This window comes from Pelodiscus sinensis, chromosome 6, assembly GCF_052426305.1.
Source record: "Pelodiscus sinensis isolate ZL-2025 chromosome 6, ASM5242630v1, whole genome shotgun sequence".
NCBI lineage: Eukaryota > Metazoa > Chordata > Testudines > Trionychidae > Pelodiscus > Pelodiscus sinensis.
Window position 1 is genome coordinate 71,837,445 of NC_143057.1, and position 212,542 is coordinate 72,049,986.

Sequence of the window (212,542 nt, forward strand, 5' to 3'; positions counted from 1 at the left end):
TGCTAAATGCATATTTTCCAATTAAAAAGCAATTTAAGGCTGAGGCAGGTTGACTTATATCAGTGGCTCATGAGACAAACATGACTCATCAGAGTAAGCTGCTGGCAGCCCACCAGATAAATTGTTTATTTTGCATCCACATTTATGGCCACCAGCAGCTCCCATTGGCTGTTCACCATTCCCTGCCTATGGGAGCTCCAGGAAGCAGCACAGGGACAATCAAAGATGTCACTTGAAAAGGAAGAAACACTGAGGCTGTGTCTACACTGGGCCACTTATTCCGGAAAATCAGCCGTTTTTCCGGAATAAGCTGCGAGCTGTCTACACTGGCCCTTGAATTTCCGGAAAAGCAACGACGTTGAACTGTACAAAATCAGCCGCTATTCTGGAAAAACTATTCTGCTCCCGCTCAGGCATAAGTCCTTATTCCGGAACACTGTTCCGGAAAAGGGCCAGTGTAGACAGACCAGTAGTCTTTTGCCTGAACGGGATCAGAATAGTATTTCCGCAAGAAGCACTGATTTCTTCCAGTAGAAAGTCAGTGCTTTTGCAGAAATTCAAGCGGCCAGTGTAGACAGCTGGCAAGTTTTTCCGGAAAAGCAGCTGATTTTCCGGAAAAACTGGCCAGTCTAGACACAGCCAAAATTTAAGAATGGTAGAAACAAGAGAGGTGAAATGTGAGCCTCTCAAACAGAATTTTGCAAAGGTTTTTTTCTTGCAGATTATTTTTAAATGTTTAAAACCATTTTGGTGTGAAGAGCAACTTCTGATTTTGAACACAGCAATTTTTTTTGTTATAAGAACATTTAATTTTTTATGTAACTTATTTAGTTTTATTGCAAACAAGAGGTGGAGAAAAAGTTGAGCCAATTGGAAAAATACATAAAACAGCAGGTTCTTCTATGTTCTCAATCTTTTATCCTTTGAGGTTTGTTTTGTTTTACAGGCTAGAAGAAGGAATACAGGTTTAATGTGGGAGCTTTGTTGTTTTAGAAAAACTCCAGGAACTAGTTTTATTTTTTAAATGCTAGTTTCCATAGTGCTTATGTTTACCTTTTTAAGGTGATGATTTGTAACTGGGGATGATCTGCAATCTATCAAAACGTTCTTTTTTTTAACTTGGCTACATCTATGAAGTGTGAAATCTGGTCTCATTGAAGTCACTGTCAAAACTCCCATGGACTTCAATAGGGCCAGGATTTCACCCTAAATATTTGTATCATGTAGAATAACCATCACTTGTCCTCAAAAATAAGTCTTCGCCGCATTCAGAAAGAAGTATTTTTAGTAGTCCCCTAAAGTAGGAGCAGTGTGTGTCCCAGTGATAACAGAAAAAGTAAAAGGCAGTGGTGCCAAATGCTTTCTCTCTCACCTCAGTATGCTAACATCTTTATGGCTGACTTAGAATAACGTTTCCTCAGATCCTGTCCCTTTTTACCCCTTCTCTACTTACGCTACATCAATGACATCTTTATGATCTGGACCTATGGCCAAGAAACACTGGAGACATTCCACAGAGATTTTAACAACCCTTCCATCAGTCTCAGCCTTGACCATTCTACACAAGAGATCCGTTTCCTGGATACCACAGTACAAATCACCAATGGTAAATTAGACACCACTCTCTACAGAAAACCCACCGACTCATACAGTTACCTAGATGCCTCCAGGTCCCATCCAGAACACACCATACGATCCATCACCTATAGCCAAGCCCTTCGATACAACCGCATCTGCTCTAATCCCACTGACAGAGACCAGAAACTTCAGGATCTCTACCAAGCATTTATAAACCTCAACTACCCACCCGGAGAAATAAAAAAACAAATTGAAAGAGCCAGACGAATACCCAGAAACCATCTACTTCAAGACAGACCCAAGAAAACCAACAACAGAACACCACTTGTCATCACCTATTGCCCCCAACTTAAACCTGTCCAACACATTATCAATAAACTACAACCTATACTGGAACAGGATACTAACTCCGAGAGGCTCTGGGAGACAGACCTATAGTCTCCTATAGACAGCCATCTAACCTCAAGATGATTCTTACCAACAACCACAGGACATACCACACTAATACCAACCCTGGTACCTTCCCTTGCAACAAACCCCGTTGCCAGCTTTGTCCACATATTCACTCTGCTGATACCATTATTGGACCTAACCAAGTGAGTTATAAGATCAAGAATACATATTCCTGCGCATCCAGAAATATAATTTATGCTATCATGTGCTGAAAGTGTCCGTCTGCTTTGTACATTGGACAAACCTCTCAGACACTTCGCCAAAGGATCAATGCCCACAAAACAGATATTAGACAGGATCACAAAATAAAAACAGTTTCTTGCCATTTCAACCAGAAAGAACACTGTCTCAACGACTTAATTACCTGCATCTTGCTGCAGAAGCCTTTTAAATCTTCACTTGAAAGGGAATCCTCTGAACTGTCATTCATGCTAAAATTCGACACTCTACGCGTCGGTCTCAACAAAGACGCTAACTATCTTACCCATTACCAAGATAGCTTCCCCAATTATCACCTCTAATATCATTAGCTCACAGACATTTACCTCCCCTCCACCCCCCTCTGTTCTGAAATTTGATTTGTCTTTTTCATATGTGTTCATTTTTTGTATTGTATCCTTTGGTATATATGGTCGTGCCAAACTTCTTCCACTATTTGATCTGAGGAAGTGGGTCTGGCCCATGAAAGCTCATCACCTAATAAACCATCTTGTTAGTCTCTAAAGTGCTATATAGTCCTGTTTTTTGTCTCTCCTTTACAGAGCTCAGTAGGAGTAAATACAGCACATCCTAATTCTTTTTCACTCACAGAAGGGGATGGGGTGCGAAAATGTAGGAAATGTGTCTCTGGCACAGAGGCTGTTGGGGCCGAGCTAGAGGACCAGGAGATGCTGACGCAAGTTGTTCCCTAACTATCTTCTGCTGGTGGGTGGTACCTTTGGAACTATTGTCAGGTCCTGTAAAGTAGACAAGCCCCTACATTTCTCTAGGACAGGGTCAAGAGGTGGGGACTGTGCAGAAAATCATTAGGGTTAGGAAAATGTTTAAGATAATGTTCCACTAAGCATAATCTGGGTGAAGCAGAGACTCTGGGTCAACACCTTAAACAAACACAATCCATGCTCTGTCACTTGTGTGAAACAATATACAACTAGAATAGAGTAGAATACTAGAACTAGAACTAGTAGAATAATGAAAAAGTCTGCTTTTCTGCTTTTCATGGATTTATACTATTTTTATTATCTGAAAGTATTTGGATGGGTACTCAGCATTTATGAAAATGGTTACGAATCCTTAAAGTTCCGTACATTTCTATTGGAAGAGGATTATTAATCTTGAAAGAGTTTTAGTCATCCAGTCAGGGAGAAGAAGCAATATCATATGATCAATTACCCACCACACTATTTCTCTGTGAAGTAGTTTTTCAGCTCCTATCACCCAGTATCTAATCACCTCCTAATGTTTAATGTATTTATCCTCCCCTGACCTCTGTGAGGTAGGGATAAGCTATTAACTAGGGATGTTAAGGACTAGTCAACTATCCAATAAGCAAATGCTTTTGCTTATTGGATAGTCGACAGGATAGTCAACTAGTCGCTTCCCCCCACCTTGCTGCCTGTATCAGATAGAGGTGGAAATAGGGGGTACTTCAAAGAAGCAGCACCGCACAGAGCCCGAGGTCCTGGGCTCCATGCGGCGCTGCCGCTTTGAAATGCCACAGCAGCGTCTCAAAGGGGCAGCACTGCACAGTTGATCTCAGGTGCCGTGTGGCGCTGCCCTTTGAAATGCTGCCACAGCATTTCAAAGGGGCTGTGCTGCATGGAGCCCAGGGTCAGCTGGGGAGTCCCCAGCTAATTCCAGGCTCTAAGCTGCTTTGAAATGCTACATGCAGTCAGCTGGGGCATTTCAAAGTGACAGCGCTGCATTGAGTCCGGGGTCCCAGCTGAAATGTATAAGAGTCCCCGGCGGGGCTCTTGTGAATTTCAAAGAGGAAGCACTGCATTACCAGGTGTGTGGTGAGCAAGACATAAGACATCATTCTTCCGCTCTACTCTGCGTGGATTAGGCCTCAGTTGGAGTATTGTGTCCAGTTCTAGGCACCACATTTCAAGAAAGATGTGGAGAAATTGGAGAAGTTCAGAGAAGAGCAACAAGAATGATTAACAGTCTAGAGAACATGACCTATGAAGGAAGGCTGAAAGAACTGGGCTTGTTTAGTTTGGAAAAGAGAAGATTGAGAGGGGACATGATAGTGGTTTTCAGGTATCTAAAAGGATGTCACAAGGAGGAGGGATAACACTTGTTCTTCCTGGCCTCTCAGGATAGAACAAGAAGCAATGGCTTAAACTGCAGCAAGGGGGGTTTAGGTTGGACATTAGGAAAAAGTTCCGAACTGTCAGGGTGGTTAAACACTGGAATAAATTGCCTAGGGAGGTTGTGGAATCTCCATCTCTGGAGATATTTAAGAGTAGGTTAAATAAATGTTTATCAGGGATGGTCTAGACAGTACTGGGTCCTGCCATGAGGGCAGGGGACTGGACTCGATGACCTCTCGAGGTCCCTTCCAGTCATAGTATTCTATGATTCTATGGAGCCCGGGGCCAGCGGGACTTCCCACTGGCCCTGGGCTCCACATGATATTCCAACTTTGAAATGCACAAGAGCCCCTGCTGGGGATTCTTGTATATTTCAAAGGTGGAACGTGGCAATGCCTATCGACTAGTCGAGTAGTCCATCAACTACTCAATTAGTGAATTAATCGTTAGTTAACATCCCTATTAACCACATTTCACAGGTGAGGAACTAAGCTATTGAGTGGCCAAGAGACTTGCCGAAAGTCATGCTGAAAATCTATCAGAGCAGCAAACTCAACCCTAGTCTCCTGAGTCCTAGTGCTCTAACAACTTGACCCTCCTCTGTGTCTAACTCTTAGCAGTGAATATTGAATAGGTACAGTCTGTTAATTAGCCATATTCTGAAAATTATTCATATAACTTCTGGGAGAATGTTTACAGCTACAGGACTCTTTGTTCAAATACTAGCAGGCCTATTAGAATACTACCAATGCTTCATCTGAAATAGAGTATAAGGATATTCTCACAATAGCTATGTGGGCAAACAGTACACTAACCAAGTGTTAAACCTTCCAAAACCAGCTGGCTGAACCACTGGAACTGACTTTTAAAAACACTGAGCTGCAATTTGCATCTCTGAACTTGACGAAAGTCACACAGTAGTTAGCTTGTCAAAGCTGTAAGAACTGAGTATTGTCTGACTTAGGCTAGAATCAAGACTTAAAGTTGTGATACAGGCTTGGATCCACATTCAAAAGCCCCCAGTTTGAGTGTGTACAAACCTGAGAGCTTGATTCAGTTCCATTTCTAAATTATTTCAGTGTTCTTTCTGTGGATTTCCTACGCAAAAGCCAGTGCAAAGTAGCCAGTTTTCACGTACACCTTGTTTGTGAAGCCAACTCAATTGCAGGTATGTCATTTTCTTGAATTAATTATTAAACATTAGCTGGCAAAAGCCTAAGGATTCTGCACCTGTGGTAGGCTATGGCTGAGGCCCATGGAATTTTTAGGGAGCTGCAAGGGGAAAATAATGTGCTCAATGACAAATGAAAATAAGAAATGTGAAGCCATGGAATATGACCTTTGATATACTAGAAAGACTTGTTTGTAGAGCATAAAAAGCTAGCTAGTGAACATAGGCACATAGGACAATACTTTCTCCTTTTCTTAGTGCAATCTCTAGATACAGAGGGTTTGTAGAAAGTCAGTGTTGGAAACTGCAGACTATATAGCCCAGTTACATGCAGGCTACTAATAGGCAACGCTCAATACAAAGATTCAGAGAATTGGCTTTTATCCAGCCTTCATGAAGCCAAATACTTTTTGAGCTTCACTCCCATATCTGGCAGGGGCAACTGTGGTAGGTGTAATATGGTGGGTTCTGGGGGTGCCGCAAAGACAAGGGTCACATGAGGACAAATTGCTTAAACACAGGGTTAATTACAGCCCAAGACTGGAAGTCCTATACTATAAGGCACACCAACAGTCACAAAAAGCACTTCTGTTGCCACACTGGCCAGCAAGAAATCACATAAGCAACCCCCTTAGACACTCCAGCTCCTCTTGTGCCACAACCCGTATCACTCCCTACACAGATGAGAGGTTATGAAAACCAATCTCGCCAAATCCAAAGAAGTTCTTCAAATCCCAAAGGACCAGCCACATTCCCAGGTCAAAATATACCTTAGATCTTACCCAAAAGAGCACGCTGTGCCAGTCTATTAGGATCTGAACATCTAAATGTTTATAAAGAAAAGAAAAGAAAAGAAAAGAAAAGAAAAGAAAAGAAAAGAAAAGAAAAGAAAAGAAAAGAAAAGAAAAGAAAAGAAAAGAAAAGAAAAGAAAAGAAAAGAAAAGAAAAGAAAAGAAAAGATTGAGAGTAAAAAGTTAAAGGAATCAAATTACAAAGTTCTTGATGCAGGCTTATAGCAGAGATTAACTAATCTGATGTTTTATGTCTTTGGAATACATCCTTTGTTAAGATGGGTCATCAGTCCTTTTAGGGTCATCAGTCCTTTTAGGCTCAATTCATAGCAAAGATGCTTCTGAAGTAATGAACTGAAATGAAAACATATGGGCTACGTCTAGACTGGCATGATTTTCCGGAAATGCTTTTAACGGAAAAGTTTTCCGTTAAAAGCATTTGCAGAAAAGAGCGTCTAGATTGGCACAGATGCTTTTCCGCAAAAGCACTTTTTGCAGAAAAGTGTCCACGGCCAATCTAGACGCGCTTTTGCACAAAAAAAGCCCCGATCGCCATTTTCGCGATCAGGGCTTTTTTGCGGAAAACAAATCTGAGCTGTCTACACTGGCCCTTTTGCGCAAAAGTTTTGCGCAAAAGGGACTTTTGCCCAAATGGAAGCAGCATAGTATTTCCGCAAAAAGCACTGATTTCTTACAATAGGAAGTCAGTGCTTTTGCGGAAATTCAAGCGGCCAGTGTAGACAGCTGGCAAGTTTTTCCGGAAAAGCGGCTGATTTTCCGGAAAAACTGGCTAGTCTAGACACAGCCATGGAGGAACCTCTGGGACTCTGTTTATAACCTTGCCAAATGGAGGGAATTCTATTTTACTGCATGAAAGTATCTTCCACAATGAGGTTTGTCACATGAGTATGTCACCTGTTCACGCATAACTCAGTCTTTTTTTAGGCAAGCAGCCATGGCTTACATGCTGGTCTGAATGTTCACAGTGAAGTTTCTCAGATGTGGATTGGCACCATTTAAGATGCTTTTTCAGTATAGTGTTACTATTCACTTGTGGCGGGCAAAGCCTGTTATTAATCTCCCAGAAGCAAACATGTGAAATACAAGTACATAGTCAACAGTCATAACTTCAATTACAAAAATAGTACATACACAAACAGAATCAGTGAATCATAAGCTTTCTATAGATATCTCACTTGGCCCCGTCTGTGCAATATTTGGTGCAAACATATAACAATGATTGCACCAAGGTTTTGCGTTTTCATATCAGAATCCAGTAACGTCACAGGATGGAAACCACTGATGCGCTTATTGATGCCATTAAAATATATTGTACTAAGAAAGTGTTCTGGAGTAAACATGAAAGAACTTCTGTTTCTTAAAGAGAATCTCTTTCTTGAGCTGGTATACTTGGCAAGTAGCCCCTCTCTAGGCTCTTTATGCGTATCTTTTATTAATCATTCATATTACTGTTGCACCTAGGAGCCCATTTTGCTAGTTGCACTACAAACACAAATAAAAATACTTTCTCTCAGACAATGCCTCCTCCCCAGCAGGCCACTGTTCCTGTTATTTCCAGTAATCTATAATTCCAGTAAATGGCCATACAATCAAAGAATCAGAGGGCTAGAAGAGTCCTCAGGAGGTCATCTAGTCCAAACCCCTCCTCAAAGTAGGGTCAACCCCAATTAAATTATCCCAGCCAGGGCGTTGTCAAGCTGGGCCTTAAAAACCTTTGAGGATGGAGACTCCACCACCTCCATAGGTAACCCATTCCAATGCTTCACCACCCTCCTAATGAGACAGTTTTTCCTAATATCCAACCTAGACCTCCCCCACTGCACCTTGAGACCATTGTTCCTCATTCTGTTATCTGCCACCACTGACAATAGCCTGGCTCTACCCTCTTTGGAACCTTCTTTCGGATAGTTAAAGACAGCTATCAGATCCCGCCTCACTCTTCTCTTCTGTAGAATTAATAAACCAAGTTCCCTTAGGCTCTGCTCATAAATCATGTGCCCCAGAGCGGGACTCTCCCCAGTTTTTCCATTTCCTTTCTGTAGTGGGGGACCCAAAACTGGACACAGTACTCCAGATGTGGCCTCAGCAGTGCTAAATAGAGTGAAATAATCACGTCCCTTAATGGGCTGGCAATGCTCCTACTAATGCAGCCCAATATGGCATTAGCCTTTTTAACTATAAGGGAACACTGTTGACTCATATTCAACTTCACTCACTGTAATCCCCAGGTCCATTACTGCAGAACTGCCACTTAGCCAGTCAGCCCCCACCCTGTAGCAGTGCTTGGGATTCTTCTGTCCTAAGTGCTAGACTCTTGTCCTTGTTAAAACTCATCACATTTCTTTTAGCATAATCCTCCAATTTGTCTAGGTCCCTTTTGACCTTATCCCTACCTCTCCTCCTAGCTTAATGTCATTCATGAACAGCCCTGCAGGCCACTCAGCCATTTAATGGCAGTTGTTCATTATGGTGAGGGAAGAAATTCTGAAAGAATGTTTTATTTTTATATCTTGGTGGGGTGCAAGGCTTATAAATGGTGATTAATGTGATCTGGATCCGTGCCAGCCTCATGGACTTTGTTATAGGGTAAGAATTAAAATTCCATGGTATTTCAAATGAATGGTGATATTCAATATTTTATATTAACTTTGGCCTAAGGTACTTTATTTTGTATATTTAGCCAGACATTGCAATATCATATTGGTATGTATCAAAAAGTATGTTTCACGCCAGCCAGCTCTGCTTCCAATACTTTTTTTTTAAAAGGACATGCCAAAGGAAAGAAGGTTCATAAGCAAGTATTAGCTGAATAATTCACTCCAAGAGAGCAGTACAGCTGAATTGAAAAACAGAAATGGGTACTTTTTTTGTCTGTGAGGAAATTAACATTAAATGGGAAACTGGCTGTCTTATTTATATGTCATGTGAACTCACTATCCTAACAGTAATATTTGTTCCTGCCACTTCTGGTCCAATGCCTCACCAATGTTTCAGCTGTAAGTGGTGATTCTGTAAAACAGGCAACTCACCCACTCTCATCTGTTTCTCTAAATGAGTTCCCTCTTATTTATACCTGTACATGTTGTGGAGACTGAAGAAGATCAGGATTCCAACACCTTAATGGAGCTAGTACCCTCATCCAAACTAGCCTTCAAGAGGATATTGTAGTTGAGAAGGGAGGAAGTAGTCCAGGGAAGAGAGAACTAGGGTTGGTGAAGTCCTAGGCTGTAATTACATACCATAGGAACCTGCACGGGAATCTAGAGTAGAGGATGAGTCTGTGCTCCTCTCCCATGTCCAAAGTAGTATTGCTTGGGGTCAATGAAAAGGGAGGTTGTCTGAATCATACTACAAGTGACATAGGCAGGGCAGTGAATGTGAGGACTGTCTGACATTGTTTGTGTAGAGAGACTTGGAAGGACATCACAGAATGACCTGGCTAGAGGGCTGAGCCATAAATAGCCCTACTATAACCCCATCAGCTTAAATAGAACTGTAGGGGTAGAAGACCAGAAGAGAAGTGCTGGAGTGGGTGGAGTTAATAACCAGAAGTGGGAATCACCTACTGGTGAGTAGAGTATTCCATGATGAAGACCGAGATCAAAAATCCCTATATTATTCCTACTTCTATCACTCACTAATGGTATGTGAACTTAAGCAAATCAGTAACCTGCCTCTGCTTCAGTTCTTCATCTATAAAATAATACTTACCTATCAAATGGGGATGTCATGATATATGCTGCTTAATAAGAGCAAAACTTTACAGTGTCTTTGCATCTGGCTGTTATATTCTGGGTTACTGTGAGATCCTTAAATCAAACTACCTGAGACTCAGTAGTGAGGTGTTACAATTATAAGATCTGTTACACAATCCTGCACTGTGCAAATACTCTCTCACCCATTCACTTCCCCAAATCCTATACTGGGACCACTGTGCTCAGTCTAAAACCTGGGAAGAATTCCTTGAGGGCAGTCAATTCAGTTGTGGGAAGGAATCTGGAGGTGTTATCCACAGTCCAGCTAAAACCAGAAAATCCACAGCGGCAGGGGGGAAAATAACCAGACCATGGAAAAATAGATCTGCTGCCCATAGCTATCCCAGAATTCCCTGCAGAATCACACACTGATGTACATGGAGTTATCCTTCAGATGAGCAGGCTCTTGAAATCTGTACAGATGCACACTCCCCTCAGTTCATAGTGGAGTTTCTTGAGACCAAAGCAAAATGTAACAGTGTTTGCTAAAAATGTGCTCTGGAAGAACTGACCCTCTGGATAATTTCCTATTGAAAGACAGGTTCAGCTAATGGGGGAGTGGGAAAAATGAGTAATGCAACACACAATCACCACAGTGAGGGAATGTTAGTCACTTGTTTCACAGAGCCATGGTGCTGAAATGTGGTCAGTATGCTCCCCACATGACTGAGGAGCTAACATATGAATATGGATACAGCTGAAAAGAAAGCCTTTGCACCCAGTCCTTAGACATCCACTGTGGCTGAGAGCCAGTTATAAAAGTGGCTAGTAGCAGTCCCAGACAGCTAAATATAGTAAGGATCCCAGCACACAACCTTCCAAGACAAGTTCTCAGTGACAGACAAGCGGCAGAGTTTACAGGAAGCAAAAACAGGCCACCGCTGAATAGGCCAGATAAGTTTAAACAGCTGTTGTGGGTACTCAATTTTTGTGGTTTAGCTGACTCATGTGTGGGCCAACATATAAGGTTCGAAGCTGTGGGCCAACATATAAGGCTCGAAGCTGTTCTCACTTATATCTTTGTAAATCAGGAGTAACTTCGGTGAAATCTATAGAATTGAAGTGTAAAATATGTGTCTGTGTGGGTGAGAGAGAGAGAGAAAGAGCGATAAGAAACAGCTCATCTTTTAAGATGCTCTACTATAATGGAGAATATTAACTTTTTTTTACAGCACTGTAGAAATACATTTGGATACTAAAAATAAATGTAAATATAATATATGGGCAACTTAACATGAACAGTTATTTTTAGCTATCCATGGATGATACTCCATTCACCCACCTTTCTGAAATCTGATACTATCATCTTCCCTTATAGTGTTTCTCCTCACACTGTGAGAGAGCAGTTCCTTTTATATTTGTGAGGAAAGGATTAAAACTAAGAAATAGCTGAAATGATTGGGGTTCACCTGTAGCAAATCAAATCTGGTGTTAAACTTTTTGAAACAAATATTTTGGGTAACTATTTGCACAATCCCCACGCTATTGTGAGTCTTCCTCATGATTACCAATAACTGTATTACAGCCTAAACACTCCAGCTAAGCTCAGACTGCATTGTGTTGTACACACACAGAGTAAGATACAATCCTCACCTCAAAGAGAACAGAGTAAGAGGGAATATTATCCTTATTTTACAGATTGGGCAATGATGGCACAGAGGGATTAAGCTACTTGCCCAAGATCACACAGGAAGTCTGTGACAGAGACAAATATGGCTACCCCTCTGAGAGCTAGAACCGTCCCACAAATCTCCTGTGTCCCAGAACAGTGCCTGAACTTCTGGGACTTAAATAGCTTTCCTTCCTTAGCTTCTAATAGGATCTCTTCTGGGCTAGTGTCAATGGGAGGAGTCTTTGTTTACTAAAATTGGAGCTGGATATGTCCCATAGAGTAGGCACCTAAGCCAAGTTCAGGCTAGTTGATCCCACAGCAAGTTCATGACCTTTAGAAGTACTGTTAGCTCTAAATATCCACTATTATTAAACACTATAGAATTCAAATAGGGGATAGCAGCACACACACAAAATACACCTTCTCTGCAGGCAGTCTTCCTTATTGTATTTGAAATAGACACATACAGTTTCAGAGAGCCCCACCCAACCCTCATTTTAAATCAATGGGAACCTTTCCAATTATTTCAGCTGAAGCTGGATGGAGCTCAAAGGGAGTCAGAAAAGGAACATTTTGTATTCAAACAGCTCAAAAATGAAGACAAAATAAGATAAAATGTGTCTTGGTTCATCCGTGTCTTGTGAAATAGAAGAAAATGGTGAAGTTTAACAAAAAATAGTTAATGAAAGTTCAGCATTTTAATTCAAGTACACTTGAGACATCAGTCCCAAAGTTCTCTGCCCATGTCCTCAAGCTTTGTGCACAAACTATGTGAAACTGGTCTAACACCAGTGCAGTTGAAGTGGAAGGAGGGCAGGTTATTCCATGACTGTCCACTTCAAGATTTATTGTAGTGTTTCACTGGAACAATTGATACTGGACTTGACAGGCCATCATTCTGACCTAGTACGGCAACTCTTACATGCTTTTGTAAACGCTGAGCAGATATGCTCAACAAAATTCAGTTTATGTACTTCATTATCAAATCTCAGTGTCTTGACAAAGAGTTCCCCTGGAACCGGAGATATAACTCTTACCAGTGCTGTGGGTATTTAGGTTATCTCCCCAGCATGGTAGCTGATGAAGTGCACATTGGCTGTTATCTGTAAAACAGATGCCTAGAATTGCATTTAGTATAGTCTCCTTAGCATTCAGCCCCACATTCACAGTTTATTATGGGGGAAAAGAAAACAGACATGTGCAGCAGAGCTAAAAGAAGAGAGGGCTGAAAAAACCCACAACTGAGCTGGGGAAAAAGGAGAGGGAGAATGACATGTCCTGTATGTAGCTCCTGGTTATAAGAACTAGGTTTTGGAAATCTGCTAGAAGTATGAAGAAAGTAGAAGCGCAGTGCTAAGCCAGAGTAGCCAGCCTATATTGCCAATTCCTGCCTCTAAACCAAATGTTCCCAAACTATGGGTAGCACACTCCATCAAGGTCATGGCAATCTCAAGTGTTTCAGAGGAGAATATCATTTTACAAAACCTCCCTGTGTTGAGGATGTTGCTTTGTAGAGCAAAATGGCATCTTCCATGCAGCAAGATGTAGCATATAAGAAACCTGCAAGTTCACACTCCGTGGAGGATGCAGTTTTTAAATGGAATACTGCATGTTGCGTGGAGCTGCAGAAAGCAATACGTCTGAAAATAGGGTCATAGAAGAAAAAAGGTTGAGAACTGCTGCTCTAAATTAGTCTCATCTTCACCATATGTAAGTGTCACATATTGAGTTGGATGTCATAGAATATATAGATACTATTCCTCAGGAGCAATAAGCCAATTTGTATAGTGGGGATGCTGAAAGCTACTGAATCAAACAGTAAACTCTGTGTAGAATGGAATTCCCTGGAAGCCAGGGGATGCAGCAGTACCTCTAGTTCCAACACTGGTGCTACTTCCTCCACACTTCTGTCAGGTTAACTCAGCTATAGTTCTTGCTCTTTTAGTTAACAGATTTGTGCAGAAGAAAAGTGGATGAAAGGAGGGTGCAATGTTATTTAACTCTTAAAAACCGATTTATTCCAGTGGAGATGGGCTAAAATTCCAAGGCACGAGGAGGTACTATGGCAAGAAGGATGGAGGTGAAAGAAGGCACTAGTCTAGGTAAGCAGGTGGGGTGGCTCTGCAAACTACTGGACTCTGAGCATGAGAGTGTAAGTTAGGGAGGTGAGAGAGAATGAATTTAAAAGAGGAGAGGGTAAGTGTGAAAACAGGAATGGAAAGGCAGGCTTTGTATATAGATAGGAGTGAACAGACTCAAGGTACATAGAACCCTGGTGTGAGAATTCTTAATATTCAGTTTACCTCAGATGAATGTACTTGTCATTAAGATTCTATGGGTTATGGGTTGCTTTCTTAAACTGGCAATCAATAGTATATTGCTGTAGCTGCACATCATATGTAAAGTCACCTGAGTACAGAAGGGATGCCTCAGAAGTCAAAGAAACAGGTTTAGCATTTTCAACCTCCTTCGAACTACAGCTTCAAATTACAAGTAGATAAATAACAGGGGGGAATGTCCATAAATATTTGCACACATTTGAATACATTTGCTTCACCTGTTTTCATGTCCTGTTTGTATATGCTTTCTAGGAACTTGCTTAGTTTTTTGTGGAAGTGATTTTAAGCTCACACATTTGATTACTGCATAAAGCAAGTTTACATAGTAAACCAGATTATAAAGCACATTCAGCTAATCAAGCTGTAAATAATAAGTAATACAGCAAGAGTGTTAAGTAGCAAATTAGTGTTAATGGCTTTTAAGCATGGTATGTTGAGTACTACATAAATCAAAGAAAATTGCAATCCATTTGTGGACATTTCACAAACAGAAAGAGGCAGAATTTATCAAGTATGTTAAACATAGATTGTTTGCTCTGTGCAACATCTAGTCCTGACAGAACTGACTCCACCCTTCATCTTTCATTGATAGCTATAGTATCATGCACTTGTCTCTATACAGATAATTTGAAATAGACCTTAAAAATTAAGTTGACACCACTGTTTAAAGGTCCCATGACCCTTTTCATAGGAATAAGAGTTTGTTCTACAGTCCTTGCCCAGATTCTTCATTGGCCCTCGATATGTTAAATATATCAGTGCCACTCTCTACCCAAGCTGTAGTTGAATTTCAGTGTTGCTAGGTAAAGCACTCCAAAATAGGGTTTGGCGAAGAGATGATAACTGTTTCCAAGTACAGAAAGTGTTATTACAAAGAGGAGAAACATTCTTCTCAACATCTAAGAATAGGAGAAGATGCAATATTCAGCACATGAATATCTAACAAATGGTTAATTTCTCATTTAACCAGCTACGTCTGTAATAAATGCAGGGACAGCTGAAATATGTTTACCAATGTTTGTAATTTAATGGGAATACAGAAAAATAGGACTGTGCTAATTTGTTCCAAAGGGAAGGTTTCATAGTTTGCAGAAAGACCCTTGTTAAGCGGTGGCTTGACTTTAGGAGCTCTATGAGGGGGAGGAGGGTTTTATATCATATAAAATGTGTGACTTTCCCAGGTTAATGGGTGGAGGCTCAAGCCAGTTGTGTGTTGGATGGAAGGAAACACCAGATATTGAACCTGATCCTGGCTGCTGTTGACTGCACGTGGCAGAAGGGTTACACTTTTTTACCTTTGTTTTCTCTCCAGAGCTCAGAAAACACATTCCATGCAGTGACACTGATCAAGCATGCATTAAAGGAACACTTCCATGTTTTATTTTGAAAAAATAAACACTTCCAGTTTTTTGTTAGGACTTTAAAAAAGCAACACAAAATAACTTTGTGAAACCAACACATTTCAGTGTTCCTGAATTTACCTTTCTGGTGGAAAAAAATGTTTTGTACAAAATGCTTAGCTTTACTTATATATTCCTTACACTTCCTGAATTCAAGGACTGGGATCATGTGTGGCCCCTCCAAAGATGTTCCGGGGTTATAAAGCAAGCCTATTTCTCTCCACACGTATCCACATAGTAAGGGGAGAATCTAGTCCTATGGGTTGTTTAAGGCCCAAATCTTGCAGCTGGCTTCCAGTGATAAAGACCAAGCAACAAATTATGATTAATATGTCCCACTGGTGTTTTATCAATAGAAGGCTGCACTTTGTGTTTGTTTTCTTCTATGCAGCTTTATACCACGGACTGGTTTCCTTATCTGTGTGACAAGGCTCAGCCTACTAAAATTTCAAGGCTGCCAAGAAGATTTTACGTAGTAATACAGAACAAAGATGGTTGCAAATGTTTCTCATGTTTTATTTGACACTCTGGCTTGTTGAAGTGGGAGCAAAGTGCAACTCAGTTTAACACATTAGAGATTATTAACCTCTCTCTAGCAATTACAAAAGAAGTTTCCTTTGTGTCAAAAGGAATATTAATTTTTGATCTGCTATGTTTTCGGCAAAGAACTGATTTGTGAAGACCCTGAAAATTATTATTCTCAGTTAGGTACGGTTGGTTCTATTCACTTAAAGTAAATCTTGTTTCCTCTTCTTTCTGTTTTATTGGTGTTTTAGAACATTCTGGCCATAGTCCAAACCCCAGTCTTCCTAGCTTTGTATCAGAAAGCACTGGAATTTCCACCTTTTCTCAAACATGGGTGATCTTTACAATAAAAGGGCTGCTGATGTAGAATCAAATAAAGTAAAAATCTTAAATGGGCCTCAATGTTCCATAGAATCTCTATGGATAGTAATTCCATGCTTCAAAAATAAGAATATAGCAGTAGGGATATATTATTGACCACCTGATCAGGACAGTGATAGTGACTATGAAATGCGAAGGAGATTAGAGAGGCTATCAAAATAAAAAACTCAATTATAGTGGGGGATTTCAACTGTCCTCATATTGCCTGCGTACATGTCACCTCAAGACGGGATGCAGAGATACAATTTCTTGATACCTTAAATGACTGCTTCTTGGAGCAACCCACAAGAGGAGAGGCTACTCTTGATTTAGTCCTAAGTGGGGCGCAGGATCTGGTTCAAGAGGTAAATATAACTGGACTGCTTCGAAATAGTGATCATACTGTAATATATTTTAACATCCTTGTGGTGGGAAAAACACCTCAGCAGCCCAACACTGTCGCATTTAATTTCAGAAAGGGGAGCTGCACAAAAATAAGGAAGATAGTTAAACAGAAATTAGAAGGTAACATGACAAAAGTAAAATCTCTGCAAGATGCATGGAAGCTTTTCAAATACACCATAATAGAGACACAGTTTAAATGTATACCCCAAATTAAAAAACACAGTAAGAGAACCAAAAAAGTGCCACTGTGGCTTAACAACCAAATAAAAGAAGCAGTGAGTGATAAAAAGGCATCTTTTAAAAAGTGGAAGTCAAATCCTAGTGAGGAAAATAGAAAGGAGCATAAACTTTGTCAAATTAAGTATAAAAATATAATAAGAAAAGCCAAAAAGGAGTTTGAAGAATAGCTAGCCAAAACCTCAAAAAGTAATAGCAAAATGTTTTTAAGTACATCAAAAGCAGGAAGACGGCTAAACAACTAGTGGGGCCCTTCGATGATCCAGATGCTAAAGAAGCACTCAAAGATGATAAAGTCATTGTGGAGAGGCTAAATGAATTCTTTGCTTCAGTCTTCATGGCTGAGGATATTGGGGAGATTCCTAAACCTGGGCCATTCTTTTTAGGTGACAAATCTGAGGAACTGTCCCAGATTGAGGTGTGATAAACTTAACAGTAACAAGTCACCGGGACCAGATGGCATTCACCCAAGAGTTCTGAAGGAAATCAAATGGAAATTGCAGAACTATTAACTGTAGTTTGTGACCTATCCTTTAAATCAGCTTCCACGCTAATGACTGGAAGATAGCCAACATGATGCCAATATTTAAAAAGGGCTCTAGAGGTGATCCTGGCAATTACAGGCTGGTAAGTCTAATGTCAGTACTGGACAAATTAGTTGAAATCATAGTAAAAAATAAAATTGTCAGATACATAGACGAAGATAATTCATTGGGGCAAAGTCAATATGTTTTCTGTAAAGCAGTGGTTCTCAACTCGTTTCAGTCCACGGACCACCAGGTCAATCAAAAAATTTTCGTGGACCACGTCCTTTTTGAGACATGATAAAAAAGAGCAGACAACGAACATTTTGGTTTGAAATGTATTTCTTACTAACAGCTTTTTGGATTCTCTTCTCACTGACAAGTTTTTCAATGTTTGGAGTGGTACTTGATAATGCACAATATCGCTTTCCACTGCAAGCCGATTCCTCTGTTTGCACTTAACGTGCAACAAACACGAAAATCCAGTCTCATGCATATAAGTTGATGCAAGTGGCAAAAGAAATATGATTGTGTGTGCTGACAGATTTGGGTAACGCCAGGTCACGCTGGCCCAAAATTTCTCTATGGTGGACTGCTGGTACACGTCTTGAGCCGCAAAATCATTTTTCAGATTCAAGAATTCCTCCTGCAGATCCTCTGGAACACTATTAACATCTGTTGTAAATGGATTCCTGATGAAAGATAATCCATCCCTTGTCCTGTCCACCTCCGGAAAGTGTCGTTGGAATTCGTCTCGTAGCTTCTGTAAATGATCGAGAATTTGCATCCGAATGGCTTCCTTTTCCCCAAGCATGGCATCCACATATGGAAATTGAACCAAATTATTGCCTTGATGACTCCTACGATCCAGGGTTCCAATTTTTCAAGAAAAACCTTGATGATGCTTTGGTGAGAAAACAGATTTGCACCTTTCCCTTGCAGCTAAAGATTCAGTTTGTTCAAGATTCCAAAAATATCGACAAGATATGCAAGTTCTAAATTTGACTGTGTCAGCACATTTCAGAATTCCTCTTTCCCTTGAGCGTGAAGAAATAAATCCAACTCCTCTCTCAATTGAAAAACTCTGAATATATTCCCTGCTGACAACCACCGTACAGAAGTATAGAACTGCAACGTATCAAAGTTGGAACCCACGTCCAGGCAAAATCTTTTGAACAGCCTGGTGTTGAGAGCTGATGATTGGATGTGATTCACCACTTTCACTAACCCTTTGAAACAGCATTCAGTTGATCAGGCAATGTTTTTGATGCCAAAGCTTCCCTATGAATGAAGCAAACTCCGGTTTCCATTGGAACGTGCTGTTTCACCAGCGTTTGGAGGCCCAGTCTTGAGCCCAGCACAGCAGGTGCACCATCAGTGCTGACACCCACAAGATTTACTCAATCCAGACCATGTTCTTCAAAGAAATTGTTAACAATTTCCATCACATCCTGAGCCTTTGTGATGGTATCAAGAGTCTTACAGAAAAGAAACTCGTCTTTGAAGTCTCCCTCAACCATGTATCGTGGGAACACCAATAGCTGAGAGCACAATGCGACATCAGTCGATTCATCCTGTTGTATGGCAAACAATGGAGACTTCTTTATTTCATCCACAACTTGTTCACTGATGTTCTATGATAGCTCATTTATCCATCTTGATACTGTGTCGACAGAGACAGATATATCGTTCAATTTCCTTGCTGCTTCCTTGCCAAGAACAAGCCACACCATCTCTTTTGCACAGAGGAGCACAAGTTGCTCTACAATGGTATGAGGCTTCTTGGCCTGTGCAACTTTGTATGTAACAATGTAGGAAACACACACTGCATTGCTAGTCATATTGTAGAATGCATTTGTTGAGTCAAGGCGCTGCCGTTTCAGACCTGATAACCGCCGCTCAAAATGATCTTCATCCTTTTGCAACAAGTTGGAGTGACACTTTTCGAGATGGAGTTCAGCTTAGCCAGCTTCATTGAGTCATTCCCCAAGACTTTGAAACAAATAACACGTGGCAAATCCACGCCTTCTTTTTCTTGACAAGTGAAGCCGAATTTGATGTAGTCCTCCGAATACTTGCGCTTGACATTTCTTCCTGTCATTGCCATTATAAATAAACTACAGCACACCTGTAAAACAGCACATGTAGCACAGGGCAAACGACATAGCAACCACTCAGCATGATGGCGGCAGCTACACTGATACACAACACCGTTGCGTCCTAAGTGACGCTATGAATGACGCACCACGTGCTTGTGAACACGGCATAAAACAGCCTAACGGTGGCACCTGCTCATTCCGTGTGACTTGGGACAATGTTCCTGTGGACCATCAAAAAAGTCACCATGGACCACCAGTTGAGAACCATAGCTGTAAAGGGAAATCATGCTTGACTAATCTGCTAGAGTTCTTTGAGCGGATCAATAAACATGTGGACAAGGAGGATCCAGTAGATATAATATACTTAGATTTCCAGAAAGCCTTTGACAAGGTCCCTCACCAAAGGCTCTTAAGTAAAGTAAGCTATCATGGGATAAAAGGGAAGGGCCTTTCGTGGATTGATTACTGGTTAAAAAACAGGAAACAAAGGGTAGGAATAAATGGTAAGTTTTCCAAAATGGAGTGAGATAACTAATGGGGTCCCCGAAGGATCTGTACTGGGACCAATCCTATTCAACTTATTTATACATGATCTAGAAAAAGGGGTAAACAGTGAGGTGGCAAAATTTGCAGATGATGCCAAATTGCTCAAGATAGTTAAGAAGAGCTTCAAAAAGATCTCGCCAAACTAAGTGATTGGGCAACAACATGGCAAATGAAATTTAATGTTGACAAATGTAAAGAAATGCACATTGAAAAAAGTAATCTCAACTATATGTACAGTATGATGGGGACTAATTTAGCTATAACTACTCAAGAGAGAAATCTTGGAGTCACTGTGGATAGTTCTCTGAAAACATCCACTCAGTGTGCAGCGGTAGTCAAAAAAGCAAATAGAATATCAGGAATAATTTAAAAAGATATAAAGAATAAGACAGATAATATTTTATTGCCTCTATATAAAACCATGGTACGGCCACATCTTGAATACTGAATACATATGTGGTCTCCTCATCTCAAAAACAATATATTGGCATTGGAAAAGATTCAGAAAAGGTCAACAAAAATAATTAGGGAATGGATCCCATATGAAGAGAAATTAAAAAGACTTGGGCTTTTCATCTTAGAAAAAAGGAAACTAATGAGGGATATGATAGAGGTCTATAAAATCATAACTGGTGTGGAAAAAGTGAATAAGGAAAAGTTCTTTACTTATTCTCACAATATAAGAACTAGAGGTCACCAAATGAAATTAATAAGCAGCAGGTTTAAAATGAACAAAAAGAAGATTTTCTTCACTCAGCGCACAATCAACTTCTGGAACTCCTTGCCAAAGGATGTAGTGAAGGCTAGGACTTTAACAGGGTTCAAAAACGAGCTGGATAGATTCATGGGGGTTAGGTCCATCAATGGCTATTAGCCAGGATGGGTAGTAATGGTGTCCCTAGCCTCTGTTTCTCTGGAGGTGGGTGATAGGGGAGGGATCATGTGAGGATTACCGGTTGTGTTCCCTCCCTCTGAGGCATCTGGTATTGGCCACTGCCAGCAGACAAGATACTGGGCTGGATGGACCATTGGTCTGACCCTGTATGGCCGTTCTTATGTTCTTATGCTAATTTGTGCTACAAGTAGCATGCTGCTGGAGAAGGCAAAGGTAATATCCCTCTTTTAATGGAGTTTCTGGAGATCTCTGTGGGTAGTCCTCATTATTTTATTGGTTAGGAAAAGGGGGCAGCACAAAATTTCGAGGCAGAGATGGGCCCAAGTGCAAATCTTAGATTGAGATCCTGTTCGGGACTCTGAACACTCCAAATTTTGGGGAGATTTAGACATGAATCTGATTTGGTTCATATAACAGCAAAGACCTCATCTGTGAAATTATTGTCTTAGCCAGGGCTCGACAAACTATACAATCTACTCGCCCATGGTGAGTAGATTTCAGCCACGCACCCCGGGGCTGGCGAATGGTTTTCGCTGCCGTTTGTCAAGCCCTGGTCATAGCTATCTACTTGCAAAGTTCAGTGGTGGTCAGATTGGGAGATCTGATTCTAGTCCACCTTGTAAAAGAAAATGAACAAATTAGAAAGTACTTGTATCTCAGCATAGCATGCTTATCCAGAAATAACTAAGTGATTGGGAAAATCTGGGACAATGGCCACACCAGCCAGAGTTTCAAGCAATGCTATGGTAAAACCACAACAATGAACAAAGACAGGGCAAGAACTAAAAGTTAGTATACTGAGGCCCAGGAAAAGCCATTGTATTCTAACGCTAACATAGGTGGGTGTGAGCAGGTCAGTTTACACTGATCCTGCATTTTAATGTTTGTACCTCAGCTTCCCTTTTTGGTAGCAAAATGTAAACATGTTCCATATGTGGTAATTAAAGTTTCCCCTTCTTTGTGTATGTTTGTTGGAACATAACTTAAAAAAATTCAACCCTACACCTTTGTAACAGGCTCCCTAGTACCCAACAGTCCTTCTCGATTGCCCTAATGTCAGGGTGCCACCAATCCTTTTGCTCTTTCCAAGGGGCTTAAAAACTATCTCTGAGGGCAGGGTGTTAGACACTCTCTTTTTCCAGCTCCTATTTGCAGGCTTAATCACTAGTTTGCTCATGCTAAGATGCTCCGTGCTTGGAATATCACAGGCCTCACTCTACCAGTTCCTTCTTGAACTCCTGCTTCAGTTTCCTCTGGAAAAAGAGCTTTGTTCGTCCCACTCCCAACCTCTGACTTCCTTTCCCTAAGCAACAGTTCCTTTTATAGGAAGCATTAATCCATGCAGTTGTCATATGATGCTCGGTCACCTGACACACACAGACTACAGCTTGGGCTCTATCTCCTTCAGAGGCCCAATTTGTTCTTTGATTGTGGAATATTTGAAGATCTTTGGGCCAAGATAGGAATTACTATACTTAATCAGACACATGCTTTATCAGCCCAATATCATGTCTTTAACTGCTGCCAAAGCTGAATGCAAAAACTGAAGCTTTCCTCTCCGTAACATGAATGTGTCAATGTACCAAGAGAGAAGCTTCTGCCTGATTCAAGATGTTGATTAATTTATCCCCTAAAGTACAAAAATTCAGTTCAATTATTTCTGCCACAACTTTCTAAATTAGTTAATAAAATCAAATGAATTTAGATGAGTCACCTATTTCATGGAAAAGACTAATATTATATAAACACTTTTCTGCAAGGAATTCTATTAATAAACAATTATTATACTTCTAAGCTTCCTCCTAGCAGAGCCATAACCAGGGCAGATGAAGTAGGGCAGCCGCTCAGGGCTCACAGCTGGGGGTGACAGTGGAAAAAATGATGCAGAAAAAAACAGTACAGGGTGCAAATATGCTTGCTTGTCTGGCCACTAAAATTCCGAGGTATATCTCTACCTCCTGCACTGGACAGTTTAAAAAGAAGAGGAGAAACCTCAACTGTCATGAAATACAGTTTGAACCTCTCTAGTCCAGAACTCTCTGGTCCGGGAACTTTCTGGTCTGGAATGATTTTAGTTAGCATGTTGTCCACTTAGCATGAGTGTGGACAAGTTTCCCATGGTCCCATAAAAACTGTTTACAGCCACCAGTCCTGAGTCTCAGTGTTCTGTGCTGTTATTTAGCTCTAACTTACTCCTAAATGTCTTCTAACAGCCCATTAAGCAGTGGAACTATTGGTAATGCTGCTACACAATATTGACCTCTCGTGGTTTGGAAAATTCTCTGGTTTGGAACCGGTCAAGTCCTGAGGGTGCTGGTCTAGAGAGGTTCAACCTATAGTATGTTCTATGGTGCCTTCTTCAAATGAAGAATGGCAGAATAATAAAATTTTTGACCATATACCAGTGCTTTTGCACAGAAACTACAGGCAAATATAGAACCCAGGTTATAAAGCATAGGAATGGGATAACGCCATGGGGTTCACTCCTGTTGGCTGCCTCTTTGTGGCCACTCTATTAGCTCCATTCAGGTCTGGTGCACCCTCCTTCCAATGGATTGCTCACATTGTCCCTCTCTTTATGCTTCAGGACTTTCAGTGTTCCCTTTTCAAGGCCTGACCTATGGCCAGATCACTAGTTTTCTCCTTCCAGGGTATCAAAGTCCCAATGGATCCTCTGCCTGCCATTCCAAAGAGTCGTTTGGTCCTATGCCATATTCCCAGAGGCTAGAAAACCCCACCTCCACACACCATTCTGGATTCCAGGTCAAGCACCTTATGTCTAACATCCATTGTGTACTTGCTCCCAGACCTTGTTGCTGTTTCCCTAGACTCCTTTCTACATCCCTTGTCTGTCTTCTGGTCCGTTCCTCTAAGTAAACCTGCTCAAACTCCCTTCCAGGGAGTAACTGTAGATTACTCCTTTCTTTGATTTTTTGCCAAACTGTATAGCTCCCAAATACCCACCGCTTTTCCCAGCCAGTGACTGAAGACTGCTTTCCTGCAGCCCTCTTCTTTGGTTTCATAGTATAGTAGATTTGCTTCCAGAGTGTCTGACCACCCATCTCTATGGTTTAGTCCACCCATCTCTATCCATCATCCTATCAGTCTAACCTTAGCTTTAGGGAGGTTCTGTATCACTGTATTATCTTTGGGGAGTGTGTTTATACCAAAACTTGATATTGAGATGTTGTGGTGCCACATTTCATCAACGCATTTCAGCAAATATCTAATGCCAAGGAGTGCTTGTGTTTTTGCAGTGCCAGCACTGTTCTTGCCAAGTGCAGTGAACTTGAAAATAGGCATCTTTTGTAACAGGGACTGACTTTTGCTCATTGACTGACTCTTGCTAACTTTGCTTTATATCAGCAGGGCCTGATTTTAGTTAGGTAGACATGAACCTGAAACCTCTGGAACTTAGTGCATGAGCCTCTACAGCCTGAGCTATAAAGTCAGCTGGCTCTCAGCAAATGCTGTGCAGAGCAAACTCATTCTCTCAGTGGTCTAGGTGGCATTACATGGTACAGTGAATCACACATAGTAGGTGTGTGGATTACATTTGCACAAAGTCCCATGCTGCATGCTCTCTCTTTCACCTTTTTGTATCTTCCTTCCCCTTTCTCCCATGACTTAGTCTTGTACCTTTCCTGGTAGTCTTAAAAAATTGCAGAAGAGCGTGCATGTGTGGATCTGCTGTTGCCTGGGCTTTGCATAATCCATCTTTGTACATATTAATTAGAAATAAGGGTTTTTTTTTATTTATTTCTGAAAGCCCTATTAGTGAAGTGATGCTATATAGAATTCTCTCTCACAGGATCTTGGATTGTGTTCACTTTGTGAACTGTTGGAAATATTTCCTGGAATTTTTCTCCTTTGTTTTGTTTGCCCAAAGTTCTTGTCGTTAAAATTCCAGTTTGCTTAAGGAGATTCCTATGTCAGCCTCTGAATGATTAAGATCTCTTTTTGCCTGTTTGCCAATTTATTGCCTGCTACCCCTATGTGTGCCAGGACCCATGCTATTACTATAGCTTTATCCAATTGCATCAGTTCAGTTGTTAGCAGCAATATTTCGTTAGCAATATAGTTTCTGCGGTCAGACTTACCCCTGTAAATTCCCTGCAGCCCTGATACGGAATCAGACAGGATGGCTATGGGCACTGGCTGCACATCAAAAGCCCAATTTAGCGGTAGCATAATTCTTTCTTAGCTCAGCCATATACATGGCTACAAAATTACTGAGCCTTGTAGCTTTCTTGCAATTTAGGCACTCAGAAAGCTGTTCCTGCCCTTCCTGTACATATGTGGCAATAGTCTTCTCACTTATTGCAGATACAATTTGTGATATTTTGTAGATTTTAATCTTATCCTTTTTTCCATAGCTCCACGTCTACCTCAAGAGAATGGTTTCCAATGACATTATTTTCCACTAGTTATAGATTTTGGTCTCTCAGTCTTCTCTTTTCATTAAGATTCTTTACCTCTGTAGGCTTTTTGGACACGGAATTCTGGAGCCTGGCATCCATATTCAATAACTGTTTGAGTCAACACTCTGTATAACATTACTGCCACTTTCTTATCAATTCCCCAGGATGCTCCAGGGATAATTTTAAGTGCCAAGGTAGAATCAGCATATTTACTTTAATGTTTTCAGTATGGTCCCTCCAGGTGAACTAGTTATCAAAAAGCATACAAGAATGTGGTGGGTTTTTTTCCACTATATGCATCAGCCCTCTTTTGTTGCTGATGCATACATTTTTAGATTTATACAAACAGTCTGCCCCTGTTCCCTGAATTTTTTTAGCCCTTTGAAGTCCTGGGTCTCCTCCAGGTTCTGCCTAACAATCTGATCAACCTGCAATAGACTGACCACCCCTTCATAATTCCTTTATTCAAGAGATCAGATTACCTGTCACACTAAGGGCAGATGGTAGTTAGGAGTCTTGCACATGGTTACCTCAAGAAAGTGTCACAATTGCATTTTCAGACAGTTTTGCAATTGGCCATAAATATTTGCAAATGTCCACATTAGCAGTTTGATTTAGCTCATCTCCAGCAAGATAAAATTACACTTTATTTGGGGCTGTTTTCTAACAGTGGAGTAAACATGAGAAACACAGGGGATGTGAGGTAATATCTGTTATTAGATCAATTTCTGTAGGTGAAGACAACAAGCTTATGCAGAACTCTTCTCCAAACATCTTTCTGAGACCTGAAGAAGAGCTCCATGCAGCTCAAAAGCTTGTCTCTAACCAAAAACAGTTGGTCCAATAAAAAGGTACTACCTCACCCATTTAGACTCTAATATTCTGCAGCCAACATGGCTACACCACTGAAATAAACAGACATTAAAAAGTTATTAGCACTCCACAATATTCACTAGAGTACCCACTCCCCATTCCATTGAACACTTTCACAGAAGTCTGATTCTCTACTCCAAGGAATATACACACCAGCTTTTTTACATTAAAGTTACCACTGCACTTAGCACACCACAGGTTAGCTATTTAGTTATAGCGGAAATAGGAATGTGTTTCATTTGAATCTCTGTTCTTTGATAATATAGTAAGAATATTAGAAACAAATTGTTATATTTGAAACAAAACCAGAACATGTTTGCTAGAGCCTCAATTTAATTCATAGGACACTCTGTTGCTTGCAGGATATTTTACCCAATTCCTTTTCCTAGCATTTTTAGCCATGTTGGCTGATACCATCACCCTCCCATCATGCACACACATTTCTGTAAAATCAAACCCACTGGCAACTTTTCTTCTCAGTATGAAGGAAACCTCAGGGCCAATCTGCACCCCAAAGATGCCCAAACAGACCTTTAATAGTCATCTGAAAATAGAGGTCCCCTCCACCCCCACTGCTGTTACTTTTCATCTGAAGTCTCTTCAATTTTTTCCATTAGCATTTGACTCAACATACAAATAAACTTCTCATGTAAGATATACAATGGTTCATCAGGGAGAGAAGTCTCTTCCATCTTCTGTCTGAAGCAATCCATCACCATACATACTAGCTTTGAGTGATCTACCTTTAGTTACATAGCCTAGAGAACATAATTTTCAGCATATATACATAACTCCTTACATATGTTCCATATGCATATCTATCGGTGATTAAGACTATCAGCACATACTTTCAATAGAGAATTTACTGAATCTCCCTTCCTCCAGTTCATTAGTTTCTCAGCAACACACCTCCAAATTCCAGTCCTTTTTCCTTCTTCACTTCACCCAATCTGCTAGAAAAAAAGGGAGTGGGGGGTTGTTATTAGGTTCCTAACAGAGCCTTAATTGGCTACAGGTACTTCAATTAACTGTAATAACCTTCCCTATTCTATAGGAAACCACACCTTAATTAGCATGCTGTATCACATTAGGTTCCTGACATGGCCTTAACTGACTACAGGTGCTTCAATTAACCTGTAGTAGCCTTTGCTCATCTACAGGGAACCACACCTTAATTAGCCTAGGGCTTTTATCTCCTCTCTCCTGCTGCATCATAGCTACAAAGATTACCAGAGGTTTCTACAGAATGTGCTAGGATGGTTGCAAACCTCCAGTAAGAATTCCACATATGAAGAAAAAGAAAGGATATGATGACACAAAGAATAAAAGCAAAGTGTACATGAGTGCACAGTTATTGTCTGCTGTGAGCATGCTGGAACCAATACTGTCTCACAATGGAAGCAGTGTTTGTATACCTAACACTCTCCTCCTTCAATAGCTGTTCAAGAAATGGAGAATAAACTCAACTAATATTCAACACAATAATCAACAGGAAGAAGAAGGGAGAGCTGATAACTGTCCCAGCAGCCAAGAGAGATGACATGTGGCTCACTGTAAGAGATATTAGACAGGGATAGCTAGGACATGGGCTCCCTCCTATTTTTGACAGGCTCAAAGATGCCAACCTTACTAGAATTAGACCAAGAAACAGACGTTAATAGTAGGAATGGAAAAGGGTACTTGGAATATGGGGCCAAATTCATCACTGCAGTCTTCCAGTTTTACGACAGAGTAACCCCCACCGATGTCAAACTGCTGCTACAGGAGTATAAACAGTTGCATCAGTGCAACATGGCAATAGCAGTGGTCAATCAGGTCCATGCAGTTTTATTTGGGTAGGGGGAGGTTTAGATGACTTGAGAAAATAATTGAAAATCCTACCATGAAATATTCAACTTTACAAAGGAAGAAATTGGGGATATATATATAAAAAAGTGGCTTGAGCCCAGAGAAGCATGTTTTTTCCAAGTAAATCCATACTTCCTTCATCCTCATGAACTGTACTCCAAGACAGACTGAAACAACAAAAATAAAACTAATTAAATAACAGCAGGATTGGTCTCAACTGGTTTGACAGCTAATACAATACAGTACTTACATGGGCAATATTTTTAAATGTGTACAGGAGGTAAGATTCCATAGACCAAAACAGAATGGACCACTAGATTATACCCAGGGAACTATGTTATTTTCTTCCCTACCTACCTTGCTTTTCTTCAGCAGTGTGTTTTAATTTCTTAGAGCACAAAAGCACTTTTGCTCATGTTGGCTGCTCTTTAATGAGGCACAGGAAATGGATAAAAGAAACCCACTTCTTTAACATGCCCAAGGAAGAATTTCATTCTTCCCCTTTATTTTTGCTCTGTTCCTCCCTTCCCTTAGGCAAATGAAGCTGTTCCTTACATGAGAAGCCAAACACACCCTCCGCCGATAGCGTCCTGCTTCTTGCCTTACCTAAGCCCTACCTCCCATTCTGCCATCTCCAGTTCTCCTTGCTTAATCCTCCTGACATCTCAACCTGATCTACCTTGCCCTGCTACTCTTGGACTAAAGGTGGAGATGGAAAACATGGAGACTCCTCCCCAGAGCCCTAAATTGCCCCACTTCCAGGCAGTCAGAATCCCCTCCTCCACTCTAACATAGGATCCTCCAAAACCTCTTCGGAAATCCTAGCAACATAGTTTCCAAAGTGTTTAACACATTGGAAATAGCCAATATTAAAGGTTAATTTTGATTTTTCCAGTACTCTATAGTCAGCAGTATTCCGTATTCTTTTGTTAATGTACTTCACTAATGTTTTTGTATAGTTCATTATAAAACTCAGAGGGGTAGCCGTGTTAGTCTGAATCTGCAAAAGCGGCGAGGAGTTCTGTGGCACCCATGCATCTGAAGAAGTGGGTCTTTGCCCACGAAAGCTTATGCTCCAACACTTCGGTTAGTCTATAAGGTGCCACAGGACTCCTTGCTGCATTATAAAACTGTCACTGTTACTTATAAAATATATTTACTGTAAGATCTTTGGATCATGTTTCTATATATGTTTGCACAGCAACTACTACAATGGAGCTCCAGTTTTGGTTGGGGTCTCTGGATGCTGCTATAACATAAACATTAGATAATTTTGTGGGGAGACTCATTGCAACAGGAAAAGAACATTTTGCAATTCTGAGTCTGAAGTATGAATATTTTATTTCTTTCTTGAACAGTGAATGACAGTCCCTGGAATTGGTTCTGGAATCACTTGAATACAATTTAATTTATTACAGCTGTATATTTTCTTTTGGATCCTTAGGTCTTGCTCCATTTGCATTCCAACTAACAGTCAGACGAAATCCCATTCGTAAATCTTTGCCAGGCATATGTGATGCTAATGAGCTGCAGACTTTTTTAAAAAAAATAGCAGAAGTCTGATGCATTTAAGTCACGTCCCATCCAGTTTGGTATTCCAAAATAAATACATTGGAAATATGCTGACACAAGTCTTTAAGGCTCTGTTAATATTGCTTGGTGATATCTCATGCCTTTTCAGGACATCAACATCAGCAGAATTCAAATGCCTGAAAACCAGAAAATACACAATTAAGGTGTATGTCCATACAACCTTAACCCTGCCCTCTCCCCCAGGGTGGCAATATCCACCTGGGATCAATCCACACGTTCTCTAACTACATTCATCGTATTATATGTCATCATATTGAATGGTGGAAAGATTAGTTGAAGCAACTAGGCAGAGCTATGACTGTGTTATGAGGTGTATGAGATTCGCCTCCCCCCATTCCGTGTGTGATAAAAGGAAAGAGGTACATGTGTATCTGAGATATCCAGTATGCCTCATTTCAGTGCTGAGTTATGTAGGTTGTCAGCAGCAAGGCATAGGGGTCTTCTTGCCATGGGTATTGTCAGTAGTGAGATTGATTATGAGACGAGTCTGTGAGTTTAATGATGGATATGTTAAAGTATTTTACTATCCTGTGAGTAATAGTGAAGGAATTGTAAAAATGAAGTGACAGCAGATGTGGCCTTTCTGTGGAGTAGTCTGAGTGTTTGTGTGTATGGCAGGTGCAGGTAGATTCTGTTCATTACAGTCCACTGGCAGTGTGTGAATGTGTTATGGACATAGAAAGCAGAGTTAAAGTTTTGTAGGCATATACTGTTTTATTTCCTGGGGTTTCAGAAATTTATAGTACCTTAACTCTTCTTTCCCTCACTTCCAAAAATATGAATTTTGCTGAATTTCTTGTTTTGGAAGGATGCAAGACACCTTAACACTCCCTTAAAACAATTACAGTGAATTTTCATGGTGGTTTTTTTTCTTAAGAAAAAAAGAACACTATCTCAGTTGTACAGCTAGAGAAACTGAGGCATGCAGAAGTGAAGCAACTTTACCAGGGCCATCTAGTAGGCCATTGGACACCTGGGAATAGAGCCTAACATTTGAGTTCCAATCCACTGTTCTCTCCACATAGTTACTATGTGATTTCCAAGTGCTCTCCTACCATTTCTTGTTCTCATTGAATGGGGATAAGGGTTGTGCCTTGCAATGTTTGCAGTGGTGAGATATATTGGATTTTATTTCTAACAGTATAAAAGAAACTTACTTTTAACATTTTTCCAGATGCCCAACTGGGGAACAGGACTTTCTTTGTGGGGCGATGCCCTGAAACTCACTGCTAGTTCAGAGGCAAGGCAGGCTCACATTGACACTATCCATGTGTGACAGCTGCCAAATCGGCCAACATCCAAGAGCAAGAACTAATACAGCCTTTGCCAAAGCTTTTGAGCATGGGCTCTTACAGACTCATATATTCTGCAGATCATGCAGAGAGAGAACCTGTCATAAACACTCTCCTGTTGGTTACATTTGCACAAAGCAACTGTGGGACTTGAGTGTTGAAATTGGAGGAGGAATTTGCATATGAGACTTTTTAGGCCAGCAGACTTATTGAAAGGAAAAGAATAAAATCTGACAATTCTTGCAGTTGTTGTAATGGTCTGGGAGACAGTTAGTAGGGGTTACTGATATTTTAATTATATAATTTTAATTATTTAATCATTTGTAGGCATCTGACAAAGTGGTTTTTACCCATGAATGCCCAAGTCTGAGAGTCAGATGCCACAGAACTCCTCATTGTTTTTGCAGATACAGACTAACATGGCCACTCCTCTGAGACTTATTTATCTTATTTAAAAGGGCTCAAAATCATTTAGCTATGCCCATACTGTATGTAGAATGCCTATGTAGCTGTCTGTTCCAAACACGGTTACCCTTCTTGCTCCATTCCTCCCCTTGTCTTCAATTAGGCCATGATCCTGCAATTGGCTCTCTTTGGAGGTCTGCCCAAGTACAATGAGTTGCAGGATTAAGGCCACAGATGTTAAGTTCTTCAAGGGGGAAAAAAATCTTACTTTGTTTATACATACAATTTAGCACAACCATTGCTGATTCAGACTTCTGAATATCACTGCAATAAAGATTGATGGATTTAAATACTTTTCTCATGCTGTTTTTTAAACTCATATAGCAGGATGTTTTTGTGCATTCTGTTTCTTGTTGCTCTTCTTGAACAAATCATTATCACTTCCTAGTTTCCCATGGCTGCTTGTTAATTGATTGGAAACAAGTAGGCATAAAAAGCTCTCAGCATCTCATAAAAGCCTAATTTCTCCACTTCAGATATTCACCTTCTGGGGGAAATACAGCTACTTTTTCAACTGCATAGTTTAGATGCAGTGGGTGAACACACACTATAGTTTTAATCTTTTAATGGTTAACAACATGTTGTTTCCAATCTGTATGCCACTTGTTGTTATAATATCTGAGATCATTTCTTGCTCCTTAACCCCTACATAAACACACAAGACCTAATTTTCTGCAGCTTTGTACTTTCTGTGCAGGATGAGTTTGCCCCAGGATGAGTTTGACTTAGTAGCATTTGCTCCCCCTTCTGAATAGGTGTAAATGATGGCAGAGGTTCAATTCAGTACAGCATCAACTCCATAATTATTTCTGAGTAAGGCAGAAGCCCTTGGGATCTGGGGGGCTATGGTGTGTCTGCACATGAAAGTTTTATTCCAAATTAAAATAGGATGTGACTAAAGCAATATAGGTATTCAAGAATAAATCCATATGAGGAGAAAATTGTTCCTGAATAAGAATACCTTCTTATAATGGATTAAGATAATCTGAGGGGGGGAAACCCTTATTACAGAATAAGGGTGTCTGAAATAACTCTCATTTACCCACATCCTAAAACATAGGAAGGATGTGAGATTCACTATGGGCCCATCGTGATTCCTCATTCCATTTGATCACAATGTAAGAAAGGAAAGTACAAGACAGATAGTAGTTGGAAGTCATATAAATGCTTCCCTTGTGACATGGATGAAGGATATGTGTAGGGAAAATCAATGTGGATCCATTCCAATATAGTCTCAATACACCTTGTTTTCGTAGCAATTGAGCACAGACTGAATAGGGCACTGAAAAGTTAATTTTACTGCTGACATTTAAGGAAGACATAAACCAGAAAATAATATTTGGATTCAGCAGTGGTTAGACAGGAAAATCAAGCCAGTTTTTCTCTTTTCTATGTCAGTGTCCAGAGCTCTTAATTCAAATTGACTTAAGCAAACACCTCCTCCTTTTAGCATATTAACATTGATTCAGTTTAACTTCTGTTCATCCAGAGCTGCTAATCCCATAGGGAAACAGTACAGCACTCAGAGCAAGTTGCGTTCATGGGAACTGTTTTCATCACTTCTCAGCTACAGACAAGAGGACACATTTGTAACACTGACCCTCTTTAACCCAAGCCCAGTTAGCAGCAATTAGGCCTCAAGAGATAAAGGCTGAAATGAAAGCTTCTCAATGATGGAATCTTAGTTAGAAAGCTCTTTCTCTCACCAACGGAAGTTGGTTCAGTAAAGATATTACTTCACCCACCTTGTACTTCTAATATCCTAGGACTGATGTGGCTACTACAACAATGCATTGATAAAAAGCTGCCATAAAAAAGAGGTTTTATTTTTAAGTATAACTGATCCCAAATATGTCCATAACGCCCTAAGTCTCCACAGTTTCCATTTAAAAAGTAGTGGGAGAGGAGAATTCACTGCAATTATGTCGTGATTATCTTGGGATTAGGCTGTAAACTTAGCTTGTTAGGTCAAAGAATGGTTCCTTCTGCAGTCTTCTGTGATGATTCCATTTAGCAAGAGCATTGTAATAGAGTCCAACAATACTACCTGGGAAAAGAACAGCTGTATATATATATCAGTACATTGTAGTGGGCTAAATTTTTTCCCATACATCTTTGCTTAAAAAATTACAAGGCTGTGGAGTCATGTCAATTCACACACCATTAACAATGACTTTGCAAGTAATTTTCAACATCATTTTAGCTGGTCTTGGGTAAACTCTGCAGAAGAGAACTTGTTGCTTGTTGATCCAATAAAGGTTTGAAATCTATCTTCATATAGTTACCAGCAAGAAAGAGAGATTCCAACTCCACAAGCTCATTGCCATTTTGTCTTCACTGCAGAGTTAATTTAGTGTGATTCTTGAAGTTTCTGTTGCTAACATTCAGAAACCAACTCTCTATAATCATGCCATAGTAGTGCCACAACGCAAGGAAGCCACCACATTGTGAAATACAGGGCAAACCTACAAGTTAGCTTTCCCGACTTTTTGCTACCTTCAGACATTTACATTGAAAACATGTAGCCAGTCATAATAATCAATAGATGATGGTCTGCCAAGTCTTAGCAACAAGAACTCAGGCATTCAAGCATTTGATTGTCTTGCCATGTGCCTGTGATCTGTCCCCTGACCAGATAACAGCTGCCTTACATATCATTCCACTCAGTGTCCTTAGTCCCACACTACTTGAGGAACCTACTACAGGGAGATGAACATCATCAAGAAGACCATGTTTCAATATGTAGTCACTTGACTATAGGCTGATCCAAAGGACTTGTCAACATTTGGACTAAAGTAAGCCCAACCCACAGCTGTGGGATCCAGAAGACGAATGTCTAAAGTATGAAAACCTAACTTGTAAATTGAGTCCAACCCAATCTTGGGATTAGCTGGACTGGACAACTGTGAGAGGAAAAAATGAACAGTTCAAGACAATCTACCAGAAGACCAAGTCTTGTGCAGCCCCAGGCTATGTCTGGACTACAAGGTTTTATTGGAAAAAGGTAAAAGGTATGCAAATTGTGCTCTGCAATTTGCGTACCTTTTTCCAATAGTTTTTTTGGAAGAGGCTTTTCCAAAATGTGGCCTGTCTACATGGGCGAAATTTCGGAAAAGCCTCCTCTTTCAGAAGAGCCATTCTTCCTCATGGAAGGAGGAAGACAGGGCTTCCAAAAGAGAACGTCTCTCTTCTGCAAAAAAAAAAAAAAAAAAAAAGAAGAAGCAGAAGAGCAGACGCATTGCCTGGATGTGGCGGAGTGTAATGTAGACCACCCCGTACGGGAGACATAGCCCCAGTAAGATGAGATGAATCATGTGCTAAAGAATGCCCCTAGCACACAATCCCATTTCAACCTGGACTCAACGGTGGAGCTAGCATGGATGCAGATTTGAAGTTTGGATATCTGCAAGGATAGAGAACCTGTCACCTCAGCTGTGAGCAGCCAGCCTGGAGAATCACCTCATCCCCAAAACTGCAACATCTCTCCAGTGACCTGAATGGACAGTAAGCACAATGGAGTGGAAAAGCTCTTTACAGAAGAACTGGAGGAGTTGGAGTGTGACAGCACATGCAAAGATCTCCACGGCTATTCTGCTATGCGGTCATGGTCTGTCAAATTAGGCTAAAGGGAATTGCTTAACTTATGATTGCCCAACTCAAGTTAGAAAAAGCCTCCAAAATCAAGTCTTCAAAGACTCTTATCATTGAAATGTTAACACTGCAATACTGTACAGAGCTAATGCTGACAGTATTCCAAAGTAAGAAACAATGAACTAGTTACCGCCTGCTTATTTTAAAAAAAATATTTGTGAATCCCCACCACCAACTACTTTGTGACAAAATGTGTTATCCTGCATCTACGCTAGGGAAGAAATCAGGGTTTGATAACTTTGATTTAATTCACTCTCTTCTCCTAATCTAGATAAACCTTACAAGAGGATTCGAGCACCAGCCATTACCAACTAACACATTTTTAAAACATCAATGTCTTTGTTTATGTCAGGGGCTAAATGGCATTACAAACCTGTTTGTTTATTTAACATTTTTAAACATCACCCAAACTAAGGAAACAAATCCTACATTAACTAGCTTTTACACAAGCTATTTCCCTGTTCTTATAAACTTCTCCCATTTTTTGTGCTTGATCCTATTTGTGATGAACATTTCCAGTGTTATAATTTCACACTTTGAACTGGCAGATTAGACCAAGAATCATCAGCACTGCCACCTTTTCAATTTGTCCTTTCGGACAAACTCATTACATCACAATATCAACCAATTTACATCATCACTGCATTCTGCCATCTTGCATAATGGTGCCACAATGTGTGATTCCCTCGACATTGTGAAAGCTCCATTTAAAAAATAAAGTATGGGGCTGACGCCTTCTGGCATTCTGCAGATTCTGCTGGAACACTCAAGATAATCAGTCAGAGTCAGGATAATATAAATCGACAGAGGATGGGTACTAACCACTTGCAAGCCACATGACCAATGGTTGAGCTGCAATAACACAAGAAAACCAGATAATAGCATAGGTTAGGGACAAGGCAAAACTCTTGGACTTTTGGGGGGTTGTTAGTATATTTGGGTCTTTTTACAACAGCTCAGCTTAGTTGGGGCAGTGCTGGTTTTACAATGGCACCATGAAGCCATGCCCATGCTCAGAAGGGGCCCTGTTCTGCTGTGCTTCTACTGTGTCCTGAGACCCCACCAGTCCACTGACTCCCTCACCACCCACACCCACCACTTATTGCTCTCAGCCTGCCCACTGGTTGGTGGAGAGTTTCTCTCCATCGACTGGCTTCACCCACCAGTGGGCAGGCTGAAAGCAGTAAGCTGGGGGGGAGGGGAGCCAGTGGGCTTGTGGGATCTCAGGACACAGTACAAGCACAGCAAAACAGGGCCCATTCAGTGCATTTTTTTACTGGCATAACTATATCTGTAGGATGTGATTTCTCCCTCCACACCCTGCCAACTTGTTATTGGGACAGATACAATAATCTGTAAAATCCCTGAAGGATATAATACTATTATGTTTGTGAGCCAGGATTTTATCTAACTTATTTATCGGGGAGATGTGAAGAATACTCCAATCCCATGCAGTATCCTTGGGGTCCATTGTTTTAAATACATGGTTTATGTATGATTGTGTTCTATCCCTTGTTCCTACTCCCTCCACCTGGCCAGTCACTCTACTCCCAGCCTGCTTCTGCACCCCAGCTCCCTTTCAGATCCTTCATCCCATCCATATCCTACTTGCTGGCAGCCCTGTCTTGCACACTGTACCCCTCATTTTTGTCCCTATCCCAGAGCCAAAAGAGGTCCATAAAATCCACCAACTCCAGTACCCCAGAAAAGTAAATCTGGTCTATGGGAAGCCCTGAACATCAGTCCCCTCTTCTTTTCTCCTTATCCTATGAGGCTGGGGCACAGAGGAGTGAGGTGTCTCAGTTGGGTCCACATCAGTGAGCATTGGAGGAGTTTTTTTGCTTCTCACTTGTGTGGTCCCCAACTGATTTTTTGTAGGTCAGTGCCCCCAGACCCAAAAAGGGTTCCCCACCCCCACCATAAATAAAGAAAACATTGAAACCTTTTGTGTTGGACATAATATTTTACTTTATATAAAATGAAGTTTGATAAACTAACATAAGAAAGTTAAAACACTTAATCTGTTCTATAATTTAAATTAAACTGTTCTTACTAGCTGCAGCTGGTTCAGAAAATAAGGTCACTGTACCCAGCAGGGTAGTTTTTAACCCTGCCCCTTCCAGGTCGGCCCTCATCCACTTCTGAAATTTGTGAAGTGGCCCTCCTTCCAAAATTATTCACCACTCCTGTTGTAACCCAACCAGAAAGGTAACAATCTCTTCAGGAGGCTTGCATGGCTCAAACTAGATTCTCCAAAGACTATCAGACCAAGAAAGGATGTTTTGGTGGTTAGTCTGAGTTTAAACTGACTCAGTGCTGCCTTTCTGATCCAGAAAACAGACCAGAGCTTCTAGTGAATCTTTGCAGTAGGGTTGGAAGGACTTGGCCAAAGAGGACACCAAAGACAGGTGGGTGACCTCTGGTAATGTTAATGCACATATAGGAACTTTTATGGGTGTTAATGTTTGCTCTATAATGCTTTCACCTTAAGATAAATGTGCTTGCTATGTGGTAACTTTCAGCTGCTGGAATTACAGCTGTCCATAGCCTTTGAAAAGAAAGCAAAAGTGTTGGGCTGTGTAGGCAGTCTGGCGTTCTAGGCTATCACAGTTTAAGCAGGGATCAGTGCAGCCTGCAAAACCCCCAGCCAAGGAAGAGAGATGATAGCTGAGAAGCTGGCAACCACACACGGGCAATACAGGTGCAGTTGCCCTGATCTGTGACAGTGATATGGCTCCAACCCTTCGTATGACCACAATAGTACTGGTATAAAAGTGCCTTATACATATATTGCTTATTTCACTTCCCATTCTATAATCATATTTACAGCCGCTCCCCGAGTGACGACCACCTCCACTTACGACCATCCACACTTACAACCAAAGCGATAGTAAATTCAGATCTGAGTTACAAACGGCGATCCGTGCTTATGAACAGCACAGTCGCCATGTAACTCTATGGGATCTGAGTTACGAACACTTCGAGTTACGGACCAAGTGTTGGTCCGTAACTTGTTTGTAACTATGAGAGCGGCTGCATACAGCTTAAAATTCTCTAGTCCAGCACACTCTCTGGTCTGGCAATGTCCATGGTCCAATATGATTTTAGTTAGCCAGATGTCTACTTACCATGGGTATAACTGCATCACTCTAAGCAGGTTTACCATTTTAACTACACTGCTATTGTTAAGGATATACAATTGTCTAATGAAGACTAGATCTAGAAGTCTGAAACTTCTTTGATATCCCCAGCCTAACTGAAGAATTGAAAAGCTTGTATCAGTTTTTCCTGAATTATTGCCTAAATTTCCTGACAATCTTGTAACTTCTTATCACTGTTTTAGGCAATAGAGTATTTGTCAAACTCATCATTCCTATTGCATTAATTTCTCAAGACCACCTCAAACTTTAAACTGCTTGTCAAGATAACAAAAGATTGGATCCACAGCACAGGGCAAAATTCTGCAGTATTATGAATGATGTTGACTTACATTTATGTGTTAAAATTAATTCACTGGTTTCTTCAATTTAGTGGTCACAGAGTCATTATTCTATTTAGTTTAATTTCAGAGTATCAGGGCCACTATCTATTCTAGGTTTCACCATATAAGTGAGATCAGAATCTGGACCTTAGAAAGTTGAACCACAACATTATTGTTATTGTTTTAATTTGGTTTTGTGATATTTTTGCAAGCTCAAGCCACCCGGTTACAGGAAGTGAAACTTAAATGGCACAACAGATCCTCTGCACGTTCTATAATTCTGTCAAAGTAGAAGCATATTTTAAAATTGCATGAGATACAGTTTCCTCCTTATATTGACACACAGCATTGTTGGCATCAAGCAACTATGTCAAGATGTCTTGCACAGCTTGTGTAACAGCAATAGAAAAAATTAGTATATGTAACAAGAGCAGTACGTGGAAGATGATTGTATTTGCTTTGGCTGAACACCCCCTACACTCCTTGGGGACATTGAAGTGCGTTCATGAAATCGTTATAGCTGTTTCACATAATAAGGCTTTCTCTAACAATAGGAATGAGATATTTTGCTTGAACAGCTGAACCACAAAGTATGTTGTTGTTTATTTTAATGTTGAGGACCAGTAGACAAGCCCATTCTGGATAGTTAGTTGTTTCTGGGTGACCTGAAAAGGAGGGAAAATTGAGTGTTTGCCCTCACTTGCTTATAACCAGGATCTTTTCAAAATAAAAGTTGGTTGTTGATTTCCAGATTATTTAACTTAATACCTTCAGGTAAGAGCAGAGAAATCTCTCATTCCATGCATCCTCCAGTAGAGTAAGACTTCAGAGTAAACCAGAGAAGACAACCCAATTCTTGTTCTTCCAACTGCTTCTCAGATATCTGCATTAAAAAGACATTTTCAAAAATATTTTTTTTTCAGAGCTTAGGGATAACCTCCCCTTACAAAGCTGCCCCTTATGCATTAAGAACATCTGCACTGTCATTTGTATCTACAACCTGGTATTTAGATGTGCAATTATCCTGATTTGTACCCACAACTGAAATAAAGTTGTTACAAATGGATGGATAAGAATCACTTCCATCTCAAAGCTCCATCCTTTGGTATGTATAATATCATAAAACTGCCAGTTCCCTAGTCTTCGACATAGTCTTCCATTAAAAAGGGACAGATAACACCTGGGTTTCTGATGCAAGAAATCAAGCAAGAAAAAAGCTAAGCCTAACAAATACTTTCAGACCCTCTGTGAAGTCATGAGTCATCCCTGAAGTACAGCCTGATTAAGCCATATACAGTGATGAGTCATTCTACTGCTAGACTCCAGACCAGCTCCTGGCTTGCGGATTGTCTGGTGACTTTCAGAACAGGTATGTAGCCTTATAGGAGAAATAGCAGCTTCATGGCTTGTAACTCTCTCCTGTCTCATATTGGTGACACTGTGGGCATGTCTACACCACAGGGCAAAAATTGAATTAAGATACATAAATTTCAGCTATGTAAATTGTGTAGCTGAAGTCGAAATAGTTTAATTTGGCTTTTGGCACTGTCTACACAGCAGGAAGTCGAAGGAAGAACACTCCTCATTTGACTTCCCTTACTCCTTGTGAAATGAGAGTTACAGAAGTCGGAGTAAAAGGTCCTCCATGTCTCCATTATTTCCAAATAATGGCTTGCTATGTAGACATCACTTAAAATAACATCATTTATTCTGAAATAACACTACTGTGCAGACATACCCTAAGTGGCCTTCATCTGCTCCAGTTCTTCTTCAACTCCAGCTGTCCCTGTGTCCTCACTCCAACCTAGCTTCTCATCCTATGCTTGCCTTGTTCCACACCAGCTCCTGACTCCTGATTCCAGCTCTGGTTCTGGTTCCTGATTGCCTAAGCTCCAACCACTAGACCTGATAATCAATGTGTTGGTATCCAACAGTTTGGCCAGACTCACCTGTCAGACTCAGTGGCCAATATGGATCTCCTATGCCTTCAGGAGTTGAAATGAAATCTATAGGCTCTCCCTCCCACCACTGAGATCACTGAACTAATTCAGGATCTGCAGAACCAAGTGGCCTAGCTACAATGGGAAAATGTCTTCTTGCACTTGCAGTCCCAGCAGTACCAGGACCTCCCACACAATTAGCCATGACAGTGTGAAATCTAAGCCCAAAGTCTTAGAAGTTTCTCAGACAATGTCACCTGCTATTTATGCTGCTCTGGGCAATGTACCTGAATGAACCAACCAAGGTAGGAATTGGTAACGGCTTACTAACGGGTGAACCAGTTACACCATACCACAAAGATACATCTGCTATTCCATGTTTCCTTGTTAAAGAAAAACACAAACATTCCCCATATTGTGGTTCAGAGACAGACAGAATACCTCACAAGTTCCTACAGTATCCATGAAAAACCTTATTGAATTAAGTTTAAAAATATTTGGATTCCACTGTATTAAATGCAAAAGTTTTGGATTGTTGTGGGTCTGGATGATCAAAGAACTATACTGAATAATTTGGCAGATAAGCCCCCCCGACCCGATTTCCCCCAACCAGCCCCGCTCCCTCCGACCCGCTCCCAGCCAGCCCCGCTTCCTGTCGACCAGTGTCCCCCCCCACGTGATCTCTCCCCGCCAGCTCCACTGCCCCCAACCAGCCCTGCTTCCCACTGGCCAGTTTCCCACACACACACACATCCCCCCAGCCAGCTCCGTTCCCCTCCCGGCTGGTGTCGTCCCATCTGAGATCAAGTGTGTCCGGTATTTTTTTTGAAGTCACCTGGTAACCCTATACCCAAACCCTTGTTCCCCTCTTATACCCGTACCCCCTCCCAGATCTGGCACCCCAATCTCCTGCCCCCGATCACAATACCCTCCTACCCTAGGTCACATCCCAAACCCCTGCACTACAGTCCCCTGCCCTAGGTCACAACCGCCTCCTTCACTTAAACTCCCTCCCAGAGTCCGGTCTCCCTTCTGCACCCCAAGCCCTTACCACATGCTCCCATTTGCACCCAACCTCCATCCTACACCCCGCATCTCCATTAATATCTTAGTGCGGACCTCGAACACTTCCCAAAATCCTTTAGTGATCTCCCCATCAAAAATTATTGCCCACCCCTGGTGTAGGTTCTTTTATTGTTTTAATGTTTTTTTTTCTGTAAGACTTTCACCTAAGAAACAATGTGCTAGCTTAGAAAGTACTTTTGTAGTATGAGCAATAACTTTGTTCATAGTCTTCAAAGAGAAAGCAAGGCACAGATGCTGGCCTGTTTAGGCAGTCTGGTTATCTGGGGATTACACTGTAAGCAGGGAAGTGTGCAGGCTAGAAAAACCCTAATCATGAGGGAAGAGAGATGGGTGTCTACTTGAGAGCTGAAGAGCCAGGAGCCTAGTCTGGGTGCCAATGTTCCATCTAAGGCTATATCTAAACTGCAGAGTTTTTCCAGTATACCAGAGGTATCCCCAAAAAACTCTGCCATCTCCAGGGAACACGTCTGCTTTTTTGGAACAGTTTCCAAAAAAGTGAGTGCATTCTTTCAGCGTCCCTATATTCCTCTCAGTGAGAGGAATAAGGGATGTTCCAAAAGAGGAGTTTTTTCCGAAATTTGGCCCTGGTTTGCTATTTGCGTAACTTTTTCTGATAAAACGCTGCAGTCTAGATGCAAAGCCTAATAGTTTCCATTGATGTGCAGAATAAATGTTATGTGCACCAAGGCATGTGCAGATGTGCACCACCATAGAAATAAAACCTCGCTGTGAGTGCTCTGCTAATCAGCTGGGCAGCATTTAAGTATCTTCTGAATAGCCGCACAAGTGCACAGCTGCAGGAAATACTGCTGGGTGCCATTACTGGGCCACAGTGGGAGAATACAGGTGCAGGTGCTCTGAACTGTGACACTGTGTTCTCCCAATACATCTGGGAGTCCTTGGCTATAGTGTATCATAGGAGCTCAGCTAATACAGGAGAACGGGGTTATAGGGCAACTAATACTCACATGAGGTTCAGCAACTGCATATCTGAATTCATATATTTCAGTTTTCATACATTTGGATTTTTGATGGAAAAAAATCAAAGTTTTCCATGAAAAAGTTTTGATGGAAAAATTTGACAGACCCTAATCAGAGGGCACAATTCTTCCCAACATACTTAGTTCTGGATGCAGATCCTCACTAAAGCCTCGGGTAAAGGGCATGTTGCATCCCTTTGGCCCAGCCCCTTCAGATGGTGATTAGAGCAGCATCAAGAGTCCTTGCTGGATTAATCTGGAGCCTTCCTCAGCTAATGGGAGGGTCACTGAAGCTTTTGAAAGTTATGAGGAACAAATAGAGAAGATGCTGCTGACCCCAAGTTAGCAGTGAGTATACTAATTGCTGAGGTTCTTTTTCAATGGTATCTGAATTAAATAGAACTCAGTGCAGAATTTTCCCCAAAGTACTAAAGAATGGGGGGGAGGGGTGTCTCAGCACCCTTTTTCTATTTATTTTAGTGTTTTCCTCCCTTGCCATTTAGCTGCATTTAAAACAATGGCAGGGAACATGTTCAAGCCACTTAATAGTCCCCCTCTCTCCACTCCCCAAAAAACCCAAATAGCATTTGTAGGCTTTATTTAGATTTTACTAATGAGACCCTTGTAAGGAAACCAGATAGACTGAGATTAGAACTAAGGGAAAGGTACTTAAGGCATTGCAACCTGCCTTGCTTCTTGGATACCTCTACACTTCTGGAAAGGAGACAGAGCAATGGACATGGAATGGAACTGGTGTTAAGCATCTCCAGTTGCAGAAACTGTAGTTTATCTTACTCCTCAAAAATGGCTCAGTTCAAGTTCTAAAAATGGGCAAAGATTCATGATTCCTAAATCAAACCAGATTACCATGGCTGATGATAACCTAAGGAGGCCTGGCATGAAAAGTAAAAAAAGTAACAGAGAAAAAGGTGGTAACATGTTCAGAATGCTGGAAAAGGCAGCACAGTATGTTTCACCAACCACTGGTTTTACTACACAATAATCACAGGCAACATGTGTATGTGTGAAAAAGAGACTGGAAAAAGTGTACTACACCTTTAAGGAACAAGCTGTGCTAACAGTCTGGGAATAATTAATAAGACCCTGCCTCATCCTGGGAGCCATATGAACAGGTAGCAGGCTAGCAGAGAGAGGCGGAGTAGATAGTGTGCATGCAGACTGTAGAGGGTGTGGCAATTTTGTAGGCACCAGTTGCAAAGCTAACCTGACTCAGACATTTGGGTGTGAACAGTACATTTGGTAGCCCTGAACCTGCAGCCCAATGACTGAGCTCTTTTTGGTATAATGATGAGCTGTCCTGAACCATTAGCATGTCCCTTTTTTAATATCTGGATAATTATGTGTTCACTTTTCCTTGCCTTGGCTTGCTAAAGTTAATCTATTACTGCTACACTCAGGAAAATGAAGGTGAGGTGCACCAAGCTGCAAAGTTTATATGTCAAGGCTGCCTACACCTTTACAGTAAGCAGTTAATCTCTGAAAGCTTGATTTTTAATTCCAGTAGGATTACTATTGTTACCTATGATGCACTTGTTCTAGTGAGTCTGTCTCAGCTGAACACTCACTGAAGTATCATTTTAAATTGATCCTAGCTGTGGAATAATAGGAAGCAACTAATACTGTAAACAATCATTAAATGTCTCATCTTTCCAACTTGTGCATAGTACATAATTTTACCAACACTACCATTCAAACTCATATAAGTGAACCATAATGTGATGATAAACTGAAAGCTTATCCCAATGGCTTGCTCAAAGCTAGCTATGTAATCAAAGCACACAAACACCTAAGAGTCAATTATCTTAACAACTACAAGACTATTCGAAAGATTAAACATCCTATTCACTCTGTCACAGTTTTTGCCATTTTCTTAATAACCCCACTATTCACTATAACTAGCCTTCTTGAACAGGGAGAACAAACATTTTGCCTCTAAAATCTTCTGATCTGCACTAATATCAGTGCACCTATGGCAACACAGGTGGTGGCTTGAGCTACCAGGCAGTACTATACAGGCTGCTGAGTGGCACTATGCCAGCAGCTAGTCCAAGCTGCCTGTGCCACTGTGGCCATATTGCTATTTTTAGTCATTAGCTTGAGCAGAGTTAGGGCATGTATGTCTACCCATACTGGGAATTATACTCCCAGGTGTTGGGTAGTCAGGCCCTAAAGCTTTAAGCCAGAGGTCTCAAATGTTACAATCCAGACTGGAACTCCTGGGCTACGTCTAGACTGCAAGCCTCTTTCGAAAAAGCGCGTCTAGACTACAATACACGGATCGGAAAATCGATCCGCTTTTTCGAAAAAGAGCGTCCTGACTGCTGGACGCTCTTTCGAAATTAAAAGCCACCCAGAACTGCTTCTGCCAGGGCATGGGGGCAGCATTTCCTTCCGGGTGCTGCTGCCTGCCCTTTGCAGAGACGCGTGGTTAAAGGGATGCCCCTGAACACCCGTTGCTCTGCTGCTGCAGCTGCCTTTGCTGTCCCTCTGGAGGTAAGCAAGGTATTGCAGTGCTGGTTTGGAGTGCTCAGCTTCCTGGGACACCCCAGCAGGTTTTTTGTGTGGAGGTTTTTCTGTTTTAGACCCACTTTTTTGGCATGGAGCCAGAGCTGCCCCTGGGCAGGCGATGGCCCCACACCATCATACTGCAAGTGTTGTTGCATCTGCATGACACAGTCATGAGGCTACTTCCCCATCTGGAACCAGACCAGAGGTACGAAGGGATCGTCCGTCATGCAGCCCCACTGCCCTTGCCTCCAAACTTCTTTGTGGACAGGCGTTTTTGGAGGCTTGACACCAGCTCTGACTGGTGGGACCGGCTCGTTATGCAGCTCTGGGATGACCAAGAGTGGCTACGCAACTCCCGGATGCGAAAGACCACTTTCCAGGAGCTGTGTACCTGGCTCGCCCCTGCTCTGCAACGGCAAGACACCCACCTGCGGCCCGCTATCCCCGTGGAAAAGAGGGTCGCCATTGCCCTCTGGAAGCTGGCAACCCCTGACAGCTACCGCTCCGTGGGACACCAATTTGGAGAGGCCGGGTCTACTGTTGGATACATCCTGATGGAGGTAAGTCATTGTCTGGGGACAGTCACAGCTTGGGGTGGGGGGAAGGGAGACTGTCAGGAAGGGCAAAGTGGAGTGTGAGTGGAAGGGAGCTCCTCCACTCACCCTGAATTGTTGGGGGGGGGGAGTTCTGAGGAGGGGATTCCCGGGGTGTTTGAGAGGGAAGGTGGGTGGTGGGTTCTCCCCCTAAGAGATAAGGCACCCCTTCTAACATTTTGTTGTCTGTCTCGTTCTGCAGGTGGTGAGGGCCATCAATTCGGAGCTGCTGAACAGGCTCGTCTGTCTACCAGATCTGGACAGCGTCATGGCTGGCTTTGCTGCCCTTGGCTTCCCAAATTGTGGAGGAGCACTCGATGGGACACAAATTCCAATCCGTGCACTGCCCCATCGAGCAGCCCAATTCATTAACAGAAAGGGCTACTTTTCTATGGTCCTCCAGGCCCTGGTCGACCATCGTGGCCAGTTTTCTGACATTTGTGTTGGGTGGTCAGGGCGGGCACATGATGCCCGCATCTTCAGGAACTCGTACCTCTACCGGAGGCTTCAGGCAGGAACATTTTTCCTGCATCACAACTTTGCGGTTGGGGATGTGCACATGCCAGTGTGCATAGTGGCTGATGCCGCCTACCCCGATGCCGTGGCTGATGAAGCCCTACACCGGCCACCTGGATGCGAGCAAGGAGCAGTTTAATGCTCACCTTAACCGGGCTCGCAACCAGGTGGAATGTGCATTCGGATGTTTAAAAGGCAGATTCCGGTGCTTGCTCACACACCTAGACATGGGGGAGAGCAACATCCCTGAGGTGGTGGCCGCGTGTTGCATTCTCCATAACCTGGTGGAGAGGACAGGGGAGGCCTTCCTACCAGGGTGGGGTACAGGTGTTGATGGTCAGGAGAGGCACTTTGCCCAGCCCCGGACAGCTGCCATCCACCAGGGTCATCAGTCTGCTGTTTGCATACGGGAGGCCCTACGGGAGCAATACTCAATTGGAGGCCACTGACTCTACTAAGGGGCTTCTGCCTGGGGACTGGGCCCTGGACCAAAAGAAGCTTCTCTCCACAACCCATCTCCTGACCCTGTTCAGAGAAATAATAAACACCAGGGTTTGTCTAAAAATAATAAGTTCTGTTTTATTTTTTTAAATATCACTCACTGGAAAATAGTATAACTGTTGCAAACATAAAAAAGCTTTTGTTCATTTTTGATGTAGAAAATATACTTTCATGCCAAACTACGTACAATAAACATTTTGTTGAACACTTTCCTTGTCATTTAACTGGGGTGATGGGGGTGCTTGAAACCTGGAGTGGGGAAGGGGACTTGAAACCTGGAGGGGGGAATGGGATCAGGTTGCACAGTGCTTGCCTGATCTCAGTCTCCTGCTTGTGCCTCGTGTTCGGGGTCCACCATGGCCACGGGATCGGGTGGTGCACCTGTCGGTTGGCTGGATAACAGCGGGTAGGTGCTCTTGGGACTGGGAGGCCTGGGGGAGAGGAGGGCCAGGGGGAGAGAGGGGCTGGGGAAATGGGCGGGCTGGGGGAGAGGGAGGTCCAAGGGGAGAAAGGGATGCTGCTCTGGAAGGGGGTTTTGGTGGGGTGGGGTCATGGGGTCCTGGAGAAGCAGGACTAGGGACAGGAGCAGGCAAGCCGCAGACCTCCCTGAGTGGCAATCAGGGACGTGTGCTGCTGGACCAGCTCCTCCATCAGCCAGTCATGCCACCGATCCTCTGCCTCCACCCTCTCTCACAGGATGGTGTTGAGCTCCTGCACGGCCTCCACATGCTGCCTCAGGATGTCCGCATATACATGCATGTGTCTGCGGCTCCCATGTCCCCGAGATGGAGGTGGGGCTGGAGTGCTGCGGCCCTCTTGCACGGCTGGTCTGGCTGTGGAGGAAAAGAGGAAGACACAACCAGTCCTAAAAAACTGGACTATGTAGCACTTAAAATACTAACAGGATGGTTTATTAGGGGATGAGCTTTCGTGGGCCAGACCCACTTCCTCAGATCAGAGTAACACGGCTACATTTCTATCACGATCAGTCATGTGTGCAACAGCTGTCCAAAAGGGCATGCCCTCTCCTTGAGACAGAGGAATCAGACATTCTGAAGGTAACACTGTGTGTGACCTGGGCATCAGCCTGAGCATTACAGGTTTCCCTTGTGCATCATGCACTGTGCACCCACCTACCTTCCCCTCCCCCGGATGTTACACAACCTCACCTGCTGCTTCATCTCCGGCATCAGATGACACCTGGGAGGCCTCCGGGGTCTGTGTGACTGGCTCCAGGGTGAGGGTCGCCGTCTCCTCACTGTCCTCCTCTGGCACCATTTCCCCGTCTCCTGACTGCTCTGGGTCCTGCTCTGGCGCGTCCACCACAGGATCCGCCAAGCCTGACTGCATGAGACGCCGTGGTGTGCATGCTTCACCACCACCCAGGATCTGGTCCAGCTCAGTATAATAAGGGCAGGAGTGGAGGGCTGCCCCAGAACAGGAGCTATCCTCCTTGGCCTTCACATACCCTTGGCGCAGCTCCTTAACTTTGGAGCGCACCTGGTCCTGGGTGCGGGAGTAGTGTCCTTTCTGGGCCAGAGACTCTGCCATGCGGCCATAAATGTCCGCATTTCGCCACCGGCTTTTTAGGGCTTGTAAGGCCTCCTCCTCTCCCCAGAGCTCGAGAAGGGTCTTGAGCTCTGGCCCAGACCATGACAGTGCCCGGCGTTTGGAGCCCCTGGTTGGGTCCCCAGAAGGCTCTCTAGAAGGGCCAGGAGGGTCTTGGGGCTGGGACATGCTGCACTTCACCAGCCATGTGCTCTGGCTGCTTTGCTGCCACAAGTGGCTGTGAGGGTGCCTGTCCCTTTAAGAAATGGCTGCAGACAGGAACCAGAGACATGCAAGGCATGCCCCAGATTGTCCACCAGGGCTTCTTCCTGGAGGCCATTATTTTTGAAAAAATGGCCTCCCCGCATCCACACTCACTTATTTTCGACAGATCTCCGTTGAAAAATGCGTTCTTCCTCGTGCAATGAGGTTTACCGCCGTCGAAAGAAAAGCCGCGTTCTTTCGATTTAATTTCGAAAGAACGCAGCTGCAGTCTACACGCAGGTGAAGGTTTTTCGAAAAAACCCGAGTCTGGACACAACCCTGGTGAGTTGGGCACGGCTGTCCATTACCAAGATCCAAGAGTCATATCCCTTCCAGCCATTGCCCTCCTGCTCCTCCCCCGGCGGCACCCTGTTCCCCAAGCACATGACTTTGGGGATTACTGGAGGGAGGGCCTGCCGCTGCTGGGAAGTGGAGCAAATGTACCTGCCCAGAACCGTGTGTGTTTGTACACGCAGCTGCTGCATGGTGCCAGGCTTCCCTTGTGATTCCCCAAAGCCACATGCTCAAGGGACAGGGTGCCATGAAAGGTAGAAGGCAAGGCAATGGCAGGACCAGGGTGGGGCTTGAGGGCTGGTAATGGAAAGTCCCCAGGAGTCCTGGGCCAGATTGCACAATTGCTCTGGCTAGGACTGGTCTATGGGCTGGGAGTTTGAGACCCCTGCTTTAAGCTCTGTGCCAAATGGTACCTTCCTACTTGTCTTCTGTTCTGAAGAATAACAAAATACAGAATGAAACAAAATACAGGACTATGTAGCATTTTAAAGACTAACTAGATGGTTTATTAGATGATGAGCTTTTGTGGGTCAGACCCACTTCCTCAGATCAAATAGTGGAAGAAAATAGTCACAACCATATATACCAAAGGATACAATTTAAAAAAATGATACATTTTTTTCATACAAAAAATGAACACATATGAAAAGGACAAATCACATTTCAGAACAAAAGGGGATGCGGGGGGAAGGTAAATGTCTCTGAGCTAATGGTATTAGAGGTGGGAAAAGGTAAATGTCTGTGAGCTAATGGTATTAGAGGTGATAATTGGGGAAGCTATCTTGGTAATGGGTAAGATAGTTAGCGTCTTTGTTGAGACCGACGCGTAGTGTCGAATTTTAGCATGAATGACAGTTCAGAGGATTCCCTTTCAAGTGAAGATTTAAAAGGCTTCTGCAGCAAGATGCAGGTAATTAAGTCGTTGAGACAGTGTTCTTTCTGGTTGAAATGGCAAGAAACTGTTTTTATTTTGTGATCCTGTCTAATATCTGTTTTGTGGGCATTGATCCTTTGGCGAAGTGTCTGAGAGGTTTGTCCAATGTACAAAGCAGATGGACACTTTCAGCACGATAGCATAAATTATATTTCTGGATGCGCAGGAATATGTATTCTTGATCTTATAACTCACTTGGTTAGGTCCAATAATGGTATCAGCAGAGCGAATATGTGGACAAAGCTGGCAACGGGGTTTGTTGCAAGGGAAGGTACCAGGGTTGGTATTAGTGTGGTATGTCCTGTGGCTGTTGGTAAGAATCATCTTGAGGTTAGCTGGTTGTCTATAGGAGACTATGGGTCTGTCTCCCAGAGCCTCTTGGAGTTTAGTATCCTGTTCCAGTATAGGCTGTTGTTTATTGATAATGTGTTGCACAGGTTTAAGTTGGGGGCTGTAGGTGATGACAAGTGGTGCTCTATTGTTGATATTCTTGGGTCTGTCTTGTTAGTCTTTAAAGTGCTACATAGTCCTGTATTTTGTTTCAGCTACACCAGACTAACACGGCTACATTTCTATCACTTTTCTTTATTCTGAACACATCTTGAACCCTGATCCAGCAAAACGTTTAAGCACATACAGGTACTCAATAGCACAGTGGTCCCCAACCTTTTGAGGTTGTCGGGCGCCAGGGGGTGTGGCCGTTTGCCCGCCGGGCGCCAGGGGGCGGGGACACTAGCGCGCCCGGGGGCGGGGCCCCCCCCATAGCCACGCGCCCGGGGCCAGCGCTCCTGCCCCCCCCACCCCCGAGTGCCGCGCGCCCGGGGCCGGCGCTCCTCCCCCCCCTGCCGAGTGCCACGCGCCCGGCGCTCCCCCGCCCTCGCCGAGTGCCGCGCGCCCGGGGCCGGCACCCCCCCCCCTCCCACCGAGTGCCGCGCGCCCGGCGCTCTCCCCCTCCCGCCGAGTGCTGCGTGCCCGGCGCTCCCCCCCTCCCGCCGAGTGCCGCGCGCCCGGGGCCCGCCCCGCCCCCCCGCCGGCCGCCCGGGGCCTCCCCCGCCCCCGCACCGCGCCCCCCCTCCCCCCCCTGCCCCCCACGGCCGAGTGCCGCACGCCTGGCGCTCCTCCTGCAAGCGCCCGTGCGCCATGTGCCCGGGGCCAGGCCACCTCGAGCACCTGGCGGGCGCATTGAAATGCCCCCGCGGGACCACGGCAATAGCATATTCCCTGAACTCAACGAGACTGCTCACCTGCCTTAAATGACATAAATGCTTAGCTGGACTGGGTCCCTGGGGTGGCTGTTTTCTTACATCTTAAAATGTTTTGCTCACCCCAAGTTTGAAGTACAATCACCAGTCAGTGCCATACTCACAATCTGCTAGCATTATCATTTATTCATTTACTTTAATTTAGAAGTCAAAGTAAAAAAAGGTGCTTATTCTCATTCAGCCTCTAAGTACCCTTGACAACTAGTTTATAAAACAAACTAACACTAAAGCCAGCAGCAGCTTGGAGTATATACACCAGTAACAAGTGAGTATTTCTAGAAAAGGAAAGTGAGGAAAATACTCCCTTCTCACTAAAAGTATTTCTAGAAAAGGAAAGTGAGGAAAATACTCCCTTCTCCCTAAGTAACAAAATAGCATTATAGAAATTACTAGAAAATCCCCAAACCATACTGGACAATCTAGGCCTTGAAATGCAATAGAAATTACTAACATCAGTTAATCACTTCTTTCATGTGCTCTACTCTGATAGGAGAAATGGATCTAGAGTGTCAAAATAACTTAAAAGATTTAAGGCAGCTGCACTAAACTTTTTCCATCAAAGCACAGAATCCTTCACGGGAACTCTTGGAATGCAGAAACTTAGGGTCTCATTCTTGGTTACTTTTTTCTTGCACATGGAGCAGGGGTGGGGGAAAAGGTGGTTTCATATTCTGAAGCTATGGACACTTGATGGCCCAATGTCAGAGGAGTCTCTAGTTAACAACCTATACCCATGGCTCCCTAAGGACTCTGTGAGGCAATGAATTCTACCCACATTATAAGAACGGCCATACTGAGTCAGACCAAAGGTCCATCTAGCCCAGTATCATGTCTTCCAACAGTGGCCAACGTCAGATGCCCCAGAGGGAGTGAATAGAACAGGGAATTATCAAGTGATCCCTCTCCAGTCATCCATTTCCAGCCCCTGACAAACAGACACAATTCCTACCCATTGTGGCTAATAAGTATCGATGTCCCTAACCTCCATGAATTTATCTAGTTCTTTCTTGAACTTGGTTAAAATCTTGGTCTTCACAACATCCTATGGCAAGGAGTTCCACAGGTTGACTGTGTGCTGCGTGAAGGAAATTTTTCTTCTGTTTTAAAACTGCTACCTATTAATTTCATTTGGTGACCCCTAGTTCTTATGTTAAGGAAACAAGTAAATAATTTTTCCTTATTCACTTTTTCCATACCTGTCATGATTTTATAGACCTTTATCATATTCCTCATTAGTTTCCTCTTTTCTAAACTGAAATGTCCCAGTCTTTTTAATCTCTCTTTGAATGGCACCCGTTCCAAACCCCTAATAATTTTGTTGCTCTTTTCTGAACCTTTTTCAATGCTAATATATCTTTGTTGAGATGAGGCGACCATATCTATAATATTCAAGATGTGGGTGTGCCATGGGTTTACATAGAACAGGGGTTCCCAAACTTTTTGATACGGGGACCAGTAAATCCATTCACGAGCTTTTGGAGGACCGGTAACATTCATTTGCATATGTGCATATTCAATAAGCAAATGTTTAATATTCAAATAAGTTGTTTCTGGTCCTCCCAAAGCCCCTAGTACCAGCGTTAGCAAAGCTTTTGATACGGTCACCCACAATATTTTTGCCAGCAAGTTAAGGGAATATGGATTGGATAAATGGACAGTAAGATGGACAGAAAGCTGGCTAGATGAGGGTTTCCCAAACTTTTTACTTTAGTTGGAACCCGTTTTTTTTCAGTACTGTCTTTTACAGCCCAAAAATATAAACGCATATAAAAAAAGAATGAAAAATGAATACATTTTCAGTGTTTCACTCGGCTGCATCCTCCGTGCAGCCTGGGCCAGGGCTTGGGGGACCTGGTGCCACATGAGCCCTTCAGGAGGCGGGAGCAGGAGCAGGAGCAGATTGGAGGTAAAGTATCTGGCTAAGAGGGAGGGTGCAAGGAAGGGTAGGGTTGCCAAGTGTCCGGTTTTGTACTGGACAGTCCGGTATTTGAAGGTTTTGTCTGGGAAAGAAATGGAGAAATTACCAGACATATAAAATGCCTGGTATTTTCTAATTAGGTACGTTTTATTATAATTAGGTGTATTAGTCCTTAGCTGCCTGGCTGGTAGATGTGCTCACGCTGTCTGAGTGTGTCTACCTGCCAGGCAGTTCGCAGCTACCCAGGGAGGGTATGTGGGGGAAAGGGGGCAAAATGGAATCCGCGGGCAGATTCACTGGTCTGCAAGGGTCTGCATGTGCCCAGGTCAGTCCCGCTCCCCACGCTTTCTCTTCCTGATCTCCCCAGTCCAGCCCTGCTTCCAGTGGAGGGTTCCCCCCACCACCCACCACCAATCTCCCCGCTATCCCGACAACCCCGCCCTCCCCAGCCCTGCTGCCCCCATCCAGCCCTGCTTCCGGCAGCTGATTCTCCCGTTCCCCTCCTTCTGATCTCCCCTGGCCAACTTCCCCTCCCTCTGTGCAGCCCTGGTTCTGCTGCCTGCCCTCTCCGATCTCCACCGCCAGACAGCCCCGCTACCCCCAACCCTGCTTCTGCTGCCCACCCGCCTGCCTCCCCCCATTTCTGCAGGACAGCCCTGCTACCCCCAACCCTGCTTCCACCGCCTGCCTGCCTGCCCACCCACATGCCCAGATCTCCACGGGACAGCCCCACTCCCCCAGTCCTGCTTTTGCCACCCGCATCTCCGCAGGGCAGCCCCGCTGCCCCCAGCCCTGCTTTCGCTGCCCGCCCGCCCAGATCTCTGCGGGACAGACCCGCCGCTCCCAGTCCTGCTTTCGCCACCTGCCCGGATCTCCACCGGGATAGCCCTGCTGCCCCCAGCACTGCTTCCCGGCGGCTGGTTCCTCCGCCCCTCCTCCCAACCCGCTCTGCTCTGCTCCCCTCCCGGCAGCCATGCTGAGGCCCAGTATTTTTTTCCCACGGCACAGTACCGGGCCACAGCCCATAGTTTGGGAAACGCTGACATAGAGACAATAAGATATTCTGTCTTATTCTCTGTCCCATTTTTAATTATTCCTAACATTCTATTTGATTTTTTGACTGCTGCTGCACACTGAGTGGATGTTTTCTCCGATCTCTCCCCTACATTGAGGACTCTGGATAGAGAACATTCCCAGGAACTATTTCAGCCCACTGCTACACTGGCTTCATGGCACTAACAAGCCTTATAATAACTGAGGTCAGGCTTCTTGACTCGAAACTACTCTTCTGTCTTTCCCCAGGAACAGCTCTCTCCAAGAACTATATATTACAGTTTTTTAAAGTAATGCCTCCTTCGTCTTTGTCAGTTTAAAATAGCTATCGGTAATACATGATATAATGGTCCTGCTGGAGAACCTTCCTTCCCACTGGCAAACAAAACACGAGACACCTCCACTGCTTTCCGAATGATGTGAGTAGCATTTGATAGAACTAAGTTTGCACACAAAGAATATAACATGATTAGGGATGAAAAATTAACGCACAAGAATAGTTTATTTATCATGCTGTTTAGAAATTCTGATGGATCAGCTGACATACTGTAATTGGAACCCAAACTATCAGTGATCCCAAGGTTGACCAGAAAGAACTAAATCTGTAATGTACTGTGCACCTTCAAATATTACCGGCAAAAAGTGGGGGAGGCTTATATCCAATGTCTATGTTGCTTCTTTAGGAAGGAAGAAAGAAAGAAGTTCTTGTCTACCCAGGTAAAATATTTAACTGGAAAACTAATAAAATTATGATATCACTAATATCTCAGAAATTAAGAGGGGAGGGAATTCTTAGCTAGACTGCTTGAATCTCTCTCTTTGCTTCCGTTAACAACTATTTAACTTCAGAGCCTAATATATGGTTAGAGAACATTTTTGTTAGTCTTACCCTCATATCCCTTTAAATTACACTATAAAAGCACACTGTGTACATCTTAGATGCCCCCTAAGAGTCCTTCAACAAAACAGAAGAGACCAGACTTGATGTTCCTGATATTTCTAACACACACAGTTACCTGTCCTGTGTGAACACTTATTCTACTATGATGGCTTTGTTGTTATTGTTTAGATTTAACTCCTCCCCAGGTAACAAACTAAATTGAAAAAAAAAGGTAATTTTACACCAGAATACCAATGTCTGCATGGAGAACTATTCCACAGCTCTTAATTCAAAATAGCTATTTCAAATTTGGCGTTACTCCTTGTAGAATGAGGTTTACCAAATTCGAATTAAGCGCTCCGCTATTTTGAATTAATTTTGAAATAGTGGTTTGCATGTATAGGCGCTATTAAAGTTAATTTGAAATAACAGCTGTTATTTCAAATTAACTTTGCAGTGTAGACATACGCATAGTGTGTGTCTACACAGCAAACTGTTCTTTCCAAATAATGTTGAGATGGAGGACTTCTTACTCCGATTCCTTTAACCCTCATTTCACAAAAGTAAGGGAAGTCGAAGGACGAGTGTTCTTCCTTCGAATTCCTGCTGTGTAGAAAGTGCCAAAAGCCGAATTAAGCTATTTCGACTTCAGCTACACAATTGGTGCAGCTGAAGTTACATATCTTAATTCAACTTTTGTCCTGCAGAGTAGACATGCTCTTGGAGAAAAGTGCTTGGCAAAGTTAAGTGTAATATATGGAATAAGCATAGAGAACTATCTTATGCCTTCTGCAGGTTTATTGCGCAAATCTACATAGTTGTGAAAACAGGAATGACACCGCACAACAGTCCATATAAACTGGGACTTTCACTTTTGAATCAGTCCGTCCCATAGATTAAATTACCATACAATCATGGAATAATACCTTCATGAATTATATTCTTCTGACTCAGATCAAACAATGATCTTTGAAGTAGCCCAATGAGTAAGTGCACAGCGAGAGCTATAATAAACTATAATAATTTGTTTCCAATTAATTTTAGAATGATAGAAAACACCATACAATCATGCATATAATCTTTCATACAATTTAAAGGTATTTTAATCTACTCCCATTTCTGGGAGAATTTAGCACCTAGATACTTCAGCACTAGACACTCTACATAGCAGAGATATTGTTATATATAGATTTTAGTTGGAGACCAAATGATAGTCCTGATTGTTGTAAATTCTTACAGTGATAAAAAGTGGTCAAATGGCACTAGTGTGTTGTGTTATTTCAGCTGGAAAGCAGCAGTGCGAGCTAATACCAGATACCGAGCTCAAAACAAGTCAAAATCACTTTATTCTACCAGCAGAGAGCCTGCTTTTTGGATATTTAGGTATGTTGTGCTGTTACACTTTAAAGCAAGCATAACTGCAACACGTCCAAAAAAGGAAGACTTGTATTAACTCCGGTGATCTGAAGAAGTGCACTGTGCCCACGAAAGCTCATGATACCATCTACATGTTTTGTTAGTCTATAAAGTGCTACCAGACCATTTGCTGGTTTTTTTTAAATTGAATAGTTATTTTCAGATTAGAAAGCAGTTGGGAACTCATCTAGAAACTCTCGGTAGTCGAAGTAATGTGAGGAAATGATATAAAGTGGGAATGAAATGAAAGCAAGTACAATGGGGTTCCATCCCCGTAGAGTCTGAGTCACAGCACACACGCAAAACTGGAATGCTTGGTTGTTTATGTTCTTGAATATACATAACTGCAATACAGTTTTCATTCTCTGTCTCACCTGAAAAAACTTAAAAAACAATGAATGGTCCTGCAGCCTGAGCTGTTCCTGTATTCTGCCAAACAGTGATGAAGCAAGATGTTGCTCTCAAACAAAGCAGAAATTCCTAAACAGAAATACCAAAAGCATCTTGAGGCAGGAATAAGAAAAGAACTAGGATCAAATTTCTCTGCTGTTCTGACATCTGCTCAGTACAGCAGGGAGGAAAGGTTGCCAGGGAGCCAGTTACAGCTCCCCAGTTCTTTGCAATACCCTGCCTCACCCTTAGCTACACTAATCAAGGGCCTGCTCTAACTTATGCAGGTTGGTAGCAGTTTTAAGGAACCATTCACCCTACCAGCTGAAGACTGATTGAGGGACGTGCACTTTAGTTACACCCCATTTTCTGCCTTCCTTCAGCACTCTCTAAATCAGGATTATTGAGATTGCTGGGGGATTTCTCCAGGTTAGAAGAGATACTGGTGATTTCCCCACTGTTCATGTCATCTAATCACAGGCATTATGCAGAAGGTGCTAGCGAAGAAAGCTCCCCCATGTATTCACAAATGGGCCAAGCACAGTCTAGCCCAAAGTTGTCATTTACATATGTAAAGGTCCTTGCCACAAAACTAAAAAAATCACTGATATAAAAATTTCCCTGACTGGCCACATACTATTTTTAAAGATATAAAAATAAAATAATTTACTTCAGGTTATAGTCAGATATGATTAGTTGCAATAAAATTCACTGTGGTTTAATCATTCATCAGCCTACAGTGCAGCTGCTATTTATCTCTCATGTATACTCTGAGGCAAACTGAAAGAATACTTTTCAAGTGTTCATTTAGTGGCAGAAGCAGCTACATATATTGTGATCCAATACATCATAAAGAGCTGGAATAAATCACAGTATGTTTCAAAACTATGTATGCAAAAAGAGGCTAAAAGAAATACTAGCCTTTAAAAAAGCCAATAAAAACACTGATATAGCAAGGAAGTTGTGCGAATTACTATTTTCAATACCTGCCCAAGGAGATTAAACTACACTTATGATGAGTGAGAAATCAATTAAAATCTTCAAAGTGACTAACGCAATGGAAATAGTCACAAAAGCCTTACATTAAGCCCAGAAGTCAGAAAATTGAAGCCAGAATCTGACATTCCATCTTTAGACTTTACCTACACTACGATATAAGGTCAAATTTACTAATGTCAATTTTAGCACCCAATCTGGTAAAGTCAAAGGTGCATGTCCCCGCTATGCACAAGAGTTTGACTTAGTGCATACCTGGTACGGTGGCTAATGTCAACACTGACAGCAATGAACTGTGGGTAGCTATCCCATAGTTTCTGCCTTTCTTTTGCATTCTGGGTTAGGCTCCCAGTGCCTGAAAAGACAGAGACAGTGCAGTGGGTGGATACATGTCATCAGCATCCCATAATGCACTCATCACCTCCCTCCCCCCCACTTGAAACCAACAGCAAACAATCTTTTCATGCCCTCTTTTCCCTGGTTATCCGTGCAGATGCCATAGCATGTCAAGCATACTTACACCAATCAGGGGAGGCAACAGAATCACCAGGCCCCTGGGCCATGCAGAGGTGGGCCCATCTCCATGCTCTTTAAAGGAGGAGGGCCTTGGACAGCCAGCCCCCAGCACTGTCTGAATGGCCCTGCGACTCCCTTCACCCTTGCTGGCTCTGAGTCAGTTGGCACCAATTTTAAAGGGCCTGAGGCTCTGGCCGTTGCCATGACAGTAGCGGTGGAGAGACAGGTTTCTTTTACCACCACCCCCCCATCAGTGGGCCTGACACCAATAGGAGGGGTCCTTCCATTGCTCTACAAAATTTAACTCCTCAAGAGGAAATAGCTAGGTCAATGGAAAAATTCATCAAACTAAGATTTTGTAGACACTACCAAGTTTTGTCACCAAAACCTGTCTTTTGGCAATAAAACAATGAGACAGGAGCCATGCAGGAGACAGGATTGAGCCCAAAGCTTGTTAGCCTTGTTCTGATTGGAATGGGGGCATAACCCACCACAAGGGAAATGAGGGGAATAAAACTAAGACCAGACAAGTACTGCCTCTGCTGCTCCAGAGTCAGCATGAGTAAATAGGCTGACAAGCGATACACTGAGATAACAGAAATGTGCCTGAATAGTTTGCAGGATTCTTATGGAATTCCATTGGAATAACTAAAGGAACCTTTGCAGCTTCAAAATGGCATTTATTGCTAGTTTGGTAATGATGCAGATTAAGCAGGTGGTGAAATTTATCCTAAAAATTCAAACAGTAGTGTAAACATCACCTGTGCATGGATACAAAAAATGTATGGTGGTACAAGGTATTTTATCAGCATGCCAAGAGTTTACAATGTTGTAATGCTGAACTGGTGTAATGAAGTCAAGGTCTACAGTGGATTTAAGAGAGTCTAATTCTAACTTCTTCTAAACAGACTTCTCACAGTAAGGTTATTGTGTTATAACTTGAAATATTTCCAAGGATCACCACATCCCCAAACCACCAACCAAGATTTAGTAACAGTGGTGTAATTTATTTGACAGGTGAGAGCTGGAGGCATTATATTACGATAAAAGGTTATTTAATGGTAGACAAGAATATATAAGTATATAAAAAAATACTGCCAAAAAAATATAACAGAGATTTTATTTAAACCGGAACAAATGTAACTGGATTCCATTTACCTACAATAACATTAAAAAGATGAAAAATATATATAATTAAAATTATTTGAAAATATATTATACACACCCACTGTAACTTACTACTAAGTGTATCACTGCAGCACCAGCAATAACTAAATATAACCCTCTAAATAAGGAAATATAGCTATATCTATTGCTGTATTCAGACTACAGGTTGGACCTCCTTGGTTCAGCACCCTCAGGACCTAACCAGTCCCAGGTGAAGGATTATGCCAGACTAGAGGAGGTCATTTCTGGACCCCTTCCACTGATGCCCCCAACCTGCCTGCTGGCCTTCCTGCTAGCTCCCCACCTCCTGCTGGCCCTGCTGACCCCACTGAGCAACCATCGCTGCCATAGTTCCGGGCCCTGTAGGGCAGCCATGTGCGCTGCACTGGGGGTCTAAGTCCTGCAGGGCAGCCGCACACACTGTGATGCAGCTCCAGGACCTGCTGAGCAGCCATATGCACCGCACTGGGGCTTCAGAAACCCCCACCACGGCTCCCAACCCTGCCAGGCAGCTTTGCACAAGTTCTCCCAACCACACTGGACAGCTGCACTATCAGCTCACTGTAGACAGCCCACTGCCCTGCCAGCCCCACAGGGATCTGTGCCACTGGCCCTTCACTGGGACTCTCTGGTCCTCCAACATCTGTGCTGAACCATGGATGTTGGTGAACCAGAGAATCCTGGTTAAGAGAGTTTTGACCTATACTATATAATATGTTAAAACAACGAGGAGTCCTGTGGCACCTTAGAAATTAACAGATTTATCAGGGCATAAGCTTTTGTGGGTAAAATACACTTCATCAGATGAAATAGAGTGGAAATTACAAAGGCAGGGATGTGTGTGTGTATAATATAGTACAGCAAAAGAAAAAAGTTAATTATGTATTTATGAGGCTAATCAAGGCAAGGTGGATGTGGCTCATTCACTGCAGCTAATGGGGATATGTGAGTATCAAGAGTTTCCTTTGTAGTGCATTAACCAGTTTAAATCTTTATTCGGACCTAAATGGATTGGATTGAATTTGCAAATGAATTGTGGTTCAGCTGTTTGTTTCCTTTTATCATCAAGTTCTGAAGGGGTCCGCACACAAGTGAGAAACAAAACAAAAACAAAAAACCCTCACTGATGTGGTCCCTGACTGAGAAAGGGGAAGACACCACATTCCCCACCCACACCAGAGCCTAAGGGGGCCCTTGTGTACTCCAGCCCTGCAGTGGGGCAGCAGGGGCGCTTGAGTGTCAGCACGAGCTCTCCACAGTGCTGTGGGGGATGCCCTGAGCCCTCAGGGCTGGATCGAGGTAAGCCGGGAGCCCCATCCAGCCCCCCAGGCCTGTGGTTCCCCACCCCTGCCTTACAGGGCAGAAAGATGGTCTTGTAAATAAAGGCCCTGGAGTAAGATTTAGAAAAACCGAGGGTTCTTTTTCCAGTTCTGCCATAAATGACCTTGGGGAAATCAATTAATTTCTTTGTGCCTCAGTTCCTCACCTGTATAATGGTGATATTAACTATACTTCATCCCATAAGTATGTTGAGAATAAATTCATCCATATTAGTGAACAGCTATGTTATTGTGGTGATAAGCACCATAGGAAAGACTAGAAATAAATATTTATATACACAATCAGTGTAGGGGCAAGCTGAGAACACACAGCAGGCAAAGGATCTACATTTGAGTATTGCACTTGGCCCTGAACCACTGGGCTGGGTTGGGCAGTTGCAGAAACTCAGATCTTCCAATTTGCTCCCTGCTAACTTTTTCCCTCTGTTGGGAGCTGCCACTTTTGCACACTCCTACAGAACTATTTACCCAACCACATGCAAGGCCTGAAAAAATACTGCTGGTCAGAAAACAAACTACTACAAATCATGCACCCTTGTACACCTTGTGTGTGTTACCTGCTATTTTAAAATCCATTACTGACTGTCCAGGGAGGTTACCCACTACAGGTTTTTATTATTAGTTTAATTTAGTTCAAGTTTCTGCTTTCGCCAGGTATCACACTGAATTCTGTCTAATACCATGATGCTCACACACTTCCTGTGTGTTCCTGAAGATATGGACTCAACTCCAGTGACAACTTGTTTGCAGGGATGCACATTAGACCAGACCCACATAGATCAATGGTAGGAGATGCCCAAAACCAATGATCAGGAACAAACAGAAAAAGATGCTCAGGAACACACCATCAAACATGGACTGACCTGACCATCCAGCCTTAAATTAAATGGACTCTCTTCTGCATGTCTCCCTGTCCTGCTGAATCTCAATCTCTTCACATATTCTCAGTTTGTTTTCTTTTTCCCAGGCTGGTTTCCTTTTTCCCCCCATTCCCCATCCCCTGCCTTTCTCAGTTCACTGTAGGACTCTCTTAGGCTTGCTTCTGCCTGCCTCTGTCCCTCCACATCCCTCTTAGCCTCTGTAACTTCCATTCCTCTGAGGGAAGGGGCCACTTCCTCTCATTTTCTCATAAGAAGAGGCTACCCTCCTCTTCACTGAAAAATCATAGCACATTTAATCTGAACCCCCCCACACACATTTTATATAGCCCACAAGGCTGAGCCTCTTTACCATATTTACTTGAAATATATATTAACTAGTCCAGCCATTTCAAATCTAATAGATCTGGAATAAACAATAATAAATTCTTGCTCTCAAAGTTCTCTCTAAAGCACTATTTTAGGAGATGTTGAATACCTAGGAAGAAAACCTTTATTGCAGAAGGAGATTATTCTGGGGCTAGGAGCAATAGGGGAGAGAAGGGAATGCTTTCAGAAAGAAAACAACACTTTCCTGATGTAAAAAAGAAACCACCCATTCTGTACTGACTCTGAACCTCCTACCTCCTGTTAAGAATGAGCTGGAGGAAGAAGTGGATTGTGTTACCCGTCTGCTTGAACTGAGTGGATAGTTGAGCATCTTATCCTGACTTATGAAAAGAACTTGGAGGAGGACTGAGTTTTGACTGTCCCTTACAGGACACTTTACATTGACAAATTAGGCCATGAGTGCCCAAAGGAACTATAAAGAGATAGAGAAGGCATCTTCTAAAAGTCTGACTCTGTATTCTGATAATTCATTTTGAACAGAGTCTAGCAGCATTTATGTCCCTTAAATGCCAGGTGCCCTTGAAAGGTGGAGACATCAATTTCATCTTATCAGTGAAATCTTTAATCCAGACAGAACTACAGGGCCCTCCTGGTAACACCAACCAGCTAATTAAATTTGCTTCTAATTTAATGAAATCCTGAGCAAAGTCATTAAGGGTTTAGATGGCAATAATTGACTTAGAAAGAAGCTAGTGAGATTCCATAGGGAACTACTTTATCGGACTGTAGCCATGAGATTCATTCTATGGATGTTCTGGAAATGTAAAATTCATAAATGGTGACTCTCAACTGCTCATTTGCAAGCTTGTCATTTTTGTAGAAGACCTTTTCTGTATTATCATCCTGCACATCCCTAACGGATATGTTGGAGTCTAATGGGTCCAGCATGGGGAATTTGTTGCCGGATGCTGAAGAAGGAGGAGCAATCAGACAGAACCCCTTGTTTGATTTTCTTTAACTTTCTTAGCTATGGGCTAACATTCTTAGTCACTTGGGCTACCCACCAATTTTGATGCTCTCTCGTTTGATTGGTGCAGTGACCATGACTAGTACTACAAGGCCTAGAATGATATAAATAAACTATCCACCAATTAGCTACTTTTTCTTAATAGGATAAGCTTTGAAGCTCTGAGGTATAAAGGAAATATTTATAATCATTTCTTAAATTCAGATAAATTTACAAAGGCCTTAGTGATGTAATTAAATAGATCAGCTCTTGCTGAGAGACTCTGGAAGGCTGTGTCTCCAAGGCTCAGAACCCTAACTTCAACCATAACAAGGCAATAGTTTCTTTAAATTATGTGACGCCTAAAGTCTCTCATGAAAATCTAGGTCTGTTCTTGAAAATCCAGCCCCTCCCTGTGTAGTAAATCTCATTCATTAGCAGCGGTGAAAACAAGTGGGTTCTCCCTGGTGCACAGCTCCTGCAAAAGCTGGCTGAGCTGCAGCAAAAGTCAGCAGGGAGTTATTTAAAGAGATGGCAGGAACCTGGGTTGCAATAGGACAATACCTGTAAGAAATCTGAAGTTCTTTCACTATTTCTCATAAGTTTTGTTGCCATAAGGTCCTTCTACAAAGGCTGAATAGTCCCTCATTCATTCTCTTAGGCTATGTCTACACTACAATGATCTATCGGAAAAAGGTATGCAAATTGCACTCTGCAATTTGCGTACCTTTTTCCAATAGTTTTTTCGGAAGAAGCTTTTCTGAAATTTGGCCCGTCTAAACTGGGCCAAATTTCGGAAAAGCCTCTTCTTTCAAAAGAGCCCTTCTTCCTCGTGGGAGGAGGAAGATAAAGCTTTTGAAAGAGTTCATCTACTCTTCCACAAAAAAAAGCGGAAGAGAGGACGCATTCCCTAGATTTCTAGCAATGAAACTAGCCCCATAAGTAAATATTATTCATGTAAGAAGGTTTGCAGGATCAGTCCCAAATTTATTAATGCAATATAGTCTAACCTGTTAATCTCTTCAAGTTCATCTGTGTTATAGCTCTTTACATTACCATTTTTACAGATAAACAAATTCCATAATAAATAATGTTTGTATTTGTACAATTTTTTTCATGATAGGATCTCAAAGGTGGGTACGTCAGTCTCATTGCCATTTTAAATGCAAAAATGTGATGCAAAGAAGTTATTTCTCTTGGCCATGGTCAGTGGCAGAAGCAGAAATGAGATCCAGGTCTTTACTCAAATCACATTATTTTTTTACTTATTACTTTAGAAGCCCTAGTCACAGGCCAGGAATCCATTGTGCTAGGTACTGGACATTGCTTTCATATTTTATATTTCTAATTCCCTTCCCTCATTCACCACATTACATTAACCTCTTCCCTGATCCCAGTGTTTTTCTGTGTTGTCCTATGGCGAAATCCTGGTCCCATTTCAGTCAATGGCAAAAATCCCATAAATTTCAATGGAGTCATAATTTCACCCTTAGTATATTATATTACTATTCCTCATAAGACATAATTTTCTTTATAAAGGAATGGATGGCTTTTCATTTCTCTTTCTTTGATAGTTATAGTTGTTATTTTTTAATTACACCGAAAAATATAATTATCTAATACAATGCCTCTCATTAAGTACTGAATTTTCCACCAAAACTCAAGTCTTCATTTCAAATAAATAGCATAAATCTGAAGCCTGGAAAATAATTTGGCAACTGATCATTCCAAGTCATGTTTGACCGTTGTGGACAAATGAATAAACTTTGCAAAGCAAACATAAACCACAACCAAATGAACATACATTAGCCATTTTCACCAGTTCCAGTCTAAGTCTAAATTTAAACATTCCTTCAACAAAATAAAAAAACCTTACAATTGAAGAAAAGAGAGATATTCTAAAATATAGGACAGCAAAATCAGATATCTTTAAAAATGCCCATAGAAAATAAGGAAAGGTCTTTTATAATTTGGCAATTACTTTATCTAAGAGTGGGATAAAGTGCCCAGTTCTAATAGTCAAAAGTTAAAACAACAGTGGTGCTATTGTGATGGAGCTATAGGAGTGAGTGGGTGAATACAGCTATTTATAGCAAATCGGATAAATAAACACTATAACTATAACAGCAAACAAGGCTATTTTGTAAAGAAAACACACTGTGGTATGGTCCTATTTAAGGAATGGTATCTAAACCTGTGGGACAATTTTATATTTAATAATGGTGCAGAAAAAGAGAAGAAACCCAAATGTCTACTTCAAATTAAACTACATATAAATTACAGGCTGCAGACTCAAAGAAATTATAGTTATGAACAATATATCCCTCTAATTAGTCAAATGAGTCTCTAGTACAAGATAGGTTTTTAAGACCTGTACTGCAGAAAGAAAATGATAATGAAACTACAACAAGTCTGATTGTATTGTAACAAGGAACCAGTTTAACAAATAAACTCTACTTCTGGGAAGTATGTCAGGGTTGATGTGATAGTAATTATGCAAAAGTAAAGTGGAATCCATTATTTAAAAAAATAACCTTTGTAGTAATAATTTTTGAATATTTATACAAAAAAATCTAAAACAATGAAATTATATACAAAATAATATGAAATAAGCCCAATGTGAAGAAAAAACATGCAACACTGCCAAGATTCCCTAAATAAAAAATATACACAATTGCAGACAATCTTCTCTTACACACAGTTAAAAAAAAAAAACCCTTCTATTTCTAGTTAGCATCTTATACTACATCCTCACTGTAATATTTTTCCAGAACTGGGAAACAAAACAAATATACCTGCTTCTTTCCTTCTCGTTCTGAATACCACGGAGAACATTACATAATAATAATCATTATTGTCTTCTAATAAGATTCTAACTTGTATAATGCTCTTTATGAAAAGTCAACAAGTTTATGTATATAGGAAACAGAGAATAATTAAGATTGTGTATTCTTATTTTGAAGATGAAAAGTAAAAGTTTGGCTCTGTGCTCTTGACTATTCCTTTTGGATTTAGAAAGACTGCCTCCAATTTTAGTATTTGTTCATTTTCTTTTATTTATGTATTTATTTATTTTACATTGCTTGACTTGTTTTTAATATTGGATACTTTGGGGCCTCACTTTAGTCCCCATATGCCAGATCCAAAGATATTAGAAAGATGCTCATTTTCTTCAGCTGATTTTAACATAGACACATCTTGAGAGGATAGTAGATGTTGTGTCTTATGCTATTTTTGAATTAGCACCTCTTCACTTTCATATATATGTTATAGGGGGACAACTTCAACTCAAATTGCAGTTTCTTGAGACTAACATTTTTACTATTTATAAAGGAAAAGCAAAATCAAAGTTTATCCAGTCTATATATTATACAAAAATATGAAAGGACAGAATCATTTTATTTTGCAGTTCACTTTTAATAAAAACACAAAATCATACACCAGAAATTCCCACATTAAAAACTAAAATAACATAAGATCAGAGCCTCACCTCAAAAAACACTTCTGCAATTCCCAGTGATGACCCAGCTGTGTGTCAGATAATTCCTTCAACATAAAGTAAAAGTGTGAAGACCAATGTAAGGTATGCTAACTATAAATCCCCCCCATTGGGACAATATAGCAATGGGGGTTCAGCAAGATGTAGGGAAATCTTGGCGATATCTCTCTTTACCAACCACAACCTCTGTTTCAACCATAGGCATGATGCAGGAGTTCCTACACCATCTCTACACTATTAGTGTACATCCCACACTGTGGTTATAGTCCCATGACTAACTATCCCTGTTTTAAGGTCACTTTACATTTGTTGTGTGATGACCCAGGCCATAATCTTCAACCATGAAAAAAATAAATCAGAATTAAGATATGGAACACATTTATTTTTAAACATTTCATCTCCTTTTCATTCATCTGCACTGAAGATTTCTTTAATAAGTTAATAATATAATTTTACCATCACTGTTAAGGTACATGAAAAAGACATTCTGATTAGAGGGAGAAACATTAATGGCTTGCTTACTAATATTTATGACTAGATTAATTTAACTCTAAAGGCAAGATGCAAATATTTATTACTGTTTATGTTTTAGAAATGTCTACCTTTAGTTTGCCTTTGTAAAAGTAGGGCCCCAATCCTGCCAACATATGTTTGTAGACTCAAAGGCAAAAAAACAAAGCTAAATACAAAAATACCAAAAAAATCATTTCTGAACTAGCCTTTCATTGTGTTTTCAGAACTTCCAACAGAAGCTTTATGTATATTTATTTCACTTTATCATTGACTTGATTATATTTTCATTCCAGTCTTAAATATATTATCGTTTCTTTTAATCCATTCCCCCTGGTTTAAATGTTAAGCAATAATTTAGTCAAAATTGCTAGATAATGTAATCCCTGAGCTAAATGAATTTATTCCAACTGACAAAAAATTATTCTGACTAAAAAAAAATTATTCTTATTGACAAATAATCATGGTTAGAAGTCTTGATTCCTAGAAGTCAAATTGTCATGTTATGATTATATTGTATATAATTGACTCAAAATCTAGTCATGCTTATTTTCCAAATAAATTACTGATTAGTTTTTCCTATTTCTTAAATCCAAATCTTGGTTACCTTGGCAACTTCCCCATATCCAATGGGATTTTAAATGCCTCTGAGCTATAGGACATCTGCTAAAAAAAGAAGGCATATCACGCTGTGCAAGGTAGGGGTTTTCACACAATTATCATGTCCATAGGTAATGATGCTATTTTAAGACATAGTATTTAACACATTGTTATATACAAAGGTCCACATTCAAAGACTACTATTTTTTTAAGCAACATAAAACAAAGGATTGTATTTAATGGATGAATTGAATGAATAAAGACCTGTTTAATTTCATGTGCTATTTACCCTTTCTTCTACAATTCTGTTGAATCTTCTGAAATAATCATCCAAGTGATGGCTATTATGTTTAAATAATCACAAAATATTTTCCGGCTTCTGGCACTAAGCAGTTTTTTCACAGGCTAAACTACAAATTTAAATGTTAGAGGAACAGAATAACACTGCATAAGATTAAATCAGTGGTTCTCAAACTGCAGGTCTGGAATCCAAAATAGGTCATCACCCCCAGTGTAATGGCATTGCTAGCGTTGGTGTTAGCAATGGGGCCAACAGATTCTCCAGGTCTCTAGCCAAGCTCCATGCCCCCAGAAGGGGCAGAGCTGGGGCTAGACTCCCCCAAGGGAAGTGTGCCATGTGATGCTCCAGTGGCAATTTAACAGGCCTAGGGTACGAAACGCTGCTGCTGCTGTAACAGTGGTGGCAAATGGAAGCCCCAGGCCCTTTTGAGTTGGTGGGCCCCGGAGCAGTTGCTCATTCCCTCCCTCCATCCACCTCTTCCCCCCCCCATCCACTGCCAGCAGGCCTGGGTGTTAGACTTGCTGAGGCCTTGAGCTAAAAGCTGAAGCCGCAATCCCACCACATGGGGCTGAAGCCAAAGCCTGATGACTTCAGTCCTACTGGTGGGGCTTAGGTTACAGACCCACTGCCTGTGGCTGAAGCCTTTAGGCTTCAGCTTTGGCCCACCCAACCCAAGGCAGTCCCCCCCCCCCAGAGGTTGTGTAGTAATTTTTATTGTCAAAAGGGGGTCATGGTGCAATTAAGTTTGAGGACCCTCGGATTAAATAAAACAATTCTACATTTTAAATAGCGTACTGCTCTTTTAATGTGCCTTCTACTAGACTTTTGGTGAAAGAGACAAGAGAAAGAGAGCTCTCTTTCACTAACAGAAGTTGGTCCACACCAAAAAACGTGCAAGCATCATTGACCGACTCCACCAGCATTATGAAGTACACCCGAATCATCTTTTGTCTCCTAAGCTACAAGGTTCTCACAGTGTACTAAACAGTGCACAAATGAAGAAAGAGGGAGAGCTTTCTGGTAATACTCAGTTGTTCCTCCTAACCATGCACAGATTATTTCATAGTTTTTCCCCCCAACAAGGACTACCGTAAATTTCACATAAACAAACAAAACCTTAATTCACAGGATTAAGGGGCAGATCCAAGTGCATCTGAGATTTGGGCATTTCTAATTTAAAGAAACTGAATAATTAACTCAGATTAAAAAAATGTTTGTAGACAAAACCCACATGAGAAATTAACTGTGGCAAATATGGGGGGGAGGGAGGGAACAAAAAGTAGTGCTTAAAATTATTGTGCCCCTATTCCTAGTGACTGTGCCTATGACTATGCCCAGTAATAAGTACTTGCAAATACCACTTTAATCAAAAGTCACAAAATTGTGGAACATTTCTTTTAAATGAGCACAGGTCCAGCTAACTAACCAGAGGTTGGTTCTGTTAGAATTAAAGTCTGTGAGAGTTTTGCCATTGACCTCAAAGGAAGGAGGATTGAAACAGCCTTTTCATTGTAAAACCTCTTTTGTAGTTAATGTCTCCTATTATGGTCCCATCAATCTCTTGGAAGCCCCTGATGTTGTACTCTCCTGCACCAATGGGACTTTAGCAATACCCTCCTGATGGAAACTCTCCCTCTCAGAACTAAAATACTTTAGGGGACCCCTTGCCACAAACAAAAGGATTTTCCAAAGCAAGATTCTATCTCCTTTGTCCTGGTCTGTACACTAAACAAAGTAAGCCTGATTTGTAGCCATGTGGCAATGACACCACGGCAACCATAGCCTGTTTCTTACTGACAGGAAAGTAAATCAAATCCTGTAGCATTGTGAAAACCAAAAAAACCGTAAGTGCCTTGTGATTGTTGTGATTGCATGTTCATCACCTTTTTAAAAAAAGAACTAAAATGTTGCAAGTTTTTAAAAGCTTTCTGCTCATGCTAGTATTGAATAAAGTTGTAAAGAGAAATTTCCTTTTTCTAAATTTGCAATTTGTATAATCCTGCATTTCTGATCACATCTCTGAACACATATTTTTGTACATTCTCTCTCTCATCCTTCTGCATATACATTAATCTGTCATGCAGGCACAAGTGCTGGAGGAATGCTCAGTGACCAAACTGCTGACCCTTTTACTAAAAAGCTCTTTGCCCCACTGCATGCAACTCTCTCAGGGTGAAACTGGCAACAGATGGGAGAAGGTACAAGAACATCTCCTAACTCCTCCTCCTCCTCCTGTCAACCATGCTTTCCCCTCCTCACTCCAAAATAAGCCTGAAATATCCTAATAGATTTCCCTCTATTTATAAAAAACAGCCTTAGAAAGAAACAATTAAATGTACTGTACCTTTTTTTAATTGGATGTAGATTTTTTTAACTTTGGTCTGGTGACTATATGATACCATCTTACAAAAAAAAATCAATTACTAGAAAGAGAATAAAGACTATAAAAATCATAGTGCTCATCTACCTATATAAAGCCACTCACAAAGCTGCACCAGTTTAACTAAATTAGTTTAGGATCACATATTTATATAAACTGGTACAACTTTGCATCCATCTATGAAGCAGCTAGGAAGGACCTCAAAATAGTGTGGCTGCTGTAGCACAGGCAGCAATTTGGGTAGATTCCTGAGTGTACATCCCAGGAGTCTTGGTGGGATTGCACATAGGTGACTAGCCCAAACTGTTGCAGCAATCACACTGCTATTTTAGGCATTAGCTCAAGCAGAGTTAGTTCCTGTACAGCTCCCACACTGGGAATTACGCCTCCCAGAAGCTGTACAGACATAACCTTTGTGTGCAGACCAGGCTGCTAGATTCTCTCTCTTAAAACTTACTTAAAGTAAATAAAATGTATAAAGAAAAGAGTGGATTATCAAATAAAACACATACAAATTCAATACAGTACAGGCAGTCCCCGGGTTACATGGATCCGACTTACATCGGATCCCTACTTACAAACAGGGTGAGGCAACCCCGCACTAGCTGCTTCCCCCCAGCAGACCAGGGAGACGCGAAGCTAGCACTACCCCCCCCCCCCCCCCCCAGCAGACCAGGGAGACGCGGAGCGGCTTTTCTCAGCAGACACCTCAACTTGAGAATAAAGGACTGAGGGAAGTGAGGTGTGGGAGAATAAAACTGAGCTCTGGAGAAATGTTTGGCTGGAGTTTCCCCTACAATATGTACCAGTTCCGACTTACATACACATTCAACTTAAGAACAAACCTACAGTCCCTATCTTGTACGTAACCCGGGGACTGCCTGTATAGTTAAAAAAACCAGAGTCCCGATGGCACTAATTTTGCAGCCTATAAACTGTAGACTCATCCTGAAATCAGATCCACAAACAAAAACTTTGACTCTCTTGCAGTGTCCCATCAGCTCTGTCCACAATAGGGATTTTTTTTCAAAAATTCTCCACCATTGCTAACACCTGTTCAGCTAGAATAGCATTAGCAAAACTGAAAGAGAAAGGCTACCAATAACATTTTAAGCACCATGTTTCAGTTAAATGAATTGCTCGGAGGGGGGTTAGATATGGTGATTAAAAATCCAGAAGCAGTGCTAGTCGTAAAATTATGGCTTCCAAACTTGCTAAATGAGGTCTTAGCTAAATGGGAAAATTGATCTAAATAGCTATTGAGGAATCTTATTCTCCAATAGATATTCTGGTCTATTTCCCTGTGTAAACAAGCCCCAAGAAGACTTGGATCTGTCACAACATGTAGACAACACCATTTACTTCTGTGAAACTCCATGCAAGATCCTAATACATGGGTCCTTTTGAAAGGCCAGGCTTGGGCATCACTGTGCAAAACAATACAAAACAAAATGCTCTGATACAATCATCAGCTTGCCCAGCTGTCCACTGTCATTCAGAAGGCACACTGAGTTTTCAGGGCCTGATCCAAAGTCCACTGAAATCAATGGAAATTCATTGATTTTACATGGGATTTGGATCAGGCCCTAAGTAAACGAATAAATGACCAGACACTTTATATTTCTGCTCATGATTATTAACAGAACTGCATCTCCTAAGATTGGGAAATTAACAAACAAAAACAGATTATATATAGAACATGTTTTCCTTTTGCAATTGCTAAATATATGTTTGTTTTCACCAGTATAAAGATCACTGACTATCTAATCAAATCTCATTTTCTGCTCTATAGCACACACACAAGGTTTTCTTTGCTTTCCTTAGGAAAGGGGGTTGGACAGAACGTGTCTGTCTTATTGCCAGGGGACCTGCAGTGAGTTGTTTGAGATGAGAAAAGCAGCAAAAAAGTCTTGAAGTCATTAACTGAGGTAAACAGTTCCAAAATGTGGAGAAAATAAGTATACATGCAACAGAAAAAAGGAAAGAAGAGGATAGGGATACCCACTCGGGTGCAAGGCTAAGTAATGTTTGGAATAAGCGAATATATGTTTTTGAGGGGGATGGGAGATTTCCTGGTTTCCTACAGATAGGAAAATCCCCACCGCCAATGTGTTCTCCCCTTTCTCTCTTCCTCTATCTGTAGTCTGTATTATCAATACCTAAATATATTATGACATACTCCATGACTTCAAACCTATGTATTGAATTGTTTATAAGACACCACTGGCTGTCTACTACCTATATCCTACATCTCTCTGCATTTTCACTAAGGGTGTGTCTAGACATTAGGGTTTTTTCAAAAAAAGTGGCCTTTTTTCGAAAAAACTTCCCCTGCATCTAGACTGCTGCTGTGTTCTTTCGAAAGTAAATCTACGCGGCAGTTTTTTCAACCGTAGAAAAACTTGTTTTACGAGGAATAATGCCTTTTTTCAAAAGTGCTCTTTCGAAAAAAGGCGCTATGTAACACAAACTGTGCCTTTTCGAAAGAAAGCATCCAGACTGCCTGGGTGCTCTCTTTCAAAAAAGTGGCTTGCTTTTTCGAAAGTACTGGTTGTAGTCTAGATGCTCTTTTTTTGAAAGAGGCCTGCAGTCTAGACATAGCCTAAGTGAGATAGTCCCAATAAGGCTTACATTCTTCCTAGGGAACCAGTTCTGCAAAGAGATGTGTATAGACAGACTTTTCAATTGGGCACTGCACAGAGGCATACCTATACAGAGGTCTTTGCAGGATTGAGGGGACTTAAATTAGATAAACACTTGCATGTTATACAGCCAATTTTGTTTCACATATGTATTGTATTAATGTGTGTCTCTCTCTCTTTCTTCCCCACTCCCCAGAATGGGGTCTATCACTGGCAAGAGAAGCAAAAATAAATGTATATTAGTAAGAATTTTGAGTAGGGCGATTGTGTAACATGAAGGATCAAAGAAAGGATGGTCCAGAGATGGGGGCAGCTTAGAAGAAAGTGCAGCCACTTGTGGAAGAAGGCAACAATGGATGTGCAGAAGAAAGCATAATTAGCAATGTGCTGTGTTTGAGCAGAATAGTGGTGAAAGTCATGTTATGAAGGTCTCTGAAAAGGAGAACAAAGAGTTGAATTTGTTGCTGAAGGAGATTCAGCAATAACAGAACATTAAGGGCCATCTACCTTAGGGGAAAAGGCATATTTTAAAGACATGTTAGCCAACTAACACCTTTTAACCTTGGTACAGATAAGTAAGTTATACTTTATCACATCAGTTGGCTGGGATGAAGAGAACAACAGAGCTGGGGTCAGAGTGGATAAAAAAAATTGGTGGTATTCATATGGATATATATTTTCTGTCCGCACAGAACTCTTTATAGATTATATTTAAATTATCATCGCTGGGCATATGTGTTAATGGTTTTCAGGCTGAGTGTAGCTATCTAGGCATCAGGCCCAGTTTACAGTCGAAAAGTTATACTGGCATAACTATTTGAGTTAGAGATGTGAGTTTCTTACCAATAAAGTTATATCAGTGTAACCCCTAGTATGATTATAGTTATTAATTGCCTTCTATAGATACAGTTTATTTTATTTTGACTGGGTGAGGAAGATGCCTTTCAATTAAAACAGTATAAAGCAGCAGAGTACTTACCCAGGAGGTTAGATAGGATTGTGTGCAGCAGCTAGCATAGTAGCTCAGCAAAGATTACACTTGTTTGTCTCCCTGGAATGGGAAGCACCCCGCCAGCTGCTATACAAACGTACCTAAGCATAGATGAAACCTCAGTTAGCCTCAAAATGTGAAGTTTCTCCAATATCATAGCAGCTAGAGACTGAGTTCTTAAAAAAAAACAGAAGTTAACATTTGGTGTATACTTAGGGTGAGTCTACATTTAAAACTTATTCCACTAATGCCACAATCCACTGGCTGCTACTCATGTAAAGAAAGACAGCGCCTGCCTCAAAATTAACAATCTAAGTATATGTCTATACTTAAAATGCAACAACACCACAGCTGCATCTGTGCCAACATGGTACATCATCATAGACACTTGTTACAACAGGTCTCCTATCGCTGTAATAAATCTACCAAGTAGTTAGGTTGATGGAAGAATTCTCCCTTCAACTTGGTACTGTTGACAGTGGAGGCTGGTAGGATTTAACTGTGTCACTCAGGGATGTGGATGTTTCATACCCCTGTACAAAACAGTTCTACCTTCCTAATTTCCTAATGTAGACCAGATCTCAAATTTAAGCATCAGAGGGGTAGCCAAGTTACAGACTAACAGGAAAAACTTAAAAAACAACAAATAGTCTAGTAGCACCTTAAAGACTAACAAACTATGTAGATGGTATCATGAGCTTTTCTGGGCACAACAATACTTCTACGTCTACACTGGCAGCTTCTTGTGCAAGAACAGCTGTTCTTGCCCAAAAACTTCCCGGGTGTCTACACTGCACACGTGTTCTTGCGCAAGTAAATTTACAGTACAGCATCAGAAAACAGGACTTCTTCTGGAAGAGTTATTCTTTTCCCCACAAGGAATAAGCCCTCTTGCGCAAGAGGGCAGCGTGTAGACAGGCAACATGAATTTCTTGCGCAAGAAATCCCTATGGCTAAAATGGCCAGCAGAGTCTTTCTTGCGCAAGAGAGTATCCATGCTGCCATAGACACTCTTGTGCAAAAGTACATCTCTTGCACAAAAGCACATGCCAGTGTAGATGCAAGAAGCTGCCAGTGTAGATGTAGCCTACTTGTGTAAGGGATGAGAAGGGGACAGAGTTGAGAGAAGACAGATTAGCTGGTGAAATGTTTGATAGATTGCAGGTGGATGAGATGGGAGCTAAGGAGACTAGGAAGTTGTCCTCTAAAAGTACTCCTAGTGAAAGACCACCAGACCACTGGGCACTTAGGTTGAGAAGATAAATGGATATTGTGAGGTTGTAGAGAAGAAGCAACAAAGAGTTGCAGTAGCATGGATACGTGACGTCAAGGAGATTTGCCTTTCTCTCTTTCACACGAGCTACAGCACCGTGGTTGGGAGGAGGACCCACGTTATTCACAAATACCCTTCTACACTGCAGCAGCAACACGGGAGAGGGGGAGGAGCGTGTAAAGAGGGTCCAGATAATCGGATTTGAAAGGAGGTCACAAGGAAAGCGGGCTACACGAGTTTGAGTGGGAGTCACCACAAACGCCGGGAGAGTTGGGGTAGCCCTAAACCAGCGCGGCTCCCCAGCCGCCTCCTGTCGCGGCAGCGCCCAGGCAGCTGTGCCGACGGGGGCTTGTGCGCTGGGTCTGGCGGCAGCGGCTGGAGCGCGGGGAAGGCGCTTCCACACGACCGCTCACGGGGAAGGGCTGCTGCGGGGCGCGTGCGGCACGTGCACAGCCCGCCCCTTCGCCTGGGCGAGCGGCTCGGCGACCAACAGCCGCTCACCCCGCACATGGCTCCGCGCAGGGGTCACAGCGCTCGCTGTACGGGCGGACGGCAGGAGCGGCTCACGTGGGAGTCTCAATTCCGGTCGCTGGGAACGTCAATAATGACATCAAAGATGATTAAATAAGTCTCTGCTGACGTCAGCGCCTCGGCGCTTCCCCCCCCCCCCCCCGTCCGTGCGGAACCCAGCTCGCGCCGGCCTCTCGGCCATGCTTGGCTAGTCGAGGGGCGGCTCTGCGCGGGTAGCGGGCGTGTCCCGCTGGGGCTCCGTGCTGCTCGATAGGCGGAGTGGGCGGGCCGTTGGGCGTGTCCCTGCCGGAGCGGGCGGGGCATTGTGCCGAGTGGGCGGGGCGCGGCGGCGGCTGCGCAGTGGCGGGGATAGCTGGTACGTCAGCAGCAGGATGGCTGTAGCTGCGGCGGCGGCGGCTGCAGGCAGCGCGGCCGCAGCGGTGGTGGCGGCGGCGGTGGCAGCAGCGGCAGCAGCGGGGCGGGGGGCGGTGTAAGATGGCGGCGCTGCGGGAGGGGGGCAGGTATGGCGTGTCCTGCGGCAGGGTCACCCAGGACAACATCACGGTGCTGCACGTCAAGCTGACCGAGACCGCCTTCCGGGCTCTGGAGAGCTACCAGGGCAGCAAGGTGAGGGGCGCCCCGCGCTTCTGGGGCTGGCTCCCGCCGCTGTCGGGGATGAGGAGCCGGGGATGGAGCAGCGAGGGCTCGGCTGCCCTGCCCGCTCCCGCCCTGCCCGCTCCCGCTGGGAGGCGGCAGCTGGTGAGGTGTAAATGTCTCTCCCGGGCGCGCGGGGCTGCCGGGCAGCGACATGGTCTCTAGGCTCCCCTCTGCCCCCCGTGTCCGCTGTGGCCCGTCCCGAAGCCCCCGTCGGCGGGGTCTTGCCCGAGGTAGACCTGTCCCTCTTCCCCTGCTGCCGAGCTAGTTGCAATGGCACGGGAACAAAACAGCCCTTTCCTCCGCTTGGTGCCAGCTGGTGGCCCTGGAGCCAGCCAGCAGCTCTCGGATGGGGCATATTTCGCTGAGCTGTCATGTCTCTGGCTCTGCCTGTCTCCTCCCCCCCCCCCCCCCATTCAAACCTGGCTCCTAAGGAAAGCGGAAGGTGGCTGGCAGTGGGTCTGAAGTGACAATGGCACCCATGACCATTTTATTACACATCTTCATAATGCTGCACAGAAAACTTTCTTTTATTGCTGTATCTCCTGCCCCCCTTTCCCTGGGCCTCCCTGCAACCAGGCGGCCCTGAAAGATTGATGGTTTCATGCCCCGTGTCTACCGTGGAAATGTCTGCTATTGTTCAACACAAGAGAGTTAAAGTTGCAGTAGATCTACTGCTAGTTGGAGTGACCTGGCTTTTTTTTTTTTTTGGCAGGGGGTTTTCTTGTCATTTTTGCTTCGTTGTCCATAAATCTTTCTATGGGAGTGTATTGTCAATATAGTTAGCCAATTTTAATTTCAGGATGGAAAGTTTTGTAAAGTTTCAGACAGCATTTTATATCTTGTTTCAAAACAACACCCCTTCTTGTGAGTCTTGTGCAGGGTGATCTTTTTTTCTGACTGTAGTTTTCCAGTTGAAACTTGAGACCTCAAGTTGCATTTAATGGAAGTTAAAAGTGGCTACGTGCTACAGAGCTTCTCAGGGAGGAGGAGGAGGACGATTAAGCTCTTATTGGACTGTGGCATTTCATTGGATTTCAAGTTAAAATACCTGTTTTCCCCTGCCCACTTCACTTCATTATGGTTAAGAGAATTGATGGGTCTTCTGTGTAATTTTTGTGTAATATATAATGCAGGATCTGGGAAAGGGAAGTTGATGATTGAACACTTTTTTTCTAAATATGCTTTCTTCAGTGCTAGCAGACCTTCATTCAAAAGACCTTTCTCTTACTGAATTGGCATATAGAAACACTTTTTTCAAAATTATATATGATAAAGAAAGAGAGAGATTGTCACACTGAAAAGAGAGATGAAGGGAGATGAAGCTGGGTAGTGATTTGTCTGTAACAGGTTCTTAATTGATGCCAATCTGGTTGTTCTTTTCCTTTTCAGTCTCCTTCACTGTAAGGCTGACTCAGATATGGATTTCCTAGAACTGACCCCCAAATTGAGCCTTTTCCTATGACTAATAGCTGCTTCTCCTGCCTCCATAATAAACTTACTCTAAGGCCAGGTCTACACTAGGGGGCATTATTGAACTAAGGTAAGCAACTCTAGCTCATGAATAGCTTAGCTGGAGTCGACTGTATCTTAGTTCGACTAACTACAGTGTCTTCACTGCATGAAGTCAATGGGAGCACAATCGGTTGTCGATTTAGTGGGTCCGGTAATGTGAAAACAGGGACGAAGAGAGTGTTTGAGTGTACTGTACTCCAATTCTTCTTATGTGCACTTTTACCATTTAGCAGTATCTAGTCATCCTGGGTTCCAAAGCGGCGTAATTACACCACAGCTTGTCCTTTTTTTTTCTTTTGCCTGTAAAACTGGCATATGTGCAGTTTTTGCTGTTGCCAAATCCAGAGGAAGAATCAGACTTTGAAATGCCACTTGTCCTATATGTGATTGGGGAAATACAGCCATTACTATGGCATGAATAGTTGGGGTTTCTTTTCTTCTGGTGGAGGCTTAGTTAATACCTTCAGCTCTATGTGTAAACCTTGCCTCTTTGGGTTTTATGTATTATTCACAGCCCCAGAATGAGTCCTTTCCGGGCAGGGTTAAAGTGGTCACTCGTACTCTGTAAATTTTTAAAGCTGTCCTTGAAAACCAGTGGCTTGCAGATGTTAAATGGGAAACTTTAGAAATATTTATAAGGTTCCATCTAGTGTCACTTGATTGAGTAAATTACAGCATTCTTCCTTGTAACTTTTGACTAAATTGTGTCTTTGTTACCTGTATAAATGGTTTCTGAGTTTTTTGCTTCTTACTGTTGGAAAGTCACAGTGGGTTAAATAAGTATATGAGAAAGCTATAAAATCAATTAGGAATGCCATACATCGGTTTAAAGCAAATTTGCACAATGCACATGTGTGCTTAAATGACTAAAATTTCTGTTAATATTTGGAGTTGGAACATTATTCCAGGTTGTTAAATTACTTTGTCTTTATGATTTTAATTGTTCGAAGTGTCCTGCTTGTAGTAGGAAAGGAAGGAAACATTTAACAGTGTTCTTTTCAGATCAAGTTTGAATATAAGGAAAGTATTTTAAGTGCCGTTTTTATGATAAATCTATAACTTTTAAACAAGTTAGTGTTTTATATTCAAATTTACTTCTAAAATATAATTTTTGTGTGTATAAACTATATATATATATATGGTAAATAATATTGTAATCTGAAATTTGATATTTGCATGTTAAAACAGATACATTTTGAAAATCTGCTGACTGCAATAAAACTACTTTCCTCACTGCAAGTAAATGCATCTTGGATGAGGTTAAATTGCCTGGGACTTATAAAACAATTATGCTAAATTATAACCATGTATGTCGATAATCAGTTTCTCCATTCTTGTGGTCTCTCAAGTAATACAGTCAGGAAAAATATTTGTATCACTCTTCATTATTCTGCAGTTTAAAGGAAAATTGAAGTATTAAAGTAATGAAAAATCTGATGATAATCAACTGTCTTCATAAATACCTGTTGCTGTTTTATTATTTTTCATATCTTTGAGTGGGGCTATCTTTCTATGGAAACTGACTCCCTCGTTGCAGTTTAATACAGCAGGAATTAAAAATAAGAAAGGGTGGAATTTGTCACCATTTGAACAGATGGTAAATTTAAAGAACTGCAAAGCTGTTACATAAAAATAATTTTGTTTGAATAAACAAAAAATGGGTTTAGCCACTGAAATTTCTAGTAAAAAAACTGACCAATTTAAAGAATTAAATCGATTTAAATCTATAACAATTCTGATATGCCACCCAAGAAGTCATCTACATCAGACTGTCAGTGACTACTTCTTTATTATTAAATTATATTTGAGATGCTTTTCACTGCTTTAGAATGGATTAGAATATCTTTTTTCTGTTACTGCCATTTTCTGCATGTGAAAAAAAGAAACCACTTTTCATAATTGTCTAAATGGTCCCAATTATACCTTACAATTCACATGTCAATGAGATGGCTAGGGAATGAAGAGGGTTTTTTTCACTTCTGCAACTGCTGTTTTTTAACTTATACTACCTGTCTGTTAGCCTATGCGGGTAGTACCAAACTGTCAGCTTGCCTTAGTATTGTAATCTTCGCAATAGTAAACTTTTTTTATTGAAAACGTAGAATTTGCATTGCATAAACTTGAGGAATGCTGTAAAAATCTCTTCTCTTCACCTGTACTTGTAATTCCTCTGCTCTTCCTAATGTTACAGTTGTTGTTTTGAAGCGTTTCTGTAAGACACATGAACAGGAACTTACCAAATTCATGGTCCATTTTGGTCAATTTCACAATCATAGGATTTTAAAAATAGTAACTTTCATTATTTCAGCTACTTAAATCTAAAATTTCATGGTGGTGTGATTGTAGGGTTCCTGAACCAAAACAAGTTTTGGAGTGGGGGTTGCAAGGTTATTGTGGCCGGGTGGGGATTACAGTAATGCTACCCTTCCTTCTGCTAGCTGTGGTACCTCCTTCAGAGTTAGGTAGCTGGCGAGTTGCAGCTGCTGGCCTAGAGTCCAGCTTTGGAGGCAAAGCCACTGCCAGCATCTGCACAGAAGTAAGGATGGCATGGTATTATAACCTTCACTTCTGTGCATCTGCTTTCAGAGCTGGGCTCTCTGTCAGCAGTCATCACTTTCCAGGTGTCCAGCTCTGAAGGCAGCAGCTCAGAAATAAGGGTGGCATAGTATGATATGCCACTCTTATTTCTGCACTCCTGCTGGCAGGGCACTACTTTTAGAGCTGGGCACTTGTCCAACAGCCACCACACTGTGTTCTTCCAGCTCTGAAGACAGTACAGAAGGGTGGCAATACTGCAACACCTCTAAAATAATCTTGTGACCATCCTGCAATTTCCTTTTGTATTAGAGCCCCCAATTAGAGAAATGCTGGTCTCAGCCATGAAATCGGTATAGTATAGGACGAAAAACATTCAAAAGACCATAATCCATGCTCTGAGACGCATTTTTCATGGTACAGGTTGGACCTCCCAGGTCTGGTACCCTCAGGACCTGACCAGTCCTGAATGAGGGGATTTGCTGGACCAGGGAAGGTCTTTCTCCTCCTGGCCTGTTCCTTCCCCTGCTTCCCCCCGCTAGGACTCCAACCCACCCCTCTGTTGTCTGGTTGCTCCCTGGGCTGGAGCTTTCTAGCTCCTGCCGGCTCCAGGGCCGGAACTTCATGGCCAGAACCAGTGCTTCCTGGCTGCTGCCAGGTCTGGAGCCGGCCCCCTACCATTGCGCAGCTGTTGGGACCAGATTTTCCTGCTATGCTTCCCACCCACTCCCTGCACCACGCTCCCACTGTTGCTCTCCTGCACTCTGGCCAGACCTCCCTATACCTGGATTCTGTGGTCCAGGAACATCTGTAGTCTTTTGGACCATGAATGTTGCTGGACCAGAGAGTCCCGGTTAAGGGAGGTACAACACGTAGAGTATTTGAAAGGGTCCTATACATGAGCAGTATTTCAAAGGAGGCATTAGCCAAACTTGGAGAGCTATGAGGAGAGACTAGGGTCAAGGGTAACCCTCAGAAGTCCTAGTGAACATGGCACTGTAACCTCTAGGTACCATGTTAGTAGGTTGCAAAGTAGTATTGCATTTGTGTTTAATATTCAAATTATTTACATAAAAAATGACTGAAAATCATCCCATGTTGTCATAGCTACTGAACTAAAAGTTTTGCCTCCTTGCACATAAACTGAATTCTCAATGCAATAATTCTTAATATTTTTGCTTCTAAAACCAAACCAATTCATAACTCTAACAAAACTGTGAACTGACTCTGTAGCATGGCCCATGTTGCAGCAAATCTTTACTTAGCACTTACAAATTAGGATGAAAATGTAGGAGATGGAGCCTGTAGTAATCTGTGCTTCAAAAGTCTTAGCACATATGGAGTGCCTATTTTAACATTTTATAAATAGATTAAAAGCCAAGTTTATAAAATTTTGCACTGTTGTACCATTACATTTGGTAGCAAAGGTGGGAGCACTAGTGTACATTAATGTGTGTGGTTAGGCAACATGATAGTGAAAATGAGTCCTGTTCTCACTATTATTCCATTCAGAGATAGTAGAAAAATACTAGTTTGCGTTCTTTGCAAAAGTAATGTCAATACTGCAGATTATTCTGGGTGCTTTTAATGGAAAATCCTTTTCACTTTTCAAAATCTGGAGAAAAAAATCAAATGACAGTGGTAATTTCTACTACAGTAGCTGACCAATGAGAGAATATAGTTGAGAATTTAGATTCCAAAAATCTACTGCCTTAGGTTGATTTTACTCAAACTAAGTAGTCATTCAAGTTTTTCAGTTGCAAAAGCAACATAGCTAGTAACGCAAGTCCTATATATAATCTTATTTTATTTACTCTTTGAATTTATGCAACTGAAGCAGTAAGTCACTTTTTAAAAAATTCTTCTAGGCAATGGTTTTAGTCCATGGGAGGCTTTTGATTGATCTTGAATGGACAAGTCACTTTTTAAAAAATTCTTCTAGGCAATGGTTTTAGTCCATGGGAGGCTTTTGATTTATCTTGAATGGACAAATCACTTAAGTGTACACTGAGAAATAATCCCGGTTGGCAGGAATATGAACCAAAATACCTAATACGTTTGTCTGATTTCTGTGGTCAGTCATTCCTCAAGTACTTTTCAGCTGGCTTTCTGCTCTTTTGTCCTCTCCAGTTTGACCATTTTCTTTTTAAAGACTTATCAAAGTTACATAAGGTTTTGTGTTGTATCAATTTTATTGTGCTTTTGTTCCATCTATTAAGCCAACTTGATAGGAAACTGGGGGTACATAAATAATCTTATAGGGTGTGTGTGGAATACCTGTGCATGGAGGTTGAGAGACGCTAAGAGGATCTCTTGATAACCTAAACAGTAAACCTAGAGGAGAACATGTTTAGTGGTGTCTGGGTTTTTCTCCCTGCAGTTCCACAACAGTTGGTTTTGTGACATTTACCGGCTTGTTTTCATTCTTTACCTCAAATGTATGTTTGGTTGGAAACTATTTTTCCCCCTGGGGTGAAATGTGACTGAAGAAATGTTTGAAAGACAAATGCTGCATTGTTTTGCCATTTATTTTAACTTTTACATCAAGGTGGTGATATGCTGAATAAAGTTCATCATAACAGCATAGACATGAGAAGTCCCATCGAGAGATTTGCCCTATGTTCACAAGCACGACTGAGTTAAACTCAGACTGCACTAAACATCTCAATATTTCCTCTCTTTTAATGATCTCTCTCAATCTTTCTTGTTACTATTGGTTACTTACCTATAGTGCAAAGAATGCATGGCTTCTTTGTTTGACCACAGAAACTACTGGATCATTTTACTTGGCAAGGGTGCTATAGAGAATTGAGCCTGAGTCCTACTTAGGCTTCCACTTAGCAGCTGCAAGTCCACGAATTTAAAATTTGAACTTTGGGTCCTTCATAATAATGAATCATGATGCAAAAAGATCAAAAAGTTCTGGTGTCATATCAGAATTTGAGATTAGCATTGGGCAGATTACTGCAGTGCAGAACTATTTTGGAGGTTGGGATTGAAAGAAAAAAGCTTGCATTCTCTATAGTTTTGTCATTTTATTTAGGTGACGTTATGGTCTCATTTGCTCATTTTGGGTTGCTCTGCTTCAAGAAAGTTAAAGATCTTATTATGGCATTTTCTCAGTTGAATTCGATAACCTAGTGTCTCAGCCAACATTCCTTTGTTGAATTGAAAACTGAGCTCATCTAATATATGGCTACCACGTTAGCCTACGTAGTCACTACATAACTGTCTGCATCAATGCTTTATGACAGGGGTGGGCAATAATATTTTGGGAGTGGCACTCCAAGATTTTAGTAAGTGGTTAAGAGCCATACTCTTCCATTATATTAATGGAGGAGGTGCAGGATCTGGGATGTAGGTTGGGTGCAGAAGGGAGTTTGGAGTAAGGGATTGGGATACAGGAGGGGGTGATATGGGAGGGAGTTTGGGTGAAGGAGAGGGTTGTGATTTGAGCCAGGAGACTGGGATGCAGGCTCTGGGAGGGGGGTTGTAAAGACCTGCACTTTAATAGGATTCAAAATAGAACTAGATAAATTCTTGGAGGTTAGGTCTATCTATACTTATTAGCCAGGATGGGAAGGAACGGTGTCCCTACTCTGTCAGAGGCTGGAAATGGGTGACAGGAGAGGGATCACTTGATGATTACCTGTTCTGTTCACTCCCTCTGAGGCATCTGGAATTGGTCATTGTTGGAAGATAGGATACTGAGCTAGATGAACCTTTGGTCTGATGCCGTATATCTGTTACATTCTTATGGCTTCAGGAGAACAAAGGGTTTGGGTTTGGGGGCAGGGAAGGGCTGGGGTACTGGAGGCAGGCTCTGGCCAGCAGCTTGTCAAGTTCTTCTTATGGGCTCCCTCCCTTCCATGCCCCCAGAGCAGCTGGCTGCAGGAGCAATCTATGCTTCTCTGAAGGCTGCGAATCCAAGAGGTACTTTGCCCACTGCATGTTCCTCAAAGTGACAGTTCCCATTGGCTGGAAATTGTGCTGGAGATGGGGGCAGCAGTATCCCCTGGGTACCAAAGGTGCCAGATTATCGGCACACACACATGGCCCCACAGCCATTTTTCTGGCAGTGCACAGGAGAGGTAGGCAGGGAGCTTAGCTGAGATTCCTGCTGAGCTGCGGACTGTATTTTGCCCATCCCTGCTTTATGAGGAACTCTTATAAATAACATTTTTTTCTTAGAATATTAAACTAAATTTTACTCCAAAAAATTGAAACTGAATTGTTTCCTCTAAATTTTCTTTGTACTCAACAGGCTGCAAACTCCAGTGAGCACCATGTTTTTGTCCTTGGGCATATGTTAGCTTCTGAGTGAGAAGAGTGACAACTACAAGTTTTGTGTATGAAGGGAAAGATGAGGAGGAGTATGGAGAGGGTGTTTCCCTGGGGTGACTCCCCTCCATTATCCCACACTATTCTCTGTCCTTGCCATTTGCAGCCTTAGGAACCAGCCAAAGAGTCAGTGAGGGTGGTGGTGTCAGATACGTTCTCTCTGGCCAGAGGGTCCCAAGAAGGGATCTTGGCCACTTTTTCCTCCTCCACTGCCTCTCAATGGTAACAGCAACTTCTACAACCCTGGAAACCTATTAGCTCAGCAGTTGGATCCTTTTAGAACACAGCCACTGCAGACTTGGATTGGCAGTGAAAAGCCCAGACTAGCCTCCTCTCCAAAACACCTGCACATGGGGCACCCCAAAGTTGTTGCCTTCTCCCAGCTATGCAAACATGTCTGTGGGACCTGAAGTGCTTCTGCTTCCTCTCTTCTGCAGAGAGAAGGCAGGGCCTCATGCACTCTGTCAAGAGAGGCGGTGTGGAGCAGGTCCTTAGAGGATCACATCACATACCGGGGCTCCACAAGTAGACATAAGCAGCACTTAAAGTATTGCCATATGGCCATGCAGTTTTCAGGGAATGTTATTACAGACTAGTATTGGGAACTTCACCTACATAGGACCAGTTACTTGTCAGTTGTTCAGAGTAGGGATAAGTAAGGTTAACCAGTAAGCATCACCATTAGTGGGTGATGCTTACTGGTTTGGGTTAATCAGTGCAGGGTGGAGCAGTTCCCTGTTCACCGTGGGCAGGGGGCTGCTTCAGCTCCATGGGGCCCTCTGCAGACAAAGGCTGCTTTGGGCATCCAGAGCAGCCCCAATCCACAGCAGACCTAGGCATGTCATAGGTAGCGACTGCTCTGGGTGTCCGCAGAAGCCCTTACCTGCAGCAGTGGGCTGTTCCAGCCCAGCCACTGCAGAGTGGGGGCTGCCCATTGGCCCCACAGTCCCACTTAATTGGTTAACCAGTTAAACATAAAATAGGAATGTGAAAGGTTAACCAGCTAACCCAGGGGTGGGCAATAATTTTTTACAGGGGGCCACCCCAAGATTTTGGAAAGTGGTTGAGGGCCGCACTCTTCCATGGTATTAATGGAGGAGGTGCAGAGTCTGGGATGGAGGCTGGGTGCAGAAGGGAACTTGGGATAAGAGATTGGGGTGCAGGAGGGAGAGTAGGGTCTGGGAGGGAGTTTGAATGAAAGAGGCAGCTGAAACTAACCAGCAGCGGACTTGGGGAAGCCGGGGCAGAGCAGCTGGTTGGTGTGCTGCTGGGTTGGTCCCGCAGCACCGCTCCATACCTGAGCGGCGCTGCGGGACCAACCCAGCAGCACTCCAGCTGCTCTGCCCCCTGGCTTCCCCAAGTCCGCTGCTGCTGAAACTGACAAGCAGCGGACTCAGGGAAGCCGTGGGGCAGAGCATCCCAGCTGCTCTGCTCCCAGCTTCCCCAAGTCCACTGATGGTCAGTTTCAGTAGCGGCTGATTTGGGGAAGCCCGGGGCAGAGCAGCTGAGCTGCTTCAAGGTTGGTCCCGGAGCGCTGCCTCTCACCTGAGCAGCGCTGCGGGACCAACCCGGCAGCACCCCAGCTGCTTTTCCCCCGGCTTCCGCAAGTCCACCGCTGGTCAGTTCTAGCAGCGGCGGACTTGGGGAAGCCGGGGACAGAGCAACTGGAGTGCTGCCCACTCTGCACAGTTCCCTGCCATTCTTCCCCCCACCCCCCGACTCTTCATAGCCCCCCTTTCGGTACTCCGGCATATCCAATAATCCGGCATCCCCTGGGTACCAAAGGTGCCAGATTATCGGAAGTTGACTGTAATTTGTTAGCTATCTGGTTGTAAGAAAAGATCAGTTCTTTTGCAGTGAAGCTATGGCCAAAGGGCAACAGTCTAATTTGAAGACACACAAGTAGCTTAAGTTAATGACTGGGCTCCCCCATGCTCTTTAACTTGACCTGCAACTTGTGTGAAAACGACAAACTGTCTTGTCTTTTTTTAAACTAGAATGAGGAATACACCACTTCTTCATAAAAACAAAGTCACAGATCTGTGCATCAGTTGCATTATGGTCATGATTTTTGAAGATGGTTTAAACAAGGTGGCTTGGAGTATCTCAAGTGTTCACAAGACATAATCCTGTATCATTTAACCAACCAAACTTTCCAAGTTCCTTTGACACTGTTTAACTGAGTGTGTACTTTGAAGTCAAGATCCTTGACCTTGGAATTTTTTACATGGTTCTGAATGAAGTCTTTAACTTTTATATTAGCAAAACACTGTGTGGTCTGTATATTTAGCTACAAGGATGCAAATATGGCCAAACAAACATGTAACACGATATAAGCAGAATTTCTGTTAGTTTCATTCAATTTTTTTCTTTTAGCTTGTTTTAAAGTGGTCAAAAAAAGTTAAGTGAACCAACTAAAATGTCTTCTGTATTAGGAAACTGATAAACTTTAATATCTTACTCTTCTCTCATGGCAGCCACAGTGAAATGTTTTCACTTCACAGTTAATCCAGACTTTTACCTGAGTTTTCGCCCAAACCCCTCTACAGTTCACACAGAAAAACCTCTGCAACTTTTTTTGGTGGGTATTAATCTCCGTCTAGTTTACATGGCTTGGGTATAAATAGAGCATGGGCTCCAGATTAACTCAGGCTTCGTCTAGACTACAGAATGTTTCTGGCATACTAGAAGTATGCCGGAAAAACTCCACCCCGTACAGGGATCACGTCTGCTCCTCCAACATTTTTGCGGAAGAGCAGATGCGCTCTTTCGGAAGCCCTGTCTTCTTCATGCCACAAGAAAGAAGGGCTCTTCTGAAAGAGTAGATTTTTCCTAAATTTGGTCCAGTGTAGGCATGCCAAATTTTGGAAAAGCCTCTTCCAGCAAAACTATTGGAAAAAGATATGCAAATTGTGGAGCACAATTTCTGTACCTTTATCCGATAAAAAGCAGCAGGCTGGAATTTGCCCACTTTGAATTGAGGATGCTTATATTTCTCCAATGCCCTTTCTGTAACTCCTCCCAAAAGACAGGCAAGTTGTGCTGCAGTTGACTTGGAAAAGGTATCCTATAGTGTCAGTACACACAAATAACAATGGAATATACCTGCAGAATCACAGGTGAGTGTAGAAATAGTAAGGCTATATAAAGCATATAGGGCTTTGCTGTGGGGTCACTTTGTCTTGGCTAACCTAGGTGTTCAGATCTTGGTATCAATCACTAAGGTTGATTATGTTGTGAAGACATACCCGCAATTTGATTACCTTACTAAATTTACTAATTTAAAAAGAAATGCTGTATTTGAGAAGTTAGCTTAAACTGCAAATGGTTTGTTTTATTTTTGTTGCCGTAAGGATCACACTGCACTATTAGAAGCAGTGTAAAGTTCCATCAACATGAAGGATTTTTGACAGCATTTTGGCTGTAGCAGTATTACTAGCATTCACAAATTTAGAGTGGATGTGATTCTGGCCCTGCTGCATGAACTCTCATAATATGTAGAGTGCCTGTCTTTAGCCCTGTGCATGTGGAAGCTCTTGTTTCTCCTCCTACGGCCATTACTATCCAGTCTTTTCCTCAGCTCCTATCCCATCACCCCAAACCCCACTCTGCCATTATTCCTATTTTGCCCTTCCCTCCCATCAACTCGTGTCTCACCATTTTCTGCACCTCTCAGCCTCTTTCCTCTCCCCAGCTTGAGTCAGGAAGCATGGAGGAAGAAGTAATCTCAGTTCATATGGCTAGCGGCTTCTGAGACACCAGGAGGAGAAATTTCAGGTGAAGTTGTGCACAGTCCCCTGTAGCCTGTTTGGAGCAAATCTTAGTTCAGTGGTTCCCAACCTTTTCACTAGAGTGGACCTCCTATTGCTCCCCCCAAATGTTCGCGGACCCCCATCAAAGCCAGTTCTAGCTGATATGTACACTTCATTAAATACAAAAGGAAATGTAAATAATTAACATTTAAAACAATGCATACTCATTTCTGACATCAAAACAATTCGATTGCACGTCTCTTCACAACAGACTACCCCACAATTGGCTCTGTATAGCGACAAATAATAAACTTTTGGCTTACTTATGAGATTCCTGGTGTTGTTTCATTGACTTCAAAGACTGGTAGGACTGAGGTTCAAGGCCTTAGGCCAGATTAACTCTTCTGGAGTTCCAGGGTTAGTGCAATTTGTGGGGCCAAAAATGAGGGATCCAGTGTGCAGGACAGGTCTGCCAGTGAATGGGATAGGGATAAGGATGCAGAATCTGGGTGGAAAATAGGATACAGGCGCAAGCTGGGGGTAGGTGTCTGGCCAGGAGGGAGGGAGGGAGCAGGAGCAGGGTGCTGGTGGGGGCCTGGGCAGAGTGCAGGTGGGAGTCTGTCCAGGGGTCAGGGTACTACTGGGGGCCTGGCAGGGGGCAGGTGGGGCCCTGGGCAGGAGCAGGGTGTAGTATGGTGTCTGGCCAGGGGGCTGGTGGGAGCCAGGTCAGGGGGCATGGGCAGAGTGCTGGTGGGGGCATGGGCAGAGAGTAGGTGGGAGTCTGGCCAGGGGGCAGGGTGCTGGTGGGGGCCTGGGCAGGGAGCAGGTGGGAGTCTGGCCAGGGGGCAAGGTGCTGGTGGGGGCCTGGGAAGGGCGCAGGGTACTCATGGGGGTCTGGCTAGAAGGGCAGGGCACTGGGGGGGGGTGTTGGCCAGGGAGAGGGGACAGGGTCTCAGGAAGCATGTGTGCTGTTCTCCTCCCCCTCCCCCCACAGCCAGTGGGCTTCTTGAAAAGCCAGGTCTGTCGCACCACTGGGGACTTCCTTCCCCCTGCTTCCTGCCTTTCTTCCTGCGTGGGGGGGGGGCATGGAGAGTGCTCACTCTTCCACTCCCCATGACAGCCGGCACACTTCTGAGAAGTTAGAGCTGGTGCGCGGTCCCGGGACTTCCACTTCCCCTCCTCCCATGCACAGGAAGGCAGGCAGGAAGCAGGGGGGAAGGAAGTCTCTGGCGGTACGACAGACCCGGCTTTTCTGGAAGTGTGCCAGCAGTTTGGGAGAGGGGAAGAGCCACCTATGTGCTTCCTGAGATGTTGGACCTGGCGCACAGCTGTGGCACTTCACCACCACGTTGCCGGAAGCCAGCGCTACATCCATTTTTACAGGAGCTAGCGCCAGCTCAGGCTCCTTCTTGAGGTGGGGGGGAGTCACTGGGGAGAGGGGCTGGGACGCCTCATGAGCAACTGGTCATGCCCCCAAAATTGAACAGTCGATCGCAATTGACGGGTTGGTGACCATGGTTCTATGTTCTTTTTTTTTTTTTTTTTTTTTTCTTTCCCACGGACCCCCTGCAATACCCTCATGGACACCCAGGGGTCTGCGGACCCAGGTTGGGAACCACTGTCTTAGTTGATCTGTAAAAATGAAAAGAGTGGTCTGGCCAATACATTGGAGCTGTGTGGGGATAGGTCATGGTCCTTGTGGATGGACTTTTCAGAATATTTAACTACTAGCTTCTAACGAACTTCTACTGAGCATATGTGAACTTTGGTTTTCAAAGACCTATAATTTGGCCAAACTTAGATTGTTAGAGGGATAACAAAGGGTGATCTTGCATACCAAATTTCAAATTCCTGTTACAAAGCATAGAGGCCCTGTAGGTTTCCTTTGAAAAGGTTGCAAGTTTTTTGTATTACCCATCTAAAAACCACACAATCTTTTGTTACCATAATCTTGCCCATGAGAACATCTGAAATAGTTGGCCAGAAACTTCCCAAACAAATTGTCTGAAATATACCCGATAGAGAATATATTTCAGCTGTATGGCTGAAGTTTGGCAAATTTATAGGAAATTGGAAACAAGGCCTTGTGGAAAGTGTTGAATGGCTAGATAATGCTGCCTCCTCTACCCATACATATTTACTGAGTACACTATGTATGATAATTATATTTATACATAATAATCTGATAACTTTAGGTTGGAAATGTATGCAATTCCCAGTCTGATAATATATCCTTTGAGGGAAGAAAAGGAATTGAATCAGACCAGGAAACAAAATATGACTTTTATTTTTAAAACCTCATGATTTGCAGGGATCTAACTCGAGCTTTTTGAGTTTGGGGGTGAAGCATGTTGAACACTAGTTAGCAAGTTTGGGTTTGGCATTACGGCATTTTTACCACAAAAACTGTAGCTCAACACTGCTCAAGCAGTGTTGTTTTCTATTCTGCTATATATTTGAGAGTTTGTGTGTCTGAGTCTGTTATTCAAGAACTCCTTCTAAATAGAAAGAGCTAGGACCACCAAATTTGGTATGTATCTTCCTCTTATCATAACTTAAAGCAAGGTAAATGTTTATGCTAGTATAATAAGACATGAGAAAATCAAATTCCAGTCACAAAGAGGAAAGGGAGAAGTCTGATAGGAGGGACAGTTAGACTGTCGAGTGACCACAGGGGGCAACAAGGGGCCAGAGAGGGGACTGGGACAGCTGTAACCCCATTGGGCCAATAGAAGGCAGGGTGGAGAAAGGACAGCAATCTACTATATATATTCAGAGTTTCTATTTGTGTGTCTGTCTCCCAGCCAAGGGACATGAACCTCTCTCCCAGCTGTGCTCACTACAGCGGCCATGAAAAGGCACTTCTGACCTGGTCCCAAGCTGTTGCAGTGAGAGGGGCCTGGATTTATCCTTTCTTCAAGGGCAGCCTACATAGTAAACTTCTCATCCCCAGTCCCACCCTAGAACAATGATTTAAAAGAAGAAAAACAAAATTTATTTGAATTAAGGACCCAAGCAACACCTGATCAATATTATAGGTTAAATTAAAACTTAAATGTTATTAACTTTAAAAATTAAATGGTGCTTTTCAACACCTACTTCAGTGTTTTTGCCACTTAGCATGTTCAAGATTAACTACTTTAGTAGTAATTTTACAGAGAAGAGTGTATTTACTCTAGTTTATTGTATTTGGATCAATCTAAATGAATGGGAATTCTGAGGGTTTTTTTTCTGATTTTAAAATAAGCTATATTGTGTAGGCAACTACAACAAAATGCCATTAAGCACCTTTTAAAATATTTAAAACATTCTGAATCAATTAATGATTATATGCACTACCATAATATGTACACCTCTTTATTCTGCGTGCAGAGCTATTGTAAAACAAAATTTGCATTGCCTTAAACATCTTTCTGTGAAATTTCACTGTGCCCAACTATATTTAAGCATCTCATCTCAGTTTAAGTTTGGTGTATTTGGATCTAAAGAAAACAAGAATTATAGACTTTTTATGACGTAATATGTAAATATAAACTCTGAATGTGGGCTTAACACATTTTTTTTAAATGAACTATTTTGTGTTGTTACTTTCACTTAATTATTGGAACTAAAAAGTCATGGAGTGAAGTTTCAGACAAGAACTGTAGTTTTACAAATTAACAGACACTTCCCTGCTCCAGTCCTGATCTCTCAATGTTATTTTAAATTATCTCTAACAATCTTTCAGGACAAATCCTGAAACAGATTTTCTGTTTTCAATACTTTTTGGAATTCTTTATTCATAGTTTCAAGAAATGTGTTCTTAGCAAATTGTATTAAACTTCAGTAAGTGTCAATTAAAAGAATGAAGTCTCTCCTTCCTTTTATGTTGGGTAACCTGCTTTTCTTTTAGTTTCTGACCTGAAAGAACAGCATGTTTCTACAGTCATATAGTCTGTCAGTTTAATCCCCACAATATGAAATTAAGGTGATCTTCAGTAAGCTTCTTTCTGCATTAGCTAAATATCTAGTCAGGAGTGACAAGCTTTAATTTTTCTTTTCTTTTCTAGTTAAGGCTGCGATGTTGCTAGAGTTCCAGTTAACCCTTTTAGATAATTTAATAATGTCACCTTAGAACAGTGGTTCTCAAACTCTTTGGCCTGTGGACCACTTGGCTCAATGTAAACCTTTCCGTGGGCCACCAGTTGCTAATGGAAAGGCACCATTAATTACGTAATTATGCCTGAGCCATTTTGCTAGTGCTGTAACTAGGGATACTGGTTTAATTTAAATTTTTAAACACAAGTGTTTTATCTTTCTCACATTACTTTATTTAAAATGAAGTTTAATAAACTAACTATTAATTTATGTTCAACACAAAAGGTTTCAATGTTTTATATATGGCAGGTGTGGGGAATCTTTTTTTGTCAGAAGCCACTGATCCACATAAAAAATCAATTGGGGACCACATGAGTGAGAAGCAAAAAAAACTCCTCCAGAATCCCCCAACCTTCACTGATGTAGCCCCCAACTGAGACACCTAACTCCTCTGGTGTTCCAGCACCATGGAACGAAGGGAAGGGACAGGGAGGACTGAGGTTCAGATTTACTTTCTTGGGGTTCTGGAGTTATGGGATTTTAGGCTCTGGGGTGGGGACAAAAATGAGGGGTTCAGTGTGCAGGACAGGGCTGCCAGTGAGTGGGATAGGGATGGGGTGCAGGTTCTGGGAGGGAGGTGTGGTGCAGAAGGGAGGTAAGGATGCAAGATCTGGGTAGGAGGTAGGGTGCAGAAGCAGGCTGGGAGTATGGTGTCTGGCCAGGAGAGAGGGTGCAGAGTCTGGCCAGGAGGGAGGTTTCAGGAGCAGACTGGGGACAGGGTGTCTGGCCCGGGGCAGGAGAATGGGGGCAGGGAGTGCCTGGGGCTAAAGCTGAGGGGCAGAATGGCTGGGGGGGTTTAGGGAGATGGGGGGGGGGGAGGGCGGGGTGCCCCTGGGAATAGGGCTGGGGTCAAGGTGGCTCAGGGGGGCGGTTCAGGGAAATGGAGGGGCAGAGAGCCTGGGCATGACACAGTAAGGTGGGGGTGGGTGGCGTAGGTGATTCCTGGGGTGTCCAGCCTTGCAGGGGGTAGGGTTGGGCAAGAGTCCAGTCCATGGCACCCTCCCCCCCCGATCTAGTCCCTGTGGGTGCAAAGGCCCAAAGGATCCCAAGCCCTCACCTACCTTCTGCGTGTGCCAGGTCCTCAGCCGCAGTGTTGCCTCCTTCCACCACTGCTTGGCCCCACGCAGCCCAACTGGCTGCCAGCCCTTCACTGCTCTTACCATGGTGGTGGCGCTCCTCCACGTGTAGCTCTGCAGCCTGCACAGAGGAGTGTGAGTTTTCTTTCTTCACCTCCCTGCCTGTCAGCCAGAGCTGGTGCTGCAGACTCACAAAGCTGCAGCAGCAGTGCAGGCTCCCCGCTGCATTGGAAGGTGGTTAGCTCCCACCTCAGCCTGCCTGGGAGGCAGCAGTGGACCATTAGTGGTCTGTGGACCTCACTTTGAGAACCACTGTCTTAGAAGAATTTCAATTACAGTTGTAGTCTGACTAAAATTAATATAATTTGAAAGATAATTAAGTGAACTTCTTTTTAAATAATTTAATATTTGTAGTGAAACCTTTGTCTGCAGTTTGGTGACTAGGAATGTAATAGTGTAGTCGATTAACCAATAAGCAAAAGCTTATAGTACATTCATTTCCCTCCTCTCCCTGCCAGTTAAATTTTTTAGCAGCCTGGCCAGCAGCCTGGCTCAGTCCTGGCTTGCAACAGGTCCAGGACCTACCCCTGCTGCAGCTCTGCATTTAAAATGTATTAGGAACTGGGCAGCAGGCAGCCTGGCTCTGTCCTGACTCATGCCAGACACTGTGGCTCTGCATTTAAAGTGTATTAAGAGCCAGGTGGGCAGGAAGCATAGCTCAGTTCCAGCTTGTGCCAGGTCCGGGAACTCAAACCACCCCTCCAGACAGGGGCTTCTGCCACCCGGTGCTGCTGTCTCTTTATCAGCTGGCTTTTAAATTGGCTCCCCTTGTGGACCAGCTCCCGCCTGGCATCCTGTGCTGCAGGAGCTCCTTGGGAGTGAGGCTGGAGTGCACTAACTAGCTGCTGGCCCTGCCTCTGGGGACTATAGAATAGTTGATTAACCAGTAAGAATTTATGAGGTTACTTGACAATTTAATTAGCCAATATTAACATCCCTATTGATGACCAACTCAACATATGGAAAAATTAATGGAATAATGTGAGATTAGATCTGACAAAGCAATTAGAGAAAAAGTTGGATCCTTCATGCTGAAAATCTTGAAAGATTATTTAATGCATATTAAAACTTTGCTTGGTTTCTAAATTGTTATGGAATTTTTAGCTATTTGCAAATTATGACACAACTTTTCCATCTTCAACACACTTGTATACATTTAGAAATATTCTAGATTTGGAGTGCTAACCAAACTTGACACAATATCCAGGTACTTCTTTTTATTATAGGTTCAGGTGCTCGTTTTATTGATAACCCTTCTATTATCATTATTGGTTGGTGTTCAAGGACAGATGTATTTACATTTCTTTATATTATAAAACATGTAGCTTTTAGGGGATCTTTATCTTGTACAGAAAGAAACACAGCTTTGTAAATGTCTGTTTAGATTGTTGTTTTGTAATGGCAAACCCCACTCTGGGATGTAATTATGAAATTATTATAAGACTAATGAGTTTTTTACTGTTTTTTATAGAATCTTATTGCTTCTCGACCCTCAATCCAGTTTCAAGGACTCCAAGGGGTGAGTGTTTGTTTTCTCTTTATAACTTAGCAGATAAAATACCTTATGTAAAACTTATTTCTTTCTTACACATTTGCTTTTTTTGCTTTTTTACTTCTAGAAGTGCTCATAATTAAGCATGCAGTAAGTAACAACTAATGTGAATCTCACAAATAGTTCAGAAAAGAATCAGTTACCTCTTAGTAAACTCCTTTTCCTTTAAATGGATTATTTCACATGTATTTCCCCTTAACTCTTCTCATTCATTTTTAGAGTTTAACTTATATTGTAAATCAGCAGTTCAGATAGAATTAGAGTGGTTTCAGAAAAAATCACAAATCTGCTTCAGAAGTTTAGACAGGCAAGTTCTTAAACTATTGTCTGAGCCATCAATGGTATAGCTCTTCTTGGAATTCTGTAAAATGAAACACTTTGAGTCTGCTGGTGAAGGGTTATGATGAGGATGGGAGTGGAAATGGGGTCTGTGAACAAATTCTTCTTTTAAGTGATCCATTAAATGAAACGTTACGAGACTTAGTGCAAGAAACAAACTTGAGTGCAGGTTTTGATTTCCAGATATATTTTCATGAGATGAAAGCATTTTAGATTTTCTTAAGGTGAACATTAACCAACCTCTGTGGAAATAGCTAGACATACAACATTTCATAAATTTGTAGTTCAATAAAAGATCAGAGCCTATTGTAAGGCCAATATAGTTAAAATGGCAAGAAAGAACGTGTTAGTGTTTAAATTTTAAACTGAATCACGTATTTTCTTCTCTTCTCCGTCTCTCCTCCTCCCTCCATCATCTCTTTTCATTTGTGCAGAAGCTAATGTGACTGTTAACTTATTCTTATGGGCTATTGAAATTGTTCTTAATAGCTGCAAAGGAGAAATAGGAAGATTTGAGGTTACTGAATTGGTGATAGATTTAACTAACATTTAAAATCTGTATTGATGTTGGTCCCAGTATATTAGAGACACAAGCTGGGTGAGTTGATAGATTTTTATTGGGCCATGTTCTGGTAGTGAAAGAGACAAGCTTTCAAGCTTACATCAATCTTCTCTTAAAGTCTATTTATCATGGTATGTCAGATACTGATTTTTTTTTCTATAAGTGAAGTTCTTAACAGGTATAATTTGTAAATGATTAAGACAGTTTGTCTACTTTACTGCCTAACCAGTTTTAATGCCATAAAAATGTACTATATATTTTAGTTTATTAATCAAGAACAGTTTTGGAGACCACTTCCCTACCCCTTAAGAGACTGTTGCAATACACTGGAGGAAAAATGCGTTCTGTATACTGAATGCTACAGTTCTTTTTTTTTTTTTTTTTTAGACAGGATTTAGCAGTGTATCCTGCATTATTTGCCTTTGCCAAATTTTAAGTCATCAAAAGCACTGATGGATTTGCAGTTGCTAAACTTCTAAAGTTGAACTGACGCTTTTATATTAATTTAAAATGTCCAAAGGTGACTAATCTGTAATTCAGTTGTAAATATTCTTAACAAATATGAACAATGTAGTTCAAAATGGACACATCTTCACTTAATTGTTCCGTGGCTGAATTCCACATTTGGGGTTTCTTTCCCCTGAGATGGTTGATGCCAGAGCTGACGTCTAAAATGGAATAAAGAATGCATCTGCTAAAATACCTCAGCTGTTTGTTTTCAGAGAAGTATGCATGGGAGCATGGGCTTGATTATCAAGAAAAGGCACTTCAGGTGATCATTATAAATCTATTTGTAATAAGTTCTTATAAGTGTGTTTCATTAATGGCTTAATGTCTAGAAGTTTCCTCTACCATAAATTAAAAAGGTGTTGCATGGAGATATACTTATGGTATACACATGGTATTTTAGTTTAGTACTATTATTCATTAGGGATGTTAGATATTGTTTAATTGAATAATTGTGAAACTGCACAAAATCTTACCTGTTACACAATTTTCCGGCCTCACTCCCAGAGAACTCCCTGTCATCCCACACTGCTGCCAAACAAGGGGAGCAGGCTCCCAGCTCTCAGTTTGGCATTCCAAGTAAAGATAATATTGTGACCTTATTCAGACACTCTTCAGTTTCCAGAACAAATTAAAGGTTTGGAAAGAAACAGTATCAAAATACTTCACCCACTTTCCCCATCTCAAGAAAAAGGTAAACATATTCCTTGAAACAGATGTAGAAGATCATAAACTCTAAGGTTATATCTAGACTGCTCCTTCTTGTGCAAAAAAATGCAAATGAGGCAAAGCGTGGAATATTGCTGCACCTCATTTGCATAATTAATGAGGCTCTGTTTTTGTGCAAAAACTCCCTCTTGTGCAAGAGCCATTCTTCCTCTTCCTCCCCCTACCCCCCGGAAGAATGGCTCTTGCGCAAGAGGGGTTTTGTGCAAAAGCGGAGACTAATTAATTATGCAAATGAGGCATGGCGTTATTCCATGCTTTGCCTCATTTGCATATGTTTTTGTGTTTTCCTAAACAGTGTAAACATAGTTTAGGAATACAGAATTAAATTACAAGGACTGCTTGACTTTTAGGCCAGGTTTGATTGAAGTCTTGCAGAAGCTGAGGTCCTACTTTGCCTTTCCCAAAAGCCATTCATGATTGATGTGATCAATGATGGCTCTCACATTTCCCAAACTGTGATTACAGAAACATCTTCTGTAAAAATGGAATTGTTAGATCTCCAAGAGGGCAAGGCTCTAAAGATGTCAAAATTACAGAATACAATCAAGTTCTGGAAGCAAGTGCCAGGAACAAAGTATCCTTAACTCAAGATTTGTATGCAAGTTATTTCAATTTTGGAACAACATACTGCTCTGAATCACTGAAGTCAGTGATGCAATTTGAAAAATCACATCATCATGCAGTCCTTATAAATCAATATCTGACTGAATTCCTCCATATTATCTTGACAACATTATCAACTGGATTTCAAAGACTTAACTAAGATGGGGATCCACAAAGCCACTAGCTTTAGCAGTAATTAGCCATGTGCAAAGGCAGTGAATGCATTGTGGCTCTTGAACTTCTGAAGACATTGTATGTGGCTTTGGAGGGTCAGTAAATTCAGCTACCCTGTTTTAAACAGTATATACTTTATTACCTGTTGTATAGGTAGGGACCTCTGTACGCTGAGGCATGGTAGAATTAAATACTGGGTCATATTCCCATCAATTCAGTAGTGATTTGGTGCTGAAGTCTGTGGCAGTGTAAATGTATTTTTTTTAAACCTTCAGGAAAATGAACTATGTTTGATTATAACCTCTTAAGAAAAGCTTTCCATTCAACGCAAGTTGCTGCTTAACTTCCAGTCAGACAGGAAACAGCACTGGTACCTTTTAAATAAATACGTCAGGGAATACTCTAGAGTTTCTTCATATGTCTGCCCTTGATTACATAAGGACTGTTGTACTCCTTTGTGAGTATTGCAGTCCTGAGAGAAGATGAGGGCTTATGTTGATTCTAGGTTGTGCAAACCTATACATATGAGAAATGAAAGTCTGAGCACTGGGGATGGAAAGATAAGGCAAGAAGAGGCCAATAGATGACAACTCTTGAATAAGACCATTCTACTTAAATGGCAAGGTGCAGGTTACAAGATATCAAATCTGTTTCCAGCAAAAAAAAAAAAAAAAAAGTTTGTCTGCCCCAAGGATGGATTTGAGAACTCATAGGACATTGCTGATAAACCAGTGTTCCTGGTTTCCAAACAATTAACAATAAAGGCTATGTTGGACTGGTTCAGAATCTCAGATTGCCTTGTATAGTTAGCCTTATTGGTGAAATGGTGGGAGGGGGGAAAATAAATCAAAACATCAAATTGAGGGATGGAATACTGATTACTTCCAGTTTAAAATACAATCTGGGGAAAATAAACTTGTTTATTCTGCCCAGTGAAGAGAACTTTTCAGATTGCTAGAAAGTTTAGACATTTCTGTGATTATAAAGTTCAGACAGTCCTCTATATACTGTGGCAATGAGTACCTTACAATAGTGGTATATTATAAAGGCAATCATTCAGAAAAGAGTTTGCTTTTGAGGCTGACATGGTATGGCAGCCGTGCTACTATTTTTCCTGTGATAGGATGCACAATAACTAGCTAATTTTACATAAACATTAAATTTAGCGCATTTTATAGACTTTTCATGCAAATTTAGGTGCAGTCTGTAATGTAAGCATTACATAACCTTTGTCTAATAGACAGCCGGCATGAGCTATAATGGTTGGAAGATGAAACAAGACAGATTTGGACTAAAGATAAGCAACGCAGTTTAAGAGGGAGGGTAATTAACTATTAGAACAATTTTCCAAGATCTGTGATGTGTTCTCCATCACTGGCAATTTTTAAAACAGAGAAGGCTGTTAGAAATTACATGCCCTACTTCAAATAGGAATTTATTAGAGCAATCCTACATATTAGGGTCACAGTGGTCCATTCTGGCCTTAATCTATGAACTAAAAAGAATAAGACTTGCTTTCTTCCCTGCTTTCAAAAGGGTGCCGTAACAGTGGAAACTGAGAGGATATATTTCTTAAGGCTCTTCTCCCCTTGCTGCAGTCACAGCCCCTAACAAAATGTTGGCCCAAGAGCAGAACTTGATTGCACTGAAGGAGTCTGGTGCCCACTGTAATTGGAGAAAGTACAGAAACTTCTAGTCACTCAGTACAAAACAACAATTCATGATATTAAAAGATGGCAAATTGAAAGCTGAAATCTTTTTTTCACACACAACACCATTAGCTTGTAAATCTGATTCCTATAAAATATTGTTGAAGCTGCGAGTTTAGGACTATTTGAAGAAGCATTGATCAGTAAATGGATAAAAATATCTAAAGAGTCACGATAGCAAATATTAATTTGTATATGCAACTGATTTGTTAGGAATATAAACACTCATGCATCAAAGTATGGCTGACTCCTTGCTAATAGCAATTAGGAGAAGTCCTCGGTGGCAGGTTATTTCAGAACAGACGAGTTCATGGTTTCTTGAGCCTTTTTTTAGAGCAGGATACTGTCAAGCAGGATACTGGATTAGATGGACCACTGGTCTGATCTAGTACAGCACAAGCAGCCACAAAAGCATAAATGAAACAAAAGTATGTGGAAGTTGAGGATTACTTTGAGAAGTTACAGAGACTAGTTGTGTGCACAACTTGATGGTTCAGGGTAAAGCTTTTAAATAGGTTGTATCAGTAATCCCTTATGCTGTTGTTGATTTAGACTTCTAAGTAGTTATGCTTTTAATATTGAGTACTCCTAACTATTGGCATTAGTCTCCTTATTATGGTATTGTGCAGTAGGATGACTAAAAGGAAGGTCTGATCATTATCCCCTGCACCAGGGGTGGGCAGTATTTTTTTTGCTGGGGCCACTTTGGAAATTTTTCAAGTGACCCCGGGTTGCACAGGAAGGGGCAGGGCCAAGATATTTCTGGGTTCCTCACCTCCAGACAATGATTGGTCTGGAAGTGAGGGAGTGCCTTTGCCCCCCCCCCCCCCCATTCCTCCTAGGTGCCTGTGCCTCTGGTGTGGAAGGAGACTTCCCATGCTCCCCTGCCCCTAGGCCAGTTGGGGCCTGGGGGTGGGGCAGTGTGCAAAGCCTCCTCTGCTCTGCCCTCGCCTCCCGCCCCCCCCCCCCCCACACACACACACTTGTATCCCATCAGCCTCTCTCCTAGGCCTAAGAGATTGCCTGATTAATGGCTTTTCTGGTGCCTCTCTTCTGTAACCTTGTGAGTTGTTTATGCTGCCACAGAACCAAATATGTGTCCTGGCAGCAGTTTGCTAAGAACATTTAGCTCCGTGAACATCAGCCTACTCGGTAAGGAGGGACATGTCCAAACAGGACTGAGGTATGCCATGGCAGTCCCACATGCACTCCCTGCGCAACCAAGAAAAAGTTAAAAAAACAACAACCCACAAGAACCATCACCAAGCAACCTGCAAGGATCGTGGGACTATCCCTTCGGAAAATGGGAAGGTCTTTAAGTATAGTGGTTCCCCAGTCCTTGGAGTGTATCAAGCAGTGGGGGCTCTATCAAGCCTGCGCTCAACATGGTCCGGTGAGGATAAGACTTTGCACTAGAGGACCTAAGGTCTTTTGTGCAGATCTAGTATCCCAGCAAGAGGGAACGTTCCAAAGGGAAGAGGCTGCATGTATACAGGGTGGGACATTGTCGGTCTTGCTCCTTGCCCAGCTTTGTATAGTCACCCTTGCACCAGATACCAAGGTGCCCCACAAACACCTCCACACCCTAGAATGACTCGTTCTCCAGGGAGCCCTTGTGTGTGGGGGAGGGAGCAGCAGCACCAGAGGCGAAGTGGCTTTTATGAATTGGGACAACCAGAGCAGAGGATCACTCTGTAGCTAGATGTGGGGATTTACACCTGTTGTTGCGCAGAGCTTTGCAGACCAGCCCTCCCAGTGTGCAAAACCCACCGGCAGCTGTGCCCCTTTGCCTGCACTGGCAATCTGTCTGGCCAGGACTGTGCTGTGCGTAGCTGCCACTTTGAAGAACCCCTTCCCTCCCATAGAGACAGCAAAGGGGGGGGGGGATATCAATTAGTCTTTTACATCCCTAGTTGCTATAACGGTTTGCCTCAGGACTGTGGGAAATCCACACTCCGAAACAAAGCAGTTAGGTTTTTATTACTCCCCATGAAGACAGTGTCTTGTCAATGGGATGGCTTCTCCCATCAACACAGCTACCACCTATTACCTAGGTAGTCTCTGCTTTTAAGTATACATAGGACCCCAACTTTCAGTTTAACAGGTCTTTTTAGTGGGCCTGGGCTGAGTGTAGAAGAGAAGCTTTGCCAGTAGGAAGAGGTAGCTGAAAACAAAAAGGCTGAATTTCCTGCTCCAAGTGTTGCTGGGAGGAAGGAGGTATTACAGCAGTGATGGGCAACCCAGGCTAGTGAGTGGGTCCCATGACAGTCTTCCAGGATAAGGGTAGTTCTAACTGCATGTTTGTACCTAGAATTTGTAGGGTGTATCACGTGTATGAAAAAAAATGAATGTGTAGAAACAAGCAGAATCTGGCAACCCTGTGTGTGGACAACAGTAAACAAAATGTCTCACAGGCCAGATATGGAACCTTGACGGACCACAGGTTGCCCACCACTGAGTTAGAGGTTGTACATTATAGCAAAGGACCATGAGGGATCTCTTCTGGTACTTTATAGAGGAACAATCTCTGAGGAGTAGCAGTGCACATTAATGAAGATATGCCTCACTTAAGTTTGTGGGAGTGAGAGGAAATAATGTGAGAGAGAAAAATAAAGGCTCTGGTCTCCTGCACTAGTACCTGTTTGCTTGGAAAATTTCAGTTTAACTTTCCCTGAAAAGACCCACGTTTTGAAGGTATGAACTGGAGCCCAGAGGACAGTTGTAAAGGGATATGTTGTTGATTTCACTGTGCCCATAACTGTACTTGGTGGGAGAGGTGTTTTAACTATGTTGGCTAACTTGTATATAAGAACTGTTTATTTTCCTTGTCTAGACAAGATCTAGGTGATTGTGTGGAATATACATCCAGAACTAGTAATGACAAAGTATACCTAATGAAGTATTGAGGCAAGGATTTCATTGTTTTTAGAAGGTGGTAAAGAGAATAAATTTGATTGTGTACCAACTTGGATCTAAGCTTTCTGACATATGGAGATATGGTATTTGCTGACTTGAAAATCTGAGGGAATGAGAGAGAAAGGAAATATGACACCATTCTTTTTAAATGCATTGCATACTAAGGATCTACATGGATGCATTTTATTTGCGGGGGGTGGGGGGAAATGTAATCAGCCATGGGTATATATAGCAGCCTTTCAATAGAACTTAAAACCAAAAAACTACTGTTTCACAATAGCCAGGAATAGAATATGCAAGCTGTTCCTGATATCTTAAGTGTTGATTGAATAATTCTCTGACCTTCTGTTAATGTACATCAAATAGGAAAAACAAACATTATACATGTCCAAAAGTTTATCTTGAGTTGAAACATTGTACTTTCATTCTGATTATCCAAAAATCCTTGACTTATGCATTGAAGTTCTCTGAGGATTATTTAATTTAGGTTTAAAGAAAGCAGGACTAATACAAAATGTGTAGTAACATTTCTGTGCAGTTTACTAGGAGTTGACCCTTGTCCAGCACCCTCGGGACCCCTGGCTGTAGGCTCTGCTTCTGGGTAGTCCTGCACTCCCTGGTACCTGCCGCTGCCTCCAGTCTCCCCACCGTCCTCCTTTGCTCTAGCCCCAGACAGGGGCTGGCTCTGCTGCCTCCAGCCCTGGCAGTGGCTGCAAACCCCTTCCCACCCCCCACCACAGTGCTGGACCTGGCTGCATGCCCAGCTGGGACTGCGCTCCTCCACCACACCAGCCGGGACTGAGTCTGTGCTTCCCTCAGCACCTGCCCTGACTGGGGCTGCACTCCTGGCTGCCAGATTGACTACCTCCGGCCCTGCCTGGGGCTATATTCCTTGCTGCCAGCCGTGGTCGGGGCTGTACTCACCCCCTTGCTGGCTCACCTAGGGCTGGGCTCCCCACCACCGGCCCAGCCCAGTCTATGATTCTGAACCTGGCCAACCAGGGCAATTTGATCCAGAAATATCTGTGTTCCTACTGGACCACAGATGTTGCCAGACAAGAGGGGCCCGGATTTTAGAGGTTCAGTCTCTACCTGCTTTGAAAGAGGTGAGTTCACATGTTTTATTGGAGGAGTTAGGTTGATTTTTGTGAAGGCAGAGCATAAAGCCACGCGACCAAAATAGGAGAAAGGGAAATTATTTGGTAGAGCTAATGGAGTTGACAGAGTATAGTGCATTAGGATAGGGGGGAAAAGATGACCACATAGTAGAAAAAGCTCTCTAATGTATTTTAAGTTAATCTGGAATGAAATGAGAAATCAAGTAACAAGATTCAACAAAGGATAGAGAAACTATTGGAATGGCAGACCAAAAAAAAAAAAAAAAATCAGATGTGGTATTGTAACTAAACCACAGATGAAAGTTGAGGCCAAAAAAGTCGCAGACTAAAGCAGCAGACCAGAGTTTTACCTGTTGATGCAAAGGCAGAGAAGATTTTTTGAAGGAAAAGAAATATAACATTTAGGGTACAAGATCCCAGATAGAAGTGAGGAAGGTGAGGTGGTACCCTCAAAGAGCCAAAGGTATGGCAAAAGAGAGGCAGCTGAGAACACTTTTTAAAGATTAAGAAGTCAACTGCATGTTTAAGGGTGGAGTAGGAGCCAGAGTGACGTTATAAAGGTAAGCAGCACCTTCAAAATGTATATTTTGACTAGCAGTTTCATAACTGTATAGGGTGATACATTTCTCTTATTTTTGTTAGTTTTCTAAATAATGATGTCTGTAGATCTGAGTACTTCCCAGAGCTTAGTATATGGAGTGTTTATCTGTCTATGTCAAAGGTTTTCTATAAGCTTGTATGTATGTCTAGTTCCTTAACAAATTCACTGCCAATTTTGGTCAATTTAATGGCCATAGGATTTTTAAAATAATAAATTTCATTGTTGTATCTATTTAAATCTGTAATTTCACAGTGTTGTAATTATAAGGATCCTTAACACAAAAAAGGAGTCTGAGGGTAACAAGGTTATTGTAGGGGGTTACAGTACTGCAAACTTAATCTTGTGCTGCTGATGGCAGCAGCACTGCCTTCAGAGTTGGAGAGCTGTGGCTGCTCACTCGGATCCCAGCTCTGAAGATAGAACTGCTGCCTACATAGCTGCACCCTCAGTCAGCAGCTGCCCATATCCATTCTCTCAGCTCTGAAAGCAGCAGCATAGAAGTAAATGTAGCATAGTATAATATTACCACTCTTACTTCTACACTGATGCTGCAAGTAGGGATGTTAAATTTAGATTAATCAACTAATCAAACAGTTGATGGAATTTCCATTGAGTACTCGATTAGTCGATAAGGTCGTCTCCGCCTTTGAAATGCAGCAGGAGCCCAGAAGTGCTACGGGGGAATATGCGGCGAGTGGGGGAAATCAAGCAGTCCCCTGCTGGCCCTGTGCTCCCTGCTTTTGAAATGTACAAGAGCCCCGCTCTTGCTACATTTCAAAGGTATAAGTGCCACCAGTTCTCCACTGTGTCCTTGCCCGCCCATGTAGACAGTGCTGAGAGGAACTGACTCTCTGTGATAGAGGTAGCAAGGGAAGGGGGGGGGGAGAAGCAACTAGTAAAGTTACTAGTCAGCTATTTGATAAGCATATGCTTATTGGATAGTTGACGAGTTGCTTACATCCCTAGCTTGAGGGACAGTCCTTCAGAGCTAGGTACCCAACTAACAGCTGTTACTCTCCAGCTGCCCAGCTCTAAAGGCAGAGTAGAAATAAGGGTGGCGCTACCACATCCCTCCTAAAATAACCTTACAACCCCTCAGGAACTTCCTTTTGAGCGAAGACACCCAATTTCAGAAACACCCATGCAAAATTTGTGTTGTGTAAGTAAAAGCATAGAAGGCCAGATTTGAAGGTGGGAGATCAGATTTCATGTTTGTGCATGTCTTTCATGGTTGTGAATTTAAGGTTCTATGTATTAGGGATGTAATAGTGTAGTCGATTAACTGATTAACCTATAAGCAAAAGCTTATAGGTTAATGCTGTAGACTACACGCATTTCTTTCCTTCTCTCCCTTTCCCCCCCTCCAGTAAATTTTTTTAGAAGGCTGGCCAGCAGCCTGGTTCAGTCCTAGCTTGCAACAGGTTTGGGACCTCCCCCTGCTGTGGCTCTGTATTTAAAGTGTATTAGGAGCTGGGCAGATAGACAGCCCAGCTCAGGCCTTCCCCCTTCCCCCCGCCGGCCCAGACAAAGACTGCTGCCATCCTGCGCTGCTGCCTCTTTATCACAGGCAACAACACAGGGTGACAGGCAGCTGGTCCGTGAGGGGAACTGGTTTTTAAACTTCTATCTGGCACCCCAAGCTTATGCCTCTGATACAGAGGCAGCAGCAAGGAGTGGCAGGGGGCTCCTTGGGAATGAGGGCAGTGGCTGCTGGCCTCGCCCTTACGGATTATAAAATAGTGGACTAACCAGTAAGAATTCATGAGGCTACCCAACTATTCAATTAACTGATATTTAACATCCCTACTATGTATGTGTGACCAAAGCATCTGAATCGGTAAGCCTAAAAACAGTTCATTTCAAAAGATTGCAATAGCAACTGCTGAAACATGCACTCATTTCTTCAGAGTGCTGCTTTGTTCACATTTAACGGTGAGAGAGTACATTGGGGTTTTTTTTTCTTCTCCTGATTTACATTGGTTTTTTTGTTCCTATTGAGAAATAGAGTAGATTTACTGGAAGTGGGAATGTTTGAGTTGTAAAGATAGGGAGTGAGTATTCATCAAGACCTCCAAGATTTTTTAATTTTTTTTAAAGTTTCTAACAGCAGTTTACAAGTAACAATTGGTTTAAACTTCTATATTATAAATTATAAAGTATTTAAGATTATGTACAAGATCACTTAATTTAAACCCCAGTTGTTCAATGATTACAGGTAATAGACAAGATTTTATGTATTGTCTCTTTGACAAATATCATGGTGTATAGATAGGACCTGATACAAGTACAATATGCTTTTTATAGCTATTTTCTGCTATTTTAATCTGATCTGATTACAACAAAAGCAGTCATATTGTGTTCCTACAACGTAACTGTGTGTGTCAGCCATGTTTGCATGCTGCATAATGGTTTTGGTGCTGTTTGGAAAAATCTGGGTAGCTATTCTGTTGTGTCTTAGCAAGGGACAGTACTCAGAGAACATGCATACCAGGCAGAATTAGCATTCCATGGGGTATAGCACTCTAGGGCATCCTACCATGTACAGAGCTGGAAAGAAGAGGTACTATCCACGAAGGATGTTGAGAGGGGTAATTGGCTAATTGTGTAGTCGATACAATTTGTATTGACTACATGATGAGTCGATAAGGGAGGGCACTCGGTCCTGGCTTGTGCCAGGCCCAGGAGCTACCACTGCTGTGGCTCTGTGGTTTAAATGAAGTAAGAGCCAGGTGCACAGGCAGCTGGCTCCTACTGAGTTTAAACTGCAGAGCTGCAGCAAGGGTAGCTCCTGGACCCAGCACAAACCAGGACTGAGCCGAGCTTGCTCAGTCCTGGCTTGTGCCAGGGTCTACCAGCCCCAGTCTGTGGGGGATCCAGCTGGGCCTGATGTGTGCAGAGGCTGCTTCGTGGTAGCCTCCCCCATGCTGCTGCCTCTGTTAGAGCAGCAGCGCAGGAGGGGGCATGAAGCACCACGGAGACGGTGCTGGGGGGGAACCCCCCACCAGCTCCTGCTTTCCCCCCCACTGCTTCCAATACAGAGGCAGCAAGGCAGGCGAGGAGGGGAGGGGTAAATGCAAGTAGTAGAGTAGTTGACGAGACTACCCGCTTACGTCCCTACTATCAACAGAGATTTTTCTGGCCATATGAATCCTGTTATCTGGCACTCCTTTGCCATGCATAGTTACAGGAAGACACTTGTGTACTAAACTGGATGTGGGAAAGGATTAAAACAGTTAGTAATCATGTTATATTTGTACAGAACAATCTGTCAGAGTCTGGTAACGTACTTGGTTAAACATAGGACTTTACTGTTACATAACCTTTGTCCTACTGACTTTCTCCCTTACCCCTTGTTAATTTTTATCTTTTGTCTAAAGTGTGTTGTAACTTCTTTGAGGCAACAACCCTTTTTTGTTGGTTTTTTGGTAACCTAAAATACAGCACCATAGATCAGATATTTGGCAAGTCATTGGATGTGTCTATACTGCATTTTAAAATTCACAGTAATGAATCTCAGGGCTGCACCATTGTAGCGCTTAATGAAGATGCTACTACAGTATAATTAATCCACTTCTCTGAGAGGCAATAGCTATATTGATGGAAGAAGCCTTCTCATTAATATAGCATTCTCTACATCAGGATGGGCAATAACTTTTGATGGTGGGGGCCACTCAAGATTTTGGAAACTGGTCAAGGGCCGCATTCCTCCATGGTATTAATGGGAGAAGTGTGGGGTCTGGGATGGAGGTTGGGTACAGAAGGGAGCTTTGGGTAAGGAATTGGGGTGCAAGAGGGAGGAGGGAGTTTGGGTGGAGGAGGCAGTTGTGACCTCGGGCAGGAGACTGGGGTGCAGAGGTTTGGGATGTGACTTAGGATAGGAAGGGATTTTGATGTCAGGCAGGAGATTGGGGTGCCAGATCTGGGATGCCGTATGGGTGCATGTGAAGTAGCAGGACGGGAGTGGAGGGCAAAGGGTTGGGCAAAGGAGGGGCTGTAGAGCTAAATGCTTGTAGAGCTTCAAATGTTTCTGCCTGATCAGCCATGTGCTTGCATGAATAACTGAGTGGGAGCGTTGTGCTTCATGGCTGCCTATTATTCAAACAGGCAGCTCCCATTGGCCAGTTTCTGACCAGAAACTGGCCAATGGGATTGTGTTGAGGGCGAGAGCAGCGTCTCTTCCCCCCCCCCCCCCCCCCCAGACTCATAAAGAGAAAATGCCCTGCAACTGTATTTCTGAGGGGGCTGCAGGAGAGCTTGCCTGCGGCTCCCCACTGCCTCTGTGGGCCGGACCTATTGGCTTTTGGACCGTATTTTGCCCAAGCCTGCTCTACATGTTAAGTTAGGTTGGTATAATTTCGTTGTTCAGAGGCATAGATTTTTCATACCCCCGACCAACGTTGCTATACCCATATAGGTCTGTATTGTAGACCTTCCCTCGGAGCCTTTTACAGACTTAGATTTGCTCTATGGCATTAAAAACAGCTTGTGGATAGTATGCCTCTGGATGGAGAGCAGGCTCTGAAACCTGTGAGGGTAGACTGTATTGCAGAGACCATGCTCCAGCCTGAGTCGCAATGTCTACGCTGCTGTTTTTAGCACTGTTGTGCAAAGCTGAGCCTGTAGATCAGGGCCCTTAGTCTTGCTGCCTTGGATTTTAAAATGCAGGGTAGACACAATCCTTTTGTTTCCCAGCTATTCCCTAAATGGTTTTCTGGGTCTGAGCTTCTTAAAAGTTGGGTCCCAGGAGCCCTTTTAGGAGACGTCAGAATGTTTCTTCATGAACAAGATAATAATATAACTGTCATTATCTACAAAGAGATCCTAAGATTTAAGTGCTTGTAGAAATTCAACCTGTCAATCATTCTCTTATTGGAAACTTTAGGAATAACTTTATTTTACTATTTTAAGTACAGTTGTATGACAGACCCTTGCACATTCACTAATTTGGATGTGGCTTGAGATGGTAATAAGTGGTGGTATGTTAGTGTCAGATTTTAGTGCATATTGGCTTTTTAAACTACACAACTTTGTGAATGAACTCCATCGTTTCTGCCTGAATGTATATATGGGAGTGTTCCAAATTTTATCATCCTAGTCTGACAGGTTCCTCCAATTTACAGGTAGAACTAAGACACAAATATACTGAGCAGAAAGTTTGAGTCTTCAGGTTTCAAGTGGTAAACTTGTGTTGGAAATCTTTTTTAATAAAACTCCGGTTTTGGACATGGAGGAGCCAAGGTAGATTCCCTTTCTTAAGTTAAAATAGCTTTGACTTCACTAAAAATTAGAATAACTAGCTTGTCCTATAGTTCAGTCACATTAATGGGAACTGCTTCCAAAGGGGGGCGTTACTGTCCCTTTTAAATATGGTTTTTACTTCCCTTGTAAAGTTCTTTCAGACATACATCTGCATAGTAACTATTGTAAAAATTAAAAAAAAAAAACCCCTAAACTACTAGGGAAAGCCCTAACATTGCTCCCAAAGGAAAGACCTGAGCTAACCCAAAGGGTTGTCCTGGGCCACTGCTCTGTCTTTTGGTGTCCTATAAGGGTTTATTCTCTCTCCCATTTTTTTCAATGGCTACATGACGCCGTTGGAAGGGCTAGTGAAACACATGGACTGAAGTGTGAGCAATACGTGGATAATAACCAATTCCATACAATCTTTACATCTGACAATACTACCACCAAGCTTTTCTTGTGGAGATCATCATGTGGATGAAGAGAAGCTGGCTGACAGTGTGGATGAGATTGAAGTAATACCTGAGAGATGAGGGAAGCAACCTAATGAATATCTGAGACTCACTGCTTTGAATTTTAAAATGCAATATAGACCTATCCAATGACTTGCCAAATATCTGATGTTGGCCTCGTCTATGATGCTATCTATATTTTATGTTGCAAAAAATAGGTTATGTCTCAAAGAATTTACAACTCAGTTTAGACACAAGATAAAAATGAACATGGTGAAAGGGACAAAGTCAGTAGGACAAAGATTATACAACAGTAAAGTCCTATGTTTAACCAAGTACGTTACCAGCCAGTGACACAGATTAAATACATAAACTTTCAAACTGTAATAGAAGGAATAAGCAGATTATTTGTATTTTCTGTACTGCCCACAGTAACTATTTTGGAATGCTAATTATGTAAATGCTTCTACTATGTAAAATGGTTCTTCCACTATGCATTTTTTAAGACGGTCAGTCAATGTATTAAGGTGTATGCCCTTTCAAAATAAACTCAAAGCATAGATGGTTTCAGTCATCTGTTTCAATCTATTTAATTGTTTTTGGCAAAATACTCAAGTATAAGTTTAAACGGAATGGAGTGTTTGGAGAAAGCCAAAAGAGTCTACAAAATAAACAGAGCTGGGGGAAGAGAGGGAGTTGTAGGAAAGCTTACTCTTTAGTGGGTCAAAACAGTCTCCTAGAACCTCATACATAATTATCAGTTATGCAGGGAATATCTACATAAAAATTAGTGTTTTCAGATTCTGTGCCTGAATCTGAACACAGTGCCTACTGAAATACTTATTTCAGTTAATTAGGAAACAATAGGCTGAAAAATCAACATAATATTTTTAGTGTTCTTATAAGAGTCTTGCAGACTCTTAAGGTAAATCTGTGGTACAGAATCAAAATGGTCTCCAATTGCGGGTTTTTTTTTATAGCTGATTATTTTTTATAGCTGATTATTACGAGTCTCTCAATTGGGAGGGTAAGCTGTTAAAACAGATTCCAATATATAATCCAAGATTTGTATGCTAATTAAACTACTTCACTCAAATCCTTTTTTTTAGTGTACAGCATTTTATTGAATAGGACAAATACATGTTTTGACTTTAAATAGCTTAACGGCGTGCAGGTTTAGTCCCTATCTTTCTCTCTGCAGGTCAGCAATTGTCTGATGTGCTTTGCGCAACATTGGCGATCAAACCATAAATAGCAATAACTATTTTCATAGGCTTTCATTTCAAGGAAGAAAATCACATACTGTACTAGTTATGTAAGTTGACTCTATTCATGACCGTTGGCCAATTTAAGCAAAATAAAACGTGTGTTTCAGAGGAGAATTCCAAAAAGGGCATTTTGAATGCTGCCTTTAAGTAAACAAAGTATTTTGCTTCAGAATAAATTATTTAATGTGTTGATCCTTCAGATAAATACCACAAGAATCTTAGTCTGCTAAATAAATGTAACTTAAAATATATAGTATGCAAAAGCATCAGCTTTATTTTTGCTTTTGTAGATCAGCATGTTAAAGCATGCATCACATGGCTTTGCATTCTATTGATCATGTGAAACTGATACTTTTTATATCTTCAGTATGCAGAATGTTCTGTACTGTGCACAAAGCATATAGGTTTAGTGTATTGAACCAGGAAAGAAAGTCGTATCATCTGACTTGTGATTCCTTGTGCAAAAAGCTGTGGGTGATGTATTTTCAAATCAAGTTTCTTATAAAATAGGTAGAAGTACTGTATTTGTTCGACAGGCTTATAATTCAGGAGAGTTTAAACAAATCCATATACCTAAGCTATTTATGATAGTCTTCTAAACAATTTTCTTGTTTTCTTTCCTCCCCTTCTTCATGGTTTGTGTGCCTAAATTTTTATTCGAGACATATAGTTCAGTCTAAATTACACTGGGATTAGCTGCTATTTAAAAGCTCGGAAACAATGTGTTGCAGGTTCTACTTCTGCTACGCTGTGTTTTCTTGATTGGCCAAAAAGTATGGCTTTTGCTCATTCAGTAATGCACCTGACCAATGCTTAATTTTCAGTACACTAATAGTCTGCTGGAGACAGTTGGGCTATTCACATGACCAAAGTTAAACAAGTGCATAGGTACCATGCTGAACTAGGACTACTTATTGTAGAATTGAAAAGGGTTTCACTTGTACAGCTACAGGTATAGTCTTGTATCTTGTTAAGATTATTTTTCAAAGGAAAGAATGTTAGTTAAAATGAGTTAACATATGCATAACGTAACAATTTGGCAGACATATCACAAATGTTAAGTGCACTTTATCACTGCACTTGGATTTAAGTTTTAAAAAAGTACTGTATACATAGCATTGGGCACATGTAAAGCTTCAGTTTATATTTATCTTTTAGCTTGTCAAAATTCCCAAAGCTGATCTCCCAAATGAAGTGCATAACTTTAACTTCTACTTGTCAAATGTTGGCAAAGATAATCCTCAGGGAAGCTTTGATTGTGTCCAGCAAACTGTTTCAAGGTAAGCAATAATTAAATTTTGTCCTGAAAGAAAATACTACATTTGTTGTGTGATCTCAAACAGAGTGAAAAGTTGTAACACTTTTTTTTCAAACTATAGTAAAATATAACCTCTAGTTATAGTAGTATGGCCTTTTATAAAATATAAATACCTGCTTTTATATATTACTGTTCTTGTTTGACTTTCCAAAATTAAACTGAGTACTCTCTCACCTCACTAGTGCCATACTTAAAAAGTAGGCAGTATTGACAATGCTAGGATTACAACTGTGCTGCTACTGTTTGGATACAGCTATACTTGACAGGTTTCTAGCATGGTTTCTCTTGACTGTGATGGATAAGGATTTTTAAGAACTACTGCACTAATCAAAAATCATATCCACCATTTCATGACTACCCTGTTCTAGGACCTTGGTTACATCACAGCAATTCCTCGACACTGTATAGTTGGATTTGTAACAAGGTAATACACCGTTCACTTTCATCTATGCAGGCAAGAATGCTGTACCATGTTGGAGTAGAAACTTACAAATGGATTGAGGACATTGGTGTTTCTGATATTATAAATTGAAACTTGTTTTATAGACTCACTCCTTGGCTAATTTATAATATTAGAATGTGTCACTGGTGCATAGCTATGCATACTGATCAGGAAATTGAGCTAAAACTCTTGCATATAAATAGCCATGCTTATATATTGGAATAAATTACAGTTTTGGTCTAAGTCTAGACCAGTGTTTCTGTAAGTGGTCCACAAAGCCTCATGGCCCCTATTGGCTCCATTTCACTGTTTGCAGCCAAAGGGAGCCACGGAAAGTGGTGTGGGCTGGGCAGCACTGGCTCTAGGCAACAGCGAAGGAAGCACGTGCTTGGGGCAGCACATTGCCAGGGGTGGCATTCCAGCCCGAGGAGGAGTAGGCAGGGAGCCCCACGGAAGCCGCCCGAGCTGGGAGCCCTACGCCCAGCTGCTCGGAGCCTGCGCCTGGCCCTGGGGTGCTGGGGTGCTTCCTGGAAGGCGGGGCAGGGTGGCTGCTGCTGGTGACACTGAGCCCGGCAGGGCAGGCTGCGGCCATGGTGGCTGCTCCCGGCAGCCAGCTCCCTGGAGAGGAGTTCAGGGGCTCGGCAGCCTCTTGGGCTCAGCTGCGGCAGGGCCCCATCCCTCGAGCACCAGGGACAAGTGAGTCCTGCCTCTAGCTACAGAGACCCCGGCGCCAGGCTGTGCCGAGCCCCTGAGGGAGCCTGGCTGCCTGACTCTCCCTCCCTGCTTCCCACCCGTCCCTTCTCCCTCCGCTGGGGAGGGGAGAGTAAAGGGAGGGAAGGCTCCTCGGCTGGGCAGGCAGGAAGCGGACTGTACCAGTGCAGGGGTCTCAGGCGCTGGGTGAGCATTGGCTCCTCCCAGGATGGCGGGAAGCTTCGTGGGCCTGGACTGGCTGCCATGCCCTAGGGCATCCCGAGCGCCATCCTCCCCCCGCCCCTCCAGCTGCAGCCACCCCGGCCCCGCACTCTGGGGACCCGCCAGCCTGGCAGCGGGACAGGTGCCGACTCCACCACTCCCCGGGGGGCAGATCCCTGGGGCACACATGGCCGGCTGAGCCCGTGGTGGCCCCCGGGAGCAGCTGCCAGTACCTGCAGCCATGGACCTCTCAGCCAGCCCGCACCTCGGGGCTGCCTGCGCAGAGCTCTCAGCACGCCTTGGCCAGGCGCAGGCTCCGAGCAGCTAGGCGCGGGGCTCTCCGCTCGGGACAGCCTCCGCGGGGCTCACCGCCTACTCCTCCGGCGGGCTGGAATGTGCATTGGAACAGTGCCCCAGACCAGCCTCCACCAGTGCCTCAGCTCCCTGCCTTGGCTCCCTCCACCTACGCCTAGGGCCAAGAGGGGAGCGTGCCTCCCTGGGGGAGAACACACGTGGGGGGAGGCAGCGCTAGGAAATGAGGGAAGCTCCTGCAGCCAGTTTCTTCTGCACACTGGGACCTGAGAACAAGAGTGAGTGTAGAGTGCTGCTTCCTCCCACCCCCAGTCCCACTCCACTCATGCCACTGTGGGGGACAAAAAGGGGCTGCGGACAAAATTCTTTTTGCTTGGGGTGGCAAAAAATTTAGAGCTAGCCCTGGGGCTGGGCTGCTGCTTTCCCGCAGCTCCCCTTTGCTGCAGACAGTGAAACAGAGCCAATAGGAGCCACGAGCGCTGTGGCACCAGTAAATAAACAAACTTGCATGGCCAGTTAACAGGTTTCTCAAAGTGGTTTTGTGGACCATTTTGAGAAACACTGATCTAGACAAAGCTAAAAGTATGAAGTTCCTAAGCCTGTGTGTAGAAACTACATGTTCTTTTATGGTTTTAGAACACTTGAGGAGAAATTTCATGTTGGAATGTCACACAATTTTTAATTTTTTCAGTTTTGAAAAGATGCTATATAATTCATCTTCAAAATGCAACACTCTTTTAAAAAAAATAACAAAACCCTGATGCTTCATTACTGGAGTTGAGAACCTTAACCTTTACACTGCAGTGGTTTGGAGTTGCCAATGAGTCAAGCCAGGCTGTAGAATTTCCTAGCAATCCCTTTTGTACTCTGATCCCTTGTCTCGTTTACTTCTTTCCCATTCCCCTCTCGTTAGTCCACCCAAACTTAACTATTAGTGGCCATTTTGTATGTTATTGCATGACCTACTTTTGTGTTTGACATAACTAAAATGTTTATCAAGAATCTCAAGCAATTCATTAACATGAAAATTTTATGTTTGAATGCCAAAGGATAAACTGAAGCTTAGTCTTTAAAAATAAATAAATAAATAATACTGAGCTCCACTTGAAGGTTGGAGATAGCATTCAAGAAGTCAAGCAAGGAGTGCAAGTTGCTGTACAGAATGGAATGGAAGGGATATTACCTTGGCTTTGTAATATCCTAGTGCAGGGGTTCTCAAACTTTGATATTCCATGACCCCCATCTAAGTTGCTCATGCGCCACAGTTTGAGAAATGGGGTCCTAGTGCTTTCTTTGAGATACAAAAAAACCTAAAGAACTTGAAAGTTATATAGTTATAAAATTCAATTTTGGCCATTGTAGAAATGACACACTACTTCAATGGGATACTGTAATAGCTGTGAAATCTTAAATTTATTCTAGGATGTTAAAGCTGAGCTTGACCTAGCTGGCGTGACTTCAGGGGAGTTAAAAATAAAACAAGTTAAGGAGAAATGATGTGCTGAATGTTCCTTACCCATTCTATTTAGAATACTTAGCAGAGAATTGTGGGATTGCTTTAAAAAATGTTGCAGGTCAGCTAAAGTCATTGTCCTTTTGTGGGATCAGAGCTACTCAATTGCTACTGTAACTAGCATGGCTTTACTAGGCATTTATGCTGTTTTTGTCCAATGATTTAAAACAGTAATTGTTTTGAATTTGAACAGTCTCCTCTGCGCTGTATGGTACAGGGACTTTATATATGAAAACTTTTTGAGGAACAACTGTCTCCATAAAAAGTTAAAGGTATAGCACAGTTTTAATCCATGTATGCAGACTTTATTGTTCTTGAAGCACCATAATGCTTGAAGAGATGTTGAGTTTCACGTCTAGTCAGTTTTTAATACAGAAGATATTAAACCTACTTTTGAGTGCTTGTGGTTTTATCACACTTCACTGTTTTTAAAATGTTTGTCCCCCTGTTGCATGGAAGACCCACACAAACAAATATGAAAACTATGAAAGTAGACTGTTTGATGTGCAGTCAAATGCACAAAGTAAGTTGAGAAATAGTTTTTAAAAAAAAAAAAAATAACTGGAGGCTTACAGAAATGTTAAGCTACAAGTAATGCTAAAATTGACAGAATTAGATTGATGGCTTTCCTTAAAAGTTTGGGGAGTTAATTAGAAGTGCATGAATGATTAAGGGCCTGTTTTGATCATCAGAAATGTTACTTTTCCACTTGAGTGAATTTAACACAATTTGAAAAGTCTTTTGAATGCTTAAGACACCAGCTCAGGCATGCATTATGTATAGTTTTGGTACCATATAACTATTTTGATTGAAAGAGTTTACTTTTTAATTGAAATAATTATACTGTTGAAATGTCTAATATCAGTATAAAGTTGTCTTACTCCAGCATCACTGTGTCCACACTAGGGTACAGTGGGTTTTTAGTATAATTTGTGTGTAAAGACCCTATGAAGTGCATTTGAAGCCATTAGATGATAACGAGCTATGTTGTGTGTAGTGTAGTGTAATTGAAAATGCACTCTCTTTGCCCAGTAAGCTTTGCCATAAATGCCCTTGATTTTTTTTATTCTGTGGAGATGTTTTAAATTCAGAATTAAAATATTTATTTTCTTTCAATACTTTCCTAGTTCTGGAGCCTCGCAACTCAATTGTCTGGGATTTATACAGGATAAAATTACAGTATGTGCAACAAATGATTCTTATCAGATGACAAGAGAACGCATGACCCAGGCAGAAGAAGAATCTCGCAACCGCAGTACAAAGGTCATAAAACCTGGTGGGCCTTTTGTAGGTATGGTTGTATCTAATTTTTTAATCTAATAGACAATTAGAAGGTAGTAAGTCTGACAGTCTTCAAGGTCCATAACTACTTAGTCTACTGATAGACTAACTGAAGTGTAGGAACATAAGCTTTCGTGGGCAAAGACCCACTTCGTCAGATGCATGTAGTGGAAATTTCCAGAGGCAGGTATAAATATGCAGGCCAGAATCAGGCTAGAGATGACGAGGTGGACAAGTCAACTCTGGATTAAACAAAGACTGTGAATGGCTTGCTAACTACAAAAGCAGCTTCTGCTCTCTTGGAATTCACACCTCCAGATCAGCTATTAGAAGTGGGCCTCATCCTCCTTGATTGGATCCACCTTGTCATCTCTAGCCCGATTCTGGCCTGCATATTTATACCTGCCTCTGGAAATTTCCACTACGTGCATCTGACGAAGTGGGTCTTTGCCCACGAAAGCTTATGTTCCTACACTTCAGTTAGTCTATAAGGTGCCACAGGACTCCTCGCCGCTTTTGCAGATTCAGACTAACATGGCTACCCTCTGATACTTAGTCTACTGACACTTCTTACATCGGATCATCTCAAATTTTTTGGTAGTGCAGCTTCATATCACCTATTCACACTGCCCCTCTTCTCTGTTCTCCTTCTCCCTATACTTTATAATACTTTTTCCTTCCTCGTTCCCTAGCATATTCTGATGGGATTTATGTTCCTTCTCAGAACCCTGTACACATGCTCCTTTAGAACTTTGATCCTCCAGTAGCCACACTGATTGATTGGCATGCTTCCTGCTTCTGAAGTACTTATTACAAATGAACAAGAAATTTTTAGCTTTTGCTAGTTGCTCTTCAAATTCTTTTTTGGCCTAATTTTACTTGACTTGCCGTAGTTTTATGCATCTTTCTACTTTCCTTAGTAGAATCTGACTTCCAATTTTTAAAGGATTTTTTTTCCCTTCACACCACTTCTTTCATGGTTTAGCTATGGTGACCTTTCTTCTGGTCCTCTTATGTCTGGTTTTTGTTCTGTTTTTAATTTGGATGTATATTTAGTTTGAGCCACTGATCTGATGTGTTTAAATAGTTTCCATATTGACTGTGGCTATTTCATACCTGTGACTATTACTTCTAATTTCCATTCAACTAGCTTCCTCATGATTCCCCTTTTGAAAGTTAAATGCTACATGGTATGTTTCTTTCGTTTTCTCCTTTCTTCAAGGATGTTAAATTTAATTACATTTTAGTTGATAATACTGATCAAGTCAGCTATGTTCGCCTCTTGGACTTAGTCCTGTTCTTTACTAAATAAAGAATTGTCTTCGCCTTGTGAGTTCTGGGCCTCGCAGTCATTAATGATGTTGAGAAGTTTTATCTCTGCATCCTGTCCTGAGAGAACACATTCCCAGTTAATATGGGGATAGTTGAAATCCCCCATTATTATTGGGATTTCTGGTTTTGTAGCCTCTCTAATTTTCCTTTCCTAATTTGTGGTCATTATCACCATCATCCTGGTCAGATGGTTGCTAGTACATGCTATTGTTATATTCTTATTAATCAAGCATGGAATTTATATCCATAACAATTCTATAAATTCTATGGAAGTTTTACTTTATTTACAGTTTTTACTATTTGAGTTTAGTGTCACTCCTCCACCAGTGCCATTTGTTCTATCATCCCTATATATTTGTATTTTGGTATTACTGTGACCCATTAAGTATCATTATTCCACCAAGTTTCTATGATGCCTATTATATCAATATCCTCATTTAATAACAGGCACTCAAGTTCACTCATTTTGATATTTAGATGTGCATTTACAGTATTTGCTAATATTTAGTTGTCTGCTTCCTTGTGATGTAACTGAATGGAACTTTTTTGGTTTGACTGTTTCTCTTCAGTTCCTGCCTGTATCTTTACTACTTCTGTCATCGCCTCATCTCTAGAATACATAGTATCCTCTTGAATAAATCCTCCCCTAAGGGATGTCCACATCAGCCTCATAGAATCATAGAATAATAGGACTGGAAGGGACCTCGAGAGGTCATCGAGTCCAGCCCTCCGCCCTCAAGGCAGGACCAAGCTCCATCTACACCATCCCTAACAGATGTCTATCTAACCTGTTCTTAAATATCTCCAGAGAGGGAGATTCCACCACCTCCCTTGGCAATTTATTCCAATATTTGACCACCCTGACAGTTAGGAATTTTTTCCTAATGTCCAATCTAAACCTCCCCTGCTGCACTTTAAGCCCATTACTCCTTGTCCTGTCCTCAGAAACCAAGAGGAACAAATTTTCTCCTTCCTCCTTGTGACACCCTTTTAGATATTTGAAAACCGCTATCATGTCCCCCCTTAATCTTCTTTTTTCCAAACTAAACAAGCCCAGTTCCCGAAGCCTGTCTTCATAGGTCATGTTCTCTAGACCTTTAATCATTCTTGTCGCTCTTCTCTGTACCCTTTCCAATTTCTCCACATGTTTCTTGAAATGTGGCGCCCAGAACTGGACACAGTACTCCAGCTGAGGCCTAACTAGTGCAGAGTAGAGCGGCAGAATGACTTCACGAGTTTTGCTTACAACACACCTGTTGATACAACCTAGAATCATATTTGCTTTTTTTGCAACAGCATCACACTGTTGACTCATATTCAACTTGTGGTCCACTATGACCCCTAGATCCCTTTCTGCCATGCTCCTTCCTAGACAGTCGCTTCCCATCTTGTATGTATGGAACTGATTGTTCCTTCCTAAGTGGAGCACTTTGCATTTCTCTTTATTAAACCTCATCCTGTTTACCTCTGACCATTTCTCTAACTTGCTAAGGTCATTTTGAATTATGTCCCTATCCTCCAAAGAAGTCGCAACCCCACCCAGTTTGGTATCATCTGCAAACTTAATAAGCGTACTCTCTATCCCAATATCTACATCATTGATGAAGATATTGAACAGTACGGGTCCCAAAACAGACCCTTGAGGAACTCCACTTGTTATCCCTTTCCAGCAGGATTTAGAACCGTTAACAACAACTCTCTGACTACGGTTATCCAGCCAATTATGCACCCACCTTATCGTGGCCCTATCTTAAGTTATATTTGCCTAGTTTATCAATAAGAATATCATGCGAGACCGTATCAAATGCCTTACTAAAGTCTAGGTATATGACATCCACCGCTTCTCCCTTATCCACAAGGCTCGTTATCTTATCAAAGAAAGCTATCAAATTAGTTTGGCATGACTTGTTCTTCACAAACCCATGCTTGCTATTCCCTATCACTTTATTACCTTCCAAGTGTTTTTCATAGGATTTCCTTAATTACCTGCTCCATTATCTTCCCTGGGACAGACGTTAAACTGACCGGTCTATAGTTTCCTGGGTTGTTCTTATTCCCCTTTTTATAGATGGGCACAATATTTGCCCTTTTCCAGTCTTCTGGAATCTCCCCTGCCATGATTTTTCAAAGATCATAGCTAAAGGCTGATACCTCCTCTATCAGCTCCTTGAGTATCCTGCGCCTTATGCCTGTCTGTTTTCTACTAGCCCTAAGTTTAGAAACTCCTCCATAGCCTTTTTAATTTTGCTTTGGGTCTGGTGGGAAAGAACTTTTGCTTCTAACCATTTACCTTTATGGAAAAACAGTCTGTTTGATTAATAAGCTGTTGAATATATTTATTTCATTATCTTTGAGCCTTTACAAACATGTAGTAACACTTTAATTTATTGGGAAACAATATTGCAGGAATGTAAAACCTTCTTCATTAGAAACAGAGTATTTTCTCAAATTTCTGTGGATTTGATCCTGAAACAAAGGTGTTGCATTTTACAGGTTTTTTTCTAGTGAAAAATCTTGGGTCAGTTACATAGATTTTTGGATACAATAGTTTCATTTTTGAAAGGGCATAGCACCAAATACTGTATCTGGCAGTACATTAGTCACTTTACTTCCAAGTTATGGTGCTAATAATATGTAGCTTTGGGTTCCTTAGACACCAATGAAGAACATGTTAGTTTCAGACGATTTTTTTTTCCTTATTTAAAACGTAAGTTTAACATCAAGCTAATAGGATATTTTTTTCTCAGCCTGTAAACTACTTAAGAAAATATTTAAGGTGTGCATCTGTATAAACAAAGCAAAATATCTTGCCCTCCTAACAATATCACTTAAATTTGAGTAATTTCATTTCAGGCTTTTTGAGATCTTAACATAATGCATTTTATGATATCCTCTTTACACTAAACAATACCCTCTGAATTAAACTTTGGGAAAAATCAGATGTTTATAAATTGTGCAAGAGCTATTAATTTTTTTCCCCTTTTTAATTCTTGGACTTAGGTAAAAGAGTACAGATCCGGAAAGCACCACAGAGTATTCCAGATGCAGTGCCTGAAAGGAAAAGGTCAATGCCCATCAATCCTGCAAATACAATACGAAAGACCCACGTAAACAATGGTGTTTCACAGCGGCCATACAGGGACAGGGTGATTCACTTACTGGCACTGAAAACCTACAAGAAACCAGAGTTGCTTGCTCGCTTGCAAAGAGATGGTGTTAATCAAAAAGACAAGAACTCCCTTGCAGCTATCCTTCAGCAGGTGAGAACATTTGGACAGATTGCTTTTCTTGCTCTTTCTGCTCCTTTTCCAGTTTTTCTTAAAATATGGCAGTAACATCCTAAATAGTATTATCTAGAAAAGTGAGGGTTCACTTTGGTGAATGGCAAACACGTTCATTGTGTCTGGCTCTTTGACCGACTTCTTGAAATGCTGCTGCTCTGTTTTATAAGTAGTTAAAACAAACTTCCTGATCGTTTTGATGAGTTTATAGGAAGTTTGTAATACTGAAGATTTCTAAAGCTCTTTGTGAGGTGTCAAGGAACAATTGCTGGGTATATTTTTAGCTACCTTGTTCCTACTGTAGTATTTTTTCCCTTAGGAGGATTACTCTTGTTACTCCGAGCTGCTTAACTGGTCAATATAGTTTCTCTTAACTATTCAGACTAGTTCGCTAATAAACTTATGTTTCCTTTGACAGGTTTATTAGCTCTTTTTATAAAAAGGAAAGGGGTTTTGGAAGGTAATTTAAATGAAAAGAAATCTGTATAATAGTGTTGCATTTCATATTATTGGATTGAAGCTCTATTTAAATGTTACAGTAAACAAAAGATTTGTTTTCTTTCTGTCACAAAGAATTTCTGAGTAGTTCTTTGCTAAAAACATGAATGATATTTTAGAAGGAACTTCCAATCTGCAAATCTGTAAATACATCTGCAGAATTACCCGTGTATTGCATGTGTGTATGTGCCTGTAAAGATGACCGTGGAATTGAAGAGATGAAATCCTTTTTTTACACTGCACTATTCACACATTGCTTTTTGTGCACTGGTAGCTTGTGATGTCAAAGCCCCGGGAATGAATTACAGTTGTCTTAAGCCATCCATTATTCCTTCACTTCTTTAACCTCTGTTAAGAACATAAGAATGGCCATGCCAGGTCAGACCAATGGTCCATCTTACCATTCAGAGGGAATGAGCAGAACAGGGCAGTTTGAGTGGTCCATTCCATGTTCCACTCAGCGTGTCAGATCTAGAAACACTCAGAGCATAGGATTGCATCCCTGACCATCTTGGCTCACAGCCATTGGTGTACATATCCTACATGAACGTATTCATTTTTTAATCCAGTTATACTTTAAGCCATTACAAAATCCCAAGGAAACAGATTCCACAGGTTGACCGTGCTTTATATAAAGGATTACTTTATCTTGTTTTTGCTGCCCTATGCGCCATTGGCGTAACGGGCAGTAAGTAAGTAAGTTATCTTGTTTGTTTTGAACATGCTTTCTATTAATTTAATTGGGTGAGCCTGGTTCTTGAGTTGTGCAGAGGGGTAAATAACACCTATTGATCTACAAAGTTCATTACCCCCTAATGATTTTATGGGCCGCTATTGTATTCTCTCCTCCCCCCTCCTCCCCCCCCGCCCACACACCATTGTCCTCTCTTTTCTAAGATAAAAATAATTTCTGTCTTTTTTTTTTAATCTAGCCTTATATGGAAGCTGTTCAGTACCCCCTAATGATTTTTGTTACCCTTCTCTGTACATGTTCCAGTTCTAATGTATCTTTTTGTGATGGGGCAAGCAGAACTGCATGCAGTATTCAAAGTATGGGTGTACCATTATCTTATTATCTGTCCCTTTCCTAATGGACCCTAACTTTTTTTTTAACTGGTGCTGCATCTTCAGCAGATGTCAGAGGTGATATCCAAAATCTATCTTGATTGGTGACACCTAGCTATGTGTAGACTACATGGCTCTGTCAACGGAGCCATGTAAAATAGTTTATTCAGCACAGTCAAAGAAGCAGGGATTTAAATAATCCCCGCTTCATTAAAATAAAAATGGCCGCTGTGCTGACGATCAGCTGATCTGGCACAGCGCGACAGTCTAGACATGGCACAGTCGACAAGAGACGCCTTTGTCGTTTGCTCCATTATGCCTTGTGAAACGATGAGTGCAGAAGTGGGGGCTCTCAAAAGTACCCGAAAACCTTATCTTCAGGCTTTGGTATAAAGTTTCCCCCCAAAAAATCTTAAATTTTGGGGGATAAAAATCTACTGCCACCACTCAAGTAATAATAAAGACGCCAGGGAAGAGATCACTTGGGAAATCTGAGCCCTGAAGTAAAACCAGGACACACAAAAATTAACCAATACCAGGTTAATAAAAAAGAAAGAACTTTTTTCATCACCACAATACTCCTGTTACAAGCATAATAACTAGATGGAAAAGTCACCAATTAATAAACTCATGAGGAATTCCACCATGGGCCAAAACTTCATTACAAAAGAAAGAGAACCCCATTTTTAAATGCACAGACATCAGATTCCCATTTCCAAACATTAAAACCTATCGGATTTATCTAAAGTTTACCCTACTTACAGATAGAGAAGAGTCTTTTCAGAGAGAGGGAGAGAGAGGTCTGTCTCCCTCTCTCAGCATCTGGAGAGAAACTGCCCAGAGATAAAGGAGGGAAAAAACAAAAATTCCTTTGTCCCAGTTTGAAATCCCTATCTGCATTTTTATTGGCTGACTGCTACCTGGCTTAGGTAAGGGACATAGTTAACACTTTAGTCTCCAGGCTGCTGGCCATCCCTCATGGTCATGACAGATGTCCATAACATCAAGACGCAGACCAAGATTGACATCTACAATGCTGTAGTCATTCCACTGTTGCTATATGGAGCTGTAGCCTGGACTCCCTATATTAAAGATCTGGAGAAATTCCACCAAAAGTACCGGAGGAGAATATTCGACATCATGTGGCAGGAAAGATGGACCAATGTTAGTGTCCTCACAGAGGCTGATTCCTTTAGCATTGGAGCAATAATTGCCCACCACCAGCTATGATGATCTGGTCACGTGGTCAGGATGCCTGACACACATTTGTCTAAGCAGATTTTCTACGCTTAGGTGAGGATCAGGGACAAGGTCTCCTGGTGGGTAGAAGCAGCATTACAGGGATGTCCTTAAGAACACGTTGGTAAAGTGCAACATTGACGCTGACACCTGGGAGAAGTAGGAGAAGGATTGAGTAACCTGAAAGACCACCATCAAGAATGGTGCCCAATGTTTTGAGATAAAGCAATGTATCCATGAAGACCAAAGAGCCTGATGTAAGGAGTGTGCCCAGGCCCACATTAGTACCGCTGGTGTCGGCGCCAGTGGAGATAAAACCTCACATGTAGTCACTTTCAGAGAGTGTTTCTTGCCAAAATTGGCCTAATTTTTCATTTACACACTCATCAGTTATAGGTGCCCAAGGGGAAATCTCCCTCGATTTGAGGGATCCCAGAGAGAGAAAATAGTTGAGTAACTGCATGAAGTCTTATTGGTTATGTGACTATTCTATAGTCCCCAGGGGTGGGACTGGCAGCCAGTGCACTTCGGCCCCAGTCCTGGGGAGCCCCCGCTATCCCGTGCTGCTGCCTCTGTATCAGAGGTAGTAGCATGGGGTGCTAGGTGGAAGCTGATCCGTAAGAGGAGACCGTTTAAAAACCAGCTCACCACACAGACCTGCTCCGTCTCCCTTGTCTCCGTCTCGGACACCCTGTGGACAGGGGCTGCTGCTCCGTGGGAGGCAGAGCATCCTCTGTCCGTGGCAGGCACACAGCACCACGTAGTCAGTTTTGGGGAAACAGTTAATTGTAGAGTCAGCTACACGCTGACATCCAAAAACTCAAAATGGCCCTAGTGGTGATCCAGGCAATTATGAACTGGTAAGTCTAACATCAGTACCGGGCAAATTAGTTGAAACTATAGTAAACAATAAAATTGTCAGACACATAGACATAATTTGTTGAGGGAAAGTCTACATGGTTTCTGTAAAGGGAAATCATGCCTTAATAATCTGCTAGAGTTCTTTGAGAGGGGGTCAAGAAACATGTGGACAAGGGGATCCAGTGGATATAGAATATTTAGATTTCCAGAAAGCCTCTGACAAGGTCCCTCACCAAAGGCTCTTAAGTAAGTTTTCATGGGTTAAGAGGGAAGATCCTCTTATGGATTGATTACTGGTTAAAAGACAGGAAACAAAGGGTAGTAATAAATGGTAAGTTTTTCAGAGTGGAGAGAAGTAACTAGTGGGGTTCCCCCAAGGGTCTGTCCTGAGACCAATCCTATTCAACTTATCTATAAATAATCTAGCAAAAGGGGTAAAATTTGCAGATAGTACCAAACTGCTCAGGATACTTAAGACCAAAGCAGACTGTGAAGAGAACTAAGTGATTGGGCAACAAAATGGCAAATGAAATTTAATGTTGATAAATGTAAAGTAATGCACATTGGAAAAAATAGTCCCAACTATACATACAATATGATGGGGGACTAATTTAGCTACAACTATTCAAGAGAGATCTTGGAGTCAATGTGGATAGTTTTCTGAAAACATCCACTCAATGGGCAATGAGTGTCAAAAAAGCAAACAATGTTAGGAATCATTAAAAAGGGAAAGAGAATAAGACAGAGAATATCATAGTGCCTCTATGTAAAACCCTGGTACGCTCACATCTTGAATACTGCATACAGATGTGGTCGCCTCATGTTAAAGATATATTGGCATTGGAAAAGGTTATGAAAAGGGCAACAAAAATGATTAGGGGTATGGAACAGATCCCGTATGAAGCGAGATTAAAAAGATTGGGACTTTTCGATTTAAAAGAGGAGACTAAGGGGGGATATGATAGAGGTCTATAAAATTATAACTGCTGTGAAAAATATGAATAAAGAAAAATTTACTTGTTCCGATAATATAAAAATTAGGGGTCACCAAACGAAATTAATAGGTAGTAGGTTTAAAATGAACAAAAGGAAGTTTTTCTTCACTCAGTGCACAGTCAACCTGTGGAACTCCTTGCCAGAGGACATGGTGAAGACTAGGACTTTAACTAGTTCTTTTTTGAACCCTGTTAGATTCATGTAGGTTAGACCCATCAATGGCTATAGCTAGGATGGGCAGGAATGGTGTCCCTATCTTCTGTTTGTCTGGAAATGGGTGACAGGAGAGGGAGCACGTGAGGATTACCTATTGTGTTCCCTCCCTCTGGGGCATCTGGTATTGGCCACTGTCAGCAGACAGGATACTGGTCTAGATGGACCTTTGGTTTGACCTGTATGGCCGTTCTTACATTCTTATCCCAAGTGGTATGGCATATCTGTCTCAATATCTGCTACCTCCCCAGTGCATTCACTTTTCCAAAAAGTGTGCCATGCAAAATGCTTGAAGTACTACTTGACCTTCAGAAGCCAGCAGGCTCAACATAGAGCTAATTCATCTTATTTCCACAATGCACACTACAAAGTGGGGGAGAGGGGTTTGTTCAGTAATGCTGTCATTTCATCAGCAAAGTTATAATAGATCTTTTCTGAGATAATATTACACCATGACTGGATTTGAATAGGCAAATGTATTTACTTCTTTCTAGGTGGTAAATCTGGGAGCCTAAACATAATTACTGTTTGTACAAAACAAATTAGTTATTGAAAGTACTATTTATAGTTTCTAACGAATGGGTCTGCTGTTTAATTTTTGGTAACTTCTGTTTCAGACAATATGGTGGGTCACTAAAATTCTTTACAGGCAAAATTTAGGCATGTGCAAGTCCTAGTATTCGATATTTGAAATATAGTATCACAGCCATCTATGATAGTACGTAACACACTTAAAAATGAGACACGGGCCAATACAAAACACACCTAATTAATGTACTTGATCTACTGGTACAGATTTAGATACCCTCTTTCTTTTGAGACTCTGAGTCTAAGTCCAAGTTTGAGGGGGGTGAGCAAATCTGCATAAATCACAATGATTCTGTCCATGTGCTTTTCAGTGTACAAGGTTCTCTTTATAATCTTGACCACAAGTAATAGGCAAAGTACCTCTTCCTAAACTCTTGGAGAAACAACAACTTCAGAGGTCTGTTGCAGATGGTACAGTTGAAAGGTCTAAAATGGGATTTGAAGAGGAAAAGTTGCCAAACTGATGCTTGGATGTGGCAGGCATCAGTGATCATGGCCTTTTATCAACATGGCTTTTTTTTTTTCCAAATAATACACAATGTATTTCTCTTTACGAAAGAAAGGGCACTATTAGAAGCTATCTTAAAGTAGAGCACTAATGGGATGAATACGCTAATAAACAAGCATTAACTAGTATGGAATTATAGGAATTTTTTCCTGGAGTTCATGGATATTTGTTTTGCATATGCATTTGAGACATACCATAGATTTAGGAGTGGAATTGGGCATGTACTTCTTTTCTTAGTTAAATTCGTGCTAAAATTTTACTTGTACCTTATTGCATTTTTAAAATATATTCATGTATATGGCCAGGTCCACCAACAGAAAAGCAATGGGGACAATTACCCTGAAGCCCATTGATTCAAAAGGGCCCGTAGCTCCAAACTGCTGCTTCTGTGGCAGTGGTGGTGGCTAGGAGCCCCAGGTCCTTTAAATCGCCTCCAGAGCCCTGCGTGATGCTGAAGGGCTGGTGCCGAGAAATGCAGTCTGGATGGCACTAGGAGCAACTGTTCATAGCCCTGCCTCTTGCTCCAGAAGCCCGGCCTCTTCCAAGAATGCAGAGCCAACCCCCCCACCTTGCCAGGGGCCTGGCAGTTCTGTTGACCCCCTTTACATGGCTGAAATTGTTGTATTTGTCTTCATTAAACTAAGTTTTCTTAGGTAGACATAGGACACTCATTGCACTTACAACTATTTTTGTCCTTTTGTCATTAAAGGAAAAAGTAAATAGGGTCAAATGTTGTACTAGCTTACCACTATCTGGTGCAATGCTACAGCTTCATGTGGTTTCAGAGAAGTGTGCATGTACTAAATTCAGTGACCCAGTCCCTGGGAAACAAGAAAAGCTACCTGACTTGGTCATAATCATTTGGCTAGATAAAAAATGGCCTTGCTGGTACACAGCATTAGTTACCATTATTCTCAGAGCTGTGCCTACTTTCCTTTTTTTTCTTGTGATATAGTATCATTCATGTTTGCAGAACTGGAAGAATAAACACTTGAATTATTTTTGAACTTGAATGCCTAACATTAGAATTCTGAATTTAAGTACCTAAATTCACACACCCAAGATTGAATATTTTTGTATTTCAAAATATTCCTTTATATGAAAGGTCTGTTCTTTGTTGCCTTTAAAGCTGAAGGCCAGAAAATACTGAAACATTTTATTTTTCATTTTTTTAATTTTCAAACTGTATTTAAACTGTCAGTCTATTCTAGTAATTGCTACTTGTATTTTTGAATATATAATTGTAGGTAGCGAACTTGAATGCCAAGGACAACTCTTACACGCTGAAGGAATATGTATTTAAAGAGATCCAAAAAGACTGGCCTGGGTACAATGAGATAGACAGACAGTCATTGGAGTTATTACTTTCTAGGTAAGTTCAGTCTTTTTGTTTAAAGGGTAGCAATACAAGAATACATTATTTGAGAGTAACCAGCTTCTTTCTTACCAAATAATGTAACATCTGTTAACATATTTTTCTTGATTCTCCCCTCCCCCCCTTTTGTAACCTGGAATATGGGTGATCTTTATAGAAAGCTAAATTCATCTCAGAATGCCACCAGCACCAGTCATTTGGAATCTCCTCTAAGTTCTTCTAAAGATGCTGCATCTGCTTCTCCTTCCCAGGTATTTAATATCTTTATATTGCAATATGATGCAATCAGACATAATACATATGAGCTCTATATTGTTGGGAAGCTTTAATAATGTAACAAGCGGCACTAATGCCCTTTCTAGCATATTAAAAAGGTGAAGCAACTATTTCCATATAATTGGATGGTGGCATAGAATATCACTTAAAAATAGTTGCACCGTAGAAGACTGTGTAACTAATATGAGGGTTTAAAAAAAATCTTGTGTAATCCCTAAGAACCTCTAAACTTAATAATCCCTCTCTATTTAGAGATCAAATAGGCTGTGTCTACACTGGCCCCTTCTTCGGAATAGCCATGCTACTTTAGAACTTTGGAATAGGGAAATGCGCGGGGGATTTAAATATCCCCCGCGGGATTTAAATAAACATGGCCGCCGCTTTTTTTCCGGCTTGGGGAAAAGCCGGAAAAGAGCATCCAGACTGGCGCGATCCTCCGGAATAAAGCCCTATTCCGGAGGAATAAGAGATCCTCCGGAATAGGGCTTTATTCCAGAGGATCGCGCCAGTCTGGATGCTCTTTTCCGGCTTTTCCCCAAGCCGGAAAAAAAGCGGCGGCCATGTTTATTTAAATCCCCCCGCGCATTTCCCTATTCCAAAGTTCTAAATTAGCATGGCTATTCCAAAGAAGGGGCCAGTGTAGACGTAGCCATAGTGTAGAAATAAACCAGACTCCTATCTAGATGGCTCATAAAATGTTTTGTGAACCTAGATTGTCAAATTAGGCCTATTGCTATCTGAACGCCACGAGGTCATATTTACTTTTTAGATCTCCATTATTGTTACACAATCATTTTCTGGTTGTTAAATAAGCAAAAAATATAGCTCATATATTGCCAAACAGTTTATCTTGCTGTGTCTTGGTATTTCAAATGAAGACTCTTGTACCTTGTTGTATTCTATAGTTGTTTGATGCTTTGTACTGTCATATTGATTTAATTTTTCTGTCATGCTGACATTTTTATGCTGCAGCCTTTTAACCCTTAGTTTAAATGCAGTATCTACACAGGAAAAGACATAACTATGCTGTTTTAGGGCAGTAATATTCTGTTTGTGGCAAAGAATCTTCATCTATTGTTGCTGTCCGTATTATGCAGTTATCAGTTATGATTAAGTATAGTCGACTGGTTAAAAGATGGAACTGAGTCAGAAGATCTGAGTTCTAGACTCAGTCTTGCTTCTGGGGTATTGGATAAATTTCTTATTTCTCCATGCTTCCCTTTGTTCATCTAGAAGAATGGACATATATTCAGTCTGATAGAGCATGAGTAGACTAACAGATCAAAAGCACTATTTAAGATAACGTACCACTGATTAAAGTAAACATAAAATAGCACTATAGCAATGGCAGTAGAAGAACATTCTAAAATTTATTTTGTGGTGCTTGCATTTGCTGTTTCAGGGCAGATGAAACAATACTGAACATCCTGTGCTGGGATCCTTAACATACTCAGGAGGGATATTAAAAATACTTACCTGGTTTTTGCTAATGTTTCTCATGATAATAGTGAATTAGTATGAATTGTGTGGTTCCCTCTTCTTATCTGCTCCAATGCACACACTGAATCTGGAAGTAATTCATCTGTGGTGCAGAGCTGTGCCTGGCACTTCTGGTCAGAGGCACTCCTTTGTACTGAAACATAGGCTGTATATGCTTAAGCAAATTGACATGAGTCAGACAGTATTTCAAAAGAACTGCAGTGTTCTCTGAAAATCATTTAGAACCCAGCTCCCTACAGCAGAAACTAGATTTTCCTTGTCCCTTTTTGAAGTTCAGTCTTTCTGATTAAACACTGTTCCATGTTGGTTTGAAATGCTTGAATAAAAGCATTGCCTCTATGGAGAGAGCTACTTACTGAATGTATCTGCACTGCACAAATACCTAGAGTACTGAGTAACCTGTCATGTTCCCACATGGACTGTAATACTTCCTCAAAGTCTTGTATACAGATCTGAAGAGTATGTTCTCAGACAAATTTTTAAACTATCTAAATTTATTTTTGAATATGAAAGCCTATATTAAGTTGTTGTGAACTTCATCTCATCTAAAGATAAACTAGCAAGCATAAGAGACTAGGTTTTAATTTGTTTTTGTAAACATACTTTAGAATTAGATTAAATGGAAACTAATGGCCTTTTTATTGCAGAAACGGCTATTGGATTCAGATTTTATTGATCCTTTAATGAATAAAAAACCAAGAATATCTCACCTTACCAACAGAGTTCAACCAACATTAAATGGTCATTTGACTGCTTCCAATGAGAGAACTGCTGCTGCTCCACCACCACCACCTCCCCCTGCAGCTGCTGCCACTCCAACCCCTCCAACACTTCCTTCAACTCGCCTTCCTATTTCAAACCCTCTTCAGCCGGTAAACTCTAACTCCAATTCCCCTAGCACTCCTGAAGGCCGGGGAACTCAAGACCTGCCTGTTGATAGTTATAGTCAGAATGGCAGCAGCATCTTTGAGGACCAGCAAGAAAAATATACCTCTAGGACTCCTTCAGAAATGCCAGCACCCACTGCAGTTGAGTTAACGTGTCCAAAGTCAACAGATGAGATACATTCAGTATTGCACAAAAAATCCAAAAAGAAGTCAAAAAAACATAAGGAGAAGGACCAAATCAAAACACACAACATGGAGAATATGGAAGAGAAGGAAAAAGACCTTAAAGAAGAAATTGTCAAGCAGAAAACGTCCAGTTTGGATTCAAGTGAAGGTATTTGAAGTGCTGCTTTTTAAAATTACTTTTAAGGATAAGTGGGACTGATGAGGTGGGTAAAACAATGGATTGGAAAAATACCTCAATTCTACTTCTCCCTGCCACTGACTATAAACATTGAACCAAGTGACTTACCCTCTCTTTGTTGCCTCCTTCCATAGCTATAAAATGGGGATATTGATAGTTATCTGCCTTTATATGTAACAACTTTCACCTGAGGCAAAGTGCAAATTTTCACCTTACAATGCTTAAAAGTTGTATACAAACAGTGGGGAGGAATGACTTCTCTACATAAGTGTCTGGCACTTCAGTCAAATTGTTCTTCAATTTTATGTTTGGTAAGCCTAACAAACTTTTAAATAAAATAAATAATTCTTTAGTTTAAAAAACAAAACCAAAGTAGTATTCCTTTTTGTTCTCTCCTGATTATTCAACACTTTCTTCCAACAATGAATTGTCCATTTTTTAAAAGTAAGTGCTCTCGTATCTCTGAGTGCAGGGCAGTTTAATTATTAAACTGATTTGATCTAATACAGTTATCAGTGAGCATTATTACTGTCCTTGTTTTCTGCATTTTTCAGAGAACTGACACTGACTTCATGGCTGTGAAATGACTTCTAAAGAAAAAGCAAATTAGTTGAAATCTGACGATAAGTAAACATCGTTATTGAATTATGTATTAGTGTTCTTATTTCACAGTGTCTGGAAGATCAGTCCACAGAAAATTTCTGAATTTTGCAAATTAACTAGTAAAAGTACACACTAAAAGCAAGAGATAATGTTGCATAACGTATGCATAGCTGCAAATTATTTTTAATTACAGTAGCAAACATAATGTGATTTGTAACAGAAATCTAGCATTGTGAATCTTTACCTCAGAGCAGTCCAGATTTCTGAGAGTAGGGAAGAGAATACCAGTTTTCTTTATGCCATACACCTTGCAACTTTCTCAAATGGTACTAAAGTCTCAGTTTGGAAACTTTTCTCCTTCCTTTTTTCTCGCTTCAAAAATTATTCTTGCTACTACTTTAAGCAATAATGGAGAGGATATAAAACTCTTAAAATTCTGGTTGCAAAACCGAATAAAAGCTTACCAAATACATTTGTGTTCCTAATTATTTTTTTAAGTCAGTGGAATGTGACTGTTAATTCAAAATCCATATTGATTGGTGCTACAAAATGTTTAATGTTGGCATTTAGTAAACCAATATCGAATTAGGGAAGTTCCTTTAATCTTGAATATCACATTTTAAATAAATAACTTTTATTAAGTCAGAAATTAGATTTATCCCTCACTTATACTGAAACTGTCTTAGCTCTGGAAACAGACCTAATTGTATGGATTGGGCTCTTTGAAAGTATTTCTGCTCTTGTAGGCTGCTGATGGATACACCTGGATCTTTGTTTCATTTAGACACACCATAAAGCTGCCCTTTCAGGGTTGGAATAGATGTTTCTGAAACTCTTTGTGTTCAATACACCAGTATATGATAGCATTCAGGACACTGTCAGTCACAGAATACTAAATGCCTAGAAAATTTCTACAGCACTCACAACCTCTTAGGCACATTCAGAGGAAGACCTGGTGGTAAAATAGCTTTTTGAAAAAAAGTGTTCCTTTTTTTAAATTTAATTTTGTTCATAGTACTGAAATTTGGCCAACAAAAGTTTAATTTGTTTATTTCAATATCTCACTGAATTGATAATTAAACTTTGGCCTTCTCCTTTTAGAACTTGAAACTAGTACAAAGAATGCCACTTATAGGAAGAGCAATCACTCGGTATAAATATAACTGTTTTACTCAGATATTTTCTGGTTGAAATCATATTTATTCTTACTGACCTCCTAACTATTGGAATCAGACTGCTTTGGCCAGAATATTGTTCAAAATAACTCTCTTTTCTGCAGCGTAAGCATATACTTGCTTACGGTATGTGGGGTGGGGTATTCAGAAACTTGCTGGCAAAACTAAACTTATAATTTTGTATTTTTTCCCATAAGTTTTAAATACCCCATTCCAAATATAAAAATACTTAAGACAAAAGAATGGCCATATTGAGTCAAACCAGTGATCAGTTAAGTCCAGTGTCCCATTTTGACAATGGCCAGTGCTAGAAGCTTCAGAGAGAATAAACAGGAAAGTACAATTTATATCACATGTCATCTACTCTCAGCTCCTGGCAGTAGGGTTGCCAGGAGGTGTCCGGTTTTGAACCGGGCAGTCCAGTATTTGAGCTTGCTATCCAGGGAAACAAATTGAGAAAATACCAGACATACAAATGTCTGGTATTTTATAATTAAGTTTTATTATTATCATGAGTACCAGTACGTAGTTGCGTACTGCCTGGCTGGTAAACACGGTCACACATCCAGGCAGTACACAACTACACAGCAGAGAGGGGGGGCAGAGCTGGGGCGGGATGTAATTCCCAGGTTGGACTCGCCTGTGCACCCTACCGGGACCGTGCACAGAACGGGCAGCACCCCAGGATTTGCGTGCTCCCAGGCCAGCCCTGCTCCTCCTGACCCCCTCCCAGCCAGCCCTGCTCCTCCTGACCCCCTCCCAGCCAGCCCTGCTCCCTACTGGCCAATTCCGCCCCCGGCCAGCCCCGCTTTCCCCCCACCCCCTTCCCAGACATCCCTGCTTCTCGCTGGCTGGTTCTCTCTCCCCTTCCCCCTCCCTCCGACCCCCTCCCGGCCAGCCCTGCTTCCTGCTGGCTGGTTCCTTCCCCCTCCCGGCCAGCCCTGCTTCCTGCTGGCTGGTTCCTTCCCCCTCCCGGCCAGCCCTGCTTCCTGCTGGCTGGTTCCTTCCCCCTCCCGGCCAGCCCTGCTTCCTGCTGGCTGGTTCCTTCCCCCTCCCAGCCAGCCCCGTTCCCCACTGGTGGGTTCCCCCCTGGCCAGCCCGCACCCCCGACCCCCTCCCGGCCAGCCCCGTTCACTGCCAGCAGGTTCCCCCCTGGCCAACCTGCACCCCCCGACCCCCTCCCAGACAGCCCCACTCCCCACTGGCTGGTTTCCTCCCCAGCCAGCCCTGCTCCCCCCCCTGCCTCCATCCCCTACTGGCCAGCCCTGCTTCCTGCCAGCCCCACTCCTCTCCCCCCCACCCCACACCAACCTCCTCCAGGCCAGCCCTGCTCCTCTCCCTCCCTCCACCCCCATCTGAGATCAAGTGTGTTCAGTATTTTTTTTTTTTTAAATCATCTGGTAACCTTACTTGGCAGTCAGAAGTTCAGGGACACCTAAAGCATGGTATTGTCTTGGCTAATAACCATTGATGACCTATCTTCTATGAATTTTCTAATTATAATGTAAACCCAATTATACTTTTGGCCTTTACAAAATTGTGTGGCAATGATTTCCACAGATTGATTGTTTTGTGTGAACTACTTGCTTTTAGTTTTTGTTAAACCTACTTCCTAGTAACTTCATCTGGTGATTCCCCTGGTTCTTCCGTTATGTGATGGTGTAAATAACATTTCCTTGTTCACTTTCTCCACACCAGTCATGATTTTATATACCTCTCTCTTACCTCCTGTTAATTATCTCCTCTAAGATGAACAGTTTGCATCTTTTTAATCTTTCTTAGTAAGGAAGCTGTTCCATGCTCCTTCATAATTTTCATTGCCCTTCCCCTTTTCCAATTCTGATATCATTTTTACATGGGTGAACCAAACTGCATACAGAGTGCAAGGGGTTGATGTATCATGGTTTTATGTAATGGCCTTTGCTAAAAGTTCTTAATTTTCTGTTAGGAATATGAGAAGAATTTAAAACACAGGTTCTTCCTAAAGTAGAGGAAATAGTCTCATTTGTATAGCTTATTTAAGGGTTACACGTGCTCTTTTCATAACACCTTCCTGAAGAACAACATATTGACTTGCTTTTCAACCTGTAAAAAGAGCACTGTTGCCATATTAATGAAGAAATCTTCTGTTCAAGATTAAACCTGAATTCTAATTTGATGTGCATAAAATGCAATGACTACTTTTGTATAGAAAATTGTTCAAATTAAATCAGAACTTTGTTTCCCATAGTTGGGGGAGGAGAAGGGAGAGAAAGGAAACATGCACTGAGAAAAAAGCACGTTAGCTTCCACTCTATTGTCCTTTAGTTTGGTCCTATGAGAGTTGCATATTGATGTAAAATTTCTAGTTCCTATTGTGTGGTCCCATCTGCCACCTCAGAACATGAATTGTTGTGCAGATGCTGCAACTTACTTTTCTAATAGAAAGATGACCTTGGGTTAAGATTGCATTATTTTATTGTACAGATTCCATAGTAGCTACTGCACTTTAAACTCCTGGTATTGGCTGTTGCAGAGTTGGTCGTATGGCCTCTATTGTAAGTTTTCGGTTATGTGCTTGATTACATAGTGAGATGACAAAGTAGAATTCCTGGGAAGGAGTGTTCCTGACATTCCAGATTTGACTTGCATTAGGGATATTAGAATCCTGTTACATCAACCTTTTATTTTCATGTAGGTGTTAAAGAGACTTGCACTGACTCTACAGATCCTTCATCAACAAGTGAACTACCAGACTACTTTGTGTAAGTAAAATTATGTTTAAGATTGACAAAATTCATGCTATGCTCTAATAGGCAGTTCAAAAAATCAGCTGTGAAAGGTCTTATGTAATTAGAAAATGGAAGAGTTATCAAAATGTAACGTTTTAAAAGGCCCTGTCAGAGCTACTCGTTCTAAAAGTAGTGTGCCACACTGAACATGTCTATGCATATTGAACCTTTTTCTGAGCTTGTTCATTCAGTTCTTGAACAAGAGCCATTAAAAATCTAAGAATTACTTTTTGAAGTCCTGTGAACTCTTACGCACATAGGGTGGTAACTATTGTCTCTTGAACAGTATCATTAAAGTCAATGGGACTACAGGCAGTCCCCAAGTTACGCGGATCCGACTTATGTCGGATCCGCAGTTACGAACAGGGCTTTTCTCGCCCCGGAGGACGGGAGCGGCGGGACGCCCAGATGAGCGGCGGTCCCGCCGCCCACATTCTCCGGGGCGAGAAAAGCTGCTCCCCGTCTACCTGGTCTGCTGGTCAGACCAGGTAGATGGGGAGCAAAGCCTCGGAGGCTGCCCGCAGCGGGACAGCCCAGGCGCGCCGCAGCTGTCCCGCTGCGGTCGTCCTCCGCGGCTTTGCTCCGTGTCTCCCTGGTCTGCTTGGGGGGCGGGGGGGCGCAGCTAGTGCCCCCTCCCCCCCAGCAGACCAGGCTTTTCTGCCCACGACGCCTGGGGTAGAGCAGCTGGGGTGCTGCTGGGTTGGTCCCGCAGTGCCGCTCCTCGGCGCTACTGGACCAACCCGGCAGCACCCCAGCTGCTCTGCCCCAGGCGTCCCCAAGTCAGCCACTGCTGAAACTGACCAGCGGCTGACTATAGTAAGCCCGAGGCAGAGTTGCTCTGCCCCCAGCTTCCTGGAATCAGCTGCTGATCAGTTTCAGCAGCAGCTGACTTGGGGACGCCTGGGGTTCTTAAGTTGAATCTGTATGTAAGTCAGAACTGGCATCCAGATTCAGCCACTGTTGAAACTGATCAGTTTCAGCAGCGGCTGAATCTGGATGCCAGTTCCGACTTACATACAGATTCAACTTAAGAACAAACCTACAGCCCCTATCTTGTACGTAACCTGGGGACTGCCTGTACTTTAAAGAAGTAAAGTTCCTCTTATTCATGAGTGTTTGTGGGAAAGTGTGCTAAGCAGGTTACTGATGAAGCACTTATTAGAAAAAATGAAAACCATTTTTTACTTAACATTTACTTGATTTGTATCCAGCAGTTAAACCTTACCTTTTACAGTTTAACTGTAATGCATATAAAACTGTCTGCTAACTTATTAACCCTACCTCCAATCAGTTCTGGGTAACCTTCACTTGGTGACATCTACGCTGACTCCATATATTCCCAAAGTCGTCCACATGGCAAAATGTTCCTCCTCACTCAGCATAGATGAAAATGTTGAAAACAGTGGCAGGTACTTGAGGACTGCTGCTCCCCTACGCTAACGTTCACCTGGGTAGTTGTACTGTGCTTCATGTAGCCTTGTAGAGAGTATGTCTGGAGTTGGGGCCAAGGAAGAATCTGAACAGTCATGCCATTCGCTTCCTGCTGAGTCGTCTCCTAATCTGAGGCCGAGCATTTCATTCTTTTTCTATGATAAAGGATTGTTTGTAACTCAGAAAGAGGAGTGGGTGGTGGTTTCTGCCTTGCTTTCAATATATCAGATTTGTTTTGAACAAGATATTTTTCCTTGCCATCTGTGTTTGCATTCTAATATTCTAGTTAAGTTCTAGCAATTCACAATTTCCCTCAGAGGTTGTGATGTGATAAATGCAGGACTGATATCCTTGCAAGATTAAATAATGGGAAAGATGGGCTGTGATAAAACAAGTCCTGGCTTAATTGAGGGATTTCAGTGAGTGTTGGAATACTTTCACCAGTATAAGTGTCTCTAAAGTTTTCACTTATATAGATATAAAATAAACTGTAATTTTGTTACTTTGCAGTTAATATAGCTTTGGTTAACACGTGTACAAAATGTCTATACAGAATACACATTAGTAATGATCGTAAGATATATGCTCAGCTATATTTCTACATGGCTACGTCTAGACTGGCCACATAAGACGGAATAGGCATGCAAAGCAGGCAAGTCAGAATAGGGAAATCCGCGGGGGATTTAAATATCCCCAGCGGGATTTAAATAAACATGGCCGCCGCTTTTTTTCCGGCTTGGGGAAAAGCCGGAAAAGAGCGTCCAGACTGGCGCGATCCTCCGGAATAAAGCCCTTTCCCGGAGGATCTCTTATTCCTACTTGCAAGTAGGCTTTATTCCGGAGGATCGCGCCAGTCTAGACGCTCTTTTCCGGCTTTTCCCCAATAGGCTTTTGCATGCCTATTCCGTCTTATGTGGCCAGTCTAGACGTAGCCCATGAGTTTTATATATCTAACTACAGTACAGCTTTTCATTCTCTGCACCTTGAATGAACATTCCATGTTTTCCTGGCATGAAAAGAACACCAATTACAATTAAATGACACTTCTCTTTTTTTTTTTTTTTTTTTTTTTGTTACATAGTTTTAGCCCTATAGGAGATTGTAACCCATGTTGTTTTACAGATGGTTGCTGAAACTAAAGCAGCACCACCTTTAATGGGCAAATATTTGGATGTCAGTACTTTTTTTAGTAACATACTACACTTTATATTTCTATTTGGGGAGATTTGTAACTTAGTGTGTCTATAGCTTCCAAACTTGCCTTGGATTATAAACATAATTACATTATTCTCTGAAGATTCTTTTTAATGCCAGGTTACTGATTTCATCCACTTGGAAACTGTGTTAAACTGTTTCATGCAACCAGATCAGAGGCTGAACTTGAAACTGATGCAAAAAATAACCGGTTTACCATAAAACTGCTCACCAAGAAGCTGCAAAAATCAGGGAACCTTAATTCAAAATTAAGATTGAGCATCCCGAAGAGTATAAATATATAGTAAGGAGTAAAAATGCATCAGCAAGCACCTTATTTTTCCATTTACGTATGGCACCTAGAAACTAGAGTGAGCATATTAAAATGAACAAATGGGTATGAAAAATTGGCAAGCACTAATAAATCTTCATTTTAACTTCTTAACTCATTCCATAGGAGATTGTGGAAATTTTTTAATATGCCAGAAATTTAGCTGAGTAACTTTAGGCACAGCTGAAGGATGACCATTTTCTAGTTTTTAAGAAATTGTCTGACTGAAACCTCTATTGTAAGAGAGCTGGTCTATTAGCTAAATATGTACTGTTAAAACATTTAAGAAACAGTATTTATCAGAAGAATTCATTGAAACAGTTATAAAAATCCTACATATAACTTCTGCAGATGTTCAACACCTGTTCTATTTGTGGCTTTACATTTTTCTTCAAAATGTAAAAATCGAAGAGCATCTTGCTCAGTTCCAGCTGCGCTACTAACAAAATCCTCTTTTGCTATTTTGTGACTTTTTTTCACTTTATACCAAAAACTATAAACAAAGTCAACATGGATTTTCTTAAACATGTTCCTCATCTTACAACAGAAAAGAGCGAGGCTTTTGCTGGCAGTTCTAGTGTCCAAAATTGAAATGTTGATGCAAGCCTAATTTGCAAGTCAAACATGCTGCTATATTCTAAAAGTGACTCATTGTAATGTAGATTTGATTTCAGTGCTAGAGTTTTATAGCTTGCGTGTGTCAATTATATCCATTGTAATATTGGCAGTGAGCCCTGTTGTTTCCGCAGAACACTCCACTTCTGCATATACTAGTAAAATAGAGAGGACAGGACTACTCGGTTAGCTTGGTCAGAGCTCATTTCAGTGAGGAATAACTGCAACATTATTTCAGTCCCCACAGAGAGCAGATGAGTTCTGTCCCCACAGAGCACAAGATTTCTCTAACATTCAGCACTTTAATTTTGGTACATCTTGTTTTCTGTTGTTAAAACAGATGGTACAGTAATGTTCTCAACCATCTTCTTTAACATAAGTCATTGATCTGATAAACATTCATGGAAAGAATTAAAATAAAGTTGGCCCAGCTTTCAAAGGCATTTCTCCACTTAATTCCTTGCTCCTTAGAGCAACTGATAATCCTGCCACTCCAACAGAGCTAATTAGGCAGAGCAAGATGGGTACCATAATACCAGCAAGTGCATGAATGGGGCTAGGGTAAAGCCATGCAGCTGCCACCCAGCTTTATCGCCACCACACCTAACTTACAGCTTGACATGTTGAGTGCAAATAACACTGTTAGAACTGGGAAGAGAAAGCTATTCCACTTAACACAGTGATGTTGCTTTTTTTTTTTTCAAGTTAGTTTCTGTTCTGAGTCAGCATGTAAATTACGCATTTCCTACAAAAGGAGATGGAGTTCCTGCTGTAGTGCAAGCCACTTGACAGATGCTGGAAGCCCTGCAGTCCAGGAACCAGGGCAGCAAGCTGGCAGGAATCCAGGCAATGTGTTGTCAGAAACCGGCCTGGTTTCCAAAACTGAATAGACTACAGAAAGCAGTTTAGACAGATTGGCAGATTCCATTTAAAAACCTGTTTCAGTTAGAATTTTTTTGACCAGCTGTAATTATTATATTAAGGCAATGACAACACATGCACTGAGTTAGCATAGAAATGTTGTCCAGCTTAATGATGCTCCTAAAATGACCCTAAGAGCTATGTGACTTGATTTAGATTTTGTATGGGTCTAGGAGTAATAAACTAGGTTTGCATTCCACTGTAGTGTTCTCTTCTTTTCGTATAGGCTCCCTCTGATGTGTAGTAATGGTAATACTTTGAACATTAGGTTCAGTGATTACTGCAAATTAAGAGTTCTCTTCTGTTGTCTTTACCCATATGTAATACTTGTTTGTAAATCACCATAGCTGCAGTGGGTCAGTCTCTATTGTGCCAGTTAAATTCAATAGCACCTAACAAATGTTTCTTTAAACTGACTACGCAAACTGCAGCTATGTGTAGTATAACATACTGCTTCTAGCAAAGCCACCTAGGACTATATAAAAAAGGTCACAAAGGGAGAGGAGTAAACATGGATTGAGATCTATTACTAAACAGTGCAAGCCTATTGAATTTAAAGGAAGAAGTGGTCTATATGAAAGATGTTTTATGTGGGATAGCAGCTGTGTAGGTAGGCAATAAAAGTTTAGACAAAGTTCAAAATTCTTGCCTTATTGTTGGATTACAGTTGGTCTTGATTTTGTGTATTGCCTATATTTCCTAAAATATAAATTTTAATGCAGAAAGACACTGTTATTCTCATCCTATTCAAAATTACCATTTCATCAGCATTTCTTGAAAAGCTGAAAGGTATAAACTGTTTTATTGAGCATTCTCTGTAAGAACATTAAGCAGCAGCTTTTAGGACAACACTGTCAGTTGCATTTGAAAACTACTTCTTAAATAACTCCTAATTTGAACCAGATTGTATCTGTAGTGGTTGAGGAAACAAAAGTGCATCTTCTCCTTGAATCTTGGACAGTGCTCATAGATTCTGGAAATAGTATTGGAATTTTTGACCTCCAGACAGTTGTGTGATTCATGTTCTCCTGGCCTTTTTCTTTCTACTGGAGAAAAATGTGTCAGTCCCCTTCAGGAGAAACGTACCCAATTAGCTTGGCTAAATAAAGTAATGAGCAAGAAAAGCTGATGGCAAAGCAGTTCTGCTGTATTTGGAGTCAAAGAATTTCCTTGATCTTCATTAGCCTGCTTGTTCTTGTTTGGAGCTTGGATATACAACAGAGACTACTTTTAAAAATGTGACTGCTATCTCTCTTGTGTTGATCACAAGATGAACATACCTCTGAGACCTAAAAGGAATAGACAGAGGTGCTCCTGCTCCATTACTGAGAGAATCCAAAGGATGCTACTGAGCAGTATCTCCTCTGTTGTACCCTTGTGCTCAATGCACATGGGGTACCTGGGATGGTAGTACCTCTGGCAACAGGGATGTTATAGTTGATGGCAAGTTGGCTGAGGCTGATATCAGATGTGACCAAAAATAACTGCGTGTTTGGGAAAACTAGAAAAAAGACAAAGATATCTGCTATTTTGATTGTTTGCCTAATTTTAATCTCACAAGGTTAGCAACTTGGCCTTGCTAGGTCCTTAGGAACTTTTGATGATTTGAGTAGCATTATTGGCCAGAAGCATTTTTTTGTGCTTGGCAAGGTTGTGATAGTCCTTCTCAGTGGCAGGCCTCATTGCAGCTTGTTTTATGTTGTCTGTCATGTACCACAAGTTGTTTAGATGAGTTTGACACTTTTAATACAGATATTTAATAGGTGCTGTCAAGAGATTAAAAAAATTAATCGCGATCGATCGTGTGCACTGCCTCTTTGAAACACTGTGGTGGCATTTCCATGGGGCAGCACCACAGGAGTCCAGGATCAGCTGGAGTCCCCAATTGACCCCAGCTCCATGCAGCACTGCTCCTTCAAAAAAATTAATGCGTTAATCCTGCCTTGCTTGCATTAATTGTAGGCGTTAATGTACATCAGTTGACAGCTCTAATAATTAATATTTTTATCCTATTAGTTATAACTTCCTATTCAAATGTGACACATCTGCCATATCTTGAAATAAAGTCTTGTATCCTTGCTCATCAATTCAGATCCTCCCAAATACTAGCAAAAATACTGGGCTGCTTATGCAGCATTCAGAGGAGGTGAATGCACTTGACTCCAGCAGATCAATACAGGAGACATTATGAAATTAAGGAGACATCATAGGAAATGAGTTGCTAGCAGCTCCCCCCTTATTTAAACAAAAGCATTGGTTCCATTTAATTTGAATGCATGTTAACTGTTCTATGTGCACCTATAGTTGTAGATAGTCTAATGACTTCTGAAAAAACATCATGTGGAGCAAAATACTTGTATGTGAATAAACTGCAATTTGCCATTGAAATATTGTAAGTTCTGTTAAAGACTGTTTGGTTGAGGTGGCTTTTAGAGTCCATGTATTACAAAGTGTACAGTTTAATATTTGTCTATTATCCCAGTAGGACAAGTACTTCTTAAATTAGTTAAATCTATGTCTTACTGAGAAGCAAAGTGCCTAGTAATGTATGCTCCAGTTACAATTCATTGAAAGTAACAAATTTATACAAATATCTTACTATGGAAGATAAGTATAACTTTACTTTTTCCACTAGAAAATATATAGCTATTGTCTCATATGAGCAACGCCAGAGTTACAAGGATGACTTCAATGCAGAGTATGATGAATATAGAAGCTTACATGCTAGGATGGAGAATGTCACTAGAAGATTTATGAAACTTGATGCTCAGCGTAAGCGCCTTTCTCCAGGATCTAAGGAGTATCAGGTAAAAAAAAAAAAAAAAAAGGCATTTTGTTAGTGGTTTTCATTTACCCCAAATGTTTAAGCATATATAGCTCAATACTCAGCTTTTTGAAAACTAATGTATAAGATAAAAGCCAGACTTGATAGAGAAGCCTTAGATGAATGTATACTTAGTTGGAGGAAAATATACATAATTTGGCAGAAGCAGCATCTTTTGTCTCAGGTACTTACTTGGATCCCATCGCCAAATTCTCCAAGTGCCCCCACAGTCTTGTGTATTTATCCCGTCAACATCCCTGGAAGGTTAGGGAAGTACTATTCTCTACATTTTACAAACGGACAGCTGAGGAATAGGGATGCTGTGACTTGCCCCATTTCACAGGAAGTCTCTGTCAGAGTAGAGAAATGAACCTGGGCCTCCAAATTTCTAGGTTAATCACTAAACCAAATTCTAGTATTCCAGAATACATAACAAACAGTTGACCCAAAGTCTGTTTTTCTAGGGTTATGCAGTAAGTGGCATTGTACGTCTGTATAAGATAAGACATTTAATGCTGTTTGTAGCTCATACTCTTGTGCAGTTATCAGAATATATGAGTGGGAGGAAATAAATTAATGGAAAGTTTCTGGAGCAGCAACTCTAATTTTTTCCCCATAACCTGTTTCCCCAATGAGGATGGGCCAAGAGACACTGTTCCTGAACTCTGGCTATTGTCCTGTTGTGCAGAGGAAGTTGCTCCTCTATCATGTTTATTCCAACAATAGCAGAGAATAAAGATGTCTTTACACATATTTATTTTGTGGCAAGTTGGGTGCTAATCTATTTGTTTCACGCTATCATTGTGGATTAAAAGAGCAGTAATGAACTGTTAATGGACATCAGCAGGATCTATGCAGGCACTTAGTCCATAACAGGCTAATGCAGGGTAGATTGATACACAGTTTGCCATGAACTAAATGTTTGTGTAGACAAGGCTTAAGTGTGTGGTAAAACTGAACATTCACCCCACTCAAGCTGTTATATTTAATTGTACTTTACAACAGTGAAATGGTTTCAGGTGGTCTTTATTTCAGTTTTCTTATTTACAGGTAGTTCATGAGGAAGTCCTACAGGAATATCGGAAGATCAAAGAGGTGTGTACAGTTAGGAGGTGGAAAGATTGGATATGATAAATACTTTCATATGGCTTGTCCTATGCACAGGCTCTGTATGTCCTCTTTAGTGATGGACATTCAGATATTGAAAAAATATTTCTGCACCCTGACTTGTTTCTCTTTCCTTGCAGTCTAGTCCCAACTATCATGAGGAAAAGTACAGATGTGAATATCTCCATAACAAACTGGCTCATATTAAAAGACTAATAGGTGAATTTGACCAACGACAAGCAGAGTCATGGCACTAAAGCTCTGCTTGGACCAGAAGATGTGAATAAACTTAAGCTTATTTATTTAAAATTCCAAATGAGTTGCTCTAAGAGTCTAAAAAGATAACTTTTGCATTACAAAAGTTTCAGTATTAGCAGACCTGAGTTACTACTTTTGTTGTTGTTGAGGTTGCTTCTCTGCATATTTGAAGCTGCTTTTTTCTGGTCCCTTCTTTTCCTTAAGACTATGTTCGTCCATGGAAATCATTTTACCAGTAGATACTGGGGACTCAGTATCTTTACTTTGAAGTTGTGCACATTAAAACAATGTAGCAAGTTGAAATGCTTTGGGATAAATATAGGCCTGTTTTCTGACCTTTTTTTGTTAATTCAAACTCTTTGCCTTAAATGGTAGAAGGTTTAAAATTTGCACAAAAATTTTAAAGAACGTGAAAACATTATTTGGAGGGTTAAAGAGGTGTGTGTGTGTATATATGAAAGCTATATACAGCCTCTTCATTGACAATAGTAATTTACCCCTGCAACTTAAACCCCCACTGCAATGGTTGCCTTAAGGTGTTTGCTAGTGTGTGCTTAGTGTAGTTAAATTATTAGCTACACTGCTTCCCATTTTATTAAAACAGCGGGAAGCACTCTGTGGCCTACCAGCATCTGAAAGTGTGTGCTTGTACTGTATGTGTGCAAGGTTGTGTGGGTGTGAGCATGATGAGAGAAGAAAAAAAACTGCTGCTCCAAGTAGGCCAAATGCTCAGGTTAAAACAACTGAGGAGTGTTGCTGTAGGTTTTTTCCTATAAAATTGCTACTTCTATTGTGGAAGATGAAAGCATTTCCATTTCAACAGTTTGTCAGCTTTATTAGTGTTGGGAAAAATTGATTCTTTACAAAAATTGAACAGATCTATAGTTTTTGGGCAAAATTATAAAATTCAACATGTAGGTGACCTATTTATATACTGCTATAAAGTATTTTTTTGAAGAGAGATATGCCAAGAAGCTATTGCCTACATGAAATGTATATTTAAAGAGTTTTCTCCTGGGTGCCAGGAATATAACAAAGAACAGATATATTTAACTATAAAATACTGTGATCATCAAACAGCACAAACTTTCATTTCATGCAGTTTATTGCTTTAATTTGATTTAAACTGTCACTTTATCATTGTGGGAACATAAGTTATTTGGTCAAAAAAATAAGCATTTTGGATTAATCTTTGTTTACTTGTCTTATTGTATTTGTCTTTTCAAAGTGCTGCCAATTGAAAACGGAAGCATTATGTTTACAAATCTAATTTTGGAATGTTTGCCAAAATTTTGGTAGTATCTTTAATAAACTTTATCTCCAGCATCAAAAAAAAATTGTTGTGTATCACTGTAAACCAGAAAATGTTTTATAGAAATGTCAGAAAGTGTACACTACAATAACTGGAACAGTGAAGTGCACGTTTAGTATCAATCCTTTTGATGCATTACTTTAACTAGTGAGATTCAATAGGAGGGATTTGTCTTCCAAGTTAATGAGATCTTTGTTACACTACAGATATGTAAGGATTTTCATTATTTAGTACCAAGTTGATATCTCTAACACTATGATGAGATTTCAGTTGCTTTTACTTGATTAATTGTAACTGGTACAATCAGCATGTTAAGTTTTTAATTACTTGAACATTTATTAAAAATGTAAGACTATGCAAAGGAAATTGCATGCTTCCCAATGAAATAAATGTCTTTGAGGGCTGAATTAAATCCAGACATGTTATGCAAATGTGTAAACTTGAACACAATGCCTTGTCCCGTGACTTAAGTTTTAGTATAACAACTTTTGATGTTGATCCATTAGCAACAATGAAATGACAATAGCTGTATTGTTCAGGCTAAATGTATGGTTCTAAAAATGGTCTATTTTAGGCACTAAGTGTTCTCCTATTTGAAATGTAACTGCAGGCCAAAGCACAGACTTTGTAACATCTACTCCATTGTTACTCTAAAGCAGTGACAGTATATGTAGTAATTATCTTAGTGCCTACTTTGTGTGATACCATGACTTTATAAAATAGACTACTGCAATTGAAGCATTCATATGGTCTTCCTGTACAAAAGGAATCACCTGTGCTGGCATACATCTTCTGGTTTATAGGCATCTATTGCAGCTGGAAGTTGATCTTTCATAGAGATCTAGCATTGCTTATCATAGACACGACAAACGACTTTAAAAGTCTTAATCTAAATTTTGACCTTTTGCATTCAGCATTTCTCAAAGTTTCCCTAGAGTGTACATTCCTGTTGAACAAATGTCCAAGCCTATTGAAGTGAGGCCTCTAATAGTACTGCCTGTCACACAAAGTTTGCCATCTCACTCAAACAGATTAAACTTTTTGCAAACAGTGGCAAAAACTTGGCTTGCGTTACACTACTGTTAATACAACACTGCTGGTGAAGGGGAGCCAGTTTGTATTTGGTTTTAGGAAATCCAGTGAGTCTTGCATTTGAAGAAAACTGATGAAACATTTGAAATGCTGTTTTGAGAGCATAGGGAATAAATAGCTGTCCACTGTTGGCAAAACCTTCATACGCAAATGGCGTAGTTTTTCAGTGTTACTAGTTTGTTAATCTGGGAGGAATTGAGGGGGCAAGTTAGCACATTTTTTAAATTGTAGATGTTAAGTGATTGAAAACATAATTCAGACAAAGTTTTAGCTCTTTTTGCTGGCTATTTTCAATGTTTTTTTTTTTTAAAATTGGGCATTAAATTTTCTAAGTATCCAGTTGATTTTGCAAGTTTTACAATAAATTTGCCCTAAAGATATTTAAATAGGATGCTAAGTGAAGCATATGCAGGCATAAGTGTTGGATGCACATAACTGAAGATGCCTTAAACAAAAATTGGATTGATTAAGCAGTTCATATACTGTAACTTATTTTAAACTAATAGAAATTTCACAGCTAGTCTTTCTGCCAATGTAAATGTGCATTCATTCCATATTAGCTTGGAAGTCTCTTTACAGCTAATTATTTTCATAAATGTTACAAATTTTTTCATGTGTACCTAATGGGAAGAGACATGGCTAGCACTTGAGTAGCCTTTTCAGTTTGGGGGAAGGATACCAAAGGAAGTAATGGAATGTTAGACAGCACTGTGGTAATGTGAAGAAAAACAGGGCTGGAATCTCCCTTTCTGCCTTTTTTTAAATGTTTTTAAAAAACTATTTTTCAATAATTGCACACACTGTGCTAAGAGTCCTAAAGCAAAACACCCCAGTGGAATTTTAACTAATGAAAATTTGAACTATTGTTGCCCCTCTGTTCTATATCAGTTTAAGTTCAATAAAATGTTAACTTTGCAATTCTGGCACTTACTTTGGTTTATTTGTAAAGACATAAGCAAACATGTTCCATTTTATCACCAGAATGATTTGACCACTTACGGTGTAACCACACAGACAGGCAGGAGCATTGGTGGTATCTTACAGTTAATGGGTACACTGCAGAGGGCAATGCAAGAGATTATTTTGATGGCTAACGATGTTAGTGGCTGCAGTGGAGGCCCACTTTAGCTGTGGAAGTACTTCAAATGCAGCCATCAAAGGTAGGTTGGTGGAGAAAAGGTTTAGAATGGGAGAGTAACTCATTCTGCGGTGACGACCTAATTAATTACAGTTTAAAATCTGCAGGCAGGAATAAATATTTCACTAGCAAAACCAAAGTCCATCTTGCCTGACTACAGTGTGTGCCACCTGGCTTACCAAGTTAAACACCACACTTCACCACCACACTTATTAAAAGTAAATTGATTTAGGCATTCCCTCTTCCCATTAGCTTTATCCTGATAGGCATTTCCCATTATATAACTAGCCCCCCTCCCTCATCCTGCACTTGAGGAATTTTCCATTCCACCCACCCCAGCACTTAGTCTTCCCTCCTTCTTTTCTTCCCCTTCTCTATTTTTGTTGATGGTAGAAACTAAGGCAGAAATGGTGTGTTTAAAAAGAAGCCTCTTTCCCTTACTGGTTGCTGTGGGTCATGATAGCATTGTTGTGTTGAAAAGGGGTTTCGGAGTGGGTGAGGCCTGTCCCAGTCCTAAAGAGAGAGTATTTAAATCCTTGTTTTGTGGTTACAGCATTAGACTGCTAACTTGACACACAATCAGACTAAACTAACTTTGACTCCTGAGGTAACAGCACTAAAATCTTTTTATTAGCACACTACAATTAAAGCATTTAAAATGTAAAGAATGAAGACTTTCATTTGAACAATTGTCCTTATTCCTTTTCACATTAGCAGTAGAGCCTCAACAAGAGGCATGCTCTGCTTAATGGTCCTTAGATGACATCAGATGGTACTTAACTGTCCTTTTTCATAGTTTCCAAAGCCAGAAAGGACCATTGTGATCTGACTTGTGTAAGATAGGCCAAACTATAGAAGTTCCCCAAAATAATTCCTGAATTTCAAATCTATTAGAAAAATATCCAGTTCTGATTTTTAAAATTGTCAGTGAGGGAGAACCTACCATAACTGTCCATAAACTGTTTCAGTGGCTAATTACTGTAAAAAAATGCACACTTGTTTCCAGTCTGAATTTATCTAACTTAAGCTTCCAGCCATTGGTTCTTGTATCTTTCCCTGCTAGACTGAAGAGCCTGTCATTAAATATTTCTTCCCCACAAAGATACTTATAGACTGTAATTGTCATCCCTTAACCTTTTAGCTACATGTACCTGTCCATTTGGGAGAAAAGGGTTAGCTTAAGGACTTGCGAGTAGACATATGTGGGAATCAATTTCCCCTTCCCCTAAGTTAACACTAGGTAAAATACAAGAATTATTTCAAAGAACTTCCAATTCTGGAATGGGCCAACTTCAGACCTTTAAAAGTTTGAAGAATCAGAGACTGCAGCAGAATAGTCCACTGACTAGTCACTCACCTAGAGTGTGGAAGACTTGAAATCATGGCCTTGCTCTGAATCAGGACATTACAAGCATGTGATAGACCCAGGTTCCAGTGCTCCTAAACTGGCCTGCTCCCCTCCAATGTTCTTGCCCAAAAATTCCGTTCTGAACCTGAAAAGCCTTTGTGACAAAAGTTAAGTCAAGACTGATTATTTTTGTGCAAAGTGTTAGTTTCATTAAACTGGTTATTTCTGACAAGTTGAGTTGAAAAATTCTTAACTGCCACATGTTCTGAGTTGCTGCTATTGGTGGTAAGTGTAATTCTGTTCTCTGTAAGGTATAATGAAACACAACAAGGGGAAGAAAAAATAACTGCAATGATAAGGAATGCAACTTCTGCCTATGATGCTTGTTCACTCCTGGCAAGTCACAGCACAACACAGACTTGTCAACCAGGCTGAGGCCTAGCAAACTTCTATTATGTCAGGTTGTTTAAGGCACTGCTTTTAGCTTGCTTTCTGGATTATAAACTCACAGCAATGTTGCAAAAGTTGTTGTCTTGGCCAACAAGGCCATATTACTTCAAGGGGTTGTGTATATATACCTGTTGTACAGATTTAAATTAATATCTTTAGAGAGCTTCTGCTTATATTGGCACTTATTTCCAGTACAGGAGTAAATTCTCCATGTGTGCATACCTTTCTGCTGGTATAAGTGCATCCACATAAGAGGGTAAACCAATTAGATAACCGGTATTAAAAACAGTTGTAGATGAGAATGCAAAACAAAAGGAGGTGAAGGAAAAAGATGCACTAGAGAGGAAAGCAGGAGGAATGTCAGTCACATTTTATTGTTCAGAATTTAACTCTGGAGGTAATGTCATTTGGGTGCCATCTTTCTGGCTAACATACCTTTCAGGATCAGGACACTGAAAGCCAGGAGAAAATGAAAACAGACAGTCATGATTGTAAAGCTTGCCTCTTCCAGCCCACTGGCTCTGGCAGTGATGCCTATCTTGGCAAACCTCATCCTCAAATTCAATCCAAACACATTTTGGGATGTCAACGATGAACACTTTTCCCATTTCTAGAATCATTCAATTTTACTTTATGCCAGCTTATGACTTTACCAGGGCCTTGCAAACCCCTATCCTAGTTCATCTCACTTAAGTCTATACCAATATTTCTTTTTATAAACTTTATTTAGCTGGACTTCTATTAACCTGAACATATTAAAACAGGCCTCCATCCAACAAGAGTGAAGCAGCCACTCTCCTGAGCATAGTCCAGTGGGCTTTGCTGGGTTGTGGGAAGCCACAGGAGACTCTTGAGGAAACACTTCCAGGCAGAAGGCCTGACAGCTGCAAGGGAATGCAGAGGAAGGAGGGGCTCAGGTACCAGAGCTCAAGTAAGCAAGAGCTGATCTCTCTCATCTCTTAACTCCAATCCTTTGCGGTTCCTTCGTTCAAAATACAGAGGAGCAGCTGTGACCCGGGTGCTTTGGTGAACCGAGTGCTATATGAAAACGCCCAGGAGACTGGATCCAGGCACATGCCATGTGTTCAACATTCCACTCTGATTTAGGGAGTAAAATGAAAATCTGAGCTGAAGCATTTCAATAAAACACCTTGGCTACATCTACACTGGCCCCTTTTCCGGAAGGGGCATGTAAATTTCACCAGTCGTCGTAGGGAAATCCGCGGGGGATTTAAATATCCCCCGCGGCATTTAAATAAAAATGTCCGCCGCTTTTTTCCGGCTTTTAAAAAAGCCAGAAAAGAGCGTCTAGACTGGCCCCGATCCTCCGGAAAAAGTGCCCTTTTCCGGAGGCTCTTATTCTTACTTTGAATAAGTAAGGCTCTTATTCTTTAAAGTAAGAATAAGAGCCTCCGGAAAAGGGCACTTTTTCCGGAGAATCGGGGCCAGTCTAGACGCTCTTTTCCGGCTTTTTTAAAAGCCGGAAAAAACCGGCGGACATTTTTATTTAAATGCCGCGGGGGATATTTAAATCCCCCGCGGATTTCCCTACGACGACTGCTGAAATTTACATGCCCCTTCCGGAAAAGGGGCCAGTGTAGACGTAGCCCTTTTGTGGGATGTCTTCAGTTGGATTAGGTGGCACTTGTATATTTGTGGGCTCTGAATCCTGGAACTATTCAATTGTTATCAGTTACTAACCAGTTCAGATTAGATGACAGGTTATTCAAGGTCTAAGAAAATTACTATAAACTAATTAGCAAAGAGTGGGATGGGATTACTATTGCTAGGCTAAGGGAAAAGGCAATTTTTAAAACATTAGCTAACTAAGCACTGTTTAAAAGTTATAAGTGTTGGGTACTAGCACCTTTAAAATCTTAGGAGTTGATTAGTACCATCTAACATTTTACAAGAGGCTTAAAAATACCATTTTTATTAATCTACACAAGGCTGAAAGCAAAGTGCTAAAGGACAGGAAGTGAACTTTCATAGCAGGAACGTTCTGATGTTTCCAAAATATGGTCTTCATACCCAGTTCCCAAGTTGTCTGAGAAGCAGCCTCTCCTTCCACCAACTTCCCAGTAGCTTGGGAGCAGGGCAGTGCCAGCAATTTGATTTCAGGGAGTATTTTTTGTTTCAGAAACTCTAGACCATTTCTGCTGCAGAACTTAATTTCCAGGACAGCTCTAATAATTAGCCAGTTAAAAAAAAAAAAGTCTAAGCCGGTTAATCCTGTTACATTCTTGCCCTGGGCGGTACCTTGCCACAGTGAGCTTCACAGAGCACCTTCATATGGCATAGAAAGTATTGCCTTTTATTAATGGAATTATTCACTAGATGAGCTTTAATAATAATTCCAAAAATGTGTGCAGGTGCCTGGAAAATGAGTACTCAGTTTCATGCGTTTTCTATTGAAGAACAATTCAGTAAAACCATTTTTCTGCTGGGATCTGCCCAAGAAGCTAAATGTTTGAATTGCTACTATCATTTTTAAAGCACTTGAGGTGCACCCCAGGTCTATAGACACTTGGTCATTTTTTCACAAGGTTACTAGACAAATTTGCTATACCAGAAAAGGAAGTTGTTTCTCTTTAAAGTAACTGAAGTGTTTTCCAGTGCCTTGTCTTTATGAAATTAAAATCTGAGGCATGAGTGCTCAAAATTAGATTTATTTATTTGGCTAGCACCTTCCTCTGGGCCACATTGCTGCCTTTCATACTCCCCTACCTAAGGCCACAAAGGGGACATAGACCAACCAACCCTCTGTTCTTCCCTAATACAGCTTCTAACTGGGATTAGTCTGTAGTTGTGGGGAAAGCAGGGTAGGTTGAAGAATACATAGAAAGCACTCATCTGGAAGAGCTCCAGTTATTATACAGGTAAGTCACTTCCCTTTTGTCCATGTGCTTTTGTATATTCCAAATGTGGTAACTCACAAGCAGCAGGAAATAAACAGAGGCGAGACGTTGGAGACTGACAGCAGCACAGCTCTGCGAAGTCAAGCATCGGTTCAAGATGCTCAGCAAATATATGTATGGTCTATGTCAGTGGTCCCCAAGGTTTGGGGCTGCCGGGCGCCTGGGGGCGGGGCTGCTCACGTGCTGCGCGTACAGGGGTGGGGTCGCTCACAGGCCACGTGATTGGGGGCAGGGCCAAGCATGCACTGCATGCCCGAGGTCTGGGCTGCCCAGGTTCTGCGCGGCCGGGGCCGGCAAGGGCACGCACGGGGCCAAGGCCAGCACCAGGGCTGGCAAGGGCATGCACAGCGTGCCTGGGGGCGGGGCCAGCCCAGATTGCTCTGTGGGCCATGGGAACCACGGCTCTAAGGTGTCACAGGACTACTTGCTGATTTTAAAGTTACATGGCTATCCCTCAAACTCTACTGTAGAAAAGTTGCAAATTTAACTGTGAGGATAATTAACCAGTGCAATGTTAATGTAGTAGATTCTCCATCACAGAAGTCATTAAATCAAAACTGCATACCATTCTAAGAGATGTTACACCTCAAACACAAGTTACACCTTTGATGCAGAAGTTGCTGAGTTGAGATTCCAGGGGCTAGTAGCGAAAATCCAGCCCACCCACTACTTTGGTTTCCAGCCTAGGGACCTTATAGCAGTCAAGCTCTGCTCCATCCCTAATCTTGCTATTATTTCCACAGGCTGCTTTCTGTTCTATTGGTACCAGGCTTCTGCTGCATCACCCTTCTGGGCTAGGGTCCCAGGGCTTTGCTCTCCTCCATTAAAGAGCTGCTGGCTGCCACACTACCTAGTTTTATACCAGCCTGCCTGGGCTCCATCCTATCAAGCTTCTCTCTTGCTTCAGGTGTGTTCTATCAGGTTACTAGCATCCACCGAGCCACATTAACCATTTCCAGGCACACAGTGGCCAATACTAAGATGCTTTAAAGCAGTGGTCCCCAACACGGTGCCCACGGGCGCCATGGCACCCGCCGGGGCATTTGTGTGCCCGCCTAGCGCTGCCCCACTCGCACTGCTGCCGCGCCGCTTGTTGTTGATTTCAGCCCCTCCCCTCATCTATCCCCTTCCCTCCAGCCTCTTGTCTAATCTGCTCCACGAGGCGCTTGGACCCTGGCGCAGGCAGCACCCCACCCAGCGCTCTGCCTCGCTCCTGCTCCCAGGTGTTTGTACAGGGCTGCCAGCCAGCTGCACTACCACGCCAGCCCCTCCACGCTTCCACAGCACCCCCAGGAGCTGCTGGCCCCAGAATCCCTTGCAGCGGCTGCAGGCGAGCCCTGGCCTGGCGGCTCCTCTCTCTCCTCTTGCAGGGGAGGGGCTCCTGTGGCGCCCTGCTTCACATCCAGGAAAGGTGTGTACAGCTGCAGAGAAAGGGAAGTAGGGGGACCCGTGACACTTTTCACTTCTCCCCCAGAGTGCTCCGACATTTCTGCACGTGCTGTGGGGAGGGGACAAGGATTTGGTGGGGAGAGGGAAAGGAGACGGAATTTGGTCATTGGGGGGAGGTGGGAGAGGGGAGCAAACTGGGTCTGGTTGGGATCTGGTTTGGCTGGGAGGGAAGAGGGTACAGGGTGGATCAGGCGGGGGAGAGAAGAGGGGTGGACTGGGTCCAGTCACTGAGAGGTCAGGTTTGCCTGGGAGGGGAGAGAAGGTGGAAATTGGGTTCCGTGTGTGCATTTGGGGGGGGTGGGGAGTCAGGATGTGTATGGACAGGGATGTGTATGGAGGGGAGACAGGACGTAGGCTGGGTTTGGCCGGAGAGTGTGGTGGGAGTCAAAGAGAAAGGGGCGCTTTCCTCCTCAGTGCCTGTCCTGGGGGGAGGGGGGCGGCCAAAAAAATGTTTTGCTTGGGGCAGCAAAACACCTAGAGCCAGCCCTAGCCCCACCCTCGGGTGCGCGGCCTATGCGCAGCCCCTCCCCTGGGTTGCCCTGTCCCCAGGTGGCCCAGACCCCACCCCCTGGTGGCCCAGCAGCCCTGCACAGCGCCCACCACCCAAAAAGGTTGGGGACCACTGCCTTAGGGTACGTCTACACTACAAAGTTAATTCGAACTAACACGTTAGTTCGAATTAACTTTGATAGGCGCTACACAAGCGCTCCGCTAGTTCGAACTTAATTGGAACTAGCGGAGCGCTTAGTTCGAACTAGGTAAACCTCATTCCACGAGGACTAAGCCTAGTTCAAACTTACTAGTTCGAATTAAGGGGTGTGTAGCCCCTTAATTCAAACTAGTGGGAGGCTAGCCCTCCCCAGCTTTCCCTGGTGGCCACTCTGGCCAACACCAGGAAAGCTCTACTGCCCCCCTCCTGGCCCCGGACCCCTTAAAGGGGCACAGACTGGCTACGGTGCCCCTGCCAGCACCCACCCAGCAGACCCTGCACCTGGCACGGCTCAAGCCAGCCATCCAATGCCCCCCAGCCCTCCCCCTCTTCCCGGGACCAGGCTGGTGGCTCCCGGGAGCTTGCCCGGGACAGGCAAGAGGCAGACACCCGCCTGGTCCAGTGCAGACATCGTGGACCTCGTCCACGACCTCTGCACTAGGCACAGGAAAGCGGCCGTCTAGGGCAGGAGAGCTGCCAGCCTGGCCACCCAGGAGCAGGTTTGCATGAAAATCAAGGTGGTTCACTGAGACCCCCGACCCTGAGCTTAGAATGGCCGTACTGGGTCAGACCAAAGGTCCATCTAGCCCAGTAGCCTGTCTGCCGACAGCGGCCAACCCTAGGGACCCTGGAGGGGATGGACCAAAGACAGTGACCAAGCCATTTGTCTCGTGCCATCCCTCTCCAGTGTTCCACAAATTTCCGGCAGGGACACCATTCCTACCCCCCTGGCTAATACCACTCCATGAACCCAACCTCCATGAATTGATCTCACTTCTCTTTAAACTCTGTTCTAGTTCTAGCCTTCACAGCCTCCTGCAGCAAGGAGTTCCACAGGTTGACTATTTGCTTTGTGAAGAAGAACTTTCTGTTATTAGTTTGAAGCCTGCTACCCATTCCTTTCCTTTCGTGTCCTCTAGTCCTTCTATTATGGGAACTAATGAAGAACTTTTCTGTATGCACCCTCTCTACCCCACTTGTGCTTTTATAGACCTCTATCATATCCCCCCTCCATCTCCTCTTTTCTAAGTTGAAAAGTCCCAGTCTCTTTAGCCTCTCTTCATATGGGACCTGTTCCAAACCCCTCATCATTGTAGTTGCCCTCCCCTCTCCCACCCTCTCTCTTCCCCTCTCCCACCTCCTTTTCCAAGTCTCCCCCAGTTTTGTTCAATAAAGAGAGATTCTATTTTTGAACACAATTGTCCTTTATTTTGTACATCAGGAAGGGGGGCTAGGGAGGAGTAAGTGGAAGGAGGTGAGGGAGGAATGGGGTACGAGCCCCCGATGGGGAGGACTGGGCTGGCTCTGCGGGCTTCTGGGGGTGGAACCTCTCCTGCAGCCCCCCAATTGCCCCCTCTCCCCAGACGGCAGCCTGCGGCAAGTGCAGCCGGTCTGATGGCTGAGTGCTGTGATGTGCCCAGTGTGGGTACTCTGGGCAATCCAAGCCAGGACTGCTTTGCAAACGGGGCACCCCTGAGAACTGTCTGTCCGGGGTAGGGGTCGGGTCCCTTTAAGCACAGCCCTCGGCTAGCCTGAGACAGCAGCTCCACACTCTAAGTCGTCATCTGATGCCCTGCCGGCACTGCTTCCGGCCATCCTTAACCCCGGTTCAGGGTCCACTCTGTGTGGACATGCTAGTTTGAATTAGCAAAACGCTAATTCGAACTAGTTTTTTAGTCTGGATGCGTTAGTTCGAATTAACTAATTCGAACTAAGTTAGTTCAAATTAACTAATTCGAACTAAGTTAGTTCGAATTAGCGCTGTAGTGTAGATATACCCTTAGAGACTAACATCTATTCTAGCATGAGCTTTTGTGGGTAAAACCCACTTCATCAGTTGTGCTGTCTAACTTAAGATTTCAGCCATTGGGCTCTCATTCCGCATTTTCCCACTAGAGCAAAGAGCTCTCAACTATCAGAGATCTTCTCCCTATGCAGGTACGAATAGACTCTCTTAGTCATCTTCTGGATAACTAAATAGAAGTCTGATTCAAGTGCCCATGGAAAGAAAGCACAGGCTACAATTACGAATACTGTCACAGGTGAGTTAGAGATGTTATGATTGTTTGGACAAATTCTGGGGGGGGGGGGGGAAATCAGGATAAACCTAGGGTTGATTTTTTTCCCCTTCATTAATGTTTCAGGGGAAAATAGATGTACTGCTTTCCAAGAAAACCCTCTCCATTGTTGTCCATGTCATAGGACTTGCATTTTGATTGGTTCAGAATATCTGTACAACAGTGTGAACATAGAGTGTAAAGTTAACAACTAAGTTAATTCATTTTGTGATAAGGAATAGAAAAGGGAAAGGAGGCCAAGTAACTTTCTGAATTGGCAGAAAGCTGAAGCAGAGACTGACTTTCATAGAAGTGACCTTCATTTATTGATGCAAATAAAACTGACCTCAAATGCTGTTATTTCAGTTAGAACAAATGGTAATGATCTTGCCTTATATAACACCCCTTCCCCAGAAGGGCTGAGTGCAAAATGAAACACAATGGAACTGCACCGACAACCACTTCCTTTAAGTAATGTGTATTGTCTTCAGAGGCCATCCTAAAAAAAAAAAAAAAACCCTTTACTGAGTACACTTTTATTTCTCCACCTTTATGCGGTGACTTCTCTTGTTACCGCTCTGAATTATCAGCTTCTATGAGTAGATGCTTAAAGCAGGTTTCAGTCTAGAAATTTTTATGCCAGCACTAATATTTCAATAATGAATGAGATGATCCTTATGTACAAGGGTTGAACAGCATCCAGCATCATTACACAATAAGTTAGGCTTGAAATGGAAAAATCACTTTTCCAATTCAAACAGCAGGGTAAATATGAAGGGCCAGCATAGTTGCCTGCGTTTGAATTTGGCAAAGACACTGAGTTAATTCCAGAGTGGCTCCAGGTGGATGCTCTTATCTGGAATAAATGCCATCTTCCAAACTAGTTTCCATCCCTTTGGAAGTAGGTTAATCTATTTATTCTGAAATAAAAGCATCTACACATGGAGGCTGTCTCTACACTGGGCCACTTATTCCGGAAAATCAGCCGCTTTTCCGGAATAAGCTGCGAGCTGTCTACACTGGCCGCTATTCCAGAAAAACTATTCTGCTCCCGCTCGGGCATAAGTCCTTATTCCGGAACACTGTTCCGGAAAAGGGCCAGTGTAGACAGCCCAGTAGTCTTTTCCGGAAAAAAGCCCCGATCACGAAAATGGCGATCAGGGCTCTTTTCCGGAAAAGTGCATCTACATTGGCCACTGACTCTTTTCCGGAAAAAGGGCTTTTCCGGAAAAGCAGCCTGCCAGTGTAGATGCTCCTTTTCCGGAAAAACTGAAAACGGAATAGTATTCCGTTTTAAACATTTCCGGAAATTCATGCCAGTGTAGACACAGCCGGAGTGAATAGCTGTTACACTTTGAATCTATACCCTTCCTTTTTCCAAATTAACTTTCATGTGTGCACAGCTCCGCACACGACTATTTTCAGGAAGTAAGCCATGGAACTGAGGAGTGTGCAAACTCATTCACTTCCTGAAGACTGGCTTTACTGTTGGCTTTGAAACTCTAACATGTTATAAGCTTCAACGTACACTCCTCTGCACTTGGTTATAGGGTTTCTTCTCCAGATCTTGCCTTGTGTCCTCTATAAAGTCACCCTGACCTCCCAAGTAATCAGTTTGGGATTAATGAACTACATTGATCCAGCTAAGCTTCAGCAACCTAAATCCAAGTATTAACTCCTCCTGGCAGGCAGGCCAGCAGAAGAACTCTACTACCATATTTCAGCCATTGTTTAATGGCCACATGTGATAAAATCATTGTTCTGTGTCACATCCAGAAAACTGCAGCACACACTGCTCTCTAGCCTTAAACTGAGCTGTTGGCTCAATACTTACTGAGAGGTGTGTCCACCTGCCAATCACAGCACCTACCAATCACAGCACAAACTCCATCAAGGGGAGAAGGGAGGGCAATACCACTTCGTGCAGCATCGCAATGTTTCTGATTCTCTGGTTTTAATTTCAACAAATAAGGAATATATAGATGTGTCTCCCCTTTCTTCTGTTTTCTCATCAATGGCTATTAGATAGCACGGGGAGGAATGGTGTCCCTTTGCTAGAAGCTGGGAATGAGTGACAGGGGATAGATCGCTTGATTGCTTGTTCTCTTCTTCCCCTCTAGAGCATCTGGCTTTGGCCACTGTCTTATGTTCTTCACTTCTCATCCACGTCCTCTGTTAATTTAGTCATCTTTTCTGGCTTTTTTTCTCTTTTAGTTTTTAATCTGATGCTTCTCCTGAAAGAGCATTCTATTATTTAAACAAAAGTTACCCTCCTTCCTTCCTAAACTGGTAATTAAGTTTTATGATTTTCCCCTCAATAGTTTCTGACATCAGCAATAACTAACACCATCTACTTTTGACTTCTGGTGCCACAGGAGAAAACAAAGGACTTGTAGCAAGACTTGTCACAGCCAATTAATAATCAAAGTGACCTGTGTAGTCATCTTGTTTAGTTTTAGTACAGTGGTCGTATTGATTTAAAAGCAGTTTTATGTCACAGGTGACTGTAAACACTAGTAATTGCTCTGAAATAAAACAGACATCATCTATGCTTAATGGAATCAGATTTTTGGTTGCTTAACCTATGCTGAAAGTGGTCAGTGTTTAAAAACAACTCCAAAATGTAAACCAGTCAGAAACCAGCTTTTGAACCTAGCACTTAGAAATGGCTTTTGTAAAGTCTAGACTAGTATCTCATCTCCAGTATTGGGCTGTTGGTATGATAGTGGAGTGTATGTAGAAAGAACCTGCTTGGTTGTGAAATGCTATACTAAGAAAGAAGCCTCTTTCAAAGAACTCGCACTCTATCAGATTCACAATTTTCCAGTAATTAAATCTTTGCTGGCCAATTCCAATATTACACTCTTTCTTTCCTGAATGATCCCCCTTAGAAGGGAATGAAGGGAGGAAAAGAGTACCTGAGAGAGATGAGAAAATGATACCAACTGAACTAAGAAGGGGCCCAACCACAAAAGAGAAGTGCAACAGAAGTCTTTCTTTTGCTCTGGTCCCCTTTCTTCCGTAGATTTGTCGCTTTCTTTTCTCTCTCCTTTAATAAATCAGTAGTGACTCATTAAACTACGGTTGCTATGCCTATGCCAGCTGGCCAAAACTAGACCCTTGACTTTAGCCTTAGCTTGTATTTGCTGAAAGTAAACATAAGCAACGTTACATATTTCTCCATGAGTTATCTAGGGAACAGAGAATAGCTCATTAACAGTTTTTAGAATGATTTAACTTTTCTTCTGGGATTACTGGTAAATTGTAAATCAACTGTTGGGTCACAAATGATAATGGGCAACCATCAAAATGTTCAATTCTCCTCAGCATCCCAAAGTTCAGCCTATTCCCGTCCAAAGCTTTACTGGCCAAGATCAGTCCTTTTTGAAAGATTTACAGATCGTGGTTGTGGCTGAGCCAAAATTGTTGCAAAATTACCTTTGATCCTGGTCAAATCCTGGAAGTGCTGAGGCTTGTGAAAATACAGTTTAAGCAACCAAAAAAAAATTGAGTTTTTCAAACTTCAAAACAGATCCATGGGTCAAATACTGAGTGAAAAATTAGATCAATTCTTTAACCAAGCCAGTTTCCCCACCCCTAATTATTGCCCATTTTCCTCTAATAGTGTTGTGGTGTTTGGGTGGCTTAATATTATGCATACATGCTGACAATGTTACATAGTCTGCCCTTTGTTCTGTCTGTTCTCTAATTCTTTCCACATAGGTATGTACTTTTGTGTCTTATCTGTTTGATTTGGACAGTGAAACTTAGGGAATCTTTATTTCTACCTGATTAGATTTATTCTTTTCAGTGTAACTTAACTCTCCTAGACCCTGAGATTCAGTCTCCCATGAAAGAGCAGCAGCTATTGATCTTTGAGATTTAATAAGTCACACAAGCGTGTGATCCATGTGCAAAGCATAAACTCTCTCCTTTTTTAGAAATCTGTATTATATCATCTTTTAAAATTAATTTAGATTCTGGATTGACAGCTTTTGAATTTGCGACTACAGAACATGAAAAGCTTCCTCTGAAACTAATGATGTTTTAGGCAGTGACCCAGTGCTTGTTTGGAAGAACTTCCAAAGTATATCAATGCTCTGAAAAGAAAACAGGTCAGACTGACTTTGAAGATATACTATGGGGTTTGAGATCAAGCTCAGTCTTAGTATGGCTTCCAGAATTCCATGCCAAGTTGTAATGGTTGCCATTGCTAGACTTAGGAAGCGGATGGTCCTGAGGTTAATAGGTTTGCTCAGACTTTTTTTTTTTTTTATAAACACACTGTATTGGCTCAGAGGGAATAATGCCACAATGCAATCATCAACAGCTCCACTCCTGCGCCACTTTCAAAGACCAAGTAGTGACCAAGCCTGATCCTGTCTGAGCTAATGAAATGTCAGAATCACAGCCAGAGACTGCATGGCCACAGGTTTACCTGCAAGTTTATAATTAGCTGTAGCCATTGATGATTTATACCAAATAAATCATGAGTTACAAACAGATGCTGGAACAGCATCACACAATTAGCAAGATGTGCAGTTTGCTGCAAGTTAGAGGCACTGAGCAATACCACAGAGAGAATGGGATTCCTGTAGATGTCCGGAAGCTTCTCTTTCATATTTCAGCAGAGCCAAAACCAGGAACTGAGGCACTTAAGAAAAGCAAATAGTGGTGGATGTCTCCAGCTTTGGCCACCACCTAGGGAGGGTGACTGGTTGATGATTGTCAAACTAGAAATGCAGCTCTTTAAATGCAAAGAATCACAGCAGAAATAAGGGAAGTTAATTATACGTACTTGAACAAGTAGCTTACGAAGACGCTTACAAAGACGTAGCCTTATATGAGTGTTCATCCCTTGAAATCCAATAAATGTAACTGAACAAGTGGGTGTAAGACAGGAAAGTCTGCTTGTAATGAGCAAAAAGGCAAGTTACTACGTGTGGCTGAAACTTGTTCTGTGCCCATCTTCCTGAAGTCTTCAGCAATTATGATTGCTCTGTTGCTCTCATATGATTACAGATTATATTTGGCTTGTAGCTCTAAATAGCCGTTTACTTATCTGCTACTAAACTAGACTGGGAGCTACCCCTATATCCCCCGCATGGGCCTGTCCTGAAGGAGAGACCTCCAGTTACGTGAGATAATTGGGTGATGATGAGATACAAACAAATGAGAACACTTTTTCTTGTGATGCTGTCTCTTCAAAACTTGCATCCCATGAGCCTTTTTCTGAGGTGCCTGTCACTTTGATATCAACATGTCAGGATTGGGAGCCACAAAGGGATTTAAGTGTTGCAATGCTAAACATGGCACCAAGCTTTTCAATGCACAGAGAATGACAGGAACCAACACTGCTGTCTAAAGAGCCTGAGCCAGGCCCCCTATACTAAGAATGGTGAGCGAGAGGTGCCTTGGAATATGTTCTACAAAAGCCAGCATGCTCGGCCAGGGAGCTGCCTAAGCTAGCCAGTGGGAGATGCCATTGAGAGGTGTGTGAGACCCACCCCACTATGAGAGAATGGCTTCCCGCTAGCCTGTATTCATACTCTCTCTGCTTGGCAATTCCATAAACAGCAACTTGCTGTCTGTATCAGGTGTCTTTTGAGCCAAAGTAATTTCTTGACGACTGAGTTAGGTGCCTTCACTTAACACAGAAGAGGAGAAGGCAGGGCCTGGAGAGAGTGGGGGAAAAGGAAAGAGGTCTGAAGAAGGGTCTCCCACCTCACAGGAGAGTGCTCTCAGCACTGGATGATGGGTTAGTTTCATTTGGTCCTTTTTCAGCCTCTCCTGTTGGAACTCTCTCTCTCTCTCTTTCAAGCATGAAAGAGGGATTGGTACAGGGGGAGTAAACTACCTCCATGAGTCTCCCAGCCACTGAACTACAGAGTCATGCTCATTTAAATATTTAGCCACAGTGGAACCTCTCCTACAGGAGGAAGGCTGAGGGAGGCTCATGGCACAATATTCCATAGTTCATAGGGCAGCCTCTTTAGAAGCAGGAAATCTAAGCCCCAGTCCTGTTGATGACCTCTGAGCACAGGCATTCAGCTGTCAAGCCATATGCAATCTTCCCCGGTTTGTGGATTGCTCTGGGGAAGAGTGTATGCTCAAAAGCAGAAACATAAGCTCTTAGGGAATGTTCACCCTGAAAATTTAGGTACCAAGTCAGTTTAGATACATTCAAGATGTGGGGGGATGGTTGTAGTTTGTAGAAGAGGCAAAACTGGGACTGACGTGCTTAAGTAGATGTGGGGATGTCCACAAGAATTCAAGGCTTTGTCTTGTAGCCGAAACTGAGACACTAAGCTAATAAGTGCTTCTTACATACCTCGAGGCTGATTCAGCGCAACACTTAGGTCTTTCCTTATACCCAATCTATTGAAACTGCTCTCTAAAATGATTAATAATGAGTACAAATCTGTTCAGGGAAATAAAATTCCCTGTGTAGCCACCCCATTGAAGGTTGTGTGTCGTATCATCCTCATGCCTTTGAAATTTGCTGTGTCCTACTAAAATGCCTCTGGCCCCTAAGGGGACAATCTGCCTCAGCATGCAAAGGGTTATTATGCCTCTCACAAAACTGCTAACTTTTAAAAAGATTCCTTCTATTACACAAAGTTGGAGAAGCAAAAAAATCTGATGTACTAGACAATGCTGTGTGTGTGATTATACAAGATTAAAAATAAGGTGCACAGATTAGATGTGTATCATACATTAAGTATCTCACTATAAATTGTCAAGACTACAAGCTAAATATGAGTCAACATTGAGACATGGTTGGGATGGGGGGGAGGAAGCAAACCTGATTCTGGGATGCATGAACAGGAATGTTGTGAGCAGGACATGAGAAGTCATGCTTTCACTCCACTCTGAACTGGTCAGCCCTCAATTGGAGTATTGTGTCCAGTTCTGGGCACCACATTTCAAGAAAGATGTGGAGAAACTGGAGAAGGTCCAGAGAAAAGCAGCACAAATGATTGAAGGTCTAGAAAACATGAGCTGTGAGGGAAGACTGAAGGAATTGGGCTTGTTTAGTTTAGAAAAGAGAAGACTGCGAGGGGACACGACAGTGGTTTTTAGGTATCTAAAAAGGGTGTCACAGGGAAGGGAGAATTGTTCTCCTTGGCCTCTGAGGATAGGATAAGAAGCAATGGGCTTAAACTTCAGTAAGGGAGGTTTAGGTTGGACATTGGGAAAAGTCCTAACTGTCAGGGTGGTCAGTCTTTGCCTTGAAGATTCTATGCCAGGGGCCAGGAGGTGAGTGACACTAGAGCAGACTTTGTGGGTAGAAAGAAATGTCAGGCCCCATAGCCACCTGATGGAAGATTGCTCTGTGCCTCCACAGTTGTGCCAGGGGGAGGGACCCCAAATTTTTAGCATGGTTAATTTGGGGGGCTGTCAGGCATCAGAGGGGATTTAAAACAATATGGTTTCTCCAAATCATGCAAACCAATTTTGAGCATGGCTGAGTGTTCATTCCTCGTCAGTTAAATTGTCAATGCAATTTTCAGTATTGCGCCCTGGTTCGTCTACTCCAGTTATAACAACTATATTTACAGACAGCACTAGAGGGAGATAAATAGTGGTGGCACATCTCTGACAATGACTCAGGGAGCACCTTCTTTTTGGTGGTGCTCATTTAAACTGCTTTTAGTCACAGAATCACAGACTACTGGGACTGGAAGGGACCTCAAGAGATCAAGTCCAGTCCCCTTCCCTCGTGACAGGAAAAAGCATCATCTAGATCATCCCTGACAGATGTCTATCTAACCTGTTCTTAAATATCTCCAGAGATGGAGATTCCACAACCCCCCTTCTTCCCCCAGGCAACTTATTCCAGTGTTTAATCACCCTGACAGGCAGGAAGTTTTTCCTAATGCCCAACCTAAACCGCCCTTGCTGCAATTTAAGCTGATTGCTTCTTGTTCTGTCCTCCGAGGCCAAGGAAAACAATTTTTCTCTCTCCTCCTTATAACACCCTTTTAGATACTTGAAAATTGCTATCATGTTAGTCAGTTAAAGGCCTGGTGACTTACAAGCCAGCTATAAGCAGGCACTAAAAATTTGACACAAACCTGGTTGGCCGGCAGCTGCACATAGTTCAAGTTTTCTGGTTAACCCCAAAAAAGAGAGGCTGCCTAAGCATATTGTATCCCAATGAAATGTCACGAGGAATTTAGACCAGCTGCATGTAATTACCTAACTCTGGTACCAGCACCAAATTCTAAGTTAACTGATGCAAAAATGTGAGGTCATTCTTAATGGCCACAAGATGGTCCAGGACATTCGTTTTACATGGTACTTCCAGCAGCAAAGTAGCCCCATAAAAACATGATCAGTCAGTACTCACAAAGAAATGCCCCACTTTCTATATCACCTGGGATCTTCCTAGAAATCTTCCACCCAAGCATTGGATGCAGCTTAGCCGCTGTCTATTTTTAAAGGTTTAGTGAGCTACCTGTATTACTAGTGGCTCCCTTTGTTGCTTGCTTTTAGTAAATGTTTTTGATTGACTAAAAAACAACTGCAGAGAGCAAAACATCAAAAAAAAAAAAACAGCTGACTCAATGGTGAATGTTAAGCTCTGACTGGGGAAGCCACTCCAGCAGTGGTGGATGGACTGCCATTCCACTGGGGCAGCAGTACTGTCCCAAAAACCCTTCTGTATTTTTGTTAGCCTTGGTATTTTTACTGCACGAGAAAGGCACATGTATGTCACATTTGCGTGTATGTGCTTGTATCGCTTGGTAGCCCCATTTAGAGCTGCATTGAGATTTACACTTGAAACTGAAATCTGTTTCTCACTCTGATTAAACAGCATGCCTACATTTGATAGAATAACTCGTCACAAGCCCTTTGGGTTCTCTATACATTTTTTTTCTGATCACATCTCAGACCTAGGCCATTTTTGAAATTTTAAAATTAAACTGTCACCTTATCCAGTAATTCTGCTTTGACCTACACAAACATTTGCCCCCAGGACTGCTCAGTTTTATCAGCCCTGGCTGTTTTCTGATGCTCCCAGCATAATTGACTCTCCAGATGCCCTCTGCAACAGCCTAAGCTGAAGAAGATAACCAGAGGCAAGGGAGGGTCAGCAGAGTGAACTGGCCAAGCAGGAGTGGTGGAAGAGGTTGAGCTGCCCACTAAGCAAGGCACACTCAAGTGAAGGCAGAGTCTTAGAACAGAGGACCTGGTCTGAGGAGAAGCTTGTTGGCAGCAGATTGAGGCACTGACTCCTGAAGAGCTCTACTAGCACCAGGGAATATTTCAGAGAACAGCTTCAATATGGAGCCGTTCAAATTCCTATGGCTCATTGGCAAACACTCCACCATTGCATGCCTCAGCTCTGTCCCACCAGGTAGCAGCACCACAGGAGCCATGCTGAGACACCAGTGGGCCTCCTCACCCTCATTTTAAGGCTAAATAACTGCTCTAGCCGTTTCTCTCCAATACATTGTACCTAAAAGGAGCCCAAAGAGAGAGGAATGGCATGTTAAATCCAGCCAATAGATTTTTTCTGTTTGAGATCTAGTCAGGCATAGTGCTACTACATCATCTGTATGGACCTGCACCTGTGAGATGCTACAACTGCTGCCATCATTTGGAATTGTGGACATGTAATAACTTGTGGGATAAGACAGACAGACTGACAGACATTATGGGGTGGAGGACAGGAGACAAGTTTTCACTTTAAAAAGATGTTAAATACTATTGTATTTTGCAAGCCGCAGCCTCAGAAACCATGAGCTATCACCTCCTCTTCCTCCTTTAGGCTCTGTGCTATCTGAGTTACCTGGACACCTGTTCAGACAGGATGTGTCTAGTGGCAACCATGTAATATAAACATCCGGATTTGTCATCTAATAAAGAACTTTATAAGTTGCTGTTTGGCCTCTGCTTCCTTACACAGGCAATGGCAATAATTACTTTAGCAGGTAGTAGTGTCACCTCCTTTGAAAGATGCAGCATGAAGTGCTTAACTCTGTTTTATATTGAAGTTTTGTCTGAAACTGTGGGTGGTGTACTACAATTTTCACTTACAATTAGTAAGATTTATACTAGTGGATCCATGGCTTCTTGTGCAAGCAAATACTTGTCCAGGTGTGTATGAGTGGCAGAGTCAGCCCCTTTGAATTTATTTTAAAATGGTCAGAACTGAGAAGTCAAATTTTATTCATGAAATAATTTTGGCCAACTGGTGTTACTGCTAACAGGAAAGTAATTGCTATTGAAAAGTTGTAGCTGTGTCAGTTCTGCTAATTAAATGCATCAGCTAGGTTTATTTTTTGCATCTGCTCTTCTCAATTAAAAAGGATTTAAAATCATTCCACTTCTATTTTAAAATGTATTAATAGAGTCCTGTAGGCTTCATGCCATCTTACAAATACTTAAGACAAGATCCCTACCCTGCCCTGAAGAAGTTATTATCTAAATTAGATGGCACAAGCAAAAATCTTTGTCCTCCCAACTCTAATTACAGACTATGGAGGGAAGCCTGGATCAGTTAAAATAATTCTTCTGTGGTTCAAAACTCAAATTCTCATTTACATTTCTCTGTTTCACTTTAGACCAACACCCTGCTAAGAGTAGAGTAAGTGATACAGTTTGTCATAGCAGCAAAGAATCAAAGTTCTGACTCAGTTGTTTAACCATAAGCTTCAAAATCCTAACTTGCACAAGACTTATGCGTGTATACTTGGTGCTCTGAGCAATACACCCAAATATAAAAACTGTGATGCAGTAATCAAAAGAGGAATCACTGTGACCTGCATGTGATTTACATTTTCTCAGTCTTTTCCTCTTGATGGCCCTTCCTCATATTCTCTTCATTTAATTCTCTCTTCTTTCTTTGAAGTTTGAAAGCTCAGGGCCTGATTTTTCTCTTGCCAGTTTTTTACCAGAGTAACCCGACTGATTTCAATGGTTGGTGGACACGAATACCTATGTAAGTAAAAGGAAAGCCCTATTTATTTGGGAGTACTGTAGTAAGTTAGAAGATTGAATACATTCATAAAAGAACCTCAACTGTAAGAACAATTGAGCAGGATCACTAGCGCCAAGAAGTTACTTTTTTTTTTTCCAGTGGGATTATAAAGGTAAAAAGAAATACATTTAAGTCCACACAGCAGATGACTGAGCAGCATCTCTGCTGTAGTATGAGTCAAAGAGACAAACACTTGAGCAATGAGGGACAATGACAGCTGAAGAAATACAAATACGGGAAATCTACTCAGCTATGCAAACATACAATAGGATCACAGGGGAAAACATTACTAATGAAAGCCACAGTTAAGTTGAAGATACTGGACCAAATTCATTAGTGATGTCACCCCTCTGAAGTCCCTGTTCTTATACCAAAGCTGAATTTGGTCTCCTGTCTTGTTCAGCATGACCAAGACCAATCAATGGCTTCTCAGCCTATTAGGAAACTGCAATGAGACACAGAGTCTTTTTTTAAAAAGACCATAGAGATTGTTATCATGCTGAGCAAACACACACAAAGCTCCCTTACCAGAAACCACTGCAAAGCCACTGTTCACGAAGGCAGAGCTCCAAATTCATTTGGGAGGAAGGATGCCAATCTTGTGTTTAAGGCTTGACTAAGAGACAGAAGTTTAGGAGGCTGTATCTGCTCTACCACAGAGTTCCAGTGTGGCCTTTGGTAACTCTCTCAATCTCAGTTCTTCCCTCTGTGACATAGGGATAATAATGCTTCCTACCTAAGAGAAATGTAGTGAGGTACCCAAACCAAGTACTGTAAAAATCCATAAAGATACAATACAGACACAGGGTTTGACTATAGTTATGGTAAATAAAATTTAGGCTAGGAAAACACTGAGGTTATCTGATGTTGTCTCATGGAAGGGATGAAGCAGTTTTCCTAAAGAGAAGCAGCAGACTTTTACCCATCCCATGGTGCTTCCGAAGCTTTGGATCTTGCATACATTTGGAACATCAGCACTTTAAAGTGAGGACTCCTGATATGCCTTTGGCTTTACCTACCCAATGTCTAATTCAGTACATCAAGATGACCTGTGAAGAACAGGTGCTGAGTGTGTGCTTTTTAAAATACATTATGACTGAGAAAGAATAAATACCGGGGACGTTAAATGTTCCTAAATATTTTTACCTTATGAATATCAAGACTTTTCACCCCTACTTTTTGCTGGTAGTCTCCTTTAGTACAGTGGTTCTCAACCTTTTTGATACCTGGACCAGCTTGCTGCCTTCTTAAACCACATGAGGGAGATCTCAGGGACTGACACTGGTCAACGGACCAGTTGTTGAGAAACACTGTGGTAGAGGTCTCAGACAGGTGGAATGGGACATGTTCAGGCTTTTTAAGTATATCAGGGAAAATCAAAGCCAAGGATTTGAACAGAACAGAAATCCCATCTCATGTAATCAGATCTCACTTTTCCAGAATCTGCATGAATAAGGATAGACAAGATCCGATCTCAGGGACTAGCCACTGTGTCAGCTGTCTACCTGTTACTCTTGAAGTCAGCAGATGAGGATCCCTAGTGCCCAACAGAAAACAAGCCCAAGTAGAAAGTAACCTTAAGACAAATCATTCTTTATATTATTGTAAAGAAGCAATAAAGGGCACAAGCATTCACAGGTCATCTTTTAAAAGTTACAGGTACAAGTACTTTAAGGATACACATTTGCCACAGTGAAGGGGATTTGGTTGGCTCCAGCATGGCCACTTTATTATCCCTGTTCTTTCACCTAAGTGCCACGGACACCTGACATGCCTACACCCTGCTAGAGATTCCTCACCTCTTACTGATACACTCCCTGCTGAGCCAAAGCATCACACCTCCCATTTAATTACATCTTGTGTAATTCGGTGCTGGGTCCTGCAGCTAGAAGGGGACCAGTATGCACCCAACTTTTCCTTCCTAAAATAGAGGCTGTGGGTGTGCACACTATGAGAAAAACTTTCTGCTATTAATTATGCTGTCCCCGATGGGCACCCCTAAGAAAAATCCTTAACTTCCAAGCAATAAATATCTCTAACAGGACCCCCTGTCCTAGCTGCTGAGTCTTCATATATACTCCAGTTAGCAAGGATCCCTTCCAAGCCCTTCTCCCAGCCCTAGGATGGCAGACAAGATTATCACTACGGTCCCTGCACCTTAGAATCTATTAACCCTCTTATACCAAGTTCAATCTGGTCTCACTGTTCCCAGTTGGGAAATCCTCCCAGGAGATACATCCCCTGTTTCCCTGGAGCAATCTTCTGCTACACTTGTCCTTCTCTCTCTCACACACACACTTCAAAGGGCTGGGCCCTCTGAGGTAAGGGTGGGGGAAATGGATGTAGTGTCTCCTACCTCTTTCCTCTATTAAAAGGTCTAAGAGGGACAAATAAACCCTAATTGTGTAGTGGTCAATTTGACCATGTAGGGCTTGAAGCAATGCCCATGACAATCAAGAAGATGCTTTCTACTGGTGTCAGTGAGTGCTGGATCAGACATTTAATCAGCTATATTTAATGTAATTGATTTCAGAAATATCACAGCTTCACTGTAGCTGAGTTGCTCCTTTTTCTAATTCTCTCGTTAGATGTGAAACATTTGTTAGGGCCATTTGACCTACATAATGCCAATTACATAATGCATGGAAATGGATGAGATCTCGAAAGGGGCTGGCTCAGTATAAGTGAAGCATTTACACTGTTTTACTGAAAGTGAATTGGCGGTAAGACAGCACACATGCTAATATTTTTAACCAAAAAAACCTGAAAGTTATTTACTGATGTGATGCTGCTACCTGCTGGACAGCACGTATAACACCAGGACACCATTACACAGTAATGTCTATATGGCAATACAGAAGTTGGCTTAGCTGACCAGGACAACAGTTTATTAATAGTCTCCTACCAAATAACAGGGCTTAATCCTGAGAGATGCTGAGCACTTGTCACTGTTGTTACTTGAAATATAAGGAGACTATAAACCTGAAGGACCCAATTCTGCTTTCATGCCATTGCAAATTAAGAGGAATGACAGAAAAGTCAATGAAAATACTCCAGTTTGAATCAGATTAATTCAAGAGAATCAGCTGCACATTGTTAGGAACTGTTCTGTTCTGGTTCCATCATCAGCTGTACCTCTGCTTATTTTTCAGTGTGCACATTAATAATTACAGCAGGAAGTGGCTCCTCAAAACAAAAACTTGCCTTAACTTTGACTCATCCCTCAAATTAAAATCAAAGCCAAATCTTTTTGGAGGTTTGCAAGTGACCAGGTTAACTCTTTCCCCTAACTCTTGCAGGGCTTTCACACAATATTATTATCTGTTGAGCTGCATTCATAGAATCATAGAATCATAGGACTGGAAGGGACCTCAAGAGGTCATCGAGTCCAGCTCCCCGCCCTCAAGGCAGGACCAAGCTCCGTCTACACCATCCCTGACAGATGTCTATCTAACCTGTTCTTAAATATCTCCAGAGAGGGAGATTCCACCACCTCCCTTGGCAATTTATTCCAATATTTGACCACCCTGACAGTTAGGAATTTTTTCCTAATGTCCAATCTAAACCTCCCCTGCTGCACTTTAAGCCCATTACTCCTTGTCCTGTCCTCAGAAACCAAGAGGAACAAATTTTCTCCTTCCTCCTTGTGACACCCTTTTAGATATTTGAAAACCGCTATCATGTCCCCCCTTAATCTTCTTTTTTCCAAACTAAACAAGCCCAGTTCATGAAGCCTGGCTTCATAGGTCATGTTCTCTAAACCTTTAATCATTCTTGTCGCTCTTCTCTGTACCCTTTCCAATTTCTCCACATCTTTCTTGAAATGTGGCGCCCAGAACTGGACACAGTACTCCAGCTGAGGCCTAACTAGTGCAGAGTAGAGCGGCAGAATGACTTCACGAGTTTTGCTTACAACACACCTGTTGATACAACCTAGAATCATATTTGCTTTTTTTGCAACAGTATCACACTGTTGACTCATATTCAACTTGTGGTCCACTATGACCCCGAGATCCCTTTCCGCCATGCTCCTTCCTAGACAGTCGCTTCCCATCTTGTATGTATGGAACTGATTGTTCCTTCCTGAGTGGAGTACTTTGCATTTCTCTTTATTAAACCTCATCCTGTTTACCTCTGACCATTTCTCTAACTTGCTAAGGTCATTTTGAATTATGTCCCTATCCTCCAAAGAAGTCGCAACCCCACCCAGTTTGGTATCATCTGCAAACTTAATAAGCGTACTCTCTATCCCAATATCTACATCATTGATGAAGATATTGAACAGTACGGGTCCCAAAACAGACCCTTCTCCCCTGTCTGCCATGATTTTTCAAAGATCATAGAGGAGGTATCTGAGCCTTTATCTATCAGCTCCTTGAGTATCCTGGGATGCATTTCATCAGGACCTGGTGACTTGCTGGTTACCTGGTTACCATATAACAGAGCCAACTAGCCTCAAATAGGTTGCAGATGAAGTCAGACACCAACACTCTGGCTTCTCCTGTCCTATATAAGTTATCTGACAGTGCTTGATCATCCATTACCCTGCTGCTGCATGGCCATTTACTTCTATACTAAATGGGCATGGAACACTGCCAGTCTCATCTAGCAGCATTTTACGTTAACTTTGCAACACGATTACCCAAAGTGCATGACAATATGGAATGAAGTGCCCAGAATGCACACTGCACCTAGGAGAGACCACATCTCCATGTGTTAAGCTTCCCATCTGGTCTTCTCTGCCTGGCCAGTTCCAAGCCAGGCTAAATTTAAAAGAGGGACCAGTGGTTAATAGGGAGTGGTACAGAATATACAAGTGGTGGAAGGGCAACTGCACAAAAGGAAAAGAAGAGATTGTGTTGAGGATAAGGCCCTGGCCTGGGTCTCAGGTGTTCCTGGCCAAGTCGCATGGAGCCAGATTTTCCCATTCAGACACAAATAAAATGTCTGGATTTTCATAACAGTTCAACAACTCCCCCATTCTCAATGGGATCTGAGTTCTTTTGAAAAATCTAAGTTAAGCAGTCCTGTCTACATGGTATCTGAGCTCCTTTAATCTTTAATGTGTTTATCCTCTCATTGTCCCATGACATAGGGCACTGCTATTATCCCTATTTCACAGATGCTGACTGAGGTGCAATGAAACTAAGAGGCAGGTTTTTAAAGGTGTTTTAGCAACAACTGATGCAGATAGATGCCTAGTGAAGTTTGACTTCTAGACAATTTAGAAAATTCCACTAGGCCATTCCTTCAACTTTAGATGCTTGAATACCTCTGAAAACATGGTCCCAGAGGACTAGCCCAAGTTACACAGGAAGCCTGTGACAGAGCAGAGAACCTGAGGCCTAGGCTAGTGCACTAACCAGTGGGCAATCCTCCCCCTCTAAAAAACACTAACCTCAATTATGGAAGCCGAGAACCTGAAAATGCCACCTTCTCTGTCTCTACAGCTAATTCCCCCATTGGTAAACTGTGATGATAACTCTTTCCTACCTCAGCTATGCAGGGGGTATTCTTGATGTGGGTGAGGTGCAGGACACAAGCAGATGTGTCGAAGTTGCTACTCGTGGGAGAGAGAGGGGGGTGAGAGGAAGGTGAGGGTGAGCCAGAGAGAGAGAGAGCGCTATAGCAGCATGGGGTCCATTTGAATTTCTGAATGTTTCTCCTGACCAAGGCAAACAAACAGTTATAGGTTTACCCAGTGCTAATTACAATAGGCTCATTTCATGCTTGCACAACACTGGGAAATGTGACCTGCTAGTTGGCAAATAAGACAATGTAACATAATACAAAGGAACTGCACCTTCTGCTTTTCTAGTAAATCCCCTGTGAGCACTGCATGCTGCGTGTATATAACAGCCATAGAAACAGCAGGCACTTTGCATTTAGGCCATGTTCCAAATTAAGATACCCAAATATTAATTTCCTTTAGCTGTAAGATCACTGCTGCAGATTAAAGAAAAAGTACTTCCAAAGCCTGCTAGTGTCATTGCCTTGTGGATTTTGCGATGTTCACTGAATACAAATAGAATGCTAAAAATATATGCTTCTATTACAGTAGACTAAAGTGTATCCAGACCTACCGACAGAAAGGTGAGCGAAGGGAGCAGTTGCCCCCAGTCCTAGCAATTCAAAAGGGGCCAGGGCTCCAGGCCACCGCTGCTGCTAATGGAGCACTGGTGGTTGTGGTGGCCAGAGCCCTGGGATCTTTACATCTCCACCAAAGCGCTATGCACCATGCTGCAGATGTCACTCAGAGCTGGCGGGGGGGGGGGGGGCAGGGGGACAGCTGGGCTTGCTCCAGGCAACACTGAAAGCTGACTGCCTCAGCCCGTCACTTCCTTCCAAAGTCCTGCCCCTTCCAGGAGCACAGAGCTGGCTTTCCCAACTTGCCGTAGGGCCTCCAATTCTGTCAGCCCCCCTGAGTATATCTAAACTCCGAATATATTCTCCCTACACAGGATGCTTCCCCCTAATTCCTCCCCCTCACAAGGGCCTGTCTTTAAGTGACTCTTCTTTTGATGAGGAGGATGGAGCTTCCTTCTGTGACTGATAATTCTGTGCCTTGCATTGGCAGGAAGAGAGATAGAGCACCGAGGCAAGCCCAAGTCAGACTGGGGGGTCAACAGGTTAGCACAATGCACAGCTACTGTGGGTCAGCCAATAAATATGTTATGTGTTAACAGGCATTTGAGTTACATGCCTTATTCTTTTATACACCATGCCCTATCAGTTAGAACCAACTAATGATGCTGATGATTTAACAATTATATGCTAAATAATACCACTAAATAATACACATTTGTTGAAAAACGATATAATTGATGTGAATCTGCATTAAATGTCTATTTTTCAGTTATCAGTTTATTCACAGGCAACACTATCTCTAACTCGGAAATCTGAGAACATTCATTTTTAGTGTTACTTTTGTACATACCTTACAATGGTAAGATATCAGATCAATTTCTCCAGTTAAAACAGAACCACATTTTTTGGTAATAAGTGAGTAAGTCCACATATATGGTGATAAATTGTATTTATCCTGTTATCATTGCCCACTCTCCAAGCCTCTGTCTAATAATTCCCCCCTCCCCAGGACAACTTCAAAGATTTCTTATCTGGTGAACTGTTTCACACAGCTGCCAGATTAAAATCAAAACAACTATCAGTGACAATCATTCCCATGTCCCCCTGCTAGGCTAAAGTACAGGCTATCAACCCCTGAAACAATGACAGACACACAGTACTCAATACCTCATATCCATTCCAGGCTCAAAGAAGGGGTCTGATTCTCCAGTCTTTCATTTCTGTAACCATTTCAACCTGTGCACATAAAGTGTAAATCATTACCAGCTCAGACCTTAACAATCACAGCATTATCATACATTGGGAAGCAGGCTTCCAACATATATTACTTGTCATCTGCAAACTTGGCTTCCCAGACAGGATGAGGTAGAAGAAAGTACTGAAGAAAGCACTAATACAATGTTTAAAAACTCAAATAATTTTTCTACAAAATATGCTTACTGAACACATGATGATATTATGTGGCATATATGTTTTATGACACTCAGCCTGGATGACAAGAGTAACATAAACATTGCTTTGCCATTTTGTGCATGAAGCAACTGACTCTTTATGCTGATACATTTTTTATCCCCACACTTAGGCATCATAGATTATCCAGACACAAGTGTGCTCCCAGTTACAGCTCTCTAGAAGCTTTGGAAGAATTTTAATTACCAAACCCCCAATGCTGGACAGAATCCCATAGAACTAGCCATTACCCAAAGTTAATTATGATTATGTCACATACATAAGTCTTTGCAAGTTTGGGGGTTAAATCAGATTAAAGCAACATTCCCCTCCCTTATGTTCTAGTTACAGCATTTACTTCTAAGAAAGTAGATGTTACACAAAATAACACTTCAGCAGTTCCACGCTATAGTTACAAAAAACTCTTCCTCTCCCATGCCCTACCCTATCCCCTGGAACTGAGAGTTTGTAGAAAAAGAAACACAGAATGGAAATCATTACAGCAAATCTAAGACTCTTCAATGAATTACTGGAACTAAAAGAGCATTGTAAAAAAAAAAAAGTTACAATCTTATCAAGTAAAAAAAAAGGCAAGTGAGAAAGTAAACTTTAAGGAGTGTTCTTATTTCTACAATTCCTCCACTGTTCATATTGCTCTTGTTTACCTCTCTGAATGGTCCATTAAGTTACCTCATGATGCCACCCATGTAAAAATATTTTCTGTGATTAAATTATAGAATCTAGAGTTGAGCAAGATCTGATTAAGACATCTGGTCCAAAGTCTGCCAATGTAGGCTTGTTCCCATTGCACAGCTCTGCCACCATGTCAAGTCTACTTTGTTCAATGATCTGCTTTCCCCCTGAGGAGAGAGAGGAGGGGAGGGTTCTACTTCTTGGAGCTCTCTAAAGACGGGGACCATGGCAGCTATACCTTGTGTCTGGTGTCACCTGCTCTTCCCATGGATGGGAAGCTCCTGCTGCCTATGGGCTCTTTGGGGATGGGGAGTGAGGCCAGCATAACCTCTTCTGCATTTTTTGAACATGCAGCAACAGTTGGTCTCCCCCATAGATGTGAGGATTCTTGGAGTGCACCTTGTGATGGAGCCAGCATACCCTCGCCCGTACCTTCGCTGCTAAAAATAATGGCTGCCACCAGCCTCTCTTTCTTCATGGTCTTCATTCCTACTGTAAGAATTACTGATCATTCTCCAGGCCAGATCACCTCAGACTGCTTGGCAGCCATTCTTTTTAGCAGCACAACAAAATGTGCTAACTGGTTTACATTACATGTAACACATTACTAATAATAAAGATAGACAAGGGTGCTGGAACAATAGTGGTGGTGGGAGGGGGGCTGAGAATCATTGAACCAAAACATAAATCTTGTATATAATGGAAATCACTTCAAACATTGAGGTGCAGCATGCCCTGATTCCAGCACCTATGTAGACAAACATCCGTGGCTTTAGCTGTCCCAGCCTGCCTGCCTTAAAAATATACATACTGTACTTTGTTTCTGCCACTGGAAGATGCTACAGGCACAATCACAACTGATACCTCTAACTGTAATTATTTTTTACACTAGCCTGGAGGTATTTGCATTGCTGCAAGCTATTTACAACTGTTCCACCTATCTGTGGTACTTTACAAGGAATAAAGGGTGCCAAAGTAAAATTGTATCATCAGCTGGACTGGAAGTTTATTCAGAGGTTTATTTCATATTAGAAGCACTCTTCATCTAATACAGTGGTCCCCAACCTTTTGGGGCTGCCGGGCACCTGGGGGTGGGGCCACTCATGCACTCGGCACCTGGGGGCGGGGCTGTGCACATGCCCAGTGGCGGGGCCACCCATACACCGCGTGCCTAGTGCTGGCACCACCCGTGCACCACACTGCCGCGGCTGGCACAGCTCCTATGCCACACGCCCAGGGGTAGGACTGCTCATATGCCACACGCCCAGGGCCGGCGCTGCATCTGTGCTGCCATACGCCACGCACCCAGGACTGGAACAGCCCATGCGCTGCATGCCCGGGGCCGCCGCCGCTCCTGTGCCGCACGCCCAGGGGCGGGGACGCCCATACGCTGCACGCCCAGGAGCTGGCAACACCCAGGCACTGCGCAACTGGGGCTGGTGCCGCGTGCCTAGGGGCCGGCACAGCCCATACGCCACACGTCTGGGGCCAGCGCCGCCCCGTGCCATGTGCCCAGAGCCGGCACAGCCCTTGCGTCGTGCACCTGGGGGCGGGGCCGCCCGTATGCTGCGCGCCCAGGGGCCAGCACCGCCCATGCGCCCAGCAGTGGGACCAGCCCCGATCACTCAGTGGGTGCACAGAAATGGCCCGGTGGGCACCATGGCGCCTGTGGGCACCGCGTTGGGGACCACTGATCTAATACTATGACTTCATTTTTATTCCTCTTCCAAGAAATCACGCTTTGGGCTGACCAAATGGGAAGGAGAATGACTACACCTGAACTTGGAGTTTGAGTGACTGACACAGATCCACTGCTAGTTAAATATGATTTGTATGTAAATAATTTTTTCCTCTCTCAAGCAGTAACCAGTCCCCAAGATGCTCCTAAGAGATAGCAAGCATTATTTTACAGACAGGGAAACTGAGACATGGGGAGGGTAAGGAACTTACTGAAGGTTGCAGAGATGATGAATGTCAGAGCCAAGCTTAGAATTCAGTAATTTCTGGCAGTCAGGCATGTGCTCAGGAGTTTATTTTAAAAATGTTGTTAGGGTCATAGAAAACTGAACGGCCATGGGGCAGCAGCAAACCATTCTGTGGGATGGTCTTCACTGCTGAATTAATTGAAGGTATGACCAGGGCTTAAATTCCTACAGAGTATTTCTGGAAGCCTCTACACCCTTCACCCAACATGCTATAAAATCTTGGGGTGGAGGCGAAGGGTTGTAAAACTGGTTAGTTGGCTTCTTGTTGTTCTTTGAGATGTGTTGCTCATGTCCATTCCAGTTAGGCATGTGTGTGTTGTGCACAGTCAGGGAAAGTTTTTCCTGTAGTATTGCCCGTCCAGTCATGGAGTGGTGCTTCTTCAGTTCTTTCTTGCCTGCTACTCAAACAGATAGGAAGGTGAGAGGGTACGGAATGGTGTAGTGAATTGTCATGACCATGAGGGACTAAGGGGTTAACTATGTCCCTTACCTAAGCCAGGTAGAGTCAGCCAATAGGAATGCAGGTAGGAATTTCAAACTGAAACAAAGGAATTTTTGGTTTTTTTCCCTCTTTACTCTGGGCAGTTTCTCTCCAGCTACTGAGGGAGTCACACAGAATGTCTCCCTCCAAAAATAGACTCTTCTGTAAGTAGAGTAAAGTTTAGATAAAAAGTCTAATCCGAACTAGCTAGTCTGTGCCGCGTGTAGCCGCGCGGCACGGGCTCCGAACTAGCCGGCATTTAAAAATGGCGCCGGCCAGCTTCATACAAATGAAGCCCGGGAAATTCAAATCCCGGGCTTCATTTGCAACTGCGGATGACTACATTACCCCCGCTAGTTCGAACTAGCGGGGTAGTGTAGACATACCCTCAGAGACTTAAATTATGCCAGCATAAGCTGTAGTGTAGCTATTGCCTTAATTAAAAGCTAAATTGAATTACAAGGTTATAGCTTGCTGCAATTTGCATTTGTTTCCCACACAAACTGATTAAATATATGAGCCAGATTTTCAGAGTTATTTTTGTGTCACTCCTGACACATGCATACAACTAAGTCATGCCTGCAAATCTTAGTCACATACTTGCAGCCCGATATGCTAAGCACCATATGGCCAGGTGCAGGTGCAAATACCTTCTAAGAACCCAGTCATACAAACACGTAAGCACTTGTTTAGTGCTGTGCCCTGAGGGTTGGATTTACAGAAGGGCAAGTCCAACTGCATTTCAAATTCAATGGGACTTCATTCAGTGGACAATGGGACTTGTGTTCCCAAGTGACTTCGGGTTTATCTGCATACAGAAATGGCATTGTTTTAGCTATACTGACATAGTTAAAGCACTATAAGCCCCTCGTGCGAATGCAAGGACAGGAGTTCCCAACTTACAAGTGGGTTGCGTTCCAAAAGTTCATTTGTAAGTCAGGTGGTTTTTTCCTATGGGAAAATACATTCCAAAGTTCCAATGTTATAAATAGTACCTAAGTTCCCACGCTACTCTACAAAAGCCTATATGACCCATGATGTGTCTGAAATGCTGTATATTTGCAATTAAAAAAGACTATTTTTTTATTTCATCTGAATGCTGGTGCATGAGGAAACGCAGGCACTGCACCAGCTCCTGCAGCCAGCCAACGCCCCCGCCTCTTCTCCATGGGCTGCACCCAGTCCCTGCTCACCAGGAGGCAGCAAGTGGTGCAAGCATGGGCCAGAAGACTCCAGAGGAGCAGAGGGCAGACATGTAGCTGGTGGCTGGAGAGAAGCAGCAGTTTCAAAGCACCTCTCCAGCTGCCAGCTGTGACCACCCCTTCTCCTCCAGAGTCCTCCAGCCAGCACATACACAGAAATGGGTGATTCTTGTTTGGCCAGGATTTTTCTGTTTGGGGGGAATTACTGGGTTAATAGAAAAGTTCATTGGGAGTCTCTGGCTGCGTCTAGACTGGCAAGTTTTTCCGCAAAAGCAGCTGCTTTCGTGGAAAAACTTGCCAGCTGTCTACACTGGCCGCTTGAATTTCCACAAGAACACTGACTTCCTACTGTCTGAAATCAGTGCTTCTTGCAGAAATACTTTGCTGCTCCCATTCGGGCAAAAGTCCTTTTGCGCAAAAGGGCCAGTGTAGACAGCTCAGATTTGTTTTGCGCAAAAAAGTCTCGATCACGAAAATGGCGACCGGAGCTTTTTTGTGGAAAAGCACGTCTAGATTGGCACGGACGCTTTTCCGCAAAAAGTGCTTTTGCATTAAAAGCATTTGTGGAAAATCATGCCAGTCTAGACGTAGCCTCTTTGATTTGAATTCCTGGAATTGTCTACAGTTACTTGAAGTCGAGGAGGATGCTTGATTTAATTGCAGCGCGTAAGGTTTTCCTCGATGTCAGAGGGGTTTCAACGGGCCACATTCATCATTGTTTGTTTCATTTGCTGTTTGTTTCAGTTAAAGGTCAAACATTCAGACAATTTTTAAAACTTCCTAGTGGTTTTGTTTTCTTTTCCCTTCTTGATCAGACCACTTTGGACACTGCAGCAGCAGGAGCAGCCACTTTCTGTGCTCTTCCAATCCGCGAGTGCCTGTTCTTTTTGGGTGCCCTTCTGAAAATTTCACTCTATCAGTAGTTGTATTGAAATCACAGGATGTACTCAGAGAAAACTATCACCGCCTTCAATAGGGCCAGGATTTCCCCCATATGCAGAGTAACTAAATGTCTAGGTCTGTGCAGGACTGGTACCTTAGGTTTCATAATGGTAGTCGGTCAAGTCCAACGATGACGTCTTGAGCTTGCACAGGCTCATCGATTGTGGACTCGCATGTGGCTGAGGAGTCCAAGCCTTCAATGGCATGAGCATTCACAGTGGGGGCAAAGGAATTGTCCTGGCTCTGTCGGTGTGGCTGCTACTGTTGCTTTTCTCCTCTCAAGAGCATCAATCAGGCATATGCATCGCTGCTCTTCAAAGTTGTCATACGTGTGTCGTACAAGAGCCCGCCAGCCTGTTTGGTCTTCTGCATGATGCTCTAGCTGCTTTGGCTTTAATCCAGCATGAGAAATATTGGCCTTTACGCAGTCTTTATACCCCGAGAGGCATACCTTGATTCCTTTTGCCCTGGGAGAGTTCACCCTAGAGGAGTTGCTTAGGAATTCTTGAATCTTCCATTCGAATGATGTGCCCTGTCCAACGAAACTGGGCTTTCAGAATCATGGCTTCAGTGCTTGTGGTTCCTGCTCAGTCAAGGACTTCCAAGCTTGTGACTCTGTCCTACCATCGAATGTGCAGTAATGACCTCAGGCTGCGTGTGTGGAAGCACTCCAGTAGTTTCACTTGTTTTCTGTACAAGGTCCAGGCTTCGCGTCCATACAGGAGGCTGGTCAAGACTACAGCCCTGTACACTTTCAGTTTAGTGGACTGTTGAATATTGTGCTGATTCAACACTCATGCTCTCAAACGTCCTAATGCCTGATTGCCAGGATCTGCAAAGCCATTGATTTCTTTGTCAAGGGAGCCGTCATTGTCTGTCACACTGCTGAGGTACTTAAACTTGTCCACTGTTTTTAACTCTGTTCCTTCAATAGAAATTGAAGGGAGGAAAGCAGCATATCCTGGAGCAGGCTGGAACAGTATCTTGGTCTTTCCTAGGCTGATGGTCAAAACAAAGAGGCAAGTTGCTTCAGCAAACTTGTTGACGATAAGCTGGAGATTAGATTCCTCATGTGCCGTAAGTGCACAGTCGTCAGCAAAAAGGGCTTCAAGAATGAGCCTCTCAAGTGTCTTGGTTCTAGCATTCCAAGGACAAAAGTCACATACAAACACATGTATGTGTAAGGGGACTGTTACCCCTTACTAAAACTCTGTGGGAGTTTTTTGGTTTACCAGCTTCAGAAGGGGAAGGGTTCATGAGACTGACAGACCCCAGAGACAATGGAAAGCAGTCAACACTCCAGCTCAGCCTGACTGGCAGGTTGTAAGTGGGGATTGTTCTGGCTCTCTCTCTGAGCAAACAGGGAGCTGAAAGAGCAGAGCGAGCTGTGTGCAGGAGAGGTCCTGCAAAGGCAGAGATCTGAAAGAGGAGTACAAGAAGAAGTCCTGCAGCGACAGAACCAGACACAGACAGGCCAAGCAGTGCAGACCCTTTGTTGAGCAGCAGACTGGCAGTGCTTAGAAAGCCAAAAGGAACAGAGAAGCAACACAAAGAGCTGGAACTGGCCAAGCAGCACAGCCTGCAGCTGGATGTGGTGAGCTACTGGGACCTGCAAAGTGTGGGGAAAGGCTCTGGACTGGGAGAGGGGTCTGGCCACTTAGAGACTGAGGCTGTGTGGTCACTGCCAGTGCAAGCGTGTCCAGCCTGCAGCCCCTTGCAGCACATCCAGGGCTTCTAAGGAAGAGACTGTGAACTGTCCTTACACTCTGCAGACTGCTGTGTTGATGTCCCTGTGCTACAGAGCAGGGCTGTGTGTTCTCATTTAACCATTCTCATTGTTTCTTATTCTATTCTCTTTAATCAGTTGATGTTTAATAAATTATATTTGCTTTGAACATTATGAAGTGATCACTGGGCCAAGAAGGCCTGCAGTGTAAAGAGAGCACCTCGGAGTGGGGACACCCTAACTCCTGCCCCTAGTGACTACAAGGTCAGGGATTAAGCCCCAGGAAACCTGGGCCCAGCCTTGTTGGGGTTTCAAGGGCTCTGCTACTCAGGAGAGTGGAGGGGGAGCCCTCAGGATCAGGGAGCCGTGGGGTAAAGGAAGTGGGAGCGGGGACTCAGATCCTTTCGCTGGTTCATTTCACCGGGGTGTATAGAAGCCAGGAAAGTTCCCCACAAGAGCGGGACCATTCCCCCGCTTACATAATTGGCGTCACGAACAGGATCCTATTCAAAGGGTCCACCCCATTGGTTTATTTGTTGAGTTCTGGTAGCACCAGCCAGGCCTGGTCGAGAGCACAACCATGGCTGGAATTGAAGAACTACAGATCCAAGTTGCTGAACTTCAGCGCAGATTATCAGACCAAAGTGAGGCATTACAGCAAGCTAGAGCTGAGCATAGAGAAGCCTTATCACTTGCCAAGGCAGTTATAGACCAACAGGCAGCAGAAGCTAAGAAACCCCCTACTATTTATGTCCCACGGGAGCGGAAGGTTGCAGAGTTTGGTGGCTTCCCAACTAGGCCAGGAGACATTACGGTAGAGGAGTGGGTGAAGTCTGTGAAGGCAGCTCTGCATGTGCTAAGAATACCTGAAGAAGATCATGTGGATTTCATAGAAGAGCACCTCAAGGGCCAGGCCAAGGCCACAGTAAAGTTTATGGCAATGGCAGACAAGAAAGATGTGAAAAAGGTATTTGAACTCCTCCTAGAAGTGTATGGAGACAAGGTACCTATTGGAATCCGGCTAAAGGAGTTCTTTGAGCGAAAGCAGGAGCCTGGTGAAACTATCCGAGCATATGCCTATGAACTCCAGGAGAGAATGAGCAAAGTGGAGCGGCGAGACCCTCAACGAGTTTCAGATGCAGATATGGCGCTGAAAGAACAGATGGTGTTTGGGCTCCGGGATGACTCCCTCCGCCGTGAAATGAAGAGAAGGTTGAAGGAAGAGCCTGGGAAGAAGTTCCCTGAACTCATGCAGGCTGCCATTATGTGGTCAGAAGAAGAGGAGGCTCCTTTGGAAGAGACCGCCAAGCCTAACTCCCGAACACGGAGTGGGGGCCTAGTCAGTGCAACTACTGGGGAAAAGGCCCTGCCCCAAACACAGTTAACGTTGGAAAGTTTAAGTGAAGCTATCCAAAAACTGGCAATCCAGCAGGGGGAGATGCTGAAAGTAATGACTGAGGTGGTGAAAGAAAAATCCACCTCCTCCACTACTTGGCCAAAATACCCCAGGACCCCAGGGTCCCGAAGACCCCCACTAAAGGATGAGCTGGGAAGGTACATTTGTTACACTTGTGAAAGACCAGGGCATACTAGTCGAGATTGTCCACTGAAGAGGGGACTGGAATCCCGAGCGTCTGGAATCCAAGAGACACCAAGATCGAGTAGCACATCAGGGGAAGGCCAAGCGGGGACAGAAGGGTTCCTACGGCTGTCCCTCGGAAAAGGGCAGCATGCCAGCAGTAAGGAAAAGGACCCCGATGATGCTAGTGCATTTGATGACTTCTGTGGTCGAGCTTTTGGGGACTGCTTGACAGTGATGGTAAAAGAGGTATCACAAAACCTGGTAGAAGGTGAGGATGCAATAATCTCAGGGTATTCGTGGGAAGAGATTCACACCCTGCAAAAAGAAGGGGACCTTGGGCCAGTCTTAGAGGCAGTCATGAAGCGGATGAGGCCAGACCGGAGCTTTGGGGACAAATACCCTCAGGCTAAGAAGCTGACCAGACAGTGGGAGCGACTTAGGTTGCACCGTGGAGTGCTGTTCCGTGTAATCTGTCATCCTCGTGATGGCGAAGAAGTGTGGCAGTTAGTGGTGCCAGTGTCACTTCGCCGACAAGTTTATGAAGCCAGGCATGACCATGGAGGGCATTTTGGAGACAGAAGCACTCTTGAGGTGATGAGGAAGAACTATTACTGGCCTACAATGGCTAGTGATGTAACAGCATGGATCCGTCAGTGTAAGCGGTGTGCCCTAGCCAAGGATGTGTTTCCGCCCACTCGGGCCCCTTTGACCTGCACTAATGTGACTGCCCCAATGGAGGTCTTAGCAATGGACTACACTCGGCTAGAGAGATCTTCAGAGGGGTTTGAGAACGTACTGGTTCTCACAGATATGTTTACCCGATTCACTGTTGCAGTTCCAACTAGAAACCAGACAGCGCAGACAACGGCTGAAGCCCTCCTAAAACACTGGTTTATGTATTATGGTTGTCCAGCACGGTTACACTCAGACCAGGGGAGGAATTTCGAGTCAGGGGTGATATCAGCATTGTGTAAACTGTATGGCATAGCCAAAAGCCGAACAACACCCTATCACCCACAAGGAAATGCTCAGTGTGAGAGGTTTAACCGGACAATGCATGACATGCTCAGAACACTCCCACCGGAAAAGAAACGAGCCTGGCAGGAGCATCTCCCTGAGCTGGTGATGGCCTATAATAGTCACATCCATTCGTCGACAGGGTATTCTCCTTTTTATCTCATGTTTTCTAGAGATCCCAGGTTGCCATTGGATATTCTGGACAGAGAGGGCCCTGAGGAAGATGATGTGACCAATCTGGATGACTGGGTCAAAAGTCACCATGACAGGCTGAAGAGAGCCTGTGAAGTTGCTCTCAGTACGTCTAAACAGGCAGCCCAAAGCAGGAAGAGGACTTATGATCGCAAGTCCAGGGGGGCTCTCATCAGGCCTGGTGATCGTGTACTAGTTCGTAATCATAGACACCGGGGGCGTAATAAAATACAGGACAAATGGGAGTCGAGTCCTCACATTGTAGTTGCTCATAACAATCCTGACCTACCAGTTTACACCATTCGACCTGAACGCGGAGGTCAGGAAAGAACAGTTCATAGAGACCAGCTAAAACATTGCACCTTTAGTTCAGTCAGGAATCCTAGGAACCGTAGATCGGGACGGCCTGAAGAGACTGAAGGGAGTTGGGGAATGGTTCTAGTCCCACAAACTGAATACCAAAGGGAACAGAGGGTAGCAACCCCAGTCCATAACGAGGATGACCAGATCCCTCAGGCTGACCCAGTATTACCCGAAGACAGGGAAATAGAAAATATGGGTAATGAACCACCTGTTGTAAGAAGGTCCCAGAGAACTAATAAGGGTGTATTGCCTGTTAAACTTAGAGATGATTATGTTATTGGTCCTATGTAATGGCTTAATGAGTGTCCGCATGTCCAGTAGAAATAAGATGTTAAGTATGTGAAATGTTTTTGTTAATTGTTAATGTTTTTTATATGGTGTGAATTTTGTGGCTGTGGTAGAATTCTAGCAAGGGGGAATGTAAGGGGACTGTTACCCCTTACTAAAACTCTGTGGGAGTTTTTTGGTTTACCAGCTTCAGAAGGGGAAGGGTTCATGAGACTGACAGACCCCAGAGACAATGGAAAGCAGTCAACACTCCAGCTCAGCCTGACTGGCAGGTTGTAAGTGGGGATTGTTCTGGCTCTCTCTCTGAGCAAACAGGGAGCTGAAAGAGCAGAGCGAGCTGTGTGCAGGAGAGGTCCTGCAAAGGCAGAGATCTGAAAGAGGAGTACAAGAAGAAGTCCTGCAGCGACAGAACCAGACACAGACAGGCCAAGCAGTGCAGACCCTTTGTTGAGCAGCAGACTGGCAGTGCTTAGAAAGCCAAAAGGAACAGAGAAGCAACACAAAGAGCTGGAACTGGCCAAGCAGCACAGCCTGCAGCTGGATGTGGTGAGCTACTGGGACCTGCAAAGTGTGGGGAAAGGCTCTGGACTGGGAGAGGGGTCTGGCCACTTAGAGACTGAGGCTGTGTGGTCACTGCCAGTGCAAGCGTGTCCAGCCTGCAGCCCCTTGCAGCACATCCAGGGCTTCTAAGGAAGAGACTGTGAACTGTCCTTACACTCTGCAGACTGCTGTGTTGATGTCCCTGTGCTACAGAGCAGGGCTGTGTGTTCTCATTTAACCATTCTCATTGTTTCTTATTCTATTCTCTTTAATCAGTTGATGTTTAATAAATTATATTTGCTTTGAACATTATGAAGTGATCACTGGGCCAAGAAGGCCTGCAGTGTAAAGAGAGCACCTCGGAGTGGGGACACCCTAACTCCTGCCCCTAGTGACTACAAGGTCAGGGATTAAGCCCCAGGAAACCTGGGCCCAGCCTTGTTGGGGTTTCAAGGGCTCTGCTACTCAGGAGAGTGGAGGGGGAGCCCTCAGGATCAGGGAGCCGTGGGGTAAAGGAAGTGGGAGCGGGGACTCAGATCCTTTCGCTGGTTCATTTCACCGGGGTGTATAGAAGCCAGGAAAGTTCCCCACAAGAGCGGGACCATTCCCCCGCTTACATATGCACATAAATGCCTATACCTTACTGTGGAACATTTTGTCCTCTCACCCTCACTTATTAACCTCACTGTATATTTGTATTAGTTCTTATACCCATGGTTTTCTTAAGGAAACAAGGGGAAAACTATATAAGGTTTCACATGTCAAAGACAAGGGAGTTTGCCTCTACCTGTATCTTTTAGAGCTACTTATTTCAAATGCCTCTAATGCCAGCCAGGATGGCCCAAGAACAGAAATCTAAGTAGCCTATCCTTGCTTTTAACAGATGCCTTTTTGTGAGAGATGCATAATAACTGCTCAAAAGTCTCAGGAGTAACCTCATTGGTATTTATACCAGGTCTTAATTTAGCCCACCCACTGTGCCCAGACTTGACAGTCCACTGCAACAGAGAACCCTGAGCTAGATGGCTATAAATGGCAGATATTCTTGTGGTGACCTCTGGCTGGGATGAGATGGACCTGTCACAACAAAGCCGGGGAGTGAAACTCCTAGAAATGCAGGATAGACTTCTCACAGTCTAATCAGCTTCACAGTGCCAGACAACAAAATAATCACACTATCCTGTGGATTAAACAGGGTCTTTCAGCCCCAGTTCCCAAAATACAGCCTTCCTATAACAAGGTCTCCAGGACCATAAGGAAACCTGTTGTTTTGATGATGTGGCATCTATTCCACTGTTACAACTCAAAGGAATGTAAAAACTCTCCCCTGTCTGGCTTTGTGGCTTTTGGTATCAAGACACTAACTGCACACACCAAGAACTCCTGGCTTCCTATTCCAGAGCGAATGCAGACCAGTTTAAATTTAGCAAGTGACTAACAACCTCCTTGTAGTCTCAGTTTGCTTTTCCTATTGCAGGAATAGCCCCACCCAGGGCTAGAGTGGTCTGCAGTTAATGTGTCAAAGGCAGCCATTTGCAGAGCTTCTGTTCAGCTGAGAGGATTTTTTAACCCAATCTCTACCATGTGTTGGCAGAGGTTTATGTTCCATAGCTTCCCTGTGAGACAGTATGAATAATAAAACAACCAGATTATGATTAGAAATGTTAAATCTTCCTGACGCACTGTATAAAATGCAAACTGTCACCCTGTCATTTGGAAATACAAGCTCTGATCTTTGTAACGTCTGTGGGTGGAAAATATCAGAAGTGACTCTCCCATCTCCAAACTGCAATGCTACATTTCCAGGCATTAGTTTATTGGTCTCATAATCTTTACATCCTACACATCTAGGGTTGGTATGTCAGTTACTTTTGTACTGAAAACTGACACCAGAGATCCTGAGGCTTTTTTATGCAGTCTGTTGTAATTACGTTTTGCTTGTTAAACTCTGGCAACTCACCGTTTTATTCATTTAGATTTATGCAAAGCAATATAAGTACCCAGCCAGGGACATAGGTGCCATTATCCTGGATTACAGCCAAAAAATAAATAAATGCAATGCTCCCCTAATCCAGAAAAGAAAAAAAAAATCACAAAGAAACAACCCAAGCACAAATCTCAGCTCTTAACACAACCTCATTACCAGCAAGAGCCTGGGAAGAGAAATGAACTTTTCAATCTACCCCACAGGCCAGCAGACCCATGTGGCTTCTGACTGAGGAAGGAATAAATGCAAAAAATGCAAGGCACCTCACAGAAACTGTCCTCTTTCAAACTGAGGGAGGAGTCCCTCTCACATAGCTCCACTGGCTGTGGCAGTGCTATGTAGAAAGTGAGCTAGTCTCTCAAACTAGACCAGTCGAAAACCAGGGAGCCCCAAATTTTCAGGAATGCTTGGCATCTGCCACTGGGGCAACATTTTTGAAAAGCTCAGTTCCCATCAGGGAGCCTAAACAAGGAAAAAGGCTCAACATCTAACGCGGTGAGCCCTTTGGAAAATCCAGCCCCAACTATCCAGGCTGAACACCTGATAATCTGGCCCATAAGGGAATAGAAAATGCCTACCTGCATTACAGCAGCTCTTCCCCATAATGCATCTGCACTGCTCACAGAATCTGTGGATCAGTTGTCTTTAAACATTGTGAGTAACATTTTTAAAGCACCTAAGTGACATGGGAGTGCAAGTCCTATTGAAAGTCACTGAATCTGCCAGTCACTGGAAAAATGACTTTCAATGAGACTTAGAAGAACCAGCAGTTCTGCTGTCTCCATTTGCAGTTTTTAGGAACAATACCAAACCCAAACTTTGAGTCTTGTCTACTGCAGTGCAGCTTCACCATTGCTATGCTGTGGTTACTAGTTTTGCTCCTTGTATCTTTCTAAGAAACATGTGTTTTGGATTCCTGAGAGAATGTGGTTTTGAAAAGCTTTTTCTCTTGGTTGATTATATTTGGCCAGGAGTTTTGCTATTTCTGGGGATTACTGGGTTAATAGAAAGTTAATTGAAAGCCTCTTTGATTTGACTTGTTGCAGCTGGCTGCAGTTCCTTGCACTCCACCAGGATTTTGATTTAGCTGCTCTGTGCGTGTGTATTCAAAAGCTCAAATTACTTTTTTTAAAAGTGAGCACTCATTTTGTTTTCCTTTCCCTTAAATATCAGACCAATACAATATCAGCTACAGCCACCTTTTGTGCCCTCTCCAACTGCCCCTTTGCCCCATGCCAAAGCTCTGTTTGTCTACTGTGGGCCAGGTTGAGAAACATTTATTCTGATGGTGAGCATTTACACAAGTATTCCTAATGAGACTATTTACATAAGGACCAAGTAGAAGAAAGAATTTTCCTTTTGTTATTTAAAGAAGCATAATTGTATTTAGAGTGGTTTTGTATTATGCCCCAAGCCTGCAAAACACATTTAACTTCATGGCTGGGAATAGACACAGTTACTTCAATGGAATTTCTCATCTCTATAGATATATTAGAATGTATCTGTCTATGCATCTGTGGGTCTGTTTGTTCAAGAACTCCTCCTAAACTGTATGAGCTAAGACCACAAAATTTGGTATGCAACTTCCTCTTACCCTAACTTTCTGTTGAACCAGTGGTCTGAAACCTTGGTAACCACAAGATCACTTTTACAATTTACATGCAATGTAAGATCTTCCCTCAAATCCAAATAGCAACAATTACTATAGGGATAATTATTCCTTTGCCCCACTTCCTTCCTGCCCCTTCTCCAAGGCCTTATCCTGCTCCATCTCTTCTCTGAGGCGTCACCCTGCTCACTCTATCCTCCTTCCTCCTCGAACCTCATTTGCTTTCACCAGGCTGGGGTAGAGGATTGGAGTGCGGGTTCTGGTCTTGGGCCAAAGGGTTTAGAGTGTCGGAGGACTCCAGGCTTAGCCCAGGGTAGGGGATTGGGGCCCAGGAAGGGTTTCAGGGTGCAAGCTCTGGGAAGGAGTTTAGGTGCAGGGGGACTCACATCTGGTCAGGAGGTTGGGTGTAGGAGGAGGTTCAGGGCTGGGACAGGGGTTCAGGAAGCAGGCTCTGGCTAGGCACCATTTAACTGAGACAGTTTCCAGGTAGTGGAGCAGTGGGGTTAAGGCAGGCTTACTCCTGCCCTGGCCCTGCATCACTCCTGAAAGCAGCTGGCATGTACAGCAATGGCTTCATGGCACCATATGCTGCCCCTCATCCACAGGCACTAAGCCCACAGCTTCTACTGGCCACAGTTCCTTGTTATTGATCAATGGGAGCTGCAGAAGTAGTGTCTGCAGGCCAGGACAGCATGTGGAAACCCCCTGCTCTGCCTTTCTCAGGGGCTACAGGGATGTGCTAGCCACTTCTAGGAGCAACAATTACTATAGGGATAATTATTCCAGCCACGACAGGATAGATATTTTAAAACTCACCGCTCAAAGAATTAAATTTAAGCGTAAGAGAGAAATGAAAATTATGAAATGCACAGACCAGTCAAAACCCCAAAATAACCCACTTTGCAAGCAGTAAAAGTAGTAACAACTACCCCCCATGCATGTGCTGGGTTGGGAGATGAGAGTGAGGGACAGAGTGTTTGTGAGAATGACAGACACACACAAAGGCTACGTCTAGACTGGCATGATTTTCCGCAAATGTTTTTAACAGAAAAGTTTTCCGTTAAAAGCATTTGCGGAAAAGAGCGTCTAGATTGGCACGGACGCTTTTCCGCAAAAGCACTTTTTGCGGAAAAGCCTCCGTGCCAATCTAGACGTGCTTTTCCGCAAAAAAGGCCCAATCACCATTTTCGCGATTGGGGCTTTTTTGCGCAAAACAAATCTGAGCTGTTTACACTGGCCCTTTTGCGCAAAAGGACTTTTGCCCTAACAGGAGCAGCATAGTATTTCCACAAGAAGCACTGATTTCAGACAGTAGGAAGTCAGTGTTCTTGCGGAAATTCAAGCGGCCAGTGTAGACAGCTGGCAAGTTTTTCCGCAAAAGCAGCTGCTTTTGCGGAAAATCTTGCCAGTCTAGACACAGCCAGATTGTGTGAGAGTGACAGAGATTTGCATTGCCAAGCTCCCTCCATCCCCTTCTCTCTGTGTGAAAATAGGATACAGAAGTGGGGGAGGAGAGACACCCTGACATCAGTGCTCCAATTTTTCTCCTCCCACACACTGCCAGCAGGAGGCTCCCGGGGGAAGGGGGGGGGCAGCTCCAAGGCAGAGAGCAGGACCAGCATGATAGTGGGGGGAAGGACAACTAAAGCCCAGCCCTTGATAGGTCTCTGGCTAAATCAGTCGGGATCACCTGTCAGAGGCTCCAAGATCTATGGGTAGATCCAAGATCAGGGTTTGGTTGTGCCCAGAAAATGGGAAGTGCAGAGAATGGGACCATTTTTCATAACATGAAAAGGGAGGGGGCAGAGAGAGGAGGGATGTGATACTGAGAGTGGCTACTGGAGGTCAGCTGCAGCACCAACAAGATTGGGGTTTTGCCATCTTGCCTGCCTCCAGATGGAGTAAGTACTAAGGATGTAAGTGACTAGTCCACTATCCAATAAGCAAAAGCTTATCAGCTAGTTGACACGCTAGTCGACTAGTCACTACTAGTCATGATAGAAGCAGTAAGGGGGGGAGAGAGAGGGATGCTGGAGGGAGCCATCTTAAAAGCTGGTTCCTCACAGCTACAGCTCGGTGGGAGAGGGCAGGGGCACAGCAGCAGCCAACTTTGAAATGTACAAGAGTCTCCAGCGGGGGGAGGGGGGATTGTGCATTTCAAACAGGAAGCGCAGCATGGTCCCTGGGGCCAGCATGGGACTCTGAGTCCCCCACTGACCCTAGGCTCCATGCAACCCGCTGGGGCTCTTGTACATTTCAAAGTGGAAGTGCCTGGGTGGAGCCTGGGGTCAGCGGGACTCCCTGCTGGCCCCATTTCAATCTTTGAAATGCACAAAAGCCGCTACTGGGGCTCTTCTACATTTGAAAGGCGGATTGCGGAAGTCCTTATCGACTAAACACATACTCAATGGAAAGCCCATCAACTATTTGATTAGTTAATTAATTGAAATTTAACATCCCTCATAAGTACACCCCCTCCCCAAACCTAGAGCCTCCCTCCTTGTGGGGAGCCTGCAAGCCCCAGGGAAGGGCTGCTGGAGGGGGGCAACCCCAGGAACCTGGTTCCTCACCATGCAGCCTGAAGGCCATGGAGAGGCAGTTGGAGGGGGTAACAAGCCCCAGAGCCTGCCCCCCAGACATCCTGCAGGCCACAGGGGGAGGGAGCTGGACACGGAGGGAAGCCCCCAGAGTCACACCCCTCCTCCAGGGGGAAGGGGGCTCTCCAGGCTGGAGGCAGTCCCCAGAAACTTTTGCCCTCCAGACAGCCTGCAGGCCTTGGGGGGAGCTACAGGAGGCTGGGGACAGCCCCCAGAGCCTTGCCCCCCCAGACAGCCTGCAGGCCATAGGGGGACGCTACAGGAAGGGGGCAGCCCCCGGAGCTTTGCTTTATCCCAATACAGCCTGCTTCTGCAGTGAGGCTGCTGGAGGGGGAGGAGCCCCCAGAGCCTTGACCCTCATGGGGGAGCCTTGCAGGTCAGGGGCAGCCCCAGAAACCTTGCCACCCCTGGGCAGCCTGAAAGCCACAAGGAAGCCACTGGAGGCCGGGGCAGCCCCCGGAGCCTCACCCCCACCTCAACTGTCTGCAGGTCACAGGGTGGGTGGGACACTGCAGGCTGGAACAGCCCCCAGAACCTCACTCCCTCCAAAAAGCCTGCATGAGGCACCATTGGAGGGGGGCAGACCCCAGAGCCTGGCACCCCCAGACAGCCTGCAGGCTATAGAGGGCATTGGAGGGGGCAGCAGCCTTCATAGCCTTGTCCCCCGCAGATAGGCTGTGGGCCACAGGGAGCCAACTAAGAGGAGGACTGCTGGCAGGGGAGCGCTGCTCTGGTCCTGTGGGAGGAGTTACTACCCAACTAGCACCATGCTCGCCCCCACAGGTGGCTCCTGTAAGCTCCCCCCATCTCCCAGCCCCTTCTTCTGCAACCTTCACCTCCTACCTGCCTTGACTTCTGCACCCTGTTCCCCTGCTGAGCCTCCCCACTCCCGCCTCCTGCCCTGAGCCCCCTGAAACATCCCAACCCTCTGCCCTAAACCACTCACCCCCTCCTCCTCCTCACTCCTGAACTCTCACTGCAGCCTTCATTTTCAAAAAATACAATAATTGAAATAAAACATGTATATTTTTCATTTATTTAAAAAAATACTTCAGTTAAAGACCTAAGCAACGCTGGGTACATTTGCTAGTAAACATATGTCTGCAGGATATGGGGTCATATTCAGTAAACTGCCTTGCCTACTAAAGGTTAGAGCACAGGACTGGGATTTAGGATTTCTTTTCTGTCACTGACTCAGAGTGTGAATTTGAGCAAGACCCGTGCTTCTCTGTATCTCAGTTTCCATGTCTGTAAAACTAAGCAGAAAAGCTCTGGAAAAGCACAAAGTATTTATAATCTATTCATCAGGAAGAATGTGGATTTTGTAGTCATCCCAACCATTAAACTCCTACATGGTTTGCTTCATTTCACTTTTCATGTCCCTCAGCTCAAGGCTGTTCTGACAGTACAGAAGGGATGGGAAATAGCAACACAGGCAGAAACCCTGCACTGTTCTGCAGATCTATCAGAAAAGTTTTGTGTAATAACGTTAGTTTGGGTAAAATTTCCAAAAGTGCCTCGGTGACCTAGGAGCTGAAGATCTATTGATTTTGCAAGTCATTGGCACTTCTGCAATTGAGACTGAGAGGCTCAAGTCATAGAAGTGCTTTTGAAAATGTGGTCCTGTTTCCTTGTAGGAAATCAGGGAATTCCCATAATGCTCACCATGGAATTTGGGTGTATGTGCATATGTATTGCACAAGTTAATTTTAACTTCTAGGGCGAGACCTGACAAAAAGCAGGATCTCAGTTAAGTCAGCTACACAGCTCTTTGTTGCTGTTTCCCTTTAGAACAGTGTTTCTCAATCTGGTCAGGTCATGGGATGGGTTAGGGGGCTGCAGTCAGGGCTAGTGTTATGCCCTGGGCCCCAATCCTTAGGGAACCCCACAAAGGTAATGTACATGTTTCAGCCCCAAAGATGAAGCCTGAAATCTCAAGGCATTAGAGCCCTATGTCCCATGCCCTACAGAGCTGAAGCCCTGAACCTCAAGGGGATGAAGTCTCAAGCCTGAGGTAGGGAATTGCAGTTTTTTCTAGTAGAGCATGATTCTTTTTAAAATCCCGAGGCATGGGGGGTATCACCAGGTCATCAGCACAAAATGGTTGAGACACACTATGTTAGGGGAAGCTACTATACAAACTCAAGTCCAGAGAGGCTAAAGGTTTAACCCTATTTATAGGCATCACTTGCATCCATTAGTTATTAAGGCAATGTTGCAGAGTAATCCATTTGTATAAATGTCATTATATCCCAACACAGAGGAAGTAACAGCTGATGGGCAAATTGCTTCACCTTTGGGAATCATGCATCTGTTTACAACCCTCAGAATTGTTACATTTGTACTCAGAAGCCTGGTGCATTATCCCTTTAAAATGCAAGACTGAGTGAAGGAAAACTCCTCCTCCAGGGTGGTGGCCCTTAATAAGGAAGGCAGTTTACAGCTTACAAAAGCCACAAGCACTTGCTGCTGCAGCTACTGCTTCTATTCTGCTAGAAGGATACTGGTGCCCGGCTTCTCCTTGTGTTAGAGAGCAATACTGGTAAAATGACTCAGGAGTTTGTGCAGAGCAAAATCAAATCTGATACAGTGGCTGTTTTTATAAAACCAACTTGTCCTTATTGCCAAAGTGCGATGAGACTGCTCAGCAAATATCCCTTCAAGAAAGGCCACCTGGAATTCATTGACATCACAACCCAAAATGATATGACTGGCATTCAGAACTATTTCCAGCAGACAACTGGTGCAAGAACAGTGAGTCTTTCAATTATTTGAATTTGACAGTCACTTAATTATGTGCATGGTTCTCTCATTTGTGATGCCTGAAACTGTGGTAGGGGCTCTGTAGGCACAGAGGGTAGAGTTAGGGTTGCTAGGTGTTCGGTTTTGAACCAGACAGTCCAGTATTTGAGCTTTCTGTTCAGGAAACAAATTGAGAAAATATAAGTTGTAATGTAGATTGTGATGTAATGTCAAATGTCTGGTATTTGTTGAAACCATCTGACAACCCTAGGCAGAGCCCCCTCCTGTGGAATTTGCAATCTAGCTAAGTGGAGTAGAAGGTGCAACAGAGCAAGCCACAAGACTTTTCTCCCCCCTCCCATCCTTTAATTTTTTTCATGTTTTTGCTTATAAAATGGCTTCCCATGTGTAGAATAACTGCAGTATTGCTGTCTCGTGTGCTGTAGTATTTTAGTTCACCCTGCCTATCTCTCAAAGTCTTGCGTCTGATCTCTGTTCCAAAGCTACTGTCTAACTAGTTCAATTTAAGCGTGTGGCAACTCTTACAGACACCATTAAGCTTCCCTGCTGCCTTTCTATGCATTTGGAAGTTGCTCATTTTTATAGCTAAAGCATCATAGATTGAACAAATAACTGACTTTGGCTGGTTGTATCAATGTAATCCCTGTTTTATTTACAAAGTCTTGTTTCCCTGAACACAGCCAGAGACAGTTGTGCTCGCCCTTCCAAATCACTTTCAGCCAGCACTGGGTCATAAAGCTCCACTGAGCTTCTGTGCCTGTGTTTGTGTATGGTGTTTCTTACTGCCTTCTGTCAACTTTTCTGGTCATTCTGCTGTTTGTTGGAAACTCAGTCACTCAGATCAACATTGCTCCAATCCAGTCAATGTTCTGGCCCCATAATTTGCTGTGTCATTTACTAGGAATACCCTTTGACCCTCACAGTTCAGATTCTACTCAAGCTATGCAAGTGCATGTGTTGTGTGATATGCCTATTATGTCCACTCTTTAGTTGTGTAAAGCACATAATGGCTTCTTATAACCATCTCAAATGGAAGGTGGTGGTTATGCTTGCCCGGCTTCAAATCTGTCTCGGCCCAAACCATAATAATCCTAATGCTAACTCACTCTGAAAAACAGTTTTTGCCTTCTCCATCACTTCCACTGTAGGAGTGGCATGCAACCCTAAGGTCATCAGGCACTGTGGTGATAAATACCATGGAAAAACTGTACATTAAGATTACACTCACTTTATTTGTGTTGTGAAAGATTTGGTCTAGAACAGAGGTGGCCAACCCATTACAGACACAGCCAAAATAGTGGTGGATACAGAGCAAAAAGCCTAGGGAAAGTAGTTTTTGAGCAAAAAGTCAGAGCAGGGAATGCAGAACAGCCGTGGGTATGGGAGCTGCAATTTTTCCTTTGAAGAGCTGCATATGGCTCGCGAGCTGCAGGTTAGCCACCCCTGGTCTAGAAGCTTGAGCATAGGGCTAGGAGTCTAGAGTCTTGGGTTTTAGACTCAGCTCTGCCACTCACTTTCTATGTAGCTTTAGGCAGAGCAGCTATATGAATTGCCCCTCACTTTATCTAGCGATAAAGCAGCTATTCTATTGTCTCCTTGTGAGTCATCACCCTTGTAAAGGAGTTTGAGCTCCACTGGTGAGAGGTATTCCCAACTACTTCTGAGGCAACTTCCTCATTTACAGGACAGAGGACACGTTGTTATGTGAGTCTTGCTTGTGACCTTTGTTTAATTTTACAAAGTTGCACAAGGATTAGTAAGCAGACTTCCTTCCCAGATAACAGCTTGCATATTAGCAAGCTGGTCTGTTCCAGTAAGTTAATTTTTTTTTTTCTTTTGGAAGCCTGCCTCAGGCTTGACACTGGAAGTGCAGCTTTGTTTTCAACACACGGTGGGTTTTTTGTGTGTATGTCAATCAATCATTTAGACAAAGATTTGCCTCTGAGTTGGTAATGTCTATAATTTTCATAGGGATGGGCAAACAGCGTCAAGTATGACGCTCTCCTCCCCAACACTGACTCTTTAGCAGTGCTAAAACTAAACCTCTTGAAGTTTGGCAACAGTCCAGGGAAGGGCTTCAGGCTAGATTAACAAACCTGAGCTAGGTGTCCTATCACCTACATCTTTGGCTTCATATAGTTCGCTGGCATTTACAGCCCCAAGTTATGGTACCAGGTGCTCCATACAGTGCAATGGAAAAGAGAGGTGCCTAAGGAAAGCATTTGAAGAAGCCAGCCTAGGTGGTGGGACTGACCAACTAGAGGGAGATTCTTCCTTCCCTGGGGCTTTTCCATTGTGTGCATACTCTTGTGGAGTGCAGTGCCCAAGCCAGGTCTGATCTTTCTCACAAGATAACGGCAGAATAGCTAATAGCTTAAGTTCCACCCCTATCCTCTGAATTTCACTTCTGGATTACATAAGTGGTCCCTGCTTCACTTGCCAGCTCCTGGGGCTCCCTTCCTTAAGTGTCTGTTTCTCTCCATAAAAACAGATGGCACCAAATGCAAAGTTAGGAATTCTACTGGATGGCAGAGCACCTAGAGGTTAGGCATTGTAACATACAAGTATCCTTGTGAACCTATACCTTAATGTCTTCAGAGACCCTGGTGTGCAGCTGTGTTTTCTTTGCCACTGACTGACAAACATCACTTGTGTGCACCTTTAGGTCCCCCGGGTATATATTGGAGAAGTCTGCATTGGTGGCTATTCTGATCTGGCTGCTTTAGAAGAGCAGGAAAAACTCTCTCAAGAGCTAATGCAAATCGGTGCACTACAATAACCGAAAGGTAAGTGATCTCTTTTTTAATTTGCCACACTTGACTGAAGTAGGCAGGTAAAGGGTGGGTAAAGCATTGATGGGGTTTTTTATAAAAACCCAGCATAGTATCATACCTATGAAAATGAGGTAGCCACCCTAGTGCAGAATTTCCTGTGCTTAACCTTATGCCTCTGCAATAAACCAAGAACAAGGGTTGCAGACTGAAGGCGTGTTGTTTGGAGTGAGTAAGCATGAGCTGTGTATTTATCACTTTAAGGGGTGGGACGGAGCACTGGGAATCCACCATATTAGAATTGAAAATCTAGTACTGTACCAGCATAACTAGCATTGGTACAGTGCCTTGATAGGTGACTTAAGTCCTTGGGGAGGCTGCTGTGCAAATATACATAATGCAAGTATTTAAACTAGGATCTGTTTTCTCTTCACTAACTGAACTCGTTAAATTATTCCTATCTTTGATGCTTCATGTAGGTCAGTGGATGACATCTTAGTCAGCAGTTACATGTTGTTATGTTTACAATAGTCATGCATATACCCTGATTGCTGGCCAAATATTGGTTACTTAGATGCAGTGCCTCTAAGTCTCTGCTATATATGCCATCTTCATATGTGACAAGAACAAGCATGGGGCCAACTGGCTGTCCTGCTTGCTTGAAGTTTCATACGTGCTTGCCACATCACAGCACTCTGCCCTCTGGTATGAAAACAGTGATCTGGCTCTGAACTAGATGTTTTGGCACTTCTTATTTTTGCAAAAATAAAAGCAAAAAGAGGGGAAAGAGCAATTGGCTATTCTCTCATGATTTCTATATGAGAGAACCCAGATTATAAAGTCCCTGCTGTGAACTAAGGACTCTAATGTGGTTCTCCCCATTCCAAATCCCTAACCTTTAGTGTCTCTCCTGGCATTACTTTTGACCAGAAACTTCATCCTGGACCTGAGGCATGCCCTTCCAAAAGGGCAAAGCTCTGGCTGTGCACAGTGGGTCCTGTACTCTAATCAGTTACTGCCTCTAATACAGATATGCCTCAGATGATCACTAGGACCTTCCATACTCCCTCTTATCTTTTCTAGAGGCCAGGGTCCCAGCTTACTGAGCCTTCCTCATCATTGGCAAAGTAAAAATTGAGGTGAAACCCCTCTGTAATCCTACCCTCCCTTTCTAGGAACAGACTCTCAGTGGTGTGGGAAGATTGGGGGAAGCCTAGGTCCACCCACTACTTCAGGTTCTGGCCTAAGGATCCTAGGTAGCAGCAACTGTCAGGGCCCCCGCGCTCCAATACAGAAACCTTTCCCCTGGGCTACTTCCCCAAATACGCCCCTAGTATTCTCTCTGGTACCTGAGTGAATTTTTCCAACTCCAACACTTTCCTTTTTGCAGTCTCCTGCACCACTTCTTCCTCCCACTTGGGGGGAGGGGAGAACCCTTTAAAGTAGCCCCAAAGGCCTTAATTGGCTACAGGTGCCTGATTAGCCTGCTGCTTCAGGCAAGCTCTTAACTAACCTCAGCTGCCTGCCTGAATTACATGGCCACACTGGTTGGCAACTGATTCAGGAAACAGAACACCATTCACCTAACTCCTGGTATGTCTGCCCACCACCAAGCTATTATAGTCAGCTGGCCTGGGTCTCTCAATACATTTCCATAAAGTTTTGATTGCAACAAATCAGTCTCTTCTGACAAGCTGTGCCCTGATATGATTGGCTGAAGTCAGTTCTATCTATCTGAACTCATTCTGGGGGGTGGGGGGGGGAGTGACTTTATCTACATTAAACAAGCCCTATCATTTTCCCTTAATGATTTGAGCAGTAGATCTCAGTTAGAGGTGGCTAGACTTCTGTTATTAGGTTACTAACCTAACATGATCTCATTTAAGAGGCCTAAAGAGCTCTTCAAAGCATGTATGGTAAACTGGCTTCTTCCAAAAAGACGGTGTAATCTCTACTCATCACTTCTAATTTCAGGTGCAAAATGACTGGTATTTGTGACTGCATCACCTTGCCATCAGAGCCTTTGGAAATGACTTTCCTGTTACCATCTGATTTCCTTCTAAATCTACAAAAGTAGATATTGGACATCAATTCTTCTGGTCTTGAGAGAGACTAAATTTTTTTTTCTTTCATCCTGTGTGTAGCTTTGGGAGCTAACCTAGAATGTGATTAGAATTTGCCTGAAGGAATAAAATGTTTACCTATTTAATAATAGAAATATACTTGAGCTGTGTCTTTTCTCTCACTGCCCTTGCCCCTAGCCTTCAGGATGGTTACCAGGAACACAACTCTTGTTTAGTAGTGCAGAGAACTTTGGATGCTTTCCTCTTTGACAATGTATTAAACTCAAACCATAGAGAGGGAAGTGTAGGATGTTGATGCTTGGGGGCCAAATGGGTTCCTGGAACACTATTTGAAAATAGTCACTGAGCCCTGTATCCGTGACAGGTATCTTAAGGAGGGCTGAGAACATCTGTACCCTGCTGTGTTGTCCTTATTACAACATACAGCTACAGGCAAACGTTTGCAGCTCAGCTATTTTAGAATGGGTGCAATTGGACAGGAAATGGGTGTTACATGGGAAAGTAGTTTTTCTGGGGGTTTGGAAGCCAGCCTGTAAACTGTGCCGGAAGTAACTTGAGTGACTATTTTGATGGCACTGGACAATTTCAGGACTCCAGGAGGACAGGGTTTGCTGGACAGCAGAATGGGGGGGGGGGGGAGAGCTAATGAGTAACATTGGTCAAGACCAGTGGTTAAACATTTTGCAACAGAAGTGGCCTTTTTTTTTAAAGTCCCCATTTAGTGGCAGATAACAGAACACTGGGCCTTGCTCACTTGTTACTCTGCCTGTGCTCCCTTCCCTTCCCTTCAATGGCAAAAAGTGTGGGGCGAAGAGAGGGTTGAAGGGCAAACTGAAAACTGTCTTGAGGAAACTGATAACTCTTGTATTTATATTTTTGGTGGCAATTTTTTAAAGCAGCTATACTGGTGAGGGAATAAGAGCCCAGGCTCGTTCATAAACAGGAGAGATGGCCATTTTTCAGCTGGCCAGTTCAAGGTGACTAATTTGGTCATCTAAACTTCCATGCTTGGACAGTTGTCATGTTACTGGATTGTAAAGGGAGAAGCCAGATCACTGTTGCACCCATAAGGGGGGGGGATGCCCCAAAAGTCTACACAAAGGTGGCCATGTGAGGTGTCAGCTTACATTCTACTGATTCTGTATATGCTATTTATGTACTTGTATAATATCTGTATGCAGAGTTATAATTATGTACTCTGTGTTGATGCTGGAAGGTTCTCTGTCTGAGGCAGAGCAAAGAATGTTCAGCCAGTGGCTATACTAATTAGCAAGGCTCCAGAAACAACAGATATCTAAGTGCCAGAGACACACCTGAGGAATGTCTGGATGCCAGCCAGAATAATGGTTGCTGACTTGGGACACAAGGATAGGTCAATGGACCATGTGACCTGTAGGGACCTGCTCTGGCCAGGAAGATGCCAGGAGAAGTATACAAGTGCCATGTGGCACCCTCCATCTGATCTGGAGTTTAGCTCCTGATCCCAGATGCAACCTTGCAGGGAACAATGAGCTGGGAAGAACCATCGACCCATCCTGACATAAGATGTACACCAGAGACTTTTAAGCTAGCAGTTTGTAACATCTCTGCTAAGAGACTGCACTGAGAACTTAGTGATTCAATGCATGTAATGTAATCTCCTTAACCTTACGAAAAGAAAGAAAAGCAGTAGAGTAATAAACCTTTAGGTTGTAGATTCTAAAGGATTGGCTCTGTGTGATCTTGTGGGTAAGATCCAGAGTGTAAATTGACCAGGGATCTGTGGCTGGCTTCAGGTTCTTCTGGTCCCCAGTTCCTGGTAGGTAAGGTTGGGTTCTTCTAAAATCCCTCCCTGTTTGTTAGGCCTGGGGCTGATTGGGGCACAGGAAGAGCTGGGGTGTCAGAAGGATTTTCCTCATGAGGCTTCTGGCTAGCCAGTTTGGCAGCTGAAGCATTCGGTGTGACTGGTTTGTGGCCCATTTGGGAAGGTCTCCAGTCTGGGACTGTAAGGAGCCCTGAGTTTGAGCAATTCGCCCTGAGCAGCCTGGTCCGTCACAAGTCATGCAGCATTCTTGTAGGAATCCTTCTAAGTTCAGCTCTAGTTCTACTCTGCTTTTCATAAACACTACAGCAATGAAGAGATCCAATGAAAACACTTTAGCTGCTGGCCAGGACTGAACATGACATGCTTCCTCCATCTTGGGAAAACCTATGGGAAGGGGGTTCTTGCCCATATTAACATCTTTAAGAGACATACCTAATGGCTCACTTTAAACACTAGATATGGCAGAGTTTGTTCAAGAAAATTGTTTCTATCACTCCCTTATTACTTGGTGGAATTTAGCACCTTTATAGGCAAAAAATGCTAGTTATATTTAACATTTATCAAGTAGAGATTTGAATAAAAATGCTGTTAAACTTAGGCTACACTAGGTATTTCGTGCCTAGCAGTGTGCACAGAATTTCCAGCTAGCTAATATTGTAACTAGTACAGCTAATAATAGCAAGTGCTAGTGTACCCTACTTTGGCTCTAACAATTTTCCTCTACAGTTTGGATCGAGGAAAATTAATCTGCCTCAGAATTCCACCTGCTTATATGATACTGTAAGTCAGTGGTCCTGTGATCCTTGTGAAGGATCTACCACAAACCAAATACCCTTGCCCCACCCCTTCTCTACCTCCTTCCTGCACTCTCCTCCTTCCTTACCCTAGGCTGGGGCAGGGGATAGGAGTGCAGACTCTGGTCTTGGGCCAAAGAGTTTGGAGTGTGAGGGATCCTAGACTGAGCCTGGAGGACTCAGGGTACAGGAGGGGCTCATTGGCTGGGGCAGAGGTTCAGGGTGCAAGCTCAAGCTGGGCATCACTTACTTTAAGCAACTTCTGAGTGATGATGCAGCAGGGCTAAGGCAGGCTTGCCCTGCCCTGCACTCCCAAAAGCAGTCAGTATGTCCAGAAGCAGTTCCTGGGAGGGGCAGGAGTATGCTACCCTCTATCCACAGGCACTGCTGGCATACTTCCCATTGGAAATAGTTCCTTATTCCTGGCTAATAGGCGCAGTGGGGATGGTGCATACAGGCTAGGACAGCATGAGGAGACACTCCCCTCCTTTCCTGTCTCTCCCAAGGGCCACAGGGACATACCAGGAGCAACACAGGGCAGGGAGGAGCCTGCCTTAGCCCTGCTGCACTGCCAGACTGTTTGCAGTCCATCTCCTAGACTACAGGAGCTTCCAGGAAATCAAGCCAGATTCCAGGAGACTCCCAGTCAGTGCTTTCTGCACATGGAAAAAATTAGAAGGAATGAATTGTTCCAAGATCAAGGTAATGGCAAATGTGCACTAGTGTTCCTTCTAAGCTGAGCAGCAGCACAATTTCATAGGTGATTAATCAACCCCAGTTAGTCAGCTCTGTGCAATGAGCCCTGAGCTTCTGATAGGGTGGGCCTGATTAATCACCTGTGAGCTATGCTGCCAGGCAGCTTAGTGAGAAACTGATGTGCACCATCAGTAGAAACCAAAAATTTAGTTTTTAGATTACCATAGGGATAATTACTCCAACCATGACAGGTGAGGCACTTTAGAACTCACTACTCAAAGAATTAAATTTAAGCATAAAAAATGTCAACTGCACAGAGCAGTCAAAAACCTAAAATAACACTGAGAGAAATATCACCACAAGAATATGTTGGGTCAGGGAATGTGTGAGCATGACAGATTCGTATGTCTGAATGCTCAGGATAATTAAAGGGGCAATAAGAGCAGCTCCATCCCAAACCCTGTCATGTCCCACCTCTGTGGAGATGGGATACAGGAGATAGGAAAAGGGGATGTGACGGTAGCACCCTCACACTAAAGAGCAAACAGGAGTTTCCCAGAGGGCATGGGAAATGTGGGGAGGGGCAGCTGAAATGCTAGTACTTCGTAGCCAAATCAGTCAGGATCACCTGTCCTAGACTCTAGGATCCCAATCTACTGGTTTGTAATTACTGCTATAAGCAGAGTATCTGACAAGCTCTTGCAGAAACTTTGCTGACTAATTGCAGCAACAGTTGGTTCTGGTGAGAGAATATTCAGTACAGTATTAGAAATACTGAATATGCATGAGTAATTTATTTGTAATGACTTACATTATGCAGCTGGGCTCCTTGCTTATTTTCTGGATAGAGCTGTTTTTGGAGGAAGGGGTGTCTTACATATGTTGTACATTTGTCTGCTCTCTTTCAACACTATCTTCTATTGACTAGTCTAAAGAAACAGCATTAATTAGAAAGTACTTAGACACTGATCTAGTAAAACATTTGGCCTCCAGCACTAGCCATGGCAGGATTCTTCTGAGGGAGGTAGGGAGCCTAAGCAAATAGATTAATCTAAGATAAGCTACAAAGCAAAAGTTAAAAGTTTAGACTTCCCAACAAAAAGCCTGCAATATTCCAGTAATACAGCACAGATATTTCAATAAATACTTTACAACTACTTCTTCAGCTGGTGCACAGTTCAGCTGTGGAGCTTCTTGCTATGGAATATTGTGAGGACCAAAACTCTATTAGGGTTCAAAAAAGAATTCAATACATTCAGGAAGGATAAGGCCATCACTGACTATCAGCCAGGACACAGAACTTTTTCCAGTCTTGAACACAGCCAGAAGGTAGAGGGGAAGAAGATGGGGGCAGGGGTGGGGGACTCAGAAGTAAGATAAAATGAGGACAGGGCCATGGTTAGAAGGGATTGCTCCAGCCTGGGCTGAAAGCTACACTGCAATCCTAGCTGAGATTGAGAGCTTGTCCCTGGCTGGGGCTGAGTGTACAAAGTGAGGGCAGGTTTTGGCAAGAAAAAGGGGGGGAGCAAGCCTCCCCAAGAGAGCTTCATGAGCCACCCATGAGCATAGCGGCAGTAACAAGTGAAAGCTACCCCTTCTCCGTGAACTATAACAAATCTTTTCTTTACAAAGACAGACATGGCACAAACACTTCAACCTAGGATAATAGATGACTGCTTTCCCTTCCCCCTGAAATTTTATTATAGTGCAGTTTGTCTTTCACAAGTAGCTCTCCTTATGGAACATCCATGCCTCTAAAACGTCACTTTCTTGGAAGCAATACATAAAATTGCTTGTGGGATGTGATTCACTGAAACATTACTTTAAAAGGTCAAATTGCAATAAGGAAGGAAGGAAAACAACATTTCTGCTGCTGGCAGAAGAGCAGATAAGTCAGTTCGGTTTAAATTTGTGTCTGGGTTGCTTATAAACCGGCTGGGCAGTCATTTTGTTAAAGCAGAGGATTTCCTCTTATTTGCATCACTATTTCACCAGTGAGGTAGTGGTAAATGGGTGTTTATAGAACACTTTCAGTGTGCCTGCTGCCACAAAACAGAACACCTGCCTCCCTAGGGCCTCATCTTAAGACAAGAGTCCTTAGAAGAGAAACAGTTAATGGTTCAGTTGGAAAGGGAAAATCATTTGGCTAAGGCACTGGACAGGTAAGAGATAAAGGTTCAATTTCCCATTCCACTGTGAGAGTTCCTCTTTTACCTTGTACAAGTCATTTAATTAATCTGATCCTTAGTTCCCCATTTTTGTACAACAGGGAAATACTTTTCCTTTTCCCACTGTCTTTATTTGGAGTGGAACAAACTCTTTCAACATGTACGTGTAACAGATGTGAGGTATTGGAAGCATTTTTGGTTATTGTAATGATGTGCCAGATACTATTGGCACATAGTATATTAATAGATTATTATATATCTGTAATGCTTTGTGTATTTGTGAGCTGTGGAGCATATTCTAGCTCAATGAGAGAATTAAGATCCGGGTTATGGGAGGAAAGCAAACTAATTTCCTCAATAGGTAAACAATTTTGAAGTAGTAATACCATTTGGCGGATGGGTACGGGAAACTGTATTAGAGCTACTCACCCTGTGCAGTAAAAGGGGTTCCTTCTAAATGTGTCCTCCCCCCCAGTAGGTGATTCACTCTGGGTGCTGGTGTGTCCTTGTGCTGGCAGCCGAAGATTTTTCTAGCAGTGCCCTACTGCACTGCACACACGTGGTAGCATCTTGTTGTGCTGGTGGTGTTTGTTAGGCACACACACACATGGTGCCTCCTTCTCTATTCTGGTTCTAGTCCTAAAGGGGAAGGAAGGTGAGTAGTGGAGCACCCATGAGGACACACATCATGAAGAACCCCCATTTCTGTACAGGGTGAGTAATTCTTTTTTCTACTTTGAGTGATGTCCCCATGGGAGCTCCACTCTGGGTGACCAGAGAGTATTCGTATCATGGAGGCAGGTTTGGAGCCCAGTCCACAAAATTGAGGACAGCACCACTTGTCCAACTGATGTTTCTGGAGCAATAGCGGAGGTAAGAGCATAGTGTATCGCAAAAGTGTGGTCAGAAGACCAAGTTGCTGCCTTGAAAACGTCCTCTAGAGGTACGTTAAGGAAAGCTGTGGTGGAAGCCAAAGCTCTGGTGGAGAGTGCTGTTATGGTACTTGAGAGAAGACAGATTGACCTTTTGAGCACTTTCGAACAATAAGAGCCTTGTTGACTTCCTCCAGTCTTGTGAAATCGAAATAAAAGGCGAGTGCTCGGCGTACATCTAAGGTGTGCAACACTGTCTGCGATGGAACGGTGTGTGGCTTGGAACAGAATACAGGTAAGCGTATAGGTTCACTGGTATGGAAAGGAGTTGAGACCATGGGGTTGGAGGATTAACCTGTCCTTAGCAAACAGCGTGTATGGCAGGTCAGACACTAGTGCTGCTATCTCGCCCATTCTCCTGCTGGAAGTTATGTCTACTAGGAAAGCCACCTTCATGGAGAGGTGTAGCCAGGAGCAGGTGGCTAATGGTGCGAAGGGAGGTTTAGTTAAGCTCTTCAGTACATGATTCAGGTTCTGTTACCCCAGAGTCTCAGTAACAAGCAAATTTAGAATGAAAATCTAGAATTTGGCATAAGGATTTGATCACTGATGTTATGCGCTCTACTCTGATTGTCAGAAGGGAGGCCCCTGACAGTACTGTATCTAATCACCAGTTGGAATCCCAAAGAAACACTGAGTCCAGATTAAGTGTATTAATATATTATAGAATTTAAATTGACAAGTGCATGAAACAATACCAAGAATAACCAACCAATAAAATCCAACCCCCACCCCAAAATAGAAGAAAAGACAGACAGACAGAAAGATTCCCAATACAGGCAAGGTACATATACTTTACAGAGTCTCTACGCTGCCGATGGTGGTGACGGTGCTTACGACCTACTACCTTTAGGCTTTGATTAGCCTTCAGGGAGGAACAGCAAGTGACCCCTTGCAGATGGAATTGATTGCTGTTGGTGGAATCCTAGGCATTCACCATAGGAGCCAAGGTAGATGGGTGGTAGCACAGTTCTCAGTCCTCACTGGGCCTTTGCCTCAGAGAGCCCGTGGCAGTGGGCCCGGCAGTGGCTGGAGAACCCTGGGAATGTCCCAGTTGCAGCAGGAATGGGATGGCCAGGCAGTCCTGACCAGGAAACCACCAGCAGCAGCACGGTTGGCCTGGCGGGAAACCCCAGTGGCAGCCAGGTGGCCTGGGGAACCCCAAGGAACCCCCCAAAATAGCAGCCCTGGCTGGGGAAGCCCTGGCAACTCCCAGCACAACCAGCAGATAGCAGGGCAGGGAGCCTCAGCTGGGCCATCTTTAGTGGGGTAGCAGTAGGGTGGGGAACTCCAGCCTTGCGAGCCCCAGGGAGAGGAGCATTGACCTTCCCTGGTCCAGGATGGCTCAGGTCCCAAGGGTGCCCGACTAGAGAGGTCTAACCAAACCAGTATATGAATCACACATTTGCAGCATATTAATCTCACATCCAGCACTGTTAAAACTTTCTAAAAAGGGGGGGGGTACGTCATCACATGAAATTGAGATGCAGTAAAAATGTTTGTTTTGTTACAAAGTGTTAAATACTAAATCTACAAAGTGTACATTTTACTCAAAATACCATTCCATAATATATGAAAATATCAAAAAGTAAAATTCAGTGCATGCCTATCTCCTACATTTTTCTTATCAAATTTATCAAGAGCTAAAGACTATAGGAGAGACTATCCATCCTGTGGAAATTAATATTTCTTAGGACAGAAGGCTACCTATGTTGGCCTCAATATAAGCCTCCCTATTGGCTTAACATAAGAGTAAATATGTCATTAACAAACATGGCAAAAAAAAGCATGCAATGTTGTTAACAGGATTCTCTCTCAAGGTAGAAGTCCATTCTTTTCTCAATATGCACTCAAAACAGCTACAAAAAATAAATTCCTGAATACTACTATACCATATATTAAATTGTTAAATAGGTGATTATTTTACCTTAGGAGAAAAATGCAGGTTAAACTAGATTTAATTGCCTATACAAAGCCAAAATAGTAACTTTTCAGAGCTAATGTCCAGATCCTCTAGTTGTCTAAATCATGTTTTTAGGAATTTCCTAACTTAAACCAATGCAAAAATGCTAAAATGTTATACATTCTAAAGTTGTCATATCAAATTTAGTGGTTTGTCAATTCTCTCTCTATATAAAAGTTTTTCCTGCTGGGCAACAGAATGATGTACTCAAGCTCTCTGGCCACAAAAGTGGCCAGAGAGAGGGGGGCTGGGCAAGCATAGTGAGCAGGGGGGAGCCGATTTTGCGGCCAAAGAGGGGGGTTGGCGAGCATAGCAAACAGGGCACAGCCCTCCAATAACTTCTGAATATCATCTGTGGATTTCTGAATTGTACCTAAGTAGTAAGATACTGCATCTACAGCAACCAAACATCACAACCCATGTCTACATAAAATGAGTGTTAATGCTAAGTCACAGATTTTGAATTTTAAAAAGCACATTTCTAAAGAAAAATATCAATTTGTTATTCTGCTGATATATATGGAGAAATCAGCCTCTCAAATCACTGCATCATTATGGGTTTGACCTAGTGCCTGCACCTAACAGTAGTAGTACCCATAATAGGAGCACCTAAAAAGACTGGAATGATATTTTGCATTTGAGTAGTCAAGTTATCATCTGTGGAAAATATCTCCTCCCATTGCTTGGGTTCACCATATAAAGTGTTTGTGGAAGATTAACACAAAAGGCTAAAATAAATATACAATAACAAAATATTCTCTGACCCACAGAAATGATATTTCTATTTTACATTATGACAGGATATATAAAATATCCTTCATGAAAATAAATCTCTCACTACAGGCAGTCCCCGACTTACGCGGATCCGACTTATGTCGGATCCGCACTTATGAACGGGGCTTTCTCGCCCCGGAGGTCGAGGTGGCGGATTGCTACCTGCGAGCTCCAGGGCGAGAGAGCCCCGTTCGTAAGCTGCTCCGGTGCCCCTGGTCTGCTGGAGACCGTCTCCAGCAGACCAGGGGCACCGGGCGGGTTCCCGCGCTTCTGAGGCTTTGCCAGAGCAAAGCCTCAGAAGCGCGGGAACCCGCCGCTGCTGCGGCTTCAGTCCAGGTGCCTGTGGTCTGCTGGGGACCGTCCCCAGCAGACCAGAGGCACCGGGACTGAAGCCGCAGCCACGGCGGGGTCCCGCGCCTCTGAGACTTTGCCAGAGCAAAGTCTCAGAGGCGCGGCACCCTGCTGCCGCTGCGGCTCTGCTCCCCGTGTCCCTGGTCTGCTGGGGGGGGGGGGCGCAGCTAGTGTGCCCCCCTCCCCCCCCAGCAGACCAGGCTTTTGTTTTGGACCCTGGGGCAGAGCAGCTGGGGCGCTGCCAATTGGTCCTGCAGCGCCGCTCTGGGCACTACTGGACCAACCCGGCAGCACCCCAGCTGCTCTGCCCCAGGTCCTGATTCAGCCGCTGCTGGTCAGTTTCAGCAGTGGCTGAATCAGGACGCCTGGGGCAGAGCAGCTGGGGTGCTGCTGGGTTGGTCCAGTAGCGCCGAGGAGCGAGGAGCGGTGCTACCGGAGCAACCCAGCAGCACCCCAGCTGCTCTGCCCCAGGCGTCCCCAAGTCAGCCGCTGCTGAAACTGACCAGCACTGACTACAGGAAGCCCGAGGCAGAGTTGCTCTGCCCCAGGCTTCCTGGAATCAGTCGCTGATCAGTTTCAGCAGTAGCTGACTTGGGGACGCTTGGGGTTCTGAAGTTGAATCTGTATGTAAGTCAGAACTGGCGGTCAGTTTCAGCAGTGGCTGAATCTGGACGCTAGTTCCGACTTACATACAGATTCAACTTAAGAACAAACCTACAGTCCCTATCTTGTACGTAACCCGGGGACTGCCTGTACATGCGTTATTGGCAAGACATTCTAGAATAGCAGATCAGACTATTTTCAAACAGCTAAAAACCACATGCAATAATGAGCAAACATTCACACACAATTTGTATATATAATTACGGTGACTGTACATATGAATTTAGTATTTGGGCATACAAACACCAGTTAAATGATTAACCTGGCCACTTGTAAGTGTAGACAGTGTAATGGTGCATGTTAACGGTGCATGTTAATAAGTAATTGTTCGTGCATATTAGTTTTGTAATTCTGTAGTCATTTTTGCTGATGGCTTTAAGTTTTCAAAACTTCAAAATTTGTGATTCATCCAGTTGATGATAGAAATTTAAAATTTCTGATGTAGATAACAGATACAAACATTAGGAAATAAGGAGATAATTAAATATTTTTTTACATTTATTAAATTATATGCATATATAGTTTCACCCATAACGTATGACCATTTTTATTTTATTTTCAACATCTTTTTTCCTCTGATAGACTCATTTTATTCCTTGTAGGAGACAAATCATAGAACTGGAAGGGACCTCGAGAGGTCATCAAGTCCAGTCCCCTGCCCTCATGGCAGGACCAAATACTGTCTAGACCATCCCTGATAGACATTTATCTAACCTACTCTTAAATATCTCCACAGATGGAGATTCCACAACCTGCCTGGGCAATTTATTCCAACATTTGCCTACCCTGACAGTTAGGAACTTTTTCCTAACGTCCAACCTAAACCTCCCTTGCTGCAGTTTAAGCCCATAGCTTCTTGTTCTATCCCCAGAGGCCAAGATGAACAAGTTTTCTCCCTCCTCCTCATGACACCCTTTTAGATATCTGAAAACTATCATGTCCCTCAATCTTCTCTTTTCTAAATTAAACAAACCCACTTCCTTCAGCCTTCCCTCATAGGTCATGTTCTCTAGACCTTTAATCATTCTCGGTGCTGTTCTCTGGACCCTCT

At 42.7% G+C, this 212,542-nt stretch overlaps 2 protein-coding genes and 2 long non-coding RNA genes across 7 annotated transcripts; 2 read left to right on the top strand and 2 right to left on the bottom strand.

Annotated features, from left to right (window-relative positions):
• Window positions 1-29,492: 29,492 nt before the first annotated feature.
• LOC112545076 (uncharacterized) lies at window positions 29,493-75,914 on the bottom strand. The gene is made up of 4 exons (XR_003088486.3): window positions 75,685-75,914; window positions 73,899-74,011; window positions 39,419-39,533; window positions 29,493-29,877 (listed from the first exon to the last, which is right to left on the bottom strand). It is a non-coding gene; the product is annotated as an uncharacterized LOC112545076 (long non-coding RNA).
• A 266-nt stretch (window positions 75,915-76,180) lies between these two features.
• On the top strand, window positions 76,181-152,040 carry ELL2 (elongation factor for RNA polymerase II 2). Of its 4 annotated transcripts, XM_075932107.2 has the most exons (14): window positions 76,181-76,320; window positions 77,740-77,890; window positions 95,235-95,282; window positions 112,693-112,814; window positions 116,225-116,303; window positions 117,159-117,322; window positions 121,645-121,904; window positions 129,141-129,265; window positions 129,426-129,519; window positions 131,692-132,265; window positions 136,751-136,817; window positions 143,972-144,143; window positions 145,211-145,255; window positions 145,408-152,040. In XM_075932107.2, exons 6-14 carry the CDS (start codon window positions 117,238-117,240, stop codon window positions 145,522-145,524), a joined length of 1,539 nt encoding a protein of 512 aa, XP_075788222.2. In that variant the 5' UTR covers window positions 76,181-76,320; window positions 77,740-77,890; window positions 95,235-95,282; window positions 112,693-112,814; window positions 116,225-116,303; window positions 117,159-117,237; the 3' UTR covers window positions 145,525-152,040. The 4 variants fall into 4 exon arrangements, with proteins under 4 accessions (XP_075788222.2, XP_075788221.2, XP_006118736.3 ...); XM_075932106.2 differs by lacking the exon at window positions 116,225-116,303 and having other exon boundaries at window positions 145,408-152,039; XM_006118674.5 differs by lacking the exons at window positions 77,740-77,890; window positions 116,225-116,303 and having other exon boundaries at window positions 76,187-76,320; window positions 145,408-152,035.
• A 5,970-nt stretch (window positions 152,041-158,010) lies between these two features.
• On the bottom strand, window positions 158,011-190,872 carry LOC106731678 (uncharacterized). Its single transcript, XR_001367935.4, has 3 exons — window positions 190,101-190,872; window positions 176,243-176,311; window positions 158,011-158,497 (listed from the first exon to the last, which is right to left on the bottom strand). It is a non-coding gene; the product is annotated as an uncharacterized LOC106731678 (long non-coding RNA).
• A 5,294-nt stretch (window positions 190,873-196,166) lies between these two features.
• On the top strand, window positions 196,167-203,049 carry GLRX (glutaredoxin). Its single transcript, XM_006118673.5, has 3 exons — window positions 196,167-196,482; window positions 199,157-199,277; window positions 201,237-203,049. The coding sequence occupies exons 1-2, from the start codon at window positions 196,276-196,278 to the stop codon at window positions 199,268-199,270; spliced, it is 321 nt and encodes a 106-aa protein (XP_006118735.1). The 5' UTR covers window positions 196,167-196,275; the 3' UTR covers window positions 199,271-199,277; window positions 201,237-203,049.
• Window positions 203,050-212,542: the final 9,493 nt, after the last annotated feature.

Excerpts from the sequence above, each read along its gene's own strand:
- ELL2 (XM_006118674.5), top strand. The coding sequence starts at position 76,189 with ATGGCGGCGCTGCGGGAGGGGGGCAGGTATGGCGTGTCCTGCGGCAGG. Across the intron at positions 95,283-112,692 it reads AGTTTCAAGGACTCCAAGGG|CTTGTCAAAATTCCCAAAGC; the intron begins GTGAGTGTTTGT and ends TTTATCTTTTAG. Across the intron at positions 145,256-145,407 it reads AATATCGGAAGATCAAAGAG|TCTAGTCCCAACTATCATGA; the intron begins GTGTGTACAGTT and ends CTTTCCTTGCAG.
- GLRX (XM_006118673.5), top strand. The coding sequence starts at position 196,276 with ATGACTCAGGAGTTTGTGCAGAGCAAAATCAAATCTGATACAGTGGCT. Across the intron at positions 196,483-199,156 it reads AGACAACTGGTGCAAGAACA|GTCCCCCGGGTATATATTGG; the intron begins GTGAGTCTTTCA and ends GTGCACCTTTAG.